Source organism: Neodiprion fabricii, chromosome 2 (genome assembly GCF_021155785.1).
Source record: "Neodiprion fabricii isolate iyNeoFabr1 chromosome 2, iyNeoFabr1.1, whole genome shotgun sequence".
Lineage (NCBI taxonomy): Eukaryota > Metazoa > Arthropoda > Insecta > Hymenoptera > Diprionidae > Neodiprion > Neodiprion fabricii.
In genome coordinates, this window is record NC_060240.1 from 40469048 (window position 1) to 40750010 (window position 280963).

The window sequence follows — 280963 nt, forward strand, 5'->3', positions numbered from 1 at the left end:
TTTCTATAAAGGCCCGTCAAGTACCGCTTAACACGACGTATAATTGCGTAAGCTGGGATGAGATAAAACATCGTACATCTAGTTTTCATTTGAGAACTGAAACATTAAGTTTTTCATAAAATTCAAACTTAAAAAACATTCCCATGCGTCTCACATGTTTCGCTTTAAGTTTGTATGGGGCTGGGAGAAATTATTTTATACTTTTTAGTACTTTTTGAGAAAGTTTAGAATGAAAAAATTTGCATGTGGCAAATTTGACGTTTATTTCAGTTTCTCTTCACCTGATTCTGGATTGACTCCCAGTCCAAACTATGAGAATTTTTTTTTCCCACATTTATTCAGAAAAATAAATAATACTGCGCCGTCATCCAGTTCTGCACTATATTTAAAGTTTCAAGTCTCTATCTCATCGAAAACTTAGTTTAAAATCGATTGCGAAATATTTACGGACAATTTTTACAGATAAACAAACGGACAGACAAAATGCGAGTTAATAAAAACGTTCTCATTAACATTAAAATATGGACACACTAGGCCTAACCCCCTACTCCTCTCTTGCTTTCTGACGACGTGATAATATGTCATGTTACCAATTACCGCCCCCCCCCCCCCCCCCCCCCCCCCCGACGGTATGATATCATTTGCGAATGACTTCTAAAGTTGCGAACACGTGGCACTCGTTTTATGCATATATACCACGGAGCACGAATAAGATTTCAATCGGCGAGAAATTGAGTACCACGATGTGCACGTTACCGGTACTCTTCTTGATACTTGCTGGTACGGCATCCATTGATGCCACAACCTATAATGTCACAACGCCAACGGAGTGGTGGCAAACAGCCGTCATCTACGAAATCTGGCCTGAATCCTTCAAGGATAGCGATGGCGATGGGATCGGTGATTTGAATGGTAGGTACAGAAAAATAATTTTTTTGCACTTGAGGACTGCATTTGTTTCCTTCAAATCACTAAAAAGTACTTTTCGATGACAATACAAGAACCGCTGAGGGACCAGTTTTGATGTTACCGACGGTACTCTACTTATTAAGAGTAATTTATCTGAATCTACATAAGTTTGAACGGTTGCAGGTATTACGAGCAAATTGAGTCATTTTGTCGACATGGGCGTCACGTGCATCTGGCTCGCGCCTATATACGAGAGTCCCTTCGTCGATAGTGGCTACGACATTTCTGATTTCTACGCATTGCATTCAACTTACGGTACACTTGACGATTTTACAACTCTGGTCAAAACCGCCCAAGAATTGGGACTTAAAGTAATCATCGATTTTGTTCCGAATCACACAAGTGACGAACACGAATGGTTTGTCAAAGCAAAGCAAGGTATCGAACCATACTACAGTTACTACATATGGAACGAAGGAATTATGTACGGTGATTATCGTGGACTGCCAAGTAATTGGATCTCTGGGTTCACTGGCAGCACTTGGGAATGGGTTGACGAACGTAATGCCTATTACCTTCACCAGTTCAGCAAGCACGAAGTCGACCTTAACTGGAGGAACCCTGACGTCATGGAGCAAATGAAGGTAAAATGCACTTTTTTTGTTTGTTGAGAAAAGAGGCGATATATCCCAAAACGATATCTCACACGTCATGAGTTTTCAGAAAGTTCTTACGTATTGGCTTGATCTTGGGATAGACGGCTTCCGCGTCGACGCGGTGCCCTTTTTCGTAGAGTCTGCTAATTTTACGAATGAGACTTTGTCCGGGCAGGACGTCCCGTCGGACACTTATTACTACTTGAACCACACCGAGACAAAGGATCAACCAGAGAGTTATCCACTCGTACAGGAGTGGAAGGAACACATAAACAACTACACAGTCTCACAGGGTAACGACAAGGTGCGGGTCATGTGCACAGAAGGATACTCTGCCATTGATTACGTAGTCAAATGGTACGATTACGGTTCCGATGTGCCATTCAATTTCTTTTTCATTTCCGATGGCCAAACTTCCGCTGTTATAGACACAGCTACAGATATAGTCGACATAATTACGAAGTGGTATAACAATATGCCGAGTGACCAAACAGCTAACTGGGTGGTAAGTCATCGTGTGATAGAGAACACAAGTTTAGTCAATTTAATACGCGAAAGTAAGTCTTAAGACTTTTATTTTCCCGCAGTTAGGAAATCACGACAGAAGTCGAATCGCCACCAAGGTTGGATTATACCGAACTGACGGGATCCATTTCTTGATTCTTCTCATGTCTGGCGTTCCTACTCTTTACTTCGGCGACGAAATCGGCATGACCGACACATTTCTGACCTGGGCAGAAACTACTGATGTACAAGCATGTAACACCAATGAAACAGAGTACCTCAGTTGGACCAGAGATCCCGAACGCACCCCTTACCAATGGGATAACACAACTGCTGCCGGTCAGTGTTTCACGTTGTGTCTAATTTGGTAAAATAACTAACGTCGCGCAGGCTTGAAGATAACGCAAGTTCACTTGAAAATACTCAAGACAATTTTTATCCGATTCACACCTCACAGGATTCTCTACAAACTCTACACCGTTCCTCAAGGTGAACGAGAACTATCTGACCGTAAATCTTGCCGCCGAAAAAGAGGCCGATTTCAGTCATTATAAGAATTTCCAAAAAGCGATCGCTCTACGAAACACCACCGTATGGCGAGAGGGAACAGTCGACGTTGAACTTATCGAAGACGACGTAATAGGTATGTCTAGGCAGCTTGATGGGGAAGATCCAATCATAGTTTTGGTAAACTGGGCGAATACCACCGTCACCGTTGATTTGGACAGTTACTTTGCCGATTTGCCCGATACCATGGAACTTGTTATAGCTGACATGTACTCCGGATTGAATGATAACATTGGGTGAGTCGACCGTTTCTTGTTGAAAAGTCAATCAATCCCGATCGTCGTTCAAAGTACTTCTATCACTCATTTCTCGACTTTCAGAGATACTTACAACAAATCAAGCATGTACATCCCAGCGTATGGCGCAATGGTACTTCTGGGTACAAGTTCGTAGAGCCATTCCGAATCCATCCGAGATATTTTGTTCTTACGACAATTTTGCACACAAGCATCAACGATGGATCGACGTTCCTTGCACCATTCAACGATCAGTCTGCCGAAACTCATCACAAACTAAAGTTTAACTTTTGATGATTACTTCGAAACGTTATCTTCGCCCCTTTAAAATAACGCAACAAATGTATTTGAGATCCGTTTCAAGTCGTATGTGTAACAATGGACTCTAAACTTGAATAACTATTACTTACCGATTTGTAGTTCACGCACAATAATTTCGAAATAAAGTAGAACAAATTGTCGTAGTCAAGTGTAACCGGATGGTATATCATTATATTGTTATGAACGAAAGTTAATTGATAATTTTCAAATAATGTGAAAATCTGTTGAACCTAGCATACTCATACAATGAACAAGCCGTGAGAAAAATATCAGCGGTACTTTTCATCACGTTGCAAACCAATTCAATTATCAGAACCTAGTACCTCAAGTATTGTCAAAATCGTTTGCGGTTGCGTTTCTTCTTCATGAAATTGCTTCTTTCTCCGCAAGCCAAATGTAAAACGCTACATATAACAGATTTGATGCAATTGTTTGCTATATACCAAATTGAAATTATGTTTATAAATTTCTAAAATTATTATAAGAATGGTAATAACAATAATACTCTGATTGCGAAAGCTACCTTACATCACATCGGTTTTGCAAACGGAAAAATTTGTTTTATTTAAGAAACGAAATCAATAATCCTACAAATTGTCTCTGAATAATTTATTCGCGATCATTTTCCAATAAAAGCGAGCATTCGAATTGTAAGGGATATATGAATTCTTCATACTTATCATCTAAACGTACCCTTACGGAAAAAACCCCCAATTTTACACCCAAAATAACCCCTAAAACAATCCTCAACCTCTAAGGGGTAAATTCGTACCCCTTAATTCAGGGTTAACCTCGAAGTCGAAGGTTCACTCCCAAGTCTAGAGTTTACTCCCAAGTCAAGGGTTTACCTCCGAGTTGAGGGTGAACCTCCCAATCGAGGATTCACTTTGAAAGAATTCTCGAGTCAAGAGCTTATTATGTCATTTTATTGGGATTATAGATGTAACGGTATTACAAAAGTGCATTACACACTATAGTAAATACAATAGAAACTGACTCATCAAGAAGTTGTCTGGTTATTTCTCATTTGATATCTTGAGTCAATCATACACATATGTTATATATGCATTTGGATATTCATTTTTATCATTGAATGCCACGAAAATTATATATAAACATTATTAAATTCTTGTATATCTATACGAATTCGCGTTTAATATAGAAGGAGGGTATAATGCATCCCCACGCAGAAAAATAATCGTAAATAAAATTTAATGTACGTATGTATAATTCATATAGCCACGAAGAATTATCTATACGCAATGCATTCCATTCATTATTATATTATAATGAAGATGTATGCGTACATGTACAATGTACATACACTATATGAAAATATATAAAATATTCAGATTCGATCATTTTCAGATAATTTCCAAGAACTATCATATAAAAAATGACTGAGAAAATCGAAGAGGGTCAATGTTTTTGATTCACCGAGTTGACGTGGGAATCCCCATATATAGTGTAGTTTATGATTTCTAATTTCAACCCTGAAAAAACTAAGTAGTATTCTTTTGGTGCGTTGCATAATGGCATGCAGGGTAAGTAAAATGCAACATCAATAGTGATCCTTATGCTATATGATGCGATGGCTCAATTCCAACGAGCTGCTCGAAAGTTGAATTCAAATTGAATCATTGGTTTTGCTATAAATAATATGTAGATAGATCATTTCACATGTTGTTGAGAATAATAGAACTTCAACGAATATCATAAGAATTACCTTGGAAATTTCACGGGTTATATTACCCTGCAATGGAATCAAGGCTTCACCACCAATCTTTTACATATTATATTTTCGCGTCGACACTCAAATTTTAGAGTTTACCCTCAAGAAGAGATAGGTGTATCCCTTGGGGTTGCAGGGGACAATCCCCGCAATGTTGATAGTTCACCCTCACATTTACAATCAGTTAAATTTTAGGGATATGAATTACCCTCATCGTTGAAGGTGTACCTTCAACGTCGAGGATTCACCTTCATGTCTTGGGGATTGAACCCTCAATTGTTAGGAATTAACCTTTATCGCTAAGGGTTTACCTTCAACGTCGAGGGTTCATCTTCAACTCTTGGGAATGATATATATATATATATATATATATATATATATATGGGGCATTTCACGACAACTCAACCCCCGTATCTTTGCATCTCCAGGAACCAGCTGTTCATATTGCTAATGCTATAATTAATTCGTAACCCTTCGAAATTCAGACGCGCAAATTCTTCTCTGTCATTACATCAATGAGTCTTCCAGTAATGTTTAAATCATCGAGATGAAATGTAACGAGAACTTACACGCGCAAGCTTTCGGAACAAGTGATAAAACAAACTCTCTCAAATTCTACAGAAATGCATACCACTTGAAATATTCGATGCGCTAAATGATTCGTCACAGGAACTGACGAATGATTTTTACAACAATTCGATTCATCTGCGTATTCATAATGAATTTTGCAAGTAGTGATAATCGAAATCGTGGGTTTTATGACTAATCAACTTGAAGTAAACTCAATTTGAATATTTAGTAGAAATAACTAGAGGGATGATTATTATTGCCTCGAATTTCGGTTAATGTGCGACGTAATGTAGTTATTTTTAGCGAGGTTTCTGTCTACCATTACACAGCTGAATTGATGATCAAGGAAACTTCGGTCTTATTTCCGTGACATTGCACTAAATTGATTAATTTTTCAGGTATGTATTAGTTCCGCAACACGGGGCAATTTAGGTAGGCGGATATCGTGGATAATTAAGCTAATTTTTTTGTACGTGACACACCTGAAATGACAAAAGATGCCACGAAGGTCGATCGTACTTCGTACCAGCTACTGCTAAACAATTACGTAAGCTCAGCTGTAAAGGAAGGATGATGCAAGAAATTCCCATTAAAGTTCTAGGGTATATTTCATGTTTTTTCGATACATACGTTACTATTTATTGTAATGGTAAAATAATTCTTAGCTTTCATTCAGGAACGCAAAGTGAAAAGTAATCATTCACTAGAAATTCTCTCCTGGCCAAAACGATCCTTCTACGTATGTTTTGCCCAAGGATTGGCCAAAATTGGAAATAACTCATAGACATACCTACGGATAGAAATTTGGCTGCAATTTTAGGACCTGGTCGGCATCTAGCCGGGATTCTGGCAAAAAAAATTATTTGTTTTAAAAAAATATTGAGTACAAAGTTCGAAGTAGGTATGACGTAATTTTTGAACGCTTGGATAAACGATGAAAAGATAGCGTTGACATAGACAATGGAAATTCTCGCACGTACCACGCAATTATTTGAAAGTTAGTATGGCTACAGTTTCTTAAAACTATTCCGGAAGTTTCGATTTATTAGTTGCACAATTTGAAACTATTTTATTACGCACTACAGTGAGTTTTTCCAAACATTTTTTTCATTGCACAGCTGTATTTATCGTAAAGTATACGTAATGTGTAAATTGTCATTTTTGTAAATCCTTCGGGTGAAAAATTCGTTTCACAAAGAGAACATCATTCAACAGTGTGGAGTATTTTGCTGAGATAATATTTTTAGTCATTTCCGTAATTTCGCCGTTATGTATCACACTTGATTTGATATTGGTTTATCACGAAGATTTCACGTGCTTCCTAACCCACAAGGGAGAAAACTTGTTAAAACTCTTTAGTTTTGAAAATTCGCTTCGCTTGAAAACGGTAAACATCCTGTTGGAATTCCATCATCCGGAAAGAATTTCAGGGGGAGCGCCCGGTGAAATTGTCAAGTCCGGCACGTTTCGATAGAACTAAATGCGCATCCAATTATCCTACCGAACGCCTGAGATTTTCTCAAAATTCTCCAGATTTGACAGCGTTCTCCGACATTATTCGAGACGCCCGTCTCATCCGAGCACTCTGCATTGAGCAATTATATACAACTTCAGATAATACGGAGAACGGTGAATAAAACGGAATCATCCGCTATGCCTGATGCGTATGAAATAGTTTTGCGTCGCATCTTTAGTTGAACATGCATAAACTTGTAAAAGATTCTTGCGATTTTTTATATTGCGAACTATAAACGCGACAATTCCGATTGTGGAGTCAAGGGTGGAATATCGTAATGGCTTGGATCGTATAATATTCAAGCATTTCAAAGCTTGATTGGAAAAAGTATTTTTCTTAATCCCTGTAGTGACAGCGTATTGTTGATATATTTTTGGAGTGGACACTGCCCAAAGGTCGTTGGAGAAGCAGCCCCTCGAAATAAATATATATGTCCAATGGTTATACACAAAGGCTAGATACGATTGGAAAAATTCAACCGCTTGATGTATTTAGATTCCGGATATGGGAAAATTTTTGACATTTTTCAGACGGCGTTAACTTTATTGGATTCTGAAATAAATTTACGTTTAAGGAATAAAATTATCGAACTGCAATCTCTTACACATACTCGACTTTCATATCCGCCCTAGGTAAAACTTTCTAGTTTCGGTGGATCACAAACACATAGTGAAATACCCGGTTGTAATCATATAGCTGTTGTAAGATCTGCACGGTGCAAAAAGAAATTTTTCCATCATACAAATATAATTATTCGTACTTACCCTTACTTGAGGGGTAGTTTACACCCTTTATGGATGTTTCTTCAAGTATGCACGAGTACACATACACAACATTTGTGTTTTCGATGTAATGGCACCAGTCATATCAGAATGGATTGGCAAATGTATGATACCGTGAATGAAAAGTAAAACAGAGAGGGTGGTTCACCCTCTCAAACATACCTAATAATTGTGCACCGGGCTGCTCAAATGCCGGCGCTCAATGTACTCTGTTGCCTAAATAAAGGTTCATTTACGCAGTTCGACCGCCTCCATAACCCCTATCACTTTGGTCACTTGATGCTGGGTCACCTTGCAGTTATATATTTTTATTGATTTGCATGAATAAAATTTTCGTTTTTGATTCATTAAAATCGGTCCAGCATGTTCCAAAAACAGTTGAACATAAATTGATTACTGCATTGTCTTAGGCTTTTATATATTTAAGGCAACTGAAGTTTTCATTACCGAAAAAGCTAAAATTTTCAGTAATTATTATAAAGCCACTTAACGGGTTTAGCGGGTTGATTTTTTTCGAAATAATCATATGATATTGTATAATATTACCAAGGATTTGTTAACAGTAAGCAGCAACATAAAATTTCATTTTCATCATTGGTTTTACGTGTTTTTCTCATCGTCTGAAGTTCAAAAAAATACCGCATTGGCTTTAGCCTAACAACATGTCGCAGTATTTTTAAAATTACCTCTTTGATTTAATAATATTTTGAAATCAAATTAAAACTTTCCGATTCTAATGTGTTGTGGCAGAGATCAAGAGGTCAAATATGTTTACGCTTGAACATCGGCCAATGTCCATGATAAATACAATAATTGTATTTTTAGCTAAAAGTGGTCATCAGAAACTTTGAAACAATGAACAAAGAGGTTTCGGTCGCGGTAATAACTAACAAACCCACCGTCTTCGCAATATCTATGGTATACAGGATTACATGTGGACAAGAAAAAAAGGTAACGCACCATGTAGAAACGTATGAATTCCGATTATGATTATAGAAGCATGAAAATAAACGACTTCTCATTGGGGGAACGCTTTTACAAAGAACACATTTTATTTGCGTTCCCCCACGCCGCAAACCAATGAGTGGTGGCGAAATACGGTATCAATTATTCGTATAAATACAGCTGAAAACGGATGAGATTTCAAGCGACGAAGAATTCGAGTGTCACGATGTATGCTCCCCAGCTGCTCTTCCTCATCCTTGCTGCTGCGGCATCGGTTGATGCCGTAACTTACAATGTCACCGCACCCACCGAGTGGTGGCAGAAAAACGTTATCTACGAAGTCTGGGTCGAATCGTTTAAGGACAGTGATGGCGATGGAAAAGGAGATCTGAATGGTAAGTCACATGGTTTTCTTTACAATGGCGACATTGTTTTTTTGCCATTCAATTCGTACACATATGTAGTGAGGTGAATGCAGTTAAATTACCAGCTTCGATATTTCTGACTCTGCTCTGTAATAATTGAATAGGTATCAAGAGCAAACTGGAACACTTTGTCGACCTGGGCGTGACGTGCATTTGGCTGCCGCCCATATACGAAACTCCCATGGTTGACAGTGGCTACGACATTTCCAATTTCACTGCCGTGAACACAGATTACGGGACACTTGACGATTTCGATGCACTGGTAACTGCGGCCCATGAATTGGGACTAAAAGTAATCATCGACTTTGTTCCCAACCACACGAGTGACGAACACGAATGGTTCCTCAAAGCAAAACAGGGAATCGAACCATACTACAGTTACTACGTCTGGAACAAAGGAGTTTATTACGGCGACTATCTTAGTTATCCAAATAATTGGTTGGACGTCTTCAACGACGGCACCGTTTGGGAATGGGTCGACGAACGCGAAGCTTATTATCTTCATCAATTCAGCGTGCACGAAGTCGACCTTAACTGGACGAACCCTCTCGTGATGTCGGAAATGAAGGTAAAACATACTTTCATTTGAATAACATCTGTTTGTTTAAGAGGCAGCGAGAATTCATCTGAAATTTCATGACTTTTCAGAACGTTCTTACGTTCTGGCTTGATCATGACGTAGATGGCTTCCGTATCGACGCTGCGCCGTACTATGTAGAGTCTTCTACTTTGGAGAACGAAACTAGGTCCGACAAGGATGTCGATTCAACCAATTATTTCTACCTGAACCACACCCAAACAAAGGATCAACCAGAAAATTATCCTATCGTGCAAGAGTGGAAGGAACACATAAACAATTACACAGTCTCAAAGGGTAACGACAAGGTTCGGTTCATCTGCACGGAAGGATACTCTGACATTGAATACGTTATGAAATGGTATGACTACGATGATGACTTTCCATTCAACTTTTACTTCATCAAAAACGGAGATATCGCCAACGACGCTGTTATAGATACAGCGGAGGATATCTACGACATATTCATCAAATGGCTCGACAATATGCCATCGGGTAAAACAGCTAATTGGGTAGTAAGTCATTGTTGCATTTATTAATCTACGTTCCGTCAAGTTTGTATGTTTGGCACTTCCTCTTCGGAGGCATAGCCATTTGGAAGAAGAATAAGACGAAGAAGTTTGTATGTTCTGTAAGTTTCACGATTCTCGTTTCCATGCAGCTCGGAAATCACGACATGAATCGAATCGCTACACGGGTCGGACTCTACCGAACTGATGGACTTCACTTGTCGACACTTTTGCTGCCTGGTGTTTTCACCATGTACAATGGTGATGAGCTCGGTATGACCAACACATATCTCACGTGGGCAGAAACTACCGATGTCCGAGCTTGCAGTACGACTAATACAACTTACACTCTGTACTCGCGAGACCCCGTGCGCACTCCGTACCAATGGGACAACACCACTTCTGCCGGTTAGTATGCCCCATTTTTCTTGAACGAAGGCGCTAGCCTTTCTCTCTGATTGGTAAACCTTTGAACTCGAGTCTCGTCAAAATTTCTCCGTGAAATTGTATATGGATCGACCACTTTCAGGTTTCTCCACAAACTCTACAACTTTCCTCAAGGTCAATCCGGACTACGTGACAGTAAACCTTGCCGCTGAGAAAGAGGCCGATTTCAGTCATTACCAAAATATACAAAAAGCAATTGCTCTACGTAACACCACCGTATGGGAAGAAGGAACAGTCGACGTCGAACTTATTGAAGATCAGATGGTAGGTATCGCTAGGCAGCTTGACGGCGAGAATCCAATAGTTGTGTTGATGAACTGGGAAAATTCCACCGTCACGGTTGACTTGGATGATTACTTTGACGGTCTGCCCGATACCCTGGAACTTGTTATAGCTGATATGTATTCCGGACTGAACGACAACGTCGGGTGAGTTGATCGATTATTGTTGAAGAGTACAAATAGCCTCCATTACTGTTCAAAGTAATTCATGACTCTCCTCTCTTACTTCCAGAGATACATACGAAAAATCGAGCATAGAGGTCCCGGAGCATGGCTCAATGGTACTCCTGGGTGTGAGTTCGTAAGACCACCGCTGAATCCATCCGTAACATTCTGATGGTGCAATATATGGGCAACGAACATGCTGAGATCTTTTCAAACATCCGGCAAAGAAAATGGACGAAACTTATAGCAAACGAGACTCATAACTCCTTGAGAATTACTAACAACTGAAATTCTTGGCCTGCTGCCTGCGAAAAAGTATTTGAGATCTACTCCAAATTGTAGCCCAATAATTACAAAATAAAGATAAGCCAACCACTACTTTAAACCTTCGTGACTGTTACTTGTCCAATCACAAGTTACACACTCCATCCTTTCATTCCTGTCGTTGAATTGAAAAAAAAAATATTGTCTCGATCGTCTAAATACAGCAGTCACGGGCGGCGAAGTGAATATCACATTATTACAACAATTTGCAAGTTGTACGAAATAGATCAAAAATAGTTCTGTTGAATAAATTATTATTGGGGTAGCGGTGGACGGCAACCGGCCGCCCGCCATTACGTAGAGACTCGGCGCGCCGCAATTTCATGCGCATCGACACCTTTAATGATTTTTTACTCGAAAACGAAGAAAAACACCCCTCTGGAATTAATTCACAGGTTGTAGTACAGTTCAAGGAACATGTCAGAATTTAAAAAAAATTTTTTGATCGTGTCAGTCACTGTTTTAAAAATCTTTGAAAAATTAATTGTTAAATAAACAATTGATAACAACTTTTTTTTAACATTTCGTATTTTTTTTTCTAAATTCTATGGAGCTTTCCGCGTAATTTGAAAAAAAAAAATATTGTATCTAATTTTTTGCCGAAGTTATGAATTTTTGAAAAAAATGGGAGTCTAATTTGTTATTGTTAATAAAAAATCGAATTTTGCATTATGAGACTCGCGCTTTGGCACAAAAATCCAACTCCCCCTACACAATCCACATGCCGAATTAAAAAAATATCTGAGAGATGACTCATCCGGTTGACGCGGAATAGCCCATACGCGAATATGTTCAGTCGCCTGAGCTGATCATTTTTCAGGAACATTTTTATGACATTGGCTTCAAAATTTCTCTAATTTTTCAAAAAACTCTGTTAATCCATTTCCATTCGTGTGACGCTCAGCTATTTCCCTGTAATAAGTGTACGGGCTAATTTTAAAAAATGTCGCTTCTAAGTTTTGCCGCCCCAAGTTATAGCTTACTCAGCCAATTGGTAATAACAAGGAAATAACGAAAAACACAAAATAATTTTTTTCGCAGGATTGAATTGACCGCTTTATTTGAAAATTAATCACGTTATTGAGAAAGTCAAGAGTTTTTATAGACACAATGGTCAGTTTTTGAGCTTATTAAATTAATGGTAAAAAAAATTGTTAACTCTCAAATTTTTGTTCCTTACTGTGATATTTTTTTCAGCATAAAGATAAATGCACTAAAAATCTGTCCATTGTATCTATAAAAGCTCGTCACTCTATCGATTCATAACATATTAAATTTTCAATCAAATCGGTTTTGTCAATCCTGAGAATTTCTTCTTTTTTTTACTAAGAGGTTAAGGTCTGATACCTTCAGGGTCGTAGTGTTTTAATTAAGGCTGTTCGGGCTCCCGAAAACTCGGGTAAAAACTTCGGATTCGGGACGTGTTTGAATCGCATTCAGTTTTTTAGCATTCCCGGTAAGAACCATTTTATTTCCGAACCGATAAAGCACATAAAATACATATGTAGTACACGGATTATACGAAATCGCAATAGTAAATTCGAAGTATTCATACTATTTCTTTATTGCCATATCTTTAGTGTCAAATGAAAATGCATTGGAGTTTTTTCCATCAGAACCGTATACAGTATGGGGCTGTTAATCTTTTTTTTGGGTTTGAACTACGTGGACTTCTATACTTGGAGATATATGTATACGATATATATTAATGATAAAAATTAATAATAGTTGATAAAATTTACGGTCTTTTTACGACTTATAATTGGGCGACTCTCTTCAACGCCTGTGAAAAAAAGTGCTTGAGAAGTAAAAACTTCTTTCGCAATCTTACCTTTCCCCCCTTCTTCATACTGAAACTACAATCACACTCGCAGTATCGAATAAAAAAGGGTCACGTTAGATTACTTTTTTCGTTTTCAAAACTCGCGTTTATTACGAAACGACTCGGTAAACTTGAATATCTTTTACTGTTTATTCAAGTGAAGTTTGCACATTGGTTCCCCGTACAGTAATCCAATGTTAAATTATCATGTGGAAAATCAGTCAAAGTCCTGCTCATACTGCTCGATGAGACGTGTAGCAGATTCGGCCTTATTTGAATTTGGAAGAGAAATGTGTAGAAACGAAAAACAGATATTGTGAACGATTTGCAAAGTTTGATCAGCAGATGAATGTAATTTTTTATTCATTCAAGCGTGACATTTCGAATAAATTTAAATATGGAATGTCTGTTATTGCGAAATCATAATAATCATTCCACCTTGCACAAGCATCGACGTGTACGTTAGAAACACGTGTCGCAGCTTAATATAAAGTTTTATGTATATTCAAAAACGCGGATTCGAGAAATTTCTAGGAGATGATTAGGCTATGTTTTGCTTTCCGTCGGTATAATCTTCAAAAATTGATCGAATAACGTTATTTATTAGTCGTTTATTCGCTTCAACGATGAAAGCGCACTTCGAGTCTGTTCAAACTTCAACAAAAATACTGCCCTTCCAAAATTCGTTACTTCGTTAATGCGTTGAGGGTCAATGATAAGATTTCCGACCGTCTTAACCATTTATAATAAAAGGTTAAGACCGGACAATTTTACAAACCAATTTATATATCGAAGATTGAATGGACACTGGTCAGCGCTGCGATCTTGCCACCTTCACAATCAAAATGACTTATACGTCACCACGTATTTGGATAAAAATAATCACTGATGTGTAATGAAGGAAGATCTGCGAATATTAATCGCATGGCAGGATGTAAAATTTTACGCGCTATCACGTGGAAATAATACGTATGCCTGGTAACTTGAGTTGATCACGTGAAACATTACGGAAATTGAGTGGAATCTTTATTTCTGCATGACGATTTACACAGCTGTGCAACATAAAAGAATATTTTGCTAAATTCAACAGCGTTGCCTAATTCATCGTTGATTACAGATTGAGATGATAACGATTTCGAACGAGCGCGATGTCGAAATAATTTTACCGTCTGCAAATTAAGAGTATATTTATCTTAGGGAACTAGGAAGCGAAAAGAATGGAAATGTTTAATTTTTTTCCTTATTCTGTTACTACGATCTCTTCCAAATATTTTAGCGTAGGACAAACTGAAAAATTCGCAATATTGGGCTCAGGGGGACTAGAAAGCCTTTGACGACTGAAAACGTGGTAAAAAGTGAATTCGCCTTTATAAACTACTGAAAAAACATGAGCAATTTTTTGTGATATTCCTAAATCTTTTTCTTTTAATGAAGATATCAACCTCTTCTAGAAAGTGAACCAAGGTTTGTGTGAAAAAATGAAAATTATTATTGTTGTTGTTACAATAAATATCATTCGTTTTTCAATGTTTTTCAAATTTTAGCTACGTTTTTTTAATTTTCATGTTTTCTCAAAAATTTCAGCTTCAGTCTGCAGAGGAACGTCCCCCGAAGAGAATGAAGCTTGAAAATTGCCGAAAACTCCTACCGTTCAGCGCATGAGACACGTGGTCTTCTTTATCCGCCCATACTTCCCTTGAATATTTATATTTTTCAAACTTTAACCACTAAATTTTATAACCAAAACTTCAATAAAACGTTTTAAAAAAGAAATTGTACGTATGTTGGTTCAGTTCTTCACAAATGCCATTTGAATTTTATCTCATTTCCGGCTTATTTGCGCTTCCTAGTCCCTTTGAATCAATGCTTTGTTTTTTTTTTTACATCACCGTTAATGTTCAGAAACGAAGTGAGAACTACTTTGCATATGCATTTTCGACCATATTGTATCTTTACAACGATTGATTTTGTAAGAAGAATGAAGATTGAATTGGACTGAAAGGACCAATCTGGTAAAAAATATATTGCGGCAGATAACAATTAGAATGAAAACTTATATGCAACTTATATGTAACACAGGGTCTTGCCGGAAACTATTTTTGAAAATCTTTGTTTGCAAAACAAACATAGTTTTCAAAGTCAGAATTTGTTGAAACACAAGCAAGTGTGTTCTACAGTATGGTGATTAAGAAAAATCGACTACTTTTTTTCAAGTTTACACAATTAATAGTAGCAGTGAAGTGACATAAAATGTCTGTCAAAATAACAAATTAACCCTGAATGCATTCAACGTGGAAAAAAGGTCATTTGTTAATTCTGAATTTAATAAATCGCCAACGGACGAACACACAGAAATACTGAAGACATAGTACTTTGGAGGATTGAACCCTCTACAAAATGGATCCCCAGTCGCCATGTGATAAATCTACGCGTTCAAATGTTATTCAATGTCAAACTTAAACTTGTATAAAATTTCAAATTTTTTGAGAGCAAAACTGTCAGACTTACCACAAAATGCCGGAGGACCATTTCCGTAGAAGGCCTTGCTAAGCTGTAAAAAACAACTTAATACAAATCGGCGTTATCGATTTATTTTGTACGTGCACTCGTATGCGAGTTATAAATTCAGAATTATCAATCAAAATTTCGCCTTTGTCAAATGTATGGGAAATAGAAAATCGAAATGCCGAATCTATAACTATTTTAACAGGCTTCTTTCATCTTATTTTACCACACTGCAGTTATTGAATTTGCGAATTTGGTGTGACAGCGCAATCACAATCATGGCTACATACGTGGCTTTCATGTATAAGCAAGCATTGAAATTATTGGTGAATCGTTTTCGTCCGAAAAATGGCGTAGATTCCAAAACTGGGGTTGGGTGTGCGGCTTAACGGATCGCTGCGCGTGAAACCAATATAAGGTAATCGATAATTACACATGTTAAACTTATATAATGATTATAGAGCCGAATGGGATGTAAAAGACCTTGACGTCAAGTAGTATAAATAGCCCCTGTTCTAAGGGGAGCATCAGATTCACATCCAGCATCGTGAGTGAAGAATCTGGGAGATTTTGTGACAGCAAACTACCTCAACGTGAGTATTGGATTTTCGAGGAAAACCAGTTGCATCTCATGAGGCAAAAAAATCAGTCATTTTTACTTACAAATGCATCTCGGAACCAAACTAATCGACATTTAAACGCGGCCACTTTGACCAAAGTTCAACTATTAGAACAGTTGTGCTGATCATTGTTACACTACGTACATACGTATATAATTCACTTGACCTGCAGCACCTTATACCTTTGTAAATTTTTTTTTAGATAAAACGATGACGTAAATCTCTATGCACAAAAAGATCAGGGAAAACTCGCGAAGATGGCGGTTTTAAGACGCGACGACGACTCTACGAAGTTAGCCTTTTAAAGTCCATTTCTTCATATCGTTTCCAAGTTTTCATGATAAATTTATATTTGAATTTGGAAAAAAATTCATTTTCAAAGTGAACAAAATCAGTAAAATGGAAGAAAGAACGGTCGAAATTGTCTATTTAGGGCAGTATCGTACTGCTTGTTTAATACGCGAGAGAAACACGCAGAGGTAGGAGAAAGCATTGTTTCGTAAACTACGCAAAATTGATGAGAATATGAAGATCCGGTGATGAATCGGATCGGGTATCGATCCAATCTTCTGCTAATTATAAGCGTTACATGAGTACAAATGGAACAGACCCCGTTGAAGCTTTATATTGACCGTAGAAAAGTATGTTCCTCGGAAACGAGCAAAACGAGCGACGAGGCCGGTTAGTCTTAGAAAATAAAATTTAATACCAATTATAGGATTTACTCAATCCATCCTATTTTTCGAAATTAGGAACTCCGCTCTTCATCATGACGCTTCAGTTTTCCCGTATTTGGAGAATACTGCCCATTTTCTTGGCATGCGTGGCATGGTCTTCAGCTGCAGCAGATCTCGAAACCATTTACGAATGGAAATACATCGACTACGTTTGGGAAAGCGACGCGGAAAAAGAAGCCGCTGTTGCCAATGGAACATACGACTACACTAACATCGTAGTGGTCGATGTGCAATCACTGCCTGGTACTTCAATTACGCTTCTTACGAAAAATATTTGCAATCGAGTATGAAGCTGCTTCGGAAATGCTCTATTTGCATCATTCTAATGATATTTGGCTTTGCAGACGATCGTGTGATTGTGACGACTCCAAGGTATAAGAATAACCCCGCTACCTTATCGGTGATTTCGTCTCAATCCGCGGACAATGGTCCACTGCTGCAACCTTATCCCAGCTGGTCATGGAATAACGCTGACGACTGCTCAGGTTTCACGAGCGTCAACAGAGTTTACGTGAGTATATGAGAAAATTCTAGAGGAATTGAATTATTTACTGCGGTATACTTACCGTCCGATTATTGCAGCTCGACCAGTGCAACAGACTTTGGCTTGTAGACTCCGGAAAAATCGGAAACGAGCAGGTTTGCAGTGCCAAAATTTTCGGATTTGACCCGAGCACAGACGAAATGCTGTACAACATGACGATCCCCGATAACATAAGCCATAATCCAACCAACACCAGCCAAGGGCGACTCGAATTGCAGGTTGTTGAAACAACTGGGGACAACTGTGAAAATACTTGGGTCAGTAAATTGTATGTTACTGCAGATTCAAATTTTGAACTTCCAGGCTTCCTCCTTAGTGAAGCTATCTTACAATGTATTCATCAAGTCATAAAGCCTTTCATTTGACATTTTTTCGTTCACAGCTTTACATATCGGACTTGGAGGGCTACGGGCTTCTCATTTCCAATCTAACGGCCACATGGCGGCTCCAAGATAAGATCTTCGAGCCGGATTATTCGGATGCAAGTGCAACGAACTTCACCTCATGCGATGACTCTGTAGATATGTATCTCGGACCTTCGGGCCTTCTAATTTTTCCTCCTGGATTCGTGGAGGATGGAAATTACTTGATTTTCAAGCCCATGTCAAAAATAAAGTCGTACACCGTGAACGTTGACGAATTGCACAACTCCTGGAACGGAAGTGAACTCTCCTTCTACCTTTCGGCTTACACACCGCCGAGTCAGGAACCCGCGAAAACTTACACAAAGGAGGGTCTCTTGTTCGCTAATTTCATCTCTGCCAATGCCATTGGATGCTGGCATCTGGAACACCCTCTGGCAGACGCCAATGTCGTAAGTAACATCGAGATCTCTGAATCAAAATAATGATGAAGTTACGTGAATTCTATCAAACCAATTCTCAGTTACACAATATTGACGAATTAATTGTCTGAAGAAGCTTCCTGAGAGCAATTTCATAAACCTCGTGAACAAACTTCAAGCGATATCTGTATTTCAATCGATAACGTTTCAGTGATCTCTAAAATTGTACTACAGCGTGTGATTTTCGACTTTTCCAGGCAGAGTTGACGCAAGATGACGAACGGCTGCAGTTCGTTTTCAGTTTGAAAATGAAACATTTCACAAACGGTACCCAAGAACTCTGGGTCATGTCAAATCGCTTGCAAAAGTTCATACTCGGAACTGTCGATTTTACTGACGTCAACATCAGAATTATGACCGTGGAGCCGTATGCCTACGTTGAAGGCACAGTGTGCGAACCAGAGTCGTATGAAGTAGTTGACACTATCTACGAGAAGAACTACACGCTTTACGAACAGAGCGCCTGCCTGTACACACCTTCATAACCTGGGAAGTGTTTGATACGTCTAATATACTTTGCAATAACGATTTTCAGTTTCATACGTATATCTAACTTGTCTTTGATTATGTAAGCATAGATTCATACGTAATAAACTTATTCAGCAATCAAATTCTTTATCAATGTGATTATCTTGTACCTACTGATTCTATATCCCCCATTCCTCAATGCTTTCGAGTTCTTTTCCCTTAATTGCATAAAAATTTTTATCGTTAGTCTAGGGTATATTGACTCAAGGATTCACCTTAGATTCGGTGTTAAATTATGTTACAAGTTGGTTAATTTTAAAAAAATATTATCAAAGTCCAGTTTCTGACAAATGAATCGGATACGAGTTTTTCGAATATTAGCGTTTATATACGCTTAAGTTCTGACAAAACGAAGTCGTGCGAAAGCGTGTTCTCTCGATTGGGAGTTTCTAGTGGGGACAATCCGATTCATTTCTTTCTCCAACTGGCGATAATCTGCCAAATGATCAAACCCGATTCTCACCTACCACTCGTGATTTCCACGGTCCTCATTGGTGGATACTAATGTTTACCTATTCCCAATGTATCATTCTTTTATTCATTTCCGATTATATTGGCCTGCACTAGCTTATCTGCGACTGAACTGGACGTTATTTACGAATGGAAATACCTTGACTATGTATGGCAAAGTACGGATCAAAAACAAGATACCATCGAACAGGGTGTTTACAACCACTCGAGAATCTTGATGTTTGACCATTACAGCCACTGCCAGGTACACCTCTCGTAATGATTAACTGTCGTTCGTAGTAAATCGTTACTGACTGCTTCGATGCCGCAGCTCTACTCATCGTCGTCGATTCACAATAGGAATATGGCAAATTTGAACATGAATTGGGTGGTCATGGCACAACCGACCGCACTAAAAATTATAAAATTTTTCAATTTCTATGTCCATATCTTATAATATTCTGTTGGTAAGAAATCAGTTCAGACCTATCACAGAGTCTAATTCACTTGTGTCTACATGCTTAGATGGCCGACGAATGGTAACAACTCCGAAATTCTACAATAACCCGGCAACTCTATCGACGATTTCGGAGGCAACCGGCGACGGTGGTCCATTGCTGATGAAACGGAATTGGTGTGTTGGAATCTACAGAATCCTCTAGGTAACGACTACGTCGTACGTACAATGCCGCATTTCTCCGATAAAATTTGTCCGCACAATTTAATTATTTGTTTCAAAAATTTCCTATGATTTCGAACTTTTAACGCGATTACACGCCGTGGTTTAGAATAAGTTTCAGATCTGCAGCTCTGATGTATGGTTGCGAATGATTTCAGGGTGTTCTGGAGCAGAGTGAAACTACCTTGCAGTATATTTCCAGCGTCAAGCCCATAATAGAAGACGGTAGTGACATCGAGACAGTCTGGGTATTGACGAATAGATTCCAGAAGTACGTATTGGGCACGATGAATTTCGACGAGATAAACTTCAGAATGATAACGGCCGACGTCGCTGCCCTTGTCAAAGACACTGTATGCGAACCGGAGGATCACGAAGTTTTGGATAGTATACTTGATATAAATTTTCTTTACCTGAAAACTGTATCCGTATAAACTGTCACCGACCGTATTAGCGTGGCGCGTAGCGTGCGAAACTAAATTCTTGGTAAGGAATATTTCGCATTCTTAGACTACTTCGGTAGCTACAAAAACTCGGGTATATTCGTTTTTCAGTTGTATTAAAATGTCACAAAATAAAGTTTTTCAACAATCATACTTCATTATTGCACAAGATTGTTTACGCCTAAAATACAAAAAAGAATTTACTTCATAGAATCGAATTTTCCAAGATATTACGGACGAACACGTTGGATTTGCGAGGGTTTATCGTTTGGGGTCGCATAGAAACATCGCTACCGAGTGGATTAATATTTTTATGAACTTCACGGCTTCATATAAGTCTTGGATCAATGAAATACCGATCGCAGTACATCGTGCAACAAGGGAATAATTGACTTTTATTCCTGTGTTACATAAAAAAGTTTGTTCTCGACTTATTATCAACTCTGGACACATTGTTGACTTGAAAAAAGGGACTCACTTAGTATACATATGATATGTTACGATATTTATAGACTTTATAGGTATATGTTGTAACGCTAATTTGTTATACCATCAGCTGAGGACTCACCGTTCACACTTTGGTGCGATTCTCTAATTACTCTGAATTCAATGAACAACAATAAAACGATATCTGTTGGGCGCCAGACGCTTCAACATCGATTTCGAAATAAATATGCGATACGATATTAGTAATTAGAGAACTCGTTGTATGGCTGGCTAGGCTCAGGTACTCACACGAACTACTAGAGTGGCGGTATTCAAGATAGCTAACGATAATTAAAGAATTAAAGTAATAAAGAATAAGCTCAAGTCAGGATAAATTAACAAGTCAATCAGTCGCATATTGTCGATTAGGTTCACAAATTCGCGTCGGTCAAACTGGATTACAAAAATTAGCAGCAATCGATAAGTCAACAAGAATAGTTCGCAAGATTTTCGATGGAATAAAGTTAAACGGCAGTTGAACAAAGACGACAGTTAACAGAGAGAACTGAGCGTAGGTTCGGAGAAGCGATGTAATGCAAAAACCTACTTAAGACTATGCGTCACTAGGCGACGTGATTTCACCTAATTTCCAAAGATGGACGCTACGATAATTATTAGCCTGTGAGAATGAGAACTTTATTAGAAATCGATAGTTAACAAAAGTGACGATAGCTTGGATGTTAGTAACGAAAGACTAAGACAGACCTTACGATAGAGTTTAACTTATAAGAAAGATTGAGATTAATTAATAATTTACGAAAATCGGTAGCTTTGACCAGAGAATATTAATTACAGTAAATTACGAGGGATAATTTACGAGAGCGTTATCGCTAGGTGATCAAAATGCTAAATTCCTATACTCAAAAAATTCGACATACCAAAGACAAGTACAATACGATAAAACAGAGAACATGAGCAACTTCGTAATGATATGTGACAAAAGCGGAAGCTTTACCTCAGCCTGTGACCCGGGCTCACAAGCACTGAATTTAATTTAAATTAAACTTATCGGTAGCACAGAAGAGAGAAGGTAAGAGAAAGGTAATCTGTAGTGAAAGGAAAGAAGTTAAACGATAGTGCAAACGAAAGAGGATTTTCGAGAAGAACGATAGCGACGATAACGATGGCGGTAAGGAAGAAGGATAGGCAAAGTAATTGAAGGAAAAGTCTAGATCAACGAGAGTAAGACAGGAAGGAACGTGGCCTCATATTTCCCGCTAATTTGGTTTTGCTGGACATATGGCTTCATATTTCCCGCAAATGCGTTAAGATGGAATAATATGTTACTTTCATTCCGCTTTTCCGGTTAAAAAAGTTTACTTTATGGTTGAGTCGGGAATAATCTAAACAAATACTAATTCAAAGTTAAGACAAGTATAATGAGGCTGGTATAACAGAATTTTTGTAACGCCAAAAAAGTAATTTGTATTCATAATTCACTTCATAAAAATCCTATACAAATAAGAATGAATTATCTCATAGTACTGCCTGATTTCAACATCGTTTTGAATTCACCAAAGAAGTACCTTTGCAACGATCTTTTCATACTTTCAAAGTATCTTGATATGCTTTATTTCTTCCCATAAATTACGCCTTCAATCAAAAACGAGAAACACTTGGTATAACAAATCTTGCGAGCCTCCACATTTGTGATGCGCATATAGACCGATGTGCTGATACGAACTTATATATACATAAAAACCATGTTATATGTATACTACACAAGCTCCGCCACCCTGGATTCTGTTCCGAAATTTTTCTTTGTAAACTATAATTCACATTTTTCTTGATATCTTTTGACAGTACGAAGAAATTTGTTGTACGAAAGATATAAATGTTTTAAAAATCTTTTCATAATCTAGAAAACGATTCGTCTATGTGGCTTCCACATTACGTAGCAGTAGGTGTACTGACGCTTTTTTTTCAACGACACCCACAGCAGGCCTAATCCACTTTTCTACGAGGATTTACGAAATTGTAAGCATGTTCTGAACATTTAATTAAAAAACGCTTTCCATACGATGTATGAACAAAGCGGATAAGATTATAGGAATGTATCGTAAAATAGGAAGAAGATTGGAGCAGAATTCAAAGAGGGGCTTGATTCCTGAAGTAGCAGCTGAGGTGACGGCGACGAGATCTTTATAGAGTGTCTCCAACCATTTGTGTACATATCACATACATCGCAATTCCTATATGCTTTTTTAATTTATACATTCGAAGTGTTATATAAATCGAAGCTCTCGTAGAAACGGGCATATAGACTACGAACCACCAAGGACGCAGCTCTGGAAAGTTCAATTCGAAATAAGTGAGTTCACTAATACAATATTCACAAAATTCACAACAACAACTTACTCAAGCTACATTGGGTAAGCCACTTTGATTGTTGATGGTGTATGTGTAGAGATAACTACGCTTCACAAGAAACAGCTTACGAACTTCGAAACTACGGAGACCGCTTAATCCCATTAGTCCGATCGTTATCATAAACTTGTCCGTTCTCTGCATTAGATACCAATAACAAACAAAATGAAAATCCTATTCCAACCGACGTGGATATTGCCAATGATATTGGCTTGCACTGCTCGCTGCTCGGCAGATCTGGACGTTCTGCATACGTGGAAGTACATCGATTACGTCTGGGATAACGACACGCAAAAAGAAGATGCGGTTGCTTCTGGTCAATACGACGCTACAAAAATCGCTATTAATGATGTTCAACAACTTCCAGGTATCATCCTGTCATAGTTCATTATTAATGGTCAATGTATTCCCGACGATCCAACCTTTTGAAGACATCGGTGTCACATAAATTTTTGTAATTCCTTAGACGGTCGGGTACTGGTGACCACTCCGAAATATTTCGATAACCCCGCAAGTTTGTCCGTGATTTCGAATACGTCAGGTGATGGAGGTCCGCTGCTGGAGCCCTATCCCAGCTGGAGTTGGCATACAACAGACGGAAATAGCTCCAGCATTACTAGCGTCAATAGAGTTCGGGTAAGTATCGTACAATGGTAGAAAAACAACATTCAGCAATTATTTCACAACTCCATATTATTGGCGCCCTACAGGTGGACCAGTGCAACAGACTTTGGATCGTCGACTCCGGAAAAATAGGAAACGATCAAGTATCGCCAGCTCGTATTCTGATATTTGATCCCGCTACAGACGAGTTGCTGGAATGCATTGAGATTCCAGACGAATTGTCCCACAATCCCAATGACACAAGCAAAGGAAAATTAGAACTACAAGCTGTCGAGACAGAGGGGGATACTTGTGAAAAAACTTGGGTGCGTTGAACACTAGTCTAAAGTACTGGGATCGGTGCAAATTTTGTGAATCCCAACTTTTAGTCAGTTTCGATTGCATACGAATCACTCGTGGGTTACAGGTATACATTGGAGATCTGGAAGGATGGGGTCTTCTTATCTACAACGGATCTGACATATGGCGCATTGACAACGACGAATTATTCGCCCCGCAAGAGGAGTACACCACATTTTCTCTCAATGACAAAAATGTAACGTTAAATACCGGAGTAGCCAGTATGCTGATCCTGCCTGATGGATTCTTCAGAGAAAAATCGACAATCTTTAAGCCGATGGCTTCGGAAGTTGGGTACGGTGCGTCCGTTGAAGATCTACACAACTCTTTCTCGGGGAACGAGGTCAGGTATTACAAGACCAACTTCACTGCCCCCAGCCAAGAACTTGCAAGGGATATCTCGTCGGATGGTATTCTAATCGCCGGTTTCCCCACCGTCTCAGTCCTTGTCTGCTGGAATATAGAGTGGCCCCTGCTTGATGCTAACGTAGTAAGTAACCGTGATTGATTTTACAGTAATTTTACAGATCAAAGTTACTTCTATACCACGTCAAACTGCATCATTATTGCTGCCCAAATTTCTTCAGGTAACGCTGCAAACGAGTGACGAGTATTTACAATTCGTCAGTGGTGTGAAGATTACCAATGGGATTCAAAGCGGTGTTGAAGGTGACAACGTTTGGGTTGCGTCGATTCATTTACAGCAGTTCATCTCGGGTTCCCTGGACATCACTGAGGACAATTATTACATCCTCGGAGGAAATGTGAAAACCCTCGTGAACGGCACAAGGTGTCAAACTGGGCCACGTCCGTTGGTCGATGATCTTAACGATAAGTTCTTCTTCTCTTACAGTCCATAATTCTTTCTGTACCAACTCCTCCATAATATACGTTCGTTCCGGTCTAGCGGTTCTTTGAAACTCTTGCTACTTCGAATCAAGAAGATGTGCTGATGCTTATATTAATGTGAAGGTCACTCGTTGAACGAGTTTAAATGCAATTTTTCTAGGAATACATCGAACTTTTCAGCAGTAAAATTAAGCTTTCACACTGACAATTTGTATTCGTACCTTGTGCATTGTATACATTGTAAACAAGGACTGTTACCTAACCTTTCAATTAATAAAGCATTGGAACGAAACTTGCGGTTGTATACTTTGAGTAACATAAGCAAGAAATCGAATAATAGCAGAACATCCATGACCCTGCTCCCATCCTAGGTATTAGCTTATTGTCAGTGCTATGCCATCTATGTGACATTGAGACGGTCGGGTTGGGCGAAAATCTACTCCATACGTTTACATACTTATCATGTGTAAACTTGAATTCAAGTCAAGATATTGATGACTATGGCATGTGGGTCGTTTAATCGGGTCTGCTGCTTAAATGACACTGGGATAAGCCTGGTGTCACAGTAAAGGCAATAACGAAGACGCAGCTGCGTCAACATTCGGTCACTCGATTGTTTCCCATCGCCAAGAACTCGAGTCTAGTCATTCATCTAGATTTAGGATGTATTAAAATACATGCTGAGGCAACAAAATGAGCTCTTCTGTTGCTTTGGTGAAAATTTTGCCAGGCAAATCACTGTAAAACTGTATTAACATGGATTTCAGAAAATAAATTTTCACATTCACACCCGATAATCATCCTCGTAAGACCTGAAATATAGCATGCAAGTAACCTTTAGCGATTTCTGCACTGATTTAGCTAACTGAGAACAGTAGAATCATCGGTATATTTTCAAAACGACGAACGGTTATGTTATAACGGTAAGAAAATGACTAATAAGTGAAAAGTAAGAGCAGTTATGAATAGGTAGGCCCAACAGAATGTTCAGTGGCAGATTCGAGCTGGTCGTACCGACACGTGATCCAATTGCAAGAGCAAGAGTTGATTGTAAGTGAAAAGTTGTGCAAATTCGCAGGGAAAAGTTCATATTTCTACTGTCTACTTGCAAAATGTCATATTAGCAGGCGAAGAAACAATCTTTTGCATTGTTTAATGATCTTGTTTTGCAAACTTTCACGTTCAATGTTTCAAAAGAATTTACACTCGAGCAATGTCCGGGCACCACTAAAATTGTGCCCTGATTACTGCAGGTACTATCATCAACAGTTCAATATATGAACTGAGATCAGAAACGATTAAGTATTCAAGCCACGGAAAAAGGTTCAAAGTCTTACGACACATTTTGACAATCTTTCAGACAATGTTTTTCACCTCCGACCGCCCAGGGCCTTGGCAAAATCTGATTCAGACACTATATCACTATTTCATATTTTGGACACATTTTTGTTGGAACGAGGAGTTATGAAATAATCAATTAACCGTTTCAAAGTTGATGTAATGGCTTTCAGAAGTTCTATTAGCTGGAAACCAGGAACACGTTCCGTCAGCGTTCAGTTGAATTCGGTTCGTGGTGCTTGTCATTGCAATTAAAATCAGTTGTGCTAACCAAAGAACCATTTTCCTCACGCACCTTCGACAACGAAAGTCGTTGATATGCAAAACAGTTTAAAATTTGCTTCAGAATTAAGATTAACTCCTATCACCCGGGCATAAATTACGTTTAAAAACCTATCTCGCGGGCCTTCCTTAGAAGGCTGTCACTGTCCAGTGTGCGACTGATAAAGGCCACCTTTATGATGTACGGTTGACTATGATAAATACTGCATTCGCTGTTACTTATAATGGCAGGAATCATTTTCACTACATCATCAGTGGGATAACGTGTAGTATACCGTTTCGAGGAAGGCAAAAACGTTCCGATGTATGATTCATTGGACTATTTACGTTCCAGAAATTTTCTTCCGAGGATGCATCGCTTCATACTTATGCTAACTATCGCCAATTGTGCGGTGGCTGCAAAATTGAACGTGGTTTATCAATGGAAATACATCGACTACGTCTGGAACAGCGAAGAACATCGACAATGGGCAATTGCCGAAGGGAGATACAACTACACGAAGATCTTCACGATCGACGTTCAGAAGGCTCCAGGTACCGACGTGAAATGCAAGCCCACAAGCCTAATTCGAAAATTGATTTTGATTGACGTGATCGTTTCCTGAAACTCGTTACTAATCTTCATACCTACACTCATAGATCAACGAGTCTTTGTCACAACGCCAGCATTCAATGCTAACGCAGTTCCGGCGACCCTTTCAACGATATCTTCGCGTCAAGGTCCCGGTGGTCCGCTATTACAGCCCTATCCAAATTGGACCTGGCACATACCTGGGAACTGTAACGGCATCACAAGTGTGTGGAGAGTGGCTGTAAGTTGTGACCAACGAGTTCTGGTCGATGTTATATCACATTGTTGTATCATCTTTTGTGCTGTTTTTCCGCAGGTCGACGAATGCGATAGACTCTGGGTGCTTGATAGCGGAAAAATTGGCAGTAATCAGGTGTGTCCAGCTCAACTTTTGGTATTTGATTTGAGAACCGACATACTGCAGCAACGAATCATCGTCCCAAATTACCTCTCGCATAATCCCACAAACAAGAGTCTGGGGCTACTAATTACGCCTGTCGTTGAGACAGTGGACATCTACTGTCGTCGGACATGGGTCAGTAGTCTTCTGATTTTTGAGTAAAACTAAATCTATTCATGGCTGGAAGTATTGAACCATCAAACATGATGTTTCAAGGTTTACATAGCGGACGTACAGGGTGGGGGTCTTATAATCTGGGACGGATCGCGGATTTGGCGCCTCGACAACGAAGTATTCAAAGCGGACCCAACGGCCTCGACGTTCACCATCGCTGGGGAGAATTTTACTCTTGCGGATGGGATTTTTGGACTCGCGGTGTCACCCCGCTACTCGCGACATGCCCGCCGTTTATTTTTCAAGCCGTTGGCCTCCCTCAGAGAATATTCCTACGCTGTTGACGATCTACACGGGCTGGGATCCAGATTAAAATCTCTAAGCTACACCACTTCTAACTATCAATTTCCCAGTCAGGCTACCGCACAAGCATTTTCACGGGAAGGTATCCTGTTCTTCGGACTGACGACAGAAATAGCAATAGCATGCTGGAACATGAATCACCCGATGGACAACGAGCACGTTGTAAGTTGAGGATTCCCGATAGGATTTTCGCTTCGCGTGAAAATTTTTAATTGCTATATTGAATGTGAGTTATTTTTTCAGGCCATCTTGGCCCAGAACAGCGACACCTTGCAGTTCGCCAGTGGGGTCAAGGTTTCGAAACGCGGCCTTGATGTACTCAAAGAGGACCTTTGGGTCTCGACAAACCGCTTCCAAAAAATATTCACTGGCACTCAGAACTTCAGTGAAATCAACTTTAGAATCCTCAGCGCTCCGGTCGAAGTCCTCGTCAAGAATTCTAAATGTCAGCGGGATAAGAATTACTGATCAGAATAACCATGATCGCGTGTCAGACTCGACGCATATATATATATATATATATATATATATGAACTATTCCTTCAAACGAGCATAGTTGTTAATACCTGTTCAATCACAGATCACATGTTTTTTTTACAAAATAAATCCTCGCTTTTTTCACGAACGATCATGACTCTGTTTTTTGACTTGCCTGTCTAGCAGCGATACTAAAAACACTTGTCAAACTAATCAAATTGAGTTTGAAACATCATCCTCTAATATGAGAAATTTACTAACAGTATCCATCGGTAATTCCTGGGTGATCGAGGTTATTTGAAACTTTCGTCATTTCGTTCAATTTGTGAGAAACATTTCTATACGAACATGCATCTAGCGTTATTTTATTTTATCATTCTACACATTTCAACTGTGGCAATTCAGTGGCAATTCTTATTAATAACCCAATTCATAGTAAAAGAATCAGTCTGCATTGACGTGTGAAGATAACGTCAGACATGAGATTATAGACAACTAGTAGGAATAAATAAAGCATAACTGCATCGCTTTCTGAGTTTTCAATCAATACAATATGGAAATTAAGGTAATGTGTGATTATTTCATGACTGTAACTGACATGCTTGTGATACGCCAGGCTGAGCCTGATGTCATGAAAGAACCCTGAATCTGCTCTCGTCACACTCACCGGTTGCATCGATTGAAAGGAAGTATATATCCGTAAGTTATTTCACACGTATCAAATATTTATGAAATATTCAACATCCACGGCCCAGTATATGAATCGTTATCAAGTCTGGCATTAAGATTCCCATAAACAATATAATGTAGGGCCCAATATAATGACGTCACAGAAGTTCGGGTCACCAAAAGTCAACCAAGTATTGAAATAATTTAAATTTCATAAGCTTTTTCTTACACTAGTTATATACATTTATTCTAATTACTTTATTTCAATCTATTTATTATTTATTATCCTGGAGATGTTAGTCAAGGAAAATTATCCAGGGAGTTTTACGAAGGAGAGATTTTAGCCGAGGGGAGATTTTATCCAAAGGGAATCTTATCCACGGTATTTTGTCCTAAAATTTTGTCTGGAGAGATTTCATGCAGAAGGAAGGTTTTTTCATGGGATATTTTGTTCGGCACAGATTTTGTACGGTGCGATTTTATGCTGGGGATCTGATTGGGGAAATTTTTCCGGAGAGATTTCTTGACTGGGATATTTTGACCAGCCAACGGGCAATGGTCGAGATCATCTGCAATAATGGCAACTCTCTTCTATGCATTTCCATAATCCTTGATGCGATATTACCGACCGTGGTAGCGTCGCGTCATGCTAGCATGCAACAAGTGTAAGACAGGTCACGTCGCTTAGGCGCCAAATCAGCAAACAATGAGTCCTCGTCTCATTGTCAGTACAGTCTAGCTACAACTGAGCAAAGTTATCTGCAGTTTTCCTTGTCATATTTGAGACGTTTTGAGACGACTTCGTTTGCTTGGCAAGATTTTAACTTTCAATTTGAAAAACTGCCAACTGCAGCAGGAAATTGAAATCCCAAAGAATATCTCGCAGAACTCTGATGATGAAAGCCTGGTGCTGCTCATCCTGCGTGTACTTGAATCAAAAGGCCAAGATTGCAAAGAATCTTGGGTCAGTTATGCAATGAATTGTGAAATAGATCGGCAGAAATATTTCCAACAATAATAATAATAATCATATTATCGAACGAATCCAATTTTTAAAGGCTTACGCGTTTTAAAGACTAACGTACAAGTCGGCGGGCCCGTAATTTGGAACCGGAAAGAATTGCGAAAACGACGCGTTCAAAGCGAACAAGGCAGTGACGGATTTCAGCATCACCGCCGAAAACTTTATCCTGAGGGATAGACTTATCGAACTCGCGTGTTCGCCACCAATCTCCTCTAAAGATCCCTATCTATATTTCAACCGATTGGCTTCTTATAAAGAGCATTTCTGATCTCTCAACGACCTGCCCTACAGCTTGGAAAACATATTCGACAATCTCAGTACGTTAACACCGATATTGTGCTTCCCAGTTAAGTTACCGCAGAAGAATTTTCCCAGAGAGGCACCTTGTTCCTTGGTTTTTGTTGTTGAGTAAGCTGCAGTTTATCCCCACGTTACCCGATCCTAAAATCTCCAAAGATCTAGATTTTACACTTAAATTAGCCGTAGTAGTCCTGCATCGGTTTTTATTCGAAAATCACCACCTCGTGAAGTTACAGGCCGTCGTATTTACACTGCAAAGTTTCTGGTCCGTTTACTTGTATTTTGCGGTCACGCGGCGGACGCGCTACCACAACAGGCAATCATGATATGCTATCCTCACCATTATTGGTTTCGAAATACCATAATCGTATAACATCTGTTTAAAAGTAATCAAATCCATTCGAAACCATATCAAGCTCATGTCTTATGAGCTTGATATAAAGCTGAGTGCTTCATTGTAAACATAAAGTTCAGGTGATCATTCTACTACACCTCCATGCAAATGCACTCCAATCGTTTACACGAATTATTTTAAACTGATTCACAGATTATCTTATTTGCTCTTATTTGCTCAAGATAAGGAGACTCATAAATTCTCCCGTAGTCTCAAGGTGACGATAGATCTATACGACATATATCTAAAGAAGAGCTCTAGCTGACGACTAATCGCTTCTAGAAAATAATGCGTGGCACCCAAAACTTCGATTAAATAAACGTTAGAATCCTGCTAGATTTGCTCTTTGAAGTAGTGGAAGGATTAAATTTATACTGTACTTAACCAGTATAATCTGAGTGTAATAACCTGAGTCTATGGAATAATAATCAATTCACATGTAATCACCGTTATGTTAGTGCAAGCTTGTTTCTGGGTACGACCACGTATGCAGATATTGTGAAAACAAGAAAGAGGTTCGATTCAATTTTGTTTCTTCCCCTTCTTGTCCTTTCATTTTTGGCCACCCGGATTTCGCTGATGAATAGTTACTCCGTGCTCTAAATTTCGTATGGTCAAACATTCGTCGGATGGATGGCTTACGATTACGCTATAATTGGTTTCGCAACCCTGGACATTAATTCTTGCTCGCGATCCAAGGACTCATTTACTCGGAATCAGGTTTATAACTTGAGCCATCGGCAATGAAAGTATTGGTGCAAAATGCAACCTACCTTCGCTGCAGTAAGGTCACGATCTAGCTTAAGCTTTACTGTGATATTTAAATCATCCGGATGTGTCAGTTGCTCGTTGAGAACATCTCGTGATTCGAGCGCAAACTTTTTCTTTCCACGCTGTAACAATTTGGACAGTCGTAGATTCAAGCCGTAGATTATTTCAGTTCGTTTATATCATCCATACATCGACTGAAATCGATACCATGCATTGTTAAATTTTACGCAAGAACATCAAGTTTAAAATTGTTAATTTCTCGTGAGCGATATTTTGTCTTTCGTGGCCAGTCTCAGTAAATAATTAATTCATGAAACAAGTTAGGTAAGTGGTAGAGATGCAGGCAAAATAGAACAAACAAGAGCAACAACAAAAAGTTCTGGATTAGATGACTGTTCTAAAATTGAATGGTCCACTGCACGAGTGGGCGGCTACTACTCATTGCTTAACATACCTGATGGAACCTGGCTGATTATCTTGATTGGCGTTTCGAATATCGACAGAGCCTGCAATGTTATGGCGTGTGCGATTGATCACAAGACTAATAAAAATTCCGTACAAATTGGGTTCAGGTTGCAACCGAAGAGAGTGGAACCGGAATCAAATTTTCGTCATGGCAAAAGTTGATCTTGGAATTAGCACGAAGTGAACCTCGCCGCATTCGTGTGTAGATAAGTATAAAAGCTTGGAATTGATTCGAAGCAACGCAATCGATACTACGGATCGAAGTATGGCACGGGTGGATCAGTCACTTTAGATCAGTATAAGCGAAGTTTAATAAATTGCGAAAGCAAAAATCCAGAAATTTTTAATTATAATTCTGTCATTGGAAGATTGAAGGCAATGTCGCTGATACTTCGATACTAATTCAAAGAACGACTTTTTAAAAATATTTATATTGGATTTAAAAAAAAAACCCATGTTATGTGAAAGCTTTCCAGGGATTATGCGTCGCTGCTAAATGTAAGTACACGGATATTTTACATAATTTGCTAAAATGAGCTCTTTCAAAGGTCATTCACACTTTCTCTAGGTTACTAATTAGAGGCCTTAAGAGAAAGGAAAAATTTTAGGGTAGAGAGGGCGACAACACGCGTCTCTAAATTATGCAAGGTGCGTGTAAATTTCTCCGCTTCCCTGTGCGGGTCCAGTTTAACGAATCGTTTCGGAATTGGTCTGTTGTTTCAATTTCTACAGTAGCCTGTACACAAGAGGTAACCGGACTACAATAACAGTGCCGAGGCTTTCTCCAAGTGGGGCGGTCAGTCAGTCGGCTCTAGAGATTGATCTGTCCTTAAATGTTATAACGGGCCGACCGTATCGTAGTAGCAAAATAACTATAAGCCGGACTGACAGCTGCGCGGACGGTTCAAAGTATTCGTTGATCTTTGACGCGGCCGAGTTTGCTTTGTACCGGAGGGGGGCAAAACGAGCCGGAAGTGAATACGGAAAGAGCAGGTGCATCCGCGGATGAAAGTCTCAGGGTGAAATTTATCAGGAAGAAACATTAACACAAGCAGGGCCAGCTCAGAGAAGATTACGTTGTTTAATGAGCTCTCATCAGAAGTGAATAGAGTGATGAATTTGCTCGGCACGTAATATCACGCGAGCTAACAACAAGTTCGATAACGATCTCGCGGCTATTCAACCAAAATAAAAACTCCACCTGCAGCGTGAGGATGCCACGTGAGAATAGGAGAAAAGAAATGCCGACTGACTCAACTCTGGAGGCTTTTACACCTTATACGGTCTGAATTACTGAGGTACTTGACCCTGTCTCGAGATTTTCTTACGACTGAAATGTCGACAAATAATTGGAACCAGAATTCTATAACATTTAAACTTATTAGTTATTTTGTTTCTCATGCTAATACGCTGATAATGATAACGTTATTAACACGCTGGTTACAAAAAATGATCAAGGTAGATAGCTGCAGTTGTAATTCGTACCTTGTACAACTTGTTCTGTCAACATATTTTACCACATAATTTAAGTGCAAATAGGTTTTTGTAAATCGGGAATTATAAAATATCAGTTGTTTCATTAAAAGAATGTAAAACATCAGTTGCACAGGCACAACTGTAGAAACTATGAATTGTAATGTGCAAAAACCTTGCGCTATTATCTAAATGCTTAAATAATTATGTTAAAACTTCGTTTCATTTATTTTTATCATGAGCTATCCCCCTTTACTGCATAGGTTTCAGATAGTTCAAAACATTTAGCAAAATTTATCGTAAATACACAAGAGAAATGGCGATTTCGCATAAATCTTTTCACGACATTTAATTGGCGCCTAAAATCATCAACATCTTTTCTCCGACTAGAAAACAAACAAAAAAATATCAGCAAGTCCACTCTTGCGAATCACGCGTAGCTTGGAAGGTACCGTAACCGATCAGAAATCGACATAAATTAATACGCTGCTTACATGACAGCATCGTTTTACCATCCCTGATGATTGTACATTTATTTCACGTTCGACGATTTCTACACGAATGGCATAACGGTTCGTGAACTGACGTTGAACCCGAGTTGTTGGCACGTTGACATAAATTTATCTCATGACTCTAACGCGTGAAGATTAGCTGAAATGTTACTAAACATGGCTATGTCGTAAATTGCGAGAAACGAAAGCATTGCGCAACTATGTATATTGATGCTGAGTTTTGCGACTGTTGCAAATATCTGAACATTTTCTATTGCGTGCACTGTTTGCGAACATTCCGTGCTCACGCGCGGCAGCTACGTAAGTAGATCGGTATAAAACAGGTGCGCGAGAAAACGAAGTAGCGAACGTAAATTACCATTGAAAGTGTACAAGAATTATTTGCCCGTCAAATATCGCTGTTACGTGTCGCATTTTTATGCTTCGTTTGTTCTTTTTTTTTTTTTTGCCTACTCTTTTATACGTTATTGCACAGAGCTGAATAATCTTGTGAATGTTCTACTTTTAAGAAATGCAACATGACAAGGAAGGCCAAAAATACAGAACGAGATCTCGCCAGCACCGGTTGGATTTACAAATGGAGTCCAGGGGAGAATGCCAGATCTCCAGGCACCTATTTCCATGAATTGGACCAGGCAGCCTGGACCAACCCTGCTATCTTTAAATACCACGAAGAATTTTTGCAGAATAATAGAGGAAAGCTGAGAAATGCAAGCGGCAAGGGGAGTAAGTATCACACATCGACAAGCAGCAAAATGTTCGCAAAATTTTCCAGAGTCACACGTAAAAAAGTGTAATGTAGATTTTACATCTGTTGTGATGACTATATGAACATCACTTTTTCCGAGTCAAATCTACATGAATCGCGATATATCTAACCAAGCATATTGTAGCTCTTTTTATCAGATTTGTAAGTCTTGCCGCAATTGTTGTACATACATATTCACCACAGGAAATGTAAAATCCACAATACTTTTCTTTTCGTGCATCGGGGATTTTCCGCATGCGATACAGAACGTGTTTCGTAATTTTCGAACGCATCCAAGAATTCATTATCGAAATAAATGCGAGGTGTGATGCGTTAGGAAAAACGGCGACAGGCACGCCTACCGACCGAATGGGCCATTCGATATCCAACGTAAATAATTGGCAGATTACGTAAATACGAATATTTTACTAGTAGGTAACTGTAGAAGTTGGAACTCGCAGTTATGAAAGCGACTCTTTGTTGCAACGTCCCGTACTTTTTACTGCAGACTGTACTTATTTATTACCCGACGTATTCGCAACGACCATCACCCGGCGAGGCCGACCTTTTTCACACGCTTCCTGGGGTCGGGAGAAAAACCGATTAACGGCTGATCAGAATCCGCGAAGATTCTCAAAACTACGTACAACGGAAGTCTCCTCTCCTTCAGCGAACACGTTGTTTAAAGGCGTTGTACAGTATCACTGACGCGGAGCAAACGTAACGGCGACTAACTTTTGCGAAAATTAAACATCAGTGATCCGCGCGCATTATCCACGCTCGTTTATTCGCACAGCTATAATAACATACAATTAATTAATGAGTTGGACAGCGCAGTCTGCAGTTAGGGTTTTACATAATTTCTGACCCAATTGTGATATTATCTGGCTCCGGCGCTTTTTCAACGTTGATCAGCCGTATAAGTTGTCGATCTATTCACTTGAGCAACGGTTGGCAAATAAATGGCAACTACATAACAGACAGCCGCACCAAAAAAGAGGATCCGCCAACGTCTGCAAGAAATTTATAAAAAGTTCCTCAGCTCCATTCTTTGCATTACAGACTTCCCAATATCTATACACAAGTTGATGAAATGCCTGACGTCTTCTCCTACCGTCGAAAAAAATGTTGCGCACAACTTTTTGGCCGCGACATGAAAAAAAAAAAAAAAAAATACGAACGTAAAAACCACCGAGCAATAAATTCTTTCAACTAATTTCTTTTGCAACACTAAAACGTCAAAAGTTGATTTAAGTACTCCATCCATTCCGCTCGAGAAAGCACAAAATGTATCTTATAGACTGTGAAAGTGGACAAATGACAAATGACCATCTGCGGTTGGATTGAATGGTTTAGCTACACGGAAAGAAGAATAGTTGTAGATCTTACATCTCTCGTGGTGAATATATGAACAGCACTTTTTTTGAGTTAAATCTAAAGCAATTGTAGCAAGATTGACAGTAAGAGAACTGACAGTAAGAGTTACAATATACTTGGGTCGATATACCGCAACTGATTTAGAATTGACTCCAAAAAGGTGCTGTCGATATATTCAACACGATAGTTGTAAAATCTACATTAAATTTTTTTTCCGCGTACGATAATTATCTTAATTGCGTTAATTAATGCTCACATGCAGTCTGGTTTGCATCGTGGACTTGCGATTAATACCAACTGATTTGCGTTTTTTGCTAATTCGACTTGTGCAGTCTACAATGGAATCCTTGTGCTGCACTCGTGTTCCCATTCGAAATAATGGTCGATTTGCCTTTTACAAGTGAATCTAGGCCTCCTTCTGAGCGTACTCGTATCCAGACGCCTCGAGGCTGTTACATCACAGGGTTCTCACAGAGAGAAAGGTAGGGATTCTCTGGCTCTGATGGGGACGAGCGCCTCGGACGATATGCCAATACGATCTCACACTGCACCGTGTATCAGCAGCGACATCCTCTCATACGCAAACCTTTTGCGGCGACGAACTCTCGCTTCGCAAGTGCCGCGTTTCCTGTTAAAGTGCGTTGCACGTGGTGATAAAACATCGATGAAAATAGTAGTAGGTTATTTTCATCGTCTATGCCTCGATTAAGCGTTGAGTAACCGATCGCGATCACCCATACCATTTGGGAAAAAATGCATCTATAAAACAAATAACAAAAGAAAACATCGGTCGTTCGATGCGGCAGTTTTAAAAGAAAGATGCAACATTTACTGTATCGTAAAAAAGAAAGAGTGAATTGAGTTAAAAAGTCGATGAAAAAGAGCAGCTTTTTTCTCATCGCGTCGGAGTGATACCGGTGCTGTTCCGCGTGCGGTCAAATCGAGTCGTATTTGTTTTGTTATGTGCCGTTAAATCCATTTCACGCTGATCTTCGCTGGTTCTGTCTAACAATTTAACGACTCGTACTTCGTTACAAGAATTCATTCGAATTTTCACAGGCATGGCCAACGTGATTCCATGGCTCATGTCAATGTCCCTGATCGGAGCCCAGAACTTCGGGAACTTGCCGGGGCCCGAAACCGTTTCCCAAGACCTACTACCTCCACTGCAAAGCCCAGGGTACTACAGTGCTCCGGTAAGCCCTTTGTCAGTTTGCAAGATCATTATTCTGGTTTCTTTGTCTCGTATATTTTTCAAGTGAGCGTCAAAGTTTGTGCTTAGCTCACACTTTTTCTCCTTGAACCCAACACGCAGTAGAATAAACGCTACAAATTATCGCCAACAGCGAGAACATCAAGTGACTTGACACAAAGGTGGAAGATAACACAAGTGAAAATGGTCTTGGCTTGTTTCAGAATCACGTCAACACGGACGCTGTGTACCAAGTGCCAAGCCCCGCACTCAGAAGCATCATCAACGTCCAGACAGAGGAGTATAGTACTGCGCACAAATTCATTCCGCCAGAAAACAACGGATACAATGACGAGTACAGCGGACCAGCCATGGAGCAGGTGAAATTTCCTTTTTTTAATTATCAGAAAGAATCAGTGTCGAGCAGTATGTTGGTGGTCACGGTACCTAATTTATACCCATGCAAACCGGTTGTGATGATCCCGGAAGCACAGTACCGTGAGAATCTTCAAAGTCTGATGCACAGCGAACATGCGTTAGAACCGAGAAGCTGTCCGCTACATGAATTATGTTACTGCAGAATTCATCATTTTAAATGTCAGCTGAATACGGAGAAACAAAGAGCTCATAATTTATAAGTATATAGCGAATCCCCAACTCTTTCTTAATTAGCTCCAGGCAATAATCATAATGTTTTCATAAAGATTGAAAGTGAAACTTTCGTTTTCATCGCCAGTTCTACCCTCTACTATTCCCTCGCTACGTCGTGGAATTTACTGATATCTTTGGCAGATTTACTCATGGAGGACCGTCGATTTCGAGTTCGACAGCGAGTTGTCGAGGCAGCGTGCTATTGATGCTGGTCACTACGAGCTGGAAAATGCTCTGCCCCTGGGAATTGAGGTATGGAAGGATAAAATATTCCTGACTCTACCAAGGTGGAAGAAAGGCATACCTGCCACCCTCGCCACCGTTCCGCGATATTCAAGAGAGAAAAGCCCGAAACTGCGCCCGTACCCAAACTGGGCGTGGCACGACCCAGGTAGAGTTGGCGAAGAAAAAATGTTTAACACCAAAACATCAGCCCGTATTCGGTTAGGAATTGTTCGTAACAATACAAGAATGTAAATTTGTTGCAGAAAATTGCGCCGGGTTAACGTCTGTCTTCCGGGTTCAAGTGGACCAATGCGATCGACTGTGGGTCTTGGATTCGGGGCAAACGGACATCATGTCGGATCCGCAGCAAGTCTGTCCCCCTGAATTATTCATTTTCGATTTAAAGACCGACAGGCTACTGAAAAAGTACACTTTGCCGAAGAAGTACGTAAAGCAAGATTCTCTGTATTCGAATCTCGCGGTAGACATCCGCGCCGGGGAGTGCGAGCACGCGTTCGCCTATCTCGCCGACGTTTGGCGATTCGGAATAGTCGTCTATGACCTCTTCAAGGACAAATCCTTCCGAATCGAGCACCACTTTTTCTTCCCGGACCCGCTGTCATCGAGATACGAACTTCACGGTCTGCACTTTCAATGGACCGACGGGATCTTCGGGCTCTCCCTGAGTCCAGTCGACGTGAATAACGACCGCACTCTCTTTTTTCATCCAATGTCAAGCTTCCGGGAATTCGCGGTCTCGACGTCGGTGCTCAGAGATGAGAAAACTGCGGAAGATAATCCGGAAATGTTCATCCCGATCGGTAAGCCGAGAGCGAAGTATTGCGGACACTCTTCAGGATCTGCTATGGATAGGAACGGCGTGATGTTCTTCAACATGGTGACGAGGGACTCCATCTGGTGCTGGGACTCCAGGAAGGAATACATACCACAGAATTTGGGAGTCATCGGGCAGAGCAACGTGTCCCTAGTATTCCCAAATGATATTAAAGTGGACCACGAACCGGATCAGAGCATGTGGGCGTTGTCGAACAAGCTTCCAATGTACTTGTACGGGAAACTCGACCCCCATGACATCAACTACAGACTGTTTCGGGCGAACGTAAAAGAAGCTATAAAAAATACCATCTGCGACCCCAACTACGTTGTACCGCCTTCGGAACACAGCTACGATGAGACTTGCTGAGGAACCGGTTTCCTTTCCTGTTCTTTTAACAGGTACCATTAAAAGAACAGTTGAAGACAAAAATGAGTACTACACTTTTGTGAATGCTATGTTATACCGATCAGTTCAGATGATGGACTAGGTTCAACCATTGGTGTGATGTATTTTAAAGAATATTCATTCCACCGAAAGGAATAAAACGATATACATCATTGCCTTGCACGATTACCGTGCCCATAATGTACATACTATGTAATTTTTTGTAAGCCAGCCAATTGTTTTATACGAAATATATTATAAATAAAGTGAGGCCTTTTTCAAATAAAAAAAAATGGCGGGATTCCTTTTCCTCATCCGGTTGTCCATGTATTCATCAATTACTTACAGAACGAAATGTTTCCCTAAAGTTTACACAATGAATTGTACGAAACTCGACGCGACACGTAGCACTTATTTTTTTCATTTCTATTTCATAATTGTTAACGTGAATGCGAATTGAATTACAAATCTCAGTCCCGATATCCTTGCCCTGTGTCATGTCTCTTTGCTCCCCTTATTGTTTTTCACTGGCCTGGGTATTGAGCTTTTCGTTGACACCGCATCTTTCTTTGGTTCAGCATCACACGTACTGCTACTCGTTGAGGCTAAAGCTGCATGACTACCATTTGTATCAGAACTAACAGCACTTGTTTGCTGTTTTAAACTCGTTTCAGCAGAGTCTTCATCAAACTGGGATTTCATCGATTCGCTCGACCGTTTATCAACAACTTCACTGGACTCTGGTAATAAATTTATGCTGCTCTCAAGCTGTTCGGGAAACTCTTCAAGGAATGTGTGATTGGAGATGGAAATTTCCCGGGAAACTAATTCGGACGTATCGGTGATATTTCGGTACGACAAACTTGCAAAACTGTCGTAGCTATGAAAATCTGAACCAGGTGAGTCGAGTTTCTCAAGGAAATTTGAGTACTTGACTTGCTCAATGTTATTACTTTTCACTAGATTTTCGTGAGACTGGATTTCATCGACTCCTGTATTTGAATGTTCTTTCCTGAAACTCTGCAAGTGCAAAAGCTTTACTGCGCTATCTAAATCCTTGGTTGGAATGACAACAAGCGATGAGTCGATTCTGGATAAGTTTGATGTCCCTTTCAAGTATATTTCATCAGAAGAATTAAACGGCGGAATAGCATCCCGAGATCCTTCTCCAGGCGTATTTCGGTCAGATTCTGATGTTGTTTGAACCAGGGAATGAACATTGACGGTAAGGAGTTTTTTAAATAGATGCAACAGGTCTTTGAAGACTTCAACGTTGTACTCGGTTCCAATGGCCACATGTTTTAGGCTAATTCTAGACCTTGGCACTGGCATTTCAAACGGCACACTACCCGAACTTTCAGATGTTGATTCGACTGATCCCCTGAAGTGACCAATGAGTTCATCAATAGGCGTATCATCAGACCTGTCCAAAATATTCACGATCTTCTTCTGGCACTCTTCTTTCATTCGGTTTCGTGTTTGAATCTCTGCTTCCGGATCGCAGTCATTCAACCGAGAGTCGATCCAAGAGTCAATCATCGTAGGACCAGAAACCGAAATGAAACTTCCAATCTTCGAATCAGTTACAGAAGAAGTCTGAGGTTCAACTCGGCTAAATTGGTGGCTCAAAATTTGCTGCATCACGTCGTTCAACTTATCTTCAATCCTCGTAGCGTAAATTGGTGACATACGATTGAGTTCATTTTTGGTGGGGAGAGTTTTCGTAACCAATACATGCGATTTTTCATCTCGCCATCCATTTTTCGTACTTCCATCAGCACCAATCACATCCGGCAGAATTGACTCTGCACGTAGAGGTGCTTCTTGTTCAACCACAACTAATGAACTAGACATTTCCGAAGATTGTTGAGTTTCGATCATCTCATTTCGACATGAATACCTTCTCGAATCGCTATTGGGAGGCAGCAAGTTGTTCATCAAATCCAAAGCATTTTCTGATAAAATTGTTTCTCCAATAGGATTTTGAGATGCACTAGTCAAGCAAATTTGTCTAGGGACGTCAGTGACGTGCGAGTGTTGGGTCATTTCAGATGAGGAAAGAATGCCAGGAGTCATCAGCGGATCAGAAAAAACATCAGGCTGTTCACTATCGCATGACAAACTTTGGCTGACCGCCGATCCAACTGAACTGGGCGTGGGAGGACGTGAAACGGTTAAATTTCCATCACTGTCGGAGTCCATCAGATAACCCGAAGATAGTCCTCTACCTCTCTGAGGTACGTATCTCGCGCTAAAAAAATCCAAATTTTTCTCTGCGATCAGCTTATCTACTTTGACCACTCTTCTAGAAGGCTCGGGGATAGCCACAACTTTTCTTGCCCGACTTTTCCGTTTACTTCTGGCTAGCTGGAGTCTCGTAGACAACGGAATCATCCGATCCCAACTCGAAAAACGGTTTACCTGGTGCTTCGTCTCTTTCTGGGAACTTCTCGACCTTGATACAGGGTCTTGAGTAGCTTGGAGGTCACCGATACCTGGTAGAGTATCAGATCCTTCTTCAAGATTGCCAGAAATTTCATTTGTGCAGTGTTTATCTTTTCTTTGCACGTCAGAATTGTTCAATTGTTGTGATGACTTAATGCCGGAAGATGTCGACTGTCCAGGCTCACTGGATGAGAAAATCCCCGAGGAATATTCAGTAATCATAGCATAATTCACGACAATTTTCATGAGATTATGTAACTTTTGTAACTCGCTGTTATCTGGAAACCGCAAATCTGTTACCGAGGAAACTTCACCCTCTATACCAACCGACGTTTCGCACTTTTCAATTTGATCTTCACGGCTATTTCCATGAACATGAAACGGTTCTAAAACAGTGTTCATTTTCTTAATCAAACTTTCTGCAGACTCAACATCTCTCAACACTTTTTCCGACATTGGGTTATCAGGTCCGATGAAAAATTTATCTTCCGTAGGATGGACTATTATGTTTCCAGATAAGCTCTGCTCATCATCCGTTATCCACAAGTCCGCAACGTCCGCTTCTACATCCACGTCTGCAGAACGAGGTGAATTAAAATCGTTTGGCTCGTTATGCTCTGTGGTCAAGAACTCGCTCTCAACTTTCATATCTTCACTGGCAGCTTCAAGTTTTTTCACCTTCGTTCCCTTTTGCAAGAAAACTAATCCATTCGTACAATTGTTTTGTTCCATAACCTGATAAAACACGGAATTGATGACATTTCGTCTAAAATTTACTCTTCTAAGCAACTCAGAGGGCGTTGGTGGTAGAATTGATGTTTCTGTTTCCAAAATATTCGACAGAAGTTTCTTTCCCTCATCGTCAAACAATTCATCAATTTTCTCAGCGGAAGAGACTCTGCTTTCTGGATTATTTTCGGCACCAATAACTACTTGACAACTTGAACCATATTTTATCTCCTCTCGATCCTCTGCTCGACCTAAATCATTAGTCTCCGTTGAAGTTTCTGCTTTTAATTGTTGATATTTTGGCGCGTCTGATATCCTTGTCACTGTCATTGCTTGCTCTGGTGAAATTTGATTTTGATCAACAGAATGATGACGAGTACTGTCAGCCGGTGTTTTTTCTGACTCTCGGCAGTCATGACTCACGTTGATAATTTTCCCAGCAATATTTTTGATTAACTGTAAATTGGTGATCATTTGTAAAACTGTTATAAATTCCGAGCCCCGCAAATTCCCGAATAGATTCTCATCGAGGTTATCACGAATCTGCAAATTTGGATCCTCACTGCGAGTAAACATTTTAGAGTTAGGAAGTTGGTCAAAAATCTTCTCTATTACGTTCTGCATTTCTTTCCCTCCAGAATTGAAGTGGTTCAGAATACGTTGGCAAGACGTAACGTCAACCTGAAACGGTGGTTCCCCGTTGACATCAAACGACCTGAGTCTGAACGAGGTTCCCTGAATTGTGTCAGGAGATTGATGGATGATATCCCTCAGAGCCAATCCTACTCGTTCGCGACTTCTCGGTATAGATCCTATGCGTCGTTCCGAATCGTGTCGCTTTGAAAAAGTCGGCAACATTTTAGGTGTCGGTAAGCCCTTGAATATGCTCAACAAGGATGCCTGTTCCTCATGAACTGCGTGCATCCCAAGATCGGCTGATAAATTAAACCCCAAAAATTGTCTGGAAGATGATCTCCGCTCCAGTGGGCAGAGCGGGTCGACCAGATTATAAAGATCTACATCAGGGATTTCCGGTATCTCGATTTCTGTTGCTGGTTGACTGATGAATTCGTCTCTATACCCCCTCAACGCTGCTGCTTTCACAATTTCGCCCATAGTGAGATTAACGTTATTGAATATTGGATAAAATTCATTTGTTCTTTCGCCCAGATGAAATCCTCTCTCAGAGCTTTCGCTATGGGCGAAAGCACTCTGTAGCATTTTTTCTGTAGTCTCATACACGATATCTTGCTGTTCTAAACTACGATCCCTCATCACGATCGTGTCGTTCAACTCGTTTCGTTCTCGTTGAGAGATTTCGTTGTTATTTAACCACCCGCATGACCAGTCGATATTCTTTATGGCTTCTCTAACGTTCTCCGATATGTTTTTCTCCCCCAACTGTACATAGTACTCGTCCTCAATTCGACGTGGGATTTCTTCAGGGGTTGTCGAAACGTCGACCATCGGTGACCGAGATTCATCGGGTATCGAAATCTCCGAAGACCCAGTAGTAGAGGTATCAGTGCCTCGTTTTGGGAGGAACGTCTTTATCGTTGTAATTGACACGTCCTTACTAGTCGTAGGTTTGTCATCGATGTGTCGTTCAAAAAAATAAACTTCGATCTCTTGAGCTCTGAAGTTTGCTTTTGCGGTAGTTCTATCCAAATCCCGTCCTTTTTGTGAGCCCTCGATTCTTCTGCACGATTTTGAACTGACATCAGACTCATTTCCTCCTCTGTCAGATTTACTGTACTTCGAATGCTGCTTCCTCGCTGCTTTATCCTGAATTTTAACCTTCTGCGACTCTGACTTCAGTCGTCCACTACCGCTGTACATTTCGACGAACTCTTTCGTCGCGCACTTTCTGTGCAGAGAAGAGGGATCGATTGGTTTCGACCTCGTGAACCTTGCATAAGCATTATCAATTTTCCACGTCAATTCCTTCTCGGGAGTTTCAATTTCAGGTACCGAAGGGACGTACAGGATTTGGTTGGCGCGACTCCGACGAGTAGCAGCGGGTGAAACTGAAGGTTCTGCATCATCTCGATCTGAACAAGAAATCGCCGTTGGCTGCTTCGAAAACAGTAAACCAGTCCGTGAATCGTGGGAATCATCTTGTCGATGTCCAATTTTGGGTCTTTCATGCTGCTTACGAGCATCCATTTCTCTCTTATATTTCACGATGGTTTTTTCGTTGTAAGCTTTGAGTGCTTCGATAGCTTTCACTTCCCACTCTCTAGAAGATTTCCGAATTTTACTAGACCCCAATGAACTGGGCGGGGATCGCGTATCCAACCAGTTTCTACAACGGCTGCCCTTTTGAGAAGATTTTTCACCAGCCACGGATTCATTCTCTGGAGCAGAAAGAACAATGCTTTTATCAATTTCTATCAATTTTTGTGAATCCGAAATTGAGTGAACTGCAACACTTGGCTTGTTAAATTCGGGCAAACGATTTATCCGTGATTCGGATTTTTTTTTTGTCATTGTAGGTGAAATTTTCGAAGAGCAAGGAAATTTTTCGTTGAATTTCGTCGGGTTCGTTGGACCAGAAGAGACACTCTCATCTCCCAGCAATGACAAACTGTAGATTTTTTCATCTGAGTTTTCCCACTGAATCTTGAGAGACATTCTCGAAATAGCTGGTGGTTTATGATCATGATGATCCTGCGGCAGAGTGGCCGATTTTATGATTTCTTCTTCTAAGTTTTCTTGAAGCTCTGTTGTTGGATTGTGAAACATGTTAGAATGTTTCGGAAAGCTTGATAATAAGTATGAGTCAGCGGAGACATCTTGTTGAGATGGAATCGGTGACTCCTTTTTTGAAATGGTTGTAGAGTCAAAGCTTTCAATACCTGAGATGGGCATCTTTTCGAAAACGTGACTCACATTTAGAGCTAGAATATCAGCGTTGATCCCAAAGCTGACTGAACTCTGTGCTGAAAATGCATGTTTCCCCGCCGCAGAGGAATGAGAAAACTTGTCAATAAATCGAGAGCCATCTTCACGGTCGGAGATTATTGTTTCGCAGCGATGATCACTTTGCCGATTGACTTTATCCTTGTTGTGTTCACAACTCCATCGAAGTCTCCAGTCAATTTCTTTCAAAATATTGTTCAGAGTCTGCTCTGCGTTTTCCCTCGATTTTTTACCTTCAACGTAAATCCTCTGCAGTTTAAATGGTTTAAATTCGTCATAGAGCATCCTTTTTATTACGGAAACAAAGTTTATCTCTTTTAGATTCTCCCAGACGATACCATCTCTGTGTACAATGGCCTGGAAGCAGGATGTGGGAAGACATGAATCATGAGTGTGGTAACTAAATGCCGTTGATACTGTATTTGATTCCAATTGATATCGCGCAAGAATTTCTGCAGCCTTTGCATTTCCCGAATTACTTTCGTCCAGGTCATTGCTATCGTCTTCCTTTTCATGCGATTTTCTTTCATCGTGACGATTCTGACTGCAGCAATCAAAAGATTTCCCTCTACTCGGCCGTTCTCTCTTAATATCGACTGATTCCCCAGCAATTCCTGACGCCACGATTACTATTTGGTGCATCGATCCAGCATCAGATGTAGAACTGTTGGAATCTCGATCATTTTCTTTAGAACAAATCGTTTTTTCACAGCAGATACATCTCCTCGAACTTTGAGCTAATTCGTCTTTCGATCTAGAAAATGAATGCTCAATTTGCGTTGCTACGGTGCGTGGTTCAACGGCTTCCTTTGTCACAGACAACGTTGACGGCTTCGTTTCAACCGCATTGATATCAGTTGATGGTTTTTTGTGAAGCTTGACAGTAGTGGCCTCAACTTCTTCGTAGGTGAGCCCGAGGATCTTCCTGGTTTTTTCGGCTGGTGTAAGGTTTGCATCGTCGATGATACGTAAGCGCGAGTCATCATCAACGTCATCAGAGTCCTGACTTTCTATGCTCAACAAAGTAGTCAGAGACTTTGAGATCTTATGATCGGAAGGTATCTCCCAGTCCTTCGGACCAAAGAATTCGTTGTAAGTCAGACAACTGTAATTCATTCCTGACGCGTTGTCAGGATCTGGTGTTCTTGGTATTTTACCGTCCAAAGACTTCGAAGCCCTGCGACGTTGCGCTAAGGTCAGACTCCGACCCGGCTTGATCATTGGGAAAACAGATACACCATCTAACTCAGCGTAGTGAAGATCAAAGTAGTAAGATCTCAGCCGACGCCATAAGTATATTGAAGGCACTGCCGATGGGAAAATATACGGTGAATAAAAGGAGGAACTGATCACAAGTTATAATCTCAGCAGTCCAAGATTCTTTAGGATCGAGCGGTTTACTGTATTCACGATTTTAAAATAAGAGGTAGGATTCACTCACTCATCGATATTATCCGAACAATGAGAAACTCCACAGCCAATAACCCGCACGAGTGCAATATCCAACAAAGCAACAGACCAGCAATTGTACAAATTATATCCGCAACGATGTTCTTCATCATCTGGAGGTACAGCCAAGGCAACATTAGGCGATGTCGATTTCCAGTGAATACTGGGTACAGCATGACGACGTAGAAGATGAGGTGAAGGTGGGTTGTATAGTTTCGAAACAAGACGACACACGAAACTACTGCAACGGCGAAATTACACTGATTATTACTGCGGTATGATAAGAATATTGATCGTACTAGCTCAACTACAGCTTCGTAATGCCGGTGACGCTCATTGGATATTGTAAATGATGACGAGATGTTTGGCAAGATTTCAAGAGTATATTACATGATACCCCCCTAAGGTTCAGAAAAAAGTGGTATCTAGACCTGATCCAAGTCAGGTAGGCCTTTTGTTCTATTTACAAGCGTAACGCGTATCAACTGTCACAGACAGAACCCAAGCGATGCCACTGGTCTGATATCAGATTCGCACTTTCACGGCAGCGTAGACTTTGACGGTTATCTTTTTAATATTCGCAGAGTTGGTCTACTTGTATAGACACTGCACTACCACAACCTCAGCATAGATAGAATGCTGTTTTTTACTTATTTGCAGTTTGCAAGCCCGCTTTAATTAATTGAAAAAGAAACTAGCTTGATTCTTCTAAATTAGATAGCAAACTAATGGATCAGAAGTCAAGCGTGACACCGTGTTAAATTCAATTACAACAGGTTGTTACTATTCAATGAGAGTGATGAAATAAAATCGCGTGCCAATGACACAGAAAGATATTGATTTATTGGTTTGACGGAGCAATCCACGTTAGTTGGAAGTATGAAACCTTCCAAGCCTGCGTAGCATCATTGATAGCATCTGGATCTGTATCAACAATGAACGACCTTTCTCTCTGTTCATTGTGACAGGCCAAACAGCCCCCAACCTATTAGGATAATTGAAACGGTCCTGCACAATTGACCTCCTCAAGCTATTAGGCTCATGCTTGATTATCAATTAGCTGTGCAAATAGCATAGGTCAATTGGACTAACTTGTCTTGAGCCAGTAGTCAATATGGTACTTCGCTGTAAAAGATGGCTCTGGACCGGGTAAGTTCCATATCGCCTGAACGTTACCATCCCAGGTGAACGAAAACCAATTCATCGCATTTCTGACCTAGAATATAAAGAGCGAAGCATTTCTCGTAGTAATCCACGAATGGATAACCGCAGGATCATTATCATAGTAGACTGGTTAATTGATGACTGACTCGACAAAGAGGTAAGTTACCGTGCCGAGTAAAGCCATGATTAGCAATTCGGTATGCGGTGATATTCCAACAAGCTGTCTGAGTGTACGTCTAGGCATGTATATCCCGTTCCACCGCGATTGTGGAAGATCCTAAGCGACCTCCGCGCGCCCAGGTTGCCTGCGGCATCGGTTCTACTGATCATCATCAAACGGACTCGAGAAAATTTATAGCCTGGACTAGCCTCAACGAGGTTCAAGGATTCTCGATCACATGGCGTTTACGCACGTCAATAATTTTGAAGCCCAAACTGACTGCAGACCCTTCGTTGCTACGAGTTACCTACACGTCGATTTTTCCATCAAACAAGAGAAGGACACGATGCGCTGATGCTCGATTTCATTCGCAGTCTTTACCGGTTATCCAAAGTACAATTCTTATTTCACGCGGACCTCTACTGATGCATTTTACTGACAACGCTTAATAGCCCATGGATTAAGTACCTATAAGATGAATAATTTCGGACTCGTTTATTACAATCAGTTTCCTTTTTCTGAGAGACAACCCGTTTCTCAGTGGCAATTAAAGTCGTGATAGTTGGTTACTTCATATTCAGCATGTTGACATAGTGTTTCGAGAAATTTAAGCCACCGGGTAAATTACAAAAGCGTCAACACTGTCCAATAGATAATATCAGAGCTGCTTTCCCACATGTTCGATTAGGCGGTATACCGAGTGTAATTCAGAGTCACGGAACCTGTTCTCGTATTCCGAGAGGTATCGATATGTCTCGTGTCCACGTTCTGTGACGGCAGCAGTGTGTAACTGCGCATAAATATCACGATTAGGTTTATGACACGGTAGGATAATGGTGCATAGCCTTGCGAGTAGACACTGTTACGTAATTATTCACATCAGGTGTATTACGAAGAGAACAAAAGGACCGAACGAGCTTGTATAGTAGAAAGTTTAGTGCGCGTGTAATGAATTTCCTTATCACGTAAGATTATTAGACACGCTACGGAAACTAATAACTACATCATTTATAATAAACGCCTGAATCACGTAATAAATCTTTAATCTTAAATCTCTCTTTACCAAACAGTATTCCCAACGAATTTCACCCTTTTCCTCGAATCTACATCACGTCCATTTGGCAAATGAGGAAAACCAGTCGCTGGATGAGATAAGACGCTGGTATTGACCCGATCGACATTTCTAATACATCTTTGCCGACCCAGAAATCTCAATATCCGCCGTGAAGACAGCTGGTTTACTTAATACAGCGTCCACGTCTGCCTGCAGGTGAACCACACTTTGTCGACGAATCGATCGATAGACCGCCCTTTTAGCGCAAAGGTGCGCCTGACCCTGCAAACTTCGTTATTGGATAGGTAACTGATATCATAGTCGCTGTTTATTAGAGAACGATCGGAGCGACGCTCAGGCACTTTGTTTTAACGTAAATTGACGAGAAAGGCCAAGCGTCGCGTGTTACATCAGAGCCTACACCCGGTTAATCATGCACATAGCGGATACCTGCCAATACATCTTCAAGCTAAGCATCGCCCGCTTAATACAAAAAATTCACCGATAAACTACGTCGTGTAATAAATGCTCGATTTTACGAGTATAATAACCGTACCAGATGCGTAAAATAACCATTATTATTTACTTTGCATCGGCGATGCGGATACGACAATCGAAACCTACTGACCTTGCACTTGGATAAGTTTAGTAACGAGTTCAGTTGCGATAACGGATAATAAGCAAACGGAGCACATGTCATACACCGCGAAAGACTTGAGTACATGTATGTGATGACGGTGCACGTACGAGCTTTGGTGTTTATACAGAAGCTTATAAACATATTTTCATTGCGTAAAGCAAGGCTGATTGTGTCGCGGGTTCGGTGTGTGGGAGGTCAGATATATTATCTCATCGCCTCCCGTGCCGTAATCGCGTAAGTTGAAGTAAATTACGAGCTTGGAATAAAAAATACGCGCACTCTCTAACATTCCTTTCTTTTCAAGCCCTCGTAAGATGGCATGAAAAACTTGTGCTAACAGAATCCAATTAATCGTTCACCAATAAACCCCAAACCGCGCCTAACAATTCCGCAGTTGGCTGTTCTCGTCTTTTATCCGAGAGATTACCGTCTCGGAGAAATTAGGATAACAGTTTTTGTTACCGAAATAGGAGTATCGCATCACCTTAATGTTACTTTTTCGTTTTTAGCACTAATTTTTATGAACAATGATTAACGGGACCACGATACGAAAAAATAAACTAATATATACGGACACATGTGTAAGTCCGTAAAGTGTACACATAAAAATAAATAAAAAATATTACAATAATCGGTAGCGACCTCTAAATATTTTCCAACTTCATCCGGTATTTACGAAAATAATTTTAAAAGTATTTGTCACAAATTTTCTCGAGAGACACCTTGAAAAAATTAAAAAAACGAACCAACCTACCGTACGCGTACGTACCTATCCATACTTGGTATTCCAGTGCAAATGATGACAGTCCCTTGACCTTCGCCTAACTCGTCTCTAAGTATGTACATATCTGCGTACTCGGCCTCTCCATGATATTCTCCGGAATCTTACAGCTGGCGACCTTCCTCGAATAGTGTTGTGAACATACGCAGTTCCTTGCTAATCGCAAAGGTGACGTAATGCACCTGTGAACTGGTACCCGCCCATATGCGCAACGCTGAAACGGAGTCTGCGTTAGTCCGGTGTGTGGGTCCATCTTTCGTGGCAATGAACGTAACGCACACACTCCGAGATGCCGATGGATGGAGTGGCACACGGTGATGTAGGTTGCCCGGGTGCCCACGTAGCGTATAGGTTTCCACACGGTCGGTGTAACGCTACCGAGACCAAGGTGGTGTTGGTCACAGTCACGCATTTGGCGCGGAGTCGTGGTCTTGGCACAGTTTCTTGCCATCCTCTCTTCGGATCGGACTACAGCGAACGATCTGCGCGCAATTTTAAATCGGGATCCGTTCTGTGGTTTTTTTTTTTTTTCTCTTGTTTTGTTAGTCAACGCTTTGCGTACATGGGAAGTAATCGCGCGACAGCAGTGACCATTAATTAAGCAGTACATGAAACAACTTTTGTACAAAAGAAACGAATTAGAGACACACGTGAGTATACCCTTCGTGCTGATTCTGTTATCGGGAAGTTTTTTACCCAACGGACGCACTGTGATTGGCGATATGTTGAAAAGGCGGTTGTTTTCTCTGTCTCTTTTTTTACGTCTTCTCTTTGAGGCCGCCATCGTTCGATCAGAGGACTTCTATGTAGACAGGCGTTCGATTTCTTATCGGAGATTCGATCGGTGCAAAATGGCATCAAAGATGCTTCGACGCGGTTCGACGCGGCTTGACGTAACTTCCTTTCCGTACCTGGGAGTTGCTATCAGGCCAGAGCCAACTCCCAGGATTTTTTATCAAAAAAGGTATCGCGGTCCACCGGACGGCTGTCCACGCCTCTCAAGCACGGTTTTCAATACTTAATTGTCTTGGCGCATTATGCGCGGAAATTCTCTCGTCGACGCGCCAATAGCATGATAAAAACAAAAAAAAAAAAAAACGGTGAATTAAGTAACCAAGACGGTCCACCGCGCTGCTTTTGACTCATATAACGCTGCGAAAGTTTCGTGAGAACGGCCCAATCCTTATTATCATCCACAAAACAAGCGGACCGTGAGATACCTCCTGGATCCAGTAAAATTTTACATCGGTTTCACAGTAAGAAGACCGCCTGCATCTACGCGTCTCGAACACCAGCAGCAGCTTGCACTTGACGGTCAAAAATTTCGAGTACCTAGTGTGCTTTCGCCATGCACTCGATCTCTGCATCGGTCAAGTGGTTTCAGATTATTTTTAACCGCATATGATTGCCATGTGGTTACTCACCTTCTATAAATAAAAGCTTCTTATTTTATGCGGCAATATTCGGATAATTTACGATTATCCCTAAATTTCACGCGCCCTTATATTTCGAGTCTTGAAGAGTCTGAGACGCCATTTGTCTGCCCAAGTTTTGTCAGCTCTTGGTCACTTGACCTTTTTCGCTATGTGTATGTACGAGGCAAACAAGGCCCGTGAGTCTTTCCTTATGAGGAGCGTCATCAGGCCTCGATATCGACTTCTTGTTCACGGTCATGTACACCGGTGACACCAGTTCTCTCCACCACGAATCGTCCCTGAGAGCCAGTTTCCTTTCTTTTCCGAAGTTGAAGCCTGTTCAACGTTGCTGAGAAATTCCCAGATTACGCGGGTGTTGGCAAAAGATATTTCCTAATTCGAACTATGACACGCAATCCGTCATATATGCTCGAGCTGCTCATCGTCACCAATTTACATTATACCGCAACTTTGACCATCGAAGCGAAACGTTATAAAGAAGAAAATATTTCTGTGTTCCATAGTTTAAAAAAATATATAATTGCAGTAACAAGTTATACTCCAACAATCTTTTCACTTACGGCACCTAAAAGATCGTAATACAATTTCGAAACAAAGAATGTTCCGATTTACCGGATCGAACTTTAACCTCGTTGATCAATCAATTCGTCATCAAAACTGGAATTCACAGCGTGTTTCCTCAGGACGAATCCGGATGTACGTTCGGTGACTGTCTGTAAGTCGGAAATGTGTCGAAACAAGGAAATTACGAAACGGACGTTCAACACACGCAACTCGAGTTAATCGAATTGGATTTTATTGAAATAAAATAATACACCGTAAGCGTAGAAAACTGTTGAAAATCGCGTGAGTTTTCAGTAGAAATACTGAGCTGTCAACAAGTTCAGACTTTCTCTTCTGGGGTGCTTCAATTAAAGTGTTCCAAAGAAATTCAGCTCGACAAGCTTCAGCTGCACTTAACAAGTCATCGTTTCGTAATCTTTCAAATTTCACCACTTTTCAACAACGGTAAATCGTTGTTTTCAAATTTCTCAAGCTTCACGTTTCGTTTGTTTTAACAAATCTCTCATAATTTCCCACCAATTATTTGTATACACTTCGGTGCAGAATATGCAAAGATGACGAAACTCAACTGCGTTACGTATACATATAATAACACACTTGCAGGGTGTACGTATGCCGTGAACCGGGTTTGTTTTAAAAAGAAGCGGGAATTCCTGCTCCGTTGTATAATTGAAACACGATGACCACCACGGACCGGTGCTGCAACGCTTAATATTTCCGTTCCACTTGCCCCGCGGCTGCAACGCACGATGATCGAGGTGCAGAAGCAATAATTGTACAAAAGCTGAAAGGTTCAGCGCGGCATTTGATAGACGGCTTTGCGGCTGATTACACAAACATTGAAACGCGTCGGCCCTTTCGCATCTGGCCCGGAAACGCCAGCATTGTCTATACCAGGCGAAAAGAAAGGTCGCCAATGGGCCGATCAGGCGGCCTGCTGCGAGAGGTCGAAAATAGCGAAGGTCATTCTAGGCGACCTATTTTCACCGGGCATTCACGAATAGACGTGAATATTAATCCACCCATATTACTAAGTTCGCTGTTTGGTACGCAAGCCCGGAGAATGAATTCGACCGAACGATTAGCGCCGGCTTAATTAAAATCGTTAGCAGCGCTTCGTCGTGATGCATCGTGCTATTTCAAAGTCTGACACACAATTCCCGTGGAGTACAAAGTTGGCCTAGAAATATATATCCACTGGCCGAGCGAGCGTGAAACCGTGCCAAGGTTGATACGACACTCGCGGTCATTTTGGGGTTGATAAAGATTTGGAGAAGTATGAAAAGTGCAAGGGAATAAGGGGGAAGGGGAATAAAAAGAAGAACCGCGGTTTTCTGACGCACGATTCTAGGCAGAGTGAGAAAGCAAGGGAGCGAATCGACGAGTCGAGTCGACCGCGGTATTTTAAACGCATTCTTTATAACTTGTGTCAGCGCTAAAGTCTATCCCAATCCAGACATGACATCGCAATGTGTATTGTTTGCAGAAATATACGTATGACATGCCTGTTATGTCGTTACGTGTATATATGGAGACGTAATTGTACTGCGTCACGTGGTCGCGATATTATTTTAACCCAGTTTGTGTACAAATATACGCGACGCAATTCGCCAGAGTAACATACGAGCTTTAAACCTCCTCCAGGATGCAGCTCACAACGTGCTGCCGGTGCTGCTCCCTCAGGACTGGGACCATAATAAGCGGAATATGTGGAATAGTGAGTGAAATTAAATAATTTTATTTTCGTTTCGATCACGTCTAGGATTCTGATGAAAATGAAAAATCATAATATCTACGATTTTCTGCCACAGATTCTTGCTGTGATCGCCATAATAATCATGCTGACAACGGAAGTCGAGTGGAAAACTATCGTGATTGACTTTCTGCCGCAGTCGGTAGTCAAAATCATATTGGCGATAAATTTGTGCATGACGATCCTGATCTCAACGCTGCTGATCATCGGAGTGTGCAAGGTAAGATATTTGAGGGCTTGGCAGCGACCCTGGATGTGGATGGTCGTTGACAGCATCAAAAAATGACGTAACTAATAAGAATTTCAACGTGTATTAAAGCAAGAATCTTAAAATTCTCACGAAGGGAATATAATCTTATCCAAAAGTTTGCTGCAGACTCTATAACTGTATTTTTAACTTCGAGAAGCGAGTGACGTTCGCTCGGTTAAACTTGATCATTTAAAGAACCAACCGCAAAATGAATAGTACTTTTTAAATAGAGCTCGTGTGCTGCACGTTTGTTTATCCAACCGCAACTTTTTCTCAGCGTGGCTCTCAGTATAATAACCGAATATAATCGCAAGATGACTTAACCTGTTGTAGGATTTTTTTTTCTCGCACACGATACCCACAATTGTACAACGTGATTTGACGCTTCGTTAACCGCTCGATTTACCGTGATTAAATATGTCAGTCTAACCACCGCGGAAAACGATCGCCGAGCGTAACAACTCTTTACACAAGCACACATTATTCTTCCTAAATACCGTCAACTTGACCAATTATTGTCGTAATAAATTTACCCTTGGCGTTCATCGAAACTTGCTTATTTATCCGCATCAATTTTTCACATCGTCGATCGGTCCTGGTGAAATTTTTACTCCAGCAAAGCTCTCTGAGCAAAGTATACATTAGGAAGAATTTTCACCGATGGGATCTGCATTTTTTCGGAACACCTTGTGATTTATATCCATCTATTGATGCCATTCTAGTTTTTTGCGTATTAATTGAAAGAGGATGAACATTAAAATAGCTTATCTAAACGACGACTTTTTATTTTTTGGAGAAACGAGGAAATTGATGGAAAAATAACGATCTTTATGAAAGAATATTCTATAGAGGTAGCTTCGAAAATCGAATTCACTCGACGTGCAATCAAATAGCGCGACAAAGTATCGCTCCGCGAAACTATTCTGTTACCTGCAACATCGGTTGCCTGATACATTTTTCAAGCAGGCCAAATCCCAACGTTAACCTCACCAATTTTTACAATTACAGCGAAATACGTTTTTGATGCTGCCCTGGGTCGTGTTGGGTATTATGCTGGCCGTGTCGCTTTTGATCAGCGTAATATACACGTCGGTGATGCTCTTTATGAACGACGACGTACTCAACGGTTCTCTTTGGATAGTATTCGGTCTGATATCCGTTGGTGAGTAAACGTTCAACAATTGATAAGCCTTCGAAAGACTCAAAAGAAGTCCGTGGTTGCCGAGAACTCGACGATTGTCATTAAAAGCTGGTGAAATTCCTCTTGTCATAAGATTTTTACATCTAATATTAAAACACTGCGTCTCCGTTGCAGTTGTTTACGTCTACATGTGGCTGGTGGTATACAGTTTCTTCCAACAATTGCGTTTCGAGAAGGCCAATGTGAGAATCGGGCCGTATGGAAGGCCGTACAATTACCGCAAAGCATAGGACTGCATACACGGACAGCGAACGATCGAAGAAATCGTTGGGGAGCAAAGGAATCTCGTTCAAATTGTAAAATAGTCATTATTTGAACAATTGTTTTACTTCCAAAAAATTTCACCAAAGCATCACACATGACAAAATATAGGTACATACATCGTCCGATTCATTCACTCTCGTCCCAATGCAATTCTGCACTATTAAGTATAAATGTGTCCAACACTTATACTCAGTGTAACCAAAGTAAGGATATTTTGCTGGTGTATAATATAAATACTCAGGTAAAAGTGTGCGAGCTGCGAAGAATTTTTTTTTTTTTTATTTTCATCAAGTTTCGTTCCAAATTTTTTTAAGTTCATTTTCCCCATGTCATTGTTACACGTTAGACCTATACCGATATCGCACATTTTATACACTCACTTATCATCGATTCAGACCGCACAAGCATCGAATGAATGAACATGAATTTATTATACACATAATATTATTATACTGTTTTCTAACATTTTTATTATTTAATTGAATAAATTATTGTGTCATTTTTATTACCTCGTGTCTTTTATACCCACTGTTCTACACAGTCAAATCTGAAGTCTCAACGAACTGACGGATCAGCAGAGACAAACTTGCTGCGGCCAACGCCGTCGCGTGGTTGTCACAACCGTAGTCCATCCTTTCACTTTCCCGCTTGAATCTTTTTCGAAATATTTCCTCTCCAAATCTACGGGTTTGATTATCAAAGTAAATACCTACGTCAAGGTCTGAACAGCGCTGAACTCACCCTAAACTCGTGAAACAACCCGCATCGTTCGGCCAGCTCAGTATCAACGCCGCGTAATGGTCATTGGCAAACTCCATATAGCCTGCCATTCCGCAGAGAATGACTGCATCCAGATTTGAAGTGAAAAACGAGAAGGAGGGTTTCAAAATTCATATTTCTTCCATGAAATACCTTGGAGCTCAGGTACGCCAGGGTGGCCACACATTTTCGGGGAAATAATTCCATGACGTTTCCAGGTTTTCCAAAACCTAAAACCTGGCTTTCCTTGACATTTTCCCAGTTCTAGTAAGTTACTAAAACCTAAATCGTTGGTACCTCGAAAAATCATTTCTAATTCACATGATAGAAAATTGATGTTTCCAGTTTTTTCATGACCAAATTAAAAATCCCCTCAGAATTCCAGGTCTTCTGGGTGTGTGGCCACCTCGTACGCCGATAATTATATGACAAATCGATTTTCATAGAGAGGAACGCTTTCTTCGATCATTAGACACAAAGATACGAAGCGCTCACCTTGCTCGCAGATCATGTCTCTTGACATTGCTGGAAAGTTAGTATCTTCCATATCGACTGCATCCTGTAATATAGCCGTGCAGTAGGCAGGTATAAGTTTGTCGAACGGAGTGGAGTCGCGCTCCATGCATCTTAGCTGAAAGAGCGAAAGCAAAATAAGATCAGTTTTTTTTTCATATTTTTTATCTAACCCTAATACGTCACACTTCAGTAGAATCGCATATAGGTCACCCAGGCTGAAAATCGATGTTCTGTTTAAACAATGAGTTCTAAAAATCGAAAAAATATACCTAGATATTGTTTAATGATCGCGGAAAAAGCTCCCTCAATTTTCTTAACCAAAGTTTATTGTTTAAATATTGTAAAACATCGGCAAAGTTAAGGCAACGTGTGTAATGTTTGGGGTGAAATTCACCCAGATTCACCCATTAGAGTTAAATGATTTTCATTCCTTACTTGGTTTCTTACATAAAGTATGATGTTTGGAGCCAGAAAATGCGTTTTCTATTTTCCATATTTTAGTTTTTCAAGTCTATAGTAAGTATACGTACATATTTTGTTATTTTTAATACAGACTTATCCGGGCCCCAGAGATCAGTATCCCAAACTGCTAATCCTGCACTGATTTCAATCAAAGATAAACTCACGGCGACAGCTGTCACGACGTACAGCAGCCTGTGCGCAAGCGGATACCCTCTGGGTCCGTCATTTCTTGTCAACATTTCGGCGCAGGGCTCAGACACCTGACAAAGGGGCCTCCTGTAGTCTTGAGCAAGCTGAGAGAGACACCGATCGCTTTCGGTCTCGTTCGGCGTCCCCTTGTAGAAATACTCCAGAACGGAAGATTCCGTGTTGTTCTCACTCGGTGGAGGTCTGGGGCCCAATAACCCGAAGCTCCATGCAACAGGCCGTTGCCAAATCTCCGGCTGATTCAGTACTTGGTTCACTGAGACGAAGGACGAAAATATCAGAAGGTTTGCTCAGCTTTACCCTCACGGAAAAAACCCCAACTTGGGTGCAAATTCGCACCCCCAACTCATAGATAATGCTAATTTCCCATGAGAAAAAAAGTTAGGATTACGATTTTACACCCAAGTTGGGGTTTTTTTCCGTGTGGGTATCAACTCACTTTTGCCTCTTTCCAAAGCTTTCTCAAAACCTTCCGTTATTTTTTAACTTTCATCTATCATTAACGCACATACAGCTTACATATCGCGGTTTCCTTAGTCTTCGTTAAAACTACTGTTGCGGCTTGTCGACGAGCGCGCCGGCAGAGTTCCAGGATGTCGATGAGGACGTCTCGAAAACGAGGGTGAAAAACCGTCAGTTTCTCGTGGTTCACGGTGCTTGCAACGTGGGCTGTGAAGGAAAATTTATTCACATTCAAGGTAAAATACTGCCTGGCGAGTGCTACTCCCTTAATGAGTACGTATCTACATGCCTTCAGCTATGGTGAGTCCGAAAATCGCGTCGACGTTCATCTGACGAGGTCTCTGCGCCATGAAATCGACTACCCTGTAAAGCGCCAGGATTCTTTGTCCTGAAAAAGTCCGATCAATTGCGCAATTGGATCAATATGTAGGATCGAGAATTCGATAACGATAAACGACGGTGATGACTGACTATAATACTTACCCAGCTTGTGGTCACTTGCATTGTTGGAGTGGGTTTGTCTTGCGGAAATAATAACGACGCTGATAAGCGTCGAGATGCCGTGTAACAGCATCCGAAGTTTCATGACGACGATACTATGGGTTCTGATAAGGTGAGCACCTGGCATCGTCGCCTATATACGATCCCCTCCAGTCGACGCGTCACCATGGGTTGCAGGTCCAATTCTAGGAGCTTGCCAGCTCGCTCCGAGGCTCGGTGGTAGACATAAATTAAATCTCGTAACGTAGAAAAATCACGACAAGCTAAGGCGGCTGTAAAGTTGATCTCAAGATTCAAAGTACTTGTGGGTTTTTCGCCGCGGGACACGTCGAAATGAAATTTTTATTCATCAAACGCGCGGTAAGTCAGGCTATTTTTTCCCCTTACTTCTTGTGCTTATTTTTGCATCAGTTCGGTTCTTGAAAAAAGTAAGCCGGTCGCCCGAAGGGGAGCGGTAATTAAATTCAACTTATAACGAGTCAAATATACTCCGTTCGAGAGCTGATGAAACTGTGTTTTTTTTTTCTTTATTCTCTTAATTCTACAAGTGAGCGTGACGAAGGTTGACGATCGGTGATTTATAGCAAGGATTTGAGTATGTTCTTTATTGGTAAAATTTTTTGTATGTTATTTAAATGAAAGTATATACATGTCAGAATTATACAAACTAACGATTAATTCAAGCATAAGAAAATACAAATTCCGGAGGATAAATGGGGATGACAAAAAATTCGCTAGAATATTTATCACATACCCTTTTAGAAACAAACGATTCATAATGATAATAAATCTTGAATTAATCAGTGATAAGTAAACATGAGATCTCAGGGGTTCTTGCAGTACGTGCCAAAGGTCTTCTGCTTCAACTTCCGCTTCGACGTGCGTGTTGCGAATTACATACATTCCGGATGAAAGGGGTCCAGATATGTACCGGAAACGCAGGCTCGAATGTCGCGGCCCAACTTAATGCAGCGACCTACGGCACGCTTAGTCTGTAACATTAAAAGCAAAACGTCGAAAAACTTCCGAGCCAAGTTTCGATTTATATTTCACGGGTAGTAGCTGCTCGCACGTCTTGCGGTCATAAATTACACTTATCGAACCTCTTTCTTTCCTCGTCTACGTACCGCATGCGGCGCAGCGCAATTTGCAACGCACACCAACGCACAAATAACGCGTGTCGAGTGCCTTCACTTATACTCACCACTTGATATTCGACTTGACAAGAATTACCGACGCTGTTGTCCTCCAAAGTCTCCCTCAGCAAATTCGACTGTAAAATTATCGTGGAATTAAATGAACATTAAAGATTAGGGTACGTATGAAGCTAAAATTCAGAGTGGCGACAATTGTGTTCAAATAGAATTCCCTCGCTTTTCCCGTAAAGAAATTCAGAATTCCCCGACGTTTTCTCACGAAACTGAGGTAACGTTGGACAGCTTTTATGACCAAAAGCTCCAGAAGTTGTGCAGCTTGAGTATATAAATTTGAATCTAGGAAACACACGTTATTGCTTCGTCTCATACAAATAATAAAAAATTGAACAAATGACATTTCCTAAAGTTAACTTGACTGAATTTACGAAGCACGGCTAAAGTTTGAGAACGATTTAAAAAAAAAAATGTAAAAATCCCTGACATTTCCCTGACTTTTCCCCATAGTCGAAATTCCCTGACTGTTCCCGGTCTGTAGCCACCCTGCGAATCCATGATACAACACTTTCGAGAATTGTCAAGATTCATATACCTACCACGGAGGTGTGTGCCGGAGGCACTTGTAAACCAGCGTCGTCGACGCCGTTGAGAAGCTCGGCGATGCCTGCGGAAGCTGTACGCAGATTCGATGACACAAGTGCAAGCCCCATAGCAAGATAGAGAATCGCGGAGTTCCTTGAACGGAAAAAATGTCTCAAGTCTTTTCGATACCAATTGCAAACAGCAGGAGCGACGGATTTTACGGAAGCACTGGTCAGGTGCTCGAGTTGTAATATGTACAGCAGTGATAACACTGCACGGTGCAAACTTACATGATTTTGCAATTTTTTTCCCACCGATCAGTTTCGTTGATGGAAGAGAGAATAACTGGTGCTGAAAGGATGGGGACAATGATATTTATACCCGATGGGAAGCCCTGCTAAGGTCTCCTAATGGAACGGGGTTTCTCACAAGCAATGATTGTTTCACAGAGGGGACGATCTTGCCGTGAATTATTTTGCGATATCACGGGAATCGAGGAAACGTCAAGAAAATTAACTTTTTCCCGTAGGAGTTGATCTTGTACGGATTCTATCAATTCGAACGCTACGCTCTAGACTGTGCAATTATTTTTCTGATTATGCCGTACTTCGGTATGACCGATTGATTCTACCATTATTCTCGGTTTGTCACGTAGGTGAAACGATTGTTTCAACTTTTGACACTTGCCTGAAAGCAAAGTTTGTATCTTAATAGATACAACGATTTCACGCTAACACGTCAAAAATTCTCGAGTGTGAAAAACGTAGATATGCAACGTTTTTGTATTATTTGCCTTTCGACGACAAGGGAGAAAAAAAAAACGACAACGATAATGTGGTAATATTCAAGTTGCTTTTGAAAAATAAATTCTTACATGTGGTAAAATATTTTTCATCGACAATTGTAATTATCTGTCTTTTCGAGGATGTTCAACTCGTCGTCATGAGCACAAATACCAGCCGATTTAAATCAAACCACATATATAACGTATATCATATATTTACTGAGGTACATAATAATGATTAAATTATTGCTAGCAATCAACACGATCGAAGAGTACGGAAATGTATTAAGTTAATTATACAAGTAATCGGTAACGATAGACTATTCGATTGTCATAGAAGCGATTGAAAATTCGTATGAGGTATATCTTTCTGGCTAACGATACAATACGATGCTTCGTGAATGTGCTATTATACCTACAGTAGAACCTTCACTATCCAAATTCATTACGTTCTTCATTATCCCATTAATTGGGAACGGGCGTACTTCAGACTAGCGAGGATTCGTATAATGGAATACCAATGATACGTGAAACAATACTGCACGACAAAGAATATTACAAATGCATATTATGTTGCGTGTATTAGTTTTGCGTACATGATACTTGGCTTCAATTTTAACTTCCTTCACGGATAAAGATGACTGAAATATCGTTAATTGTAACGTAAGACTGCGAATGGACGTTCTCCGTGGATATCTTTTGCTCAACAACGTATTTATGCATTGCCAAATGTCGGGCCCTCGATGGGTTGAAGTTCAAGCTGTGGTTTGAATAATGGAGGTTCGGATAATCGAGATTCTACTCACTACTGTATATATTTTCATTATTACAACATAATTGAACATTATCAAGGCCGTGTGCAGAAATAAAAAGTTCACAGAGTAATGGTATTGAGTTAGATTATTCATACTATCATAACAATTGATAACAATCGATAAGTGTGTACTATCTTAAATTTGAATCCAAATTAAACCTCCGAATATTTATACAGAGGTAGATATACGAATTTTTCTTCCCAACTTTTCTATAACTGTGTGTATAATGATGCACGTACAGACATACGTGAGAACAACACGCCGTTGGGTGAAATTTATGATAAATGTACTTAATATAAATTATCTATTATATTTTTCTTCATTATAATCAGCCACAATGTCATCGATAAGAATGTCGTTGCTGTGGTCATAATGTATATTATTAGCTATAAATCATGTTTATTCAGTTTTAAAAAACGATTAGGGCAACCGCGTAACAATATTTAAACAATATGTATCTCAAGTTCGACCCTTTCGTCGAGGGCGAGAAAGGCAACGACGATGAGAACGGGGAGTCGGAATCTTGACTTCCATCCCAATTTCATCATGAACATGAGAGCCTTGTGGAGAATCCCGCCGCTGCCAAAAAAGACCTCTGCCGACATCTTCCGCATCTTGTATGTACATACGAACAGAACAACCTGACTTTAGGGACAATGAGACCGTCGGTAAAACAGAACAATACGCAGTAACATAACCTCGGCAAACTGTTCGACCATAAACAGTCGGGTTTTCCGAGTTATCCCGGGTACGCATATTTTAAATAATATAATTACCTTGGTCAATCGTATCGCAACGCTATGAAATTCACAACTCTTAGTCTGTTCGTTCACAACACATTCTACGCCTTCATCGTCAACACCAATAACGACTTTGACAGTTCCGCACGACGCGGTGACAACTGCGACAGTGTTACCGACCGAGACGAGGAGGTGACTTGCTACTGCCTGCGGTGCCGACCTTGGCGTGCCACATCGCAAACATATGCTATGCTATGCGACTCATCTCCCGACACGATGTACCTGTCCGTTACCTCAGATTACTCCTTATCGATTCCTTATCGCGGCGATAGACAAAAGCTAAATCTTAGTTTATCTTGGTAGTTTCATCAGCATCTTAATCCTTATAGTAAAATGAACATCTCCTTCGAGGGAAAACGTATTCTGGTGACGGGAGCTGGATCGGGTAAAACTCAAAATTCCTAACTCCGCAAAATATATTACATAAATTGTAAGAATCTTGTGCTTGATGCCAATGAAAAAAAATTCAGCGCAGACATTTTCGCTTTCGCTTGAAGCATTGTGTAACTTTTCGAAACAAAGAAACACTCGGATTTTTGTGAAATCCTCAAGACGGACACGTAATTGCGACGTTTTGCTTTTCAAATCTTTTGCTCGAATTTCACCAGATTCACACATTTCGGGCAAATTTCAGGTATCGGTCGAGCCGTTGCCCTGAGGCTGTCAAAGTTCGGGGCCAACGTGATCGCCGTATCGCTTCCCGACAAGAGCTTCGATACTCTGTCGGAGGAGGATCCTAAAATCGAGATCGTCAAGGTGGACCTGACGGATTGGAACGCGACGAAGGATGCTCTGCAGAGTTTAACACCTGTGGATCATCTCGTTAACAGTGCGGGAATGTTTAGAGGACATGCCTTTCTTGACGTAACGGCTGAAGACGTCGACGAGTCATTTAACATAAATTTCAAAGCTGCTATTAACGTTTCTCAAATCGTAGCTAAGGATTTGATAGCAAGAGGAAAACCCGGGAGTATTGTGAATATTTCATCTCAAGCTAGCCAGGCCGCTTTTCACGATCACACTGTTTACTGCTGCTCTAAAGGAGCTGTTGACCAGCTTACAAGGTTTGTTGCAGATTTCGTTATCACGCGAGATAGATGGAACGTTATCTAACCCGTGTCATACATCTCGCGGTACACGCGATACACGCGTTGGCGCGTTACATAACTACCAGTCATTATAATTTAAATATTCAATAACAAACCGAACACCGATCAAACTAATCATCAAAATGATTATTATATATATTAAATGAATGAATGAAACTACCAATTAGCTTGTTGCATGAGAAAAATAAGACTTCGACAATAAATAGTCAATATTTTCTAGAGTCATGTCGTTGGAATTGGGTCCCCACAACATCAGAGTGAATGCAATCAATCCCACTGTTGTAATGACCGAATTGGGTCGCCAAGCATGGAGCGATCCGAAGAAAGCTGCCGACATGAAGAGCAAGATTCCGCTTGGCCGTTTTGCTGGTAGTTATACACGAAATAACCATTACGAAATTTTACAATCTCACAGATTTAATTAATTTAAGTCGTCGGGATATTAATAAAAATTTTGCGAACTTGGTTTATAACAACCGATAATTAGAGATATTCCCGGTCATTCGTTATTCAACGCTGAGTAAAAGTAAATTATACCCTATTTTATTAGTCGTCTCTAGTAACAAAGAATAATTTTCTCTTCGCTTCTTACAGAGGTGGAAGAGGTCGTTGATGCAATAACCTACTTGCTCAGCGATCGGAGCTCAATGATCAACGGTGTGACGCTACCAGTTGACGGAGGTTTCCTAGCTACGTAGACGGGAACTATTATCCAATATCCTCTCGTATGGTTACGATGCGTGAACTTCAGAAAATTCCTCATCACGATACTCGCCTGTTACTATGTAAAACTCATGACCCACGCAAACGAAAACAATTCAAAATAAATAAGCATTGGGTTATACAACGCAACAAAACTTATTGATGTGAAACATCTATAGCCGCACGTAAAACCGATTTCTGGTGCGGCGACGCGTCGCCACGCTATATGATGGTATATATATACAGTCTATATGTAGTAGTGCGCAATCAATCGACTGTGCGATTCTCTTCCCACTCGATCCGGCGTTAATTAAGCCATCTCTCTCGCCACACTGAGCTCGGATACCTATAGTGTATACTCCATACTGTATACAGTGTTGTTTACTACGGTACACATAACCTGTGTTTTACTTAAAAACAAATTATTTTTCTAATAATAAAATATGTCTGAGAGTGATAATTTAGAGAGTGAAAGTGATCAGCCTCCTGCAAAGAAAGCAAAATCACACTATGACACACTGTCAAGTCATCAGTAAGTTAATTATATTTTTATAATTAAAGTGTGCATTTATCTGTGCATTAAGCACGCGTATATTTGGTGTGTTTTAACGCCAGTAAATGTAAAATCTACTCTCTTGGTAGATTAAAATTCACATAAATTTCATTGCATACAATATTTTTAAATTGATTATTAATTTTAACTGATTTTAATTTCATTCTAATTAAAATTAATGCATTAGAACAATTACTTAAAGAATAAATTTAATAAAGACTGATAAAATTGTATTTCAAAATCATCTGATGGCGTGTAGCGCACGAATGTTTTTCTTATTACAAAATAATGTCGATGTTTCACATCTGTCAGGCGTCCCGTGACGGCTCACATTTTTTTTCTCAGTTTGAATCAGGTTTATAATGTTAGTAGAGCCATGTCATGAAATCCGATCACGAGGTATAGCATAATCAAGTGCTCGCCAATTGCTAATTTGGTACGATATTAAAAATTCATGTGACGTCACATTAGCGAAGCAGTATAAAAATCGAGATTAAAACAAAACTTTCTACTGAAAGGAAATTCAGCATCTGAAATTTTATCAAGGTATGTAGCTAATTACAATTAGCAGCACCAGAAAAACTCCTACAGTTATGCTGTAACTCATGGTAAGACTTCTTGACACAGTTCAGCAAATATTACCAGCGAGCGCTTAAATCCCATGCCTAACATACGTTCCCCACTCAATGTGTCAATAACAATGATACAGTTGTGACAATCTTCACAGAGATTCCAACAACCATTTTATCCTCAATAATACCAATGCCATGTAAAGATTAGAAACAATGATTAATGGCTGTGAAAAAATTGGTATGTTGCTCTGGAGCAAAAAAACGAGACGAACAGCTACAGTAGAATGTAAATATTTCTGTACACCTCAGACGTATTTCATAAATATTTACAATAAGATTCTTCACCATAACGTCAATACTCTTCGCGATTGTTATTCCTGCGCGTTTGAACGTCGGCTTGCGAATACTGCGCTTTTTCTCAGAAGCAAAAAGTATCAAGTTGTTGGTAAAAAGGCGTGTTAAACTTGCAAACTTCAGTATTCGTAACAAAATTGACTGAAGAGCTGAAGGCTCAGCACATCAAGAGCTATTTACTTTTTCATATCATACTATTTGCGAAATCGTCGCGCAAGGTGCTCGTTCAATCCAAAAAGGCGCGAATCGAACAATCTGTCAAAAAACACTTCAAAGTTTATGCCATTGAACAGGATGGATGATCCAAAGATGCGTTTTGCTCAATCAGGAGATCACGCCAATGAACTGAATTATCGCTATTAATTGATTATGATTGAATAATCAAATTAAATAACCGCTGAAAGATGGTTGCAGAATGATAAAAAATTGATAATGCACCTCATTAAATTTCCAAGCTTACAAATGTATTGCAGACTCATACATACCGAGTCTTTTATGTGTTTCAGATGGAAAATCTCTACGCTCGTTTGAAAAGCTTTGACTTACAAAAGGTAGTAACATAACGGTATCTCACGATCTACCTATCCTCGCTTGCAGATTCCTAATGGAACCAGCCAACGGAAATATTCAAAAGTCAGACACTCACACGCGCAAGCATAAACAACGCAACGTATCCCAAAGCGACCACGATCTATCTACCCAGTAACCTATGTTATTCGATCTACGCGATTTTCCATTCTTTCCAACATACATCGTTCTTCCCCATTCGCGTCATGGTCGCTAGTGACTTTTTCGTTGATTGCCTGTATGGAGCTAAATGTTTTTTTTAGCATAGTTAACCAGCTGCTACACAATGATTTTGTAAGTGTGTGACATTCGAAACATTATAAGGACCTATTTCAGAAGCAACGTCAGATGATGATTTCAATAAAATGCCTCTCACATCTACATTTCGCAAGCTACGATACCAAGATGGACACCCTAAGACTTGTGTCTATGTCCAATCCTATATTACGAATTGATTTAATCAGGGACCTGGGTCGACATAAGCATCATGCGGCAACTCGTGAGAGTGGCGAAAGCCTCAAACTGTTACTATCGAGCTCACGTTCGGGAATAATGATCTTCTGTCACGATATCGTGACACACATGATAATTTTCGGAAACGAGATTGCTCCCAATGCTTGAACCGCATTCATATTCGCAAAGTCTGCGAAATGGAACATTTTAACAACTAATGTAACTGAAATAATTTGACTCAACAGCTGATATCATAGCTAATTGTTACTTTTCGAATGCATAATACAGTATTTTAATAATGCTGGAGAACTATCGGTACATCAAAATTTTGCAAAATGGTTTAGAAATGTCCTGTTTGTTAGTCAACATTTATCTGAGCGAGCTAAATCTGCAATTGATTGATACTTGCCGGTTGACAAAAAAGTTCTAATTGATTCAAGTCATAGCATACAATTTCATTACATTAAGTTATGCCAGACTTTGAAATTTCAATGATTAAGCAATCGTGCGAACATAATTAAACCTTAGAGCAATCCACCGCTTGAACGGCAGCAGTAACAAATTCAAACAGATTATTATACTACACAATTTGTGCTTGAAAATGCCGAGTAAGCGATGTTTACCTGTAGCGATACTCAATATACTTTTAGCAGTGTGCAAAATTTCTAACTTGACGTGAGCTACGGTAAAATCAATTGCAAATAATGATTCAACTAAAAGTCAAAAACTGTTGCAGTCGCGATGATCATATTCATGCAGCTGAGAAATCAAAGATGTGTATAAGAATTGTTACGGCCACGCCACGTGATAAAAGAGTACTAGGGAAACACACACGTAAAAATAAACGAAAACTCACCAACGTCGCCGAATAATGGAGATGTTATTCGGATGTCTCTGCTTAATTAACTCTGGAAAAAACAAAAAATGGAAACCCGAATTAATTTAGCAAACAGTGAAAACGTGTATACTGCTGATTTTCAGTCCTTAAATTAGTTCGTCATTACTGTTGTATACTTCTATGGTTATTCAAAGCGTGTTACACATGGACAAAAATTCGTTTTCAAATGTTCCACCTTCAGGGTGGCGGGCTTATCCTGCAAATGTGCCTATAACTACAAGAAATGACCGTACAAGCTTGTCAATTTCATTCAAATACCGTTCGACGAAACTATTAATATTACTATATCCCTAAAAAAATGATGGTCGATTTTCGAAATGTTAAGAAAAACTATGAATCAAAAATCTAAAACGCTTGGTTGGTTAGAAGTATGCACTAAATTTACATACCAAATATCGGCCAAAAGTCTTCAAAATTATATCAGTACTGAATTGTGTGAATAAACGCGCCTACCTGAAATAAAGCTTACAGGTATATAATAAGGTAGTTGGTCACGTGATAATCCACCCACGAACCTCACTCTACGAGAAGAGGCCCGGTTTCGTTCGTAAGATGGTAAATTGTAACTTCAGTTGCCTATCTGTAGGCGCCGAGGTGGTTTGTTACCACGTTTAGGTCTCCTATACTTTTTTCGTCTTTATTGCTTTTTCTATATAAACGATAATTTTTTACCCAGTTTACGTATTTATTTTTTTTTTTATTTACAATTTTTTGATCTTTAGAAATTCTTTTTGTTCTAATTTTTCATTCAATACTTTTTCATTTGTCTGCCAAGTTTTACCATTTTCAGATTTTGCACTGGGCCTCTTTTGAGATCAACGCAGAAGTTTGTCGGACAGACCAACAAACTCTTCTCTTTTCATAGTGATGAAAAGTATCGCGAAAGAACTTTGTTTCTGGCTTGTTGCTTTCGGGGCTGTAGCGCATGTAATTTGATTGGTTTGACAGCATTTACACAAAAAATTCGCAAGCTTCTACGGCCATCACTTCTTATAAGTACGTTTGTAAGATTAGTCCCCAGTTCAATTATGAATTATAATTAAACTATTATTGAAATAACTATACTTACATTCTCTGGGTTGCTCCACACTTTAAATGTAGTAGATCTCGTAATATCTCTGCAGTATGAATAATGAGATGACGCACTCTATACACTGTAATTAAGACAACAGAATATTAGTCACGCAATATACACGAAGTCAAAGTTCACGTGACTGCAGACCATCTGTGTCAAACAAGTTTTTATTCCATAATATTTCAGTGATTTTTGATGTACTAGTAATTGAATCATGCAGAATAGAATAACAGAATGCCTACCAGGTAACCACAAGTATTGAACGAATGCATAAAATAAGTGAGCAGAGTTCAATATTAGTCTAGCTTAAATGCCAAAATCATACACGATTAAAGAAGACAGCGTAATTCAAAACCATACTGATTTTTACCTCCTTTGGATTACTCTACACGTTGTACATAGCAGTCCTTGTAGCATTTGTCCAAATTCATTATGATTAATGCTAAACGTGGGTAATACTACTGCAATGACATGTATCTCTGTAATAAAACAAGAGAGAACAATATTTTATTAGAATTCAATCTTCAAAATCAATCGCAGCATTTAAATTTGACTATCATTTTTAAAGAACCGGCAACTGTTTAAAAGTAAAAGTAGCGTAATAGTACGATTAAGAATGATCACGGATACCTGATTCTTTTCGTCCATAACATGATAACCCGTTCACCTTCTGTATTCTGTTCTTCAATATTTGGTGTTTGATTCACTCTACTCACGTATTCACTAACCTGGCTCAATCTTGCGGCAATTTATTTCTGTATTACCAGGTGAAAACCACATTTTGTTAATATTTCTCTCAAACCAGGTCATCAATATTGTTTATCAACGTTTCTGCAGTTTATTTCTGAGATCAAGATATGCCAAAATTTTGTAAGCAAACACCATGATCGTAGTGATCTCTTCTATCAATCAAACTGTCGAATTTGATAATTCGTCCGATTATTTAACCCTCTAATTAAGATAGCAATTCGAAAAATTCGTTAAAAAGCTCGCATGCCGGGCTGCCTACAGAAAAGGAGTGAGATTCGCCGCTTGAGAAGAGGAATCGTATTCGAAATTTCATGATATAGAAAAGCCTACACGCTGTAAGCGTAAGACTGTGCTTCAAACCCAAAACGGAGTTATCGATATTTTAGAAAATTAAACCGAGAAATACAAGCTCGCAACGCCGTACAGCGAAATAGGATCTACGAAAATTTTTTATCATGCTATTACACATGAAATCACGAGCAAAGATCGTGGCGTCTCAATACTTTTATTGGTTAAATGTGAGGCTTACCGATCATTCGATGCTTCCAGAATGTAGGATCAGTCGAATCAGCTCTCCTAATCGACCTGAAGACACAAGTTTCGCCGGCGATGACTTTTGGCCTTATGGAGCCCTAGAGTCCGATCAGCACTAGAGAACCTACACAACTGTTGAAAATTAAATATAACAGTTACACAGTGTTGATGGATTTATATTCTTTGTTTCTATCCCAGAATTCTCACGCAAGTCATACCAGCAACGACTTCAAACAAAATCTGTCAAGAGCAATAGTGAAAAACTATGCACAACAACAATTGAACATTGAGTGTACAATCGTCCAACGTACTTACGTATATATATCTGCGTATGTCGTTTAACGATCGTATATCACCTCTGATACCCGAAATAATCGCGGCAACATGAAAATGGAACGTTCAAAAGTGAGTAGCAAGCTTAACACATGATTTCTCTACCTACGGAATTACCGAAAACATTCACAAGTTTAGTCTCACGCGTAAATCCGTAACGGTCGAATTGCGATCGTCATTTGTTCAGCGTTTTAAAATACCAGTCACAGGCATACTATGCGAAAACAAACCTCTGCGCGACTTTGAACTGTTTATTTGACGATCATTTGCCACGGCTACCTTCACAGTTAAATTGAGCATAAATTCGTCCAAATTCAGGACGCAGGACGCAACCCTAGCACGTTTGAATCGTAGAGTCCCAGAAATCCATGAGCGTTCTGAAGGTAGCGCTGCAACAGCGACGCCTGCGCGGCAAAACGAGACCCGCCGAGAAGCGACATTGAAATGTAGTAAGCTGCGTATTGGCAAAGTGATAAGCACAGCAATGTCTATATTTTACACAGTGACCTACTAAATGGTTGTGGGAAGAGATAGAATTGGCTTCCACCCATATCCGCATTTCCACCAGGTACTATTTGCTTTAAGGGAAAACCCGATGCAAACGTTTTTCGTATCTCCGAAGCACTAGCGCTCTCTGACCAGGTTTGTGGAACTAATTTTCGGTGACGAAAGCACGTGAGTAACATATCCACAAAATCATGTCGTGAATCAATGGTGTTATCTATTTTTGGTAAATAAAGTAAACATACATCGATTACCGAAATTCGCTTTCAATGGAAAATTAGTTCCAAAAATCTATTTTATTTTAGAGGCCGCTAGTTCTCGAGGGACGCGAAAAATCACGATTTATGCTCAATTTTAGGATTGGATTTATCGGTCAGTAAACTTGGACGCATCGGTAACTGTCCAAAGGGACTGTGATTACATTGCTCAATCATCTCACGTCGAAAAAAGATCTATCAACTGTTTGTTCATGTGAATTAGCTGAGAACTTAGCGCAGGAATCGTGAGATTTCTGCTTGTGATTACCACTTGCTCTAATGATTGGATATCTCAAGTACAGTTTCCACAAATAATCTGATCTGTAATTCGACCTTGACCAAGCGTCAGCGACACATGGTTTCGTTATTATCTATACGGCTAATGTTGCATTGCCTCATAATGTTCATTATCAATTCTTTATCACATTAAAGTTGTAAAGGCCAAATCAGAAAGTTTCGCTAGCCAGTTTCATTCAGTTCTGAGCCAGAATACTAAAATGAACGTTTCGTTCGAAGGAAAGCGGATTGTAGTGACAGGAGCTGGACAGGGTAAAAATCAAATTATACTTAATTGTACCTAATTGTAATCTTGTCTCTTCTGTAATTCCTTCTAATTACATTTGGTAGGCATCGGCCGAGCTCTCGCCCTGAGACTGTCAAAGTTTGGCGGTAAAGTGATTGCCGTATCGCGCACCCAGAAACACTTGGACACTCTTTTCCAGGAAGACCCAAAAATTGAGATCATCACCGCGGATCTCGCCGATTGGGAATCGACAAGGGCTGCAATAGAGGGCGCAGGGCGGATAGATCTTCTCGTAAACAACGCGGCAGCGGCCAGGCTAGACCGTTTTTTGGACGTAAAGCCGGACGATGTCGACGTGCTTTTTAACGTTAACTTAAAGTCGGTTATCAATGTATCTCAAGTCGCGGCTAAAAGTATGATAGCCACAGGGAATGGCGGAAGCATCGTTAATATATCTTCTCAGGCAAGCCAAGCCGCTTTAAAAGATCACGCAGTTTATTGCGCAACTAAAGCAGCTCTGGATCAGCTTACAAGGTATACGTATAAAAATCAAGATGAAACCTAACTATAGATGGTCTTGTCACAGTTCACGACTATGAAAAAGTATAGTCAATAATTTGTGATAATTAGGCACTTCAGTTCGACTCATACTCAAACTGTTATTATAGCAGATAAGCAAAAATTGATAGTACAGCGATGTACACCGTATGAATATTATCTGAACAATTCCTGTCATTTAAGTCTGCGCGCGAAAGAGCCGATTCTTGAAATATTTATAATGAAATATATCAATCACATCTCAAATATGCATGTATGGGTTGATCTCAATTTGATCATTCTGGCTGTAAGAATTTTTGCTTCGAACTGTTTTTTGATCTATTACATAGTTCAATATTTTACTGATGGTGAGCTTACAAATTTATAACTTTAGCTGATTTGTTTTTCAGAGTAATGGCATTGGAATTGGGCCCACACAATATTAGAGTGAATGCAGTAAATCCCACTGTCGTAATGACCGATATGGGTCGTGTTGGATGGAATGACCCGGAGAAGGCTGCCAGCATGACGAGCAAAATTCCGCTTGGTCGTTTTGCAGGTAATTAGCCATTTTGAGTAACGTAATTTGATATCAATGCTTATATGCACTACTTCAAACGTCAGAACCAAATAGGAAACAGTATAACTAAATACATGGAGAATGTGTAGTGCAGAGCCAAGAATGTACAGTGGTTGATGCTGAGCAAAATTATTGAATTTCGCATTTTGATATTTTGATTACAGAACGTCAGTAGTAATTCGATCGTTTCTTTTTTTTTTTAAATTTCAGAGGTCGACGAAGTTGTGGATGCAGTAGTCTACCTGCTGAGCAATCGTAGCTCAATGATCAATGGTGTGACATTACCGATTGATGGAGGATTTTTGGCTACATAGACAGCTTCCCTAAAGAACGTTTTACGTGTTTATATACAAGTACTTTGTTAACATTGTACGGCTCGATAATTACAATAAATTACAATAGTAGAAAATGAGAAACAAGTGTTGTTATTTTGTAGTAGAAAAAAAAGGAATAGTGTACAAAACATACAGCGATGGTAGTTGACGTGAAAGATAAGCCGTTCCTTTTTTTTTTAACTTATCTTGGAATAACACCATAAGCCAACATCGCGTAATACAAAAATATTGTAAGGAAAAAAGGGGTTTAACAAATTGTTGTTCGACTTATTTTCCCTTGTATAATTATCTTCAATCAAATTCATCTTATGCAATATGTTTTGATAATCCTTATATACATGAACGTACAATAAATTCGCACTTTCTCACACATAATATCAAGAAGAAATTAATAAAAGTTTCTAATCATAGTTCGTACGAAATATGAATGATAAATTGTGGGCATTGCCTTCGACTGCCTGGGTCGTGTTCGATATGATCTATTTTCGAAAAATTGAAAAAGTACGTACTACCAAGGCTAAAGGTTTAACAGTATCCTTTCAAGTACAGACAATAAGGCAATGCTCTGAATGATGAGATACTAAAAAAAAAAAAACGTACGTATCAATGTTAAATACAGTGAGAAAAAAACGAATCCACATCAGTAGTTGAAAATTCATACTTATAACTTTAATTGGTAGAAATAGCAAGGACATACTAATCTAGCATTTAAAACACTTACAAATATCAGTTACATAAAAACAAGCTCACTTTCGGCTGCCAATCCGACATTTAACTGACATGAGGTAAGAAATGATTCGATGATAATGGTAATGATGATGTATCATAGAAAATTTAATGATAAAAAGTTGGCTAACAGCCGCAACATCGAATTAATACTCTCGAACAACCTTTGCCTATTTTTCCATTCATAACATTTTGTCTTCTATTACTAAAACATACGAACATAGAGAAAAAAAGCTGCAGTTTTTTAGATGCGCGTGATTATATTTTACACTTTGAAGTTTAGGGAAAGATTGCTACTAGTTACACTACTCTTTTGCTCTTTCTTTCCAATTTTCAATAAGTCAAGCTTAGTGCTTGCTTGTTCGTGGAGAAATTCATGATAGCTCCTCTGTGCCTGGGAAAAAGATTAAATTCGAAAAAGGTACATTTCAAAATTTTTTGTGAATTCAACTTACTTCGCTCAGGTGTGCAGTGTTATCTCTCTAATTCGCTAACATTCCTTTTACAATTACATGATAACCAGTAGAACGGCACACAGTGCAATAAGTTGAATTCACCGTTCAACAGGATTAGATAAATTCTAGAGTATAATTTAGTGAATTAGTGACTGAAATTAATGTAGATAATAATTTGGACGCCTGTAGTTACAAATTTGATGAAAATGATTATCGCAGTTTGCAATCTACAATTTTCACCATAACTGCCCAACTTTTATGATAAACCGGCAAAAGTTGAGCACAGAAATTGATTATTCTGTGATAAACATGAATATCAAACATGAATAGATACCGTAACAAGAAACCTATAATCAATTGCACAAATTAAGTATACTCAGTTTTATTTCAAATTCAATTTCAACAAATAAGGGTTCTGTAGAAAAAAAAACGCAAAAATAACAACCTTGAATTTGACATAAGATCTAAGATGTGGGTGATCTACATATCAATATACTTTTTTTCTTTAAAAAAGTAACAGCCTTAAAATTGCACGAATAGAAATCCCTGATAATATATAAATGCAGACATTCAATTGGTTTCTTCAAATTACACTCCAGCTTACCCAGCACTCTACCTTCCCCTATACTCCAATAGTTTATGTATATTGTATTTTTAATCTGAGATATGTATATATGTATATATATATATATGTATATATACGACATGCAATGTATATCATAATACAGTATGTATGCATATATAATATATATATATACATACTTACTATACATATAAATATTTTATATCAAAAAGCTGCAAGCTTTTCTGAAATAAAATGAAATATTTGCTAGATAGATTCTTGATTATGCTTAAAAACGTTTATAGTTTCAAATTCTATTAAAAACCTATGCTTCATCCGTGAAGCCATTGATTAGCTTAATTTTTAGTACACAAAAAGTTACAATCTGTGGCTGTTTCGTGGTACATTTTTTATTATATAATTCCTTAATTGATTATAATGGATGTATATATATATACAAACTGATCAATTTGATACAGTGGGTTATACACTTAAACACATTCTTTTCTTCATTATTTACCAACGATCGTAGCTCAATTCGAATTCTAGAACTTTGAGTTCGTCAATAATTATCGTTAAACATTACAAACAAAATTAATGACATATTTTCCTTTCTTTCTCGTTTATATTTTAATTAAAGGTCAACCAGGCTTCTCTCTGCTCTCTCACAGAACACCAACGTAACAAAAATATTTTTAAGATTGCCACATTCAAAAAACTTATGCATCTATTATAATATGTCCACATTTAATTATCACTCAAATCACTTTTATTTTCCAACTCTTTCATATTAAATCAAGAATGTAGAAGCAACTATCCATCACTAAAAAATTGACAAATAGTAGAATCCGGTCATTTGAAAATTCAAAGTAAACATAAGTCCCCGTAAACGCAGAAGAAAACAAAAAAAAAAAATATGCAGCATACCTGACTCAACTTTCGAATAATTTTTCATAAGCGAAGTGGCAACATATTATCTGAAACCCAATTCCCCCAGCTTTAGCACACCAAATAATTAGATTTGCCTGACTTTTCTGAGCAAATTTTAAAATATTCGGGTAGTCTTAGCTCGAAAAAAATCAGAAATCATGTTACAGCGTTCGCTCGACTTTTCTTGGTCGACAATTCTTCAACTATTTCAAATTATCTCAGTCTGTCAACACCCTTGTGCAGTACCGTGCTATGTAAAACAAAAATATTCTACAGTAAAAAATCAATAGAAAAAATACGTTAGTGTATAGATACATTTATATAAAACTTTCTTATCACCGTTTTAGTATCCTGCTTATTGTTTATTTTTCTTTTTCTCATATTCTGTTGTAATACAACCATTTTATTACTATAATTTATACAAGAAAACGCAGGCCATTCGCTTAATACCAGCCATGATAAAGCAACTTAGAGAAGGAGGAGCCTGGTACCTCTCTCTACGATGAAATTTTTCACATATTCAATTGTTCATTTAATCAAAATCACACGTTAACAACGGCTACACTTTCTGAACATCACTTAATTCGTTCGTATCTGAGATTGGACTTTCTCAAATTTATTTTGTATTAATCATGAATTAATATTATAATACACACTATATTTCGAAATATTTTAATCTATTCTTTTACAATTTTTTTTTTTTTCCATTCATTATGCTTTTGTCTTGCTTTTTGTTTTTTCCTTTTCAATCGACAAAACTTTAATTCAATCTCTCTCTCTCTTTCTCTCGGTCTCTCGCTCACTCTCTTTCTCTCTCACACTCTCTCTTCTGAATTTGGGGATGTGTGTGATGTGTGTGGTATAAAAAAGGCAGGGATATTGCTGGCCTAGTGCAGCAGAATTCTTTATTCAAAAGTTTACTTCCGACTCTGACGACTGCCAGGCAAAGATGAGTGCTGATTGGAAGAATGGTTGGCGCTCACTTGTTGTGCTGAACGCTTGCCCGCCTGGCCACCAGAATGGGCAGTGCTATTGCCGTCGCATTGGCGCTTCCAAAACAAAAGACACACAAACAGCGACATTAGCGCGTCACCGTTCGACCTGACTTTGTTCACTTATCCCATCATTTCCTAAAACCCCTTTTCATTACCTTTATCAATGTTATCGTTATTATTCTTATTATTATTATTATCAATATTATCATTATCGTTTATCGTTATAGCCGATACGCTACCAACATTTAGCAACATACGTACATATTGTGAGTCATTATATATGTCAAATCTTTTCCGCATGTAAATCACGGAGCAAACTGTGAATTTTTTTAATTCATTAAGTCACTCAGGCAATCAAGCCAAGATAGCAATTGATGATACATATATTGGTAGCATAGGCGTTTATACCAGTAACTGAATCACAGTATGTCCTACTGTTACGGGAACATGGTTCCCGCTTCCAATCACATTAAACATTTCACTTATTATTTCATTTCATTGCATATCCTGTTCGATCACTTATTGCGAGACTTAGTTTCGGTTACCTGGAAATCAACGGAGAAAAATGAAAACGAATTTTAGAATTTTGATGCCAAAAAGTAATTGTACATGGTTATTGCTAGGTAATTATATTCTTTAATACGTACAAGGTGATTAATTGTACAGTTTACATTATGAGTTTCACTACTCAATGTTTCCACCAATTAGTGTCAAACTGGAGTAATAAAATATAGCAGTGACCAAAAGATACAGATAAATGTATCCCAGTAAAATTAGTTACTTGAATTCGGCATACCACAAAATTGTACAAATTCACACTGAAAGCAAAGTTACACTTACTCTCAGTCATGTTATTGCTCTCAATTTAATAGCACTAGCAATAGTGACAGATACAATGCAAAGTGAAATTTCCAAATTCCACAAACTTTTGGTTGCAAATTTCATCATAGAGTGAACATTGACCAATGCTTGATAGATTTATTTTAATTTCAAATTGGTATTTAGAAAACTACAACTGACAGTTTAGCAGAGAAAATATTGTATTGCTAGATAGTTTTGAAAGATTTGAATGAATAAGAATGCTACTATGATACATCTGGTAGTGATAATCATCAATTATTGTAATGAACCACCTTGTATATCGGAAAGACTTACATGAAAACATTGAAAATTTCAAAGGCCTGAACAGATTTAGCCAATGAGAAACATGCGTTTGTATAGTACACAGACCATAGACCGTTTCAAAACCAAAACCAACTCCCGTTACTAAATGGGGGTCCCAACCTTCCACAATCTAAATACAAGGGGTTTCTTTATTGGGTAAGATACTATTAACATTTCTCGACTACCCAAACCACAAGTGGGAACCATGCCACGGCATCAAATCACCATGTTATCCAATTACCTACGATCTATATTAGAAGAATATCCGAAAAGAAATTCTTTAAAGGTGTACTTTACTTGAGATGGCAGTCAAAATGACGTAACATGCATTAATTTTACTGCGGAGGTAGGAAGAATCTTTTCGATGAATATTCCGTTTGTCTTTTTTTCATTTCAAAATAGTGCTGTTAGACTAGAATTAAATTAGTTATCATCTATTTGACCACCATATTGTTATTCCAATCTCAGTTATCCCTGTAATTAGATAATAGATAACGTTTTAAAAAAATGTTAAGCAACTCACTTGGACTTGGGCTGCATTTCTCCGGCAGCTGCAGCAGCGTTACTTCGATGAAGCCGCATACTGACCCTTCGCTCTTGGCCACCAGCCCCAGCTGCTGAAAGACACCACAACTAAATAATCCTTACATCTCAGCATGCATTGTGTTGCTTAGTAAGTCGGAGTATGCAAATTCTCAGCCTTCTTTCCATTATTTCACAGGAATGTATTTTTTCTTTTGTCTTGCTTTTAATTAATCAAAAATTAAACCACACACATGAATATATTTTGATCTTGGAAGTTAATGTCAGAATCGTGCGAAATTTGATGAAATATTTAAAAGTATAGTAAATGCTTCGTTTTTAATAATTTCTTTAGTGAGTTATACTGGGACAAAGATGCAAAGAACGAACGCAAATTCAAAGTCTTAACTGAGTTTACCTTAAAATAATGTACGCTGCTGATCCCTCAAGTGATTGATTACATAAATGAAAAAACTAAGAAACTCTCTAAAGAACATTTCACGCTTGGTAATTGAAATGGAAAAATCAAAAGCCTCGGTAAAAACAAGATTCGTGAGACCAATGTTAAAAATGTGTAAAATACGAAAACGTCACAAGGTGGATGATGGAATTTAGAAAGTCAAAATATTCTTGACTATTGATTGTCAAAAATTATGAATTACAAGAATTGTGCGAATAGATTGCCGGAAAAAAAATGTATGAGTAATTTTTTATTTCATAGCCTTGTGAATAAAGTGATGAACGAAAATTAGAACTAAATGCGAAAAATTAATAAATTGATTTCAGAATTCAGGCCTCGGAGTTTTTCCATTCAAGCCAAGTGAGAAAAATTTTGAAAATATGCTGATTAGGATCCGAAATTTGATGGTAAGAAATAAATAAAAAAACCAGTCCTTGAATGGAAAAACATTTATTTCTACTTTTTCATCATAAAAAGTAAGCAGATTACAGTGGGTGATGAAAATGGTTAAATTAAAATGTAATATCTAAGGATATACAGTAGGAACAGCAGACCTGGATAGCAGTGAGAATTTAAGGCCAAGAAACTTTTGAAAGTTTCTGAGAAAAAAAATATGCTATTTATCGACGAAACACAAAAAAGCGCTGTCCTGGCACCCAACCATGAGACAACCCAAATAACGCGTTAATTCTCATAGAAATCATTCGAGCTGAAAGAAAATATACCTTTTGTACCGTACATATCTTTGATATATGTTCCGGGCGTTAATAAAAATATTGCAAAACAAAGCTTTCAATTACACTACTCAAGCAAGTTGTGTAAATTTCTATGCTCTAAATAGCATAGTTCGAATAATTTTACTTTTCCCACCCTTGAAAACTCCTCCTGCTATCCACAAATTTGTTTTCCTGAATAGCCTTAGCTTTTGATCATTGCAGAAATAATATATTAATCTAAGAGAAAAGAAACAACTAATTGAAGATGAGTGGTGTTATGATGTTTGAATCCAAGCATGGTCCTAGGATGACTGATTGTTGCATTCATATCTGCTCAAACTAATCTGGTACCAATCGACAGAAGAATTAACAAATGCCTTTCTATACTATAAAACAAAGAAACTAATGTGATAATTACATAAGTCAATCGATAATAATTAATAATAATTAATAGTAGTAATATTAATAAGTAATAATAACAATAATAGTAATAATAATGATAAAAATTATAATAAACTCAAAAGAGTAAAATTATTTTATAAAAATGAACACTTGTTTTGTGTTTAGCGTATATTAAAGATTTCTTATAACAGAGTTGCTGTTGATAAAAGGCAACAAGGAAAAGTTATTTTCGTCAATTAAATTCAATTAAAAATTCGTGAACTATCCTTATTTTCCACTGCCAGTGTTTAGAGATGCAAGTTATGATTACATTCAAAGTTATTATCTCCAGAGCTATTATTAGTTGTAAAACGATATCACACAAAAATGTCTCAACAATTGCACAAATGTTAAGGGATTTTACAAAAATCAGTCATGTGTATAATCATAGGGAATAATATTTCAGTTTCGTATCATCCCGTGTGTGCTAAGAGACTTTATACAATTTAGAAAAAAACGTGAGTAAAAATAACAATATTAAACTTGATGAAACTGAAGAGAGAAAAACTATTTCGATTATTATTTTGCAATAATAATTGTCAAAATGCAGCTGAGAATGAAGAGTAAGTTTCGATACTTCCCTTAATATTACATATAATTAGCTAATCAGTTACACACCTTTGTGAGTCATTCAAAAGTTTTGCTCAAATACAATAATTACATTTTTTGTTGTCAACTTGTATTCTTATTTCAGCTATCCTCTGTGCACGTCAGTCTATGTTTTCGGTCAGTCTAAAAATAATAAAAAAAAAAAAATGCAAACGAATAATGATTGGTGTGAAAATTTTTAGTCTTTTGTTTTTAAGATTTAGTTTTAACTAATGTTGATGAATCCTACGTGTCTTGAGTCCTCATCTTTTGGAATACGTTTACCAATTTTCGACAGGATCCTGAACAGCAAAATTGTCCGATCACAGTGCAAAATGATGTTTTTCGTGCAGAGTAGCAAATTGTTATTCATATAAAATATTACATCTATACATTTCGTGTTCCATATATAGAGATAATTTCTCGTAATTGTGTACTGCATTAGTTCGATAGAAGATAAGAACACAGCAGTATAATAATCATTTTCTTAGAACTCAACGGGATGAAATGATAAAACGTCACTACAAAAACTTACAACTAAAACCTAACAGGGACATCACAAAACAGTCTTTATATAATAATATCTATTACGTGGTGTACATAAAGACAGCTGTCTAAAACTCAATAAAATAGTCACTTATATATCCTTAAACCAATTGATTGAACATAGCGCAATTCTTTTATTAATTGTTAGACCCCTCTACTATTTCGAACTACATAATAATAAACAAATCTCACGTCAAAGGCAACTTTAAACAAAAATTGAATAGGAAGAATACAACCATTTCTTCATCAGTTCAAAACGCAAACAACACGATGTCCACTACAAACAAAGAAGCTGTGATATTTAATAAAAAAAAATTTTCAAACAGCAACTTCATTAATTCAGAAAATCGCAAGAAAACTGTAAGTTCGTGTGGCCTGTGTCGCATGATATATTCAAATTCATAAATGGATTTGAAACTTCGAACATTCCTAACAATCCTAAAGCGACAGGATATATACTTAATATGGTGGGAAAAACTCCAGTAAATTAAATACAAATGCAGACAAACAAATCCATGAGAATTCCTTTCAAAATGTCCATGTTACGTTGCGGTTTATTATTACCCAACGAATCACTCGAATTTGTTCCTTGGCTCAATGCATCTAAATCTTTTCGAGCAAGCCAATCCACATAATGTTGTCTTTTTTCCGCGTCGGTGATTTCATTTAACTTCAAACCCTCGGAATTAGTATTTTGTAAATTCTGCAAGTAAAATCTGCCATGCTGGCTTATAGAATAACCAATTTCTAAGCTATCCTTGTTACCACTTGTAGTCTCATGAGTGACGATGCTTGCACCCCGATCTATGAATTGAATTTCAGAAGTGGTGTTTACCACTCCAGTTTCCTTGTTATCGGTATTAAAAACATTGCCTAAATCTTCATTATTCACGTCCTCGTGGCGAAATAAATCATTGCAAATTTGGCTTACTTGACTATTCAACACTAGTTTTTGGTTTAGCAGTTCATCAACAGAAGTTATGATACCTCGACGAGTTGATTCAACATCTTTACGAATGCTTGGAAAAAATCGATATTTTGATTCCTTTTCAGCTATTCCGAAATCATCGACATCTTTGTCACGATCGTGGAAAAAATCCGAATCGTCTTTCACTTTTCCCTCACGTTTACCGGACAAATCTAAAGTTCGATCAAAAAAATTCAAACCCTGTTCGTGTCTCTGTAGAAAATATTCACACTTCTCTTGCTCAGATCGCAGGAATTCGTTTTTTTTATCTTCTCTCAGAAACACATGATCTTTCTCCTTTCCTTTGGGTAAAAAATGCAAGCTTCGACCAACTCGTTGAAAAAAACCAGGACGCTTATGCATTTTGGTAAGAGAATCATTCGATTGTTTTGACTTTTGTGTGCACGAATCTAGGCTATGTTGTTTCTTATGGACAAATGTTTTTGTCGGCATCGCTGATACGAAATCAAGACTTTTTGCATCTGCTCCAAAGTGATCTGGACTTTTTTCCAAAGACTCTAAGCTCTTACAAGTTTTATCCTTAGGTGGACGAGAAAAATTACTTTCTATTCCAACACAACCACTATCTGGCACAAGCTTCGAACTTTTTTCCCTGACCACTGGTTCTTTTATAGCGAATACAACATTCCCGAGGGTATCAAGGTTCTCATCAACGTTATCTATAACATTGTGATCAAGGTTCACATATCCCAAAGTTTCCTGAGCAGAATCAGAAACTTTGGCCTGTGAAAAGATTCCCTCCATGTTTAATTCCACGTTCGTTGCAAAACACGGATTCCACACTTTGTTTCGTCTATCCTCTAAACGTTTATGCAATTGAACTTGGTCATGAAATAAACCTACTTTGCCATGCAGAATATTCTCACGCCGTATCTCTGCTACAACTTTCTCAGTTTTATGCCCATGAAAAAAATAACTCTGTTTATCTAAATGCCTAGACTTAACATTGGGGCTCCTGTCTTGGACAGAAGCTGTTGGGTGATAAAAGCCTGATGCCCCAGTCTCAACTTCAGACCTGTTACGACTCATTTCGTGATGTCCGGAGCTCAAGTTCACTAGATCTAAAGACGTGACATGTAACTCGTCAATTCCTTTGCGTAAATTAGTGTCCGGAGATGACTTGAAAGTACTAAATTGATAAGAATCCTTCCTAGGATGTTTACTAGAAGCTGCATTTGATAAATCTAATTTACTAGAACGATCCGTGTGTAAGTCTTTAGAAATTTTTCTCTCGCCACTTTGTTGATTCGCGTAGAATTGTTGGTAGAATTGTATTTTACCTTGGAGGTCGCTCTTGTCCTGATTGTCCTGATCACCGCGTGCGTCCATCGTCTCATGTTTCTGGCGACGACTAGAAGTGCCAACTGTTGGACCCGCAGGACCGAGACCCAATGCATTTGCCAGACATTGTCGTGTATAAGGCCTGGAACTTAAGAGAAGAGCAAAAATTTTTCAACAGTGTTTTAAAAATTATGATATTGGTAAGCAAACATAAGTGAATTATGCAAATAGCCAATCTACACGTCAAAGTTACGGTATTTCACAATCTCCATCACTACTAAAATCTGACAATACAGAATGGCCATTTACTCAGAATTACATTACAAAACAGATTAATCTCTGTATATACTTACAAGCTGCTGGATTACAGAAAATTGATTGAAAATCGGTTACATAAGATATTCTATAGCAGATGTATATACAAACAGAGACGAGAAAAACCAAGTAACTACTTCTGAACAATATTACATAAAAAAAAAGAAAAAAAAAGAAAAAAAGAAAAAAAAACAACAACAACAACTTCCAATTTAAGAAATGGACGACCTTCATTGCCCCGTAAATATTTTGTAGAGCAAGTTTATATACGAACCTTGAGCGATGTTCCTGATCATTGTTGGTCCCACTAGGAGGTGCCACATTAGTGGGCTGTGAGTGGCTAGGTGGCTGTTGGGCCGAGGGCTGTGCAGGTTGCCTGGCGTTACCAAACTTCAACATGTTCCAGTCAAAAACATAGTCGTAAGTAAACCCCTGACTATGAAACAATGTGCGAAATAACTGACGCAGGTATGAGTAATCCGGTCGCTCTTCAAAACGAAGTTGCCTACAGTACCTCAAATACGTCGAGAATTCGGCTGGGGATAAGTCAATCGGTATTAGTATTGATGAACAGATCTGTAAACCTCGTTTGTTATGATGTTGCTGATATAACGACATTGAGTTTGTAAGAAAACAAACGAAAATAAATGAAAGAGATTTAAGTGATAGGATTCTTTTCCTTAAACACGTACCAGGATAACCCTTGCAAAGCTCTTCTATAGGAGTAGACATTTTTTTTTCTGAGATACGTTCATATTTTTGTCTCTTCGTAGCTGCCTTAAGCCCCTGCCAAGGGAGACTTCCCCGATTAAAATACATCAGGACATAACCTAACGATTCAAGATCATCTCTCCGTGATTGTTCAATTCCCAAATGTGTATTTATACTTGCGTATCTGAAATAGAAAAACACATTGTGTTACGGTATACAGTGAAGTTGGTAATTCAACCTGCAGTTTTAACACGGACTATATTTTTGGTAGCTACAGGGTAAGTTTACGTTGTCCAGAGTGAAACTGGTAAATATTAAAAAATTCAAGTATCGTGTTATGATGGCTAGTAATAAAGAAATTTAGAAATACTAACCTGGCAGTTCCTGTGAGGTTTTTATTTTCTCGATAAGGTATGTGCATGTGCGTCCGACCATCTCGATACTTTTTGGCCAGACCGAAATCTATGATATATACAAGATTTCCTTTCTTTCCCAAGCCCATGAGAAAATTGTCAGGTTTGATATCCCGGTGGATGAAATTTCGACTATGAATGTAATCCGTTCTGCTTATCTATATTCAAGAAGAAAACAGTGTGGATCACTAAAAGGATACAACCATTGGATTGCGCAATTAAAATATACTATATATTGCCCTAAAAAGGTAAGAAAATCTTTGGTCTCTGCAACACATTCCGGAGATCATCAAAGGATCGAATCATCATATAAGATAAAAAGGTCAAGTGAATAATTAATTGTCTGCAAGGGATTTACAATGACAACTGAGACTCACAGTAAGAAAAGATAATTATATTTGTACATATTTATACTAACTCAAAACGCTTGTTGAGTAATAATATTAAATGTATATGCAGACATGGTCTATAACACATGCTTTTAGGGTCGCTGCCTTAGTTAATTATTTGAAGTACTGTTCGGTATCATAAAACTCAGTGAACCATGATTTCCTGCTTAGTATTCTGACCCAACCTTAAAAATCATCTTATGTAAATCATATTGCATGCAAAATGCTTTCAATCATTTACCATTGCACTTGATCAATGAAGATATCAAACTTTATTTCTGACACAATGGACCTTTCGCAAATTTGATATTCTGAAATATTCCCCTAGGCTCATCATGCAATAAGTGAAAATGTAGTTTCAGAGTTTATGTTTAAAGTTCAACAGCCTTTGCATTGAAAAAGATATGAATGCATGATTTATAAACACAGTTAATTTCTACACATCATTTACACTTGGACTTTGAACAGTCGTTGCAAAGCCCGCTGAATTGCCGATGAAAAAGCAATGGATATCCAGAGATAGTAACATTGTACAAGCGACACAGTTGGCTGTTTGATGAAAGACTCAACGAACTCCTCAGCCAACTTAGGACTCATTGTACAACATGCTTGAAAAAGTCAAACTTTTGATACAGAATGACAAAAGCATAGAGTTTACAATTATTTGTAACATTAGCCAGTCTCACAATGACCCAGTTAGAGCGCCAGGTAAGTAGAGCGTATCACTAAGTGAAGTCTAATGTCAGTGAAAGCATGTTTCAATTCAGGTGTTCCGAGATAGCGAGTTGCATGGTAGACATGATATCGTATTAAAGGCGAACGTTGAGAAAATTGGTTTAGAATAGTAACGAAAATTGCTTCTGAATTTGTTTTTGCTATTTCAACAAGACGAGGAACGTTTCTCGTTCGATAGACTAAGCTATATTTTCAATGTCGTTAGAAAAGGATAATTATTTTTTTAGACTCACCAATTGATCAGCGAGTAGTAGAACAGTTTTTAACGAAAATTTTCGAGAGCAAAAATTGAAAAGATCTTCAAGTGATGGGCCGAGTAGTTCCATCACCATAACATTATAGTCACCTTCCGAACCGCACCATTTTATTGTGGGGATTCCAACTGAAAGTAAAAAATACTTGTACATCGCGCAGTACTGAAAAAATTTTGACAATACGAAATGACAGAAGAAACCAGTGTGGAAATAAAAATGCAACACGGTTGAAAAGTCAAATTAAGTTAGAACTCTAGTTTAATAAAACAATAACTGTAAAAGTAATCAGAGTAAAAAACAATTCGTAAACCTTAGGTAACCAATTTCCAGTGAAAGTTATGAGGTAATTAGGTAAGGTATTTCACATTCGAGTTTGGTGTTAGTTAAGCTAAATATAAATTCTAGAATTGTGGATGGTAATTTGTTTCATTTTTCTTCTCGCTACCCTCTTTCGTTGAAGTTTAATGATGAAAGCGATACAATGACGATTTGAAATGAATTCTAAACCAAATCGAATAGAAGATACAAATAATTGTTTTGAATGAAAAATGGATTCCTTTGGTTAGATTCTATAAATAAATTGTGCATGAAAATGCAGGAAATATATTTGTGGCATTGTATCGAGGAGAAGGGGCAGCGCCTGGAGGACCAGCTGTGGTGAAGCAAACAAACAAAGCACTTTGACAGTCTAAGGATTTTTTTGCTTAAGAAAAAATGCTTGTTAACGTGTCGAAGAATGAACAATTGGGTTGATAAATCCATACTCACCACCACCTTGCATCATTTTGTAAAATTTCGACTCTATATGGAGCTGGGGATGCCTTGTTTTTATGCATTCTAGCTTTATGGCGACTTCCTCACCCGTGGAAATGTTCGTCCCTGTTAAAAGAAGGACGATTTGGTGAAAATCAAAGCGAATAAACGTATGCCACTTTGGCGAATAATTAAACTCTGTGCAAAAATGAGCGGTGAAAGATGCAAAGTTCAACTCTCAAGTTGAAGATACCCTAAGCTTAACATTGATGCCCAGTTTGGCTGGGAATGAATATATTTTGTTTGTGCATAGAATATCGGTACGACGATCCGTGGTACAATTGTGAAATTGTTTTTTTCATAGTTACCTAGATAAATATCACCGAAGGAACCGCTCCCGATTTTCCGCCCGAGCCTATACTTGTTCCCTACGCGTAGCTCCATTTTTGTTTTGACCGAGGTAACGACTACTCAAAACTCACGAAACACAACGCGGTTTAAAGGAATTTTCGTTACATTGTCGGAGCCTCCATGTTTGATATTTGTGGACGGGGCATCTTTTCGCTGTTAGCCTGCCTGGACGGGGGACTACTTCTTCGACACAAAGAGGAATTCTCGCCCCGCCTTGCGGGCATCAGTCGTCACTATTGCACATCAATTGAGCACGCAAATAAAGTATCGGGATCTCAGGAATACGATACGCGCGTCAGAAAATCGTAATTCTTGACGTGAAGCGCGGATTAAATGGATTTTTCATGGCCTGTCTCAACGCATCCGCTAACGGTGACACACGGACCTGCCACAGACACGACTCAACCGTCAACACCAAGATACGCAACAGCTACATGGATCGGGCTCTCGCTCTCTTCCACTTCCCTCGCCTAGTACGGTGAATTGCCGCATAGGTTCGCATCTAGTATGCGTGATGCGGTGCAGCTGCATATGCCGCAAAATGCAAATGAAAATATGCGCACTTCGTTACATTAATTTCCCCATACATTTTCACTATCTTACTTTCTTTTTTTGTCAACTTTACCAGAACGCTGACAAAATTTCCACTTACCCTAACACATAGTTGTTGTACAATATTAATGTAAATTAGCGTGCAAAACATAACCATCCAATGCAATTCAATTTTGCATCACCACAATTACTTCGATTGAAATCCTTAAATTTGCTACTCATAAAGGTTTTGTTTTTGAAATTCGCCCCAACTCTCTCTCTTTTAGGATCCATGAAGATGTATATTAAATTGATATACACTGGAATTTTTTTGAAAAGGCATTTATTGTTATAGAAATATAAGTGATGTAGACAGTAAGAGATACCTAAGCTGTAGAAAAATTCAATGAAAAATTTGTTAATTTTCACTGCAGTGAACTAATTTTGGAGTAGTTATAATGGAAAATTGTACAGTTATTGTTTTTTGATCCTCATACTGAAACGTGAATGAGAACTTGGCCTTTCGGCAGTGTCATGTTAATTTCTTTGCTCACGCAAGCTTTGAATCAGCCTGAGTAGAACTGACTGAATTTTGTGACATCGAATGATGAATTGTAGTCAAAAATGCGATTTGATAGTTAATTTCCGAAATTCGGGTTTAGTTAGAAAATTTAAATGTATATTCCTAACTACGATTAACAATCACTGGCTTACATAGTTAAGCGAAACTGCTATATGCTATATATTTTAAATTGCAAATAAACTGTCAAGTAACACTTTTTGAATAGTTATGAAATTCCTATTAAAATTAGTAATACAGAATTATTCCTTCTCTTTTACCACTAATTGCAGTATGTACGATAACAGTAATTATGAATCAGTTGCTTAATTATTAAGTATACAGTTAAAGATAATTAGATACATAATTAAAATCTATCTACAAAGGCCCCACGTAAATTCTTCGTATTATCAAAAAATGGTACTTATAAACAGAATTACTTTCCGTCAAACTCAAAAACAGAGGGGTAGAAAGTTTGTCGATCAGACGCACAAATAATTGGCAACATACTTATCTGTATTCTTATAAAGCAGGGGGGATATTCATTTTTTTTTTTTTTATAAATAATTACTTTTAATTTTGCCTCTTGTAGAATGAGCGCTATATTTTTATCTCAAATGTACGATCTTGGTCTTCTAGAGAATTATGTTATTCAAAGTATAAGCGATACCGGACACGGCCTATTGAAATCGATAATTGATGTAATTTCATCTGCCCAGAATATCTTGTGTGCCGTAAAAATTGAGAATAACAGTTGAATGAATAAAAAACGGAGAATTAGTTTTAGGTACGATTCAGTGAGCATCCATTAGATATAACATTGGAAATAAAAAGTTAAAAGTTAATATGCTGTGTCCTCCACCAAATATAGAATATAATTATACCAAAACATTAGTATAACGATAAATTGGATTCTTATTAAAAATTATAATAACAACAATTTCTTGCTCACTTAGCTGGATAACAATAATGTCAAAACTCTAGTTTTCTACATAGTATGAACACAAATTCAGAAGATGGTTAATTTCAACATTGACAAACTGAAAGTAGTATTGGCATGTAAACATATAATCTTTACTATATATAATGTGTCTATATACCTAGGGCTACAAAAAAAAGAAAAAGTATTCATATGCCAATGAAAAAAATTTACTTTCATGAACTAGGGTGAAAACTTAAAGATTAAACAACATCGATAAAAAATATATTTTTAATGTGTATGTTGCTGCTCGTGTTAAAAGTCAATATCCCTCATGTTCATATTGGGAAAAAAAAATATATTTATGTATGTATGTGTATGTGTTTGTATATATATATATGCACATATGTATATATATGTATATATATATACACACATATATATACACCTATATTTTACTATTAAGTCGCTACCTTTTATTTATATTATCAATTCCACAAGTAATTTTTTTACTTTAAAACATCAAAGCTTAAAATATAATTGAAACATTTAGAATACTGCAGACGGTTTAAGTCGCATTGTCACTCCAGAAAAAATGTAATCATTCTTATTAAAATTACTATTATCATTAATCTTATTAATTCTACGATATGGCTGCCATTCTCACAATCTGTGATGTATATTCATTCCATGGTTCAGTGTTTTGAAAATTCAAATACAATTAAAACACTGTGTTTTTACATTTTTGCGTTCTATTATTCAGTTCATTTCGCACTATATTTATTATTCAATTATGAAGAAACACAAAGTTATTAAATTCTCATAAGAAAATTTTGCTTTGCTTCTAGTCACTAATCACTGCGACTTGAAATGATCACGTTATTAAATCTATTTTATTACTAGGGGTTGTGATAATTGAATAAATCAAATGGAGGTGATGAATTACTAAGATTTTCGATAGTTCAATTCTTGCTTAGGCCAACCGGTGTGATAAGTTTATTTCGTGCCGAACCCAATGCACAATCAAAATTCTTGGACACTGAATTGTGAATTATAAAATGCCTGTACCACAACGCTTCATTTTAGATTTAAAAAAAAAAATAATACAATCCGCCATGTTTTTGTTTGATCGTGATTGATGAGATAACGTTTGAAATAGACCGACTGATTGCAATAAATTTCTTTTCCCAGTTAACCAATCATACGTTACAAATCGGTTGAAATAACGGGATAGCAGTTGTATTCTAGTATTAAGTACAACAACAGCATAATAGAGAGAAGACAACTGGTGAAAAATGTCTAGGTTTGTATCTTTCTTATATTTTCAAATAGGAAAATTTCAAAAAAGTATATATGCCCAATGAACATAAGATTAGAATTACGTTTTATACAAACTCAAATTAAGAAGTACTATCCGTTGTTGCACATTTTGGGAATATTATTGTAACGAAAGTGAAAATGATAATGGTAGGATAATGTATACCTACTAACATATCTGTAGACCTCAGCCCCCAAAGCTGTACACTACTGTTGTACAGAGAACTCTTTCGAAACATACTTTACCTTAAAAAAAAAAATTAAAAAAATAACGTCAATGTTGAATATAGCCTATATTTTTAGCCTTTAGAGGGCCAACATTTTTCCCTTCACTTCAGATGTTTTTTTGAGGTAAGCTTTATATGCATAAATAGTCAACACGTCCGGTATTTTCGAGGTACCTGCTGGCTCCGAAAGGAGCCAGGCCGACTCTCTAAAGGTTAAAAAATCTCCGATAATTGTATATGTATATGTATGAATTTAAGCTAGCTGCTGTGTACAAGATTATGATTCATCGATTAGCATATCAAACTATTAATCGCTTGTCTGTATGTTCCAATCTTTCATCAACTATAGGACAACAGTCATGAGCTCTAAGATCCTACTTCTTCGGGTCTTGCTAGTGGTGCCTTAGAATTTTCAGTTGTTACTGTTGTCGTGGTTACTTCAAGATTAGCCAAGTCTGCTGCGCTAATCTGTAAGGGAAAACAATGTACTCTGTAAAAAGTGGTATTTGAGATATATATATAAAATTTTTCCAAAATCAGCTACGATAATTAGTAATTTGCCTTCAGTTATACACCGACACCAATTAGATGTTTTTCAAAATGCAGTAACAATAATTTTTAAAGATCTTAGGAGTCGGTCAAGTAATTGGGTAATATCTGATGAGTGTTGACAGTTATTAGCCAACTAAAGAATTTGTCGTCCATAATATGAATTCTCTCTATTATTCAGCATTTTGGGTGTTAGTATTGTTAGAAGAAGAATAAAAGGATAAAGCAAAAAAACATAACGTAACATGTTAAAACAAACGTATTAGAATAGAGAACATTTCATTCAATGATTCGTTTCTTTTTTTCCAAACTTTGTTGTATTGCTGACCTCGACATTTGGGGGAAGTGTAATCGTTGCATGTGTTGTAGTAGTCTCAGTTCCGCTTGCAATTTCTCTCTCTACGGTGGTGCCTAGGCAACATTAGGACGAAAACAATAACCAATACGGCACATAAAAAAACAGTAAAAGCGTTCAAAATCAATCAACGTTAAAAAAATTATATAAATTATATTCCAAAATTTTTATCACCTGAAAAACAATTACCAATAGACAAAAAGAAAAAAATTAAATCAATGGTATCCAAATAAAACTGTAGATGGAAAGATCCATAAAATGATTATTAACGACCAATAAAATGATAAAAAAAAAATTTAACTATGTAAATAGGTGAATAAATCAGCAATTCTTCATAACTCACTGTTAAGCTGTTGCAAATCATTTGTTGGACTTGCTTCGATATCGCCATTACTAGTTCCATTGCTAGGAGCTTGAGTAATGACTGTAGTAGTTTTAACCACTAACGACTGATTCTGAGTCGATATTTCCGAAGTGCGAGAAGTAACTTCCATTTTTAAGCCAGCTAATCTGCTATGCAGCTCTTCTGAAGATGTTGCATTTCTGAAAAGGGAACTGTTACTGCCAGGAGATGGCAAGCAAACAAAAGTATAACGATTAGCTTTGCAACCAAAGAGAAATCACGGTAATAAAGGAATAATAATAATACATAAACTTAACTGTACTTCAGGTATGAAAATCACCAAATTACCAACTGCCGTTTAAATATTTTTTTCATTAATATTGGAACTATGATATTTTTGAAATATCAAACAATACTGTACAGGTAATTGAAACAGACATATTTAAGAGTATGAAACGTGAAGAAAAAGAAACTGAGAAGAATAAGCAACTGGAATTTATTTTTCCTATGTAAAAAGCGCATTAGTCTAGTCCAACGCTAGAACGTTGGAAGTATATAAGATTGTACATTCAATCTGTAATGCAGCATCTGAATCATCTACACAAAAGGTGTATATTACTCACAAGAAAAGACTTACAGCAAATGGTCCTTGACACTGTCAATTGTTATGTCTCCAATTGAACTTAAATCGTTGCGATCGTCATCTCCATTGACCTCAGTAGTGCTGGCAGCTGGTCGAAGAGATGGTTCTTTTGGAGACTCTGTTCCAGCTAAAATATATGCGTAACAATTCGAAACAGGGGCACAAATTGGGAGCAGACGTAGATATGTAATGGGTGTAAAAAACACAGATCAATGACAAGATGTTGTGTTAATCGGATCAATCGTTATGAAGAATTAATGAGTATTGTTATGTAACAATTTCAGAACTGATCCACAGAATTAGTTGAAACATGATGACACACACGAAAGCACAAATATACACAAGTATGCAGTTTCAGACTGGCCAAGTATTACGTTATTTATACCAAACCTATCACAATAAGTTTATATTACGTTTATATAAATTATTCATGTCGCGTCTTGAGTAGTAGAAACAACACTTCTTCAGGGCAATATTTTGAGCCTCTGTAATATAATCACGTTAAAACTTCGTACTTACTGGATACCAAAGTACCATTTTCTGACATGGTTCGAGGTGCTGGCACAGGTTGACTACCTTGCAATTCTCCTTCGTTCTCCGCAGTTCCCTCTATCCTTCCTTCTTCCCGAACTTCGCCTGTCGGTTCATCAGTAGCTCTGGCATTTGGGGGTAGATTCAAAACGCACTGAGCTTTTGTGACTCGAGTTGCAGACAGCGAAATTCGCTGCAGTTCCGAGCTGGAGTGAAGATACAGTGCCTGTCCAGCCTTCGTAAATGTCAGTGAAGAAATACCACTAAAACAAATAATTCATTTCCACTCAAAAACGTAGATGCACTTCAAGAAGAATGAAAAACAAAAACATTATTCCCATCAAATTTTTTAGTCGATAATATGACGTACTTGATGTCTTCTCTCTTGATCGCGGCTGCATTCAACTGTCTTCGGAGTTCTGGGATACTTAGTAAAAGGCAGTCTCCTAGATTTGTGAGACAAAGCAAACAAGTTTCCTCATGAACGCCTGCAGGTTCTAACGAGCACGTAAACTTGGCGAATCCCGTTTTCCGAACCCGAGATCCTTCATGTGCAGTTAATTTGTACTTGCAGAACGGTTTCAGGGACGGTAAATTGAAGATTTTGAATTGTTCTTCGCTTGCAATCACTACTCTGTGTGGGGACGACATATCAGGACCAGGAGCCACTCCTTTTTCTGCTTCCAAAGGTTCGGGTAATGGTATGCTAGAGCCATCAAGAATAGTTATTGCAATGACAGGTGCTCGATGTTTCAGCTGTATTTCTTTGCCAAGTGTACAATTGATATCCTCTTCGGTTCGCCTTGCGCCCGCAGGAATGGCTAGTGTAAAAACGTACACTGTTCCATTATTTGTACCGGCCCAAAGAGTCGGAGTCGTATTTTGCACTGAAAAATTATCAAGACAATTTTACCCCGAACCATCAATGAAAAACAATAAAATCCACATCTTATAAAATTACAAAATACTTACTACTGATTATGTAGCTGCGTGCAAAATACAAGCACCGCACCATCGAGCCTAGGGAGTCGTCTGTAGGCCTTGCTTCCACTTGTCTTTCAACGGGTTTAGCTTCGATGGGAGAAAGGTCTCCAGCTGGAGTGGATGCCTGACTTGGCCTGGATGAACAAAGAATGAATAACCATGTCTTTCCACGTTTTAACCATTATTCCACGTTTAGAAGCAACTTCAATTACCGCAAAACTTACGGGTCTTTTTTTTTCTCCGGCACAGTGTTTCTCGTTGGGCTACTGGCATTAGTGCGCCGTTGTGATCTTCCTTTCCTCAGTCTTCTAAATGACTCTCTAAGTGATTTTTTGAACGATTTCCGCCGTGAAATTGGTGTATCTCCAGCTCCAGACAAATCTGTATTCAAAATTCGGAATTGTACAACAGATTTCTACCTCTGCAATCTTTCAATTCCTAAAATATTGTAGAATGTATAGCTCGAAACTACCGACATACCATTTGGATTCAAGGTGCACTTGACGCTGACCGTTTTCGCTCTTGTATAATCAAACACAGCTAAGCCATGCGCAGTTCCAGCAGCCAGGAGTCCCCATTCACTGTGTAAAGCTAATGCAGTAATGGCTGCGGGTGGATGAAGCTGTAGTAAACTTTGCGGTTGAAAGCCAACGCCAAATGATATGCTGGTCGATCTGGCAGGAAGCTGATCGTGTCCCTTCCAAACAAAGCCGTCTCTATCATTGACTATATTCATTGTGACGGCTTTAATTTCCTTGTTGATAGGTTCTGACGATATGACGGCAGTAATAACATGCCCCGCAGTACCAGCAACGACTAGCGTTGAAGAGAGTGGACAGAGCAATACTTTTTTCACTGCTAAACGAGGATCATCCGAGTATGGATCGAATGTTCCAACTTTTCTAAATGGCGGCCATTCATCTTCCTCATCCTCTGGTGGCTGTTCCAGCACATCAAGATGCTCTCCAGTGAATAAAACAGACGAATTGTATTTGTATAGCGGGGTAAGAGCGACGTCTGATGCATTCCAAAATCTTACTGTCCCATCTTCATGTCCAGTCAACAGAAGCTCGTTGTTAACTGGTGTGTTTTTATTCGCTGTGTTTGCAGTCAATATAAGACCACCGTCGATGGGCCATGATTTATCAGAATATAAATGCTCAGTTTGCGCTTTACCAGCTGCAGTGATTGACTCCCACAAATTTTGGGGGACGTTTGGAATATGTTGAGAACATGTCACCTGGATAGTACAGAAATGTTGTTGATTTTAAAGCTGATAATTATTGTTTATTGATACAGAATACTTCAATAACGAGAGAATATTTTTATACCGCGCTCGCATGTAAAGATACCAAATATGGTAATGCCATCATTTTCCAGTCCGGATTTGTCAGATCTATAGCAACAAGTTCTTCTTCGGCTAAAACAATCAAAGCCTCCGGCGTTTGAAGAGCACTTTTACCATCTTCTTCCTCCTTCGGCATGACAGTGAAAAAGTCGATAACTTTTGAGGTGAAATCAAAAACGACGTGTTTTTCTTTGGTCATAGCCGTGATAGTGTGCCGATCCCCGTAGCTTGCTCTGGGCATTCCGCCAGAGAATAAAATAATTTCTTCGTCGCTGAAAACACAATTTTTTTTTTTGTCTCTTAAAACAAAATTAAATATTTGCACCCGAACCTTGAGAAAAAAAATTTACATCTAGTTACATTTTGGATTATTCTTCACTTGTTGCTACACTTACTCGCTTATCGGATGAGCCAGAATTTTGGAGACAGCCTTACACGGAAATGGTCCATAGAGGGTTGTGGATTCGGGCACAGTGTCGTTCCCAGCTCCCCAAAATGCGTACGAACCATCATTGTGTGAAGATACAAAACGAGTCTCGGAAACCCAGTAGATAGATTCCAGCTGTTGGGTGGAGACGAATGTCTGCGCACGCGAAAATAAACCCATCAGCTGCACACGTTCACCGAAACCACGAAAGACACAAACAACAGTCAGAAAATGCGTCGCCAGCACTAAACGAAAACTAACTTTGCACAATCGATTTACGTAGCTAATCTTCAGCCACCTACTCGATGCATACACTGTATAATATCCAACTCTGAACGGTCATTACAGTTCTATATTTTAGCTCCAAAGTCTCAATGTAGTGACAATTGTGAAAATTAAATTTAAGAGAATGCTGGTACAACATATAAAATTTTTTTATCACTTGAGTATACTTCATGGTTTAAAGTTAAACACGAGTTTTCGCACCAAGATATTCAATTATATTTACGAAACTACAGAATACACGCAGCAAATGAAATTAAAAATAAAAAATAAAAAACTACTGGTATTTGATAATATAAGAATTCTGATTGTGGTGGACAATTATTATTCAATTGAAATAAGAAAGCTTGACGCAACAAATAGTTAATAGATTAACAATAGGGTGTATTACTTAATTTTGATCATACTCTCAACTCACCTGTTGGGCTCCGGGTGTAGCTTTGTTCCACAAAACCATGAGCCCACGATTGTATCCAATTAAAATATTATCTGGATGTCCAGGTTGCTCGGCTATGGCCTCCACTGCTCCAGGATTTATTTTGTAATCCTCCGGGACACTGCGTGAATTTTATGCAATTTTTATTCCAGTATTCATGTAATTAAAACGGAAATATTCGGGATCATGATCATAATCTATTTTGCAAATACGAGTCATACGAGTTCAACTCTTCAAGGTTTAGTAACTCCTTATAACTTCCAGTAATTAGTACTAGATACACTACTCACTTTTGCATCACAACATCCTGATAAATGATATTATCAGAAACTGTAAATGACTTTAGATTCAATAGATAAATATTTCCTCCTTCTGTCCCTAGTAATAGATGATCCCCGTTGGATTCCAAACACATTGCAGAGATTTTTTTCAACTTTCCTTCAAGGGAAAGTGATTTTGTTTCAACCAAAGAACTCTCATTGATCTCCCACAGGTGTAGAGAGTTGTCGTCGCAAAGCGATACAACACGTCCCTAAAAAATAATTTCAAAAATTTTTCCATTTCTGCAATAGCAACCAATTAACAAATTTGAAGGTAGTAACATTATTATAACAAAACATTGGATAGAAATTCACTATTTTCCAGTTTTCAATCCCTTCGAAGAAACTTATATTTGAAAATATGAGTGTGATTTGTTTTATTACGATTTGCTGTATTTCAAACAATTCGAAAGTCGCGAAAAAAATGGTTCTACAAAATGTATCGTTAGAATAACGTTAGTAACTTCAGCATGTTGCCATTCATCAATTGTTCAAACACAAAGCTCGCTAACAATTAATTATTACAAGTAAAGTTACAAGTAATAAGAAAGATTTGTCTAGATGGTACGGTACAGGAATAGCATATATGTAAACCACCCCTACACATTAACGGCTTATGTAACATTTTGTGGTGATCGTAAGTGCAAGAAGGTGTCAGATTACCTCGGTGCACGTGTATGACTTTTATAATAACACTTCACAGCTTTATGCTTTTACTTCTCTGTATAGTCGTCAACAGAAATTAAAGTTTATTTTCATTCCCTTGGGTTACTGAATTTATAACAGTGTCATGCAGGCAGTTTTTTGTTTTTTCCATTTTTGATGGATGCCTTTACCAAAGCGTGAAAAAAAAAAATTTAATCACAAAACTATAATAGAGGACCATTGTGCTCACCTCGTTTGGTATAGCAATGATTTTGGTGACTGCATTTTCACCACTTTCCGTTGTGTGTTGTCCGTAAAATTCCACACCGGGTCTTCCAAAACTGTGATTTTATATCACAGGTATCGGTTAAGGAAAATATATACTCCTACCTAATAGAGATTGTATCCACGTTAAATGCTACCAACGGATTTTTCACCACAGCTGATAAAATATTTCCCAGAAAAGTGAACACATTAGAGTGTTGGTTTTATAATACCTGATCGCAATGCTGGCACAGGTACCTAAAGCTATGCGAGGGCGTCCGGTATCTTGGAATGGTAACATATTCACCGCTGATTCATCACATGATGTTTTTTCTATTTAAACTTTTTTGTAACACACTATCAGAACAAACAGTGATGGGGTTTGCGAGTAATTGAATTTCTCTCATCCATCAATAGAAAAGGATACACTTTGATGGCTCCAGAAGCTGTGCCGATGATCATTAGTCGTAAACTGTAATCCCATGCGAATGCAGTGGGCTTATTAGGAAATCCATGCTGTATTGTCTGCAAAAATAATGAATATTATGACAGCAAAAATCAGCATCCGGTTTTACCTGTTGGGCTGAAAAGTCTGATCAATATAGGATAACAAGATTAATTGACTAAAAAAAAAAACATATTTTGATTAACATGTGCACCTCTTCCTATGAGTAATCTGAGAAGAGGATGACTCATATTTTGACAACTTAAATACCGCTAGACCTGTTTATATATGTCATCTTACTTTTTCACTCTTTCTCGCTATCTCTGTTTTTCACATGCTGTTTGTCAATATGAGAAGAAAAAAAATACACACACATTTCTTCTCAACTCATTTGCTATGCAGAATAGTTAATCAAGTTGGTTTGAACAGATCAGAGTAATAGTATGAACAGACTTATCGCACACAATTTGAAAAACGACCCGATCTAACGAGCTTAATTACTTTTAAGTGGCTCTGATTAAATATTGGAGACAAATGGAATAATAAATGATTCTATTTTTACAAGTGACATTCCACAATATAAAACTGCTTCTTACATCACTCCAATCAGTCTCAAATTGCACAGAATGTTACAAATTGCGCTGCAAATTCATACAGATGAAATTCTTTCCTGGACTCGTTTTCATTGGCAATAAATAAATAAAATATTTAACATGCTCCATCCCGGATTATTAATTGTTATATCAGTGTGTGTATACCAAAATGCATCGTACGTACAATATCAGCACTTTTCTGTTACCCAAGAAAATATGAGTGATCAATTTATATATTATAGATAATAGATTTTGTGAGTCATGTATCGAAGTGTATACAAGAGATAAGAAATCGGAACACGAATTAATATATCAGTTTAGCAATATCTCGTGTATCACATGTATCAATGTCAAAATGTATTTCGAAAAATCTTTCCCCTTCATCAATTCTTACATCAAAAATAATAAGAAAAATTGAAAACTGTTGAACATTGAACTGTTGAACATCAACACAAGCATAACTGAATGAAACTAGCTATAGGCAATGGTTTGAAAAAAACAAAAAAAGGGAGTTATTTCTTTATGTATGGCAACGCTCTATACATAGACACTAGATACAAATACGTATGTATGCGAGTAAATATTAGTTTTAAGGGCAGGGCATCTCTTATCACTGTTTTTAAACAGAGTTTTACGATAAGATAGATATCCACCAACTGCCGATAGGTATAAATGAACCATCGTTTATTGCATTAAATCTTGCTAGTTACCATTATAACAAATGAATGTCATCAACTTAGAATATTGCAGAAGAAAAGGCGATACGGTATTAAAAACTAGCGTTTGTTATCTCTAGGCCACATCATGGTTCACGCACACCTACCGACTTATCTTTTAATCAAAACTGTAACTAATCGCAAACTGCAAATAACCGCATTAGGCATGGATAAGAGTATAAAATAAAATTAACAAATCAAGTTAATTTCATTATTTTTTCATTACCGTAGTATATTTGAATATGAATATTTGGTGATATAAGGGTTTAAGAACAAATAATAAAAGCTATAGCCAATTATCGCCAGACGGTATTTAAATTACAAATGAAGTTCCATTATTTGATAAATAAACTCCCAACGAAGTTTAAAACACGTGTGAATTTGGTACGGGGTTGATTAGTTCGCGATAGAAATTAATGATGAAACGAGTGCTTCCGATATTGTTGATCGGATGAATAGTTGTTAATTAATGTTTATGTTCTGCTTACCTTCCGGAAAGCGAAAAGGTCCTTTTGCAACTTCTGACGCTCAGCTGTGGGTTGCTGACCCTTCCCTCTGATAAACTTCAACATATTTCTGCGAGATGGTAATGAAAAAAAGAAAAAGAAAACGTACACAACAATTCACATTTACGCTATAACGATCGCAATGTTACGATATCTCACTATTAGCTCAATTAAAACATTCTTGAATGAACGCCGAACGAGGCTAGTGCAACTCCTGAATGCCTGTTTATTGTCAGTGTGTTCGGCTCCCACGTCCTACACACGCCTATATCGCCGTGTGTCACTCGCCTGTACCGTATATACCGAAAAATATCGTACAATGGGTGAAAAAATTGAGCGAAAACACTCGCGGGCACCTCTTACCTTTTTCTATCAGAGATTTTCGCTAATTTCACGAGAGAAATTCACGTAAAAGCACGTAAAATCTCGACGAAGCGGGGCGGTAAGTCATTCCACGACTCTTGATCGCGTCGTTCGTGTTCGTCACTTCGTGTGTCGGGTCGTCCAATCGCCAAACGGTCGGCTCTTCTCGGCTCGGTCGGCGTGACGTCACGGGACCGCAACGTTATGCTCAGTTATGCTCAACGCCCAACATCGGCAGGGTTCGGAGCTGTGGCCGAATTCACTCGAACAATGACCTCGAACATTTGAAACCTGTAGCGTGTGTACTCAGCGTGTGGCTCGGCTCGTTTTGTGCGTATTGTATGTACAATACGTACAATGTATTTCTCTCTGCAATGTGTTGTACTTACATACATGCATACATATTCCACGAACGCTACAAACTGGTGGTGTTACGCGTATTGTATTCATGCAGTCAGTATAGGTACAAACATATACCTATAAACCAATGGCATTGCGCACAATGCGTCGACATTCGAGCATAGCAAATCAATTAACAAATGACAATATATACATTCACGAAACGATGCACGCCTTTCATTCTAGTCAGATTGTCAGGGTAACGGGACATTTCGTGGACAAACGCGTTTTCTCCGGCATGCGATGTATGTATGTACATGTGTCAATTTACGTGCCCAAAGCAACATTCTTTCATAAACGAGACGTGATCCAACAAACTGTGCGATCGGAGCACGTAATTGGCGGGTGTTACAAGTTACAGTTCAATCCGGCCTTTTTATATGTGTATATGTGTATATATCTATTTTGTAGCTACTGCCACCTGTAAACGGGTTCATTCAACATCCCCGCCCTGGCCAAATCGAACGAATTTTCAAAATTACGACTGCGTCATGTTAATCCATCCATTAGCTGCTTTGCCGTCAATATTGGCTGTGACAGAATCTTTTGATCCGAAATCCTGATTTTAAAACATATGCAGGCTTATTGTCGAACATGTTCAAATCCGGGATCGCGAAAAGAACTCTCAATTAACTTACTAGGCAGATGAATTCTAGAGAATTTATGACTTCATAGCATCGGTGTTCAGTCTTTTTCTATTGTTATTCTAAAAAAAAAGGAGTCCCGCGCTTTCCGTTCGTTCTGTACGTGCTCGGCACCATTTGTTCGGCCGTTTGTATTTAAGCGGTTCTACACGTTTAATCGCTACAATTTGATTTGCGATCGGGGAAGAAGACCAGAAAAACGATCGCCGAGGAATGAAGAGAAGAATTTTCAAATAGAATATACTCATTTATCCCGCGTTCGAATGATCATGAAGGATCGAGAGGCATTCTCATTACCGATTACGATCACGCATCAGGAAGTCAAGATACGTTTTGAGGAATAGTCTGCAACGATCTTAGTTCGGTCTTGTCTCCCGGGCAGAATAGTAAGCTTTTTACAGGTCAACATATGCAGGTTTATTTTCATTCGTACGCTTACCGTCTTAGTCATTGTCAAATTAGTTGATCAGTAATTACTACCTTTTTTATCAAGCCTTCGTCAAGTTTATCAAAGTAAGCGGTTTTTTTTTTACAGTAGACTCTAATAGGCATTCTAATAAGTCCGCTGCCTGAGTTTTACACGATAACAAAAATGTACCGATGCTGAGTAATGAACAGACATATCAGCTACTCTTCATCAAAATATGATATATTTGTTTTAACAGACCATTTTACAATATCTTTTCATATGCACATTTTCAAATTAATTAATTTATAATAACAATAAATAAGCGTTGTTAAATTTTGGTAGCGTACAATTGTACTTTCAGATTCATGACAAAACTAATTTCATATGCTCATGCGAAAGCTACTAATCGATAGACCAACCATTTGAAAAATTGTCAAATATAAAATTGCTACTCTTAAGTAGTCCTGTAATGATATGTCTACAATCCCTGTTATAAATTATTTTCAGCCCTACCATAGAAAATCCGGTTTTGAATGGAAAAAGATGAAAAACAGAATGTTACACACGTTTAACCGAATTCTGCATTTACATCTGCCTATCTTCACGTCTCGTATTTTGCAATAGTGTAATAGTTATTATGCTTCTCTTAAAAATTTAATTACGCATAGGTACTGCGGTAAAATTGATATTTCGACGAATAATATAACTGCTTTCCGTTTATCACAAGATAATAAAATAAAAAATTTCCACATAATTAGAAAAATGTTCAATAAATATATAATATATTTATATATATATATATATAAATATAAATAATACACCTGTTATGCTGCAGTGTGCACAAGTTTGTTGACATTTCAAATATATTTATCTTAAAATTGATATCAAGTATACTTTATAAAGTCGGCGAATAGTTCACATTGAGTTAGAGAGTTCAGTTTTTTTTTTTCTTCTCATGTACCTAATTGACTACACATTGAGCAGTTGAATGATTTCGAGTACTGGTGCCATTCGATACCGCAGTATTAAACATCCATCCCAAGGTACGACGCGACAAATATCCTCAGGATCTTATTGATGTTTTCTGTCGCAGCCATATCTATGTTAGCTCTGTTATCCCCCGATTGGTGCCAGAAAGAGGGGAAAGGCGACGGAATTAAATGGAGTACCGGCACACCTAAAAATTTGTCATTTCGAAACACGATACAAATTTGTTTTAACTTCACTACCGCCATTCTTGGTTTGATTACTTTGGAAAAAAAAAACCTTTGGAATAAGCAAATGCAGCTTGATCGAATTAAAACATATCTTTCTCCTCACCTCTTTTTAAAAATGGAATATGATCATCTTCGATATTGGCCCGAACTGAGTACGGCTGGAAATATGTCTGCTCAGGATTTTCGTACGAATATTTTTCCAGTCTTCGCATGGCTGCCAATTTTCTCTCCGCATTAATCAACATCCCATACCATTTTTCTGTGTTCTCAAAATAGTTGTAAAACGTAGGGTCTGGAGCGCCTATTAAGTCCAGAAGTACTAAAACGTCCTGAAATTATTAAATTCAATCGACTTAGCTAAGAATTGTCAATATAGATACATAAACGATTTTGAATGCTACATTCAGCGCATATTGATCTTTGAATGATCGAGAAAAAATATTACTGCAACTTGTCTGTGGTTATTCATTTCATTCTTACAATTCTATCGAGTTCCGTCATTCCCTCGGTATTGCCAGGGGGGTACAGTGTCATCTGCCATTTTTTAGCCAGATGTCTAGCACCGTAAATGGAGTCAGTGGGTCCCCACGATTTGAAAGCCTCTTCGCCGTCAAAAAATATAAACATCAGACTGATGTCTTGCTAAAAATATAATACAGGTATACCATACTGATACTGTTGTAAAATTTTTTGGTGTAAGAATAACGCCATGCAGCTGTTATTACCCTTTTTATATCATCCAAGTACGACTTCATCACACTAGCCAAATTGATCATCTGCGCACACGGCACAGCGCTGTCCGTAGCCCCAACAAAGTCCCCCTCTCTCGTGTACTTTGAATCAAAATGGCAAGCGAGTGCCAAGTACCTGCTGGCATTGGGATTCAGTCTTGATATTACATTTTCAAATTCCAATTTTCCGAAATTCGGCGTCTTGTCTAAGAACTTGTCCGTTTCCACTGACCATCCGAGATTTTCCATCGATTTTATTATATACTGGAATAAACAAGGAAAGGAACAATTCGTTTTACAGTCAGCAGTAAACTTTGAAACGATCAGTAATTTGATATAATTTGAATAAAGCGCCAAACGCGCTCGACGTCTTCCAACTGCAAGTATGAGAGGGGATTCACACTCACGTTTTTCACTCTCTGATGGCCCCGAGTTGAGACGACTCTCTTTATGCATATATTATCCAATATTTCGTTGATGTGATCGACGTCCGACATGTCGGCGAGCCTGAGCAAATTCTCATCATTGAAGTATTTCGGAGCATGGTGAAGCTGAAATTAAGCGTTCAACTTTCAAATATGATCGTATTGAAGTTAGTAACGTTATCGTAACGATTCATGCCGGGGAAAAGCCGTTATTTCGCGATTTTGGAATTATCTGAAATTCAGGAAATCATAATAAAACAAAATACACTCATACATGGAAATCTTAGTTCCTTAAAAATCATTCTGAAACTAAGAAAATCTGGATATTTTCCCCAATCTTCCGTTACGATAACGTTACTACCTTCAATCTTGTCAAATATGACATGTCGCGCATCGCTGCCATAATAAGTATACCTATACGATTGCCTTCGAACCGGGACCTTTAAAGTTCAAAGCTTCATCTCGCGCACAAGTTGTAATTTCACGTAACGCGCGTCGCTCAAATTCGACCCTGGTTGATCAATGTGAGTAAAGGAAAGTCTAGCGTCAACCAGAGTAAGAAAGTATCGTAAATGTTGACCAGCAATTGTTTGTCGAGCGAAATAAATTGCGCCTTCGTTGCGAATATCCTCGAATAGCGGTAGCGATTATTACACATGCCTTTCACTCGTTAAGTTTGCGTGCTGGTGTGTGTCTGACTTTTACGAGCGTATTTGAATCGTTTCTCTGTGACGTTTACGTGTGTGCAAACAATTTTCTTACTCACCTTCTGGTTCGTCAACAGTGATTTATTGAGAGCTGCCGCGTAGCCAGTGAGCAGCAAAATCTTAATCACGTTCAGCGGAAACTTCAACATGGTCATACCTTCTGCGAAGCCGCGGCCAAACTGATTATCACGGAAAAGTCATGCCACAATCCACATGCAGCCGCGAGCTCGCGGCCATATTATCAAGGTCGTAGTCAAGCCTTATTTCCCCCGGGGTTTAGAGAACGATTTTTCGGAGAACGAAGCGTCGTCGACGGGAACTACCGCTGTGGAGAATTTGCGAACATTGTGCGAATTTTTTACAATCCTTATTTTTTTCTTTCTATTTATCCAATTTACTTCGCATCTCCTATACGTCGTAAAATTTTCGCGTCAACTTTCACCAACAATTTATATTATGGACGTATACAACGATTGTAATAATTATCTTGTATTATTGTTCTTATTATTGGTATTATTAGAAACGGTTTGTTGGTGAAAGTTAACCAATAATGTAAATAATCAATTGAGTATTTTATTGAATAGAGAAATTATACAGCATCATCTGCGGCAGCATTCGAGATGCGATGTAGTCAGTGATATATTTGCGATGTTGATTAATTTCACTTATATTTCACTTGGAACGTGTTTGCACAATTAAAAAGAATGAAGAAACATCGAATACCATTGGAACAAAATAAAATGGCATTATAGTTAAAAAAATAAAAAAAAACATAGTCACAATTAGAGAAGACAATATCGCTTGCTTGTCATTTCGTTATTTATACAAGGCTGACGTTAAAATAACATCACTATAACGAAACATGATGGAAAAAATCGTTGTTGCACAATTTTAGAACGATTTTCAAGGAGTTGGCTTATCGAAATATGAACATGAAAATTTTTTTGTTACGATTTACTAGCTGAATTTCAGAAAATCCTGAAAATCGAAACAATAATGTTTCCTAAACGTGCATCGTTAAAGTAACAACGTTACTAACTTCAACCTCATTCGTTATTCCGGACTACAATTATTTATTAATCACCGGAATATAATGGCAATACACAATTATGTCGCTTTCAATCCAGATTTCTTTGCAATTGTCAGTGGTACAGGATGTCAAAAAAAATTAACACCAACTCGTTAAAACTGTTTTGCAGGATATGATATAAACTGAAGCGGTTATACATAGAACAGTGATATGAAAATGGACAAATCGATGCACGTTTTCTTGCTTCAAGTCAGTTTCTTTCGAGATAGAGCACGGCAAAGTTATTTTAATCATTGATAGGTAACGATATAATTTGAATTATGCGCAACAGCAGGTAAATTATCGTACATGTTATACGATGATAAAAACTTATTTTATTCCAGTTTATTAATATCGATGATGGTATAACTATTATTATTACTAAATCGTTATAAATTTACAATTTACACATTGTTTCCTTTACTTTTTGCAATAACAATATTACAAATAATTTTAAAAATCATTATAATTAAGTACAAATCGTTTTACAAAAGTGTCATGAACCAGGCATGATTCGTTATAGAGTTTTGAAATATAAAAAAAACTCTGTAGTGATGTAAAAAGGGGCGGGGGGGGGGGGAGGGGGGAGATGACGTAGATTACTACGTATATATTCCAAGATTATACTCGCTTTTATTATTATACGTTTGCGTTAAAATAATGAATCTATTTCGGAAATTGTCATTACCACTGTATGCAGCATTGATTATAACATACAATTATAAAGAATAAAATACCAAACAGTATGTTGTATACTACTATACATATACTTCGATACCATTTATTACAGAATTTGAGCAACCTTCGCGTGGTTTAGTTCGATGTTTATGATAATAATAAGTATTTATAATCATTCGTTCTATATATATATATATGTATACATATATAAATTATGATAATCAGAAATCATAATATTGATAAAAAAAAAAAACAAAATAAAAAAAAAAATAGTAAAAATGAACGGTAAAAAAAAAATAAAACAAAACCATAAACCCAAAGTATTAGGCCCGTTATAACGGAGAGCGGCATCTAACTTCAATTCAGTCCATTCGATTACGGCGAACTAACGTATCTATTTGCGTAATAATTTCCTATCGTGAAAAACTCGCACGTTCTAATATAAAAAGAGAGTAATTACATTTATATAATAACCTGTGATCGAATTATAATCGTTTATAAATAAACTATACTGGGCCTAGTTCGGGTATTATACATATATATATGCATATAATATGCACACCTCGGCAGCACTGCGTAACTCGCACATACACACTATAATGTATGATAACTAAATATAGATAACAAATAATATTATTGCAATACAAATTCCATTTCCAGAATTCATACGAATGAATAGCCTAATTGGTAATTTATCGCCGCTCCGTTAAATTCCTTGTAGAATTTAATTTAATTGTCAACCATTTTCTCGAATTCCATTTTCCGCTCTTTCTTTCTCTCTTCTCACTCCTCGACGAGATCAGTAGTTGTACGGGCCGTATTGGGAACCGTGATAATACGGCCCTGGATAGGCGGCAGGCGGGGGATAACCGGCGTATGCGTATTGTTGCTTTTGCGGATAAACTGTGAACATAATCAACGTATAGTTAATGACGATTGTCTCCCTTGGAAATTTCTTTACTGTCTTATAATTGCAAATCGACCATGGCCATGATTTATAATACTTTACATCACGGAATACAAAAGTTTGAAGAAAATTTTGCAAAGAATAACAAAGAAAAAATATTTTTAAAGATACTCGCGTCTCTCCGTTTCTTAAATTTTGTATAATCGTTAATTTTATCTACTATTTTCGGGAAATTGTTTCGAATGACTTAAATAATTTTCATGATATTCGCTACTGCAGTACTGCAGTATAGATTTTCCCGCAGGCTTAGCAAGGTGTCAAGTCAAAACTTGGGAGAACAATAATAAATGGAAAGCCGTTTCTTCCTTTCTAATGAAACATTTGTCATTAACGCTTTAATTTGCAGGTGTTGATTTGTCGGAGAAGCAATTCAACTCGCAGCCTGAACGCGAAATTGAATTAGAACATTAAAAGAAGCAATAAAAGGGAAGAAACCAACGAGTCGAAATTCTTTTTGTCATAATATGTCAGTAAATTTGTATCCGGGTGAGAATCAATTCATTCTCTTTTGCGAATTATTATCACTAGCACATGCATAATATAGAGAAATGTTTTGTACAATATATACATGAAATGTAAAATCGATGCTCCTCAATGATTCTCATACGTATAATAAGAGAAGCAATTTGAGTAAACTGTTATTTACGACATTATACATAGTATTATTTTAACGCTTTCGGAATAGAAAACTACGGAAAATCTTTGGAGTGTAAGTAGGTGGGTACCTTTATAGGTATGCTGATGGTGTATACTTAACGCCCCGGTAGCAGATATATATGTATATATATGTATATGTACACATTGATACAATATAATACGCGGTTAACGCTGCGCGCAGCTATATAAAGTCGAGATGCGATCGTCGGACGTAAAATGATATAGAAAGTATTCTATATAGAGCGTGACTCTGCTGCTTCAATAGTCATTTGAGATAAGCAGACCGTGGGATGAATGAAAAAAGTCTCACAAGTAATTACACCGGGACGCGAATTGTACACACAGTAAATAGCACGAGAAAATTCAAAACCGCATTCGCGCCGTCTCAAGTCATTCTGCATGCACGAAAATTGTGTGGTGTAAATGGCGTTTTAGGAAATTATTATACATATAGTTATAATTGTGCGTATTAAGAGTAAGCCGTGCTTATGCGTTTGGATGCATGTTATTCTTGATATTAAATGTGTAATATGACATGTGGCGTATTCAATGCAATGTATGTACAAAAAATTACTACACGATATGAGTATAATGTAACATTGTGTAACAGGTAAAAGTCAGTTCTTTGTACAGCCGTGATATAATAATGATCACGATGTTTTAATTACATGGAGTATTTATATTTATTGTTAAGAAAGCAGAAATTAGCTGACGAAGAACCATGATATCAGGGCAGGGGGTTTTCATAATTAAACGACCGTGTATGATTCGCCGAATTAATGATCGAGGCCTAATTGCATGATCCACGAAGTGTTCTACACTCTCCTGCAAGAGCCTGCGATAATTGGAGTTTGAATCACCTCAATATTCCGCAACCGACGTTAAAACAGTGAAGCAACCGAATTCGAGATTCTAATCATGTATTCCAATATAAGACGTGGTGCTTCAATCATTTCGCGGAGATTCGCAATTTCTCCTTGAGTTTATTTAGCAATCCCGGATGACTAGATTATATATTTCAGGATCTTCGGGGCGCACGTAGAGCTTAACTAATTAGTCAATCTATCCAGACGTACCTGTATATGAAACACAGGTCTAGAAAGTAAAAGTTCGCACTTACGTTGGTCAGTATTTTACTCAGAAATCAGGAAAAACTCTATTACTGCTACACACTAAAGTCTAAGGAGGAGAGAAATCATTTGAATGAATGGACGTTCGGGCTCAGTGAAATTTAAATTAAATCCAATCGACCATAGGCTATAATAATACCGGTGGTCACGGGAAATTAAAGAAACGAGAATCTGTTTTTCGCATAACCCAGTTTCGCAAGTTGTAAACTGTATAACGTATAATACGGAACAGCGTTATATTTGTCGCAATCAACTACGCTATCTTTAAGATGATTTTAATTTTTATTACATTTTGTAGCCCGTTTACAAACGATGCAAAATACCTCGTTGATGAATAAGATCAAATCTCAATCTTTTCAGGAATTGAATAAGCTGATTGCAATCATTAATATGGTCAATAACGAATCACCTCGCAAACGTTTCGGTCAATCACTTGTGTCTAAATTTTTATTCTCATATCCCATGTGCACAAAAATTGAACTACAAAGATTACTTTTGAGCTTTCCGTAAAACAATTAATTCAAATGTACGAGCATCCTTGCATAACATAATTGATGCAAGTTCTTGCCAGCGATATTCTTTATACCCAACTTCATTAAACAGTTTACGTCAAGTCGGGTTACTGCGTATTATACTATATATGTACAGGCACAGGTATATAAAGTTTTCTACCAACATATTTTCGCGTCACAAATTCGGCTGTCTGTTCCACGAAGTCGTCGCTTGACGTATAATCAATACGCCTTTCGGTATGGGGTGGCATATCAGCTCCGTGTACATCGGTATCCATGCACAGTAGGGTGGTTCTTATTTAGCGTGTTCATGAAATTTTGCCGCCCCCATCCCCCAAATTAACTTGAAATAGTTGGAAATAAATTGTATAATTTTTCAGATTTTTACCTCAGCTCTAGGATAGTGCGCTTTGCGATCAAAGTTTGTTATGGAAATAACGCGGGTAAAACGTTTCTTTTTCCGGTACATATTTTATTGTAAAAGTAACAATGGTACTAAAAATTTGGTAAAAATCTAATGAAATTAAGCAATTGTTTTGGAATTATTTGAAGCCGATTTAGGGGGTCGGGCGGAAAAACTTCAACACCCTAAATACGAACCACCCTAACGCACGAGCACCTGGATTTAAGATTTTCATTTCATCCCGTCTGAAGCCGCAAAAAAGCGTTGGCTTATATCCTTCGCCTTAGAATCGTTCAAACATTACCGCACTATGCTTCCGACAAGAAAGACAAACTTACACTCGACTTTCGGAAAAGAGTGAAAAAAATAATCAAGCTACGCCGATAATTTCTTTACCCATCGTTTCTTTTTTCACGCTAGGTAAAATCAAATTGGCAAAGTACTCTAAACGTACGGTACCTACACACAGAAAACGATTGCGACGAGACACCAAAATAAGTATAAAAAAGTTTGTGCGACCGTATTACGAAACATTGCTCAGCATCGTTGTAACTATAATTGTACGGACGACGAAATTGTTTAGTAAAAGTGTAAGTCGCGTTTAATCTTTGTTTTTCAAACCATGCGATCACGTATTATTTCATTATTACTATCGTCGTCGTAGGTAGGTAGGTAGGTAGGTAGGTGGGTAGATGTGTATAAAGTTAGTAAAAGCAAATTGTTATACCAGGCATGAGGTACTGCATGTTCATAGCCTCCTCTCGCAAGCGTTCGCCCCGCAAGCAAATGGCCGCTGCGCTAAACAGGATCGCGCTGACCAGAGACCAACCGACGCCGACCCAAGCGACGACGTACGACCAATCGTACGACACTATCGAGTTGTCCTTCAATACCTAGAACGGTTAATTCAAGGGTGGATTATCGTTCGCGTCAGTTATTCCCACCTGGCATTATGTACTGGACATTCTGCGCCTGCTCCCGCGCTCGCTCCTTTCGCAGGCAGGATGCTGCAATTAGGAAAAGTGTCATGGCGGCCAAACATGTCGCCACCCCGAGCCACGCCAAGTAGAATGACCAGTCGTACCACTGCCCCACGTTATCCTTCAGCACCTGTTGATCATCATTTTGATTCACACCGCAGTCTCACCGTTGCGGGGATTTTTACTTTCCCGCATCACTTGTGTGCATCTGTGTATACGTGTATCCCTGGCCAATGAAAACGATTTCTATGATTTTCTACGAATTTTTAGGGGGGAAAAATATTGTCTTCGTACAAAATTGTAAATATGCATGGTTCTCGTAAAAAAATTTGTAAATTTTGACGAAAATTGACTATTCTTTACCAAAAACTATACATGTATACAATTTTGTACGAAATGTTTCAATTTCTGTAGAAAATCGTAGTAGTAGAAATTTTCACCAGGGATGTTATACGTACGTGTGATCTCTGCATGCTGCATGTTGACTATGCAGTAGCGCGAGACATCCTTGAATAAGAGTACGAATCAAGTATGACGTGAGCTTTTTTTAGAAGAGGAACGATCCGTGCGCCTGATTCAAGCAACCGGAGTTACAGCTCGTGTTCAGGTTGAGCACCTTATCTCCCCACGGCCATCCCAAACCTTGATTCAACTGTTTCGACGATATTTGGAATGGCCGGTACGCGGTGCTCAACCTAAACATAAACTGTGACTCGGGTTGCCTGATTCAGGAGCACGATTCGTTCCGTTGTTAGAAAAACTCACCGCATAATATACTCTAATAATTTTCGCAAATCAATGGTAAAGATACGTAATCTTATTTATTCCCAAAACTAAAGAGACAGAATAATTTTCTCATCACCGCCTCCCTGAAGAGAGGTCAAAAGAAATTGTCGCGTAAAGAGGCAGACGTATATTGCGTCGAACCTTTCCGAAGTTCCTCCTTTTTTCCTTCGCTTTACGACAGAGATAAAGATATAACATTAAACGCGCATTTCTCCTCTCTAATGTCTGTGAGGCACCTCAAGTATCGTCACGCTTAGAAATCCTTCAACGTTAGACGTAGGTATACAGGAATGTATGACTAGGCCTTACTTCCTGCGACTCCTACGCTCAGTTTGACCTTGCCAAATAATAATTACGGAGAATATAGCATGCGAAGTTTTTTTTAAATCTGTCTGTAAGAGCAAATGTGCAGGGAAAAATTTTTGTTGCGTCGTATATTGCGGTGTAGTTTATTAACCCTAGAACGGTAACGTTATTTTGTTGGAGGGGGGAATGAGAGATTCTCTCGGGTATCCGAGAGATGGAATTTACGAGATTTGGGCGTTTTTCACCCCCCGTTACCGTTCCAAGGTTAAACAGTCAACCGTAAGTTCCTGTAAGAACGCCACATGTGAACTGATAGTTTGACGATTCGTTACTCACGTTGCTCCATTGCTGATAATATTCCTCACCGACGACCTTCTCCTTCTCATAGTACTCGACCCCGTGCCAAAGTCCCATACCACCAGCGCTCAAGAGACCTTCGATGTGTCGCGGGTAAATGAAAGAGAAAAATTCACGCTCGGGTAATTCGAGAAAGCGAAAATAATTGCTTCAGTGGTTAATTTGAACCTCATCAGAGCAATTCGATACTCACAGGCGAAGAGCATCAGAATAGCCGTCGCTGTTATGTTTCCTGGAGACCTTCGCCAGCAGCCAACAACTCCGGTCCAGAATGCGGAAAAGATTGCCAAAAATCCAACCATGAACAAGGCGATCACCGATCTGCCCATATCTGTAAAATTCAAGACGAACCACAACCGGCATACAAAAAATTGGAATAGCATTAAGCCCATCAATTATAGTTTTATACAGTCACTTTGGGACAACGGCTCGTTTATCGATTATCGAGTCCAGCAACGCGTGTCTATGCAAAATTATGCTAAGCACGCTTATATATTTCATCTATTTTTTTACATTTTCTTCTCGGCAATGAAATTTTTTTTTTTTTTTTTTCTTGTTCACTCTGCCAACCGTACAATAGTCTGCAGATTCTTTTTACTACCGTGCTTTCTAATATACCACGAAGCCTACCACTTCATGGACTGTAAAGTTTCTTTGTGAGACTCTTGCGTTACAGGTATACGAATTACATATATAGATCAAATCTAGAGTCTAGTTTAGAAAGAAATTATTAATAATGGACGTCCTTGTTCTCCAAACACAGACCCAGGGTATGCCTTTCGGCTCGAGGCGTTGTTTCGGATTTAAAAAAAAAAAGAGAAAAATAAAAAAGGATCCAAAACGATAGAAGGATCGTGAAAGGTGCTTACGAAGGCGAGCTATAGCGTCGTCTGAGAAACCCCTCGTCTGGTTCTCCTCGTCCGGGATGAAGTAGTCGATATTCATACAGTGAGTTTCCACCGGGCTGAGGTAAGTCTCGACTGGAAAATGATAAAAGGACATACTTGAAACGTGCCGTTGGCCATGGTTATCATGAGAAATTGTGCTTATCGCTAAGTGTGCAATACGATAAGAAGAAACTGCAGCATTGTGATTCCTGGGATCCTTATATATACTCTTCGCTTCATAATGGATACGTATGTTGTAAATTTGATAGCGATATAACATATTACACGTCGATTTTTCGTGCGAGAAAAACAGGTTCGACGACACGTGCGCTCGATTTTGTCCCTGAATATGGAACAAAACTGTATAACAATCAGCTACCATGGCCGACTAAATATACTCGTAACGCGATCGTCTTACTGTGTTTTCATGTCTGTAAATAGTATTCCACAATTGGTTATAATGTGAAGTGTCACCGTGGTATCTCGGAATCACGGACCACTCGGAGTGGGATTCGAGCATTCCATTGTTAAGGTACAATATTGTACCCTATTATCGCAGCGTGTCGTCGCCGTTGATCACGAGTCTTGCTTACTCCAAATTGTATACCCGTAATACATCGTATAACCAGTACAGATACGCCTACGCGCGTATTGAAAGTTCAATACCATGAATCGGAGCAAAGCGGTTTTCAAAATAGCGATCAAAGTGCGCGTAACGTCTAGAGGACGGAAATTCGTGTTCCATGGCAAGACCAAACGAAAGTCCAGAATTCTGGCACAACGGTGAATCCATCAATATTTTATACTCCACAGGTCTCGATTGTGCGAAAAGTAGAACGAAGTCATTTTCGAGCTTCGCCATGGGTATAATCAGGTCGATGGACCTGAAAATTACGGTGGATTGAACGACGAGGTACCAAAGTAAAACGAACGAAGTATATTGCGTAACTTAACAACTGGAGTTATCAGCGGTAATTTTTTTATGTCAAATACTGAACAAACAACAAGCAATCGTGTAGTACAGATTTTCAAGTCTGTAGGGGAAATTTTTGGCTTCTGAATGTAACTGAAAGATCAGTTGACTGCTATAATCGAGTATCGATTTGCCGGTAATTAAAGTGGGTGGAAGACGTCGTTGCCACGAAGCAACCGAGACGCACATTATGTTTACGAATAGGAACGATGTCTGCCTACGTCCGCATTACACGCAATCAAAGTTGAATTTCAATTGTAATGAAAATATCTTTTGCTGAAGCCACGTGCGTACCGTGCTCACATACGGTGCATTCTCTACAAATCGGACGATGTTTTTCTCCCTACTCGACTATTGTAGTAACCATTAGAAGTAATTACCCACGTGCCTCCTTCACGGTCGTTGTACAAACTTTTTGTCGCTGAAAGATACGATGTAAAAGTCGTACAACGTGAGTGCGTGCGGAGGGAAAAACGCAAATACACACAGCTACGCGTTTTCTTCATGAACCGAAGGACGCGATTTCACCCCGCTACTAACGGGGATAAGGACACTGGAACCTGCACGTCTTTCTGTACGATACTCACTCGTTGTTACAGTTTTATTTCGAAGCCCTCGACGCAGATCGAAGCAAACCTTTTTTATCGCAACTTTTGTACGCTACTAGACTCATCGTTCCATTGTGTCATACGATTTAAAGCGTTTCGGATGAAAGTGGGACTTCCATAAATTTGTATAAAAATACGTTCGCATGGTTCAGAAACAGCTGGAATAATATTTCTTGTTATTACACCTGCAGTTCCTCTTCGCTTCTCTGTTCCCGCCGAGTATGTGTAACGCGAGGAACCTCCCCAGGAGTCGGTAGCAATCGCTGTTCCGTCGTCTCGGCTTTTTGCCTTCCTTCCCATCAACTTATGGTCTAGTGTGGACTGCCGCTCAGGATACAGTTACGAGTCAATGCTCTGGTGCAGCCGTTTCTTTACGGACGGACACGTTCGGCTCGCCACAGCAGGTATATAACTCAAGTCGAACAATGATTCGCCGCCTTCTTCACGAGTCGGGATTTTACTCGTTTTCTTCAATCGCGGTACGCGTTAGGGTGGTTCACGTTTCAACTTTTTTTTCAAGGTGACGCTCGAGAAATCTGTGACATTTCTCTCAAAAAAGTTAAAAAATGAACCACCCGAGCCTACATATTTCAAAATGTGAGATTATACGTGAATCAAGAAGCTGTTTTATTTTATCGGCTTTTGTATAATTGTGTATACATACGTGTACACATGTTCCCTGTAAAGGAGCCTAGGTTCTGAGCCGAATCGTACGCCTGACGACATATACACGCGTAATAGGCACACGTGTACGTTCTCATGCCTGTGACGCGTGCGAATATAAACGAAATATGTACTTTCTTTTTCGGGCGTAGTGTAATAATGTGGGTCATCATGCACCGGGTATATTATACCGCACGTCGTTTCAATAAATTACTCAGCTATTCGCGGGCTCACGTTTGCGAGTAACAGTATAACGCAATCGGCCGGAAACTCCTGCCGGAAGTAAGGAGACTCTGTACGATCCTATAAGGTGCGTTCGGTCAGGAAACGGTACCCGTCTATTTTGCATCGAATAACAATTTATTATTGTTGACGGGACACTTCGGAACCGCGCCATTGTAGTCGCCGTCGTCTACTGGCCGAACTCCCAGATCAATTCCCCAGGCGTTGTTATATAGTTCCTTTCTCTCTCTCTCTCTCTGTCTCGGCGAGAATTGAGCAGAAACAACATTGAATTCTTTGCTTGAATTTTACGTGCATACAAGAATTACCATATCGCGCATTATCCGTAAATTCTTGATCACTTTGTCAATGAACGTAAAGACATTGATTCAATGTCTGCCTGATATACATCACGATGTCTCTGTATTGTTTTCTCTGCGAAAGGTGATTATTACACCTACAGACAATAATCTAACTCCTAGAAATATAAACCTCTACCGTGTAAACGGAAAATATCGGCCACCGATCCATCGAACTCCTACTCCTACATACCATATTGTATCTGATTGTTTTTTAATCACATACAACACAACTTTCGGTTTCACATCCCGTATTCTTGTTCAAAAATTAATTAGAACGCTTCTATACGCCTCTCATTTCTCACTGCAATCAATTTAGACATGCCTTTGTAGCAGCAACAGCTGTATATTCGACGTAACGTGACTCGGTACCACTGTCTTTCACTGCATTGTATTATAGGTATATCAGTCCAACAATCGGCGGGCTGCAAGGCAAATCTATGTCCGTCTATAGCTGGAAGGTACACGAGCAATATGACGTCGAAGACACATTCTCTACAAGTGCCAGGGTGTTGAGAAACGGCGCTTGGATTCCGGAGCTTCGATCTCCGAGACTTGGAGTAAACCATCGCAATAAGCCGTGCCTTTATAATAACAAATCGTGGGATATTCAACCGCCTCCTGAATCTGCCGCCTTTCGTTCCCGCTTTCCAACAGAATACTCGATAAATTCAGTTCTCTGCTCTTGTATGCAATGCATACACTCTGTACATTAACATATAAGCGAAGAGTTTTTGCGGTTAAGCCGCGGGAACGCGAAGCCTGGGTGAATAAGTGAATAAATTGGTTAAAATTGTGGCGATTTTACGCGTAGTTTGAACGGCTGAACGACCTGAAACGGATCAAAACCACGATGCTGCATGTATGTGCTTGAAAAATTGGAGGAAGTTTGAATCGCAAGTTGCATTTTATATGCTACAGCGGCAGAAAAAACTCGACGACTTTTCTCTCGGTTCGTTATCGAGTAAGACTTGTTAGTCTTAGACACGTACTACGAATGTACCGAGTACCGTTTTGAGTCCAATAGCTCAACTGCGTGACGACAATTAAGCTGTTCAACTTGCGATGTAGAACAGTTACGACAGAGAGCAGTTATTACTCGGGTTGGCAAGCATGCGGAAGTACCGGTTCCCAAATCCCATAACGCCTTGAATCGTCAAAGCAACACTGTCGAATTGTCAGACTGCACCTGGCAAAACAAGAAACTACAACTCAGGTCTCCAACCAGAAACGTGCACAGATTTTTTTATCCTGTTTCTTATAGATTTTTACTCACTGGAATCAGGAAAAAGTACTCAAAAAAAACTCCATCACGTCAGGTTTTTCCCTTTGAACTCGTGTTTGTAGTTTCATTTATAGCGAAAATCCCGTTTAACTCGAAATCTGGTAACCCGTATTCTTGATTCTGAAAATCCTATGCAAAAGTGATTTCTTACTTCCATGTAATACGTACTAGAGTGAGACTCGAGAATAAATACTAACAGGGAAACGGAAATCGGAAAGCGGAAGCGTGCTCGGAGGAGTATAAAAGAGAAGAAGAAATGGTTTCACAGGCAAAAAGAACGAACACGGAATGCTAAATACATTTCACGAAGAAATTGCTTGTTTAATCTTACAAGAAATGTTGTTTGGTTCGTTGTAACGAAATGCTGGTGTTTTTCATTATTGTTAAGCTTTCTTTTTTTTATCCAAACACCTTGTATTTTGCAAGAATACCGTACGCGAAGAAGGGAAATGCAAGTTATTTGTCAAAAACATCCCATGCAGCTGAAATGAAATATTTTCTTGCAGACCTGTGTAATTCTTTCAAACCTTCCGAAACAACTTGCTTGTCTCATTGTCAAGATGAATACCTTAAGGAGCACGTACATACACGTAACACGCCTCTGTGTAACGCCGTGCGAAGTGTGTCGAGGCCGGATCTGACTATTGATCTATTTCCTGAGAAGAACAGCCGTTTAACTTCACTTTACGGAATTAATTACAAGGCATTGTTGATCACAATCGGAGATGCCGCGCGAACGGCACGTCTCGCAAACGTTTCCATCACTTTTTCTGTGACCCCTTTTTGCCCAACTATTCTCTCAGGAATAACAATTTTTAAGAAACTCTCGCCTCCCCGACACCCATGCAGGAATCACGATATGTGCGATGCAGATTTCGCCGTCTGATAACAATACGGGAACGCTTCTTTTTCCGTTTCTTCAAATTCACCATTTTCTAATTCCCAGGCACCGCCGTCTACCGTATTAATACGGCAATCCGACCCCGTCTCTTCACCTTGCCCATTAACCCATTACGTGAAATACTTTTCTACTTTTCAGAAAGGTAGATATAGAAAGTCGCGGTGAGTTAGGCGGAGCTGCACTGTTACCTTGAAAAAATAACGCCGAAGTCGAGGATAAAAAGACAAAGAATATCAACCTCGTATTTCAGCCAGTTGCGAAGAAAATCGCCGAAATATTTCGCCATTGAATTCGCGGTTGAGCGCAGACACCGATCGTAATTATACAGATTAAATTGGGGGACCGATTAATTAATCGAAAGGATGCGTCGAGACCGGACCTCGCAAACTGCCGATACAACTACGCGATTAGAGCCGAAAAACTCGTTTTGTGGATATCGTTACAGACTGTCGAGTAATAAACTCAAAGTGCGAAAGTGCTTGAGTTTTTAGGTTACAGTCGAAAGCTGGCTGAAATAATCTTTTTCGCGAGAATTCCACGCGTGCGATGCAGAACTGGAGAGAAAGATTGTATCGTACGTACTTGACTTGAACAAATTTTCGCCGATTAACTTGTTCGTGAAATTATACGAAAGCTAAGCTCCGTTTAGGATTTCACCCGATTCCAAGTTCCACCTGTATGAGATTTTACTTTTTTGCTACATTGTTCTACATTTTTATATCGATCGCGCAAAATCTATTCGCAAGCTTAAAATTTCACCACGCTGTACACGCCGAATAACCGTCAATTAAGGGGCGGGGTTGAAGTTTCGAATTCGGAAAGTTCCGATAACACCTAATTCCGAATTACTTGGTGGTGAAACTTGAAGTAAGGAGATGAAAATTTTACGAGACAACAAAGTTTCGAATGGTTGGAAAGCCGACGGTTTGAAAGTTCCTAAATGCACGATTTCGAAAATTCCAGTTCCGATAGGGAATAATTCCGATACATAAAATCTACTTAGACAGCGTAGTTGACTCAACGAGTGGGTGTAAAAAATCAGAAAAAGCGAAAATCAGAATGACCGGGATTCCGAACGTAAAAATATCGAAAATCCAAAATAAAGAAAGATCAAAGTGGCGAAATTTCACCGTGCCAGAAAGTCACGGAACTGAAAATCTTCGATCATTCGGAACTTTCAGCGTCAGGTTTCGGACCATTCGCAATTTTGATGTTTCGTCAAAGTTTGATTTCTTTACTTCCAGTTTCGCCACCAAAAATTTGAACTTTAGCGCTTTCGGAACTTTTCAAATTCGGAATTTCTCATATTTGCAATATTCGAATTCGGTGAAATAGCTTCGGCAATGAAACTGAAACTAATTTACGAAGTTGGTAAATTGAGGATGCGTTGCAATATTAGATTCTCGTTGCACCATCGGCGGTAAATCCGTCAAGTTCCTGAACACCACACAAAATCCTATTTGTGCTTGTAACTGTTTTCACTGCCTAATTACCCACGCACTAATTACCGCACAGCGTATCAATTAATGCAATATGTGAAATACGTCATATATAATGGACCTTCGTATAATCTGAGGGTGCAATCACGGCACGTATATCATCGTACATTTTTAGTGGATATCCAAACGTGGAGGTAATTTATTTGCGAATGCGAATCGCATGTTCGTATAATTCGAAAAATGTTAGAATCTAAAGAATTCACGCAGAATCCTAATTGCAAAAAAAAAAAAAAAAAAAAATGAGATTGCGAATCTACGCATCGAAATTGTTTCGCACACTTCCCAATTGAAATTCCTACTGCTTCTTGGTTGTTGGTCGAACGGCATCGATAATTTTTTCTATGACGGTAAGAAAATAGTATGACTATTAAATTGTTATTTAATTACCCGTTCTTAACGATAGATCGGACATTTCGTGACACAATTACACGCTGATAACAAAGCGGTAAATGTTCGCCTTGAACGGCGACGGTCGATACGCGTCTCGACAATAACATTTACGAAATCCGACAATGAAACAATGTCGTTCAGGCCAATCCTAAGTAGATACAGGCACATAACGGTTTCGCGCATTGCTCCTGCAATTACCGCCTCGACAGTCATTGTAACCACACGTGAACGGCTTGTAATTTCACGAAACGGTGGATTTCTTCGTCCAACTGACCATGGAGGCCATAATTCGATACTCGGGCATGAATCGCGAACCGGGAAATCGGTGATCGGCGGAAAATCTATTCGCCTTTACCTCTCTCGGCTGCAGTTTTTTCTCTATCTTTCTCGCGCCGCACCATCAAAAGAAATTCCGTTACAAATGGCAATTTTCCTACAATGTGTTATTACATGAAAGACGAAGACGAGACTTTGCAGGTTGCAGTCTCTACAACGATAAGCGTACCAGTTATGAGTACCGGTTACGTCTAGGCCCAATTCTTGACCCTTTTATTTGGAAAAATTTTTAGAATTTATTGATCAACCTAAAACCAATTACTAGAGACTTAGAGAGTGTGAATTTATTTTTAGGTAACTTTAGAAACAAGGATCAAACATGTATACACAACCAGAAAAGGTCAATAATTTGGACACAGTCGATAATTGGTACACTTATCTTAGATCGTGATCAACTCTCAGCTCCGCGTCTACCAGCCACTTACCAGTCGGTGGTCTCTCCTTCGGATAACATATCCTGAAGAGTCCCTGAGTCCTTGTGTAGTAGTAAAACTTGGAGTTCATCTGGTCAACCAGCTGCATACTCTGCTCTCGATTCTTCGCGGCATATTGCTGAAAAAAAAAAAAATCTTGCATTGATTACAGCTGCCTCATTTTGGAAGCCATTGCACTTCTCAAAGGGAGAAACCGGCTTTTCTACTCACAATCAGTCTCGCAAATCGGACCGATCAATCAATCGGCTTGATTCATTTCGTTCTTGTTCGAAAAAGTTGGCTTTTAAAAACATTGGTATGTTTTATTCACAATCGTTACGGTTTACCAAATTTGATACAATTCTGACGGTGCGTAGTAACGATTTTTCTTTAAACACACATCGCTACAGTTACGTTACTAACTTCAATCATATGAAATGTTTCAGCCATGCTTCGAAATGTTGGAAAAACCTGGATCACTTTGATGGTTGGGAAGAAATTTGCGATGCGCGTTCACGTCACTCGCGTTATCCAATACCTGTCACAATGCGGTTTGAAATTCTATCGGTGTAGGTGTAACAAATGGGCCTCAGTCAAGTCGCCTAGCACCATCGTTCGTTCTCTTGCCTCGCTAAATCGTTTACTCATACTCCAGCACGTTAGATGAATAGCAAATTTTCCCGCACTTGTCGCATACAAAGACGTATAATCTTGGTCTGTGGAACTTTATCTCCGAGTAACTCCGCGTTGTACAATGCGAAGAGGAAAAAAAAAAATACTCGTGTCGCAGAAGTTCCCGCGCCAAACTTCAACAACGTTATTATCAGGGAGTTCACGGGTCATGTTCGCGTTCTTTTAACTACGGAATAACGTTTACTGACGTGACTTTGGCCTGCGGTAACGTAAATCTCGGTAAATGACATCAGGCTTCAGCCATCGTTAGTCAGTCCGATTCGTGGCCATGGGATTATAAAGCGTCGATGTCATTCGCGCATGAAATATACTGTGAAAGTAGATAACGGCAGAAATTCCGTTCTTCCTTCTTTCCTTCTATAAATAAGGATTGACTATTTTTGCTAACTTGCGTTTATTGTTAGTGTGAACCGTACTTTTCTCACGCTCAATACCGTCTTCCTCGCCATTTTCTTTCAATCTTATTACAGGTATTATGGGCAAAAGGTACGATCCTTCGGATCTGTCGCACTTTCGAAATTCCGCATACTTGTGTGAAATTATCAACATCGCGGTAAGAAATAAATCTTCAGGAAATTCTCCCAGCAGGTGAAATCGATGATTTGGATATTTTATCATCCCGCAGATCGAATGCTGCTCAATTGCAGGTAATGGATGAAACGCGACTTGGTCACGCGACTAATGAATGTCCGACTCGCAACGCTTCTCCAGCCGGCCGGTTACTGACCCGCTGACCCGTCCTCTTCGTCGGCATAACGAAACGTAAACATCCCAAGTATCCGGGGAGCCGACATTCACCGGAGATTTCCGTTCTCCAAGGACCGCGAACGACCCTCAGCTTCCGGTTGCGCGTAGCTCTGTCATTATTTTCAAAACTCTTCGTATCTGATCGACAAACGAGATATTTATCACAGCATAAGCAGAGAGTGTCAAGTAACTGAGTGAATTCTAGATAAAAATCATCAGTTCGGTAAGAAATTCTGACGGGTTAACTTTTTAATTATTCGAATTCGTCGTCAAAACGCAGGTGGTGTCAGTTTTTAAGAAACGAGGACTACTGAGATAATTGTGCTCGTCCGAAAACCAGCTGCAAGATTAACCATGATGAATCAGAATTTACTTTCTGCCGAAACGATGAGAACCAAGAACGCGTAAGATATTGTTCAGAACCGAAGTGATGCTGTGGATATTTTTAAGCTCATGATATGATTGCTGACGGATGTTGATCATTTCAGAGATGATGCAGGTAATGTGCAAAAGATCAATTCCGAAACGGTCGTGGATTTATAAAGCATCAACACCCAGCTGCCCGGTGTAAGCGGCTCTTTGAAAAAGAGAGTCAGTCTCGTGTTTCCGCCACTGCTGCTTTCACAGTTTAGTTTCACCGCGATGAGGAGCTGGCGCTCGACTAGCGGAAGGTAAGACGACGACGACGATGACGACGATGTCGGAAACCTGCTGAGGCAGCAGCGAACTTTTCTCCTCCTCACTTGCCTCGCTCAATGCGCAGGGTGACCGATTTCTTTGACACACAAAATGATGATATTCATCCTTGCCTTGCTCGGCAAATATGTACATGGTAAAACAGGCAGAAATAGATTATCCGAATCATAGACTGATCGAATGATGAATTTACGTTTTCTTAATTATTGTTCGCACAAATTTTTCACGCTATCTATAATTTTACAGATTTTACTCGACCGTCTCTCCTCAAAGGTCTGTAATTGAGTTGTCTTTTTTTTTTTTTCTTTTATTTCACCTGTATAAGAGAAATGGAGGTTTCATTTCCTGCCTCGCCAGTATTCGCAGGATATTAGTTTCTGTATATATGCTCGATGAAAGAAGAACCGAGTCTCTTCTAGGCTGTGACGCGTAGTAATATTATCCCTCACACGCAGGTAATAAAGCTGAAACGTAATTACAATGTTGTACAGGTCGTATAAATAACGAAAGTGAACGTGTACATTTTACACGAGAATTAAAATACTGGTTACGACTACATTTATCTATTTATCATTTTACAAGAAATTCAATTCTTTACAGACTTTGCACAATTAATCCAGCAGCATTTTCGAACCCCTACGACGATCAGTGAAGAATTTTCTTTCTCCGCCAAGAAACTGGCTTACATTTTTTGCACTTTGAACTTTGAACTTTCCCCTTGTAGGTATGCCACTCTCGGGTCAGACGTTAAGGAATTTTCAACTTCTGTCGCACCGGCTCAAAATAACTCTTCAAATGCGAATTCTGCCGTGCAGTTTCTTCCGTCATATAAATATGCTTGCCGTACTCCAATGCAGCCTTGCAATGCTAGCAACAGTACTTTGCATTGTTTCTCCTCCAGCGTCAGCTGGTTGCGTAAAATCGGCTGCTGATGACATTTCCATCGACATTTGTGCTCTCTGTCGTTTGATTCAGTTAGAATAGTAGCGTATGGAAGGTACAGTCAGGTTAAAAATGCGTCGCGACAAAAACGAGAGACAAGCAGGATGCAAAAAGTGCAACCAGAGCTGATCGATTTAGACTTATTGTTAGTATTGGAGTCTATTTCTGAACTGTTAAATTTTCTCTCAGAATTTTGTTCAAGTCGTAACGTAATATTGCGTACAGTAACAACGTTCAAAAATTTCCCGAGGTCCGGATAACTCCGTGCAAGTAACGCGAAAGTTTCCATAGGTGTAATTGACTAGGATTAAACGCAGATCTAACTCGAGCGATACTTTTTTGACCCGACTATTCGTTCGTTCCGTACATCCTTAGTCATTAAGATAGCACCGGAAATGCAGCACAGATTCCAGTTCTTCCAACTGTATTTTCCCGTGTTGCAAAACCAGCGATAAAGGGCATCAGAATCTACCGCACTTCCTGCAGCAGTCTCTCCGCCATGCAGGTGCGGAAAAAATGCATCAACGCGATATCGGTTAGATGCCTCGTGTATACATACATATATATATACGTATATGTGTGCGGAAGGTATACCTGCGGTTATTCTCACACTCCTCTCAACCACTCCGAACGACCGACTCGTTTGCTTCGTTCTTACACGTACGTACAGTGGAAATAACTGTACTCCGGGCATTGAAACTACACGAGCAAAAATCGGCAGGGTACGATGCAGAAAATACCAAGGCGTTCGGGTCCGCACTCGCCATTAACTCACGAAGGTCACGTATTTATCTTTGCGATTTTCTTGGTTTTTACTTACTTACCGCCTTTCTTTTAATTATCTACCGATAATGCAGCGGATAATGTAGGCAGTATTCGTTTGTCGAGGAAACTAAATACTTTCTTCTTACGCTTCTGACTCATCGTGTCAAATTCCAAGGAAGAAATGTTTCTTCTCACATTCAGTGCGAAATACCAACGATCTATCCACGTCACTCGATGACCGTATTTAACCGGATTTTGCGGGTTTTCGCAATGCTCGAGAACTTGAAACATCGTGTGCGCAAACAGCGTGTATTATTAAGAAAAATGTTGGTCTGGGTACGATTTATACGAAGATGCGAATCGCATACGGTAATAATTAAATATAATTCGGTCACAGCGCTATGAACTAGACTAAACTGAAACGGTATAATATAAAAATACGGTGATCGTTGCAAGCTCGTAATTACAGTACGCTTTACGATGTGTCTTTAATTTTTAAAAAAATCGCGATTTGCGCTCTCGGCTGGAATTTTTATACACATTATATACCTAATAAGAGTATAAATTCGTTTTTTCTCCTCGGCCTTCTTATACTTTCAAACCGCAATACGTGTGTCGATGATATATCCCAGTTTGAGTATAAAAAGTTTCTCCTTTCCCACGAATTTCCCGCTGTACAAGCAAAGGATCGTCGTTACGACTCTGCTCGACTCGCCGAGTGGTGCTTAGCTCAGGCTCGAAGACACAGACTATTAAAAAACGGGTTTGCCTTGTTGAGTTTGCAGTCAGCGGCGTCACGGATTCCATTGTAATAACGTAGTCTTATTATACGATTGGCATCACGGAGAAATTCACCGAACAACAACAACACCATTTTGTCTATGGTTTCATCAAATGCGCTTTACGAACGTCGCCGTCCTGGTGAAAATTTCTACCGCAGACTAGAAATTTGAATATTTCGTATTGCTCCGTACAAACTTGTAAATATGCATAATTTTTCATAAAGAATCGTTAATTTTGTTTAGAAAATTTTATCGCCTGGTAGACTTCTCAAAAATTACAAATTTCATGAAAATTGACCAAGTTTTTATGAGAAACTATACGCATGTTTACAATTTTTTACGAAATAACACCAAATGTTCCAGTATTTCGAAAAATTTTTAGAAAATCGTAGAAATCATTTTCACCGAGGGGTCACTCATAAAAGTACAGTCGTGCACATGGGTATAAAACAGTAAAAAAAAAAACAAACAGTACACTTTTTCATCCGTTTTGCACCCTCGCTCACTTCTCTCTGCATTTCGCGGTGCACATAAAAGCTAGATGTCCAGAGGTAGGAGTGTAACATTATTACACCCACATCGCTGCATCGCAGAGACGCCTGAGTATGCGTGAAAGTGTGTTCCATGGGTGCGGCTGAGCTGGAATGTGAGTCTTACTTCACCTACACACCGTTGACAAACATGTTCGAAAATGTGAGAAAGAGAAAAAAAAAAAGAAGTGTCGGCGAACATCCGTACGATCACCGCGGTCCCGCTTCGTCGGTGTTGATTTTGATTAGACTGTCGCTGGACGCATTCCACCGAACGTAATTCCTACCCAGGGCGAAGCTCTTCAGGCGGAGGTGAAGAAGCGGCGTAAGCAGTCGATTCTTCATCGGCACACAACTGTACGCAGTTGCAAGTCTTGCAACAACCTGCGCAGGTAGCGATCGGGCAAGTTTTTGTACCTCGTAGAGGGACAGACACGCGGCCTGATCGTCGACATGTTGAAAGTGCGAATATCCCGTCGCATGACCTCACCGAGTAACGTATAGGTATATAACGTGTACACATGTAAATTGTAAATCAGCAATTGCAAATGGAATGCAGATTTCCGTCTCCCCTTCAGCTTATACGGTCATTTTTTGTTTTCATCCCAACAGCTGGTTTCGAAACGTTTCGAAAGTGATCGGTTAAAAACGGTCGCCTTTTTACCACCGCCGAGGGGAATAATTGGAAAATTTTCAACAAACCTGTATTTGGGCTCGCTTCACCTCGGTGTAGAGCCAGTTGTCCGTAGAAAAGGCGATCGCCAGAAGAGCGGTGGCGATGATACCGGTGATGGTAGCCAGAGAAAGAGTCACCGCGGAACAAGGCATTTTTAGGTTTACTTATTTACTTTCCTTTCGAAACGAAGTTGAGATTTAATTCACTTCACAGTACGAAACCGACGAGAATTAATAAGAACGGACAAAAGGTGTAATTCCGTCTGACGTTGCAGCGATCCGAGGATAAATCGATATTACGATCCTACTTACGTACGATCGACGTTACTCGTTATCAATTCACACCGATATTCGCGGTTTTTACAATCTCGTCGTCGTGAGAATTTATCCCTCATCTGTCCTCGCGTTTCAGATTATCTCCCTGTTCGTTTTACTAAAAAATCACCTCCTCTCCTTCCGCCTCTATTCGTAAATTAATTAACACTAGTCAGTCTTTGTACGAGAACAAGGTCCGTGCGCTATCCTCGCGTAGCATAGCGTTCCTTCGACGGCACTAACCAGTAACCAGTAACCAAGCACTCACTGCGCGACTCTGCCTTCCTTAGTGCCTGCAGCTCGCACTAACGAGTAACAACCGCGATGGAGAAAACCGAGGGGCCCGCTCGTCCGGAGGTCTGCCTACCTGCCTGGCTGGCCCAGCTTGGTCCGTAGGTAAGGCCCAAAGTGGGGGCGAATCGCCTGCGGCAACAGGTATGCATCTGTCTATGTATCGGAGGTACAGGCGTAGCATGAATAGTATCCGGGGGAATACGAGTGGAGCGAAGGCGTAAGTGTGCGGGGTTCTCAACCTTCGGCTCTTCGATCTTCGTCCGTCTTCGTCATTTTTCGACTACCTAGAGTTTAGGAGTGAACGATCCTATAGGTGCGGGAAACAGGTTCGGCCGCCGATTTCCACCCGGCGGTCTTTCTCTCTCTCTCTCTCTCTCTCTTTCTCTTTCTCTTTCACTTTGTCCCTGATCTGCAGATTGCCCTATAATAAGTAAACTCACGCGGAGCGAGATTATCGCGATAAGCCAACGCGAACACGTGTAATAGAAACTAGTAATAATCTCGGAATGTGCTGCTGTACGATTATTCTTCGTAGAACATGTAATTGCGGATCGGGTAGAGTTTCGAGAATCGGATCGTCTTTCCAAACGAAATTGCCTCGGATGATTGCACACCTTGCCGCTGGGCGTTGTAACAAACCTGTTAAAAAAAACTTTCAACCATAACACATAGATGCGAAGCGGGCAGCTGACCGCCTGATGGAATTATTTGATCCGGTTTGACTCCGTTCCTTCGTCATTCCTAAGCGGGCTTGTTTCTCGAGTCTCTTCAATGCTCCTAATAACTTCGTCGCATAACTTGTTTATGACATTTCAGGCCACCCGTTGTACCTGCTCCGTTTATTCGACGTATTTCCCGATACCTACTGCTCATATCTGTCCTACCCGCGCGCATTATCCTAGCCTGGGATTCAAATGTGTAGATCCTTAAGTTTCCGGGCCACTGGCAAAATACCTGTTAAACTCCAGTCGACGAATCAGCCTCTTGATGCGGGTATCAGATCCTGGGTATTAGTGTAGTTTGCACGATTGCGAGGTAGACGAGTAAGCGCGTCAAGTTTTCGATGAAATCAAGTAACAGGACAATGACTTTGTGATTTTCTCGGAGTAAAATATATCAGGCAATGACAGTACGCTACACTTTCGTACTATTGATTCAATTTATTAGGTGTTGGAATTAATTCGTAGCGTTTTTTTCACGAATACAGACGTGTACAACTGTACGAATTTAATTGCAACGCCTAATATGTAAAACAGTATACTGACTTTCCGTTAATCAAACTCTGCAATCCGGACATATAATTATCATTCTTCACACACGTTTCAGCCATAAATTTTACAAGGTCGTACATGTATACAGGAAGTATAACGTGGCCAAACACGACGGAGAATTTCTCTATTGGTGATGCAAAGTCCTCATCGCTTATAGTTAAGGGGGACATTAAAATTTAAAGAAAATAAGCCACAGTTCGATTGCAAACCGCGGTTGCTTTTCCCCCCGACAATTTTCTCTGTCGCGATAATTACCAAAGTTCGCCGTTGTCTCGTATTTCTCCCCGATGTAAAGAAGGGCGGAAAACTTTGTTCAAACTTCTATTCGATCTTAAAAATTTTCCGTATTTTATTATGAAATGTCCAAGTATTTGCAGAGTTTCCGGTAACGACACGCTTACGAGGAAACAATTATTCCAGTATCATATTCTCTGAGAAGTTCCGTCTCTTTTGATCGGAATCTTTCAAGATTTCTCAATGAATTTCAGCGAAACATTGTCACCAGTGTGTAAAATACCTGCAATGGCTATGATGAATAATGAGAATAATGAAATAACAGCTCGCTGTTTCACACAACCTCTGGTACGTACGTACAGTCTATAGTTGTAATGGCGAATCCTGAATGTATATTCATGTCGACTGGCTCATTTGCACGAGAAATACTTAAAAGAAGACTGCAGAACGCGTCGATTTTCCCACGAAAAGTTAGCTGTGTAAATGTAACGGCTACGGTAAGCACAGATGTGATCTATGGGAAAGAAAATATGTATACAACACCCTGATTTAGCGTATATACTTACAAAAGGAAAATATACATTTCCTTTATACTCCAAGTATGGAATGTAACAATTAACAGTACTCCAAAAGCAGAATCCGCACTTTCTTCTCAGTTTCCGCGTATATCTCCGGGATCCAAGATACAAACAAAAAAGCACAAGACAGAAAAAAATACGCACGCTGTGCTCGTTCTCAGCAACAGAACGAAGACACAGAGATTTTTTTCAACCGCATCTACTTGTTGCACCGTTTTCGCAACTTTTTCCATTTTCAGTAGTTTTTTGTTTCAATTCATTATTCTTGTTTTTTTCTTTTTTTATTTCCCATTGGCAATAGATACGAATGTACCTACATACCCGGTTTTCGGTATTAGACGAGATTAAACGAGGTGTCCGATACGGGGGCACCGTTATACGAACATGCCTAGGCGCCCCGGAATGACCGCGAAGGCGTGCGCCAGCCGGATTTTTGGTAAAAGTAAAATGAAAATTAACACATTTACCCAATAAGTTAACGGGTTTTACAGCTAGCGCTGCACTTGTTCCACATTGGTTGAGCATTTCTGTGACCGTATATGTATAAGTAGGTCACCGTAGCGTCAGCGCAACTAATTCTGACTTCGGTATTTCATTGTCCCGTGTCAATTTTTGGGGATTCAGTAGTTTTTTACAGAATTCATATTATAAGAAACTAATTGGGCTTATTCGTTAAATAACGCGTCATACAGATCATATGGTTTTCCCGGTATATTTGAGATTTACAATAATTGACAGATATTGTACTGCACGATTACAATAAGTGAATATAGTATGTATTTGTACTTTTTTACATTTTTTACACACAATAGTATTTCGTACGATATAAAATGTTATCACTCATTTCGTTTGCTGCGCCGCGCAAAATAAAAAAGTCAGGGGAAAAACATGTTTTAAAATACGGACCCGTTGATGATCGTAAAATATTAAAATGCAAAAACGATTAACATAAATGTGTTCAAAATATTCAAATAATTGATGTACCTATTTTGTTTTCAGTGGTACTGGCTTTCGACCCTCTGTTTTGACTTTACTTTTCCGGAAAATCAAATTTAGTTATACTGAAGCACACTTGGATCATATTCAGTGCCCTTAAATGGGGATCCCTCAGCATTCCACGCTTTTTTTAAAACTCTTTCCAAATTCTGTAATGAAGAATCGAAAGAAACAAGCAATCAGTACTTTATGTTTTTACAAAATTCAGACGCACAAAAAAAATTCTACCCCGTCTCGTCACAAATCATTCCATCATATACGGTACTTACACATTGCTCAGATGTCGGCTTTCCAAGAAGTTTTTGCTGGTGATTCCACATCAGTTCTTGAACTTTCATCTGTTCATTTGCTCCCAAGTCCTCAATTGGTCGGGAGCAATCAATTTTAGTCAAATCTATGTGCGGCTCACCCTTAGTTAGAGCCTCCCACCATCTTTCGGTTGCTTTTTCCAAATGAACCTGTAGAATTTTTTTAGAGATCAATGGAATGCTGTCAAATCGTAATTGAAAAACGAACATCTTGGATTTCTTTTGCCGAAAGAAAGACGCTACTATTTTCTATTACCAGAAGATTCGCTACTAAATTTGAATAAAAGCTCCAAATCATATCAAATAAAATTGAAAGCTTACATGGACGTAGTACCCGGGTATAATGCACCACATAGATTCCTCTCTTTGCGTTTTAAAGCTGAGTTCTTCGTCGAAGGTGACAATCCATTCAGAGTCTGTAGCATCGTCAGAATATTTGTCCAGAGAATTATTTTCTCTAAGGCGTTCCGTTTTCACAGCTATTCTTATTTTTTGGGCAGTTATATCAACCCTCAAGTCTTTTGCCGATTCGATATTTGAAGGAATGTTGACAAGTGCATCAACGTCGCTTATCGTCTGCGACCAAGTGTAATTTTCTCTAACAGCTCCGTTATAGCTGTCAGATGGCTGTACCGGCGTTTTGTAAGTCTTTATCGGCTCGTCGTCTATTTGGTTACTGCTGGTTTCGACTTCTACTTCAACTACTTCGGTAGGCTCCAGCAATTCTGAGGTTTGAGCCTGGGCCTCAGATCTGGACAGATTGTCAGCTTCAAATCTACTTTTCCACTTCCGATAGATTTTTAAGACTAAGTCTTCAGCAACCCCTGCTGGAAAACCCAACTTCTGGTCTTGTGTCGATTCAACATAAAAGTCGGTGCTAAAAAGAATGAAAGTGACAGTCTTGAATCATTATCAATTATTATGAATTCTGTTCTTAATCCAAGTACTCAAATGTTCAATTCAGGTATATTACCATCTGTACATAAAACCGAAGAACGTATTCAAAAAATTGGTTATGTTCAGTTCATCCTTCAAAATTTGTAAAAGTAATTCATCGTGTTTCGACTCCATGACACAAACGCAGTTTGACAGTGACGTTTCTTCACAGATAAACCACAAACTATCGTCCGAAATATAGGTATTTAGGTAGCACGTGGATAAAGTTAAGCAGAAATGACGCTTCAGACAAACTTAGTTCTCCCGAATACCAGCGACAGCAGCACTAGCTGGATATTCAAGATATTGCACGCACGTTGGAACGCTACAAATCGACACACATAATTGTTTAATAAATGTTGGCAAAACGAGAAAGAAATGATTCAACTCTTCGATTGAAATTAGATAAATTTCGAAAAATAACTGCCATAAATTTGAAAGTCATTGAAATAATTCGTTTCAGTTCTTCGACGGAATTTTGGAAGAAATAGTGACATCCTTTTCGGAAAAGATTATTATCACGGAATAAGGGTCAACACTGAGACCCCCGCGTAGTTAAAGCTTACAATTAGAGCATAAAGAGTTAAGGGCAGCACTGTTACTATAAGTTCTGCAGAGGCGAAAAAATATAATTCTTAGATTTACTTTTCATAAATGAATAACATTTACTTTAATGAATTATTTACCAAATCCCTCATTTCTCTTCGTAATATAGACAATTTACGCGTGGCTAAATTGTGGAAAACGTAAATATATTTTTATTATTTCGCAAATGTTGATAAACATACCTTTATTTTATTGCAACCTATCGTACGCCTCGTTCAGTGCACGGTTCCAACAAATATTATTTGGAACAATTGTTTGAATTAATTTTTTGTGTGTCAAACTGTCCATCTGCTGTATTTACAGTCGTAAAAATCATTTAAAGTTTTTGGTACAGATAGATAATATGATTTTATGCTCGCAAAAGATCCTAGAACATTGGGATTTCATTTCGACAGCGAGAGCATCTCCATGAACGAAAGGAATCGATGAGACATTTTCGTCGTCAATTGTGTGAAGTGCGATACAAAAACGGTGTGAACTTAACGTGACGATTAGTCTTCTGTTTTGAACCTGTTTTGATTGAGAACAGTACTTGAAACAACAATGACGGAAGAGAAAGGTCTGACGCAGGAATACAAGCTCGAACCTGACTGCGAGCTGCGGTTCGAACTTGAACAAAAGAATGAAAAAGTTACATTAGAGGTTAGAAAACTATATCATAGATTTATTTACGTTCACTTAACACTGATTCTTGGTTGTTGTTCTCGACTTCAGCTTTTGTTCTTAACCCTCAAACGGTACGGTGGTTTGAAACGGAATATTCGGTACGGTTCGACCGTATGCAACGAGAGGGAAGAATAAGACCGAGAGAAATAGAACTGTGGGTCGGATCCGACCCCCAAAGTCCCGTTTGAGAGTTAAAACTGAACTACTCACAAATCGTTCAATACGACAGTCGTTGAGATTAAAAAAAAAAAAAGACGACTATGTACATTTAAACCTTTTTATAATCTGTTCTCTGGCCAATGAACATCGAACTATAAAATTCTTGTAACGATTTCAGCTGAAAAGCGGTCTTGCCGAAGTGTTTGGTACAGAACTAGTTAAAGGGAAAAAATACGAATTCTCTGCGGGTGCAAAACTCGCAGTGTTCACATGGCAAGGATGCGTCTTAGAACTGGTAGGAAAGACAGATGTGATCTACGTGGCCAAAGAGACGCCAATGGGTGTTTATCTCAACTGCCATGCAGCGATGGAGCGAATGCGTGAAACAGCAGAAAAAGAAGATACAGTTGGACCTATAACAATGGTAGTAGGGCCCGGAGATGTAGGAAAATCCACTTTCTGCAGACTGTTGCTAAATTATGCAGTTCGAATGGGGCGAAGACCTGTTTTCGTTGATCTCGACGTCGGTCAAGGTGACATAGCAATACCTGGAACAGTCGGAGCTTTATTAGTAGAAAGACCGGCAAACATTGTCGAAGGATTTAGTCAACAAGCCCCGCTTGTCTTTCACTTTGGTCACTCCAGTCCCAGCGCAAATACTGCGCTGTACAATCTTTTAGTTTCACGATTGGCTGAAGTATGTTCTGACAGACTTCAAGCCAACAAGAAAGCTAAGGCCTCAGGAATCGTTATAAACACTTGCGGCTGGATCAAGGGTGCTGGTTATAAACTACTGACTCATGCTGCACAGGCTTTTGAAGTTGACGCGATTTTAGTGCTCGATCAGGAGCGTCTCTATAATGAGCTAGTCAGAGATATGCCAGACTTTGTGAAGGTCGTTTTTCTCCCCAAAAGCGGCGGTGTTGTTGAGAGGAGTAAATCCTTAAGGACTGAATCGCGGGACAAAAGAGTTCGCGAGTACTTCTACGGCTTTCGAACTCCGCTCTACCCTCATAGCTTTGAAGTCAAATGGAGTGAAGCAAGGCTCTACAAGGTGGGAGCTCCGATGTTACCAGCGTCATGTATGCCTCTAGGAATGAAAGCAGAAGATAATTTGACAAAACTGGTAGCCGTTAGCCCAGGTCCAAGTTTGCTGCATCACTTACTCTCAGTCTCATTTGCTGATTCCCCTGAAGATGACGTTGTACAAACCAATGTGGCAGGCTTCGTATGCGTGTTCGTATTCATATTTACCCTTCGATCTAAGAAAGTGGCATGAATCTAATGACGTTTAGTAAATAATCAAATGTTTCAGAACTAACGTTGATGTCGAGAGGCAAACTTTTATGGTTTTGAGTCCACAACCAAGGCCGCTACCAAACACCGTCCTCCTTCTGTCTGATATACAATTTATGGATAGCCATTAAGCCATTGAGGGAATTTTACACGTGTATAAACGCAACTGAATATTTTTACCATACAAAAATATATATATTTTTATAGGTGACAGAACAAATGAATTTGAAGATATTTGAAACTTATATTGTGCAAATGATTTTATTGTTTACCACAGTCCTAAAATCATTAGGATGGTACAATCTGGCTAATGGAGTAATATTATTAGAGCTAAATTATAAATAGTTAGTAATACTATTAATTGTGAGCAGTATTTGATTTGTATTAATTAGCTCCATTTAGTATTTTTAAGGCACTTTCCTCACTCTTGGAGTAAAAACTCATGCAACTGAGTACTAATCGCTCAGCAAATGCCCTGAGCAAATTCTGCAGACAGCAGCCTCTGATTGCAACTGAGAAGTTCTTAAAAAGCTCACTTTTATTTCCTCCAAAAAATTATCTATTTCGTTATATATGTCCTCAATTATCTCACGTGCAGTATCGAAGAAAAACTCTGCTAAATTATCACAGCGATCCATGTGACTAGCATCTATGCCTAAATCTGCAAACAGATTCTCGACTTTTGGTCTCACATACCCAATCCAAATATCGTACATTAATTTATCCATTGACTCCTTTGCAAATTCTTTGCTTTTTCTAAGAATATGTTGCGCAATGTTTGCGAGATTCGTAATTAAATTCGTACATCCAATGTCACTAAAGTTTTGCATGTCAATTACAAGCTTTCCAATATAATTCATGCTTTCAAAAGATATCGGAAATGATGCATAGTACGTGAAAGATTTAAAACTTTCTCTAATCAAGCCAAGTTGCCTTACATAGTTCGCCACTGGCATTCTATTTGGAGATGGTATGGTACTCCGTGATACATGAAAAGGGTCTACAGCTCTCACAGTATTGACTCTTACTTGCTGTGTTTGCTGAGATAAATCAATGGGATCAAATTTTACATTGTGATTGATCATAGCATGACCATCTTTGAACGTAACTTCAGCATTCGACGACCTAAATACTTTATTGTTTCTAACAACTCCAGCAAAAAAATCATCTTTATTTTGAATCGATCGGATTCCACGAATGATCTCAGAGTCTCCAGTAATTTGATCGCCGCTACATGCCTGAGTGTTACGTCTGATCTGTCTGAAAGCTTTTTTGTGTCTGTTACTTCTCAGTGACTGTTCATAATCTTGAAGCACTTGTTGCTGAGTATTATTGATTATAGTTTTAGCCGTATGAAAATTTATCACAGCGTTACCAAAGAACAATACGTGCGCTATTACTTGGGTTACATCAAGTACAGAAATTTGTTTTTTGTTGTGGTAATTCATATATATATTGTAGATTCCATTACCAATTCCCATACCATTTATAACTATATTACCGATAGTGATTACATTAAATGTAGTTCGGCCCGCAGTTCCTATTGTCAGACCTGCCCGGACTGCCTTGTTCAAAATCATTGTAGACCCACTTGCTAAACCTCCTGCCACACCACCTACAACACCAAACCAAGCGGAACGTGCTGTTTCATCCATCACAGAGATAGACTGTTGGTGTTGATGGCGGTCTGCCAATTGCTGACCAGATCTGACCATTGCGCAGACCCCACTTACAGCACCGCAAACAGAACCTATGGTTGAAACATTTTATCATTTAATTCGTTCAAAGGTACTTGAAAAGAATTGGGTTTTTAACGGAATTAAGTGACGCTACCAACTTTATGCTATGAGATGAATGTCTTTTGAAAATTTCGTTAATATTGTCACAACGTTTTACATTAAAGATTTTTATGACTTTCAAAGAAGAACCATTTTCATGATTTAAGTAACCATTATCAATGATATGCAATTAATTACGCCTTGATAATCCTATTTTGGACCGTATGAAATTATAAAAAAAAACGTCAAGAAATGATATCTTCATGTTTCAATGTTCTTTTTGTATTAGGGAATGAAACTATGTGGAGATTATGACATGAATGGATTTCAGTCATTATTTTTAACAATTTCAATGTCTTAGTGAAATTTTAGATTCTACATGAAATCTTTCTGTAAAATTCACACATGTGCTGCTTTTTTATGTTCGTAAGAAGTTTGACCATAGTCAAATCTTGAAAAATTAATTTTGCGTTAATTTCAACTCAGTAATTGAAAACCCCAGTGAGCAAGCATAAATATCAGTAAATAATTATTATAGAAATTCTAGATCAACATGTTAATTAGTTATCTAATAATCCTGTTCATTGTGTTTAAAAGTAGTTGTATTCTTTTTCAGTGAAAAAGCAACAAACCTGTTAAAACCACAGGAGCAGCAATAATAGCGGGTGCTGCCAGAGCTGCCGCGCCAATACCAAGTGCTCCAACCCCTAAGATAGTGCTTGCGACATCGAGGCAGGATAAAATCTTAGCAGCCCCTGGAGATGGACCAATTTCAACCCAAACATAAGTCATATCAGCTGTATTATTTACATGTGGATTAGCCTGGTAGTATCCACCCATTGGAAGTACCATCATGCACTTAGGAAGCGTATTGTTGGTCACATAATCTGTCCAGTTTTGATAAATCCGCCCCTCTGAGTCAATGTAATTAACACAGTAAGGGTATAGAGCTGTTCTTCCGATTGTATTGTTTGAAACTGGAGCGTGTGGCCCAGTTTTCAGGCTCTCCTTTCGTTCCATACATCTCTTTACCTTAAATACTGGCACTGGAGCCACATACTTATCTTCTTTTTCCTTAAGATTGCACAAGACGTTGAATATTATGCCAACGTGAAGAGAGTTCCTGCATCTACTCACTTCGAGTATGCGACTATATATCATATCGATTAACTTCGCTTGCTCAGGCAACAGTTCAGTTGGAACTGGATCTCCTGTATAAACATCTATATTTGTTGAAAGGGCATCAGTCTCCGATGCTCCGAAAAGCGAATAACGTATATTTTCTTTCAAATATTCATGCTGATCGCTCTCATAGTATAACCAATCGCTTGATAGCTCATATAAATTTTGCTGGAATGCAATCGCTTCGTTTAAGGACTGTTGAACTTTGTCTGGGTAGACCCGCAAATTGATTTGACTATCAGAGTCCTGTAATATGAGCTTCAGTTGAAAAACATATAGAGAACCAATTAGGGAAATAATATGCCAAATATATCGTAGGCGAACACCGATTAATAGGATACAGTCAAAGTATCGCTGATGCTGCGAATATACTCAGAATTAGTGTAATAAAAATACTTTACCATGATGGCCGATGGTTGAAGGCAGTAATGTAGTAAGAGATGGAGAAATTGATCTTCGAGAATGCCTTGACGCACAAATTGACAGCTATTAAAATGGTCCAGCGGCAACGTAGTCGCGCAACCATAACAATGACAGTACGCAGTTAGAATTTGCGAAGCGAACAGCTCGACTCTTCAGCAAGTGCTACGGTGAAGACTCTTCCGACACACATGAAAGTTGAGAGAAAAAACCTAGAAAGTTTGAAGCATGGGGATTCCCAACAAGATTCCCTTAGTTATCTGTCTGGTATTGTTAGACCGTGAATCCAATGGATCCACAGTCCCTGCATCCCACAAATTCGATCATTTCCAACATAAGCTATGCAAAAGCATGAGAAAAGCGACGGGAAGTCAATGACGCGAAAAAAGTTGTCCAGCTTCACAAGATTCACCAAACAGAGAGAAACTTCTTTACCAACATTGACGGCGTAAGAAACTAAAGTTTGTAACCATGTTTTCAAACAGGTTACACAACTTGACGTGACAAAATTGTGCTGTTGAGTGGCTGTCATCGCTGCTTCTCCGTGACAGATGTTTGATGTGATTAATTTCCTTTGTTAATTGGCGCGGAAATAACGTCTGTGCTTGGCGAATACATAGGTCATTATCTGTTGCTGTGACTGATAGCTGGGTACGGGAATCCGGGTGATTATACCCTCAATAAATGCGTGGCATCTACGGCGGGTAGATTTCCGGGAAGGACCCAAGTAGACTGTATAACCAGCTGTCTTCACCACCACCACCGTCACGGCCACCGCCACCACCACCACCACCACCACCACCACCACCACCACCACACCACACGACGACGACCAACGACGACGACCAACGACGACGGCAACAACGACGACGAAATATCCGGACACGGCGAAGCAAATTTAGTGTAGATAGTTGGTGATTCGATAATATTGTATTTCTTAAAATGGCAAAGACCTATGACTATTTATTTAAGTTGCTACTTATCGGGGACTCGGGCGTAGGCAAAACTTGTGTATTGTTCAGATTTTCCGAGGATGCATTCAACACGACCTTCATCTCCACTATTGGTAAGTACACATACATGGTCCTACACTAGTTACACTTTTTTTTCGCCCCGAAATTTGTCTTATCTCACGTATCTGCCGACGGATATTATACTTGACAATCTAGTCTGTATTATTTATCACTCATCAAGGGTGTGGTGTCTCAGACTCTGCCCTTCTTAGCCTTGGTATGCATAGATGTTTTTTACTCCAAACAAAGAGGTACATTGTGCCTCTAATGATCTTACCACTAATTATCCAGATATCAATGGACATAACTGCCACTGTCACCTCTTATCCCATGTATTCACTATTCCAGGAATCGACTTTAAGATTCGAACCATCGACTTGGACAACAAGAAGGTCAAGTTACAAATATGGTAGGTTCCTTTAATACTATATGTTTATTTTTTTCCGTCGCTGATCTATTTGACATTATATTCCATACAAGACTGTTCCTGACACTAAAGCCAATAGAACAAAAAAAATTTTGTTCCACAACTATTTTGACTTTTCGTAAAATCCACACGCATTATACTTACAGGGACACAGCAGGACAGGAGAGGTTCAGAACAATAACGACAGCATATTATCGTGGTGCGATGGGTATAATGCTTGTATACGATGTGAACAACGAAAGGAGTTTTGAGAATATAAAAAACTGGATTCGCAACATCGAAGAAAATGCATCAGCAGATGTTGAAAAGATGCTGTTGGGTAACAAATGTGATCTCGCAGATAGGAGGCAGGTTTCAAAGCAGAGAGGAGAGCAATTGGCAGTCGAGTACGGTATAAAATTCATGGAAACTTCCGCCAAGGCCAGTATTAATGTCGAAGAAGCTTTTTACACCCTAGCCCGTGATATTAAGGCCAAAACGGAAAAGAAATTGGTAAGTCACAGAAAAGTAATAATTTTTCTACGTTCGTTTTAAATGGTAATTAAACACTGATCAGTTGTCACTGAGTCGTTGCTTTTACACAGCCTTATTTGTTTACCTGTACTGTTAATAATTGTCATTTCTCTGTTTCCCATGTCTCTTTCTCTCTGTACGATGCGGGTGTATATTGGCAGAAGGTAACTTTAGCACTATTTTCTCTCAAACTTATTAATCACTAACAATTTCCTATACATATACTCAATGCTTCAAATCAGCCTCATAATATTCAGCCACTTACTGTATAAACATATGTGTGTGTATTTACATGTAATATCAACTATATTCTAGATTTTCTTGATTAGCAAATTGACTACACAGTAAATTAACACAATAACATGTGTACCGATGCTTGGCTTGGGATATTCGAATATGAAAATACGATAATCATAACATTGTATAAATATTTTGTTATACAGGAAGCATCAAATCCAACGAAGTCTGGTGGTCACGCGTTAAGAGCTCCGGAGATATCGAGAAAGCCACCAGTATGGCTAGCCCGTTGTTCCATACTCTGACCCGCCAAGCCAGATGCACACTTTATCGAGGCTCATTCATGTACTTCTATTATAAATTTGCGTTCTTTTTGTCGAACAAAATTAACGTTTAACAAGGCTACACGCTTGCTCGATATCGTACTCCAACATTTTATTCTTTGACAGCAAATTTGTTTCATCATCTGGTGGTGTTTTTTTTTTTTTTTTTTTTTTTTATAATAAATTATTCATTATAAATCCTATCCACTGATCGAAGGATTAGGAGAAAAAATGACCAAGATAGGTTTCTGTTGCTTTTCCCGACACATTCGAAATAATACATTCAAAAGCATGAGATGTGTCATTAGTCTTATGTTTGGGCCCGGGCTGTGATTGCTGCTTAAAAGTGTCATTAGTTTTGTTTCCATGTTTTTAAACTTGTTTAGCATTTGTTGAGAGTTCATTATGCCATGAATAACTTTTTATTGGACACTGAAGCTACTCTCATTAATCGTCCTCGATTTCCTTCGATTGGTGTACAGTGGCGATGCATCAACATTAAACCACACAACACTATGGAACTTCGAAAAACCATGTACGAAACACAAATACAGGCTGTTTCATTTGTAACTAAATAGGAACTTGCATATCATGGCGATGTAACGCGCTATTTCACGTTCAAACTGAAACAGTGTGTCTCCGCAATATATTAACGTAAAACACAAACGACTTAATTATTGATAGAAGAAAGCACTTCAATAATTACCTGTGTCCGTGCGATGCAAACAGAGATCGTGATCGTTATAAACGAAATAGCTTTTACACCGAATTAATAATAACAAATTCACATAACATGATACTACCACGTAGCCGCATTAATTATTAGTTCAATAACTATACTCGTAAGAAATATATAAATAAATTTAAAAAAAAAAGAAACAATGAAATGCAATTTTCGCATCATGCGATATTGTGGATTTTAAAAAACAATTACTCAATCTAAAATTTATAGTAATAGATTTTGAAGGTGATGTATTGGTATGTGTAATCCGTAAGAGTTTTCACCTATATATTGGAAAATGACGAGATATGTGGAAATTTTTCTGCTGTATACGTGCAGGTGGGGATTTATGTACAGAGTAACTATAGAGAAATTCATTATTAATTGCTTGTTGTTGTCACAGCTTTTTACATATTCTTGACGATTTTCAGATTTTTATCTTTTGACCCAGTTCAATTCAGTTCCGAATATACAAACGATAATACATTTTATATTAATCCTACATATCTCTGTGTGTGCGTGTGTATGTTCGTTGAAGAAGCCCTGCCTTTTGCCACTATCCTGTTATTATCGTTCGAATTCAAAGTTTAGAGTACATTGTTCCTCGATTTTGTTAATCTAATTTAATTTTTAATAGTCTGGTGTTAAATTAAATATCGCCAATCCAAATTACATTATTTACAAATTACTTTATATTCTAATAACATTATACATTAGTAGAATTTTAATACTTAAAAGTAATTATTATTACTTCTATTATTATTAAAAATAGACACCTGTGTGATACTCCATGTCAAGATTCACTGACGAAACTGATTGATTGGGTTTAGTTTATTTTCTAATTCACGAATTCGTGCTCTGTACTTCTCTTCTATTGCGTGTCTGCACATACCCGCAGCCTGGAGTCGCCCGTTAAGCTTATTCGCTGCATTTACAGAAATCTGTAGATTTTCAAGATCCCGGTGTAGTTTCTCAATTTCGCTAAAATCAACGTTTAATCATTCACACTTGAATGAAGCTAAGTTTTCACAGAGTACTAGAACTATACCCTTGTTGTGTAGTTGCCTAGATAATCAGGAAACTGATATCAAACATGCATAACTCGGATGTAACTTGAATCATGAACAACCTAACTGATTATGAATAACGTTTTGAATCGTAGTGCTGATATCTAAGTATCAGCCTAATTTTTCACGTACAGAGTTCCAAAGGTTTTAAAATCACCTAGTAGCAGTGTTTATGATGAGTGATACTTTATTTTTCATTTCCATGAAATTTTCCTCAATTGGTCCTCTGATGGCATTGATCGTTTCGATTTCTTGAATTTTTTGTTTTAGCATCATATTTTCTAACTGTAGATTTTTCGTCTGATGAAGCAGAGAATCTCGTTCTCTTATTACAGTTTCAGAATACATGGTCGACTGAATTTGTTGACATCTGTTCACAGTTTTTTCTTCTTCCCATCGCCTAGCTGCTGCCATAGCAAAGTCTAACTGAGCTCGCATCAGCTCAGACTGTCGTCTCTCCTCTTCGGCTTGGCGCTCCATTTCATACAAAGATTGACGAGCCTGTGCAAGCTCTCGTTGCAGCTCCTCCAGATTATTCTTTCATATTGAAGAATAAATATTTCGAACAGTTTCAATAAGTGGTTTTATAAACAGTGCAATATTTCAAGTCCTGGGCAGCACGGTGATAAAATATGAAATGAAATTTTTTTTTAACCAATTACCGTTTTCATCTGTAATTCGATCAACTTATCACGCAAAAGATGTTCCATCTTGGCCAAGTCAACCAGTATCGCATCCTGGGTATTTTCCATAATTATTAGCAAATTTTTGAAAGTAAATTCGTGTGTAGATGTTCCGTAGTTGTGTTTCAGTAAATTCGAGTACCTATGAAAGGAATGTAACGAAGTTCGGCCTTGAACAGCTTTACTTTCGACCATTTGGCGGCTTTATTAACTCGGATTAGCCACTTAATTGCCAAAAGCAGGCCGCTATAATCGGACATGAGGTCATCATGACGGTCAAAGAACGCAACAAGATCATTCCATAAAAGAATACGTCGCTGCAACTCTCCTGAACTTACGTACTGTATGTATGTACCTGTAAGCTAATTATGATTCATCATCTAAGAACGTGCATCGTCATCTTCGACGGCATAACGTGTAGTAACGTCGTATTTACACTATTCTCGAATTAATCCATTGTCACAATTTAAAAATACCTGTGAGCCGGCATAGTAAGAATTCTTCCCAGTCCCTGATTCTACCCTTTCCAAACTGCGTCATTCTCGTTTGAAAAAATTCCGAACAATCGGTAAGTGTTAAATTACAGTTTTAGTAAAATGAATGTTTTATCTTCAGTCAACGTATTAGGCAATGTACATAAAATTGCGGGGAATTTGGTTGATATAAATTTTATTGGAGTAAGCTTCGATAAACGGCAAAATATACCAATCACTGATACAAACATTGACTCAAATTACGCAGTTCCAGCCGCCATGTTTGCATACAAAGCGATACAGATATTCCGATTGAAGCAACTTTTTTTTCTAGACTTCGCAAGAATATCTGGTTATTTCGCAAACATATTTTGCGCATTAGCAATGTGAAAAATAAATTCGATTCTACCTCTGTTCTAAAGGAAAACGACTAAACTATGATTTTGATCGATCACTTGTTGACGGAAGAATTTAAGGACGGTTACCCCGAGTAAATTTTCGTAACCAGTACTCTGTAGATAAGTGGGCCTGGGTGAGCCTAACGTCATCAGGAGCCGTATTAGCGATCCGGTACCTTCTTTAACGGTCGAAGCCACTTGAGACGCAATCCTTTGAAAAAGAGGAAGTCAACGGATCAGTGAGGAATGAGCATATTGGCATCATTTTGGAGTCAGGTACGCCAACGTAAATATACCAAAGGATCCGTAGTACGGAAAAAGCTTAATCTCCAGGTAAGTCTAGTGTTTGTATACCCAATGCTTCATGAGAGAAATCGCGCGAGGTGAGGTTAGGTCGCGTACACGAGCAACCTGTTCCCTCGAATGCCATCTCGAACTGTAGTTCGTTCGAGATGAGTGGTTTTCGCGTGCTGCCATTTTGCGATCAGTAAACATCTACTCGGCGTATCGTGTTGATAATTTTAGATGAATGTGAGTACAATTTCATGAATATTGAGCGACAGATTGCCGCTTGAAGCTTACTGGCTGTTTCGAAATTTCGTCAAAAGTCGAGCCTTGTTGGCAATATATAAATGGAAAGCACAATTTTTCCGTATCGGGCAGGACATTGAGTGACTCATTAATTAGCAATGACATTTCTGTCACATGCAAATGCTTCCACTTTTCATTCAACATCGCCAATAAGTGACTATTAATTGTTTTTATCAGGTTATTATAACTAGCAGCACTCGTGACCTTCGCGCTTCTTGACGCTCTTTGCCGAGTTAATCTTGCCACGAAGAAATTGATGACATATTCTGAAGAGCAAGCGATTAATTATACGTACACGTTTGGTTATAATAGAATTACTTCATTGCCAAATGTCAAACGTATTGCGATATTCGAGGTACCACCATTACATACCTAATATCAAGTTATCGTTTTTTACCAATTTTATACACATTGGACAAGCTTATCGTGTATAAAGGTTACAAGTTTTTAACAATTTCGCGTCTTAGTGATATCTGTGTTCAAAATATTTGAATAAGTTCTATCGCGAATTTATGAACCATCAGTCAGTGGTGTTAAAATTTGCAGTATGTAACGCTAACCTTGTGGTGTCATTTCCTTACAGAATGAGCCTTTCTGCATAATATTGGCTCCTGTCTATTTTACGCACAACAACAAACGGCTGATAACGGATCTGCGTGAAACCAATTAAAGATTCAATATTTGGATACAAGAAAGATCGTAAACTGGCAGAATGATGGAGATCGATCTGCCTCATTTTTCTAATAAGGATGAAGAAATTCAATATTGGATGGAGTTGGCGCATCAGCTACATCAACGGTATTATCACTCAATGCAATTTCAAACTTTCCGCTATTTGTATTATGATTGTGCCGTTTTCTGTTTCTCAGCTATTCAGTAACTATAATTAAAAAACGAAATTATAATTGCACCACAGGAAAGAGGACACAGAACATGAGTTGGAAGAATTCCAAGAAAATTCCCAAATGTTAGAAAAAGAACTAGAAACTTCACTTGAACAGTCTGAAAAGGCAAATAGAGAACTGCGACAGAGAAATACACGGCTTGCTACGGAAGTCGAACAACTCAGAGCTCGGTTAGATCAGCAATCAATTGATTGTGCTGCATTTCAGGCAAAGGCCCACGATCTTCAATCTAGACAAGATCAATTGGTGAAATATATACGAGAACTAGAACAGAAGAATGATGATTTGGAAAGGGCGCAAAGGTACTTGTCAAAATTATTCGCAAAAATTAATATGAGCATCTATTTCTTTTACTCAGAACCCTTAAAACCTAATAATTGAACGGTCAAACCTCAAATTGATACAGAATTCTCAAGAAATCCTAGTGGAGGATCAAAAATAAATAACCCCAATTCATCAGTATATGTCAATTATTTTAATCTAGATACATTTTCTTCTAAAATAGAAATTAGCGATACCACTGCTTGAGTTGATGCGATTCCATTTGTAATATTCTACATGAGTTTTTGTAATTATTCACAGTATATCAGTTATCTTTGAACTTCCCATGATTAATGTAGGTCCAACATGACATAGCAGGATGCAGACTAAGACCGTTTCTAATGTAGCAAGAGAGTATTGAAAGTGCACTGTCCTGTTGAATGATTAGATAGAAGTATCTCTTGATTTGGTGTTAATTCAATGAAAGAAAAATTACATTTTTTTTAATCATAGAGTTAATATGGTGACGGAAGAGGAAATGGAGGCAAAGTGTAATTTGGCCATTGAACGAAATGCATTACTCGAATCTGAGTTGGATGAGAAGGAAGGCTTGAAGGTAATGGTACAGCGGCTTATGGATGAAATCAGAGGTGAGTAACTTGTGTGAAACTTGGTGCAAGCCATTATTCCGTCTTCTCATAGAAATATCTCATAACTAGCCATGGTTGATTTACAGATTTGAAGCAGGAAATACAAGTACAAGAACGTCATCAACCGGATAATGATAAATCTGTGGACAGAGTACGGAGTATTGTGGATAGTAATAAGCTTCAGGTGGAACTGGAGACACTCACACCATCCAGCAGTCCTTCTACACCCCAAACGATACCTCCGACAACACATACAACAGCTCCTCCATTAAAGAGTAAGATGCATAGTGCTGTTCATACAACGAAGACAATATCTAATTTTATGACTATAACTGAATTGTTATCCTCTGGCAAAAAATCCCCTATAAAAGCCAAGAGATCTTTATCACCAAAAGTTACGCGAAAACTTCACAGACGGATAAATTTTGAGCTTAGAATTTAGGCGGATTACTCTATCCATGTACTGACATTGTTTCTAATTGTTTAATTCTTTTTACTACTGGTACCTACCTATACTTTGTGTGATAACCTTAGATTGACGAATTTGTTGAAAACCGTCATTTATTTTCAACATCATTTCCCCGTTCTCTGATATATATATATATATATATATTTTTTTTTTTTTTGGTTTACACAGCGTATCAAATTTCAGTATATCAAAAATAACATATGTGTTCTAAATTTGTAAAGTGTATAGGTTGTTCCTTTTTTTCTTTTTTTTAAAGATTATTCGAAACGTGTTAAGACTTTTTTTGTTCTGTAAATAATTTTATGTTTATTGCTGTACTATTTTACATTTGCGACTTGACACGCAGTTTTACAAAGCAGATAGTTCATGGTTCGTAAAATTTATTTGTAAGAATTATGAATATCTGATACAGAAAAATTTTGTCTGTATCAACGATACATGTGCGTTGTTTAAAATATCAAGATCACAACTTTAACAAAAATTACAACCTTCACAATGTTCTTCATCAATAACTGTGATACTTGCTCAAGATGCGAGATGTGTGTAAACTCTGAATAGAATGTCTCTTAGGCCAATATTGCGTAGAATAATAGTTTCGAAATTTAACACTGCCATTATACCTATTCTGAGAATTTTCGTACGCAATTATGATATGTATTTTATATACTCTTTGTCCATTATACTTGCACATTATTGCATGCCCTTAATATTATGCATACATATACATACATTATGATTCTAATAAAATGTCGTTTTTATTTCAAATTTGTTTTATTTCTATTCAGTAATATTTTTGACTGGTATTAAAATCCTAAAGTGTGCTCGTCTCACCAATGTGGAGGTTGTGGTATTTTGCATTTATTTGTTACACGACTAATGGGAGAATTTGGCCTTTCGGTCAGATATTATTTTATAATCAGATTAAGCATACGAATATTAGTGGTTCGATTCAAAACCAAACAGCCACAAGACAGAGAGGTACAGATTTTCCTTGAAAAACAAATTGTAACATGTTTTTATCTTTCTTCACAAATAGTTGGAAATGGAGTTATCGGAGGTATGATTGGTAACAACAATAATAACATGAATCCACCACTGGCACCCTGTACAAGGATACTCGCAATGAACATGATTGGGGACCTGATGCGAAAAGTTGGGGTAAGTTTCACCGAGGATGAAATATCCCATATTGTGCATGGTGTGTAAAGCTTCTATGTATATGTCAATTTGTATGTAATTTATTTTCCGGTACATTCATATACGCTATAATGTAATAGTAGCTAGCAGCATGGCTTTTGTACAGTGTCTCTGTTTGAGAATTCTTTATTTTTGTTTTCAATGATAATTCTTGAATCTGTCTTATTGAAAATCTTGAGAAATCAAAAAAAATTCTTTGCAATGTCTTCGTTTATTTGAAATACGCTCCATAATCCTTTTACCCACTTACATACAACCATTAGTACCAAGACATGGTACAAAATTTTATTACAAGAAGGACATACCCAGGGCATAGTACTAAATGAAATCCTGTCCACTAGAGACGAGGAGATTACAGGGGCTGGTTTTTCGCAGACATTTTTACGTATAATTCTCTGTTTAGATGTTAGAGACACCTGTTAAAAGTCCAGTATAAATAGGTACTTTGGTAGTCTGGTAGTTAGTTGGTGTGTTGGTAGCTTGACAGGTGGGTCTGCATGGACTGTAGAAGGATAAAGTGCTCATGCCCTGGTGGAAAAAAGACCAATTCTACTCCACCCGCTGGTAAACCATCAATTCAAGTTCAGACACCTACTCAATGTATCCAGCAGCAGCCCAGGCCCGCCAAATGCTGATGTCTGATACTCCCCACTTTACTACCACATACTTCCATATGCTGCAGGTCCTTATTTGGTTTTTTTCTTTACGTTTGCATGCTTATCTGCTTTTAGTTTTAACAACAATCGATTCTTCCATGCTAAAGCTCCCCTTCTACCTTGTGTCTCGGCAATGCATGTGATCCCACATGTCGTATAATGGAACGTCAAGACACAAAGTTTGCCGATAAAACAGTCGATTGTAATTCAATGCTAGAAAAGATGTTAGATTTGAAAAAAGGCTAAATAGAGGTTTCATGAAGGTATTTCTTTATCCTAGAATAAATTTCTATAATACACGTGAGCAGTTGCACATTGATTATGAGGTATTAATACATTCTGCACGGTACTATTTCACCAACTCAAGCGAGAAAACAGCATAAGATAATTAAAACTGTTTCAAGACACGTTATAAAACTCCAAAACTTTCACAATTCTAACAATTTGTTTTTGTTATCACAGGCCCTGGAGAGTAAGCTAAATACATGCCGCAATTCAACTCGAGAGGATCAGGCAGTGCGGGATCACTACAGGTAATGCTAACTAATCCAATCCATAGGATTATGTTGTTCCTTTTTGAAATGTAGGATATTTGTACTTGCGGGAGAGCACCACGTACTCCATTCGCATTCCGATTGCTTAAAGATAATTCAAATTAAATTAATCTGTAAATATTCGTATTTATCTGCAAAGTGTTCAATCCCAATGAAAATATGAGTTTAAAACTAGACAACAATTGTTGGAATCTGATGGAGTATATGATACCAACTGTAATTTGTACTTACTCGAGACACGCTGGTTGTGCTTTTTTAATATAACGATTTTATTTTAATCTTCAATTCTTCCATCTGCATAAACATTGTCACATCTCTCATATCGCGTTTAATATTTGGTTTATCATCATACCACTGTAGCCGTATGATCAATTTAAACTTACGATGATAATGTTGGACAGAATCTATCATAGTACAAACCTGATTCTAGAATTTAAACTGCATAATATATGTATAGGTTACTGCTCAAATTTATTATTTGTTGGATTATTATTACCTTGCTACTAAAAATTAGTTGAAATTATTCACATAAATATAAGTCACACATGTGGGTTATATGAAATTTGAAATATTTTTAAACAATCGAAACAAATTCGTATTATATGATGTCCGTTTCCATGTCAATTGATTTACTTCTCAATTAACTTCATAATAACAACATCACCAAATGCAACGATAACATGCAGGTATAAAAAGTTTTCTGCTTTGATTATTTAAAAGTCACTTTATGCATTGATACTCTTCGTTATCTCGGTTTTTTTAATACGTAGTTAATTATGTATTGAAACTAATACTCAGTGATTACCTTGAATACAATCGCATCCGTTATTGTTATTATCATTATTATTATTATTATTAATTTTAATTTTACTCTTATTACTGTTATTGTTATCATTAATGTCGGCAATTAAGAAAATCTATTTATGTTCAAACTAAAATCAATGTTTAGTGTAGATACATAAAATTCATAGGATATATTATTTTATGGTGAATTGAAACATCCGTCCTTTAAATCATTTTTATGAATATTTCATGTACGTTGTATGTTCTTCATTATTTTGACCAATTTGTTTATTTGTGTGACAATTTCATACTTTTTGGCCAGTGAACATGGTAAGCTACTAACAATGTACCAAGGAATATTTGAATCAAAGTGCATATAAAATCAAAATTCGTCTATGATTCTGATTATCTTTTATGGAAAGGTAAACCATGAATACAAATATAGTTAGACTTAATTGTAATACAAATGTTTTCAATAGAGTTTTAATCTTTCATGTTTGTATTTACCCGTGATGTATATAACTGTAATTGATTGGTTACACAGTTTCCTCAGTTTTTTGACGTCCCAAATTTTCGTGCATCTCTCAGTGCATGCGCATTGAATTATGAAATACTCTGCTAGATTTGTTCAGCCAAATCGATATCCAAGCCAGAGTTTAAGTTAACTATTTTTTTCTCTAATCCTAACCGTCGTCTAATGTGAAAATTGGCTGCGCGGTAAATGTTTAGAAGAGTTCAATATTATGTTTGGATACTTTTGTTGAAAATAGTGCACACAAATTTGAAGTGCAAACTCTCATACCTTTTAAGTACTACATACTGCAGTGATTGTCGTGTTTAAGCTATCCGTTAATCATGGATAGTAACGAATAGTTCTTGCATATGTTTACCCAGGACTAGACGGCAGGTGCGAGGCCCGGCCTCTGGAAACAACAACCACATTCGCTTATAATCACTCGATAGAGTTTACATCTGTACTACTAACGACATCACCATGCTTCTTTCCAATGGCTTATATTAAATTCTTTTCACAATTAAAATTCTTGTTATGTTGTGATGAAAATTGTCCAATGCAGCTATTGATATTAGATCACGAATTATCATCCGGCACTGGCAGCACAACATTGTATTAGACAATGTATACGTGTATGCAACTTCTTTATATTTAATATTAAGCGATAAAGAAAGCGATACTGATCACGTGCACAGCTATTTAAAATCGTAAGGATATCTGAATAATTCTCATGGTCTAAATAAAGTTAACCCATGATAATGTCGATATTTATTTTCTAATTTATGATTTAGTGACATTCATTTAAATATTCACAGCAAATTAATGGTCTATCATTATATTTGACGAGAAGCATTGGAATGAACGCATGATGTGGAACTTATGGTTGAATTTTTAACTTCATCAGGAGGGAAGGACCGTTACCCGTTTGTAAATACCATTTATTTATAGATATGTTGCGATTTGTAATATACATTGTCTTAGTCTCTCAATTATAGCAAGAATGTAGATATTTATCAAAGAAAAAGTTTAATAAACAATTTATTATCATTATCTGACAGTTTACATAATCTTTCAATGAATAAATCATATATTGTATGCAGTAGACCGATATGATATGATTGGTTTATTATTTCTTACTAACATCAAAATTTAATGCTCATTTAAAGAAAGACATTATTTGTTATACTCCTTGTTAGAATTTATCATATTGTTCCGAATACAAGTCTACTTCCGATTTGAAGACTTCATTTCAGAAAATGTTTGTTTACGAATATACCTGCAAGAGCAGCCCTACGTGTAAGTCAGAGCGAATATTTCGCGTCACATCCAGCTTATAAAACCTTGACCTTATGTCAGGAGCAGTATTGGTACTTGTACAAGTAACCTGACAGTATTTAATATCTACAGTGGTTGATGAAATATCTACTCAATGCTGTTATGTTTGTATGTAAAGAGACACTTGTGATTTTTTGTTTATAAATCTTCACTAGTTTTTCATTTGAACCACCAAATTGTACAATATATGTGTGTCAGGTGCCTTTTTATTAAATGATCATTATAATTATATTTCTCAGTGTCGTGTAAAAAAAATGAACACATTTACCAATAGTTGACTACAATAAATAGCATAGTAATGTTACTAACAATAAACGATATAGAAATTACGTGACAATTCGTGAAAATTCAAATCGGACCCTTGAGTTTATTTTTGAAGATCTCTGACTTAAGTCTCCCCTAACATATTAATTAATATGCATCAATATTGGAGACTTGATTGTTCGGTACCATGATTAAATTATATATTTAATGATTCATTGAGAAACTGTATATATAATTGTGTTATTCGATTATGAACGGGACAGTTCCATTAATATATATTTACTTCGGTTGACATTAAAAACATGCACTGTTTGAAAAGGTCTAACTTATTATACATATATTCTTTTATTGAACATCGACCGTTCATACGCGCTCTCACCAAATTTTACAAGAAGTAACAGTTATTACTATGTAATAGTTGTAAGATTATGTGCAATGATTTGATTCTTATCTGAAATAATTTGTTGCTAATGTATCAATTCGTCTGGCTCCAGTATCTCCACGTAAACAAGTTTGAATAAAGTTAACTAGAATAATGTAATGCCTTTTCAAACACCATTGTATAAATGTATTGGCAACTTAATTAATAATTCCGCATTATATGGATAGAATTCTCTTGATTGTTAAATAAAATTATAGAATAGTGTACATTGTATGCTCTGTTCAAGATACTGTCACTAGAACATCAAGTATTAATTACTTCGTTACAACTGACGCATCATAGAATCAAAACGTTTCACTGGTAAAACAAATTACGTTAGTTTCATTCTTTCTAATCTAAATAAGGTTCTGTTATTGAGTAGTTATTATAAAATCCACAAAATTAATGCAATACATAGCCAGAATATGTGTGAATATCTTGAACAGAGTCGCAAACCAAGTTTTAATGATATTATTCTGTGAAATAAAAGTGGTGATTGACAACTAAAACAGTTTATTATATAGTTACCATTAAATTACACTGCTAATATTGAATAAAATATGGGGGGTATGATGTATATAATACAATAGCTGAATTTAGAGAATTTATTTACGAAATATGTATTCTGCACAGAAAATTGAACACACGAGTAAATTAAAATCAATTACGTAACTTATTCGTAAACATAACCAAATCTGAGACCATTATAATTGATCTAGTACTAAACAAACAGACACTTAAATTCTAAAGTACACTTATACTCTTGTTGTATAATGTTGTGTAATGACGATAGGGTTTAATGACACTGCCCAACCACTTCAATTACTTCCCTTTTGGTTGAGAATATATTGGATTTAGTGCCAATGCAGAAAAAGAATATATGATTATTTAATCTTGTTCGATAATATAATGAAAATAACAATGACATCTAAATGCAATATCAAAAGAATTTCATTTAAGTTGATATCTTCAAAATCAACCGTTAATGAGCCATTGGATAAATGTTACTAATTTTTACAGTGAAAATAAAGGAGAAACAATATAGAATAGTAGTATTCGAATATGTACAGCTGCTCTGTGTGAAAATGCTTGAAAAATTAATAGTAGTAATAATAATCATAATAATAATGTTAGTAAAACCGTTAGTAGTCAAACTTTATGTATCTGATACACGTGCGTATGTACGAATGGGTGTGTATTGTGTGCGTGTGCGTGTTAATTACGTCTAAAACATTCGATACAAGCCAAAATACAAGAGACAATATAGGTATCAATGAACATCTGATTTCATCAATTATAATGAATATTAATAATATTATTAATCGGTATGCATGAAATTTAACCGCTCCGCTTTAAGCACGCTCTCCTCGGATTCGTCGAGCCAATTGTATATCCTTAGGCATGATGGTGACACGTTTGGCATGAATAGCGCAGAGGTTAGTGTCTTCAAACAGACCGACCAGATAAGCTTCAGAAGCTTCTTGCAGGGCGCCGATGGCTGCGCTCTGGAAACGTAGATCAGTCTTGAAGTCTTGCGCTATTTCACGCACCAAACGTTGGAATGGCAATTTCCTGATCAACAACTCAGTCGACTTCTGGTATCTTCTGATTTCACGAAGAGCTACAGTACCTGGCCTGAAAATTTCAGTTGTTTAATCATGATCATAATAATGAAGATTTTTCGTCATCACTTTCATCAAATTTTGTGTTCAGTATTGTTTGTCGATATTTACCTGTAACGATGAGGTTTTTTCACACCCCCAGTCGAGGGAGCACTTTTACGGGCTGCTTTAGTAGCCAACTGTTTACGGGGAGCTTTACCACCAGTTGATTTACGGGCTGTTTGCTTGGTACGAGCCATGGCTTATAGCTGAAAATTAAAGTATATATAATAAGTACATTAAATGCATAACAGAGGATTTGGTGAGGGAAAAAATGGTGATGTCATGGTAAACAAAATTCTAGCAGAGATCATTACTGAATGACATCACATACTCGAGCAATCAATTTTTTCATTAATGTAGGAAAAAAAGGACTCAGCAGTAATTTGGTACATAAATGAAAATCTCGGGATATTAAAAGTAACAATAATGGTAAGACTGAGCTGAATTCTACAGAAAATTTTACGAATTCGAGACGTTCCGTTAACAGGACGCCAAAGCTCTATATACCATGAGCTTAGCTACTATTTCTAGAAGTAATCTAAACACAGTTATTATAATTAGACATTTGACAGAACTAAGTTTGTTATGTGAGCTTTGTTAGGTATAATAACACATACAAATATTATTCAGAAATAAAATTGCCCGCGCGAATACTAGAAATTGATGTTGCTTGCAGCAGTTCAACAACCTCGGAAACAGCGTGCTCTAAAAATGTCAATACATGAAATCGGCTCGGCCCACAAAACAGAAACGCGATAAAATGGCGACGACGCTAATATCGTCATGTCGTGAAGTCGAACGGAAACAATGACTATTTTTCGTTTAATATCATAAAAATTCTCATACCGATACCTGATATCGCGAGTAATAAGCTAGGTCGCGTAAGAATTTCTAAAATCTGTCAAGATAACTCACCTTTGACGCACGAAATTTGCTATAAAATATAGAGCTTGAGTTTTAACTCCTTCTACTTCGATGGCAGTGAGTACTCTCTCCGAGGATTCCCCCTACTCTGGAACCTGCATCGGGAATGGCTCAGAACTTAAACGCGGGTCTCAGAGGACCAATAGCAGTTTTCCTTACAGCTTTGCGTGTTATCCGTTTCCTTATTGGAGGAATCCGCTGTGTCAAGAGCAGGAGCATGCAATGAATTTTCACAATGATGATAATAACAACAACACAACAATAATAATAATAGTAATGATGCTTGATATGTGTATTGCTCTGTCCTGTACGACTTCCAGGCGCCCAGCGTAAAACCACACGCAACGCTTTATTCCGGTGAAATCTGTGGGAGTACTCATTTTTCATACATTGCGTCAAAGCATGACTCATCGCTCACTTCCTTATAAATCCTGTTTATATTCAATAAGACGTCACTTCAAATACTCGTTAAACCGCTATACTGTTTTCCTAAACCTCCCCACTCCCCGCGAGGTTTTTCCGTTACTTGTTGTGTTGCTGAAATATATGCTATTGCATCATATTGGAAATTGAAATTGTATCGAGTGTCCCCCCCGAGAATGTGAGGTATCTGGGTTGGGTTCTATAAAATGAGTAATAAACAAGATTTACGTAATAATTATATGTATATTTCAAATTACTCTACACAGCTTAGTAAATATTTTTCAGATTATGAGTGCCTGGAAGTGTCACATACTTATATTGTATGTACAGACAATTATCAAGATGCAGGAATATCATTACAGAAAAATAGTCCACATCGCTTTTAGACTATTGATGTGAATTATTTTTATCTCGACGAAACCGAATCAGAACTGAACGAGATATAAGATTTACTATTTCTCTTTCATATTTCAAAAACTAGATAATTGCCTGATATGAAATAATAAAAGTATATGGCAGAGCACTCTAATATTTAGACTTCATTTTTAACTAAAAACTAATACACTTACGTTTTCTAATATATGTGTATGAGGGGCGATGTTTAGTAAAATAATGAGTGTTAACAAAACCAATCCATTGTTTCTGCTGCCACCCACTTTGAAAAGACAATTTCTTATTCAACAAAATCTACATGTTATTGTAAACTACTGGCTATCATCTGTGGATAATTGTGTTAGTGCCCAGTAACACGTTTGGCAGTGACGATTATACGATGAATGTAACAAGGGATTGATATTACCATAACGTACTTTTGTGCATTGTCAATACTTAAAAAAAAAAAAAACGGAAAAGAATGGAGTGATAACGTTTACAATGTCAGCCAATTCAATTGACCAATGCTTAAGCACGTTCGCCTCTGATTCGTCGAGCTAACTGTATATCTTTGGGCATAATAGTGACCCGCTTAGCGTGAATGGCGCACAAGTTGGTATCTTCAAAAAGACCAACTAGGTAAGCCTCAGATGCTTCTTGCAGAGCTCCAATTGCCGCACTCTGGAAACGAAGATCAGTCTTGAAGTCCTGGGCAATTTCACGAACAAGACGCTGGAAGGGTAGTTTCCTGATCAGTAATTCTGTAGATTTCTGGTATCTCCTGATCTCACGCAGAGCCACGGTTCCAGGCCTAAGATGAGAAAATCAGTGAAATTACGTTATTAGCATTTCATGTTTTCAGTAGCAATTATTACTACATTTTGGAAAAATTCATCCATCTTTTAACAAATTGTATGAAAGATTTTTTACATGCCTGTAACGATGGGGTTTTTTCACTCCACCAGTTGAAGGTGCACTCTTGCGGGCAGCTTTTGTGGCTAACTGTTTACGAGGAGCCTTTCCTCCCGTCGATTTACGGGCAGTTTGCTTGGTACGAGCCATTTCTAAGGAGAACCAGATTATTCTAGGTAACTCAGATGTCTCGAGTGTGAGTGTAACGCGAGAATATTCTCGTGTGTACGTGACAGTTGAGAATTGAATTTATACCATATAGTACAATAATATACGTGATAAAAAGCTTCACAATGAAATTCAACGCGTTATGCGCATAACGTTCGTTCTTACATTCGTATTTTACTCCAATGAAATTAGAAAAATTATTGCAGTCTCCAAGATAAATGTGTCAATAATTTCCCTCCAAAATGTTTCACATAGACAAAATGGCGGTAGGTGTGCAACGGTTGTTGCCAGTGTAACGACGCGTTTGGGATAAATTGCAATCCAAGTTTTATCTGGTGCCACCCGACAAAATGGGCACAGAGTTTGTCAGCACTTCGAAGTGGCAATACGCAATCTCAGAAAATAAACGATCGTATATATTAAGATTTTTACCTTACGATTGTATAAAGGTGCGGCGGTAACGTTTTTCTACGGTCCTGACACAGGGAAGAATTCAAAGCAACTGATCCCCAATTTACCACAGTGTACGAAGAGTGAAGCAGCCAGCGCACGAACTCAATCAAGAGCTTAGTCGCGTGGAGGGGGCAGGCGTCTGCTGACAACAGTGAGTGCTGATATTGCTGATTCCGCTCCTGCGATCTTGGAGTGGGGGGATCATAAGGGTTGAACGGGTTGAATTTGGGAAACCCTGTTCGCCATCTTCCACCGCTAGAGGCGCTACAGAGATAAACTACGTGCTCCGAATAAATTTCGTTATTATACCATTGAGTTCGGATGTATAAAGACTGCTAGCCTTATGCACTCTGCTTCGTCGGTGACCGCATGGTAAGGGAACTGAAGGGTTGCGGGGGAAAGTGCAATATTCGTGTCGATCCGATGAGACCAGTCGGTAAGTCCAGAGCAATGGGATTATCGCCAGAACTACTTTCGTTTCTATTTTAGGGGCTGAACTTCTTCATACATTATGTCCAGTCCATAATTCTACGGCGACCTTAGAGCGCATAAATATTACATTTTTTAAATGTAAAATTCACGATTTGTTATCGTTTGATGTTTATTTTAACGTGTACATTGACTGATTCATTATAACTAAAGATGTAAAGTCGGATACCCTTGATCAAATTTTCGTGACTAGTTTTCGGGGGATAGGTGGAATAATTCTTCAATCAACGGTATTGGTTTGCGGTATTCAAATTCAGCGCCTGACGTCGCAAGCGACGGCAATTCGGTAGTCAAAGGCTGTGAGGGACTCATCTCGACTGGTCGAGATCTGCGAGTGAACGTCGAAGGTGCCGGTCGGCATCATTCGTTGTCTGGTACGTCCTTAGAGTGCGGGAAGCTGCGCACTTTTGCGCACCAAAATCTAGATTGCTCTTTTAAGTCCGTATCGCATAATTCGATCAGCTTATTTCTGCTAAGTTTACATTCGGCAATGGAAATGCGACCACGGACGCGTGGACTAAAGAACGATGATTTAGGTAGATGTTATAATAGACCGTAAATACTGGAGAAGGTGAGCTTAGTATAATATCGTGGCTTTGGCTATATTGTGTGAAATTTCACTTTTGATGAACTTGTATCTTTACGTGGTGTAATGTGTTTTGGTGCTCTGTTTGCACATTTTTAGTAAATGCGTAACTGTCAGCGGAGTTTCATCTGAATTTCATCCCGAGTTTCGGATGATCCATTTTACCGATACTCCCTTGTGGGTCGTTCGCTTTAAAGTCTCTTTATTTCTTTTTTCATTTTTGACTATTACTGTATCTTCTGATGGGATAAATGCCGATGTTTAGCAATTTTGCGAGTTCGTCTACGGGTTTTCCACTCAGTGTAAGTATGCGCATGCAGTCAAACTCGATCAACGAAAAAAAATTCGCTCATCTACAGTAAAAACAATTTTCAGATGATCTACAATAAATATAATCACCGAATAACATCAATTAAAAAACAACATGAGTATATGCATTATGAATGTAAATTGAGACATCGACTTCACATCCAGTGCATATATTTTATTAACAGTGTTTCGACATGACCGCTTAGAGTACATCGTACACAAACTAATGCAAATAACATAGAAGCCAAGCATTTTTGATACTGACGGACAAACGTAAATGCTTTGACTATAGGTACACCGTAAATGGGTATAACTCAAGCCTACTGCGGCTAGTCACTCCAATATTTTTTTGGAATCTCCGGATAACTTGTGAAATTGACTATTGCTGAATAGACTTTCATAGAGGTAGACATAATTATCTCGTAACCGCACCAGCCGATGCCAAAGATTCACGTTTCTCAACTTGTCACTAATTTTCAATCCCGGGACAGCATTCTTAAAAATAATTTGGTCAAATCTCAATTAAGTATCAATCTACTCATGCGAACTGAAAACCTATCTTTACATAGTAATTAACAATATTATGCGACAAATTATGAAAGCAGAAGAAAATGAAATGACAGATTCACATACCTTTTCGACATTATGGATCTGATTTTCCTGAAGATACTTCAAATGGAAGAAAAGCTCGTAAGCCCAACCGTCAATGGCTTCGGTTTTTCGTATAGCATGGATCAAAGTAGGCGTCGGAGGCGTGAAATTCAAAGCAAGCGCTTGTAGCCAGCGCTTCAACTGTAACATTATAGGTATATTATACATAGAACATAATGTTGCACAACTCGCAAGAACTGAGATTCCAATCTTAGATTTCATAAAAACTGTATAAAAAACAATTGAAATCACTTTTGTTGTATCCGCGATAAGCTGAGCCACGGCTGGTCTCATTATTCTCATGCAATTGTCGAGCGTCGAACCGAGATCAGTCTGCATTAATTTCATCGACGCTCTACTTTCCGGTAGCGACCAAATTATCGAAGCGCCACATTTAGCGCTCATAATATCTCCGCGCTGTATTAAGCTATGTGAATAGATATGCGATTAAGAAGATATAACTTCGGTTATTCAGGGTGTAAAATTAGCAGTTCGACAAAATACCGCGTCTTACTAATCCCTTAACATGGTGAGAGCATGATTTGCAATGTATTGAGTCGGCCTGATTACTGTATTTTTTGTACAAGCCGCAAGACTGTTTGATAGAAAAGCCAGGATATGTGCCAGAGGTCCTGGACGACGTCGAAAATTTATTTGATCTGATCTTCGCGAACGGTGATGATTTCTCTTTGATAATCCATGACGTTGAATAGGTCGGCTTGAGTTTGATTCGGAGCATAATGCATCTGCTGGTTTATCATTACATAGTCAAACACGATTGTGTACCGAAAGGTTGAACAAAATATGTGAATATTAGACGAATCAATAGTTAACAAGATTATCCGTACTTGCGATAATTAAAAATGTACGTATATCTTTTTTTTTCTTACAATTCACATGGTCATTCTCCAAACTGGTTTCATTCGGAACGTATTTATTAGTCGGAATGCAAGGCACACGTATTTGGGGTTCTCTGTTTTCCGGATTTCTTTTAACGTCAACTTCCGGTACATAAGCATCAATGATATCATTTAAGGCTTTAACTTTGTTAGGAAATCCATTTAAACACGTAAGAGCCTACAGGAAAAATACTTTTCTTCAAAAAAGACGCTGTCGCATTCTGCCGAATTTATATTCAGAAGAACATTAAAAATTTTGATTGGAAAGATTTTCAAATCCACAATTTCATTTTGACAAACTATTTTGTAATGAAGACTGCGAATCACTTACCTCGCGCTGCAGTCGGTCTAGATACGATGCCTCACTTTCGTAATCCATTATATCGGTTTCTACTGAATTAAAAATTTCCTTTTTTTTATTCATAAAACAATGTTTTTCTATTTTTTTGCTGAAATTCGATGTTTGTTCTGTGACAGCTAAATTTTGTATGAAAAATTTCTCCTCAAACAAAACCAAAACAAAAATTGTCCTCTTTGAGTTTGTGAAATCGGATGTTTATAATACTATAGCTACAAGCACCGCGTGTATTGTTACATTATTCTATTTTCATTTATTCGTTTCACGTTTCAAAATACAAGGTTAAATCAAAAGTTATACGTATGCTATATGTATATTATATTTAGAGCCATATAATCAGCCATGACGAAACCAATCACAACACCTTCCAGATCTATGATCGTTATACATACCGACATAACGAAAGAAAGAAATTTAGGTATATTTTTGCTGTGTGATTTCTGACAGAATAAAAAAAATCGTAGACTCAATACTGATGGTAAAAAGTATCAGATGAAAGTAGAGGGCACAAGTTATTCTACGCCCTGTAAGTACTTTCATTACTTTTGACACAGTTGAATTCTTGTTGCAAATAAATAAAGTACTTCTGAACCGTAAATTTTCAAGAAATATACCAATGTGAACATCAAAGAAATGTTCACTCTGTAAACCTTCTCCAGTTCTTCTTCAATTGCCAAATCTTCATTAAGAGCACACCTATATTAATAAATACAAATATCATGTCTTTTGGGTATGTTGTAAAAAATTACGTACTTCAAGTTAAGATACTTTGAATTATAGATATATTTTCCAGTGCTGAAGAAGTTTTCTTTCTGGGTTTAGTAAGAGTGATAATGATGATTTGGGTCGTAGTTTTATAATTACTATTCAATGGAGTCTGTCTATTTTTTAGAGTCTAATTAATCTCAAATTCTTATAAATTAAGTCGACGATCATGATTTACTAATCACTCGAGAAAATTAATTTGCCGATTCTGAATTGCTGATCGCATGTACATACATGCAGGAAGCATAAATATCGAATTTCATATCAAACCCCACAGGAACGATAAGTTAAACGATATATGATAACCTTTTTGATAATTGAAGAAAAAAGGAGATAGATTTCGCAATAAACAGAAATTATTTGCTTAAAAGCAAGCAAATAAGCAAAAGTGTGTTTATATATATACTTATCTATGCAGTGGATGGAACCTAGTTCAAATTAAAACATGGTCAGATCCTACAACCCATACATGGCGAAAACAGTTTTTTTTTTGTTTTTTTTTTAGATTTAGAACACATTACAATAATGAAAGGGTTCAAGTAGTGGTGGTAGTGGTAAGATGTTTGTAACGTAATTCTGATTTAATTGAAAAGCAAGATTTCTTAGTTTTATCGTTCATCATTTTTTACCACATCATACTCTCTGAGGTTTAAATTAGAATAAAGTTTGCACTCATATGTGAGGGCGATGTTGATTTTTCCTTAATACAAGGATTCAGCGTTTGTCGATCGAGGCCGCTTTATCTTCTCAAGATTTTTTATAACTATGTCGTGTAACGAACAGTAACGGTTACGAACTTCACACATCACCAGCCATAAGCTGAGGTATTCCTTTTCGTCCAATTCTTGAACCGAGCGCCTGTAGTCAATGATGTGTGGATATTTGGCTACTTTACTTACAATTTTACCTCTTGATATGAAGTACCTAGAAAAAAGCATTTCATTATTGTTATATGTCATCATTTTCAATTATGCCGTGTTTTACGAGGCATACGCAACATTTCTTACCTCGAAATTTGATCAAAGAATGCTGCAGCTTCGCTTTCAACTGATTGGATTTCAGCTAAAGTGTCTTCCTGGATTGAGACACCAAAATTGTTTCCATCTTCAATTTTTGGAATCATAAACGAAATCCACATTTTCAGCTGTAGAAACAATGTGAAGGAAAATAAATAAACAAAACGGAGCGACATTTCTCGACCGAGATAATAAATGATTAACATATATGGGGAAACTAGCATTACATAAGACATAGATTTTTAAATCAATATGCTATGTTCTTCTCAATTATCTCAGGAGTTGTTGTTTTCAATTTTTCGCGGTTTTATAACCTTTTCCTCAACAATATACTTACAAGGTTGGAATCCTCGACAAGTTGCCTGATGTACGGCTTGGCAATACGAATCAGTTCACAGAGTGGTTTGTTACATGGTACGGGTCCGCTGGGGAGAACCATAACTTTGGTACCGCTGGCCTCAATATCGTTCAAATTGTTCTCCAGCTTCAGTTTTTTTGTTGCTGGTCCATCGTCGGAATGATTAAGCGAAATTGGATCTGGGATAGGGACATTCAAATCCTGATGTACATCGGAAAGTTCACGGTTGCAGAAGCTCGGTGTTTCCAAAAGCTCATTAAGCTTCATTATCTTCTCAGGAAAGCCTTTTATGATCAATTGTTCCGCCTGATGTTTGTATGAAAAAACATTTTAATAGCAAATGGTTAGGGGATCAGTGTAGCGTTCGAAATAGATTCGGTACTGCTGTTAAACTTTCGATTCAAATTGTAAGGTTCATTAACTGTTGTTTCGACTTAAGTGGATATTGATTACCTTCGTTTTAAGCGAATCTTTGTATTCCTGGACCTGCAAGGAGAATTAATAATTAACATTTCGTATAAATTCAGTAGCAGATTCACTTTCATGCATGTTTTACTCAACTTATTCTCAAATACCTCAGTTTCAGTAAAAGCATCTTTCGAACCTTTTGATTCATTGCTTGGAACAGGGCGAAAAAATAACGGCAACATTTCTGCTAATTTCAAGTGATTTTTACGTTGTTAATTTTTTTACGCTACTTCTACGCCTGAATACGGTATATGTTTAATTAATTTGTCATTTTTTATTAGTGGTGACATGACTTACGAATTTTGGCAGGTTATTGAGAAATTTTTGTCGTCAAACAAATGAATTCGTTAAAATTCAATTTTATTAATATCTAATATCTGCAGGTAAGTATGATATCATTCGAAGGACATGTAGACAAAATTATACCTTGCAACTTGTGTGATACATGACGAAAATTTCTAACAACAGACTATTTTTTATAAGGCAGCGACGCTTTATGACGGCAGATCATGGCTGAAAAATATACGCGTCATAATCACAAGGAAGTGTTAAAAGTTTTGTCAACTGAAACGCAGGTTCGACTTGTAAATGTAACAATAATAATCTACATATTTGTAAAAAAAAACGTGAAAAATTTCCGCGATAGGCAAGTATGCGGATTAAACTTTCCAATTTATATTGTACGTACGGCGCAATGTGCACGATTTAAGGTTAGGTTAGGTTAATAGCACAGTAGAACGGTGATGTTTAAGCGGCATTGTAGAAAGTGAATAGTGAATAAGGATTTTACAAAATTTAGGATCGTGTACTATGATCGATAATGGGTAAGGAAAGTTTGACAATTACCACATTTGTTGGTGCCATCGTGAAACACAAAACAATACTAAGCCGAGCTGTAACCTGTAACCCTACCGGTCGATGTTGGCACTAGTTAAAAACCAGTTATATTTCACCTTTCTGAGAACTCTTGGGACTAAAATTTTGCACAGGAAGGGTTAGACGGACGTCTTAGGTGTTGTTAACAAACAAATTACCTTCTGCAACGTTGAATCAGCCATTATAACACTTAGTAAAAAATATAACTTATAAAATATAACCACACTCTTTCCCTCGTTGAAACGTGCAACTTCAAACCTATAAGTGGTCTCTGCTTCCAACAGGAAGTTGTCAATGAGTTTTGGAACGCTCTAGTCAAATCAAAAACCAACTAACTATATCAGTGTCTTCAGTAAACAAAAATCGCATTGATATTCACATTTATTCACTGAAAATTGGCCAACATTCAATGATTAGGCGTATTCCAATGGTACTAAAATCATTCCAAGCACTTTATATATTCTCCATTCACACGATGAACCTCGATCTGATCTTGATATTCCGCAAGTCAGTTGACTCATCTTCGATTTCACGAAACGCTGCAACCAAAACGCGCAACTGTGTCTTTATTAATACAAAACAGTATACATAGTTTAACACATTAATGTGGCAACGTTTGTAAATATGTAGCGATCCACGCTATAGAGTTGTACATGAAATCAGTCGTTTTTAACTATGATTAAAAAAAATTTGTATAATGCACCGACATCACTAATCCTTTAAAGACGTAGCTTTGTGTACATTATTTAAGCGTTTCTAATTTTTAAATCAGTATCTTGCAGCATACGCTGTCGTAAAAATATTTCATTTGATTAAAATCGAGTAAGGTAAGATAAAATGACTCAACGATTTGGTACAACGTTGATCCGGTGTATTTTTGAATATTCGCCTTTCTTGTATAATCGCGCCTGTAAAATCGAAGAGACTCAGCAACTCGATTATTAGATTCGATTTAAAAGCCTCGAATTCTGACAGATGAGAATTGAGACGTGCAAGGAATGATAAACAAATGCATACTTTGAAGCTGAGTAACCGAATCACTGGTGGAATAAACTCAAAGATAAACAATCTCAAATTATTGACTCAAGTCTCACGGCCGACGGCATGTACTTGACATTAGTCGAATGGATACGTGTTGATAAGATAATACATTTCCTATGATAACGATCTATTCACGTATTAGCAACAGGAAATAACAGCGCGTTAGTTATTGAGAATTGGTTTAATTGAATTAAGGATGACGAACGAACCAGGTACCTCAAAAGATGATCATCCACCTAATGATGTTGGAGGGATACCTCGTAAGTGTTCATCAATATCTTACTAGGCGTAATCATCGTACTGCATAGACAACCATTTTTTAAGTCCTACCCAATGAATCCGTTTGGTGTACTGTTAAAATGCAAAAATAGCATTGTGTAAGGTATTCTATAGAACCTTTCTCTTGCTTCATCATATTCATTAACACTTGTCGATACATTTTCAAAAGATCATACTGAAGTCTCGATGTATTGTTATAGCAAATACATCCAGCGAATTAGATGTATCAAATGTGGAAAAACATTGGGGATTAACAATGAGGCGTCCATCAGTACAACGGAAACATGCACAGCATGCTCGATATATGCCGTCCAGAACTTTAGGTGAATATTATTATTGAGTCTCCATGTTTATTTATCAATGAAAGAAGAGTATCTAACAAGATACTTTTGTCCTGTGTTTTTTCAAACATTTCATTATTTCAGTCGGTTTGAATGAGGAGACAAAACATGAACGGCACGGACGGACAAACGCGCTTCTATATGCTACCATGAGAGCTCATCGAGAACCTGTCTCACCAACAGAAGATCGTGCAATGAACATAGCGAGCCGCATGGAGTTGGACGACGAACTAATGCACGATGATCCTATATCAGAACTTCTCAGAATAGAGAAACTGCGAGACATGCCACAGTGTCTTACTGTGAAAAGGACAATTAAGGCTAGGCTTACGACATCGGTCAGCGAAAATAAAAAGAAAAGGAAACCGATCAGCTTTTGGAAGCGACTGAAATACAAAATCAGTATGAGTTTTACCAAGGTGACAATTGGAATGCAGAATTTTTTCATGCTGTTTAAACTAAGTCCAGAGGATTTTGTACCTTAAAAATGAATATTTTTAAGCTCTGCCGATTTCTAAGTTACACAGTTTTGTGTGAACTATGTCTAACTGTTTTAAAGAATGATTTATTTCAATGTCAGGATTTGTGAGGCCTCAACTTTTTAGCTAGAGATAGTCTAATTTCAAAATTAACCACACATTCTACCATTAATTCTCAGTACAAGAGGCACTGTCACTCATACATAACAACTCATTAGACATACTAGCGCCTAAAAATACTTTTGAATGCAGATTGGTATGGCAATGCGTGAGGTCGCATCGACTATGGAGCTGTGGTATCACTCGATCAAAGCAATCGAGGGTCATTTTGGTAGCGGGGTAGCTACTTACTTCAAATTTCTGCGCTGGTTATTCATTTCAAACACCATATGCTGTGTCTTGAGGTACTAGTATCTTCAACTATATGAATCGTACACACTTGTAGTTTGATTTAACATGATTTATACTTTTAGTTTGGGATTCATCGTCCTACCGCAGTCTTTGTTGGAAGCGTATTCAGATACGGCATTCAGTGGATGGGATCTTTTAACAGGAACTGTAAGTCTGCTGACTAAGAGTAATAAGAGTTATTGAAAACTTGAAAGATCAGGTGTAAGGAAAATAATCCAGCTTTCTTGACTAAATCAATTATATCTTTAGTTGTTACTTTTAACGGTAATTTTAATAACTGAAAAATGAACCTCAGTATGACAATGGAATAGAGATGGATGCCAACAACCAGTTCCATTGGACGAAAAAATTTTGGTTAATTAATAATGCAAGTAATTTCACGTTATAGGGCTTTTTTACGGATTCGATAATGTATTACGGATTTTATTCAAATGGAACAGTCTCAAAAGGATCTTACTTGACATACAGCATTCCATCAGCGTATTTTATGACGTTGTTATGTTGTTATATTTTCACTTTTCTTCTTCTTTCAATCAAGTTAGTATGCATTTATTTACGGTGTTAATCGTCTTATCATTTATCGAATTGTTTATTCATGTTTACATTTCATGCAACTCAAGCGAGGAGCAAAAACAAGTAAACGTTGCTGGCACCTTATTAATATTTTATTAATCAAAGTTGGTAAATCCAAATACTTCTTGTTCTAGAGTTGCACGTTCATATCGTAAGAATTTTATTGAAACTGCTGGTGGCTTGACTAATCTGTACGCCAGCAAAATATTTTGTGGCTGGGACTTCGGTATCGCTTCTTACAAAGCAGCAAACTTACGGTCTGCTACCATTTATGGAGAATTAAAGGAGTTATTGGGAGAAGCCCAGAAACAATCACACAAAGGCTGTGTCATCAAAACTTATGTGCTGTTAATTCAAGTAGCTGTGACGGTATTAGTAATTACTATTATGTCCAGCACTGGAGTATTACTATGGAAATTATTGACCCAGTACACAGTGGACTACAGTCAAACCGTCTTTACTTTGCTTGTACCATTATCTATTACGACTGTCATGAACCTATATCCAGCGTTTTTCTCATGGCTGGTTAGTATTCAATGTAATAATACATAGGCATGCATACTTTGTAAGCTGAAAGTGGAAATTGACAGCGTTCATTTATGAGTTGTCGACGTTTGTTCCATTAATCGTTGTTGTTATTATTACTTGTAGGCTCAATACGAAGGCTATGCGAGTAAACGCACAACTCTCTACGTAACAATGATAAGAACCTATATTATGGAAGTTGTGATTGTTGGAGTGCTTCTAGCCTTTTGGCTTTCTCATTCAACCGAAAATTGCTGGCAGACTGCATTTACTCAGGAAATATATCGGCTAATTATTATTGACTTCATAATATCTATAGTCCTGATATTCATGGCTCAAATGATAAGATCAAAGATTTACATATTGGGATGGAAGAAAATTGGGGCACCAAGATTTGACATAGCTCGAAACACCTTGAATCTGACTTACAATCAGACACTGTTCTGGATAGCTTTCTACTTTAGTCCACCAATGTCACTCGTTATTCTTGCAAAATTGATCTTGATTTTTTATATCAAGAAATACGGAGTCTTGAATCACTGTGAACCACCATCGCGATCCTGGAGAGCTGCGCAAACGCAGACTCTTTTTTTGGCACTAGCATTTCTGTCAATGGTTGGTGTACTCACAGTTCTTGGATACATTGTGACGAATATAAAATCTCAGGATTGTGGCCCGTTTCAAGATTATGAGTACACTTGGCAAATGGTTGTTTTGGGCGTACTGCAGCTAAGAAATGACAGTCAATTCTGGGTGGTTGTTACAGGATTAGCAAAACCTGGTATCGGTGCTGCAATACTAATTGCAATGTGGTAAGTAGTTAGAACTTTAATAATAAGGAACCTTCGACTATCTACCATTAAGATATTGGAAAATAATGCTGGTGCATCAAATTTCAGCGTTGCTGTTTATTATTTGCGTGCCAAGGCTTGTGCCAGAAAAGAAATGGTTGAAATTTTACGAGGCATGTTGGTCTTGGAAGCTCAGGACAAGGAATTCCTTCTAAATGGAATATCTAGAGTGACAGAGGAACGTTAGTATCCCGAGCACTTACCTTTCCGAACACTGCACTATACTTCAATACAGGCATAGTCTCTAATTCAAAAATTTTACTTTTCATAGAATGGTTGTATCACCTGAATCCGCTACTAACACCACGACCTAGTTTGCTAACCAATCCTCAGCAGGAGCATGTCGGGGGGACTCCAGCTCGTCACCGTCGTTATAGTAAACTGAACTATCATGCCCGAAAATCAAGTATATCCTCGATAAATTATCAGGAATCAAATAATGCATTGCACAAATCATTGTCTTCTGATGCCTTTCGCGAAAGTATTGGTAATAGAAATGATCAGTACTTGGAATTGACTCAAAGGCCAAGCACGGTTTCGGACGCTAGTAGTATTCATGATTCTATAAAAAGTCGGGATGCAAACGAAGGGATCGCTCGTCAATACGACTTCTTTTAGTCAACAAGATTACACTATAGGCTTGTCTATTAGACAAGTATGGATAATTTAGTTAAGTATTGAAATTTGTATTTGTCTTTTGCTATATCGCAAAAATCTAATGGTATGGACAGTGCTGTTAAGATTACTAACTATTGGTGTTGTTTTTTTAAATGTATTCTTGAGACTGCTATGGATTGAGTAGCTGTAGCTCGTGCAGTACAGTATTATTTATATTCAAGCATTTTTACACATCGTTCTTTGATATTTTTGTGCTTTAATAACATATTTTTACATACCAGTTTTGCTATAGTATTTACGTATTATTACTTTGTGGCTCTGATACAAACTCGACCAATGTGTATGGCAAATAATTTAGATTTGGGAATAATAGAAATCACGAAAACAGACATTACAAATTCCGCGAGAGCTTCAAATTCTCTCACAAAAATTTTCACGTCAAGAACGACAACTGAGATATTCTTAATCAAAATATTAGGTGTAATGTTAGGTAATGATAAAGTTCTGCAGATCCATTCGATATGCACACCCTACTTTATTGTGCCACTGATTGAAAGCCTATACCAAATAGTAAGTGAAATAATTTGTGATAAAGTTGAACTGTGAAAAAACAATTTATTATCATTGAGAATAGAATCAAATGCAATGACATTGTGCCAATTTTAGTGGTAATATGATAGACTCGAATATATATATATATACATAAAAATAAATATATTTTTTAACAAATATTTGTAAACACTTTTGTAACTTATCTCTAGTTTTTATCACAAATATGCCTCCAGAAATGAATAATGATTCCTATACATACACATACATATGTGTACCCCTAATTTGTTCTTACTTGACAACGGTTGTTAAGAAAATAAACATCGTACTTCAGTGACGACATATGTGCTATCGATTACAATTTGGTTATGATACAGTACTGACAGTGTCGCCAGTTCAGCATAACAACTTTAGTGGGTAATGACGTAGTTCTTGTATTTCTCCACTTATATCAAGAAAACAATAATTGGCACCTAAAAAATGTAGGATCAAAATTATCAGATCATAACATCACAAGTACTTGTGCTAATATAAGAGTAAGTAGTATCCTTCTATACTGTTAGTAAAATCTGTTATGTTATGTAATTAGAAATGATTTTATAGGGTAACGAACACCTAGAAAATGCCCTTTGGTTAATGCCATGCAATATTTGAAGAATATGACAGAGGCGAATTCTGTTAATTGTGCATGTACCGGGGATGGTTCTGTAGAACCTTACCAGAATTGGTACGAATATGTCAAGCCTATGGAGAGTATCGGTACTTTCTTTACTCCGACAAGTTGCAAATTTCGCATCAAAACTGTCACTTCCAAGCAGTTGGGGTCTCCGTGGCATCCCTTTGGACCTGATAGAAAGCTTAAATATCCACCAGCAGACTGTGTTAAAGCTCATTACGAAGAGGTGGCAAATATTAATTTGAAGAAATCCAAACGCTTGAAGATCACACCGGACAATATAATAAGCTTGAAGGATTTAGCTGATGGTACTTGGGAGCGACAGAAGGCTGAGAAATTTGAGGCTCAAATTTTGGCAAGAAAAAAAAACATTCGGCAGAAACGACAAGAACGCATGGCTACAAGAATCCCTGAGTCTGTGGTAAGTTCCTCAACAGCCCAGCAAAGACGTGATAGTAAACTACTCAAGTATTCTTAACGAATTCAGATTCTGGCCCAAAAACAAGCAGAATGTCCTAGAGATATTGAAGATCAGCTAGACGAGTTGCATTCACGAGTCAATGAAGAACAAAGTGCTTTTGTTCGCCCGGAAGATTTTTGCAGGATTCATTATCTGAGGCACCATAGTATCAAAGATTCAGATCTGGAACCGTACGACTATACGAATATTGAACAAGCTCGAGCTCGCATAACAGGAAGGCTGCGCCTACGCCGAGAGTATGTGAACAATTTATATTATATATAATCATATAAAATTCTTTGGAATATCATTGAGTATTCGTCTTTTAGTTTCAATGAGCGATTGGCTTCCCTTGAGCCTGAGATCATTGCAGATTATAAAGAAAGTTTGAGAGTGGCAATTGTTGCTTATGCTCTGTTAGATCCTGATGAAAGGAAACGCTTGCTCATAATGACTCTGCCTGCAGAATACCCTATTATCAATGTGAGGGCTCCAGTGCCTTGGCATTCTTTCAAAATCATTGCTGAACATTTTATGGAATATAATTTCTTCATAGGAAATGAAATCCTACAGGACATTCGTGATTTGTGGTATACCAAGTAAGTGTTCGACTGGTTATGGACTCATTGATCTCTGGGTCTATAATGAGACATTTATGACAGCTAATTGCTTCGTCCAGATATCGACATATGTTGATTGTCAGACCTTCCGACTTCGGCGACTTCCCAGTACAAGCGTCTGAAATTAGGTCAAAGATAGATGTATTGTGCGAAGCTGCTAATCAAAAGATAATGGATGGATGGATGTCAGAAGTTGCCGAAATGTTTTTAGAGAAAAAACACGCTTGGAAAATATATCTATCGATGAAACCGGGTGCGTCGACGATTGGCATTGAAAATTACTTTCGATGTGTAAATACCTTGCTATCGAAAAGCTTGCGTGACTTGATTGTAAAAACGCTCATACATCTGAAAGATTTTATCGTTGAATACAGCGAAGGAAATGATTTCACAGGTGAATATCAGGACATGACATTTATTAGGTATGTTTATTATTGGCCCAGACTGATCGTGGCATTTTATTCCTTGTGTGGGTAGTCAAAGAATAAGGCTCACCCTTGTTCTAGGAAACCTTGTATGACGGTGCGTGTTGAGCCTGTATTGGGTACGAATGAATTGAAGTTAACACCCGATTCATCTGAGATATGTCGATCCATCTGCTATTGCTTTGAGCGAATAATCAAAATTGGCGATGCTATACCCAAGATTGAAGGTCTCTTGTTTCCCGAAATACACATCAAGTCATTCATGTCGCCTGTTCAGCTTCTAGAACCAGCTGTTAGTGTGTTTATTCATATTTGTAAATTATTAACTAGCATCAATAATTCCCTTTATATTAGCTTGAATTTAAGTTCTCATTACAATAAGCATAAAAATAAGTTACATGGAATTTTCAGATACAAGAAACAATCGACGAAGCTTTAAATACCTTCAAAGCAAATATAAACGGGCCACACAAATATTTAAAAATGTACGACGATTTTCTATACATTCTTGATGGTCAGGCCGAGCATGACTTGGAAAGCTACTTTGCTCTTGATCCATTGCCAGCATTGCGCGAATTTGGTCACAGAATTGAGGGCTATGACACTTTAATACGCCAAGTATTTCTTTTTAGGAATAAAGTAAGTTATAAAATCACTTAATATTACATGTTCAATAATATTATGCAAGTCAAGTATCAATCTTAAAGTTTACAATCAAAATTTCATTTGCAGATACCATTGAACATCGTAGAATTGGATTGTACAGAACTTAATGAAACACTTAGATCTGTGTTGCGCAGTCTTCGGACGAAAATATGTAATCATTTCTATGCAGAGTTACGTGCCAATAATCAAGAACTGTGTACTGTTTTTGAAGAAATAGCTGACAAGGTTTCAGAAATGCCTGAAACTACTCAAGAAGTTATAGATTTATTTAATTACCTATCAGAGGCTCGGGACTGTACGATGTTTAATCTCCGAAGTAAATCAGCCCATTCTGTTGAGTTAATATTATTCCTTATCGACTATCAGCCACCTACAAATGACGAAATTATTTTGAACACAAGAACGCTCACGTGGCCCAAGGAAATGGAAGCAGTAATGGAATTAGCTAACACCAGATTGAATCTCAGAAAGGAGTTTGTTGAAGGTGTCCTTCGTATACGAAGAGATAATTTTGAGACACGAATTCACAATGTCCAGAATGCGATAGATCAGTTTAAAAAAAAGGACCCACCTGTGCTGACGATGGATGAGATGGAATCAGGAACCGAAGAAATCGAGGAGATTTCAAAACAGATGGCCGAGATTAGGAAAGAAGCGGAGGAGATTAACAGAGAAGAGGCCTTGCTCGACATGGAGCTTAGTCCATACATGATACTTCCAACGATGAGCTCTACTGTAGATGTTTTTGATAGATTATGGCACACCATTACAAATTTCCACAAAAATTATGAAAAATGGTACTATGGACCATTTAAAGATCTTGATGCTGAAGAGGTTCGAGAAGAAACAGAAAACTCTTGGCGAACTCTCTACAAGTTATCGAGACTTTTAACTGACACACCAGGGGCAAGACGAATCGCCGAGATGGTCAGAGGAAAGGTGGAAAAATTTAAGCAATTTATTCCATTACTACAAACAATTTGTAATCCTGGCCTACAACAACGACACTGGGAGCAAATTAGCCAAGCTGTTGAAATAAAAATTATTCCAAATGCATCAAGCAGTCTAGGAGAAATGGTAGACTTTGGATTACCTGTTTACATCAATCGTTTAGAGGAAATATCTATGTCTGCTACAAAAGAGTACGGACTTGAAAAAAATTTACAAAAGATGCAGGATGAGTGGTCTGAAGTTTACTTTGACCTAACTCCGTATCGCGAAACTGGTGTTCATATATTGTCTGCCGTTGATGATATCCAAATGCTTTTAGACGACCATATCCTGAAAGCTCAAACAATGAGAGGTTCTCCATACGTCAAGGCCTTTGAACATGCGATGCAAGCTTGGGAAGAAAAGTTAATGTCGATGCAGGATATTATCGACCAATGGTTGTATTATCAGGCAACGTGGATGTACCTCGAACCCATATTTAGCAGCGAGGATATAATGAGGCAAATGCCAACCGAGGCAAAGAATTTCCGAGTTGTTGATAAAATATGGCGGCAAATAATGACATATGTTGCAAGTAATAGGAAAGTTACTGTAGCAACATCGATGCCTGATATGTTAAAGCAGTTCAAGTCAGGGAACACATTGTTGGATGAAATTCAGAAGCGTTTAAACGATTACTTAGAAAAGAAGCGATTATTCTTCCCTAGATTCTTCTTCCTATCCAATGACGAGTTGCTTGAAATTTTGTCAGAAACGAAAGACCCTCAAAGGGTTCAGCCACATTTGAAGAAATGCTTTGAAGGAATTTCTAAATTACGCTTTACAAAAGAGCAAGAGATCATTGGAATGCTTTCTGACGAGGATGAGTATGTCCCAATGAGCACAAAAATCTTTCCTGCCGATGCTAAGGGCTTAGTGGAAAAGTGGCTTTCTCAAGTAGAGAAACTGATGAAAGTATCTCTGCGAGATGTTTCGCAGGATAGTATAGCTGCTTATTTCAATACCGTAAGAGAAGTTTGGATCTTATCTTGGCCTGGACAAATCGTACTATGCGGCAGCCAGGTTCACTGGACGAGTGAAGTCTGTGAATCTTTTGAGGCAAATTCCGTTCCTGCATATCTTGCCCAATGCAGTTCTCAAATTGATAAGACTGTAGGCTTGGTTCGTGGAAAATTAGAACCTGGTGCAAGAATTACCCTAAATGCTTTGATTGTCATTGATGTTCATGCCAGAGATGTTGTCAAATTGCTGGTAGAAAAAAAGGTCACCTCTGTGACAGATTTCAATTGGATATCTCAGCTGCGCTACTACTGGATCGATGATAGCATAACTGTTTCAATGATCACAACGGAAGTAGCCTATGCATATGAATATCTAGGAAATTCACCACGCCTAGTAATAACCCCTCTGACAGATAGATGTTATCGCACTTTGATGGGCGCTCTCAAGTTGTATCTTGGGGGAGCGCCTGAAGGGCCTGCTGGTACTGGTAAGACTGAAACATCAAAAGACCTCGCAAAAGCAGTAGCTAAACAATGCGTCGTGTTTAATTGCTCAGACGGCCTTGACTACAAAGCAATGGGAAAATTCTTTAAAGGCCTTGCTCAGTCTGGTGCGTGGTCTTGCTTCGATGAATTCAATCGAATTGAACTTGAGGTACTCTCTGTAATTGCGCAGCAAATTCTGACAATTCAAATGGCAGTTGGTTTGCATCTTGAGAAGTTTATTTTCGAGGGGACTGAAATAAAACTGGATCCGACGTGTAACATTTTCATTACCATGAATCCTGGCTATGCAGGTCGTCAAGAGCTTCCTGATAACTTGAAAGTTCTTTTCCGTACTGTAGCTATGATGGTACCCGACTATGGTATGATTGGGGAAATCACTTTGTATTCGTATGGATTTATTGACGCTAGAAGTCTTGCCGAGAAGATAGTTCATACTTACAAGTTATGTTCAGAACAGTTAAGCTCACAGTGTCATTATGACTATGGAATGCGAGCTGTAAAAACGGTGCTACTAGCTGCTGGAAATCTGAAACTCAAGTACACATCGCAAAACGAATCCATATTAGTATTAAGAGCTATTGTAGATGTGAATCTTCCAAAATTTCTCGCACAGGATGTGCCTCTGTTCAATGGTATCTACAGCGATTTGTTTCCTGGAATTGATTTACCTCAGCCAGATCGTGTTGAGCTAATTGACTTGCTGAAGGTCAATTGTCAAAAAAGAAATTTACAAGCAACAGATTGGTTTATTGAAAAAGTTATTCAAATCTATGAAATGATTCTTGTAAGACACGGCCTGATGATAGTCGGTGAACCTATGGGTGGAAAAACACAGGCTTATCAGTCACTAGCTGATTCATTAGGTGATTTATCCACAATGCGACGAGCGACAATGAGAGAGTTTAGGACTGTATATAGAATTATCAACCCCAAGGCAATTACAATGGGCCAATTGTATGGCAGTTTTGATCCTATATCACACGAGTGGAGCGACGGTGTTCTTGCTAACACGTTTCGAGAATATGCTCAGTCGTTGAGTATTGAAAGGAAATGGATTTTATTTGACGGTCCGGTAGATGCTGTCTGGATTGAAAATATGAACACTGTACTGGATGACAACAAAAAGCTTTGTTTAATGTCTGGAGAAATTATCCAAATGTCTAACAGGATGAATTTGATATTTGAACCAGCTGACCTGGAACAGGCCTCACCAGCAACAGTCAGCAGATGTGGAATGATATACATGGAACCTTCTCAGCTTGGTTGGCATCCGTTTTTTGAATCCTACAAAAAACACCTCAAGGAAAAACTACTGACAGAACAATTCGGCTTGCTAGTTGAACTCGTTGAATGGTTGACTCAGTCAATCTTTGATTTCGTGAGATTGAACTGTAAGACATTCATTGAAACATCAGAACTGCATATGTTCCATGTAAGTATTGCATTGTTTTACCATCAATATTATTAGAAGGGAGTTGTCATTAAATGTGTATAGGAAATTGTACGGATTTCAGTCATTTACAAGAATGTTAACCACGATGCTTGAAGGAGAGGGCCAAGTTAGCACAGTGTGGCTGCAATGCACGCTTTTATTCAGTATGATATGGGGTATGTGTCCCACGCTTGTCAACGACAGTCGTAAACTCTTCGATATATTTTTGCGTAAATTACTGGACGGTGGTATCGAAGAAAATCCAAAACCCAAGGCTTTCAAGTTGACAAAACAGCAACTTTTTCCGGATAAAGGAACAGTTTTTGACTGGGTCTATGATAAGAAAAATAATGGCACTTGGATTTCGTGGGCGGATACAACGACACAGGTAACACAAATTTATCCCAGTTCAATTGGTGATCAAATATTAATGCTAAAAAACGATTTGTACATGTATTTGCTAATAATAATATTTGCTTGTAATCAACAGGTACAAATGGCACCAAATGCAAAGGTTGGCGAACTAATTATTCAAACAAACGAAATGTGTATGCAGCGTTTTTTCTTATCATGCCTCCTTCCACGAGAAATACCACTTTTATTTGTCGGTCCAACGGGAACAGGAAAATCTGCAATAGTGTTAAACTATTTGGTATCTCTGGCTAAAGAAAAATTCACTCAAAATGCAATAAACTTTAGCGCAAGAACAAGCGCATTTCAAACTCAAGAAATAGTTATGTCCAAATTAGATAGACGCAGAAAAGGAGTGTATGGCCCAACTATGGGCAAACAGTGTGTCTTATTTGTAGACGATCTGAGTATGCCACAGAAGGAAGTGTATGGTGCACAACCGCCTATAGAATTATTACGGCAATGGATTGACCATGGATATTGGTTTGACCCAAAAGACACCACCATACTTTACTTAGTTGATATTTTGATGATAGCTGCTATGATTCCACCAGGAGGTGGATCTAATGTAGTTACTTCACGTCTGACTCGCCATATGCATATTATTGGTATTGATTCATTTGATGATTCTACAATGACAAAGATATTTACGTCAATTTTGGACTGGCATCTCGCCAAGGGGTTTGATTCGAATGTTGCCAGACTTGGCAAAATGGTTGTCGCTGCTACAATTGATCTTTTTCATGATGCGATAGAGAACTTTCTACCAACCCCAGCCAAGAGTCATTACACTTTTAGTTTGCGAGACTTTAGTCGAGTGATTAGAGGGATTGTGCTTGTACCATCGTCACGAATGAAAGATCCAGATAAGATGGTGAGACTATGGATCCACGAAGCCTACCGAGTCTTCTATGATCGGCTCATCGATGACAATGACCGTGAAACGTTATTCAAATTAGTTAAAAATGCATGCTACCAGCAATTGCGTCAGTCAGTCGATAAGGTTCTCGGTCATTTCTTGGAAGAAGATGAAAAAATCATTACAAACTCACACATTCGCAAGTTATTCTTTGGAAATTATATGGAGCCTGATGTAGAATCAAAGATTTATGACGAAGTAGTAAACGAAGAGGATTTGCAAGAGAAAATGGAATATTATTTGACTGAGTACAATATCATGGCTAAAACTCCAATGTCTCTAGTACTCTTCAGATATGCTATTGAACATATATCAAGAATTTCTCGCATATTGCTTCAAGATAACGGACACGCGCTTTTGGTTGGCATTGGTGGCTCTGGTCGGAGTTCATGTGCCAGACTGGCAACATTTATGTGTGAATATTTACTTTATCAAGTTGAAATGACCAGAACTTACGGTCGATCTGATTGGAGGGATGATTTGAAAGCTCTTCTATTGAGCGCAGGAGGTGATGGGAAAATTACGGTCTTTCTCTTTGGTGATAACCAGATTAAAGATGAATCTTTCGTAGAAGATATAAATATGATACTTAACACGGGCGATGTGCCAAATTTGTACGCATCTGATGAAAAAGCTGAGATACTTGAAAAAATGATGAACACAACACGCGAAGGGACTGGCAAAAAAATGGAAACCACACCAATGGCGTTATACAATTTCTTTATCGAAAGAGTTAAAAATAATTTACACGTCGTTCTGACCATGTCACCAATTGGAGATGCGTTTAGAAACAGGTTGAGAATGTTTCCTTCGCTCATCAATTGCTGTACCATAGACTGGTACACGGCTTGGCCTGAAGATGCTCTTGAAAAAGTAGCTAAAATGTTCCTCAAGGATCTTGATATTACATCTGAGCTTCGTGAAAAGTCTGTGCTTATTTGTAAACGGTTTCACACTAGTGTGCAAACTGCTAGCGAGGATTATTTTGTTACTCAGCGTAGGAAAAATTATGTTACTCCTACCAGTTTTCTCGAGCTTATCAAGTCCATTCACAAATTGTATGGGCAAAAAATAGAACAAATTACATTGCAGCAAAACAGGTATGAAGTTGGCTTGGACAAGCTAGATTTCGCCGCTGCGCAAGTCGGAGTAATGCAGGAAGAACTGCATGCTCTGCAACCAAAACTCTTAGCGCAATCACAGCTCAGTGATAAGTTGATGATCAGAGTTGAACAAGATACTGTTACAGTAGAAGCTAAGAAAGAAGTAGTTGCAGCTGACGAAGCTTTGGCGAATGAAGCTGCAGCAGCTGCACAAGCGATAAAAGATGACTGTGAAAGTGATTTGGCAGAGGCGACTCCAGCACTGGAGGCAGCATTATCTGCCCTCAATACACTAAAACCTTCTGATATTGTTATTGTAAAATCTATGAAAAATCCACCAGCTGGAGTGAGGCTTGTCATGGAAGCGGTATGTGTACTTAAGGGTGTTAAACCAGTACCGGTGCAAGATCCAACCACTGGAGGTATAGTAGATGATTACTGGGCAGCATCTATAAAAATGCTTGGTGACATGAAATTTCTTGAAAGTTTGAAAACATTCAATAAGGACAATATACCGACAGCTAATATAAAAAAGATTCGAGAAAAATACATGAACGACAGAGCTTTTGTGCCGGAGGTGATTAAGAAATCGTCTACTGCTTGTGAAGGATTATGCAAGTGGGTGCGAGCGATGGAAGTGTATGACAGGGTAATTAAGGTGGTAGCACCAAAGAAAGCTATGTTAGCTGAAGCTGAAGGAGAGTTGTTGGCGCAGTTGGAAACTTTAAATGCTAAGAGAGCACTGCTGCAGGAAGTGACTGACAAATTGCAATCCCTGAATGATGAATTTGCCGAATGCATGCGGGAAAAGAAGAAACTAGAGGACCTCATTGATCATTGCATGCAAAAATTAGACAGAGCTGAAAAACTACTAGGTGGACTTGGCGGGGAAAAAACAAGATGGAGCGAAACAGCTGCTGCTCTCGGTGAGAGTCTTGGAAGTGTAATTGGCGATGTGATACTAGGTTCTGGCATAATTGCCTACCTCGGTGCTTTTACTATTGAGTATCGTAACAGTTTAATTAAACAATGGCATGAATCTTGTTCTAAATTACGAATTCCATGCGATTCGGATTTCGGTCTAGTTAAAATCCTTGGTGAACCGGTCGAGATTAGGGCTTGGATGATCCATGGCTTGCCAGCAGACACTTTCTCTGTAGAGAATGCTATTATTGTAAAAAATGCAAATCGGTGGCCGCTCATGATTGATCCTCAGGGACAAGCTAACAAGTGGGTGAAAAATATGGAAAAACAGAATAAATTGAATATTATCAAGTTAACAGACCCAAATTACGTTAGAATTATGGAATTGGCCATTCAGTACGGCAATCCAGTATTACTAGAAAATATACTTGAAGAGATCGATGCCATTCTAGAGCCAGTGCTAGTAAAAAATATCTACAAACAACAAGGAGTAACGTATATGAAATTTGGAGAGAACGTTATCGAGTATCATACAGATTTTCGATTCTACATAACCACACGGCTTCGTAATCCTCATTATTTGCCAGAAGTAGCAGTTAAAGTGAGCCTTCTTAATTTTATGATAACACCGCAAGGACTTCAGGATCAGCTGCTCGGTATTGTAGTTGCTAAGGATCTACCTGTGCTTGAGGAAAAAAAGAATCAATTGATCATTGAAGGTGCTAATAATAAGCGGATTCTAAAAGAAATTGAAGACAAAATCTTGGAAGTTCTCTCCACATCTGAAGGCAATATCCTGGAAGATGAAACGGCTGTAAAAATACTATCATCTTCAAAAGTTCTCTCCGCTGAGATTCAAGCAAAGCAGGCTGCGGCAATGAAAACAACACTAGAGATTGATGATGCTCGTAATAAGTACAAACCTGTTTCATTCCATGGAGCTGTTTTATTTTTCTGTATATCAGAATTGGCTAATATTGATCCAATGTACCAGTATTCTTTGGCGTGGTTCATCCATTTATACACTATGGCGATTCTCAACAGTGAGAAGTCTGTTGAACTAAATACACGAATGAAGAATTTAAATACATACTTTACAGCTAGTATATACAGAAATGTTTGTCGATCTTTATTTGAAAAAGATAAGTTAATATTTTCTTTTGTTTTGTGCATCGGCCTTATGCGCGCCGATAATAAAGTGGAGGAGGATCTTTGGGTCTTTCTGTTAACTGGTGGTGTAACGCTACAAAATCCTTATAAGAATCCGGCTCCATCCTGGCTCTCAGAAAAATCCTGGTCCGAAGTAGTGAGATCATCACGATTGACCGGGCTTGGAGAATTCCAATCTTCGGTTGAAAATCGTACGTCAGATTGGAAGGCATTCTACGACCTTGCAGACCCTCAGGATCACCCTCTCCCATCACCCTTTACGAATGAAGTACACACCCTGAGTAAACTTGTCATATTGAGATGCATAAGACCGGATAAAATCGTATCTGCTGTTCAGACATTTATTACTCATCACATGGGTCAATCATTTATCGAACCGCCACCGTTTGATCTACAAGATTCGTACAATGACTCCAGTAATATTTCGCCTTTGGTTTTTATTTTGTCTCCTGGATCTGACCCAATGGCTGGCCTGATCAAGTTCGCCGAAGACAGAGGAATCCAAAAGAAAAATCTTATGACAATTTCTTTGGGTCAAGGTCAGGGACCAATTGCAGCTGGAATGATAAACAAAGGTATAAAAAATGGGGAATGGGTTGTTTTGCAAAACTGCCACCTGGCTGAGAGTTGGATGAAAGAATTGGACAGAATCTGTGACGAAGTCATAATACCTGAAAACACGCATCCCAAATTTCGAATATGGCTAACGAGTTACCCTTCCAAAGCATTCCCTGTTTCCATACTACAAAATGGTGTCAAAATGACGAATGAAGCACCCAAAGGCTTGAAACAAAATTTACTCAGAAGCTATCTTAACGACCCAATTTCAGACATGAAATTTTTTAATAATTGCTACAAAATAAGTGAATGGCGGACCTTGCTATTTTCGTTATGTTTCTTCCATGCTGTAGTCCAAGAAAGACGAAAATTTGGACCCCTTGGATGGAATATTCCATATGAATTCAATGAGTCAGACTTGCGGATCAGTGTTTTACAGTTGCAGGTAAACCTTTTTTTTTTTTGAAAATTTAGCTTAAATCTCTGTCTGAAATTAATTACAATCAAAGTTAATGTACATGCTTAAAAATTGAGTTATTTATTTTTAATTAATGATTCCTTCATTCCAAAGATGTTTTTGAACGAATATCAAGAAGTTCCATTTGAAGCGCTGCTCTATCTCACTGGAGAATGTAATTATGGCGGTCGTGTTACTGATGATAAGGATCGTCGATTAATGAGCTCTCTTCTCCAGAATTACTACTGCGAAGCAGCCCTAAAAGACCCTGAGTAAATTGAGATTCTCTTCCATAATAATTGTCTACATGGCTATGGTATTGCAAAATTATCTTGAATTATTACTTTTATAGGTACTCCTTTTCTGCAAGTGGAATGTATCACCTACCACCAAATACAGACATGGCTGGATGCTTACAGTATATTCGCAGCCTACCAATAAATCAGCTGCCTGAAGTATATGGACTACATGCTAATGCCGACATTACTAAGGATAATAAGGAAACTTCGCAACTATTAGCAGGAGTGCTGCTTACACAGACGCAAATAAGTGGTGGAACTGGTGACGGAGATACCGGTGAGATGGTTATTAATCTTGCAGAAACGATTCTTTCCTCGATGCCACCGCAGTTTGATGTAGAATATGTAGCGCGGAAGTATCCTGTGCTATATTCTAATAGTATGAATACAGTTCTGCGGCAAGAATTGATTAGATTCAACCGACTCACCGAAGTGATTAAAAGCACTTTAAAGAATGTGCAAAAAGCAATTAGAGGGCAGGTAGTGATGTCAGAATCGTTGGAAGAGGTTTACATTAACATGAACATCGGCAAAGTGCCAGCCTGCTGGGACAAAAAGTCTTATCCCTCACTGAAACCACTTGGGAGTTATATTACTGATCTGCTTGCGCGTTTGGAATTTTTGCAAAAATGGATCGAAAACGATGCTCCTGTCGTATTCTGGCTGTCTGGATTCTTCTTTACTCAATCTTTCCTAACTGGTGTACTACAGAATTTTGCTCGGAAACATAAAATACCAATCGATCATCTTGATTTCGAATTCAAAGTTACGAAGTTTGAGAGAAGTACTGATGAACCACCATCCTATGGAGTTTACACACAGGTATATATAGGAATCGTGGATATATATTTTTATTACATGTTGTTACCAAGGCGTTGGTGCGCTTACTCTATTGCAGGGATTATTCCTGGAAGGTGCACGTTGGGATAGAAAGCTAATGGCACTGAACGAATCTCTGGCTAAGATAATGTTTGACGTTGTGCCAATAATATGGCTAATGCCAGGCAAAAAGATTGAGTTCAAGGAACTCCCGGTTTACCATTGCCCTGTCTATAAGACGAGCGCAAGACGAGGAGTTCTGGCCACTACAGGGCATTCGTCCAACTTTGTCATGTATATTTTATTAACATCAAACCACCCGGAAACCCATTGGATTAATCGTGGAGTCGCGTGCCTTTGTCAACTGGACGACTAGGTAGCGATAAGTTTAAAAATAGTATTACTTCTTTGGGCTATTTTTGGACGTCTGCCTTATTTGCCATTGAAGAGAGAGTCACAAAATGACCGCAAATGGTCACCTTTAATACAGCAAGTAAGTTCTATGATCCGAATTTCGATAAGCACACTATCCAACGAAATGCAAAATATGATGTAACCTTATCTTTTCTGAAGTAATCAGAATTACATGTAATGTAAGAAATATTTACATAGTACAATCTTTATCGCAGTCTTATATCATTTTGAATGTAACAATATGATATAATCTTCAACTTTTATTCATCTCTTATTATACAAATATCGATACATGAGTCTTATATACTGCAATTGCGTCAGACATTTTTTCAAAAATTTAATCTTCAATCATAATACAACGCAGTTGATCCGGTAGGAGATTTATCTATTGAAGATGAATAAATAAAAATTTGCGAAAAAATTAAAAATCGTATATATCCAATGAGTAAACTTAAGTCACAGGTAAAATTTAGTGTAAGCCGCAGTATAAGAATAAACTTTAGAACACCGGTAAGTTGAGGAGTGGGATGACAAACGGGTAAATCTCATGATTTGTTAGAACTTGTTGAAGGTTGTACCTACCGTGCAACAATTAATACAATCAGACGTTGATTGAAGGATATACCCATCAATAAACGAGAACTGCGAAGGACATTGCAGGATTCGCGTGTTCAAATTACGCGCTTAGTCCACTGCTAGAGATAGTGCAGCGACTGTATAATTTGCAGACAGGTTGACCAGCAGTAATGTACATACAACAGATAATTTTGTTCCAATATATTTTGATCGATCAGCTAGTACGATTATAGGTGACTTCGATCCTTATGACACGATTATGAAATTTGATAACCGAACCGGCGCGCCAAAAATATATCCTACACATTCCGCAGTGCCAGTCATACGAGCGTATGTTTGCGATAATATCGAGAGCTGATAGGTATGGGAGAGTAAGTATAGATCGGTTGAAATTCATAAAATGAATTTGGGAGAATGTAAAATATTGATAAGTTGAAATAAACGTAAAGTAAAACGAATTTGATGCGATACTGAATGTTGACGGAGCGTGAGGTCGGCCATATTGAAATAATTTAAAAAAATGGCCTCGAGACAAGTTCCGCTTCCTTTTGTCCCTTCGTCGGCTCGAGCAGAAGACAGAAATGCACCTGTGTCGCGTACTCGTTTGGATAATGGGTATTATTGACTTTTCGGTATTACGGAACGGTCGCGTAGCATGAATATCGCGATAATATACACGAACTTATGGGGCCGATAGGGTAAACATATTGTCGTAATGCAGGTTTGACTTTGACGAAGGGCGTATGTACCAGGGGTTTTGAACTAGCCGCTAGTGAGGACGTATTAACGGGCTGCGTCACGTGGTGGCCACCCACGTTTCGGATTGTGGGTAAACAAGGAGGAGAGAAATATTTGTGCGTGTCGAACTGGTCGCGGTGAGGCAGCCAGCAGTATCGTGTTGGTAAGGGCCGGCCATATTACGGAGATTCGCGAAGAGTGTTTAGTGATTGAGTGATATGTCCACGTATTCGCAAACGCAGGAGAGTGACGCCTGGGCCCTTTTGGCATTGAAATCGGCACCCGCGAGCCCCTCAAAAGTGCAATGGAACACAGAGGCGAAGGGAATGCCGATCGCGAGGCTCGAGGGCCGCGAATTCGAGTACATGGTTCGCCAGAAGCGCATAACCATCGGTCGCAACAGCAGCAAAGGCGATGTAGACGTAAACATGGGTCACTCAAGTTTCATATCTCGAAAGCATTTGGAAATATTCTACGATCATCCGTACTTCTTCATGATGTGCAACGGGAAGAACGGGGTCTTCGTTGACGGTGTTTTTCAGCGCAAAGGGGCGCCCGCATTTCAGCTGCCAAAATCGTAAGCTATTATTTCCCCCCTCCTTCCCCCCCCTCCGGCACCGATCGCTCCCCCTTAATCTATATCGCACACCTCCCCCCGCGCTCCTCCGATAATACCCACCGAAATATGAACTCAATGTAAACAAATAATTCCTAGTAGCCGCTGACCCCGTAGACGAGGGGCTTAAATCGTTACTACAAAAATCACCACAGAGGGTGGCACACTTTCCGAAATAGATTATATATTCCACGTGAAACTATCCGGCTCACTCTCAACTACAATTAGCACTTTTGTTTACTCTCTCGTTCTATTTATAGCTATTTGCTGCTCGGGGCAATTCGCCTGCATGCTTTTAAATCATACAAACTTAAACCATTACGTATGTACCATACGAACACGTTTTTACGGTATGTCTTATCGTGTGATGTAACTGCGGCCTGTCTTTGTAACCTAGAATGCAACGCGCCTCTCACGCCTCCAATTTTTCATCCCGATTATCGGAGCGACGCCCGTGTAAATACTCCCTTATGTTTTAACACTGTTTTTCGTCGATCTTATCATACGCATTTCATTCACCGAATGTTTTCAACAATTTCAAAGCAAACTCATTATGTCACGTGTTTTTTTTTTTTTCCTCATGAGAAATCAATGATATAATACCTGCAGTAGCAAGGTAATCAGTGGGATGACTTATGGGATTTGTATAGCAACCATTCTTAATAATATGAGGTGAAGTCGAGAAAGCGAGAACTACGCGTTTCACGCTTTTTCTTTTGAGTATCAACACAAGTCATGATTGGTTTACTGATAATTTAACCATTCCAATAACACGAAAATAACAAGCCAGTGTTTGCTCTTTGAATAAGGAAATGATGAAAAACAATAATATTGACACATGCAAATGCAACACGTACTGATATCCATTTCGTTATTTTAGGTGTACATTTAGATTTCCAAGCACCAACATACGGCTTGTGTTTCAATCATTGATCGACGAACAAGAGCAGAGCAATGTCCGAGTTCCGTCACCGCCAAAGCAAAGAGCGCCGTTGCCGCCTCTTCGCATCAATATTCCAGACACAGGATACAGTAGTCCGTTTCCTTCGCCCACAGGCACGATTAGTGCGGCTAATTCTTGTCCAGCAAGCCCAAGGGCGGGTCAAGGCAGGAGAAACATTTCAGCAGACCTTCAAATGGTCGCCGCATACGCAGCTGTCGTTGCCAGTGGTCCTCAGAATTCCAGCATTGAAGTCGGGCAAAGTTCAAGCCGACAGATAAGTCCTGAGCCTGGAGCGGAACCTCGATATAGAAGTGGCGGAGGTGGGGGAGCTAATGGAACACCTGCGCACTACAGTCCTCCGAAAGATGACTCGAAGCCACCTTATTCTTACGCTCAACTCATAGTACAGGCGATTGCTTCTGCTCCGGACAAGCAACTCACACTTTCGGGGATTTATTCTTACATTACTAAAAATTATCCTTACTACAGGACAGCCGATAAAGGCTGGCAGAATTCTATAAGGCATAATCTTTCACTCAATCGCTACTTCATCAAAGTCCCGAGGAGCCAAGAGGAACCTGGTAAAGGATCTTTTTGGAGGATAGATCCTCAGTCAGAAGCTAAACTTATCGAACAAGCATTTAGGAGGAGAAGACAAAGAGGGGTCCCCTGCTTCAGGGCGCCCTTTGGCTTATCGTCAAGGTATTCTTTTCATTCATATTCTTCTTACTTATCCATGCATATTTTAACCTACGCACTTTTTATTCTGGATTGAATTTCGTACAGAGATCAGAAAATTGTGTGTTATATGCTCACTGCTGGAGTTGGGTTTCCTGGGGCCACAGGAGCTCAATGTATCTATCGTTCAATGATCAGAGTGATAGATAGAACTTTTTACAATTCGTATTGATGTTTTTAAAAATATTTTGTCAATTATTTTGTCAGAAAATTAAACCATCATTACTGTGTAAGCAATTTTTATAAATGAAGATTATTTAATCGAAATGAATGATACGTATAGACTTTTCACGTAACTGCAGACCTGTTTTGTTTTTTCATTGCGTTATAATCTTAAAGAGTCGGCATTTGACCTTTGAGACGAATTTTACTTCAATGCTGGCAAAGTGATTTTATTTTTCCATATCACAATCAAAACATAAAACGATACAATATGGCATTGAAATTTCTTGGTTAGCTAATAATATCCGCGTAGTACGTTGGAATAGAGGTTCAGTTTCCCTAATTGAATGAAAACGGCAGCGGCAAGTGTTCTAATGCTTAAGAAGTTGACTTTCTTTTCTCTCCGCGTTTACATGTTAACAAAGATAACAGTTGGAATTAATAAATTCATAGGAGTGCCCCAGCTTCACCATCACATGTGGGTATCAGTGGGCTTATGACACCGGAGTGCCTGAGTCGGGAGGGATCGCCAGGGCCAGAGTCTTATCCAGATAGTTCTGTATCATCGCCGGCAGGTCAGCTTACGAGCCAGTCAGCCCCTGGCTCGCCTGGGCATCCCTATGCTCCACCTCCCAATCACAAAGGGCGTCTGATGCAGCAGATTACCGTTGTTACAAATGGAGTAAACAGCGACGGAGCCAGAGAGGGTAAATAAGTGCTCAAGTTTCATTAAAAATCATAATTCCTCTAGATATTTGTGATAAATATATCACGCTGCGAATGGTGAGAATAATTATGAGTTTTGGAGGTGGAAAATTTTGGTAGTGGATTTTTCCTGAAATCTTGCTTATATCTCAGCAGCATCCAGATATATTCTCCTACATTAGTTGGGTGAAAGTCTGAAATGGATAGCATTTGATTTTTCGTTTGATGTTAGGTGTGACTGCCTTATAAAAATGGAAACCAAACTATCTCATGTACAATTCTGCAATGTTTGGGTTCCGTTTGCTCTTCTTAATCGTCAACATATTTTTTTCATCATTCTTCAAGAACCAGAAATATTAGACAAGAAACTGATATAATTGAGCCTTTCTGTTGCAAACTAAGTTTTGAACGTTCACGTCCGAATCTAGGTGGATACTGTGTTAAATGAACATTCTCTCACAGATAAATATTTGGTGCCTGGAAATGTTGGAGAAGAACACTCTTTATCGCCTGCTGGACAATATAGTCCAGCTCCTGTTATTGTACAAACTTCCTACAACTACAGGTATGTATTAGTATAGGACGTTCAGCTCTCAAAAGAGGATTTATCCTGCATAGAAATCTTCCTAGATAATGAATTGTGCTTTTTCCCGTCAAGGAATGAATATGTATAATACGGATGACGATGAATCACGTAAAGTTTTATTGGTTATCATTTTAGTGGGAGCTTTATTGGACCTGATACAGGCGTTGGGGTTGGAAAGCGAGCGCACGATGAACCTGACAGCTCGCCAGGTTCTCCAGCCCCTTTAGCCATTGTTGAGAGTCCAGAGCCCCCTGATCACCAGCAGCAGCAGCAGCAGCCTAAACGTCAGCGTCTTCATGACGCAGATGATCACTGAAATACAACTCCACTGATATCTTTCTCCGTAGGACTTTGTTACGTTACATTAATATTTTAATCAGCGCTCCATCCATTTCTGCCCATTTTCCAAGAAAGATTTGTATAGTCAGGCATATTGAAGTTTTCCAACGTAGAGGCATTTAAACGTTTTCATCTTTGTTTTTGATTTTTTTTTTTTTTTTTCTTCGTATTTGGTGGGTAAGATTTTTTCAAAAACAAATCTACTGCCTACACCAACATGCCGGCGAAATGTTACTGAAACACAGTATATTTTTCGTACACCTCTATCACTCAAGTTATACATAACATTATGCACAGCCCATAGTGTATTTGTTACGATTCATGAATTTCTTATTCAAATTATATTCTCTAACGATGTTTAAAAATATGAGAACAAATTGCACATAGGTACATACATACAACTCGTAATTATTTTCACGCAGATCACAATCGACACAACTCTGTTTCCGTTTATGTGAGTATAGTTTATTTGTATACCGTTTTTTTTTTCAAAAATTGTTTTTTCAATTTGCTACTTAGTAGTATGCATATACATGTTGACAAATCATGTACTTCAATATTTCGCGGGGTAACCTCGAGCGTTGGAATATTTTAAATGAATTTTTCCTCGTTCTTGTTTCTTCTGTGTAATGAACAGTGAGGTTCAAAAAAGTATAGTAGTTATAGTAGTACTATCGATAGTTATTATGGGTACATTTATCCACGTATTTTTTCCCTTTGAATCTAATTTTGCTGTGAAAGAAAATCTGATCTACGTGGACGCAGATATGTAGTCGGTTCATTTTGCTGAATTTGATAAACAAAATCCCCATGGTCGTTTTCTGAGTCGAATACACGTAGGACAATGCATAATAACCGCGATACACAGTTTTACTTTGGAAATGGTTCCAGATTGTTGGTTGCAAAGCTGTCATTTAAAACTCTTATTCACCACAATAACCAAGTTGTTATTTTAAATCAACTGATATATGGTTGTTTTACACGTCCTCATCCCCCTTGCAAATGCGCTTGTATTCGCTATAGAAGTCTTAGAATCATTACGATTATAATAGTACAATAGTCGTAGCAAAATCATGTAAAAATATGGAGAGATAAAACAATAATATTGTCAAGTGATGTAGTCACTGGTCATAGAAATATTTTCTTTTTTTTTCCTAGCAAAGCTTTAAATTTTTCCCTAGCCAAACAAAATCTCACTCTGTTGTCGTGGTTACCCTACGAATTTAATATAACAGATGCTGTCATTGCTTCTACATTTATGATGGGAAAGTCACATTTTATCATTTATCATTTTCCGTTACCGTCGGTAACTCATGTAAATTCCAAACATTTGTTTGAAGAAACTTTCATTCGCATGCTTGGAACCTAGATGATTGCAAAAAGAAAAAAAGCTATCTAACCCGACTGATCTTCCCTTATATAAATATTTTACTAGGCGTTTCGGAGCGCCTTCGTTACGAAAACTTCGGTAGACTTCAGATGCTGCTGTATAGTGTAATTATTTTACTAAAGTAAAGTTTTTAGTAAAGTACTGTATTCCGCGATCACATACTCTTATTCTTTCGATTATAAGCCGTGGTTTTTTCTTATCGAGTCATCGGTAATTTTTGTCTTCTAATTTCCTTAATAATTACAAGATTGAAGCAGAATTAACCAAACGGGTCCAGAAATTTAGTTGCCCAGAGAGTCGCTATTTTCAGGTGAAATAATATTTCTTTTTGAGCGTTAATGTATTGTTCATTAAAATCTCCGAGTGATGAAAGACCGTCTGTTTTTTTCACTGGTACCTTGTGAATTCGCAGAGTGGAATATTCGTGCAGGGTGACCATCAGTACTCAACAATTTATCACTGTTGCTAGTTATTTTATGTAGAGTATATTGCAGTAGAGGTATTTCTTTTTTTTTTTTTTTCGTTTTATATATGTATATATGTATTCATACAAACATATTTTTTTCAAGTAATGAATTTCAGCACTACATATAATAAATCTGTATAATAAATTGTTAAAATGTTGAGTAAACGAAGTCGTCAGTTTTCTTGACATTTTTTTTTTTCTTCAAATTTTCACAATGATTCTATTTTACCGCCAGCTTGTAGTAGCCCTCTGTGTATGAAATAATTGCTTAACCCATTTGAGATAAGCATAGATATGAATAGATATGACACGTACAAACACATGTACTAACACCGCTGAAAATAATCTGATAAAAATATTTGCAATAACTAATAAATAGTAGTTGCACGAGTATATAGTATCAGAATTAAATAAAAACGATTCTGGCTTTGAAACGAGGAAAAAGAAAAAAAAAAAAAAAAAGAAAAACCAATTACACAATGGAGATAGAGATAGAGAATAATGATAAAAGGACAAATATTCTAGTGAAAGGCTTTCATTATTTTTTCTTGCCACTAAGGTTGTTAAATTTGATAAGTTTTGTTTTCACCTTCACAGTGTTTCACGATAAAGAGTATCTCATCCTATTATGTATATTTCGCAATTATAGTAATATTAATCCTGTGACATCACGATACTCTGCTTTTAATTACGAAAATACGGAAAGAGCAATTTTAACATTTTTCTACTACGTGCAGAAACTTGATCAGCGTATTTTACCGAACTATCACTCGGTTGTAATTCATTTATACGTAAATATATTCATATACGCATACATGCGTAATATCAAGTGACACCACTTTCCCAGTATAAATAAGCAGCAATTGACTTGGATAGAGATGTGGAATGGAAAAAAAATAAAATTAGGCAGACCGACATATAAACTCCTGGATTAAACTTCGATGGTTGAAATACGGTTCTACTGTATTTTCAAACTTTCGTTCGTGGTACATTTATAAAACTGGTCTTTCGACATTTTCTCCAGATACGTGTACTGAAATTGCCTGTATATTTTCAGAATCTGTTTTGGAGAAATAGTCTACTATGGGAAAAGGAACAAAAAGAAAAAATCATAAACTAATATGGTGAATCGATTAAAATCTGATCTCTCCTTATCTGACTTTAACTAACCGTCACAGTATTTGACCTCTGCTTGGCGATTTAATGCCCACACTGTTGACCATATGATGAAAAAACAAATTTGTACTTCATTGTTCACAATTCAGTGGACGGATGGCCTAAAAGGGATAATGGGGTTTTTGGATAAGTCTGTAAGGCTGCCAGTTTAGGGGGATGAGGTAAAGCGCCCTCCATAAGTAGTCCATCAATCAACTAATCCCGTTTTTATTTTTATTTTTGTTTTTTATTAATTTTTTTTTTTTTTTTTGATAGTAATGAAAGGGATACGACATTCAAAAGAAATTACAGAAAATTTGAATCTGCTTATGTATTGCCTTAATTGCATGAAATTTCCTTGAAATCATGGAACAGTTGCGTAGTTCTTGTCCCTCTTATCAAAACCTCTACCGACCCCAAGCCTTTTGAATCATGAATGCGTTGAACAACCGTAGTTGCAAATTCATATTTGATAGAAAGAATTACAAAGGTAAAAAAAAAAAGGAAGTTGAACAGAAAACACATAAAATATATTATAAATAATACGTTAGATACATATTATAAATAAATAAGGTACGGTGGATTCCTTTTAAAATCCCATTACAAGTCCCTCAGCTCCTTCCCCATAAATTTCTCAATATTATAATAAATGTTTTATTTAAATTTTGTATACGACGTATAGGTACTAAATATTATAATTACAAATTGTTCAAAGGCAGATTAATCTTTTACGCAAGATACAAGTTTTCCATTTTTTTTTTTTTACTGTCAATCTCTTACTTTCTTTCTCTTTTCAGGAGAATACTTGTTCAAGGTACAATGTACCATTCACAATAGTGACACTCATGAAACTAGAGAAATCGTGGTATTAAAAAAAAAAAAAAAATTAAGAAAACTGATAAAAGCGGTCCGATAAATTTTGAGGTGAAATATTCTCAACAAAATAATTCATTAAAGGTTGAAAAGCATACACAAACACACACACACACACACATACATCAATATATTTCTTAATCATGTTTCATCCGTGACCTCATGATTTTGTTTTCTATGAAGAACCTGCTGTTTGCTTACAAATGAGAAATATAGATATACCTAATAGTGACCTAGTTGGTCGTAGTAGATACATTATATGATGACTTCAGCTCGTCTTATCATTTAAATCAAAGGTTTTTATTTGATAATAACTATTATTCATAATAAAACTAATGAAATTATTATTGTTATTATTATTATTATTATTATTAATATTATAATTAGTTATAATTAGGTTGAATATAATTAATTAATGAATTGAAAAGGAAATTTGGAGCGATACAAAACAAAACGTAAAAAAAAAAAAAACTGTTAAATGTTATTCAAAAAATAATAACACTATAAGACGAAGAAATTTATTTATTAATTCACACAATCCGTTATTTTGGAGATGCTATATTAGTACTATTATACATTATTATACACGAACAATTGAGTGGTTGGAGAGTTTCGAATTACGGGAAATAGAGAATAGGAGAGAAAGAGAGAAAGAGAGAAAGACAAAGAAAGAACGCTAGAGTGCATGGAAGTTGAAAAATGTTGAGATTTGGAGCGAATAATAATTCAGTCGAAAGTGAGCTGTGAAAACGACGAAGAGAGATGTGAATATCTGAAATTGTTGGCTTTCGATAAGAATGTGGATAAAATATACGATCGATTCCGGACATTTGTTGTATCATCATTTGCATGCACAATAACCCAAATCATCACTATTGAATATCATTCATGCAGGGCATTGATTTGACGGTTTCTTAGATCAGGAATGATAATAATTTTTTTTTCTTCCGCGTGTGTTTGAATCTTTCAAACTGAAATCAACGTACCGACGACCTATATTGACGGAAACCAGTGAATTGGCTCTTAATGAGATAACACGTGTTATAAAGCTTCCTCTTTCTTTACAATTATTACAATATGTACGTTCGCGAATGTCTTCATCGCTTTGATATCAGACGCGAGTCGGCTGCAGCTTCTCGTAATATTCCGAAGCCCGATGAATAAAGTATACTTTCTGTATCCCCGCAGCGTAAGAGAATTGAAAATTAAATAAATCAGGGCGCAGACGGCGGGCATAATTAGCTGAGCGCGAAGCGGCATAAGGTATATGCATATAAGGTATAAGGTACATACCTGGCTGGTATCTGCTTATCAACAATAAGGAGTTGCTTGCGGGATGAGCCTGAAGGAAGCTCTCAGCTCCTTAGCTTTCCGCTTTATATACATATACGTACGTATACCTATTCAGGGACTTGGAACCGATGTGACAACTGAAAGTTTATCGCGCGCTTGATGTAGAACTTGCGAAAAGCGCTATCCCAAGCAATTAGGTACGGCGGCTTCCTTTATCATCGTGAACCGCTCGCTCAAATACCGTTGTGGGTATAATGCATGTAATCAGGGATTCAGGAATTCAGTTGGGTGTATTAATGTTTCCGAAGTCGAGAAATGGAATCTATTCTAACCGTCACACAGGCCTAATATCCGCAGCTTTTACATTATACCAAAAATATACATCGTCACTGCACTTTCGTTCAATATTTTTATTCGATCTTCGAGAAACTTCCGCCGCTCGGTGGGAAGCTGCACGGCGTTATTACATAAAAAAAAAGTAATCCATTGAAAAAAAGATAGGATAGTTTGCGGTGAGTATATTATCTCAGGTTCGAAGCTGTTGTAGTACTTTGTTTCATATCGGCGAGTTCGACTTCCGGTTTTATTGAAATCTACCCGTCGATTATTCTTTTTCAAATAAAGGCTGCGATACTCATCATCTTGTTTCATACCTTAACATTGCACAGTGCGGTATGAGGGAAATATAGTCTGCATGGAATATTTCTTACACGGGAAGCGAATCAACAGATTAACGCAAGAACTTCCGGCAATGAAAATTAATTACACACTTAACACCTGCGGCTGAAAAAGAGTAGGTAGGTACCGCGTTGCAGCCGCGTTACTTATTACATCCGCACCGCAGGCGGATGCGGTGCAGTTTCTTATTTTACCGAAGCAATAACCTCGAGATTAAAAACGGCGTTGATTTATAGAGTATAACGTCTCTAGCAATTGAAGTTATTGGTCAGACGGCCGGTTTCTCGCTGAGAATCGCAAATGCTATTCTCTCAATTATAGGTATAAGCTGCAGTGTTCCGTGAAATTTTCATCCTTCCGCCAATTTTCCGAAGCTGTGCGAAAAAGAAAAACTCGATTACATCACTCGTCGACCTTTTATTCTCCACTTCGGAGTGACCCTGATAAAATTCTCTCCTCGACGTCACTCTGGTATATCTGCTCCATCTCCGGTGTACTGAACTTTGTGAAAATAAATTTCCGATTATCGAAGCTGAAGCGGTATGGTAATCTCTTGTGTAGTAGCAGCAGCTCAGGAGGCGAAGTGGTTCAGCCAAGCCTCGAGTCAGCCCTCCGCCACCGGCACTTATCCTTTTAAGGATAAGGAGAAGGAGAAGGAGAAGACACCGTCGTTCTGTCGGCCAGCGGCGCCGACAGCAAGTCGAAGCCTCTTAAGCCGCGAAGGCTGTGTCTCTGAAATTTGGGGTGAAGTGATTAAGGCCTTCGGTCGTGTTCCAGGCGATGCACTAATTCGCGGGAAGCGTTCGGGCCCTTCCGCAGATAAGCTTAACGTCCCCGGTCTCGATATTACATATACATATTGAATTTCGTAGCGGAGGAACGGTATACCCGCATTATCTCCGTTTATCAATCTTGCCCGTGTTTCGAGATACAAAATTGATGGAGGTTACTGATCAATTTACCCGAAGCTCAACTCGCTGTACGTACCCGGATAAACGGTCTACGCGAAGGCGGAAAATTTTGGTAGTCTGTGGAAACAAAATCGTTCTCTGTGAAAATCTGATCTCTTTTGAGTACCTAGAGATATTAGATCGAAGAGATTTTCCGAAGAGTTTTCGGGGGAGTATTTGCTTCACGTGTTGACAGAGCGATCCTATAACACGTCGAAAACATATCTGAAAGTGTTATTGCAATATCGAAGGTGCGAACCTACGTGTGTGCTGATAAAAAAATATTCCGAGTAGTTACATAAGTGCGAATTACCTACGCAGAAGAGCGTTTTGCTAACTGCGCAACCTAGGTTTGAAAATTCAATTTATCAAATGCTTTTCCTTATATATATGTATATATATATATATGTATCCCTCTCCCTTTTCAGCACTGCGCGGTAAACTGTTGGAAAGTCAAACACAGAGCTGTAGAACTGACTGACAATGAGTCCGTAGAACAGTTGGCCAGGGCAGCACTTGGGAACTAACTTAAGACGATCACGCAGCACTTTGTCTGTCCTCCGAATTTCCCTTGTGAGTATAATGCGGCCACGCCAACGTGTAGCCGTGAAAATTTTCGAACACACATTTACAACACCCCCTGCTTTCGTTCGACGATAGTATTATTATGTGCAAGAAGGAGGTAAACTTGGTCTTTTTGGGTCGAGCGTAAGTTTGCAATATAAGTCGTAGGTGAAGTCGAAGACGAAAGTACGTTGTGCGTTTTTTCGCCAGGCACGAAATTGAGGTTAGGGTTGCGTAATGTTAGATTTGTTTGCGACAGCGCATGCCCACAGTACGGAAAAGTCCACTTTGAACTCGTAGGGTTTAAAAGTGGTATTTTCTGTACTCTACGCGTACGCATTCGCAGACTCACTCGATCGTCGTGGGAACGGGTACTTTGTGTTTCCCAAAACAGGATATGAAGGGAAAGATGGAAGCTAATTCCCAAATTTACACTTTCCACATTACGCATGATCTCATTTTTAGATACCACCGGGTTACACAAGAAAATCATCTGTCAAATTAAGTTTCAAATGTTAATTTCTACCTATCAAAAATAACGAATCCAGATCCTATAATGTTACGAAGGATTTGTTAGCAGTAAGTAATATAAAATACCATTCTCGCCAATTGGTTCTACAAATATTTTCTCACATCACTAACTTCTCCAGAATTTCGCATCGCTTTAGTCTAATATTTAGTCTCATTATCTTTAATTACCTCTTTACCCTAGTAATATTTTGCAATTGAATTCAAACTTTTCGAAAAGAAAATTTTACACATGGCCGATTCTACCGTGGGAACTTTTACCTACCTTAGAATAGGGGGATATCATTAATCTCGAGCCTAATATTGCTTAAGATGCGATTAAACGGTTCTGCCCCACAGCCTAGGAGTCGATAAAAGCTTTCATTTCATCCAGCTCAAAAGTTCCCGGTCCCCCTCATTTGCTAACCGGATTTTGAGTTCATTGACCAATTCATTCGTGATCCCCCTCCCTCTGCGTCTACCGAAATATCTTTGAGGCGCCTCACAGTGGTCTCAAATCCCAAGAAGCTGGCCAAAAGTGGAAAAAAAATAATTTTTTTACGGACTTTAATAAATCTAATTCGCTGATTGTTTTGTTTTTTTTTTATTAAGTTGACTTTAGATTCGTAATTAAGGGCCTCAAAAATCTTCATACAGAATGTTTCAAAAAAATTGAAATAGTTTTTTTTTTCTAAATTTCACCTCGCATTCGTCACCAGCGACCTCGAAAACCCCTATATCCGAATTTTTATAAAAATCAACGAACGGGATTTGGGACCGCTGTGCGCCTGGAATATACGCTGAAATGTGAACGATTCGCACCATCTCCCGAAAGCACCGTATACCGGCTATTCAACTATAATGAAAATTCGAACGCCGGATAACCGTGCGAGTAGAAAATTCCTGCAGGACGCAGAGGCCCGCGGTCAGTTTGCAGGCTCTACTCGTGCGGGTGGGTTTGGATCTTTACGGGTGTTTAATCTCTAATGCGGACACCGGTACGTGAGTCGCTTTGTAAACGCAAATCGTGTAGCTCGCTTCGCAAAATCTCGTGAAAATGTGATATTCTCACACGGTATTTCGCTTTATTACATCCACCCCGGTGTGTGTTCTTTTGCTCGTAGAGACAGGCAACGAATTTTCTTAAGTACAAATTCGTTACGTTTGAAAAGAACACGCCGGAGCGCATTTTCAGCGGGTGAGCTTCGGTGATCAGATTTCTTCTCCTCTTTGCGTTTTTCCACTCTGGAAGCTCCATTCGATTGGAAATCGCTGCTAATTCGAGTGCAGCGGATTATATGGGGTCAAAGCGTTCCCGTGTTAAGGTGCCTGTAATCGATTTTACTCAGCTCCAACTTTGTTCCACGATGCAAGGGGTCAGTGCAACGAACGTAGCCGATCGATGTTGCTCGCTTCATGCACGAAAATATCAAACCGTTTATAACTTGCCCTCGAATAAAGCTCTCTGCAGCCGGTGCTTTGCGGATTATATCGGAAATATTTAGCGAGTCTTCGACGGCACGTAATAATAACTGTGCACGAAGACTGACAGCTGAAGTTAAGTGGAATTCAATTTTACCTCAGAATTTCCATTTCCATTTTGTCTTCCGTCAATCTGTTCTTTTATTTTTTTTTTTTTTTTTCTTAGCGCGAGAGAGAGAGAGAGCTGATTTACCGATATTCAAAGCTCTAGGACACTTAATCGATTTTCGGTACCATTTAACACGGAGAGCCAACATCTTATTCTTTCTTTAACCCCGCCTCGGCTTCCCCATTTATCCAAGGGTCCCGGGTCTTTCCCTCTTCCCAGAAATACTTGATCTTGCGCGAACTTCCTCCTGCTACAAGCACTCTGAGATAATGACAACGTTAGCGGCGTAGCGCGTCGGCGAGCTGCTACATCGCACTGCGTTCTGCAAAGCATGTAGTTTCATAATTGTTAATTTATAAAAGAACGTGTAGCGGGAAGTGGATGGAATAATGGTATATACGATATACATACTTATGTAGACTTTTGCAAGTCGTATCGATATCCGCTTAAGTTTTCCATAGACAAGCATAGCATTATTGTATGTATAAATAAAAATCACAGTTTTCGAAATTCTGACACCATTTTTCCACATCAAGTATTATATCTTCTTCATTGTATCTATAAGAATCTGTGTTCTCGAATGCTTCTCGAATCTTTGTCACATGGTGTAATACATAAATTAAATGACGATCTTCCAGATTAAGGTCAAGGAAATTCTTGAGGTGAGACGCTTAGCATCCCACTGTGACTGAAAAACAGCCTCGTATACGCTTTCGAAGCGATAGACCATACAATTTGCTCCCGTGCAATACTTACACAGACGAGGGTCGCTGATTAATTTACAAACATATCTCAGGTCAGATTTCCATCAGTGGTGGTGATCCTTCCTACCCTCCCCCCTCCCTTGCTTTCCTCCAACGTTTTCTCATCCCATCCACATCACAAGCTCCACACACCAACGGTGTAAGTTAACGCCAGCTCGTTCGGAATAGAAGCAAAAACCACGAGTCGTGCCAAGCCCTGATATTGCCTTACTGCTCAGCATAATGTCCCCAATGTCCCACTCATATTTTCCGCTCGCATATAGCTGATGGCCTCAGTCTCCGTTCAGCGACGGATCGGAGCGTTGCGCGAACCTGTTCAATGTTTGTTTACTCTTCGGTGCCGAGGCGGTCGGTCAGTGAGTGACTAATGATAGCCACTAAGCTAAAAATAATCGAATACGATTCGGTTGAGTCGGTAAAAATTAATCGATTAATCGATTATTTCGTAGTTTTTTGAAACGGTACACTTGGGGACAATGAATCCGGGACGGCTAATTTTTTATAATAGACAGTTATGTTGGCAACGCAGAGAAACCCACAGCGCCATAGTGGTCCGAGCGTGAAACAAACTCAATCTCGATAAACATAATATAACTCATGACCGTCGAATCTAACCTTAGAATACGTGTCAATCCAACAAGTCATTATCCCCGCGGTATTCTAAGGTTAGATTTGACGGTCATGGGTTATGTCAGGTTTCTCTGCGTTGCCAATATAACTGTCTAGTGTAAAAAATTAGCCGTTTCAGATTCATTGTCCCCAAGTGTACATATAAAAACAAAATTTCGTACATTTCAGTATCTATTCTTAATCGAGGAAAAGATTTTTGATAATTTACAGTTTCGCTCAAAATATTTTTCAATTTCAGGTGAAAATATTCATTTATCTTTCACTTGTTGTATCAAATGGGTTTGAAAAATAATCGATTATACTCGATTAATCGGGAAATATAACCGATTTAATCAAAAAACGCTTATTTTTAGTCATTCTCATCAGTGACGGTTGTTAGTTTTGTGCATAGTGTCTTTCAGCGCTGTAGGCGTGTGTTTTGAATCTGCAAGCGGGTGGTTGGGTAAGTGAGCTTTGTATTTTGACTTTCGAATATAATATTCCGCGCGCGATTCGCTCGCAGCTTTCGCTGTTCCTCCTGTCGCCACAACCCAACTCGATTCCCGACCTTTTTCTAGGCTCGTGTTTTCGGCAAAGTTTTTCTACTCGTCCAATACGAGTCACATATTTTTAAGATTTCTCTCGAGAATTTGACTGTGGGTAAAAACATTGTTTGCGAGAAAGGATTTTCACTTTTTGAAAGGTTTGAAGGCCGCGTCGTTATTTTCCGGTTCCTACCTCTTCGCTCTTTTTTTTTGCCATGATCGGTCTTGTATTTTATTATTTTCTTTCTGCTCTCTTATCGCCGATTCAAACGCAGGCGGTATCTCACCGCGTTGTTTCCTCTATGATTCTACTGGATTTGGTTAGAGATTTATGGTGGTCTCTTCCGCAAATAAACTGCGCTTCTCTTCGCGATACTTAGCTTCTGCAGCAGCCTTAAACAGCGAGGTCGGGCGCTAGAAGCAACACGAACAAACTCAATAATACGTAATGCACGTTTATTTGTTCGTTGTATAGTTTGCTTAAACAAATTGGGGTATCGGCAAAAGGACAGAAGGAATGAAAAAAGCAGAAAACTGGGAATAATTTGCCCTGGAAATTGAAGCGCAATTACAGCAGCTGTATATGTACATCCGTTAGGCGCAAATTGGGTATTCGAAGCAGAATCAAAGTTCCGATATTTAAGGAGAATATATCAATTATATCGCGAACGCGAAAGCGTATGGCTGCAGTTTCGTAACCAACGCTGCCGAAGTAACGAAGTCTCCTGCGTTTTATAATGTAAATTAATTATATCATAGTGATTTGATTAACGAAACGGAATATTAAATGGAATGGAATGGAATTTAATTAACTGGCATTGATGCGTACATATTGTCAAGTCTACATAAGTTTGCTACATTTTGCGACTGTGCTGCATATTGTCTGGGCTAATCGTACTCGTTTTATACGCTGCAACGCGAATGAGGAACTGGTGCGTAAAAAGGCTTTTCCTCGCTCGGAGAAAGCACAACAAAGGCAGGCGAAAATAGCCGTGACAATTTATTCGCACGTAGGGTGAAGAAAACAAAGAGAGGGAAAATTGTTTTGCGGACAGGCATGTGATCGTCGGTATAAAATATATATGTATATATATAATTCTGTTTCTGGTGTGAACGTGGCGTGCACGGTCTAACGTAGTGGCGGTCTGCGGTGGACGCATTAATTCGTAAAAATATCTGCCCTTTCTCCTGAAATAATATTACATATACCACGGAAGAAAGGCCGGCAGGATAAGTGCGAGGTGGATGTGAAGAGAACAAAGAGACTCGCGAGCCGACCGCCAAAAGACGAATGGCGGAGCAAGAAGTTGTAGTGCCTCTTTGTTTTCCCAAAGAACGGTGGCTTCCACCCTTTGCTTCGTCCTTGCCGAGATCCTGGACCCGAAATCTCGCCCCCAGACGTTTCTGTCGTTACACGTGTGCAATTACTCTCCTAAGAATCGAGGACTCGCTAATTGGTAGAAATTTCATACGAACCCTCGTAACTTTCCTGCGGAAACCATGAAGTCATTTACTCTATTCAGCAAAGGAGGTGAAACCGAAGACTCGTGTATACGAGCATAGCTCAATTTCTGAGAAAATTTAATAGCATCTCTGGTAAGAGTTATGGTCCCGATATCTCTGCCATCTATTGAGGATATCAAACAAATTTTCTTAATCAATCTGAAAGGTTTACAAAAGAATATTGATTTTTGCCTGAAAGTATTTTACCCAACCCTTTGAGTCGCACATTATTGTGCCGAGTCAACTTTTCTAAGAAGATAGTATTCCACGGTTTTTGAGCTCACGGATTAAGAAACTAACATCATGTTTCAAAAATTCAAGATGGCGGGTGAAAAGTCCAAATTTGATCGAATGCGGTGAAAAAAGTCTATGCAGGGGTTTTCGGGATCGCTGATTGGATTCGCTATGCCGAATTTTCAAAATCTGATTTCAGATTAGTAATCACCGACCCCAAAAACCCCTGGACTGAGTTTTTTCTCCGGATTCGATCGTATTTGAAATTTTCGTCCGCGATATCGGATCTGCCATTTTGAATTTTTTAAATCCGATTTCAGATTCGTACTGTGACTCAAAGGATCAAAGTCCCCCTCTTCTTCCGCACCTCGCGGAGAAAATTTTGGTTAAAATTCCTTACAGTATTATCGAAGAATAGAAAATATATTTCTGAGAAGTATTTCTTTCCGGATGAAATGGCAATATCCGTATCATTTTCTCGGGGATATCGCATGTCGAAAAAGCGGAAGTGTAAACAAGAAGAAAGTCGCGCGTCGTTTTGGTCGGTCTCGGTACTTGGGCCGTCGGTCCGCCGTTATTCCGGGCAGGCAGCGTTTCGTCGTCATTGGCCATTGAATAACCCTTTCTATATATAAGGAGGCGGGTATAAGCTGGGAGAAAGAAGAAAGCCGGTACCGCCTCGCTGATTACTTCCGGAGATAAGATTTCTCCGGCACCTTAATAGTCACACCTATAGGTATACGCCGCCCTTAAGCCCAGAGCATAGAACGACCATACTTTCCTCGGCGAGAATCTGTTTTCTCTTCCCGTCGGTCTAACGTTTTGTTCCTGATTCTAGCCGCCCGAAATAACAGCTAAGTATCCCGAGGGAGACGCAAGCCTGGCTCTTTTTCGCCTCACCTTAGCTTCGCCCGAGTAGCGTAGCTCGTTTTTCAACCCTCGGCTGCAACGAACCGATAAAAGGGGATATCACCCGGGTGTCGCAAAGATAATTTCGGAAGAGAAAAGCGAACCGTATACCGTCAACGCGCAATTTTTTCCTTCTCGCCTTCGAAGTTTCAAAAATATTCAGCTCCGAAGAACGAGGTCGGTAAGGAAGGGGCATGCGGCTATATACGAGTGGGTGGGACTGATGTATTCCGAATTTGAGAAGTTCCGAATATATGTCGGTGGCGGAACCTCAAGTGAAGAAATCAAACTTTGACGAAACAGCAAAGTTTCGAATGGTCCGAAACCTAACGCTCAAAGTTCCGAAAGGGCGTAACTCGGACAAGTCAAGGTTCCGAAAGTGCGAAAGTGAGAAAAATTAAAAATCCGAAACGTCGAAAATCCGAATGATCGAAGATTCTCAGTTCCGTGAATTACTAAACTTTGCTCTATCGGAGCTTGAATTTTCGGTATCTTGAATTTCGGAACTTTGATCCTTCGGATTTCCGACCATTCAAAATTTTGTCGTTTCGTCGACGTTCGATTTCTCTTCTTGAACTTTCGTGACAAGATAACTCGGAATCAGGTGCTTTCGGAACTTTTCAATTTCGCAACTTCAACCCCGTTCCTCACAAATCTCGTCGAAAATGCGATCGGGCCACCTTGTCTTTAACGTCTGTTTTCGAGCAGCGAGGATTTTCGCGATGTTGGATATTAATGCGAATTCGCGGGATCTGCGGAGGCACGGAGTAGACTAAAAAAAGACAAAAATCTCGAGCAAGAGTCCAGGGCGCGAAAGCTCTGCAGCACGGCAGTGTTCCCCCTGGAAATCTCATCCGACGGATCAACGCTTGCATTTATAAAAGGCATTTCTTTTTCTTTCTTATCTTGTTTGTGCCGGCTTTGTTTCCTTTTCTTTCCCGTTTCCCCCGGGCTTCATTCGTCTCTATTCACTCCGCTGCAGCCTCTCTTCCAGCTTCCCGAACTCCGAGAATTCCGCCCTCGCCTGGATGGTATACATTACGGGACTGTAAGGCAACCGGCGAACAGGGAGAAAAATATTTTCCATTATACACAGGAGACCGCCGATCCTGCACCTATTATGCGTCTATCAGCCTTCTTCCTTTCCATAATGCTCTTTTTCCGCGCTCCGTGCAGCTACAGCCTTCGAGATTACGTAATTGCAGCATTCATCGCTCCGTCCGGGGTCTGAAAATCGCGCCATGAAATCGCGAGTCCTTCCTGGGTAGAGAACCGTCGTACAAGATAATTCTCCGAGATGAAAATTTATCTTCGGGAAGTGAATAATTGTTGTTACTTAAATTTATAGCCGACGCTAAGGTCAAGAGAGGCCAAATTGCAGACTCACTTCGGATTACGGAACATACCCGGGGAGGTTGGAATCCGTTAAACACCTGAGCGCACAACGCCAGTTGAAAGTGTAAGGTTTCCTCGAGGAATCGTTGGGGTCCTCCGGACGCCGATTTAAGACGGGACCGGGGCCGGAATAATTGAACAGCACTCGAGACAAATAAATAAGCGATTGCCGCGAGAATACACCGAGCCGCCTCGACTCCTGCGGCAGAAAAGCTCGGCGCGAGCTTTTATCTGCGAATGTCGGTAATTTGCCTCGATGGCTCTCACTTTCGAACTCAAGGTCTCGAAAGGAGTCCTCCGCGCATCGGTACCCAGATATATTATAGGTGTGGGACCGCGTATCCGAAAACCGTGGGAAGGCGGGGACGGCGTAGAATAAATATAAAGAAGAATCTTGCAGGGGCGTGAAGAGGACGAAGAGACCTTTTTTTAGGGGAAAAGATGAAATGCCCGGAGTCAGCCGACTTGCCGGGTGGATGGGTGGGTCCGCTTTTCGTGCGGGGGAGGCTGTGGTAACTTACAGCCATTTCCATTAAGAGGCACGATTTCGAGGATTTATTAGAGCCGCGTGGTGTGGCGTGTCGGGGTGAACCGCGTACCGGGGACAGCGACCGGCGTCCCCGTCACCGAGGTAAAAAATCGCCGGAATTTAAAACGAGAGAAGAATAAAACCGAAATAAGTATCCAAAAATTTTTATTAAGGCAAGGTTTGGGGCGGCGTTGAAGTTTCGAATTTTTTGCTGGCGAAACTCAAAGTAAAGAAATAAAACTTTGACGAAATATCAAAGTTTCGAAATGACCGAAGTCCGACGCTCAAAGTTCCGAAAATGAGAAAATAAGAAAATTAAAAAATTTGAAACATCGAAGTTCTGAATGATCGGAAATTTTCAGTTGTGCGAACTTCTGGGTTGGTGAAATTGTGGGAGTATGATCTTTCTTTGTTTTCGATTTTCGATATTTTCACGTTCGGAAATCTGGTCGCTCGGATTTTTGGTTTTTCTAATTTTTCACACCCACTCGTCGAGTAAACTACGCTGAGTGAGTGCATGTTAACTTTTGGAATTCTACTTTATTGTAACTTGAATTTTCGAAATCTTGCATATTGGAACTTTGCGTCGTCGGGCTTCTAGCCGTTCGAAACCTTGTAGTTTCGTAAAATTTTCATCTCCTTACTGCAAGTTTCGCCACAAAATGACTTGAAATTAGACGCTTTCGGAACTTTTCAAATTCGGAACTTCAGACTCACCCCCAAGGTTTGATATTAGTACAAGATTCTCTGATAGTTCGATACTCGAAACGGATACCTATTTAACCTTGAAATTTTGCCGAATTTCCCAACGTCGCCCATAAGTCGGATCACGAGGGCAAAGAAACGTGCAGCAAAGGCGCGAACGAATCTCTCGCGAACCTAACGAAGTTCGTGTTTGTTTAGGAATGAGGGTCAAAGATTGGACAAACAATCCGCGGCATCTGTGAACCCACTGTATCTTTTTCATCGTCTGTTTGTTCCGGCTTCCCACCTTCGCTCGCGCGATATAGGCAGACATATGAGAATATACCATATATATAAGACTAGCCACGTTTCGCGAGATGATACAGACAAATATATATATACATCGATATTATCGATGCAATGATAGATTAGGGTGTATCGAAAAACCACGTTTCTTCCAATTTCTACACGGAAACTAGTGTAGAAAATTTCGGTCTTGACAAAAGAATAAATTGGTTTCAAGGAGAACATTTTTGGTTGATATTTTTAGCTTTAGCAAACGGTTTTAAATTTCGGAATTTCCTTAATATAGCCAAGTATTCTTTTGTACAGTTTTTTTATCCGACGCACACTGTATGGAAAAGTGTCACAGTGCGTAAAATCGAATTTTGCGCACCGTATTGCAAAAAACCGTCTTCAATTCTCCACCGAGTTATTTCCTCTCTTCTCTCTCTCTCTCTCTCTAGGTACGTAGGTATATGTCTTGTATGTATATGTATATGCACACATAAGACAAGGTAAACGTCAACGACGTCGTCGCGGCATCGATTTTCAACGCTTCTCACGTCCGACCGGCTCTCCAGCCACTCACTCCAGTGACGCAATTGTTTTCGGTGAAGAATTCGAACCCCGAGACTAGAAGTTATTGGTTTTAATCTTTCCACGGCTTGGCAAGAGTTACGGCGAATCGCTCGCGCTGGTTTTTCGCAAGTACTTTAAACTTCTTTCCTAGCCGATTTTCAGGGCACGGTATAAGACGAGGGTAATAACGGGGCCGCGGAAAGGGAGGAAAAGGGGGCGAGGCCAGGTCGCTGCTGCTTCGAAAGTGATTAAAAAATATCCAACATTTTATCTTCATTCCGACCTTTTATCCCGGCGGGGCATGATTTTGCACTTATAAATTCCGTCCGTGGTTATGTAAACGGCAATGAAAAAACAAAATGAAAAGAAGACGTGAAAGAAAAAGAGAGCATAGAACGTTACGAACGGTAAAGATTATAAAAGTTATGGAAAAATGTGGGTACGTGCAGATGTGCGTATAATAAATACGTATATATTGTGATAATAAAGAATTAGTTATCGCTGTATGGATCGTAAATTTTAACTGAGAAACTAAAACAGAAAGAGAAAAAATAAATAAATGTAACGAAGAAGAAAACGAGAACGTGGAAAAGTTTTATCCCGTTTTTTCACCAGATTGTTACTCAACTTTGTACATTTCAATTATTCTACACCAAGTTCTGTATAATTGTTTATTTATTTTTTTTTTTTTTTTGCTACCGCGGCTTTTTTTCTTCTTCTCTTCTTTTTTCTACTCATAATTTTTCTCTCGTTTTGGTCGCCGGCGGCTCATAATTCAGCTCCTCGCGATAAAGTCGCCCGGCTGAATTATACTCGTACACGTACATCGTGTATTGTATGTACATACGTAGAACATACGTAGGTGTATTAAAATACACGCATTGGGTATGTGTGCGATAATTCTATGACCTATAGTACTATTACTATACAAAATGTCACAGAGTACGAGGAGCATCGAAGAACGATTCTCCAAGACAGGTGTATTTCCATGAATGACTGCCTATAACTTACGTTATATTCGCGTTTATCGCCTTGATGTTTCAGAGCGAGAAGGTGATGGAAAACTGAAACTCTACTAGCGGTGAAATACCTCAGCTTATAGACGGACGCGTCTGACGTGTTTAGCGATTTGTGGGTGAATTGGATATTCGCAATTTTCCCGCAGGAAATAAATTTCGCAACTAGGGCAATAAAATTTCTTCAAGTGTAATTAACTTTGCATAATATTTTACACCAACTGTCCGTTATTCCGCACTTACTTTTTTCCTATTGAAACAATTTATATTATATCGGTTATATTATCGTTATTCTTCTTATTATCATCATCGATAATTTTTTTTTTTTTTCTACAGAAATTGCTTTGCAATCAGAATATTAATACTTTGGCAAGCGTTACCGAGAGGAGGAGATTAATCTTCATTTGACGAGATTAATTGTGCAAATATTGATATTTCCAACCCCCCGCCCCCAAGGTATAGGTATACCATCCGTGCCAGATTATAAAGCCTGGGGAAAGTCTCTCCATCGTCTCGCTCTCTCCTCCCTCTCCTCTCCCCCCCCCCCCCCCCCCCCCTCCCCCTTTCCTCTTTTTTTACGGTGGTAACGTTTATAAAGGGGGAGGTCGGATCTCTTGGTGAACCTGAAGCAAAAAACGGAAAAACAGGCAGAAAAAACGGGAGGAGAAACTAAGCCAGCCCACTTTAGCGGAAACGAGGTTCTACCGTGTTTTTCATCCGTGTTCGCCCTGTTTTCCTTGCGAAGAGGGGTCGAATTGCAGCAGCGGGAAATCCTTGAGCGCAAAAATCAGCGGCTCCGAAACGCCGTCGGAGTGTTATCTAACTCTAACGAATTTCCCACAATTTCTAACTCGTTTCACTTAACCCAACCCGAGCTTACCTGGGAACTGTTTGTACAGTATAAGGAATTCAATTATATTGAGGAGAGGAAAAAATTCGTGCTACACGGTGATTGCGATTGATCTCTGGTATTTTATAAATTCTTCCCTCCCCCCTGCAACAATTTTTCGTTCCGACTTGGAAGAACGAACAAATTTCAGCTGTACCGCTGCAGTTTTTATCGTTTGAAAATCTTATCGAATCGTATAGTTTGTTCGAAGCGTGGGGAGATGTTGAAATTAATCGTGTATAATAGTAATACAAAGTTTGCGCATAAATTCGCAATGTGCACAAGGCCTTACAGCCGGGCGTCTGCAGGCGAAAAATCGCATCGCGGAGCAATTAGTAGGAAATGTAAGCACCGACGGAAAATATTATGAAATTAAGCCCTGGCCGGGTGGATGATGGTTGGAGGACTGGGGGCGGTGGTCTGGAAAAGTTTTAATTAAAAATGATTGTCCCCCCCCCCCACCCTTCATTACATAATAAAACAGGTATTAAAAATACACGTATATACGTTATTATGCCACAACGGCGAGGTGGAAAGTATAACTTTTGGAATAGAGGAAAGCACAAGAGAGAGAGAGAGGAAGCGTGAGATAATCACGGCTGGTGCGGAGAAGAATGTTCGCCAATTACTCGAACCTCGAAGAGCTACGCGTACGTGAAAAGTTAATTTTCCACGATGAAAAATTCAGCCTCCGTTCTGACGCGGGGCGAGAAAAATATGATATCTGCGAGCCGCACCTGCTGTCATTCGCCGAGTGAAACCGGCGAAACGGGGCATAAAGATGGCTCTGTCTCTTATCGGCAGCGCTGGTGAAAGGACAGGTGTGGGTGCGGGTCGTAAAACGTAGGCGATACAAATCTGCGGAGGAAAATTCAACCGTCTACTCCGAGGCACGTAGACGCGGCGTCGAAAATTAAAGCTAAACCCTGCACCCGCCACTCGGAAGCTTCGCGAGCTTGCGGATCGCGCGTGGAAACCCCTGCAGAAACATTGCATAAACATTGCCGTGGTTCGGTCGCTTTTCTTTCTTTCTCACTGCTCCTATGCTCCATACTAGGTGATAAAATTCGAACCTCGAAGCTAAAAGAGCCTCTCGAGCTTCGAGCACGCGATGCGCGAGGAAATTGCGCGAGACTGATATCAACGCTGTTTCAGGCAACAACAGAGCTTTCCCATTCGCGGGGCTGAGAACAACCCAAGATTCAATTTTCACATATTTCGAATTCAACTATGCCGAACCATTTTCATTCAACGATTCTTATAATCGCTCACTCAATTCGGCCAATTCAAGTTCTCTGACTATACTCTGGTTTCGAATTACTTGCAATATTCCAGAGGAACATTATAACTTCAAGCATTCTCCTCGCGGGTCATTGGCTCGATCGGATTTACCGATTTATATTATCATCGTTGCGCGGAGCGAAAACAACGACGTAGTTTTCAGAAGCTATTTTACTTGTACACACCTCGCCATATTTTACATTATTATTATTATTATTATTATTATTATTATTGTTGTTGTCGTCGTCGTTGATAGATTAACCTTTTTCTAATCAAAAACACAATGATTATACAGTTTCTAATGGCAGGTGTCCTCCGGTTTTAAATTAATTTTTGTTCATAACTTTTGTTTCGGTACAAATATATGTATATTATATAAACAATTGTGGAAATTGTTTGTATTTAACACGCGCTTCTTTATTTCATTTCAACCTTCCGCATCTCTGCAATACCTACTTATGATAATTAATATTGTTGTTTGAATCGAATGCTTCAATCAGTTCAACGCAGGTCATTCATTCTCCATCTCTCTTTTCATTGTTGCGGCTCAGAATCAAACGAACTACAACACAACCAAATAGTGACAAGTAGCTCTTTGGCGATGAAATTTAGCCCGCTTCGCGGTATATCTTGAGAGTACTTCGAACAAGGTTCGTAATTTCTCTAACACGTTTTCACGAATCAATAAGTTGCCCGGATCCCTACTCGATCACCCGCCCAAAGATCTGTATCGATCCCACCATCGATGGTGAACTTGGTCGAGTTGGAACGGGGCGTGAGGAACAGGTGCCGAGGTGTGTATAAAGGACAGGCGTTAGGGTGTCTTGGGAAATTTGAGGGAAGAAGGAAAGACGGCTGTAGACCTACTAGCCGGGCTTCGTCCCGAAAATCAATCGAGACACCGATGGGCCTGTTCCTTTCAGATTTTAAGTAAAAGTTCCGAAGGAAAATTGCACGTGTCAATGCTTTCAGAAATACGCTGAAATGCGTTTAACGCTGAGCGATTAACGTACCGGCGAAACGGGGCTGGAATGGAGGCAGTTCGTATTTTAAAGCTGGAAACTGTGGAAAACAAGGGTTTGGCGGGGCAAATCAATCGCCTGCTTCACAAGGGGTTTCACGATACGTGTCAGAGGGGGGCCGGCGGCTTACGCCGTTTATTCAAAATTAAATCGAATCAAATGAAATTGAGATTCGTTGAATACAAATCGTACCGTTAATACGAATATCCACCGCCACCGCAGAACGCTGCACTTCTCGTTTTATTTCCACTTTTATTCCTGGCACCGAAATACCCGAATCCGGATTCAATTCCTCGACTACTGTGATTCGACGATTCTCAATCCACCTCACGTTGTTTTTTTTCCGGTTTTATGTTATTCACGTTTATCTCGATGCTACCGGCTACGTGACTTCTTCTACAATTTTACTAATTTTAAGGCATAAATTCGTAATCAGAGATGCATCGTACGTTTTGAACCGTACAGGTTTTCGAATAACGTTTATTAAACTCGACGCGACTCGCAGTTTTTTGAAACGTTGCGCACGAAATCAAAATTCCGTAAATTTCCGTACGCAGTCTTAATAGCGGAAAATTTTTTTCACAATTTATAGTTCCATTAAAAATATTTTTCAATTTCAGGTGAAAATATTCATTCATCTTTCACTTATTAATCAAATAGTTACTCGTTGTTAGTAAGTAAGACAATGATAAGAATCGATACTCTAATCACATAAATTGATATCGCATCGCGTAGTTCGTGGGTGTGAAAAGCAAAAACTGATTGCGAGGAAAAATACTCAATTATACTCCATAAATCGGGAAAAATAAACCAAAATTCGATGATTTTTGGTAATTCTTAAGCTTCGCGCCAGATCCATTTGCGAAGCTCCGTCATCCAGACGCGGCGTCGTTTCTCTAGTTTCCTTGGCCCGATCGTCGGCAGCCGGACCTCTCGAACTCTGCAACACCCGAATGCATCCCGAATGTACTCGTATCTTTAGTCCGAGACTCACCCCCTCGCCGAGAGAGGGGATGATCAATGGGCGTTAATATCGAGGTTTCCCGGAGGGTTCGCGCCACGTGGGGCACCTGCAGCCCGTGGGGACAAAACTGGAGTCGCTCCTGCAGGATCTATGGGCTGGGGCTTGTTTTGCGATGGGTATATGTACGCAGCTCCTCTAGTTTCTCGGGTAAAGTGGAGGGAGGAAGGAGCCGGACCGTATAATAAATTTCACCATACCCAGCTTATTGCTATTCAACGCAAACGGCAAACTCTTCGCGTAATGAAACCGCAGCTTCGACCGAAATCGAGGAGGGGTTTTGGCCGAAAAAGAAACCTTGAAATGCTACTCTGGCTATCGTCTTTTTTTCATACCAGGATGTAGAAAAAAGTGATCCATTCTGTTGGTAATTTTATAACTTTCTTCTATTTCATCCATTCTTCAGCCTTCAAACTGAGCAACGAATTTTTCACAGAAAATATATTCAGCGACTTTGAAAAAAATATATCTCCCGTATCGTTATGGCTCGAAAGTGGTACGGAAACTTTTCTATATTAAGTATCTAGACTTGCCCCGGGTATCGTTTCAATCGCCCTTAAAAATCTGTCGATCAAAAAAGTTTACCAATTAGCAGGAAAAAAGCTTTGCGAAATCGAATTCGGGAAAAAAAGTTACCATCCGAATTATTACGAATTCTCCAATCAATGCAGGTGATCGTTTAAATTTTTCCTATAAATTCAGATTCTTCGGATTTATTCTGCGCAGGTATATTACGTATAATAACCCCACTTTGCTTTTCGTTGAAGCCTATTTATTTCTCTGGAAAAGCACGGTACGATTCCGTTAAAAAAACCTCACCACGCCGACCTTTTCTAAATTGAAAGAAGAGAATTGGTACCTGTATGCCAATAAATTGTTCAATATCTTCGGGGGTTAATTTATTTCTGGCAAAAACGTCCACCTCGTACGATTTATTACAGCATTTAGCGCGGTAAACTCTTTGGTTAAAAATGATCGAGGGGGAGTGGCGTTATATTTTAATCCCCATAATTCCTCCGTGGTTTCGTGAATCTTCCGGGAAGAGGGAAGGTCGAGAGGGAGGTTGGCTGGGAGGTTTGATTGGGGAAAGTTGTAGGTACCGTAATATAGTCACCCACCGAGCTAGGATAGCGTTATGAGAGCCGGGCTTGCGGGAGCTTGCGGAGACTTGCAGGGTCGAGTTTATCAGCGAGCAAAGTTTCGGGTTGTGCGTCGTCGCCGTTCGAGGGCGGTCATGAAATTCGGCATAATCTTTAGAGTTTCACGGATGGCAGGGAGGGGGGGGAGGGGGACGAGAAGAGACAAATTGCTATGGCCGAACTTTTTGCGAACGTTCCGAGCCGTCAACGCTAGCTGCTCTTGAATGCGTTGGCTGATATGCGACGATAGGATGATCCTTATTTAGGGTCTTGACGAATTTTTTTTGCCCCACCCCCCAAATCAACTACAAATAATTCAAAAACAATTGCTACGGTTATTTTATCGCACATCGAGTGCGTAGGTGCAAAGAAGAAAATTAACAAAAAAATAGAAATAAAAAAAAAAAAGTTCTTCGGCAAGAAAAAGACAAAGAGGAGAGAAATTTCATCGCGTCCTCCTTCATCCGGGTGATAAAACTTTGTGTGTATGGAAAATTGCCCGGGATAAATTACGGGGTAATAAAAGGGGCCCTTTTATAACTTGCGGGTGAATTTATGAATCCAAGTGTATAATAACGTGTAATATACAGTCGAAAGTGAAAGGCTCTTCTTGTTTTTTTCTTTTCTCGTTTCATAAAACAACACCAGGTGTATTTTTTCAAAGTAACTGATTAAAACGAACTTTTTCTTGGAATACACGATTTATTGCGCGTGTCTCTCGCACGTTTGTGTGTTTTATTTATTTATTTTTCTTGCCGCCCTCTGCATGTGTATAAATTTCAAATACTGGTTTTGCATGAAGTGTAAATATTCGGAATTTCTGAAAATATCGCGGCAATTTCCACCTTGACTTTAATACTTAAACCTAGATACCGGCGCAAACTCTATAAATATTCTTAAAGTTTCACTCCTCGAACTGCTGCAGGAACTAAAAAAGTACCGGATGCTACGCGTATAGGTATACGTATAAGTACGTATATACTTTATATCTAAACTCCCCGATAAAACGGTATAAAGAGACTATTGAAAAGCCTTGGAAACTTGGCTAGTTGTGCAGCAGTAACTAATGGCATAAAATAACTTCGAAATAGTCGATTGGTGTACGTGAGGCTAGAGCTTCGCCCCGAGTCCTTGCTGGAACTCCACGGTCCGTTATATAATATAACGTCTTGTACACGCTACTGCATCTTTTCGATTTTTGATTAAATCGATTATTTTTCCTCTCATTCGATTTTTGTTTTTTACTCCCATGACTTTGCATTGCAATATTAATTTATGTGATCAAAGTATCAATTATTATGTTCGATGCAATAATGGAAAGATAAATGAATATTTTCACCTGAAAATGAAAAATATTTTGAATGAAACTATGAATTATCAAAAAACTTTTCCGCTATTAAGACAACGTACTGAAATTTACGAAATTTTGATTTCACATGTACAGTTTCAAAAAACTGCGAAACAATTGATTAATCGATTAATTTTCACCGATGCAATCGAGTCGTGTTCGATTATTTATTTGGACTCGATTAATCGATGCATCAATTATTTTTAGCTTATTGTTAGTAGCCATCGCTTATTATCGGGTCCTTGTATTTACGTTATCTAATTATTTCCTTCAATCATTGCCGTAGGAAATAAATACCCGACGTAAAAAGTGTGAAATCGTTAAATTCCTCTGGCGCGAAGCTCCAATAATGTTGTGCAAAAAATAACCACGTCGCAACGGTATTTTGCCGTAGATATTTTAGCCGCCATTCGCGTTCGCGTTACACACTCACCCACTTACCTTTTAATTTCCGCTACACGGTCGACGTGAAATTGGTATTTTTCCCATTCCTCCCATTTCGTTTCATTATTTTTTCAATCTCAATACAGTGAGTATGTCCGGAAATACGAAGATTAGAAAAAAAACAGTGTCACTGACATTTAATTCGGTGAAATAAAGAAGAAAAACTTCTTCTTTCCCTGTTCTTCGGCGTAAATAATTCAAAGTGTTACGCAAATCGAATTCCTATAATTTCCTCAACACCTGATACTTGCACTCCTTATATATAGGTACTATAGGTTGTACACACCAATACACATGTGTATATAGCTACTCTCGATCCTCGTAGCGCATGAACGTTGTAACTTTTCACTGTAGTAAACGGCAAACAAAGTTTGGAAAAATAATGGTCACTCCACGGCCGTTAAACATGAGAAAGCGAAGTGGAGAGCTATCGGTTCGCTGAAAGTGGACGTAAAGGGCAGATCGAGAAAAAGAGAGAGAGAGAAAGAGGAGGGGGGGGGGGGGGGGGGAATAAAAAGCACAAAATTTCGTACAAACAAATGAAATAAATATCTATCTTCACTCGAGCGAGTGAAGCCAAGCAAACGTAACGCTGGGAGTGAATAATTTTCATTTTTTACCTACGTGTAGGTACAATCGTACAACGTGATAGCGGCTTAGGTAGGTGCCGGTATATTCGAGTAAGGTTAAGGGTCTTCTCGGAGGTTCGTAGTCGTCTAGATCCGCCGTTGCAGAATGGGACAACCTCTCTTCCCAGCTGCTGCCTCCGCCCCACGCCCCAGGAGCTTAATTAATAAAGCCCCTAGCCCAGGCTTGCCCTCCGCCCCCCTCGGCCCTCGCCCTTCCCGGTTCTTGCCCTGTTCTTCCCTCGCGTCTCCCCGTCTCCTTTCCATCCCTCTACAGGTATCGTCGAGAGCGCCTCTTCGGGAAAAAGAAAGAGAGAGAGAGAGAGAGAGAGTCTTGCCTCTCCATTGTTGAACAACTTTTAATTTTTATCGCGTGACCTCGCGTTATTTGTTGAGAATTATGTTTCACTTTTGTAACATTGTTATTCCTTCATTGTATCATCTAGTTTTTTCATTAACATTGGATCGTTTGCACGGGTTGTCTCATATTCGATTCTTCTCTTTAAACAAACTTTCGTCGTTTATACTTGAAGCCCTTTTATTACATGACAAAAAAAAAAAAGAAAACTCAACAATCGAAGTTTGAAAGGTTTTTTCAATATCTTTTCGATCGCTGCATGTCGGTTTTCGTTCAAATGTAAATCCCAATCGGTATGCAAAAAACTCAGAGAACACGAGAGTTGAATCAAACCAGATACACATTATATACACATATACAAGGAGCACGAAATTAAATTATGTTTTTGTTTGTTTACTTCAATTTTCTTGAGACTTGTGTACAGATGTATATACATATATTATATCTGTATAATCAATTTCGTTTTCAAATGATAAATACAGAGTAACGCGCAGCAGTTACAACGATCTTCCGCTGTTGTTATACATACAAAGAAATTATTAATTCCAGGCGTCAGCTGACTAATTTTAATAAAATACCTACCCCGAAGAGTTTTCCTCCAGACCGCACCGGCTGACTTCTACCGGACCTTTTCTACTCCGCAGCGGCAATATTTCAACGTCTCTGACGGCATTGTTTGCTGCTGCTGTTATACCTCATACCTTCTTGTTGCAGCTCGGGGGGAGAGCACAATTCGCATAATAGCTGGAACACAACGGTTTATATATATAGGTGTATATATTTATACCTACATATAAATACGTATACGTGTGTAGTATTCCCCTTGGCTCTATAGCTCTATAGCTCCATAGTTCTATACACGGACCTCTTTGTTCTTGGCCGGGAGTTTTACACCCCGTGAAAAGAACCTTAGGCGGGATTCTTTCACGCCGGTTGAGTCTCGCTGTTTTCCAAACTTTTCTACCCTCGTACACTGATGCAGGTTTCTTTCGTGGATTCTTCTTCGTTAATTGTTTCTTGTACTATTCTTGCTTTTTTCTCTCATTTGGGTATACCGCTTTCACGAACCTAAATGGTCGTTATACTTTTTAAAGCCGTGCCTTTTACGTCGCGCAATTACCATTACAAATTCGTCCTCGACAAATTATCGACGCTGCTTAAAAAATATACAAGTTTTTCTCGTATATTATTTTTCAACCGCACAATATTTCCAATCACGATGATGCGATGGTGTAACGATATATTTTACGTCACTGCGACGTCGAGTCAAAAACTGGAAATTCGCAAAATTTCGGACCATCGAAAGATCGAAGTGATGCATTTCAGTGAATTTATAACACGTTCCGTTCTTCACTGCACCACGCGTGTTAAATTGATGTTGCACTCGGTGAAAGTTTCGAAAGCGAAAAATTACGAATCATTTTGCGACGATTCCAAAATTAACAAACACGAAAGAAAAAAAAAAATAAATAAATACCGTAATTATCAATACAGAAATGTCTGAGTCACGCAAATAATACGTGGATTCCGGTAAGCTGGAGGAAAGATCGATATAATTTTAAATATAAGAATCCCCAATGCTCTTGACTTTCGCTGGCTGGTTTTACCTACGCACACATGTAACGGCACGAAAGGGCTGCGCGGTATGATTTATGGGGGTGAAACTGGCCCGCAACAATTTTTCAAATAGTTTTGGACTGTCGAGACGGCGAGCCGCGCCGTCGTGAGTCTGAAGACGGAAACGTCGAACAATTTTTCACCAATATCGTATACAAGATGTATGGCGTATCGTCGAGGCGGCGTAACGCGTTTCCTCCATCCCCCGGTCGGCATAAATCCCCATTCCGGAGATTTTCGTCTCGGTGAAAAATACCCGAAATACGAGGGACCCAAATATACATTCGTCGAGGGTTCGCGCCTCTCGTTCATAGCCACATATTCATCCAAGTTCTTCGGCACAATGCGAAAATATAAACATAGCGCACAGTACAACCCGTTGTGGCTAATCTCCGATCGCGTGGGGTGCTTGACGTGTATTTACACGACGTAGCGAAAGTTTCCATTATTTTCACCGAAATCCGATTGTCCTGGGGATGTAAATCCACCCGCTCAACTCTGAAAAATCCCTCCTCGCCAAGGGGTGAGGAACAAAAAAAAATACGTAATATATCTACACCACGTATACTCCGCAGTAAAAGTTCCCTTAAAATTATACGGCGGGTTTTACTCACTCTGTTTACCTAACGTACATATTTTGTAGCTTCTGGGTCTGGACAGACCGTAAAAAGCGAAGCGAAATTTTTGGCAGAACACTCTCGTCGTTGGTTCCAAAGACTATCCGTCAAACCCTTCGCAAATGTGTTGGTTTGTGCATATAAAGCGCGTCGCGGAGATAATGCATGCAAACCTTCGTGAAAATGGAATTTTTTTTTTCACTCTTGTTGAAAGCACAATTTTGGAATCATCTACGAGTGTTGAAATAATGCAAATTAACTCTGGTACACGTGTAACGTAAAAATCAGCTGTAATTTCAATTGAAAATGAGTTTCAAGCATTTTTCTGTATTAAACTACGTGAGGTTTTGAATGAAAAATATTTTACCTTGAGGAAAAAATACGTGAAAAGAAAATCAGCCTGATCCGAGGAAATAAATGACCGAGCGAACAGACAGCAGTCAATTATCGATGGTATTCCACCCCCATAAGTTGGCGAATTAAATTTGTAGCGGAGAAAAGGGTACCGTAGGGTATAATAAAATAGGTCTGCACAGCTATCCGAAAAACTCCATTCGAATCCTGCATCCCGCGGCGCTGATCCAGAGATCCCTGCAGGGTTTTCCCCCAGGGACCGAAGTGTGCAGGGAGTGTGCTAACCCCAATAAATTAATTGGCGAATGGGTAAATTACACGGTGGGTTTATTTTTTCATCCTTCTTCCGTTCCTCTTCCACATCCTCCTCTAATTCTTTGCGGGGGAAAAAACCGCTGCAGCAAGCACGGGATGGCTGGTGGGATAAGGGGGGGATTTGCTACTGCAGAGCTTAAGTTGGCTCGGATGACGGTGGCAGCAGCCCGGCACTGTGGAACTCAGCTACCTAATTGCGACTACCAATTTGTCACGTAGACAAATGGTGCCTCATCAGGCTAGGACCCGAGTGCGAGTTTAAGTCTCCTAGCCGCGTTTCTTGAGTCGCTTTACTCCGGATAAATTCCTCCTATTCGACTTTCTGTACCACGATCTTGCTGCAATTTCGCACCGTATCTAACGATGCCTGAGTCTCGAGAAGGAGAACGGCGAGTTACCGCGTGCATCTGTAGTCCAAGGACAAAAGTTTCGAAGCAAAAAAAATTGAGGAATAGAGGTTTAGAGTCAAAAAATTAATTAACTTCTGCATGATAAGTTTGATTAGAAAACTATTCACAGTAAACAAAACTTCAAATTTAGGTGATTCAGATAGTTTCCATTGACAAACAACTTGACCCTAACTTGACCTAACCTGTTAAATCGTCCAACATTGTACCGTTTCCCCCCAGAGCTCCTGTTGACGTGACGTCATTCACCTGCAGCAAATCGAAAGCGGTAGGCAGATATGGCGGGGAATTCGAAATGAAATCTAACAGGGTAAATATACCGGGAACGTATTAAAAAAAAAAAAAAAACGAAGCGAAAGTTGTGGAGTTAAAAATATTCACAGCAATCGAAAATTCAAATTCATGTATCGAAATATTGTCCAATAACAAAGTGAGTTGAGATTTATTGAAACTGGGAACGTGGTACAGTTATTTCCTTTCAAAATGCGGAAACTACAGTGTTTGAGAAATTCGTGATAAATAAGATTTTCTGTGCAATACCGTTGGCATTTTTCATTTCTCCGTTCACGGATAGATCATTATTTTAACCTGATTTAACTTGACTAACCTGCGTCCCAACAGTTTACTCTTTACTCCGTAATGCTTTCATTTGGGTACTCTTTTGACTGAACTGTAAATCTGATACATCCGTATTGAAAAAAGAAATTTCTTTCGGCACCACCACCGTTTTTCTTACTTTGCTCTCGTCTGAACCCTACCGAGAGGATTGAAACAGGGTTTAATTAAAGAAACGCAACGACACGACGTGGCGGGAGCGGAACTCGAACGTGATTCGGTTTTAAACGATATTAACAAATTCCTGCGACATCTATAAGACGAAGTGTGAGGCCGACTCGATGCGACCATTAAGTCGAGGGCATGTTGACACGTTCCTGAGATATAAGGGTCGAACTTTGACACCCCATACACGCGACTTTGACGTTGCTGCCGCACGCGAAAACCTCGTACCCTGCATACTTGCGGACTGGCAGTGTGGCGCAGATGTGTTTGTGCGTTGAGGAGGGTGAAATCTATTGCTGGTGCAGAACTCAAACTCGGGGAATAAGGCAAAAACCGGGGACTCCGATAAATTTCGTGACTCTAATTGGCACGAACACGGCTCGGGACACGTCAACCTTGAATTTCCTAAAAATAAATTTCCACCTCTGCATCGAGGGGCTGGGCAGATCCTCGAAAGATTGAAAGTTTTCTACAGCTATGCAAACCGGGTGAAATTGCTGCTCAAAATCGAGTGGAGTTGAAGAAAAACCGTCATCGGTCGCTTTGCAAGCGCTGCATAGAGTTTCTTTCGAAGGTGTTTCAAATCGCTGAAAGTGCAGAGCTAAAGACTCCAGAAACAATTCAAAACTGTCTTAAAACAAGACAAGATTACTCAGAGCTAGTAAATTTGTTACGCTTTGGAAGGCGAAAGGGAAAAGTTGGTAAAGATTCTTTCGACGTCGCTGATTTTCACTGTGAAACATGGCGAGGTTGGTGACTTTATACTTTGCAGTTCTGAATCACGGTGACACCTCAGGTGACATATACATATATAGGTATACATGCATGACGCGAAAAGTTTCTTTTTAGAAGTTCATATTCCTCCCGCGTCGTTGCATTCTTCGGGAAGTTTACCGGAATAGTTTTTTTTCACCAATTTCCGTCCGCACGTTGAAACGATAATTCGACGACAGGAATGATCGCTCGTTGAATCTCATCCGTTGCTGGTACTACCCGTGGTAGTAAAAACAATGATAATAATAATAATAATAATAATAATAATTTTGTGACCGCTGATAGAATCAGCTCAGGGGAAAGAATTTAACGAAGTAAAACTTGAGCACTTTAAGAGCCACGTTGTACCGTCCATAGAAAAGTTCTGCAACGAGACAGGGAACGTAGAGAATGGAGTCTAATTTACCCGCGAGCACAATTTTCAAACGACTCTAACAGCGTTCCCTGTTATATACTATAGTATACGTAGGTAGAGCAATGCGAAGGCAAGTGCGCAAGGCTTTTGCACGGTGTGGATGCCCGTCTGCGTACTCTATACACACAGATTATATTAACAAGGCAAACATTGCGACGTAGATTACATACCCTGTGCATAGAATTGTTCCACTAAAAGCTGACTGGATTAACAGACATAATCTCCTAAATGAACGGGACTGCAGACTATACGCGGGCACGAGCTGCGCCAAACCTCACCGAAATTTTTTCAACGATGTAATCAAATTCAAACGCTGTACTATATCTACCGATTCTCTATCCGATTACATGTGTTTCACTGGTATTTTTACTATTCGATTGAAATACTGATCCGAGAGCGTGACAGTAAGGTTATCATTATTTCAAACACTTGCGCTAATCTTTCTAACCAATTTTTTCACCACTAGACATTGATAATCCTGATCGAAATTTGACTTAATCTGTCAAATGTTCACATTGCGTTGTACGATTTCCCGCCAGAGTTCCCGTTGACGTGGCGTCACTCGCCTGCAGCAAATCGAAAGCGGTAGGCAGAAATGGCGGGAAATTCGAAATGAAATCAAAGAAGATAAATATACCGTGAACGTATTTAAAAAAACGAAGCGAAAATTGTGGAGTTACAGTCTCGGCGAAGAGCTCACGTGAATTTCCATAAATTTAAATTCGTATAAAATCAGCCAGAAGCTTCCATGAGCTCCAGCGGAAAACTGGCAGCTGGCTTTGTGTCTCGATCGGACCTCAGCAGCGGGAGGTTCGAGTTTTGCCGGTACGCGACTCCAGAAAGGGGGGAACGGCGGGTGGAACGCCATTCGCTTTGGTACCAGTTCGACTAACTGAATCACAGTAATTTCTGAAACACTTTAGCGGGCAATAAGCTGCATTCAACGCCTAATGGAATTCTGCGAGCATGACCTCGAAAGTCCCGGGAATTACGAGTACATTCGCCATTCACCTACCTTCCAAAGGCATTTGTATGTATGGGTATGCACGGGTACCGTGGAATCGACGACGACTCTCGTCTCTCGCTGAATTACTCCCATTTACATAAATCGATACGTCTGCATCTTTCGAGCGTTCAATTTAGCGCTATGTTTCTAATTGTCACATTTCTAATCTCTGATTTCACTCTCTCGTTTGGACATTTCGAAGCAAAGACACGGATAATCGGTAAATATCGTTCCTTTCCAATTTCTGTCAAACTTCTCGGAAAATTTTTAGCAAATTCTCGGTCTTTCACTGACACGGCGTTGGAGGTTTCCAAGTTCCGTTTTGAGGTTGGAGGAGTTTTTCACGCTACGTTGACAGGCATTCTTAGCACCTCCCAGTAAAATCCATTGGGATGTACTCGAGCAAAGCTCGCAGATGTTGGATAGACCATGAGATATAGCTGGGACCTGGATCCAAGGCGTTCGATTCTTCTTATACTCTGCAGGCCTGTAAACAGTGAGTAATCCTTGACGGGTGGTGGGAGTGAAAGCTTATTAGCAAACTTTCCAAGTAAGTGCCAGAAGCTGCTCGCTCATGTCTATCCCGCGACGAGAAAAGTGAAAAAAGGTAATAATTGAAAAAGTAACGCCGATCAGCATTGCGCTCACAGTGATTCGAATTGTCCGAACTTCGTTCCGAGCGTTACAGAGGAGTGTCGGTCGTACGGTTGAGTGAAAAAATTGGAAAAAATAACAAGCGAATGTTTGAAGAGTGAAACTCAAGTTAGCTGATTTGAAATTCACCAAAGGAACGTTAAAAATGGCAAATTGAAATCAAAGGAATTTGATTAGGTTTCAATAATTTGAGGACCGTTAAGACTATTGTTTCATTTTTCATCGCCAAAATCACATTGTTTCTCCAATTTAGCAAGAAACATGAACAAGTAGTGCGATTTTGGCATTCAAAAACAAACTAGTATCCTCTAAAATCGCCGTCAACTAATAATTTTCATTTTATTCTTAAATTAGCGGTTTTTAATTTTTTCCACGTTAAAAAGAGATTATTTTAATAATATTCATGTAAATTAACTTGAGTTTGAATTTTTAAACCTTGAGTGTATGACTTTTTCATTTGACTAATTTCCCCACCGGGCTGTACGGCTCGTACATTCTTAAATAATTGAAAGGAACGAGAAGAAGAACCGGGTAATCTCCTCCCTTCTCGTTTTAAATTTTGATTGCTAATTATTCCTCCTGCCCCGCCACCCCTCATCTCTCTCTCTCTCTCTCCCGTTTATTTCTTTTCATTCGTTATTCTTTCTTTTTTTTTTCGTCGATTTTCGCAATCACCGATCCAACGTCGAAGTTAGGGAATTTGCGAGAGTGCAACGTTCGCCCAGCGATGAGGTCCACGCGCAGAGAATGCTGGGACGGGTGAGCCGCGATCGTTGAGAGGATTAAACGAAACAAGCTCACCGAGTTTTCACGTTACACACGAGCCAGGCGAACGTGTCACATAGGTATCCACGTGTAGCCTATCCACACGTGGAAATACCAACCAACACGGGCTACCTACACAAATGCCATACTGCGGGGGTGGAAACGTTAGCCGATGTTTTGCGGCGACGAAATAACGAGGCGGCAGACTAGCCGGCGGAAAATACAAACCCGGAGTATACTCACCTCGAGCTTTTAACCCCGGACCCTTTCCCTTTACCTCTCCCGTTAACCCCGCAAATCCCACCCACATTTCTGTATAAACCTCAACCATCCAAGTTCGTTCGACGGAAATGTTTAGTTTAAATTAGGAGCTGCAACGCCGTCGACCACTTCTCCGCAAATTTATCCCTGCATGTACCTGCGAATGCGCGTGATGTCCGCTATGGCATATACATATATGTTGAAGGAGAATATACACGAACCTCAGGCATGTGCATAGCGTTGTACAGTATTTTATCACTAACGTGGTGCATCCGGTTAGAATCTGGCTGTGCATTTACCGCGATGGTATTTCTTGCCCTCGAGCTTCATCCCTCAAATCTGTTACCTACGTGCAATCTGGCTTAAGGAACGATCGACTCGACGTTTTCAAGCAGATCACTGCACCCTGTAATCTTGTATTTTGCAGGGGTTGAATAGCGCGCGAAGCGACCCTGTCGTATAGGCGAAGATCTTTTTTTTTGCTCGGAACGTTTCTTCGCGCACTATTTATTTTTTACCTTTTCCGTTTCTGCAGTGAAATCGAATCGAGAGATTAAAGCAAGCTCGATTACCTTGCGATTGAATCGCACGAGGGTTTCGCAGAACGAAGGCTATGCCGACAATGAACGTGAATTCCGGAGCCGTTCACTCTGAGGATATTATACCAGCACCCAGTTTCACCGGCTCGGCGTGGCAGCCCTTGCAGTCCTTGTAGCCGTCTGGAACACCTGGAGGTGACTGCCGGCGTAGGGTGTTGTCGTCGTCGTCGTTATGATAGCAGTTTCGGTCGTTAGCGGAACATTTGTACGTCATGTTGCCTTAATAACGGTAGGGAGTAGAGTGCAGGAGCTAAGCTTGGCGGGTGTCGCGCTGTTGGAAGTTGGCCGAAAGCGTCGAAGAACCGTCAAGGTTCAGCCACCCTATGTACCTAGTCACAACGAATCGATCGTAACAATTATTCTTGTCGTTGTAACATACTTCAGACATGACGATAGCTTCGCGAAGGAATAGTAATGAACGATCGGGAAGTTTCAGTGAGGTCGATATTCATCCCCCTGCACTTGCATAACATCGAGCTTTATTACCGCATGTTCAATATGCTGCACGTATTTCAAAACGAAGGGTGCAAAGACCATTTGAGAAATATCGTTTATGTGTACTTACACTTACATATGTTATACGTATACTAGCGCGAGCCGGCTGCAGGATTGCGCCAGTATTGTATAGAGATAATGATTCTTGGAGAGGCGAACTCCAGTGCGTCATTAGAGAAATGTGAGGACAGTGGCGACGGAGAGACAGGGAGGAAAGCTTCAAGTTCGGTACGGGGTATTAAACGATATTGATAAATTATTCAAGAAAATTGCGATGTACTTCTCGCTGGGGAAATGAACGATGGCGAAAGGAAATCGTTCGAGTTAAGTACGCACTCTAGGGGCGCATTCACGTTATTTTACGGAACGGAGTTCAAACGTCGGTACAAGTCGCTCGAGTCAGACCTGGAACGAAGGACTTGTACGGATGAGACTCATTGTTACGGTCGACAATACAAGTCGCGATACAACCGAGTAGGGATTCTCAATACTTTGGAGCATCTTGAGAAATTGTTTCGATTCGAGTAATGCGAAGTACTTTGGTAATGTGAAATTCGGAGTCAGTGCAAAAGTCGATAATGAGAACTCAAGCGACTCGACGAATTACTTGCTCCGAGTCACGTGCCACAATGTATATTGAATCGATGTGTTGTGTCGACCTTTTGGAAACGATGACGTTACGTCGGATCGAGAAAAATAACCATCGTCAAAAGGCGATGTTCATCGGTTCACGGGGGTTGATTTTTCGATGGGCAAAAGCAGCGGGGCGGGCAAACGTGCCAAGAATCAGTGTATAACAATTAGCGTTGAGACAATGCCCCGCCTGTAGGTATACCTGATCCTGGAAAGAGTCCCTCGGGTGGGATGCGGAAGCGGAAAATCGGGGGATGGAGGGTGACTGGCCAATTAGTCTGAGGCGCCTTGACTGCCGTGTAACTGCTTAATTATTTTGAGTTATCGGACCGGACACCGCGGGCGGAAATTTCCCGCCTCCTTTGAACGGATCCCTTCTTGCAGGGGGCGACGAGAGATCGGAGAGAGAGAGAAGGAGGAAGACGGAGAGACGGAGAGCGAAATTCACCGGTTCCCCCAACACCGGGTCGGCCACCAGATTGCCGACATCCTGATTAGCAGTCAGCCGGCATGGCGAACGTGCTGTGCGAGCCACGTCCGCCGGTTCTGCTTTGGAAATCCTCGATGCTGCGCTAAGAACAACGAGGTTTGAGCTGACTTGGAATTGGATGCATTCGGTGCACCCACGGGAGCCGCGGTTTTTGCCTTCGATTCGCGGCTTGCCGATCGCTTGACGGAGATCCGTCGGCGCCGAAGCGTCGAGTCGCCGTTTTAAACGTGGGAAACTTTTTGAATTATTAAAAGGCACCTTGACATCTCCGCAGAGGGTGTCGAGTGCTCGAGGGCTCGCCGAAAACTTCGCAGACTGGCCCGCTTAACCTGTATTGGGCAAAAGTGAACGCCTTTGGAGTCGGAGGGATGAAGACTGTTACCTTGAGCTTGGAACGTACGGAGCTTGGGTGGTCCGAAACTATAGAGGAGGGCTGTCTACGAAGGTTTCACAGGGTGGCCACACACCTGAAATACCTGGAAAACCTGGAATTGTCAGGGAATTTTTTATTTTGTCATGGAAAACACTGAAAATATCAGCTTTCCATCATGGGAATTAGAAAGGTTTTTTTTCATGTAACAAGTTTACTTTTCATCGCTAAGAAAAGAAATTGGCTTAAATTGATATTTTTATAAATCATACTTTTATTCAATTCGAATCGAATTGGAACCGAATATAGAGTTAACAAGCTGAACGATTGATGTTTTAGTAACCTACTAGAAGTGGGAAAATGTCAGGGAAGACTAGGTTTCAGATTCCAGAAAACCCGGAAATGTCATGGAATTTTTTTCCCAAGACTTTGTGGCCACCCTGTCTCAGTGTATTTTCGACAATCGAAACGCGACATTTCTATTCTATTCCCGTCTAATTTTTCATCGCATCGCGACCTCCGAGGCAGAATAACAAGAAATTGATGTGACGAAGGGTGGAATCTTTTCGGAGAAAAGAATTCCCGAGACGATTGAACAATCGACTGTTTTTCACTGTATCAGTAGGACGAGGAATATGCTTTTACCAATTCGCGAAAACGAAAGCAGAGAGCATGAATCGCGAGTGGAATCGATACCCGAAGCAAATGCTCGTCTTCACGGTACATAGCATGTGGCGAATTGTCTACTTTCTTTACGTTTTGATAATAATTTGATTGGAGGGTACGTTAAGTGTACCGGTTATTGACACGCTTCGACCCAATTATTGGAACCTTTTATTTGCGAAGATTACAAATTGACGGCAGAAATTGTGAATTTTTCAACGACTAAAACCAATCGCTGGAGAGTTAGACACTGCAAATTTAGTTTTCACTAATTTTAGTACCAAGGAACAAAGAAATACAACTAAAAAAGGTGAATAATTGAGACAGGATCGACAACTGGGGCACTTATCTTAATCATGATCCACCGATATGTTCTCGCACACGTTCACGAGGGTGTTAATTAACTAGTGCAGGATTCATCGGTTCGAGAATCAGTCGAAAGTAACGAGACAAATATTTGACTCGTTAAATGGCGGGAAAAGTTGGTAGGGGAATATCGTAACGAAGGTATACATCTGTGTAAAGTAGAGATGTGTGTATTACGATTACACGCGAGGCAGGCAAGCGGGCAGGTATCAGACTACGGAGCTGAGTGGTAAATTGGCTCGGTCGATTCAGCGTGCGCCAAGAAACTGGCAAGTTTTAGTCCCTCCAGACACGGTAGGGCGCCATTTTCTACCCCGGTGGGAATACAAGGTTTGCGGGGTGAAGTTGCGGACCAATTATACTCTAATCTGAAGGTAGAGTCGGCCGGGGGCCGGAGGCCGAACCCCGGGGACCGAATTAGGCCTCTTCTCCACACATGTAGCTCGAGAGGGTAGGTGGTCCGTGATAATTACAAGAACTCGAATAAATCGAGCAGAAATTTCCGCTGCTCAAGGTAGCGATGAACAAGCGGCAGTCGAGGGAGTTACGAAGCACCGGAGAAAGCTCGGGTGAAGTCATTTCATGTACAAACGTTCCGCCTGTACTCGACAAATTTTTTTCGCGTCAACTACGCGGCAACTTTGAACTAGTCAATATTACCCCGGAAATTGCTGTGCATCTGGAATTATCTGATTAACAAATAATTCCCTTGTTAAATGAAACCGGGTCTGCACCTAACAAACTTTGGTTTTCCCCCTTCACGCGGAACAGTTCACCGGCACCGAGACGGTCTCGGTTTGAAATTATTCCAGGCACTTGACTCGTCCTCGGGAATGATTACAGGTTTTTTGAAAGAAATAACGACGGCCCTTGAGACCCGTTGTAGGTGTATGTATATATATTATACGTGCACCTATCAAAGCAACGAACGGAAGTTCGCTCCTCTGGAAAAGTTGAAGTTCACCCAACGCCGTCAGCGATGCGATCCGACGTAAATACCGTGACCTGTTCGCTGCAGCGGTGAATGTCGCTAATAAAACCGAACGGGGTTCCGGCTCCGGCTTATCACGGAGCGGGGCTAATGAGTCGGCCATTTTGGAGAGTCAATCACCAGTCGTAAATCGGCTTCAAAGATTTACCGGCAAAGAACCGCCCCGTCGTTTCACGGTAACGTAAACATTTACCTCGCACGCCGGGAGGTTGAACAGGGAGAGAAAATATATCGATACCTATTTCGGAATCGGAGATAAAGAAGCGAGAGAATTAGCGATGACAGTCCACCAATCGTACCTTACACGGAGAATTAGCCCAGGATGGAGCTTTGCTTGGGTTAAAGTGTGCCTAAGGGGTCCGGGTCACGAGCTCACCGTTGGAGTTGGTTGAAGTAGGTAGATCAATCCCGATTAATCAGGAAGTAAACATGCGAGAGGGGGATGGGGTCGGGTTCGAGTTCGAGTTTGAGCGGCCCCAAGACTCGGCAAGAGATCACCGGGGCCAAGATTCTCCATCCCGCTTGGTTTCTGATCCCCCAGGTAACGATTCCCTGCCCCTTTGACCGCACAATCAATAATCCGGAAGTGTATCGGACTTGGAGCTTATATGAGGGGGGAAGCTCCTGCAAAAAGCCCCCATCACTCGACGTCGAGAGCGCGAAACGAATGGGTGGAATCGAGTAGGGAGTGTGGCATACTTAATTCGAGCTGGTGCAGTAACTGGAGGCTTTTTGCCTTCGACCTGCGCCGATGTTGGCCAAAATTTGCACGAACGTTAGGGACGGAGGGTCGATAGGGAGACTGATGGACGATTAGTTTACGAGTTGGTAATTGGATGATTCTCGGTATGACAAGAAGTCTGCGGAAACCTGCGTTTGGATTCCCTCCAGCGGTGGTCGAAGAGGACAGTTCAAAGTATCGTGAAAGAAATCTATACACGGAGTCACAATTCTTTTTTTTTCCTTTCTTTCACTCTGCAACTGAACACAGATACAACTACGTATACGGTTGAATCGAAAAGGTATCAAAACGCGAAAGTTAAGAAACAGAGTGTTTAGAATCAATGAAAGGATTAAACGGTGATAATTTTTATGAGAAAACTATGTACCCTTGGTACGGTGAAAAGAAATTGGAAACCACGAATTTTGAAGTATTAAATCATTCGGTAATCTATAATCCGACAGTGAGACGGGTTAGATTATCGATCACTTTTTTTATGGGACATTGTTTCGACCAAATTAATGGACTGCGCACCTGGTACATGATCCTTAACGCTCTTTCGTGAAGGAGTGCAAACGGATAGTAGAACCAACACGCACACGGCATCCGCGGCAAACGAACAGGGTCAGCCACTGCAGGAGAGTAATGACACATTGATTAGATTTACGATGCCTGGCTAGTCGAACGAGAGCAAATTAATTTGTGTACGGCATGGCAGGCTATGTATAGACTCATTTGGCTCGATGTACCTCCTGCACGCCGACCAGCAACTCCCTGTACGTGCATAGTAGAACCTTCCGTTCTCGACTTTCAGTACCGAGCTTTTACCTCCCGTCGGTGAACAGCCAGTACTAGGCTGAAAATAATCGATGCACCGAGTCCATAAAAATACTCGAACACGATCCGATTGAATCGGTGAAAGTTAATCGACTAATCGATTATTTCGTAGTCTTTTAAAACGGTGAATTCCAGTACGTAGTCTTAATAGCGGAAAAGTTTTTTGATAATTTATAAGTTCATTCAAAACATTTTTCAATTTCGTGTTAAAATATTCATTTACCTTTCACCTATTACGTCAAATAGGTACTCAGTAAGTACTCGATTATTTTTGGTCATTCCTAACAGCTACAGTTCTGGCTTCGTGTTTTCTGAATCAAAGTGTACTCCGAGGGATCGAAGATGATTCTCACACGATCGATACAATTTTAGAAAATTTCAGGCACCTTCTCGCTCTTCTTCTTCAATCCACTCACTCTTTTTTAGGTTTCGAAAAACACGACGATTTTCGGAGGAATCGTTCCTTTGATTATTAACGAGTTGGCGTGTCCGTGTAACGGGTCTTATAAATATTCATTCCTTTTTCCCGGGGGCGGCTGTGAAGGGGGTATGAAAATGCGGGAAATGAAAAGTGCGGGTCGGCACGTTCGCCCCGTCTATAAACCTTGACGCCCACGTGCAGCCAGCAGGCGGGAAAAAATTGCCGCTTCCTGTATTCCCCGGTCTGTCGCGGACTCGTCCCCTACCGTACAAATCATAACCCTAGGTACGTAGATTCCGTAGCTTCGCCGTGCCCCGTATGCCTCTGGTAACGTCCCCTTTTCCTGCGATATCTCGAATAACGAATACCTGCACTTCGTTTGACGTCTTATGCGAATCGTTTTCGTTTCTTTTCCTTTCCGCGAAGAGGTCAAGGATGCTTTCAGAGATCGCTGCCGGTTTTCCCTAGAAATCCTTTCAGCGGGTCAGCTTTTCTTTATTTGAATATTTAAGGATACGTCGGGTGTACGGAGAATGCGGACGAAACAACTTCCAAACGAAAGATTTCTCGGGTAGAGACTGGAACAGTGTAGCTGAGGTCAACTGAGTTCAATTTGTTCAAAATGATACCTTAATATTGAGAAATTCAAGAAAAACAACGGATTTAGACGGAAATATTTCAGTTATCAATAATTTTTTAGACATCGATACCATTCTGCCATTTTTTTTTTTCACGAAGAAACTGTACCTCAAATACAGTTTCGATAAATTGTAGGTCAGATCGTTTGTAAATAAATTTTCTAAAAATTGTCCAAACTTTAAATATTATTTACTTTTTCAATCTACAGAAGAAATAACTTATAGAAAATAAATATAGGTTTTAAATGATAAACTTGTGCTTTATTGCAGCATACATTGAGCTTGCATTAAATGAATAAGATGGGCTGTTATTCATTGAAATTTAATAAGCTACACAAATTTGGGATTAAAAAAAAGTGCTCGATAACGTAACCCGTGTCACATTATTAATTACTCAAATATTTCAATTGAAATTTGCGGTTGTCAATTTTCATCCGCATCACACCAACGGATATATCTATCGGGATTATTTTCTGACAAAAACAACTTATCAGAACTTATTCTTCACTCAGTTACTGCTTCCGAAGGGGTGTCGAAATTTTTCCCCTTTCAAACTTTTCCAACCGGACTGTACACCTGGTACATCCTTAACCCTGATGATATCTTTCATTCCCGTTGAAGTCGGACGATCGGTTGATGCAAATTCTCTACAAGTCTGCCTTTGACTTGCGTTTTGGTGAGTCCCTCGAGTTTCCGCTGCTCCCTCTTTTTCATCCGTCGTTTCGGTATCTCCGGTGAAATACGAATAGCGGTACGTATAGGTATACATACCATGATACACATGGCATGCACGTATCAAAGTACGCTCAAAAGGCTCGTCGGCGTTTCTGAATCCTTGCCAAATTCTTGTAGGTATACAGGATACGCGAACATCCGTATACCTACACCTAAATATCACGTACATGCATTATACCTACCTTACACTTACATCGGTCGGCTGGTGACTACACGCTTCGTTGATTAGCGATAAAGTTCCGATCCAATGTGAAAGTCGCGGCTGGCGGGCACGGGCATGTCCGTTTGCCAGAGATGGTGAATATTTCAACCTCCAGGGATCCGATCCCGCAGGCGGAGATGAACAGATCTACCGGTTTCGCGAAGTGCATGCATGCTCGGCGAAATCAGACGTGTGTCCGAGGAGAAAAGCTGGTAAATAAGAAAACAGCCCTGAATACTTTACACGAGTCACGTACGAACGCCATCAAATCTTGACCACAACGAGATCCCAACAACAGATATCCATGTACATAGGTATGTGACGCAGGTTGTACGTGCACACGTGTACACGTGTGTACACCTATGTATACTCGTCCTATGGAACTCTGGTCATAGAGATGGACGATTCGCGATGCCCGCGCCCACGCTCGACGTCGTTTACTAATTGACAGCGCATCGATCTCTTCCCTCGACTATAATCCCCCTTTGCGGGGGAGAATATAGATTTGCATGAATGTGTGTAACACTCTCTGTGTGCATCAGTCGTATGACTGTCAAGGGTTAAGGGGTGATCTCGCATTTACTGTCGGTGAATTGACGGAAGCTTTTTTTGGGGTTCACGCACAGGTTCATTGACTAAAAATACTTTTTTTTTTTTTTGTTCAAAGTGTATACAGAAATCTGTCATATATACCGGCCTATCTTTCTGACGGTTTAATCGAGAGTTTATTTTTACCGCGGTTTGTTTTATTAATTTTTTTACAAGCTTAAAAGCTCTCCAGGGCAGGACAGAATCAAGGATTAACGACCCTGTTTGACTTCGTGATAGATATTACTCACTGCGAGTTTTGTGTAGAGGGTAAAGAGAGGAACAAAAAGGCGCGAGATTAGAGGAATGCAAAAATAGACGTATGAGATATGAATAAAGAAGTCGGCAACTAGTTATGAAATATGGCAGGTTTAGCGAGGCATAAAAAATCGGAGACAGCTCGTAGCAACGAGGGTTACAAAGGAAAAGCAACAACAAAGAGACGTCGAGGCTCCAGTCAGCCGCCGGAATCCAAAAGCTTGGAGGGAAAAAAGCCTCGACGACTACGACCCGACGAGTTGCGGAAGGAATCGTACATAAGACGAAGCGTATAATACGGCTTACGGACTGCCTGGAATGGTGGAAGGATTCGGTCCCGATGTAAGAATCGGGCTCCGCGTATGGGTGAACACACAACACACGCATACGCAATGCATTATATCGTGGTTGAGGCTTGCGAGCGGTCGGAAAAAAGCACCTTCCGCCTATAGGCAAACGTCCGGTCGTCGAATAACGGTCGAGTTTACGAATCCGTCAAAGAAACGGAAGCCTTCCTCACCCTTCGCGCCTCACCCTTTTAATATAAAAAGTTTCCATCCCCATCGATTCCTCGTCGAACATCCAGTAATTGTGAACAAAGTACCGGCCAACTTTCGGCCCCTCTTCATCCCCTCGAGCCTTTCCTACATTGGTTGTTAAATTTCTTTTACCGACTCCAACTCCCCCCCCCCCCCGCCCCCTCCTTATCCTTTCCTTTCTTCGACTTTCAGGAGGGTTGGTGGGGGGCGTCTCCTCGACCACATCGGCTATACACAGTTTGCAGTCAATTTTCAATTAAACCGTCCGAAATGCTGTAGAAAAAAGCTCGGCAGCGAAATTTCGCTTGAAAAAGCTCGTCCGTGACTTCTTGCGCCACGGTTGATACATGCAGCCCGGTACTAGGTCCGTGGCTCTAGGAGCTTGCACGGATCCCGATCCGCGAACGGAGACAACGATGAGGTATAAAAGATCATTGCCGGTAGTGGCTGCGGGCAATGTAAAACTTTCGAATGTGAAAACGCTACGTGAGACGTCCAGATGATTCCGCCGGCCGCATAAAACAGCCCCTCGCCGCGATCCTCGCCACCCGTAGTATAAGGAGCTTACACTGTGCTCGCTGCTGGGAATAGAAGGGGATGCACGGAGCTTGCGCGGACTCGACCCGCCGCCACGCGCGCCTACCTGCCTCCGAGCTTCCGAGCTTTCGGGCTTTCGGGCTTTCGAGCTTTCGGCGTCGCTGCTTACTGTCGCACGTACCCCCGCTGGCCAAGGACCGTCGACGGGCCGCTCTCGCTCATCGTCAGCTCGACGACTTGCCGGTCGTCCCTCCCCTCTGCGAGTGCTTTCAGTGCTCTCTCTCTCTCTCTCTCCTCGCTGTCTCTCTCCCCCCCTCGCCCCCAACCCTCTCGCCCATCCACCTCATCCCTCGACCCCTCTGTCTATCGTTATCACTCTTTCTCTCTCTCTCTCTCTCTCTCTCTCTCGCTCTATCGCTCCGTCAGTGTATCTCGTCCCGTACGCAGGGGACTAACGTCGACGTTCCGTTTCACTCCCCCGCATACGTAGAGAAGTATAACCAATATACGCGTATATCTGCGCTGTGATAACCCGGGGATATTATTGCCCCGTTGTCCCCAGTGAAGGATTGTGCCTCGGGAAGAGTGTGCGCCTCGCGGTGAACCAGGTGATGATCGTTTGCCTGTAGATAAATATACGGAAAAAGTTGAATTCATTTTTATTATTATGCTGTATATACGCTTAATGTTCCTTGATTTTTTCCTCTTCAATATTTCTATTTCTACGTAGTTTTTACAATTATCTCTAACTGTGTTTCAGTGTTTTCTCTTTGTTGAACAATTACCTTGTACGTGATTCATTCCGGAACACGCCATGTCCCGTTCGTGATATTTTCTGTGCAATTCGTCATTCGTCGATTAATGTAATATATTTATACGTCATAGGCAGGTTGTGCGTGTGCTTGTGTGGATATCGTTACGTATGTAGACGGTTTTTTTTCTTCTATCTCTCATAAAACCCGGTAACGGTTCTGGGTATAGCGTTTTATGACAACTCTAACATTCGTCGAAGGAAATTTTTCGTGCATGTGGCTACGTTTGCCGTGTATTTGTGGTAAACCGTTTATTTCACTGTCCCTACGTTCGCGAGGTGTATATACGTCTGTGTACGTGCGTGCGTGTGTGTGTGTGTGTGTGTGTGTTTGGCGGGCGACGGAACGACAATCTTCATTAGCACAATGAAATTGAAATTCCGTGTACGTTTCACCGGGTTTTCGATGCGACGTATTCTCCCCATTTCGTATTTCTTCCATTGTCTATTTCACTTTGTCTTGATTCGGATGCTTTCCTCGCTTCATTTTTTATTTTTTTTCCCCCGCTTCTTTAATCATACGTATGAGGCATTCCACGCCAACTCAACCAACGTCCGACCCTTACCATTTTTGATTTTGTTAAACAATTTTGATGCTATTGTCCCAACTTCAAAACGGTACCTCGAAGTTTTTCACATCTTCTGTAATTAATTTGTTTTAGTTACGATGTTTACGAACTAACATGTTTTTGGCTGTTGTTTAGAGCTCTGAAAAAATTATCGAAAATTTTGTATCAGACGTAAAAATTTTTAAACCTTGACCGAGAGTGGACTGGTAGAAATTTAGATCTCTGATACAAAAATTTAACAAATTTTTCAAGATTCTTAAACAATCGCCAAAGACATGTTAGTATCAAATATCATAAGTGAAAAAAATTTAGTTCACAAAATGTGAGAAACTTCGGAATACTGTTTTGGAGTTGGGAATATCCTATTCAAATTTTTGAGCAAAATCAAAAATGGCGTGGAATGCCCCATATATGTATATTTACACGTGGTAAGTGCATACATACACAATTTTTTACACTCTCTTTTGTTTCATATTTTATTATAATTTCCTGTTGTTTTTTTGTGTCATCAAGTGTCAGTAGTTAGGAATAATATTGTATTGTGGTTTGTACGTGTCGAAAAATATGTTAATGCATTACTAACGATGGCGTCAACTATACGAATAGGTATAAAAAAAACTGTTCATATAGATGTATATTCTTCGTCTGTTACCATTTTATATCGTGATCGCAGTTGTTCCATAATAATTTTGAATTCCCTTTGTAAAACGAACTTGAGTTGAGAGAAAAAATTCTGTACAGGTATAATATGTAAAAGTTGAATCCCATTATCTTTGCAGTCTCTGATCCTTACTTTAATAACGAAAGCCTAAATTATGCTGAGACAAATTTTCCGGTGGGGGGAGAGTTTTAAACAAATATTCTTCATACACATTTACATGTAACAATTTACCGTAGACTAAACATGGCATCCAAACCGAAACGATTCAATTTAAATCGTCTTGTACGAGTAAAAGTACAAAATTACGTAGAACGAAACTTTCGATTCGTATACGTTATATTGAAGCATTCCGTTAGCCGAAGAAATGGTTATACTATTTTTGTTCCTTGTTATATTTCTCATCCTTCTTACGCTAGCAGATTCCGTTTCAAAGCCGCAAATCCCGGCTACGGGTTGAATACATAAATTTAAATTAGAAGTTCAGACAAGTAGAGAAACGTATAATAATATTATACATGCGTACGTATACACGTGTAATCTATACGTGTTTCGGTAGGAGGGTATGTCCTTACGCTTTTTGGCGGTTCAAGTGCAAAAAATCATCCCTACAGGCCGCGGTTCGTGACTGGAGTAATAAACAGCCCCTAAATTGAAAAGGACCTTGCAAAAGACGAGCCCCAGTGAATATAAACATGTACAGGGTTCCCCCTTGCCGGCACTATCTGCAATTTAGCTGTCATCATCGTATTTTTTTCTTCTTCCTCCGGCTCTGTCCCTGCAGAGACACAATACTTGGGGAAAAGTTTTATTCCCTAACTGGAAAGAAACGACGGGCCTCCCTGTCGGCTTCATCCTAGCTGCCTGCTTGTACGCTCTCTCTGTATTCCACTCTCGAACTTTTACTTGAAATTTATTTTTCCACAGCGCAACCCGAATAACCAACCCTCTAGCATACGTATAATACATCCCGTTCCTCCCCCCCCCCCGTTTCGCGTACCGCAGAGCGTAAGTTAGAAACGTTTACGAGCCGGGCTCACAATCAGTTCGAGAGCTACAAGCGTGCACCAGGCATGGCTGAAAAAAGTCGAGTGTGGAATCGAAGTGAAGAGAAGGAACGTAATAAAATTGAAGAGAATGAGGAAGGAAACGGAAAGGGGAAAAACGTACAAACGCGTCTAGGTATATCATATCGCGAATTCCTTTGTCGAATACACGAACAATTTCCGTTTCCGATACTCGCGATAACTGTTCTTTACTTTTCACGATTTTTCGTATTGTTTTTTTTTTTTGTAATTATGCATGCGAAATGACGAATCTAGGGGGCGGATCTGCAGCTCTATCGAATTAGGGGATGTCGACCGAAGCGGGTACGCAGAGTACGTGCTTCGTTTCAACGATTCCATGGTTTAAATTTCCACGCGGCTGTTTCGGACGGAGCTGAAATAAAGGCAACAGTATCACGAGGAAAGAATAGCAATGTAATTTCGAGCCACCTTATTTCATTTGCTACAGAGAGAGAGAGAGAGAGAGAGAGAGAGTCTTTCGTTGCCCGTTCCGCGGGGATGGTTACGGCGAATCGAAAGGAACCCCGTCCCAACCCCCCATACGAAAAATCCACCACTCTCTCTGTATTTTACACGGTCACGGAGGATAAAGTCAAGAATTTTTCCGCCCGTTATCTTGTTCGTGAAAGCTTTTTCATTACGAGTTTCGACCCTCTGGCTTACACCTTGGTTTTAATTACACGGCGGAGTGTCGGCCTCTCCCTAAAAAATGTATCGAATCAATTATTTTGCTAGTTCGCAATTTCAACGCGTTGTATAATCGTAGCTAAATTTCTCGGCCAACAGAGTTTTGCAAAAAAAATAAAAAAAAAGAAACACTTTGATACTTTTGAGCATCGGTTTATCAACGATTGTAAATTTTGAATACGTATTGTACAAGGAGAAGGGAATGTTAGGAATTGTAAGTAAAAAACATGCGCTGAAACTTTGACTTTTGCTCGAGTAAATTGGTTAATTAATCGTTTCCTGCGACCTGTAATTGCCATGCATAAGTAATATCGGACGCGATATAATAATTCATCTCAATTCCTATCGCGCGCTAACTACATTCTTGACTGATTTAATTGATGCCGGGTTTTATTATATAAATCAGAAGGACTTGCGGCACGCGACAGCCTATCGTATTAAATCGTGAGGTTAATTGCCGCAGCCGCGTATCCATCCCCATTCCCATTCCCACAACCCACCCTACCTATATGTATAATAATAATAATGATAATATACTCTTCTCTCGAATTTTTCCCGTCGTCTGGCGAGCTAAAAATTTCAGGATTTGACTAAAATTATCAACAATACAGATACATACAATTCCCCTTGCAAAATATGAAAACAATTCTCGTCTAATCTGCACTCGTTGAAGCAAAAAAACAAACGACTTTGCTAACCTTCCGACCTTTGCGACTAGTCAGTGGACAAAAAAATGTAGACAAGAAAACAAAAATGATAATAGAAAAGAAGGGGCAAAAAAATTAAGGTGAAAAAGTTTCCCGTTAAATTCTCCGGTAACTTTTTGCATTCTGTACTAATGGGGATGCCAATTAATGGCGAAGGTTTCTCTCGGAGCGGGAACGCGACTAAATGGCGCCAGCCGGGGCAAGAAGCTGCTCTATAGAAACGTCTAACGTCGCGACGTATAGAAAATAGAGTTAAATCGTAAATCGATAAAATTATTCCCGGAGATGTTACCGAGTACCATCGCAGTGCAGAAATTTTGCGAAAGTTTAAAGAAAATCACGCCGGAAACTTGCTGCGTGCTTAATTCGCGCGTGTATAGGTATACCATGAAAACCGGTGAGAAAATTCCTCGAATTTGAGAGATATTTTTTTTAATATAGAACTTGCGAGAATCCTTACGTACGTCGGTATGCGCGAGAAGAAGTTGTAAGAAATTTCTCCGGACGCACAATATGAAACGTTTCTAAAATGGAATTGCTCCTCCGAGAGAGCTGGATCCGTTTGGATCAGAATTTCAATAACTCGTCCTCTTTTTTTCGTTCAATTTACTTTTAAAGTTGACAACCACACCGCGCAGAGTGACTGTACATCGCGAGGTGACAATAAATATTTCACATTGCGAAGAGTGGTAGTCGAAGTGCTGGAGGCAGAAGTAGAAGCAGAAGTATAGCAACGGTTCATCGCCGATACGTAGAGGAGTTGCATCGGGGGTATCGGGGAGTTTCAACCCCGTTACCAGCATGAATCAATATCGACCCGGTTGTTCTGAATTCTCAAAGTGTTTGCCAGCGTCTACTCAATTGCGCCGGAACTCACTTTGGTCCCTCCACTTGTCGTCACTTGGCTTCTACGCCTCGGTTCCCGCAAAAGTACTTTTACCGCAATTTGATCCGGATAAATTCAACGCGGTCTCCCAACAATTACCCAACGGAACACGAATACGCGGAGCGCGAATCACCCTGCAGGTATCAAAAGCCTCTTTGCAGGGCGGAATCATCGATATTGACACGGTATCTGGGAGTGCTTTAGTCATTCGTGAGGTTCAATAGAGTAAAAGCTTGCAGCCTTTGCGCGCTTTCATTCATTCGTTCATTCGTTACACAGGTCAGCAGCCAAAAAATTGCACAGGTTTTTTTAATACTTTTTCTTACAGATCACACGTCAGGTTTTTTTTCTTGAACTCGTGGGTGTAGTTTCATTTAGAGTGAAAATCCCTTTTAACTCGAAATCTGGTATCCTTTTCTTGATTCTGAAAATCTTATGCATCAGTGATTTCTTACTTCCATTTAATCTGTATTAGAGTGAGACTCGAGAATAAATACTAACGGAGAAACAGAAATTGGAACGCCGAAGCGTGTTCGGAGAAGTGTAAAAGAGTAGAAGAAAAGGTTTAACAGGCAAAGAGAACGAACACGGAATGTTAAGTACATTTCACGAAGAATTCTTTCGTTTAATTTTTGTACCAAGTATTGTTTAGTTCATTGTAAAAAATGGTGAATTTTTCATTATTGTTATGCTTTTTTTTGTTATCCAAACACCTTGTATTTTGCAAGAATACTGTAACGTAACGGAGGTACATGGAAGTAATTTTTGGATTCAGCGCGCTCGAAATCAAAATATTTACCAAAAACATCCCACGCGGCTGAAATGAAATATTTTTTCGCAGATTTGTTTTATCAACGTGGAGCGAGATGCGGTGTGAGGACGTAACTGAAATTTTCAACCCTTTAGGTGTTTTTAACAGTTTCTATAACCATGGATCAAGTTAGATGTGTACCGTAACGTAACGCCGCTAGGTCGGACGATACTGAATGAGGGGTTTCTCGGTGCAGGTGGTCGCCGCAAATGAGGCCTGACGAGGAAGATTGACGATCGGGAACGAAGGAGGGTTCAGAGACGGGACACCCCGATGGCTGCTGCCGTCGTTGGCGGTTGGGGGCTTCTTGCGCTGGCCATACTCACCCTGGCCACCCCGAGTCCTGCAGCCATTCGAAAAAGTAAGTTAACTTTCCGTCTACTCGTCGCGTTCGTACCTCTAGGGATTCGAAAAGCGCCAAATCACCTCGCATCAATTCGAGTTACACAAACTACAACACCGACCGAGTCGAACGATACGAACGATCAGTATAAGTGAATTATTTGCGATAAGCTTGAAGATTGGAAGTAGATTCAAAGGACTTTATTCAAGTCTCGGCATCATCTTCCACGTCTTGTACCAACGCGAGTTAAACTCGAGTTCCAAGAGAGTAGCGACGGCTAGACGGTATACCTATACATAGATCGTACTTTGTACCAAAAGTGCCCTGCTGCAGGATTGTTCGATAATAGTTAGGATAGAGACAAAGGATTTGTTTCGGAGAGTTTGTTGCCCGGCGTTGTTAAGCTTGACGACCATGGTTGACGAAGTTTCGATCGATTGCTTTCAGCTGCGTTAGCTGCGGGAAACAGCTCTATGAAATATTGTGTTACACTTGTTACTCTCCGCGTATACGTATATATACGTGTACGTATGTACGTGCATACATGGGTCTGTGTGTATGCTCGTACTGTGTTCACACAGGCGTGACGGCAGCCGGAGAAATGTGTGCCTTCCGCCTCAAGCCGGCTCTCCAGAAATTATAGTTCGGAGGGTTCCGGTACACATTTCCGAAGTGCGTATACACGCGAGTGATTTACCCCTCGTCATCGACATCTATTATACACCCTGCACCATGCACCGTATATCCACCGTTGTGTCTGTCTGTTTGCCCCACTGTTCGTATAATAGATACGAGGACAAATATATTACGCACGAGCCATTTGACGTGCCGCAGGTTATTTTTTACGCCCCTTGGGGGAAGAGTGGAAATTACTCAAACATTATGACATGTTCTGCACGATCGATTATACGTATGCGGGTGAGGAGAAACGTATTACTTTTATGGCAATAATGACATTATAGTAGTAATAATAATAATAATAATAATAACAACAACAACAACAACAACCACAACAATAATAATAGCATTGCTTCGAGTCTCGTAAGAGATCGCGGCAATTTTTTCACAGTATTATAGAATCGTATTTTTTTACCATTACTCTAGAAATTTGAAGGGAAAAACAGAAGAAGATTCTCTACAATTCTCCCGATGTCGTAATATTCACGAACAAGCAAATTCGAAAGTAATTTGACGTGGAATAAATTTATCCGTCTTGCGACGGTGGTGAAGACGATTGAAATGAAGAGAGGGTAAATTGGGGTAAATTAATGAAGTAGAGAAACGTTACGGAAATCGGAGGAAATTTGATAAATCAAGCCGGCATGGCGAATATATAGCTGCAGGATCAGGACGAGTCGAGCGAAACGAATATAATTATGCGTCCGACTGATTGTAGCAGCGGTGAGTGCGAATAGCTTTACCGTTTCGATCTCCAACTCGGTTCTTCCCGGTTGTTCCCCAGCTGCTGCTCAATTGGCACTCAAGATCAGACTTCCCTTTCGGGAATGAGTCTTGATCGCTAAGAAATTCGCGAGCGTTTCATCCCCCCATCGAAATTATCCTGTTTCACCCCACCAGATCAGCGATTCTCGGGGGAGGAAAAGTGCGCCCTAGGACGGGGACTGGTTTCGGGAACGACGGTTAGACGAGGGGCTTTTCGGCGTCAAGTGTCTAGGCAGGCTCTCCCGTTTCAGTCCTGGATCAAGGGGAGGTGGGAGAAAGCCGAGACGAGTCGAGGTCGCGGTTAGAGGGTTTACGGAGTACCGGAGCTAGGGATGCGGGGTGGAAGATGATGGCCTCGAATTTAGCCCTCATGCGCGAGCTAGAGCCACTCGCTGCAAGCTCGCCGGCCCGGGTTTTATTCACAAGCAGCTTACGTCATACTTCCGGCTGTACAGTTCTTCGAGAGTAGGTCGGTACACAAGGTCGGTTCTGGACACAGACTGGCATACCGACGTTTACCGACATTTAGCCAAGACACGAACCTTTTTCTGGTACCTTTTACGGTGGGGAATATCCTCACTCTGGCTGGCTTGAATTCTACAAAAAGGTTTGCGTCTTGGCTAAGTGTCGGTAAATGTCCGTATCGGAATCTGTATCCAGAACCGGGCTTGTATACCTGCTTTCGGGTACGTCGTTCTTTGAAAGTTCGGAAAAGTTTTTTGTTATTTAGCTACATATCTCCCTACCGCATTTTTGGTCCGATTGGTGCTTGGCAATAAGGTGCGTCGGTAAGCCCAGAAGCTAGAATTTATGCAGATTGTTGAGAAAAAAATTTCTGAAAGGGTAGCTCCTGTCGTTTTTCTTGCCTGTATAATTCGTTATCTAGGCTGGGTGGAAGGAGTCGGCAAAATCCCTACGTCTTTCGGTTCAGTTAGCGAAGTCGAGTGAGGCGCGTACTGCTTTGTCAGCTGCTAAAAACGTGACGTTCTCACACTGCCTTAAGGGACGGAATCCGGTGACGGCTGCCGCTCGTCGCACACGAACGTTTTACACACCGCGAAAACCGCGCGTCTATTCCAGGATGGAAAAGAGACGAGGAGGATGAGGATCGGGAGGAGGAGGAGGAGGAGAAACGGCGGACGGTTGGAGCTTGGCTGTCCTCCCTTTGCCTCCCATCGCCTCCTTTCGCCTCCCTGCAGCCATCGCGGGCACTCGAGCTCTCCCGGATTTGTATTCAGATTTCTCTGCACCCCGAAATCAGACCGGCAGCTCAACCTATACGGAGGAAGTCCTCGCAAGCTCGTTGAAAGGCGAGCCACGCGCGTTCGCGAGGAGACGTGCGGAGGAGGCGCCGTCCACTGAATGGCGACAAAGCCGAGAAAGAGCCGAAGGACCGTGACCTCAATGGCTGGGCTTAAATAGGGCTTTTACGGTGGAAAGTATTTCTCTTTACGGTTTAGCCCTTTCGAGGTAAAGGAGAGAAAAGATAGAGAGAGAGAGAGAGAGAGGGAGAGAGTTGAAACGCCTGAAATTCTGCTCTTCTTTTCCCCCTTTTTCAGACATTCTTTTTTGTTTCTTCACAATTTTTACCTGAGGAAATATGCCGAGCGGAAAAATGTAGGAGAAACAAAGAATGTATACCCAGAATTCGTTTCAACCTGCAGTCCTTTTGTCTCGGGAAAAATTCGCATGTATCGGTGCTGAACGAAATTTTCCGACTAATACCTTCCATTTGTAAAACCGTCACTCAAAGTAAGTACTTGCCCTTCACGGTCGTATTTAGTCTCGCTGAAGCCTCGTGGATACTCCGAGTTTGTCGGTAATTCTGAGTGTCTCGCCGATTTACTGCGAGCAAAAATTCGCCTTCCTAATTTCTTCTTTTTTTTTCTTCAAACCATCAGGTATCGGACGCTGGCCATATCCCAAAGCTTCCCCAATTTCCTTCTCAACAAAAGCTATAAATAAATCTAAATCTTGACTGGCAACAATTCGTCGACAGGCAAAAGTCGTAGGCGAATAAATCGCGGGGAAATCCATGACGTGCAAATGGTCGATCCACACAACGAGGGATTTGGTTTTGAGGCAGCGAGGGGCGGAAGGGGAACTCGCGAATGGCGACAAAAGTAAAGGCTAACCAGGGCTGGGATTAACCGGGTATTAAGACGTTCTTAAACGGACTATTTAAGCTCCCGATTAGCACAACACCGGCCAATTTATACCGGGCAAGGATTACAACTTTGTAGGTAATTGCGTTATCCCTGTTCCACGGTTCGCTATCACGTAGGCACATACATACGTTTAACGCGCGCCTACAGCGACGTTACACACCGTGGCTTACGTGTGCGAAGGAATGCAGTTTACCTTACTTCGGGAAATGTGATAGGATTTAGGATCGGCGAGTAGTTACTCTACCACCGCTTGTAGCCGCTGTCTCATACAGCTCTCTCTCACTCTCTCTCCCCCATTCTCTCTGCACAGACTTGGAACGTTCATTGATTCGAGGATGCACGGGACATTAGGGTGGTCCTTAATTAGAGTATTGATGAATTTTTGACGCCCTCCCACCCCCAGATCAACTGCAAATAATTTAAAAACACATGCCTAATTTTTTCAGATTTTTGTCTCAACCCTAAAATAGTCCGCATTTCGACCGAAGTTTCTTATGGAAATAACACGGGAAAAACTGTTTCAGTATATATATTATTGTAAAAGCAATAATTTTCCAAAAAGTCTGTAGGTTCGACGTTTTAGTGGGCATTAGTGCTACTATCTGGAAAAAAAAGATGAGTCCGAATTTTTACTCCTTTCCGACCCGTCTCGCGTGTAAACTTCTACCAAAGATTGGCAAAAGTTTTCACCCGATTTTTTTCCTCCGTTTTCATAATTGAAATTTTAGCTTCTAACACACAACCTTCGCGTCTGCAGCAGGGTTGTTAGGCGCAGACTCTTCACACGGTTGTTAGAGAACTTTTCGAACTCCTATACCACTTACAGTTGAAAAGTGGAGCGAGCTGCCTGAACACGCTTGAGATATTTATAACCCGGCTTATACGGCGGATATTGTACACGATTTTTGGCCGGTTGGGCTGATTTAATCCACGCCGTTATACTTGTGCCAACTTTCTCATATGTATTATATATACCTGGATTTGTTATCATCGAGTCGACAGGAAATCCGGATTTTTATACTGCAGTTTTCAACAGGATTCCAGCGAATTACAAGCGGCGCTCGGAGTTAAAAAATTCAGCTAGATTTCTCGCGTCCAACATAATCGCTCAAGGACTTTGAGGTTTGTAACTATAACCAGGAAATCTAGGATCTATATAACTATTCTTGTAACTATTGCGAAAATTTGATGTTGGTACAACAATAAATGATGTTGGTGCCTTAATCAATTGAGAAATTACAGTAATTTTGCGTTTAAATTAACAGAAAATATTGCAGTGACAATTAGAATCTTAAAGGTATAAAATATTTACTTGTACCTAGTATCTAACATGAGACGATTGCAATGCTGCACATTCCCGTAGGAAATTATGAAATTAACTTCGTCCATTTCCACGGTGCTGGAATTCAATTTTGGTATTCTGACGGTAATTTGCCATTTCTTTCCATCCAATTCTACGATTTTTCTAGTAATCAGGTATTGCACGGAAGGATGTTCGGCTACAGTGATCTATAAGAGTTGGAAATGATACGTTCACATTATGTCATTAAACTGGTATAAGCCAATGCGTGGACTTTATTCTTAATAGCAAATTATGCCGACAGGTTTTTCTGTGGATAAATGATGATTGATAGAGAATTCTATCGACCGATAATTTGACCCTGTAGCCGGATATTGAACCACAAGGATATCGTACATTCCAGCAGTTAACGCCCTTCGACTCAGCAAAGCCACCCGTTAAGACACCGGTGTGGGAAATATCTCTGCTATCCACCGACTAAAACTCGGCGATGTCAAGTTGCCTGTGTAGTATTTTACGAATTTTAGACAAATCGAATTCTTATATCTTGGAAAGGTTTAAAGATTGCGAACGATAAATGAAAGAATGATAATAATGTTTTCTAGAAAATTAAAACTCCATTTGAATGGCTCACGGTTAGATCGCCGTAACTAGATTTGTGTAACTGTGTTTAAAATATCAATGCATCTTGCTTCTGGCAAAATCGGGCAGGAACTCTAATTACAAATATTTCTGATGTTGTTTTAACGAAATTTTGTAAGATTCTGGAAGCCCCGAGAAACTGTAAATTTTTAATTTTCTACTGAATTTTTTTTTCGAATTAATCTAGTTCAAAAAAATAATCGTACATCACTCGATTGACTCGGAAAAAATTAACCCCATCATCGATTATTTCATGTTTTTTTTTTTTAAACGGTGCGGTTGAAGCAAAATTTCGTAAATTTCAATACGTAGTCTTAAGAGCGGAAAAGTTTTTTGATCATTTATAGTTTCATTCAAAGTATTTTTATCTTTCGCTTATTATATCTAACAGGTACTCCGTAAGTATGACAATAATAATAATTGATACTTTAATGACATAAATTTATGGGAGTAAAAAACAAAAACCGACTGTGAGATAAAGTAATCGAGTCGGTCGATTAATCGATTTGGTCATTTCTGGTACACGATGCAAAGGAAATCATGTAATCTAATCGAATATCGTTAATTCGTATGGATGTTACCCGATCGAAATGGACTCGTCAAATCCGTGGTCTATTCCACAGATAATTCGCGACGCGTGTTCTCGGATGAAATCTTTTCAACGTTGCAGGTAATGCGAGCAAGCAGTGAAGACTGTAGGAAAATCCGCCTCAACTCTCGCCGCGCCTCTTATACTGTCGGGACGTAAATTAGATTCCAAGAGATTAAATTAGGTTTCCTCCACTGAGGTTCGCCCGGCTTTGGTGCGTACCGACCAAAAGTTCCGAAACTGTGGCGAAATCGAGTTTCCACCAATCGTAACGCGAGCTCATCTTATCCACGAATCCCTGACTATATACGGGCCAAGTTTGAACTTTCAGAGTCCTCGGGTTGCGATAAAATAACAGAAATAGTGCAACTCGGTTTCCTATAATCCCGATTCCTGGCGCATCTGCATCTCGGCTTGCCCCAGTTCCGGTCTTGTCTTTCGATTCTTGATGTCCGACGGAAAGTTTTACCCCCCTTCCTTTATCCTCCCATTTTAAAGTCGAGCTTCCGGATTTGGACGAGCTCAATGATGTACAGAAAGTACAGCCCAGTGGAAAAATTAGGCAAATGAAGAAACGACGAAGTCCATATTCGGAAAGTGAAACTCTTCTAAATACAAAAAAAAAAAAAAAATATCAAGAAACTTAGATTCGATTTGAAATGTAATTTTTTATTCTTAAAAATACTGTCCCGGTTGTTTATCCCGAAGAGAAGAGATCCATTTTCTAAGAGAGATTCGAAAAAGTGAAATATATACATTGTATAGTGTAAAAACCCAGTTTGGCATAAATGTTTCATCGTGCACAACTAGGGATAAATTGGGAAAAGAAAAACTGTTAACCTCGTTTTACGGTAAAGAAAATTAATCAATGAGAGGAGGTTTCTACATTTTCCGAACAGCTGAATACACTTGTCCTTATGATCCCTGAAAAAATTGCTCCGATCTATCCGATACTCCATTGTACGGAAATCTCGGCTGACTGGGCGTGATCGTCGGACGAAATAAGCGATTCTGCAACTCGACGCGAATGCGGAATAACCGTCGGCTTCCTTCTATCAACCGTCGGCACTCAGCACCATGTAATACGTATGCAATATACCTGCGTTACATGGCGATGATTACACCGCAGCGAAGCTGAAAATCCAGGCTAAAATATCGGCGCACGCGAAGCAAACTTGCGCCTTCATATCCGCCTGAACGAGAACCAAGCGTCGTTTTAAATTGATCGATTCGACGGCGATGTTATCCTTCTTGTATACATATATACATATAAGTGTACCTGTCACGGAAATACTGCACTACGATTCGCGTGCCCTGATTTAAAAAAGTGCTCGGTTTGATTTCCCGCAAAATTATTATACCGTAAAAGAAAAAAGAAGACAAAGAGGGAAGCATCCGAAGCTATCAGCCTCAGTTTACAAAATTATTTCACTATACGATATTCAGAGGACACACACTAGAAATATGGGACAACACTGGCTTGCTTCCAGATATACGCCGGCTTTTGAGGGTCGAGGAACTTGGCTGATTATGTGTGTGAATATACATGTATATATATATATATGTATATTTATATGTATAAAATGTATATGTATATACGGCATCGCGGACACAGTGGAAAGTTTTACGGTTCAGGACTTCTCTATGCAAATATAACCGGTATGCATGGATATAACGAAACTGTTGAGCTTCGGCGAGATTAAATTCAAATTTTAGCGCGGGCCCAGGATTATCCTGGGAGTCTTATCGCCGGTGGGACAGGCCTAAAGTTTCGTCGGTTACAGGCCGACGATGAGACGACGACAAGGTTGGCGCTTTCTTTCTCTTTTTCTTCCTCTTCTTCTTCTTTTTCTTATTCTTCTTCTTCTTCTTCATCTCCCCGGCGTTATTACACCGCGGAAACGTGCAACCCCGTTGGGGACAACCGGATGCTCCTCGGCCCCAGCTCGAGAAGCACATCCAATGTAATATATATCACAGCGGGTAGTTCGGGCCCGCGAACTACTGTGCGAACCGAGTTAAACTTGCCTCACCCGCGGGGCGAGATGATGAATAAATATTAGACGTGGAACGTAATTGAAAATTATATTACCGAGATAAGAGCTGCTGCGCTCTTCTCCTCCAGAAACCCCGATTTTAACGATATTGCAAACTGTGACCTCGAGTTATATGACCATCGTGAATATACGGGAGGGATGCGCAACTACCTCGGTTTCTCCAGTGATGCATCGAACGGTTAAGAAAGTTGGATAATTAATTTACAAGCTTGTTATACGAAGGTTTTACTCAAAATGTAAAAACGAAAACTAGCGAAATTACGTACAACGGGCTTACAGATATCGATTTATTATTCCAAAGTGGCAGAGAATCGATAAGTTTATTCGATCGATTTCACTCTCCGTACAATCATTTCGTTCGGATGATTATTCTTCATTTAAATCGCATTTTGAAAGTTGAAAAAAACAAAAAAAAATCCACTAGCTTCGTGAATTTCTGAGAATGATAATTTTTAAACGAAAAGAGACAAACTTACAATCTACCAGACTTTGAGGCACCTGAAATAGATTTGAAATGAAAAATCGTTATCCAAGCTTTCGATCGATAATTTCGGTATTGATTTTCCCGCATTTTCAGGAAAATCACTCTACCTATGGATCTGTACAATAAACTTCGAACTCAGCGACCTCCTCGAAGATTCGCCGGGCGGCGTATCGCAATTCGTAGAAACTACCCCGAGTTTCGCATTATAACAGTAATATTCGACCCACGGCGAGAACGCCGGGTTCCGATAACACTGTTAAACGTCAACCGGCCGGCATTCGAATCACGTTAGCCAGTAAGGCAAAGCCACCTTACACCCGCATTTAACGCTATCGTGCGCATACGTGCATCGCTTCGTGACCGATATTATATAAGGTATGTCGCACGTAGGTAAGTTCGCGTGCAGTGCCCCAGACTTGCCGATACCGGTAATCAGGATAGACACATCCATGCGATAAGCGTTTAACCGCGTTTAGTATTCACTGAAAAGGAAGCGGTGATACGAATTTTTTCGATAAAAATCACCGGTAGATTCGCATAAACGAGAATCATGTTTTTGAATCAATGACACCGGTAAACGCAAATTTTCAGTCTGGGTTCTACATGTCAAATTTTCATTAAGTAAAAATAGTTTTATCAGGTAAAGTTTGCTTTTGTATAGACTGGAACGATATTACGGATTTTAAGAAAAATCATCTATCTTCTCAAACGTTTATTGTGGATAACAATTAAACTTCAGTATCGCCTTTAAATCACTTTTATTAAAGAATAATAATTAATAATAAAATAAAAATGTGAAAGAATTGATAAACAAAGTTCAAAAATGAGTATTTTTCGTAATTTTTCTATGTTCGTATCAACTTTCTCGTATAAAAGCTCGAGCGTAATCCCCCATCACACTCTCCTTATACCGCCTCTGACAACGTCGTTCAAAGTCAATCGCATCTTGGTGCAAACGTTTTCCTTCTTCTTCTGATCAGGCATCCATATTACCTATAAACCAAAAACTTCAATTCTCATTGATCAACTCAGGAAAAACAAATGCAAACTTTACAAGTAACGAATGAAAATTTTGCTTATGATTCAGCGTATAGTACCAAAATTTATTTATTTAAATACAAACTCAAAACCAAAAAACAAATATTCTTTTCCCACACACAAGAAACGGTCATGAAAAAAGTGACTGAGAAGTTTCGCCACGATACCATTGAGCCAGTTTTTGCAAAAATTTTTCCAAAGAGAGTCGAACAAAATCCATTCGATTCAATTCCAGGGCCCCACGTATGCAGGAGGGCAGAATCCAGGGTGAAAGAATGTTCCCGTTTGTTCTCCCCCCTTCACCGTCCTTCGTCCAGGTCAAAATGACAGGGACACTATGCAGGGAGGGGGGGGGGGAGCGAATGGGGATGATGGGGAGTGAGGATCGCGATAAGCCGTGGGAAAAGGGGAGGGGGGAAGACGATGAAGCGGCGAAGAATGCCCAGACGCAAATGAAATTTGTCTGGTACGTGCCCCGAGGCACGTGACTCGATAACTTCGGCACGCCATTCACGTTCCTCGTCCATCAATATGAAAATTTGACTGCATATTAAGACGAGCTCGTTGGGGGAGAGAGAATGGCTCCATTGATTTTCGAAACGATCGATATAATCTCGACCCAGGTACCCTCCCGCCCGCCCTCGTCTCGAATCCCTTTTAGCCGACGGTTATCCCTGGTGGGCCATTCGTCCTGGACGGAACCGAGGAAACGACGCTACACCGAAGAGCCGTTGAAAGTATACACACCTGATCTCTTCACGGCTACTCATCTCATCCGCCTGTAGGGGCGATTCAATTACACCTATCGCCGAGCATTCGCGAATGGTGTCGTCGTTTGAGGTGACAAGAGCTTTCAAGCTGCATCGAGACCGTCTCCAAGCGACAAACTTTGCGATGCTCGAACCTCATCGGCTGACAAAGACGGTCGGAAATCAGTCGGTTATAATTGAGGCTGGACCGGGCTAACGCTATAAATTGCTCGTGTCCCATCTGGAGTTGAATGTTCTGGATCCTTAGTCGTCCCTTAATTTCCTGCTGTGGATCGGCACGTGCGACGGAGGCCGGGGTCTTTCGTTTCGCCATAATTCACCTCGGGCAAAATTCCCAGTAACCGTTTACTGTAAGCCTGCATTGGGGGAAATTTTTAGCTCCGGTTACCGCTCGGTCCTTAACTATTTTCATTTTTTACCAGAATCGGAAAATATACTTCTGGGTAGAATGTGAAAATTATTTTTACAGCTGTTACCGGAAAGTCTAGTATCTCTTACTATTCTTTCCCATTACGATCACTGTTAATGTATTTGCTTGTAACTGTTGGAAAAATTTAATACTTGTGCAAAGATAAATTGATTTTAAGGCCTCGTTTAACTAAAAAAGTACAGTTAACCGAACAAACTGGGTTTGCGTGTACCTCGTTTTTCGTAATCCCAACAATGTTCAAACAGTTTTTTTTAACGATACCAGTCTTACTGAATTTTTCTAGTTACTCTAACAAATGAAATTTTTCTCAGTGTACGCGTTGGAATATCGGGGGTTTTTTGGAACGATTCTTCGCCCTGAATGCAGTTGTAGCTTTTCGTATAGCTGAGGACAGTAAAATTGAAAGTCAGTCCGGATCGCGTGTCGGAAAGCTTCCAAGTTTTCCACGAACGATCTCCAGTTTATACCTCAATGATATTTGTCGCAATAATTTTATCACATACATACATATAATGAACAAAATTCACAGAAACGAATCGACCCTTACAGACCAGAAAAAAAGACGTGGCGTCTGGATTTTTCCTGGGGTTACATTCGGATGGGACCCTTGGCGCGAAGTGAAAGAAACACATCGTCTAGTTTCAGGGAAAGGAAGGAAAAAAGTAAATAAAAGAAAAATAAAACAAAATAAGTAAAAAGAAAAAAAAAAAAAAGAAAAAAACAGATACACACAGCGCGAAAAAAAGCAATATATTTCCAACTGGCCTGGGACTTGGTCGTCGCGCAAATCTTTCGCGATGTTTTGACAGTACCTACCTTATCTTCACCTATACCTGCCTTCTTCTCCTTCTTCGTGCCGCGCGCAGCTTTCACCATCTCCTCAGGGATCTCCGAGCCCTGTTTTTCCTCTTTCTTCCCCCTTTATTTTCACCACGCCGTGATAATAATTCCGAGATTCCTTCGTCTCTGCGTTCTCGGGAAAGAATCGAATCGAAAATTTACCCAACGTCGAGGCTGCCGATTATATAATTCCTTTGCCTTTGTTTCACAATTTTTTCTTTGTTTTACGATTATTATTTTTCTGTTAAACACATGTTTGCAAATTTTTTTTAAATCCGATTATATTCGAATTTATATCACGAGTCGAAGAATCTTTATCATGCGGATGATTTTGTCGTTCGTAAAGGAAAACGCTGTTCTTATGAAGCATAATCTTGTTAATTGGCTTTTATTCGATAAGGGATTCTCAGACTGGCCGTGCGTGAATTTGAAAAGATTTTATTCCCCGCTCTAAGGGTGAGTCGGATAAACGATAGTCTCGATCCGTTCGACTCCATGTTCCCACTTTTCCAGTTTCCGGTTTCCCGGCCGCTCCTCCTCCTGTACAACGATTTGTATTTAGATACCAGCGATTAAACTCAAAGTAGCTTTACATACCGGACGTATTTTAGCAGTCGGCCTTTTTGTCGAGTTTAGCCGAGCAGTCTCGATCCCTTGTCGTCCGTCCGCATTGTGTCCTAGTTTGGGGATATTTTTTTGAAAACCCCATCTCGGGAATTGAGAACTCTGCACGCGAACGGAACATCGTTGAGTTTAAACAATTTTACTCTGTATCGAGTAACGAAATATTCGGCGATTACTTGGGGGAGGGGGGATTTATAGCTTGGACGGTCTAAAATCATAGCTGTTTTCAGGAGTATTTTTTTTTTTTTTTTTAATTAAGAAAATGAAAACACTTCTATCTGTTACAAGTTGGACGGTGATGTCGGGAGATGCGCCACCGCAAAAGCCCTCGAGTTTGGAGACTTTCGCTACGTATATGCGCCATACCGCCATTTTGTTATTAATTTCAATGAAAAAATTCTTAGAATTTCTAAAAAAAAAATGTGTTTTCGTCAATTTGTAGGGATTTCATTGCTAACTGAAACGAGACATTTTTCATTAGAATCGGCGGAACTTGACGGATTTTTCGATGTGAGAATAGTAAAATAATGTGATTTCTTTGACGTTATTAACAATAAAGTTTAGTCACAGATTAGATTGAGTGTTTCAAAATATTTTTATACACAACACGGGCTATCTTCATTGGAATCGACTTCATTAGCTTCGATCGAACTTTGGAAAGCTTTGATCTACCATGTTTCTCTCTCGTCAATAATTTTCGACTCGACTGTACGTCTGCCATGCATCGTTAAAACAGCGTACCTTGTACAACTTGTCAAACGTGTAATTTACCCCGCACTAGCATAAAGTGGGCTTTGATTAACGTTCGGAATCTCGATGCCTATTCCTCGTTTCAACTGAGCCAACATCCCTGTTGCTGACCTGACGAGCATTTTTTTTTTTTTTTTTTCAAGATGTGTAACATCCACATAACGGCGTCAGAAAAGCGTGTTGATTTCAACACACTAATTCTTTAATTTACAGGGGAGGTGTTACGATGCGAATTTTTTTTTATTTTTTATTTTATTCTTTGTTTAAAAAAACACGTTTTCTCCCCAACGCATCCCGTGCCGCGTCCCTCAGGGATCGCGTAACAGCTGCGGCTCATTTTGCGCGGCCGACTGATGTTGCAAACTTTCCCCCCCCCCCCCCCTGCCCCTCCTTTTTCTCCCACCGGGTTCCCTTACTCTCCTCACTTTCATCTAATTGAAACGAGACCTCGAAGAGCACGGTTAGAAAAATATTTGCCAATTACTGTATTGCAGTGTTGCTGTAAATGTCCCCCAGTATAAATGCCAGTATAAAAATAAGCTCTCCAATATCGATTGAACCCGCTGATGGGAAGCGGGGGCAAGCCTAGTTAATACTCACTCAGCTGGTTACACTCTTGGATACATACAACGGTATTGAGGTACAAGGTACGTACGGAGCAAGGTCATACCATTTCGACCTGGGTCTGACCGTAGACCTCTCGGATTGGGTTCGCAATTTTTTGTAAGATTTTTCTCACTTTGAAAGTCGCTCGGTTTTTTTTTTTTTAATTTTTTTGACTCGGTTTGAATGTTTTAGAATTTTTTAAACACGATTTTATCGATCGACACTATTTGAAAATCTGAAAAATCGTGTGTCGGATACCAAAATTTTGAAGCTTATCGCCGGAATGAGTTATATTTCCTTCCTACGTTCTTCACGCTTATTCCGAAGAAAAAACGTTTAAAAAATTAGAAGCAGGAGTTAGTTTACTATGGATGGTTGCCGAAACATTTTCGTACGTCACACCGGATTTTTGAAAATTTATCTCAGATTTTCCGGAATCATCTTACAATTTATAACTGTTTTCATTGGCGAAATAAAGAAGAAGAAAAATCTGTTGCGGAAACTCTAAAAAAACTTCAAAAATTCGGCGTGATGTATGAAAATGTTTCAGCAGCCATCCAAAGTAAACTAACTCCCGCTTATAATTTTTTGTACGTTTTTTTTTCGGAATGAGCTTGAAGACAGTAAGAAGGAAAAATCCTCCCACACCGATCGATAAAATCGTGTTTAAAAAATTCTAAAACATTCAAATCGAGTCAAAAAAATCCAAAAAAAAAAACCGAGCGCCTTTCAAAGTGAGAACAATCTTACGAAAATTGCGAAGCCAATCCGAAAGGTCAAGGGTCAGACCCAGGTCGAAATTTCACGGGTTGCCCCATACGTACATACAGCAGCTCCGCGATCTCGTGCGAGGTGATTATCCGGTGGATCAACTAGGCGAGTAGGTGTAGGCATATACAGTAAAGATAACGCGAGCACCTTTTAGAGTTTTATTATACCGCAAAATGAAGGAGGCTATATTTCACCGTGCTGTAAGGTAATTACGCAATCGCGTTGAATTCCCGGAGCCGAACACGCGAAACTCGGATGTTTTGCCGATCCGGTATAACAACTGTAGGTACACACATACTTACTCGACTATAAATTACAACCGAACAGCTATAACTAAAGATCGCTTTTTTTTATCAACGGTTTACCAACTAACGCGAGCCCGGATTAGTGGTACCTGTTTTTGCCCGGCGGTTTCGGGATTGCCGATCCCCATTTGGTTCCGTTGCAGAGTGTAAGCTCGGTACAATAGAGGCATTTGCCTTGTTCAAGGGAAATTAATTACCAGGTATGCCTTGGACTCAAGCGCCTATTCCCCCATTAATAGTCTCTAATCTTCTCTCAGCCCCGCAGTCATCTTTCACCGAAGTGCCGCCTATCCTCGACCATTCGACCTTCCCATTCTCTATTTCACACACGCCTATTACGCAGGTGCTCCGGAAACGGAAAGACAGTGTTTGTTATACTTGTAATAATTTCCCCGGTGCGATGGGTCGGTTGATAAGGTGAGTGTCCCAGTTACAGGTTGTATCTGTTTGATCCTTGGTTGTAAGATTACGAAATAATAAATTTACAGTGCTTAAACCTCCGGCGATTCACACTTTAGTCGTAGAGAAATTCACAGTCTGTGCCTTCAACTTGTAATTTTGGAAGATACGAGGTTCGGTAATTGGGTCTAAACGTGTCGATCACCGGCACACTTATCTCGCATCGCCGTTTGCGTGTCTGTGATTTCTTAATATTGCGCTGCGAAAGGACCGAAGCGAATGAAAAAGGAATGGGAAAAACGGGGTTCAAAGGATCTGTGGTAAAAGCAAACTGTGCCTCCTGCCATGCGTCGTCGGCTCTCGATGGTCGGACTCGAAAATTAGTGTACCTACCCGACTAAATTCCAACGGCTAGACGTATATTGGTAGTTTGATGCCCAGGAACCGGACAGTGCTCGGCCATCGTGCGGTGTCATTAGCGGGCGAATGCAGGAAAACCGGTGTTTCACAGAGCTTGCCGGTGAAGCCGTGTAATCAATGCATGCCGAATAATCCGCCCGCTGCCGGGTTTTTGTCACCGGCGGAACATCGAGCTTAATGGACCGGTCGACACCAGCCATCAACCCTCTGTTTTATCGACGATAAGACACGTCGAGCTGCCTGTAACCACTGACCAAACTATGTAATGATCGGTCATCGTTTCGTCAACTTCTTTATTTCTCTCTTTGAATATTACCTCTCGATCGTATCTTGAGTATGCGGATGTGAATTGCTTTTCAATAATACCCATGACCACCTTGTCGAAGCATTTAATCTTTACTTACTCCGTCGTCGATCAATTGAAACTGATTCGTTCGCTTGCTTTTAGATGCAAATTACGAAATCCTTTGATTGAATCGAGTCGAAGGTGTAGGTCAAGTTTCCGTAGATATATTTAATCGACCGAATATGTTGATCCGACAGGTACCGTCGAATATTTGGCAGCATGAAACCACGCGTGCAACCAAATAGTTGACTCGACTCAAGTCAAATTAGCAGCCCATGTACATACCTGACTCCCTTCGATCTTGATCATTTTTTTGGTACGATCTCTCTCGGAATTCGCTTCAAATTTTTTTTTAGCCACTGGTAATATTTGGAAGAAAATCGAAAAACAAATTCCAAAAACGACATTTTTAACAAAATGTGTCAAAATTCCCGAGACTCATTTGGTCTGACAAGAACATCATACTAAAAAATGATGAAAATCGAATTTCACGTGGAGGAATGCCGCATTCTATACAATCAAAAAAAGCGAATTGAACCGAACGTTCTATCAACGATGCCGAATCCTTCATCCTACAGCTAGTTGAACTCTCAATCCCCGACACTCGCAATTGTCATACCGACCTGTGTTTGATTTCTGGTCTGCGTTTGCGTTTGCCAAACAACAACAAGAGCTTGCTCCTACGACTCGTCGAGAATCAGGCGTATCTGCGGCCGGGTTGGCGAAGGGGGTATACCTACTCGAAGGGCGGAGGAAAGAAGGCAGAGGCGTAAGGGGGAGGAAGGAGGCGAATACGACTGTCGGGGATTAACCAGTAAGCCCCTGTCGGTTCTTATTCCCTTTTATCATCGAGTCCGGCTTGGCCGGTGTGGGAGCACCTTTACGATCCTGTTGTCGCAACGGTCGCAACTCGAGCACCTTCGAGTCGCGGTTACGTCGCGCACGGCGTGCTCCGTGAAGGGTTGTTGTTACGCGGAGTACTCGCGTGTCTCCGTATTTTGCGAGCTGGTTCCTGCCTCGTCTGGCTCTACCAGCTTTTTCTCCAACGGTCTGGCAGATCGATCTTCGTTTCTCCCATGTGGCCTCTGGAACGGCCGGATAATATAAACGAAACATTGCAACGCAACTCTCTCCTATATACCTGTGACTTATTGCTAGTGATGTGACGAATACTCGCATCCGTCACGAATACTTCATATTGTCGGAAAAAGAAGAAACAAAAATACGTTAGTTTGATAGCGAACTTTTATTTTACAATTTAACCCAAGCGTTAATTTGTTTTTTTTTTTTTCTTTCTGTTATCAATTTTTTGTTGAACAATCGAACAAACTATCGGCTTCGTTTCAATCAGCTTGGAAATCTCCGGAATAAGATGGAAACGGCGCTAAGGCGTGGGTGCGACTCGCATGGTGTGCGTACCTGTCAGTCAATCAATTGTCAACTTTCAGCCTTAGAGAAATGGCGCTGTGTTTAAAAATTTAAACGCTTAAAAATTTGCGCTTGTTGTATCACGAATATCGCTCGAGAAAGAGGGAAAACCGCCCGTTGCTAATCAGCCATTTTACCGATCGAATGCATTTGTATCGTTGATATCGTTCTTCGAGTGAAACAGGATCGACGTCGGTTGTTGCGATTTTCTATAATAACAAAATTAAAAAAAACTTGACACCGACAGCTTGATATTATATATAATAAAGTTCATGGAGTTGCGTGGAGTGGATTTTATTACTTTCCATCGAGCGCGGACTGGACGTTTTCCTCTCCCGCTTCGGTCTCTTTATTTCTTTTCTTTTCCTTTATTTTTCCGCCGTTCTTTTTCTTTCCTGCAATTCGTCGTCGCGTTCGCCGCAAGCTACTCAGAAGCACAGTCTCCACTCTGCTCCGAGTGCAATTCGATATACACGTATCTGTAGGGGGAGGGAATGCACAGAGGCAGCAGTCAGAAGCCGGATAAATCGCGATTCTCAAGTATTATATCTATACAGCTTATACACCCGCCCAGCTGATCCTCCGTATCTTAAATTCTCTACTTTATTGCTAATCCTCCGATAGTATCGACATTCTTCATCGTATAGAACCCGGAGTTCTCCTTCCCCCCTTCCTCCGGCAATGACGGGCGTAATTCCACTCGGTTTATACGAATTAATCATGTTTTTTTTCTCCTCATAGCCCCGACCCCAACTTATAAGCTGGGCAATTTCAAGCAGCTACGATGCAAATTGCACTACGCTATTTTTCTAGACTTTGCGAGATGAATAAATCGAAATGTAAGAACACGGCAAGGAAAGAAAAAAAGTCGACGATACTGTACGCAAGTCTAGCCTTGACTGCATTTCCCTCTGATAATATGATAGAGTCAGAGTTTTCTCACCAGCATACCTGACATTTCTTCAAAAAGTGTCTGTTGGCTGACTTTTGACCGTTGCGTTATATCTGGGGAAAAAAAAAAAAAACAAAATACTGGAAGACGGTTCTCCAAGTTCATCAGCCGTGTGTATAATAATAATAATCGTAATTTGTTCGAACGAGAAACGGGCTGTAAAATTTTTAAGCTCATCGCTCAACGCCACGTCTTTTTCTGAGTCCTTTCTTCGATTTCTCTTCTATTCTTTTTATCGATATCCTTTTTTGCTCGGCACTCGTCGCACTAAATCCGTGCATTTAACCTTTCAAAATCACGTGACGAAGGTTTTATTTTTACTGTTCCAAGAAAATGGAAAATTGATTTACTGGCGAAGGGAACATTGTTTCCATTCCAAATCATAGCAGTGAATTACTCTTTCAGTTTACTCTCGGAATCGCTTTAATATGTCGCTCGTTCGATCCCCTTGAATTCCGATTGGAGTAGTCTGTTCCGTTTCTGACATTTTTCGACTGTCAGGTTTGGATTAACTTTGAGGTTTTTTTTTTTTTCATCATCTGCTACCGCTGCAGCCTCAGGCTTCTTAATCTTTCAGCTGGTCTCGTCAAACGTCTCTTCGTGCGAACGATCTACTCTGTAGGATCTACGGTGAATAAACTCATGGCTCAATATTTACCCGATGGCTTATTTGACGTTGTGAAACGCGAGGTTCAAAGTAAAGCTGCTGCGGAGGGATGAAGCGACCCTTAAACGCTCCAAAGACGATGACAAAAATTCCTCGAGTCAATTTCAATGACGCGAATTTTCATCGATAGCAGTATCAAATTCGGCGACAAGGTTGATTTGCACAATTTCGGTTACCGACCGACAGTGTAATGTGCCAGATGAATGATCGGAAACCGGAGAAAAACTCGATGATTAAATAGGCAAAAAGATGATACTGAATCCGGATGCAGATCAATCTGACAGATTAAACGAGTCCTTTACTTTGATCCTCGGCTGTCTATGGACTAGCGCAATAGAACAGCCATGGCGGCATGAAGAGACGGGAATTTTTCATTCCCTTTTTAGCGGTTCAAAGTACGAGACTATTCGCAATTCGGCGGCGCGACGGTCGACCTGTGAATTTAACGAGCTTTGCTCGGTTTTTAATCACGCGAGTAATCAGGTGCCGAGCTGATTGCCTCCAGTTAACTTAAATTAGCCCGGTTTAACCGTCACCCGCTATTCCAGCACGCGAATATTTCCCCTTTCGCCGTACTCGCTTATAATACGTGTGCATACTGTATAGGAATACAAGGGTATACGATGTGTATATGGGGCATTACACGTCAAATTTGCAACCCGTGTACCTCAACCCCTTCGATGTTGATAATTTTTTGGTATGACGCTGCAACCGACCGAAGGGGGTCTCGGAATTTTGTTCACATTTTTTTAGCCAACAGTGACGTTTAAAAAAAAAAAAAAAAAACAAAAAACCAATTCCGAAACGCCATATTTCTACAATTTGAAAAAATTTACGTCGACTTTATGATTTAAAATATGATTTTCCCCGATCAAAAAGGATCACGGAATCATGAAAAGAACGCGATTCCGTAATCTATTAAGATCGTGGCATGTGAAAAATAAGATAGCAAAAACAATTCCGACATGGAAAAACTAGAAACTTGCGAACGAAATAGTAAATATTGAGATCCCATTACCGTGCCATGCTTAAGAATCATATTTTAAATCATAAGATCGTTGTGAATTTTTTCAGATTTTTAAAAAGGACGTTTCCTGAACTGGTTTGTTAATTTTTTTCTCATGTCACCGGTGGCTAAAAAAATGTCGAAAAATATTCCGCGACCCCTTTAAGTCGGTTGCAACGTCGTACTGAAAACTGATAAAAATCGAACGGACCGAGGTACACGGGTTGCAAATTTGACGTGGAACGCCCCGTACACATATGTGCAGTGTTGCGAGCATACGTGCGGCACACGAACAGCTGTGATCTATGTACACGAGATATCTTCATCCGGGTTTCTGGGGGAGCTGCAAGCGGCTAAGTGCACTGCTGCATGATATGACGCGATATTGCAACCCCCGGAATAGACGCCGCCAGCGTCTTACACAAACAGTGTTTATCGTCGAGCTCACGCGGCTGCACGTGCTCTGGGAGGAAATTCCACGATTTACGTCAACCCATTTTTACCTCAGTTTTATGTATCCGGGATTTTCCTTCGATTTAACAGACGGCGCCGAATTGAAGCGAAAAACAAACGGAACATAAAAGGAGAAATACCTGAATCGAATTCGTTTTGTCCTCTCAGCGAATCATTTATTTTGAAACCGATCTTGATCGGTTTGATTCGAGGCGTCGAAAATATCAATTTCCGACAATTAAAGTTACAACTATTTTATTCAAGGGTGCATGTAAGGGTAAAAGGGTACAATATACGTCGAAACGAGAAAATGATTGGACTAACAAGGTAATTGAGTTCAATTATCTGAATGAAAGAATCACCGTTATTTAGAAGAGCATCTTAAAACAGTATTTTAAATTATTTCACTGCATCGCGCGTACTTTGTTTATTCTTTATTTTTTATTACACGTATAAACCGAGCACAGTGACATTATAGAAACGTGTGATTTACCAAGTTTTTCTTTGGATAGTCGCTAATTTCTCGTTCCGACTGTCCGTCTCATGCATCCATAATTGAAGTACACTCATTTTCCACCGAGCAGTACGTCGTTACATGCCTGGCTTATTCAAACCGATGTTGTACGTATAGAATAGAATCGAACAATCCATTAGCTAATACCGTGTCCGTTAAATATACGGATATACGAATTTCTCCGCATGCGAATGAACGTGTATCAATACGAACGGCTGACTGAGCTACACCGGTCCGAGTACAGGGGAAATGCAAACATCGATACTAATCGAGAAAATTAGACAAACATATTCGTAGAGCCTACAGGTATCACTGATATTCCGACTGATATTATACACCTGTACACGCTCGCTGCGTCGATCCACGCGTTAGCAACGATATTTCCGAAAATTCGTGATCGTTGGTGCAGCAATACTTGTGTCATTCTGCGTATGAAGTTAATAAGGTAAATGTACTGGTTATTGACCTTTTTTGGTTGCGTATCTGTCCGATCCTCGATTATAAAATTATCAAAAAATAAATTCGCAGTGTCTGATCCTCTAGCGATTGGCTTTAGTCATCGAGAAATTCGCAACTTCTGCCCGTCAATTTCCAATTTTGGTAAATAAAAGTGCCAATAATTGGTACACTCAGCTTACACGGTAGTTTTACTTTTACCGATGTCAAACTTTTGCCCGTCCAATCTCACCGATTCTTCTTGACAATTATTTTCAGCCGAGAGGGACCATTGCAATAAAACTGTGGACATTTACGAAGACGTCTCCAGCCCCGCGGTGACAGCCGCTACTTGGGGTCGACCCTTGACCTGCTGGTATCGCTTTCGGTCATTTCGCGGGACGCCCCGAGAGTGGATTCTTCGTGTACGTTTCAAAAAATTCAAGGTCGGCGTTTTGGCAAACGCGACAACATGCGTCGGGGGATTTTTGCAGGTAAGATATTCACCGACTACTCTGCGATTCAATCGCAGTCGATGGTATAATTTGAAAAATTTCTCATTAACTTTCCCATGTTATACGCACATCCGCAGTGATTATTTTAGCCTCGCGTCTACACCGCGACAGCGGGATTTATCGCATCCAGCTTGCGTTTCACGCTTTTTGCATTTCCCGGGCAAAGTGCGTTTCATCCAGCCGTTGAAAAGCCCAAGTATTTACGGTTTTCAGTGGGTGCAATTAGCTAAGCCGTCAACTTTGAGCGATGCGCTTTTGTGGATAAATTACTAGCGCGGTTTTTGAACGAGTTTCTCGTTTTTTGCCTTGGTTCAAATTTTTCCACCGTTTTTTTTTTTATACACATTCTACGTAATTTCCCGCTTTCACGCTGCAGCAAGAAAACTAAGTTTAAAAGTACACGGTTTTACCTCTTTCACCTACATTTTCCCTCTCACCGTGGGATGTATATTACATGTATACGTATACTATGTAACACGATGCACGAAAATTACCTTATCGGTTGCAATCGCATTTTCCACCCCTGTAAGCCCAGCTCTCGTCGAGTAATAAATTTTCTCTATTCCCTTTTTTCCGGCTCTGGTAATTAAATATTAACCTAACGGAGGGTGAAACGAATAATTGATAACGTGATACGATTTCTCGGGCGTATAACATTGTACGCTTTGCATAGCTATACACGAAGTCATGCGGGGCTGGTAATATTGAGTTATCTGCATACGCGGCTTGATTTACCTTCGTACCCCAATTCATTACCGCTCTCGTTATATCCTAACACCGAGTTAGTGTCTAATTTTTGGGAAGGCACGCGTACTCGCCGTAAACCCGAGCTAAAATCTCAATTTCGCCGATTAACGCAACCCGATGATTATCTCCTGCCTGTTTACACCCTCAAATATTTTGCGGATTCGCAATTTTAAGGAGGTCGTCTGGTGTAAGGCTGTTTTTTTAAAGGTTCTTTGGGTGTTTTTTTTTTTTTAACACAAACTGTTGCTACAAAATTTCTCATAATTTTCACATTATATTTATTTACATTTTAACAATCTTTGTGAATTTTTTCGAGTCCGAATATTGAATAAAATCTAATGTATAGTGTCCGATAGGAGCGTACGTAAAAAAACAGTCTAGACATGATATCTCAAAAAGCACTGGATCGATCCTGCTTAAATTTTTACAACATTTTTATTATACCTGTACCTCCTTATTGCGTGAACTAGGATAATCGTGATTGCTTTGGTAGTTTTCGTTTTACGAGCTAAATAAATACGAAAAAAATGTAAATTTCAAATGTTTTATCGTAAAACAAAAACTACCAAAGCAATCACGATTATCCTACCTCACGCGATAGGTATAGATATAATGAAGATGCTGTAAAGATTTCAGCAGGATCGGTCTAGTGCTTTTTGATATATCATGTCTACACTTTTTTTTAACTTACGTTCCTATCCGGCAGTGTACATCAGGTTATATTCAATATTTCGTCTTGAAAAAAATCAAAAAGTTTGCTTAAATGTCAATAAATATGATGTGAAAATTAAGATAAATTTAATTTGAATGACTTGCCTTAAAAAAATCCCCAAAAAGGATTAAAAAAAACACCCTACACACCAGACGACCCCCGTAATTTCACAACTGTGAGGCCACAAGTCAGCGAAAGAATCGATGTTATTATTATACGCATCGAACAATCAATCTTGGCCCAGCTCCGCTTTTGACGTATATTTGATATCAAGATGAAATATATCACGAATGGAAAAGGAAGTGCTTTGTGGATGTGACGCGGTCACCGTTACTTTTCCACAAATCGAATGATAGACTTGAAAACCACAAGGAATTCCACGTTTCTGCCGCGTCGAAGAGACGGTTAATTCGTCTGCACCGTTCAATCAGCCCACTGATTCGCATTAAAAGCACCATTCAGGGTATCAAAGCTTTCATTCGACACGCAGTTTCGATCCGGTTTTTTTCCTCGAATTACGTACGTACTACGGTATTGCGTTACCCCGCAACATGTAGGCTGATGGTGTAATATGTATTCCATTGTGTCTCGGCCGACGGTTGCTAGCCGTATTATATCCTGCGGGACATGGGTACCCACTTTTGCCGGCGCCCTTTATCACAGGTGGAGCGAGCTTGCGAGCCTAGCGTTTGAAACACGAGCTATTTCGCGTTGGGATCTCAAAAATCCTCATAAAATAAACCTGGAAAACCTTCCGTTCTCGGTATTTTTTTTTTTTTTTTCTTATCTCCCATTGTGCTTCCATTTCCACAAACGTTGACGTCTCGTTTTTTTTTAGCATTTTTTGGCAAATCGATCGAAAGAAAGAAAATAATTCAAAGTAGCATGGAAAGGATTTCCATTAGATCTCTATTAGGGTAAAAGTAAAAAAAAAAAAGGAAAAAGAAACGGTTCAAACCTTGACGTTTGAGGGATTGTGGAAACTGGATAGCACGGACGGTAAGAAAACAGAGGAATCTTGGGAAAGAGGGTTTATCGCCGGAGCAGAGGATGCTGGCCAAGCTCGAACTTGGAACGGAAATGGCAGTCCGTATACCTTTTCCGGTCGACAGAAAATCGCCCCAGCAAGAGGAGACGGATCTTCGAGTCGCGGCTCCGCGGCTTTGGACGCAATCAAAGGCCAGCAGACGGCATCGCGGCCCACATCCTCTGCTTTACCGAGATCAATAACTGATACGGGTTACGGATTACGGATTACGGACTACGGGATGCGGGCTACGGGTTACGGAGTGTGCGCTCCGTTACCCCGAGGGCAAGTCTGTTTGGCATGCCTTATTGACGCTGGATCGTGCATGCAGCGTCTTACTTTCACTCTCTATTCTTCTCTTATCTCGCCTCCTGCACAGCTGCGCATTGGGAGCGGGACGAAGAAATTGAGAGTGATTCTGCTCTCTCGCCTTCGGATTATTCTGCAGCCTCGGTATGCGTGGAGAAAGAAAGTAAGCCGGTGAAATACTTTTCTCCGCGAACCTTTCGTCACCGTCAAAAGGGAAGAATCTGTCAGTCTGGTCGACAAACTTTCTCGATAATCTCGAAAGCGACTGGATGAAAAATCTGAAACTGGGAGGCGTGGTAACCAAATGAGAAATAAAATAGATAGGATGGTAGGACATGGTTGTTTATTTAGAAAAAATAATAAGGAGGAAAAAGTGCAGGTTGGTCGGTAAAACATTGAGAACTGAGTTCAAATTAAATGGGACATGGTGATTTTTCATGTCCATCATTTGGTTGTTAAATCCTCTACGTTTCAGGTTTCTTCATTGACCCGTTTCCGCGATAATCGCGGGAGTTTTGGACAGACGGACATTTCTCCAAAAACTTGTTTTCTGCATTCTATAGACTTGAGAAGATTCATTGAAATTAGGAAAAGTAAAAAATTGTGACGAAAAGAACTCTGCAGTTGTCAACAATTTTACAAACGTCGTGAAACTTCGTATTTTTTCATGAAACTGTATCGTATGTCCAGTTTTGACGAATATGGATACCTCGTTTTGTTTGTAAATGAATTAGCTATAAATTAACTTATATAATAAAAAAAAATAACTTATATCTGAAATCAATACAAATCTCAAATAATAAACGTGTGTGCTGACTTTTCGAATATATCAGTTTTACAGTCAATGCACAAACCGAGCTATTAATCATTGAAATTAAATGGACTATAGAAATTTGGCATTAACAAAAAGTGTTTGAATTTCAACAAATCACAGCTCGCTTATGTTAAGACCTATTAGGTATTTATAAATTATCTTAACATTAATTTTTACCTGATTCTTCAATTTACCAAAACATACAATATTCCTAAAATCAATCACAAGTTGCGCATAACAAACTGATCATGAATTTCATAAGGTAATCGTTTCTTCAGAATTCAATGTCAGGTCATACGCGTAGGATTAATTTTTGGGTACAGTGAGCTATTGAAATTAGATGAAATTCTACGAATTTGGCATTAACAAAAGTTGCATAGCATTCTAGCCGTTTTCAAACAACTAATTACCGAATTATTTCAATGAAAATCAAGCTTTCAATTTTTTTTTCCACTCCTTTTTTCCTCATACAATTCAGTCGAACTCAAATCGGTCATCGATTATAAATCTCCGTTTTTTAATTTTCCCGTTTTAACCATTTTCCAGCTTGGACTTAAGCACTCAATATATTTTCAATCAGTAGAAATTGCTACCGTTTCATTTCCTCCATTCGAGTAGATGGTAAAGAAAGTCAATAGTTGTCAGAAAATACGATGAGATCTTACGTCCCTCTCGGTGTATTATTTGATAAACGTCCGCGTTCAGCACCAACAACGTAGTTTCTCTCTTCTCCACCGTATAACTTCAAGTGATTTACTATGACTTATCAACTTCCAGGACGAGTCCTACTTGTGTAATACCTTCGTTCAGAGAGACGGTGGCGTGCTTCGATTATTATAGAAACTCTACAGTCACTAATGTATATCTACAGGTTTACGTATTACAGATATAGATATCTGAGAACTCGAGGAGATCGTGAGTCTATTCAACGTAATATTAATGCTGCAATGAAAAGTACCGGGAAATGATTTATGGACACGCGATGTCAGCTCTGACTCCGCTGACTTGTCACGGGTCGGTATAAACGCCTCGACCCCACGAGGTCGAAGTGTCGATGATCAACATCATTGGAGCTCGAGTCATTCGATGGCACGTACTGCAAGCCCGGCTTTGGTAACCTCTATTCCATTATCCGAATCGCAGCGTATTTCGTTGCATCGATTATCATTCATTGTCATAATGACCCAAATGCAGCATCGATTGGAATTCACCTCACTACTGGCCACTGGAATGAGACACCTAGACTGCAGCTCGACTCTCGCCTAGCCAACCGGGCGAGGATCGGACTTCCCGATGAAGTTTGCACTGCACTGCGGATAGGGAGTCCGGTAAATTAACGGAAATAGTCAGGGCACCCTTCACCTTCCGGTCCTAGATCATCGTCGCTGATTGAGGGGAGGACCATGCGTAAGTCTGTTAGTGTCCAGTGGAATGACCTGGTCCAGATTAGATGCTTGCGGGAACGATCGCACATTTTCAGAAATTCATGGACAACCTCTTACGGAATACTAATTAAAAAGATTCCGAGTAAATCCGAATTTCCGATCAGTTACGTAGGTACTATCGTTTGTTTCCACCTTATTGCGAGAAATTTTACGATAATTATAACCATTCCGAAGTTTCACCGTTCCGAGTTTTCTGCGCTATTCGGAGTGATCAGATCCGACGCCATGCTCACTATCTAAACTTTGATCATTTAGAATTTTAACTCGTGATCGTTACTTTTGCAGTGTATCGTATTGCCTGATTAGAAGAGCCATGGTTCAGGAAACTTTAGCGAGCAAGTAAACAATTTCATTACAACGTGGTCACGAATCGCATTTTCATCAAATTTACTGAACTTATAAACAATCAGCACGTGTTAGATATCGACTTTTCATCTTAAATCCTATGCGAAATAATGTTTTACTACCTTGGTTACTTTTGTTCTTGAGTTCTTAAGAAAATCATCGTAGCTAAGTAATCCATGAATTTGTTAAGTACTCAACGTGCGGCTATCTCGGTGATGGAATGATCGAAAAATTCTCCACTTTCGACTCCTCGCAAAGCAGGTATACAGGATCGTTTCTACGTACAGCTCCCGATACCGACATTTCAGCCGCTTCACAGCTCAGACACAAACCCTTTTTTGCAGTTGAGAGTTAATCCCCACTCTGGTCTACTTTATCGATTATTGGAAAAAATGGTTCGTGTCTGAGCTGGAAAGCGGTTGAAATATCGGTAAACTGTCGGTATCGGGATCTGTACGCAAAAGAAACCCTACATAACCACTCGCATAAGGATCCCGACGCGACGCCGAGAAATACGCATCGGTGTTGCATCACAGTCGGTGGGATAGGACTTAATTATTCATTCGGTGATGGAACGAAGAACAGAGTCGGAGGATGCGTGCCATACCTGCCGGTTATGGGGGCTGAGGAATGGGCCCTTGACTGCCTGCCGGGAACGTGATACAGGACTGAAACAGGGGTTGCTGGGTTGGTTGGTACGCGCCAACGGCAGAACGTCATTAATCTTCGACAGGCTTGCCCGGAGCTCGCATCTATCGGGCCAAACATCACGCGGGTTCCTCGCCCGTCTGCCCGCAAGTCACGAGTCGGAATTTCGCGGGAAAACGCGAAGCGCGAAACACCGAGCGCAATAATAAATTGAATTAAATATAAGCGATCTCTTCCTCTTTGGCCGATTTTGCTCCCCCCCTTTTCTCTCCCTCTCTCTCTGCGAATTCGAAAAATGTATTTCACCAAGATTACTTTTTCCCGGAAAAATTCGTCCAGGGAACGGACGCGATTCCATGCCTTTTTCTTCTTACCTTTACTCTCATTTTTTATTTATGTACTGAATATAAAAAAGTGCCTCGCTTTTTCTTATTCTATATTCGCTCTAACGCCGCTTTTGAAGCGTCTGCGAATGACGTCGTTACCCGTTTACGTCCTACAATTTTATATATTGTATAATATATCACTAAACCGACTGAATGGCTGCAGGAATTTCACGTTTCAATCTGCATAAGCTAACAATTAACTGGACTGCGGATAACATGTAGCTTACAAGTATTAAATTCTGCACGATTTTTGTTTGCTACACTGTTTTTTCTGCCCTCGTGTCGCAGCGCGAACGAAAATGCACGATTTTAAATTCCTTCCCGCAGCCAATTAAAATTTTCGTAATTGGAACGGTTTTAATACCCGTGAATGGAGAGCGATGAGTTAAAACAGGAACAGATATGTCATTTGGAATATTTTAATCTCAACTCTTTAGATGATTCGCATGTTTTCCTTTCAAATATTACACTGTAACCAGGGACAGAACAATTTCAACTATCAAACGTAAAAAGTCAACCATTGCACTGAACTAAACAAATAAGACATCAGCTTTACACCGAGTATCCTAAAATCCAAAATTCAAACGATTTCGTCAAGTTTAATTAAGCGTGAGAAGTGAGTGAAAACAGGAGAGAAAATATTTCTGCTAGAACCCTACCCAATAATTGAACTGCATGTTTCGCATTCCCGCCACAGATAACAGCAGCAGCAGCAGAACTTCGACGTTGATTAAAAAATCGAGAGGTTTCTGTCAGTTACGGGAGCACTTGCTGTATTTCACGATGTGCAATATAGATAGAAGAATAAGCCTTATACACACACGGACAGATTTTTACGATCAATGATTTAATTCCACGCATCTGTTATCTTCGTACACAACATGGTGGGGGGGGGGGGGGGGGGGGAGGGGAGGAATGAATGGTGTATAGTTGAGCCAATTTCATCTCTCTGGCCGATAAACTAAATTGCGAGGAGTGTAACGAGAATATCGACTGTGTGACGTAAACGTTATACCTGTTGTGTTTCTGTAAGTTTGGACGTTACAAAAAAAAAATGTCCTCCGTCTCACAGTCCGCGATGCTAATTGAATAGTCTGGACTGCGATTACAACATTACTATTACTACTACTACTAGTATTATTATTATTATTGTTGTTGTTGTTGTTGATGTTATTATTATTATTTTACGTGGGAAGCTGATTCGTCGCTCGAAAGTTTTTTCATCTTCATTAACTGGCATAACGGTGGTCGTCTGTACGTTCCAACAACTCCTAGTTTCAACTCGCTTTCTAAATTGAAGTTTCGCCAACTGGGAAAGGGTACAGCGGTGTAAAATTTTCGCGCATTTTCTCTAATAGCACCAACCGTCGCGCGTCTCGCGACCGTAAATTAATGAATCGGTGCGAAATTTTAACGCCGCCGCGAGAAAGTTTGCCTAACTAATTCTTCGCGAGGTATGGATACGGATATCCGTGTGAAATCGCGATGAAACTGTTTGTACAAAATCCTCGAAGGGTTTGATTTATTCGATTTTTTTTTATGACGTAATATTTCGTCCCGAGAAAACCTTTGAAATGAAAAATAGAGAGGTGAGAAAACGGGGAAATGAAGGATGCGAAAATCGTCATGACAACGAGAGCCACATTTCCATTCCATGCTTGGCAAACTTCAACGACAAGCGAGTCTGAGGACGTGCAAACAACGGCGAAGTATCTTTGTACACATCCCCCTCGATCCTGCAGCAGTGATAAGTCAACGATCATTCAGTGCTTCCAGAGAGGGTCTCGACAACGCTCGTTGGAGTCGGTTGAAAAGGATAAGAGGAGAAGGGCCGAATAGTGAGTGTCGAAGAATTGGCGACGTTTGAAACAGGGTTGCGTGATAATATGTTCCGATACACCTTCTTCCGCAGCGATATTGAAAGTGCTTGAACGCCGCTAAACGAGGCATGGAATATACAAGCTGATGTGTGGATACTTTTACGATATAAGTTGTTGGCGTATCTTGTCTCGTTGATGATCGTGTCTCTCGGCCCTAAAGGTAGTTTTATGAGAAAACGTTATATCCGTATATACATTTGTGGTATAATAATAGTTTACGCCGCAAAACACTGTGCGAAAATTTATATATCCAAGGGTCGCCTATCTGCCGTTGTATAGTCGTAATATTTTCACTTTTATCTTTATGCTCATTTCATCGTTGTCGTTCTCTTCTTCGGTCGGCAACGACCGGGGAATTGAAGAAAGAAAGAATGAAAGAAAGAAAGAAAGAATGAAAAAGATAAAAAAACGCAAAGCAGTGAAAATATCGAACAATCACGCGCGCACGCGCTCGAACACGCTGAAAAAAGACAACGCGATAAACAGAATTGGGGTGCATGGCAGTTCAAGGGTCGCGAACCTACCGCCCCTCCAATATCGATAAGGGAAATCGTTGTTTGCGTTGTAACAAATGACAGATCTTTCAAATTAAGAACGGGCCGTAGCGGCAGCGGCGGCAAGGGGGAGGAGGAGAAAAGGCTGATGGGAACAAAAGGCCGCAGCGAACTCCGTTCAATTTCCGTCCCGCGGAATAATCAAGGGAATACGGCAGGATGATCAATATAGAATCAAGCGGCTCGCTCGGCGCTGAGTTTCAAATCGAGCAATCCGATTGATACAAGATTTTTCGGAGAGGGGGCCTCGAGGGGTGGGGAATTCGATACTTGTAAAATATAAAGATTGACAAAAAGAGAAAAAGAAAAAGGAACCTACCAAACGAAACCACCGCATTTTCGATCTACGAACATTAAAAACGCCAAAGGCGGCGTGTTTTGAGGTTATATGCATATATATAATATGTATGGGCTCAGTAGGTCATAATACAGATACATGTACAATCGCCACATCATCCTCCCACTTTCGAGGTGCAAAAGTATACAGATATCTTCCTAAAGCAATTTCAAACCAATCGTCGAATCGCGATCCTGTCAAATCGTTCGGAATAAGAGGATAAAATACACACACACACACACATAGATACGTCCACGCGAGTTTCGCATTCTCGTGAAATTTGTTTTTCACACCTCGTTTTCGTTCCGAGCTTATTTCCATATTCTCCGCGAGAAAAAAGAGCCGAAATTCCGTCAGTGAAAGTTTTCATAGTCTCATAGGTTTCAAATTGGAACACTCTGAAGTTGGCCAATCGCACAGCGGAGAGAGACGAAAAATAACGGTCACGCTCACCGCCGACCAATCAGCGGCGGCGTAAGCGAACGCAGCCTCGATCCCATTGGTCAACTTTGAACGACTGCCGTTTGAAATCTGTATAAGCTAAACTGCTGAAGCTGGAATATTCCGTATCCGTGAAAACCGGTATTCCAGTGTGAATGGAGACGTGCATACGTCAGCAGTGACGGGACACGCAGGATATACAAGGGAATCGTCGGAAAATCTACACACTGCCCCTCGTGAAAGTCGATGATGCTTGCTATCGTGTATCTCGAAAAGTATTCGTGTTGGGGTGAGACGAAAGGAAGAAGAAGAAAAAGGAGAAGAAGAAGAGGCAACGGAAAGTGATGTAAAAATGAGGTTGGCTCGACTGCAGGGAGAATCGAAGACGGGGGTGGGAGGGAGAAGGGAGAAGTAGAGACTCTGGCCGCCTCTGAACGAGCTACATGGAAAATCAATGAACTTCGAAGTGTGAGGCATGAGTATTTATAGCCCCTACTCTGTACCTTATTCGCATCTGTAGCTGTTGGTGTATATTCGAGAGTATTCACCGACGCCCTGTATGCCTGTATGCCACACACGTTATACAATTTCTATTCTTCTGGCTTCGATTCAGAAAGATATCGGGGACACGTTCGTCCTTCTCTCTTTCTCTCTCTCCTCCTCATTTCATCTCTTGTCCTTCTCTCTCCGGCCCGAGACAAAGGGATGTTCGAAACTCGTTATCGGTTTATCCTTTATCCCCTCAAATCGAACGCGTTGTATAAAATATTCTCTCAGAAAACATTTGTGTACCAAAGTGTTTTCTGGCTCGACGTGACGAGCTTTTGGCTTTTCAATACAGCATCTTTATTTTTATTTTCTTGTTCACGACGTGCGCGGGGAGGAAAGCCTACATATGTTCGTTGGAAACAAAAAAAAAATCATACAAATTAGGTGTATCTAATTTTCAAATTTCACCAAAACTGTAAAACTAAATAATCAAAAAAAAAGAGTTCAATCTCTCTGACGAATCGTATCTGCAATTTTTCTGAACTTCTAAATTCAGAACTTGCATTTACAGGGATTCAATCTTCTTAAATTAGTAACGACGAAGAATTTTCAATTGTTCTTGAAACGTATCCAGCACGTATCAAATTTCCGGGATGACTGCTCGAGTCAGGAATTTTCTTTCGGTTCAGAAGCGTGGAGTCCAAGGAATAAAATATCATCGTATTAGGTCGATGTATTGCGGGAATTTGGTCGAAGTAAATTACGCCAGCGAAGCGTATTCGGCTTCGTTATACCAGACACATAGAGATATACCCAGTTTCCCGGCTTACGCGGGATCTCAAGAGAATTGGCTTCGCCGTACCGCGCGCCGTCTCTTACCTCCTTCAACGTATATAACTATACACGCGTGGTATACATTTCCACCCGCATCACCTAAGCTCTATTCAAAATCGCTCCCAAAGCCATGACACCGTATCTATTCGACGTTTCCGGCATATCGGAAGGCGCCATTTGGTGGCGAATATTCACCACTCTGAACCAGTCGAATAATAATTAATCCAACTACACAATTCGAGCTTTGTCGTGGACGAGAAAAATTTTTCATCCGGCATCAACTCAACGCAACAGAACGGGGGCCTTACAATTTTTGCGCGACATTTTCTGTACCTTGGAACTTGTGTTCCTAACCTGAAACGATCAACTGATTATAAACTCCTACGCCATTTTGCTCGTCTCACATCCCCGCGTATTCTCCCGCGAACAAAGAACGAAAAAAATGTGAAAGTGCAAGAATCGCTTGTGTATGTATCATATAAGGTATAACGTATATCCATATCCTGATTGTTATGCACAGTTGGCTAACTTTCAATACGTGCGACTCGGTTTTCGCCGTTGCTAAGGAAATTCGAGGCCAGCTTAATGCTTCGCGGAGCTTTTAGCGGCGGGCAAAGCACTTCGCGAGATCAAGCCATCTGCAGCGCAGCCAGCGGCATGGCAGAGAACTCGCAGCCGTTCAGGTTCACACGTCAAGTTTTCTAATCCGCTGATCGGACCGAGTTTCCAAACGCCTTCCAGTAAAGTATCTTACGTATATATATATATATATACCTTTGCACGATGCATAAACTCTATCAGGAAAGTTCATCGCCTCGATATCGCCGGAATCGATTTCGCCTGAATGAATCTTTCAGTACCGTTTATTGTATTGTTCTTCAATTGCGAACGTTTTCAAGATCTGAGAAAAGCTCGATCCTGGCTACTGCAGTCTCTATTTGCCTTTAAAAAAAATCCGAGTTTCAGGTGGCGCTGTACGCGAGTGATGCGAGTCGTTTCCCCCTCTGGATGAATAAATTCTTTATGGCTGAAATATTAAAAGGGTAAAGTGGAAAGCGAGGAGTCGTTAACACCGTTAAACGTCGTTAAGCTGTAGCCGCCGCTTCTCCGTTGCCCCGAAGCATTTTCTCCGAGAGAAATATCTCCTCCAATGTTAATGAGCAGCCTTGAGACCGGATTCCCACGGCCCGGCTCTGCAGAGATGTACCTACTCTGCGGAGATCTTTTCGAAACTCGACTCCCGCAAGTTCGAGGATTCTGTCGGCTTGCCTATCGACCTCTCATCCCTTCGTTGCGCAAGAAGTCAAACAGCAACTTTGATGTTTATCCGACCGTAACGGGACTCGATAACGACTAAAAGGGTGTCTAGTTTGTAAATTATTATAACCCGCTACTTCGGACGAAGGTTTAAACCCTTTTCCAGATACTTTTTACCCGTCAAAACATCCGTAAACTATCATTTTTCAAGATTTCTCTTATCTTGGTAAAACTTTAGCTGTTGATTAATCATATCGGTCGGATTTTCCAAAATGTGTACAAAAATGGTAGAGAACAAAAAAAAAAAAAAAAAACAAATCCATAGAGCAAAGGCTTGAATATTCATAATATAAAAAACTTGAACAGATTCAAAATTGCAGAGGAATCATTTTTAACTGCTTGGAAATATATTTTGGGTAGGTAATTTTACGAGCAGACCAGACGTTGAACCGTGGAGAAGGGACCGCGACAACTTGAAAACGCAATGGTATACTGTAAAAGCCTTGCCAGCTGGAGGATCCCTTGTAATATACGAGACACCTGTGCGCCGAGGAAAAAGGGTGTAGCAGTCTACGGTCCCGGGAATGAAGATAATAATTTCATTTATATACTCGGGTTGCAGGGTAGTGCCGAGCTTTTGCCTCTCTGGTTGGAAGTGAAAAAAGAAGGTAGAAAAGCTGCAGCTAGACGAGATTTGTAATTGTCTTTCTCCCCGATATTATAATTCTCCCCTCTATCCGGTACAATTATTGTCTTAATGTGAAATTTCGCAGTCCGAAATCGCGAAATTCTGCAGACCATTTTCGCAATTATTCCGCTGAAACAGAGAGAAGGAATTAACAGGCATCATGTTTCGGTTTATCAAAGTTTACATAAGTGTGCTTGAATTCTTGAAGCCGAGTATTCAATGCGATATATTTCGGAGGGAACACAGACGGAATCAATAGTCATCGTATAGGTATACCAACCGTGGGTATTCACCCTCCGGCTACCGTTTTATAATTTTTCAGCGTCCCAGGCTCGTTCATCCGGCTCCTCCGGGTCTGCCGTATATCTGGACGGAAGCTGCCCTCATCCTCGCGCGAAATTTCAAGATATTATTTCATCTTCGTTCTCTTATTTTCGGGGAAAAATTAAATCGATAGCCGGAGTGTATTTGGAATAATTTATACGAGACGATTCTCGTTACGGAGAGGCAAATGAGTTTTTCTTTCGTACTTGTTACAGCACTGTAACGTATTTGCAAACACGATTAAACATTAAAACCGCGTTTGCTGGAAAACTGAAATGTTTATTTCCTAACCAAAGCCGTTTTAAATTGGCGCTGGGTACTTTGCATCGGTTCGTTGCATGAGGTAAAAAAAAAAAAAAAAAAAACACAACCTAGAGTTTATTTCAAATATTTTCGATTTCCGTCGAGCATACCACGACCAATAGACGGCGAAAATAAAGCAGAGTTCGCCTCCTCTGAAGGAATACTTTCTAGAGTTTGCTCCACAGCTCAACGAGCTTTCTCTTCATGATAGCAGCGGACTCCACATTGGGTTTCAGAGACTCTCGCTCGAAAAAACGGTGTCTTCAATCATGCGAAACGTTTGTATGAAATATTCGAGTTCAGGGAAAAGAAAGAAGGAAAGAAAGTTAAAAAAAAAAAAAAATAACTCACTCGGCTGAGTAATCCTACGATGTGACGATACATCAACGGACTCCACGATGAAAAGTTTCCGCTCCTACTCCGCAAACTTTCCACCCTCGGCAGCCAAAGAAGCTGCCGATTTCTTGCATCCTGGCACACTGTCCTGTTCCTTCCAAAGTAGGAGCCTAAGACTCAAGTAACGAGCGAAACGCGGGTCGGGTCAGCTCTGATTGCTGTAGCTGATGGCGTGCAAGGGGGCCGGGAAATATTGAATTTGCAGTGGGAAGCCGCAGCGCTTAATTAGCGTGGAACCGCGCAACCAACGCGTCGGATCCATTCAACTAGCTTGGCAATTACCCGCGCAGAAATTAGCTCAGGGCGTTCAGGTGTTTCGCTCTCTCCTCTCCCTCTCTCTCTCTCGCTCTCTCTCTTTCGTCCGCACCCTCGCCAAGCCGTCTCGAGTCGGGGAGATAGGGTGTACATTATGTATACACAGGGGGTGAGCGACTGCCGTCGCGATACAACGCGGATAGATACAAGGAAGATTGCGTACGGCTGCCGGAGCTCATTACGCTTCCATTGCCAGGTGACGCCCGAGATAAATCGGTGCTCCTCGAATTTGGGCCCTTGGAACTTTGGAAGGATCAGTGGACCGTGCTCTAGCTCGATTCGAACCAACTGCACAGGACGAAATGCAGATTTGTTTAGCTGAAAGGCGAGCGGTTGTCGATGATCGATGATGGGCTGAGAGCAAGCTTACAAAAAGCTCGTATTCCATGCCAGCTTTCACAATGTTTCGCAGGTACACTCTGCGTGAGACCGTCGGACAACTTTCAAGGGACATCGATTTTTATCACGGTAAAAAGGGAGTGCAAAGCTTTCCGACTTACACCGGGTATTATGTATTTATTTGCAAAGATGGGCAAAGTTTTGTGCTCAGAACCCGTAAGCGAAGCGAGACGGATTTTACTTTGATGTGCAGTAGGTTCGCTGAAATATATACAAATTCATTTTGTTTCATTTTTACAAACCGAGGCGCGGGAGTTTCGCTAATTTATACTTTTTCTCTGCAAGTAGCAAGGGCGAGTTACGTTTTTTTTTTTTTTTTTCACAATAACGTTGAATAAATTTAATATAAGCCGTTTCTGCAACTAATCACCGTATTAAGAGCTCTTGGAAAAGCCTCTCGTATATCGGTGATGCCAGAAACTGGTGGGAAATTAAATAGAAACATTACACGCGTACGGTAATATTTAACCGGTTCCACTGCACGCCCTAACGATAAATAAATTTAATATTCTGCCACCTACAGGGTTAATTAAGTCGAGGAATGCCTCGCACGGCATACCCAACTCATACCCATGCACACCTATAAGCTAGCTGTTAACGCGCCATTGCAAATTACAATTGAAGCTTACTCTAATTAAATTCCCATACTGATTAGTCGGTATTATTTTACCACTGAATTTACGCACACAGGGATGAAATTTCGCCAAAGTCCGGCATTGCGCGTAGAGACGGAAAACAATGATGCGGTGTTTGTTTTTACTTTTGAACTTTTGTTTTACTGTCGCGCACATTTTACATCCAAATAAAAAGAGTAAATGTTTGCACTTCGTGCAGTACGTTAATTTAATTAGTCCGGTGTCGTTACTTCTTGGTTTGATGCAGTTGAATCCATTCCGAGTTAATGTTGACGATCGTATATAATCTATGATTCCGAAAGCTTTCCTCGTGACGTACGATATTAATAGCAGCTAAATGTCTCGGTAAATGTGGATTTATGGCTTGCATAAAACAGTGTGCAACATGCCGCACATTCGGGGTAAACTGAGTGCATTATTGCATGGCAATATAGCCTGATTTTATCCCGGTGAACCTGCGAAGCGTACTTCACAATTTTTCCGAATGGAAAGGGCTGATGGTAATTCTGACCGCAGTAAAATTTCAGACAGTGAATACGGTTGTAATTTCTTAATTTCATTCCATGTACAAGAATTTCACACCGGGCAATCGAAGGTGCAACTTTTAGCGGCGAAGACGGCAAGTCATAAAGTCTTTCCCATCTTTCCGCTTAAAACTTTTTCATTTTCATCTTCTTCTTCTTCTTCTTCTACTTTAACGTTTCTATTTTATTTTCATTCTTATGCCAAAAGTTCGAATGTTTTATACCGGCATTATACAACTGAATAAAGAAGCCGCGAGATCGGCTACACGAGAGCATGAGGTGTATAATATAGGTATACACCCACCCCTATACGTATAGCGTAGTGAAAAGTAACGCGGTTGCGAATTCATCCACACTTGTCATCCGGCAGTAGTAAGTGGATACAAAGTTTTGACGTGGCCACCCGGGGTTAAACCAAAAGTTTTCCAGTTCATTCGAGGAGGCCGAGTCTTTTCTACCATATACTACCCGAACCTTGGAACTTTAACCAGACAAACTTTTTCGTTCATTCTCTGCAGAACTGGGAACACTTTTCTGTTAAACTATATTTTATTCTCCCCCTCCTATCGTGAGCTGCTCACACGCACATGCTTCAGAGAACAAATACGGGTTGTTCTAATTCTCTCCATCCTTTTTTTCTTGGCCCTAAACCGTGTTAGCTGAACTCACCGACAAGTATTTCACCAGAGCTAACCTGCGTTAAGCTAACACTCCTAAGACCTGCGCACATACCAAAGTTTCAGGACTCTACATGCCAAGTGCTTGTTTTCTCCCTTAAAACGATGGACAGAATTTTGAACGCGAAACTGAGGGATTAATTACGCGTGGTGCGATCTCAAGTTCACATCTCGGTTGGAAGTCCTTTGAACCAAGTTAGTTGGTATCGTATCAAATCGTACGTATGTCCAAATACTGTACGTATTGAAAAATCGTTTATAAGATTGTATTTCGAACTAATTGTGTAAATGGGTTTTCGTAACTTCGAATCAATCACCGCAATGCAAACCGCTTGTTAAGAGACACGAACCACTCAAAGAGTTGGAAGTAATCATGGGAAGAGTATCGGCGAGTTTCTATCTGTAAAGTAGGATGTAAATTGATAACTCCAAGCGTTGAGTTCCTAGAAGTTGAGGCCATGTCAT

At 39.5% G+C, this 280963-nt stretch overlaps 31 protein-coding genes and 2 long non-coding RNA genes across 66 annotated transcripts in view; 17 read left to right on the top strand and 16 right to left on the bottom strand.

The window, feature by feature from the left end:
* Window positions 1-711: 711 nt before the first annotated feature.
* Window positions 712-3877, top strand: LOC124175413 (alpha-glucosidase-like). The gene is made up of 6 exons (XM_046555639.1): window positions 712-912; window positions 1093-1553; window positions 1633-2070; window positions 2153-2408; window positions 2527-2872; window positions 2957-3877. Exons 1-6 carry the CDS (start codon window positions 744-746, stop codon window positions 3027-3029), a joined length of 1743 nt encoding a protein of 580 aa, XP_046411595.1. The 5' UTR covers window positions 712-743; the 3' UTR covers window positions 3030-3877.
* A 5056-nt stretch (window positions 3878-8933) lies between these two features.
* On the top strand, window positions 8934-11527 carry LOC124175412 (alpha-glucosidase-like). Its single transcript, XM_046555638.1, has 6 exons — window positions 8934-9133; window positions 9268-9731; window positions 9812-10255; window positions 10402-10657; window positions 10779-11124; window positions 11210-11527. Exons 1-6 carry the CDS (start codon window positions 8965-8967, stop codon window positions 11280-11282), a joined length of 1752 nt encoding a protein of 583 aa, XP_046411594.1. The 5' UTR covers window positions 8934-8964; the 3' UTR covers window positions 11283-11527.
* Window positions 11528-16275: 4748 nt separating this feature from the next.
* On the top strand, window positions 16276-19149 carry LOC124175684 (major royal jelly protein 1-like). 2 transcript variants are annotated; one of them, XM_046556085.1, is made up of 7 exons: window positions 16276-16386; window positions 16616-17094; window positions 17166-17393; window positions 17495-17661; window positions 17733-17951; window positions 18077-18508; window positions 18736-19149. In XM_046556085.1, exons 2-7 carry the CDS (start codon window positions 17013-17015, stop codon window positions 19021-19023), a joined length of 1416 nt encoding a protein of 471 aa, XP_046412041.1. In that variant the 5' UTR covers window positions 16276-16386; window positions 16616-17012; the 3' UTR covers window positions 19024-19149. The 2 variants fall into 2 exon arrangements, with proteins under 2 accessions (XP_046412041.1, XP_046412042.1); XM_046556086.1 differs by lacking the exon at window positions 16616-17094 and having other exon boundaries at window positions 16291-16386.
* A 514-nt stretch (window positions 19150-19663) lies between these two features.
* On the top strand, window positions 19664-20791 carry LOC124175685. The gene is made up of 3 exons (XR_006869213.1): window positions 19664-19781; window positions 20042-20192; window positions 20354-20791. It is a non-coding gene; the product is annotated as an uncharacterized LOC124175685 (long non-coding RNA).
* A 2573-nt stretch (window positions 20792-23364) lies between these two features.
* Window positions 23365-25595, top strand: LOC124175781 (major royal jelly protein 1-like). 2 transcript variants are annotated; one of them, XM_046556307.1, is made up of 6 exons: window positions 23365-23435; window positions 23639-23858; window positions 23958-24127; window positions 24202-24420; window positions 24522-24944; window positions 25042-25595. In XM_046556307.1, exons 2-6 carry the CDS (start codon window positions 23657-23659, stop codon window positions 25312-25314), a joined length of 1287 nt encoding a protein of 428 aa, XP_046412263.1. In that variant the 5' UTR covers window positions 23365-23435; window positions 23639-23656; the 3' UTR covers window positions 25315-25595. The 2 variants fall into 2 exon arrangements, with proteins under 2 accessions (XP_046412263.1, XP_046412262.1); XM_046556306.1 differs by having other exon boundaries at window positions 23391-23496.
* Window positions 25596-27206: 1611 nt separating this feature from the next.
* On the top strand, window positions 27207-28839 carry LOC124175652 (major royal jelly protein 1-like). Its single transcript, XM_046556054.1, has 5 exons — window positions 27207-27457; window positions 27563-27735; window positions 27811-28029; window positions 28111-28533; window positions 28615-28839. Exons 1-5 carry the CDS (start codon window positions 27226-27228, stop codon window positions 28837-28839), a joined length of 1272 nt encoding a protein of 423 aa, XP_046412010.1. The 5' UTR covers window positions 27207-27225.
* Window positions 28840-32730: 3891 nt separating this feature from the next.
* LOC124175517 (protein yellow-like) lies at window positions 32731-40141 on the top strand. Of its 3 annotated transcripts, none has more exons than XM_046555851.1 (6): window positions 32731-32969; window positions 34966-35182; window positions 37641-37777; window positions 37998-38153; window positions 38566-38815; window positions 38913-40141. In XM_046555851.1, exons 2-6 carry the CDS (start codon window positions 34975-34977, stop codon window positions 39851-39853), a joined length of 1692 nt encoding a protein of 563 aa, XP_046411807.1. In that variant the 5' UTR covers window positions 32731-32969; window positions 34966-34974; the 3' UTR covers window positions 39854-40141. The 3 variants fall into 3 exon arrangements, with proteins under 3 accessions (XP_046411807.1, XP_046411808.1, XP_046411809.1); XM_046555852.1 differs by lacking the exon at window positions 32731-32969 and adding an exon at window positions 33272-33769; XM_046555853.1 differs by lacking the exons at window positions 32731-32969; window positions 34966-35182 and adding an exon at window positions 37123-37257.
* A 31-nt stretch (window positions 40142-40172) lies between these two features.
* On the bottom strand, window positions 40173-47188 carry LOC124175653. The gene is made up of 2 exons (XM_046556055.1): window positions 43090-47188; window positions 40173-42762 (listed from the first exon to the last, which is right to left on the bottom strand). Exons 1-2 carry the CDS (start codon window positions 47186-47188, stop codon window positions 40367-40369), a joined length of 6495 nt encoding a protein of 2164 aa, XP_046412011.1. The 3' UTR covers window positions 40173-40366.
* Window positions 47189-47228: 40 nt separating this feature from the next.
* On the bottom strand, window positions 47229-51605 carry LOC124175654. Its single transcript, XM_046556056.1, has 3 exons — window positions 51204-51605; window positions 47409-47657; window positions 47229-47274 (listed from the first exon to the last, which is right to left on the bottom strand). The coding sequence occupies exons 1-3, from the start codon at window positions 51278-51280 to the stop codon at window positions 47229-47231; spliced, it is 372 nt and encodes a 123-aa protein (XP_046412012.1). The 5' UTR covers window positions 51281-51605.
* A 32-nt stretch (window positions 51606-51637) lies between these two features.
* On the top strand, window positions 51638-57188 carry LOC124175253 (lysosomal-associated transmembrane protein 4B-like). Its single transcript, XM_046555302.1, has 5 exons — window positions 51638-51865; window positions 54860-54932; window positions 55027-55188; window positions 56227-56380; window positions 56534-57188. The coding sequence occupies exons 2-5, from the start codon at window positions 54861-54863 to the stop codon at window positions 56647-56649; spliced, it is 504 nt and encodes a 167-aa protein (XP_046411258.1). The 5' UTR covers window positions 51638-51865; window position 54860; the 3' UTR covers window positions 56650-57188.
* A 17-nt stretch (window positions 57189-57205) lies between these two features.
* LOC124175252 (UPF0764 protein C16orf89 homolog) lies at window positions 57206-59744 on the bottom strand. Of its 2 annotated transcripts, none has more exons than XM_046555301.1 (7): window positions 59573-59744; window positions 59379-59477; window positions 59147-59296; window positions 58585-58883; window positions 57938-58073; window positions 57425-57527; window positions 57206-57364 (listed from the first exon to the last, which is right to left on the bottom strand). In XM_046555301.1, exons 1-7 carry the CDS (start codon window positions 59715-59717, stop codon window positions 57217-57219), a joined length of 1080 nt encoding a protein of 359 aa, XP_046411257.1. In that variant the 5' UTR covers window positions 59718-59744; the 3' UTR covers window positions 57206-57216. The 2 variants fall into 2 exon arrangements, with proteins under 2 accessions (XP_046411257.1, XP_046411256.1); XM_046555300.1 differs by having other exon boundaries at window positions 58489-58883.
* Window positions 59745-60167: 423 nt separating this feature from the next.
* On the bottom strand, window positions 60168-61865 carry LOC124175254. The gene is made up of 4 exons (XM_046555303.1): window positions 61617-61865; window positions 61341-61479; window positions 60795-60863; window positions 60168-60582 (listed from the first exon to the last, which is right to left on the bottom strand). Coding segments are annotated over exons 1-4 (309 nt in total). The 5' UTR covers window positions 61619-61865; the 3' UTR covers window positions 60168-60483.
* Window positions 61866-63911: 2046 nt separating this feature from the next.
* LOC124176730 (L-xylulose reductase-like) lies at window positions 63912-65678 on the top strand. The gene is made up of 4 exons (XM_046558360.1): window positions 63912-64110; window positions 64360-64789; window positions 65055-65203; window positions 65429-65678. The coding sequence occupies exons 1-4, from the start codon at window positions 64059-64061 to the stop codon at window positions 65530-65532; spliced, it is 735 nt and encodes a 244-aa protein (XP_046414316.1). The 5' UTR covers window positions 63912-64058; the 3' UTR covers window positions 65533-65678.
* Window positions 65679-66002: 324 nt separating this feature from the next.
* Window positions 66003-73036, bottom strand: LOC124176735. 2 transcript variants are annotated; one of them, XR_006869449.1, is made up of 7 exons: window positions 72964-73036; window positions 71288-71424; window positions 70639-70763; window positions 70379-70487; window positions 70003-70087; window positions 68892-68943; window positions 66003-66022 (listed from the first exon to the last, which is right to left on the bottom strand). It is a non-coding gene; the product is annotated as an uncharacterized LOC124176735 (long non-coding RNA). The 2 variants fall into 2 exon arrangements; XR_006869448.1 differs by lacking the exon at window positions 72964-73036 and adding an exon at window positions 71608-71814.
* Window positions 72125-74587, top strand: LOC124176729 (L-xylulose reductase-like). 3 transcript variants are annotated; one of them, XM_046558356.1, is made up of 6 exons: window positions 72230-72355; window positions 72435-72501; window positions 72903-72935; window positions 73014-73443; window positions 73857-74005; window positions 74237-74587. In XM_046558356.1, exons 2-6 carry the CDS (start codon window positions 72474-72476, stop codon window positions 74338-74340), a joined length of 744 nt encoding a protein of 247 aa, XP_046414312.1. In that variant the 5' UTR covers window positions 72230-72355; window positions 72435-72473; the 3' UTR covers window positions 74341-74587. The 3 variants fall into 3 exon arrangements, with proteins under 3 accessions (XP_046414315.1, XP_046414312.1, XP_046414314.1); XM_046558358.1 differs by lacking the exon at window positions 72435-72501 and having other exon boundaries at window positions 72302-72355; XM_046558359.1 differs by lacking the exons at window positions 72230-72355; window positions 72435-72501; window positions 72903-72935 and adding an exon at window positions 72125-72193 and having other exon boundaries at window positions 73109-73443.
* Window positions 74588-77404: 2817 nt separating this feature from the next.
* LOC124176720 (casein kinase I) lies at window positions 77405-89145 on the bottom strand. Its single transcript, XM_046558335.1, has 9 exons — window positions 88674-89145; window positions 88321-88431; window positions 87532-87680; window positions 86136-86332; window positions 85743-85945; window positions 85325-85586; window positions 84735-84883; window positions 79717-79810; window positions 77405-78087 (listed from the first exon to the last, which is right to left on the bottom strand). The coding sequence occupies exons 1-9, from the start codon at window positions 88747-88749 to the stop codon at window positions 77952-77954; spliced, it is 1377 nt and encodes a 458-aa protein (XP_046414291.1). The 5' UTR covers window positions 88750-89145; the 3' UTR covers window positions 77405-77951.
* Window positions 89146-92307: 3162 nt separating this feature from the next.
* On the bottom strand, window positions 92308-102149 carry LOC124176717 (lethal(2) giant larvae protein homolog 1). Of its 7 annotated transcripts, none has more exons than XM_046558330.1 (17): window positions 102020-102149; window positions 101639-101726; window positions 99824-99921; window positions 99383-99473; window positions 98458-98699; window positions 98150-98288; window positions 97418-97605; window positions 97006-97294; window positions 96155-96914; window positions 95899-96055; window positions 95663-95808; window positions 95061-95577; window positions 94679-94953; window positions 94154-94286; window positions 93517-93716; window positions 93147-93229; window positions 92308-92737 (listed from the first exon to the last, which is right to left on the bottom strand). In XM_046558330.1, exons 2-17 carry the CDS (start codon window positions 101720-101722, stop codon window positions 92636-92638), a joined length of 3504 nt encoding a protein of 1167 aa, XP_046414286.1. In that variant the 5' UTR covers window positions 101723-101726; window positions 102020-102149; the 3' UTR covers window positions 92308-92635. The 7 variants fall into 7 exon arrangements, with proteins under 7 accessions (XP_046414286.1, XP_046414282.1, XP_046414280.1 ...); XM_046558326.1 differs by having other exon boundaries at window positions 93517-93734; window positions 101816-102130; XM_046558324.1 differs by having other exon boundaries at window positions 97418-97632; window positions 101816-102130.
* Window positions 102150-104421: 2272 nt separating this feature from the next.
* On the bottom strand, window positions 104422-106790 carry LOC124176722 (glutaminyl-peptide cyclotransferase-like). The gene is made up of 6 exons (XM_046558337.1): window positions 106611-106790; window positions 105827-105970; window positions 105414-105683; window positions 105169-105330; window positions 104792-105017; window positions 104422-104648 (listed from the first exon to the last, which is right to left on the bottom strand). Exons 1-6 carry the CDS (start codon window positions 106704-106706, stop codon window positions 104497-104499), a joined length of 1050 nt encoding a protein of 349 aa, XP_046414293.1. The 5' UTR covers window positions 106707-106790; the 3' UTR covers window positions 104422-104496.
* Window positions 106791-107824: 1034 nt separating this feature from the next.
* Window positions 107825-129444, bottom strand: LOC124176725. Of its 3 annotated transcripts, none has more exons than XM_046558349.1 (7): window positions 128790-129444; window positions 122945-123071; window positions 115266-115376; window positions 114590-114727; window positions 114376-114473; window positions 112695-112860; window positions 107825-109201 (listed from the first exon to the last, which is right to left on the bottom strand). In XM_046558349.1, exons 1-7 carry the CDS (start codon window positions 128913-128915, stop codon window positions 109098-109100), a joined length of 870 nt encoding a protein of 289 aa, XP_046414305.1. In that variant the 5' UTR covers window positions 128916-129444; the 3' UTR covers window positions 107825-109097. The 3 variants fall into 3 exon arrangements, with proteins under 3 accessions (XP_046414305.1, XP_046414304.1, XP_046414306.1); XM_046558348.1 differs by lacking the exon at window positions 112695-112860 and adding an exon at window positions 112912-113077 and having other exon boundaries at window positions 128790-129443; XM_046558350.1 differs by lacking the exons at window positions 112695-112860; window positions 128790-129444 and adding exons at window positions 112912-113077; window positions 123164-123315.
* A 2764-nt stretch (window positions 129445-132208) lies between these two features.
* LOC124176724 (nudC domain-containing protein 3) lies at window positions 132209-135195 on the bottom strand. 3 transcript variants are annotated; one of them, XM_046558345.1, is made up of 5 exons: window positions 134973-135195; window positions 133732-134019; window positions 133080-133650; window positions 132720-132908; window positions 132209-132599 (listed from the first exon to the last, which is right to left on the bottom strand). In XM_046558345.1, the coding sequence occupies exons 2-5, from the start codon at window positions 133827-133829 to the stop codon at window positions 132507-132509; spliced, it is 951 nt and encodes a 316-aa protein (XP_046414301.1). In that variant the 5' UTR covers window positions 133830-134019; window positions 134973-135195; the 3' UTR covers window positions 132209-132506. The 3 variants fall into 3 exon arrangements, with proteins under 3 accessions (XP_046414301.1, XP_046414302.1, XP_046414303.1); XM_046558346.1 differs by having other exon boundaries at window positions 133080-133635; window positions 134973-135189; XM_046558347.1 differs by lacking the exon at window positions 134973-135195 and having other exon boundaries at window positions 133080-133658; window positions 133732-133840.
* On the top strand, window positions 134651-136960 carry LOC124176721 (protein CLP1 homolog). The gene is made up of 3 exons (XM_046558336.1): window positions 134651-134942; window positions 135304-136361; window positions 136441-136960. The coding sequence occupies exons 1-3, from the start codon at window positions 134844-134846 to the stop codon at window positions 136550-136552; spliced, it is 1269 nt and encodes a 422-aa protein (XP_046414292.1). The 5' UTR covers window positions 134651-134843; the 3' UTR covers window positions 136553-136960.
* LOC124176719 lies at window positions 136664-140167 on the bottom strand. Its single transcript, XM_046558333.1, has 3 exons — window positions 139783-140167; window positions 138832-139627; window positions 136664-138171 (listed from the first exon to the last, which is right to left on the bottom strand). Exons 1-3 carry the CDS (start codon window positions 139783-139785, stop codon window positions 136877-136879), a joined length of 2094 nt encoding a protein of 697 aa, XP_046414289.1. The 5' UTR covers window positions 139786-140167; the 3' UTR covers window positions 136664-136876.
* Window positions 140168-140588: 421 nt separating this feature from the next.
* Window positions 140589-143707, top strand: LOC124176731 (ras-related protein Rab-8A). Of its 2 annotated transcripts, XM_046558361.1 has the most exons (5): window positions 140589-140867; window positions 141163-141223; window positions 141388-141733; window positions 141916-141918; window positions 142198-143707. In XM_046558361.1, the coding sequence occupies exons 1-5, from the start codon at window positions 140744-140746 to the stop codon at window positions 142294-142296; spliced, it is 633 nt and encodes a 210-aa protein (XP_046414317.1). In that variant the 5' UTR covers window positions 140589-140743; the 3' UTR covers window positions 142297-143707. The 2 variants fall into 2 exon arrangements, with proteins under 2 accessions (XP_046414317.1, XP_046414318.1); XM_046558362.1 differs by lacking the exon at window positions 141916-141918.
* Window positions 143474-145440, bottom strand: LOC124176728. The gene is made up of 3 exons (XM_046558355.1): window positions 144765-145440; window positions 144260-144639; window positions 143474-144016 (listed from the first exon to the last, which is right to left on the bottom strand). The coding sequence occupies exons 1-3, from the start codon at window positions 144978-144980 to the stop codon at window positions 143836-143838; spliced, it is 777 nt and encodes a 258-aa protein (XP_046414311.1). The 5' UTR covers window positions 144981-145440; the 3' UTR covers window positions 143474-143835.
* A 409-nt stretch (window positions 145441-145849) lies between these two features.
* On the top strand, window positions 145850-155116 carry LOC124176723 (nuclear distribution protein nudE-like 1-B). 7 transcript variants are annotated; one of them, XR_006869447.1, is made up of 9 exons: window positions 146035-146187; window positions 146831-147045; window positions 147164-147454; window positions 147927-148063; window positions 148150-148338; window positions 149569-149690; window positions 150209-150411; window positions 150848-150918; window positions 153052-155116. XR_006869447.1 is itself a non-coding variant. In XM_046558339.1 (9 exons), the coding sequence occupies exons 3-8, from the start codon at window positions 146960-146962 to the stop codon at window positions 150362-150364; spliced, it is 981 nt and encodes a 326-aa protein (XP_046414295.1). In that variant the 5' UTR covers window positions 146036-146187; window positions 146425-146602; window positions 146831-146959; the 3' UTR covers window positions 150365-150411; window positions 150848-155116. The 7 variants fall into 7 exon arrangements, 5 of the variants coding, with proteins under 5 accessions (XP_046414296.1, XP_046414294.1, XP_046414297.1 ...); XR_006869446.1 differs by lacking the exon at window positions 153052-155116 and adding an exon at window positions 152617-152686; XM_046558339.1 differs by adding an exon at window positions 146425-146602 and having other exon boundaries at window positions 146036-146187; window positions 150848-155116.
* Window positions 154848-156992, bottom strand: LOC124176732 (histone H3.3A). Its single transcript, XM_046558363.1, has 3 exons — window positions 156836-156992; window positions 155990-156126; window positions 154848-155891 (listed from the first exon to the last, which is right to left on the bottom strand). Exons 2-3 carry the CDS (start codon window positions 156115-156117, stop codon window positions 155609-155611), a joined length of 411 nt encoding a protein of 136 aa, XP_046414319.1. The 5' UTR covers window positions 156118-156126; window positions 156836-156992; the 3' UTR covers window positions 154848-155608.
* Window positions 156993-157490: 498 nt separating this feature from the next.
* On the bottom strand, window positions 157491-159305 carry LOC124176733 (histone H3.3A). 2 transcript variants are annotated; one of them, XM_046558364.1, is made up of 3 exons: window positions 159152-159305; window positions 158574-158703; window positions 157491-158450 (listed from the first exon to the last, which is right to left on the bottom strand). In XM_046558364.1, exons 2-3 carry the CDS (start codon window positions 158699-158701, stop codon window positions 158168-158170), a joined length of 411 nt encoding a protein of 136 aa, XP_046414320.1. In that variant the 5' UTR covers window positions 158702-158703; window positions 159152-159305; the 3' UTR covers window positions 157491-158167. The 2 variants fall into 2 exon arrangements, with proteins under 2 accessions (XP_046414320.1, XP_046414321.1); XM_046558365.1 differs by having other exon boundaries at window positions 159157-159169.
* Window positions 159306-160889: 1584 nt separating this feature from the next.
* On the bottom strand, window positions 160890-162485 carry LOC124175656. Its single transcript, XM_046556057.1, has 6 exons — window positions 162438-162485; window positions 162031-162284; window positions 161722-161925; window positions 161460-161634; window positions 161190-161348; window positions 160890-161051 (listed from the first exon to the last, which is right to left on the bottom strand). Exons 1-6 carry the CDS (start codon window positions 162483-162485, stop codon window positions 160890-160892), a joined length of 1002 nt encoding a protein of 333 aa, XP_046412013.1.
* Window positions 162486-162692: 207 nt separating this feature from the next.
* On the bottom strand, window positions 162693-166255 carry LOC124176726 (proteasome activator complex subunit 3). Of its 4 annotated transcripts, none has more exons than XM_046558352.1 (5): window positions 166106-166255; window positions 165057-165089; window positions 164583-164909; window positions 164237-164373; window positions 162693-164153 (listed from the first exon to the last, which is right to left on the bottom strand). In XM_046558352.1, exons 1-5 carry the CDS (start codon window positions 166127-166129, stop codon window positions 163931-163933), a joined length of 744 nt encoding a protein of 247 aa, XP_046414308.1. In that variant the 5' UTR covers window positions 166130-166255; the 3' UTR covers window positions 162693-163930. The 4 variants fall into 4 exon arrangements, with proteins under 4 accessions (XP_046414308.1, XP_046414310.1, XP_046414309.1 ...); XM_046558354.1 differs by lacking the exon at window positions 166106-166255 and adding an exon at window positions 165918-166042; XM_046558353.1 differs by lacking the exon at window positions 166106-166255 and adding an exon at window positions 165498-165665.
* Window positions 166256-166481: 226 nt separating this feature from the next.
* On the top strand, window positions 166482-171969 carry LOC124176718 (transmembrane channel-like protein 5). 2 transcript variants are annotated; one of them, XM_046558331.1, is made up of 10 exons: window positions 166482-167248; window positions 167468-167590; window positions 167693-168027; window positions 168340-168491; window positions 168561-168645; window positions 168887-169035; window positions 169206-169596; window positions 169723-170408; window positions 170496-170629; window positions 170719-171969. In XM_046558331.1, exons 1-10 carry the CDS (start codon window positions 167185-167187, stop codon window positions 171063-171065), a joined length of 2466 nt encoding a protein of 821 aa, XP_046414287.1. In that variant the 5' UTR covers window positions 166482-167184; the 3' UTR covers window positions 171066-171969. The 2 variants fall into 2 exon arrangements, with proteins under 2 accessions (XP_046414287.1, XP_046414288.1); XM_046558332.1 differs by lacking the exon at window positions 166482-167248 and adding an exon at window positions 167285-167370.
* Window positions 171970-171988: 19 nt separating this feature from the next.
* LOC124176715 (dynein axonemal heavy chain 3) lies at window positions 171989-186320 on the top strand. Of its 3 annotated transcripts, XM_046558320.1 has the most exons (13): window positions 171989-172150; window positions 172218-172711; window positions 172778-173007; window positions 173080-173349; window positions 173430-173792; window positions 173877-174087; window positions 174207-174434; window positions 174528-178352; window positions 178435-178740; window positions 178843-183882; window positions 184009-184166; window positions 184247-185015; window positions 185092-186320. In XM_046558320.1, the coding sequence occupies exons 2-13, from the start codon at window positions 172256-172258 to the stop codon at window positions 185386-185388; spliced, it is 12153 nt and encodes a 4050-aa protein (XP_046414276.1). In that variant the 5' UTR covers window positions 171989-172150; window positions 172218-172255; the 3' UTR covers window positions 185389-186320. The 3 variants fall into 3 exon arrangements, with proteins under 3 accessions (XP_046414276.1, XP_046414277.1, XP_046414278.1); XM_046558321.1 differs by lacking the exons at window positions 171989-172150; window positions 172218-172711; window positions 172778-173007; window positions 173080-173349 and having other exon boundaries at window positions 173615-173764; window positions 173848-174087; window positions 185092-186317; XM_046558322.1 differs by lacking the exons at window positions 171989-172150; window positions 172218-172711; window positions 172778-173007; window positions 173080-173349 and having other exon boundaries at window positions 173632-173764; window positions 185092-186317.
* A 224-nt stretch (window positions 186321-186544) lies between these two features.
* LOC124175220 (forkhead box protein K1) lies at window positions 186545-195542 on the top strand. The gene is made up of 5 exons (XM_046555241.1): window positions 186545-187317; window positions 188237-189001; window positions 189653-189906; window positions 190367-190469; window positions 190626-195542. Exons 1-5 carry the CDS (start codon window positions 186959-186961, stop codon window positions 190804-190806), a joined length of 1662 nt encoding a protein of 553 aa, XP_046411197.1. The 5' UTR covers window positions 186545-186958; the 3' UTR covers window positions 190807-195542.
* Window positions 195543-201373: 5831 nt separating this feature from the next.
* Window positions 201374-280963, top strand: part of LOC124175337 (cubilin-like) — an 83500-nt gene continuing 3910 nt past the window's right edge. The window contains exons 1-4 of one of the 2 annotated variants that reach the window (XM_046555463.1): window positions 201374-201416; window positions 202044-202132; window positions 241914-242078; window positions 263777-263991. In XM_046555463.1, the coding sequence (XP_046411419.1) occupies window positions 241991-242078; window positions 263777-263991 (303 nt within the window). In that variant the 5' untranslated portion in view covers window positions 201374-201416; window positions 202044-202132; window positions 241914-241990. Of the gene's footprint in view, window positions 201417-202043; window positions 202133-235688; window positions 236130-241913; window positions 242079-263776; window positions 263992-280963 lie in introns of those variants that run through there. The other variant, XM_046555462.1, reaches the window with a different exon arrangement.

Coding starts and splice junctions, on each gene's coding strand:
- LOC124175413 (XM_046555639.1), top strand. CDS start 744: ATGTGCACGTTACCGGTACTCTTCTTGATACTTGCTGGTACGGCATCC. Junction 1,554..1,632: donor ACGTCATGGAGCAAATGAAG/GTAAAATGCACT, acceptor ATGAGTTTTCAG/AAAGTTCTTACGTATTGGCT. Junction 2,873..2,956: donor GGATTGAATGATAACATTGG/GTGAGTCGACCG, acceptor CTCGACTTTCAG/AGATACTTACAACAAATCAA.
- LOC124175412 (XM_046555638.1), top strand. CDS start 8,965: ATGTATGCTCCCCAGCTGCTCTTCCTCATCCTTGCTGCTGCGGCATCG. Junction 10,256..10,401: donor GTAAAACAGCTAATTGGGTA/GTAAGTCATTGT, acceptor GTTTCCATGCAG/CTCGGAAATCACGACATGAA. Junction 11,125..11,209: donor GGACTGAACGACAACGTCGG/GTGAGTTGATCG, acceptor TCTTACTTCCAG/AGATACATACGAAAAATCGA.
- LOC124175684 (XM_046556085.1), top strand. CDS start 17,013: ATGGAACAGACCCCGTTGAAGCTTTATATTGACCGTAGAAAAGTATGT. Junction 17,952..18,076: donor ACAACTGTGAAAATACTTGG/GTCAGTAAATTG, acceptor TTTCGTTCACAG/CTTTACATATCGGACTTGGA. Junction 18,509..18,735: donor CTCTGGCAGACGCCAATGTC/GTAAGTAACATC, acceptor CGACTTTTCCAG/GCAGAGTTGACGCAAGATGA.
- LOC124175781 (XM_046556307.1), top strand. CDS start 23,657: ATGAAAATCCTATTCCAACCGACGTGGATATTGCCAATGATATTGGCT. Junction 24,128..24,201: donor CTAGCGTCAATAGAGTTCGG/GTAAGTATCGTA, acceptor GGCGCCCTACAG/GTGGACCAGTGCAACAGACT. Junction 24,421..24,521: donor ATACTTGTGAAAAAACTTGG/GTGCGTTGAACA, acceptor CGTGGGTTACAG/GTATACATTGGAGATCTGGA.
- LOC124175652 (XM_046556054.1), top strand. CDS start 27,226: ATGTATGATTCATTGGACTATTTACGTTCCAGAAATTTTCTTCCGAGG. Junction 27,458..27,562: donor CGACGTTCAGAAGGCTCCAG/GTACCGACGTGA, acceptor CTACACTCATAG/ATCAACGAGTCTTTGTCACA. Junction 27,736..27,810: donor CAAGTGTGTGGAGAGTGGCT/GTAAGTTGTGAC, acceptor GTTTTTCCGCAG/GTCGACGAATGCGATAGACT.
- LOC124175517 (XM_046555851.1), top strand. CDS start 34,975: ATGACAAGGAAGGCCAAAAATACAGAACGAGATCTCGCCAGCACCGGT. Junction 35,183..37,640: donor AAATGCAAGCGGCAAGGGGA/GTAAGTATCACA, acceptor GAATTTTCACAG/GCATGGCCAACGTGATTCCA. Junction 37,778..37,997: donor CAGGGTACTACAGTGCTCCG/GTAAGCCCTTTG, acceptor GGCTTGTTTCAG/AATCACGTCAACACGGACGC.
- LOC124175653 (XM_046556055.1), bottom strand. CDS start 47,188: ATGATCAAGCCGGGTCGGAGTCTGACCTTAGCGCAACGTCGCAGGGCT. Junction 42,763..43,089: donor TGAGTTGCTTAGAAGAGTAA/ATTTTAGACGAA, acceptor CAATGTCGGAAA/AAGTGTTGAGAGATGTTGAG.
- LOC124175654 (XM_046556056.1), bottom strand. CDS start 51,280: ATGTACATACTTAGAGACGAGTTAGGCGAAGGTCAAGGGACTGTCATC. Junction 47,658..51,203: donor GGAATACCAAGTATGGATAG/GTACGTACGCGT, acceptor TCGCCGTTGCAG/TAGTTTCGTGTGTCGTCTTG. Junction 47,275..47,408: donor TGTTCGGATAATATCGATGA/GTGAGTGAATCC, acceptor TCCCATCGGCAG/TGCCTTCAATATACTTATGG.
- LOC124175253 (XM_046555302.1), top strand. CDS start 54,861: ATGCAGCTCACAACGTGCTGCCGGTGCTGCTCCCTCAGGACTGGGACC. Junction 54,933..55,026: donor TAAGCGGAATATGTGGAATA/GTGAGTGAAATT, acceptor TTTCTGCCACAG/ATTCTTGCTGTGATCGCCAT. Junction 55,189..56,226: donor TGATCATCGGAGTGTGCAAG/GTAAGATATTTG, acceptor TTACAATTACAG/CGAAATACGTTTTTGATGCT.
- LOC124175252 (XM_046555300.1), bottom strand. CDS start 59,717: ATGCCAGGTGCTCACCTTATCAGAACCCATAGTATCGTCGTCATGAAA. Junction 58,884..59,146: donor GACTAAGGAAACCGCGATAT/GTAAGCTGTATG, acceptor CCTTCGTCTCAG/TGAACCAAGTACTGAATCAG. Junction 57,528..57,937: donor AGACATGATCTGCGAGCAAG/GTGAGCGCTTCG, acceptor ATCTGGATGCAG/TCATTCTCTGCGGAATGGCA.
- LOC124175254 (XM_046555303.1), bottom strand. Junction 60,864..61,340: donor CTCCGGCACACACCTCCGTG/GTAGGTATATGA, acceptor ATAATTTTACAG/TCGAATTTGCTGAGGGAGAC. Junction 60,583..60,794: donor GTCAAGTCGAATATCAAGTG/GTGAGTATAAGT, acceptor TTAATGTTACAG/ACTAAGCGTGCCGTAGGTCG.
- LOC124176730 (XM_046558360.1), top strand. CDS start 64,059: ATGAACATCTCCTTCGAGGGAAAACGTATTCTGGTGACGGGAGCTGGA. Junction 64,111..64,359: donor GGTGACGGGAGCTGGATCGG/GTAAAACTCAAA, acceptor GGCAAATTTCAG/GTATCGGTCGAGCCGTTGCC. Junction 64,790..65,054: donor GCTGTTGACCAGCTTACAAG/GTTTGTTGCAGA, acceptor AATATTTTCTAG/AGTCATGTCGTTGGAATTGG.
- LOC124176729 (XM_046558356.1), top strand. CDS start 72,474: ATGCTCAATTTTAGGATTGGATTTATCG. Junction 73,444..73,856: donor GCTCTGGATCAGCTTACAAG/GTATACGTATAA, acceptor TTTGTTTTTCAG/AGTAATGGCATTGGAATTGG. Junction 74,006..74,236: donor TCCGCTTGGTCGTTTTGCAG/GTAATTAGCCAT, acceptor TTTAAATTTCAG/AGGTCGACGAAGTTGTGGAT.
- LOC124176720 (XM_046558335.1), bottom strand. CDS start 88,749: ATGGAGCTACGCGTAGGGAACAAGTATAGGCTCGGGCGGAAAATCGGG. Junction 87,681..88,320: donor CAAAATGATGCAAGGTGGTG/GTGAGTATGGAT, acceptor TTTTACTTTCAG/TTGGAATCCCCACAATAAAA. Junction 79,811..84,734: donor GGACAAGAGCGACCTCCAAG/GTAAAATACAAT, acceptor GGTGTCTTTCAG/CAGCTGGGGCTGGTGGCCAA.
- LOC124176717 (XM_046558323.1), bottom strand. CDS start 101,722: ATGTTGAAGTTTATCAGAGGGAAGGGTCAGCAACCCACAGCTGAGCGT. Junction 98,700..99,382: donor TCATTGCTATACCAAACGAG/GTGAGCACAATG, acceptor ATTATTTTTTAG/GGACGTGTTGTATCGCTTTG. Junction 94,954..95,060: donor ATCAAGAGAGAAGACATCAA/GTACGTCATATT, acceptor TATTTGTTTTAG/TGGTATTTCTTCACTGACAT.
- LOC124176722 (XM_046558337.1), bottom strand. CDS start 106,706: ATGACCATGTTGAAGTTTCCGCTGAACGTGATTAAGATTTTGCTGCTC. Junction 105,971..106,610: donor CACTGTTGACGAACCAGAAG/GTGAGTAAGAAA, acceptor GCTTAATTTCAG/CTTCACCATGCTCCGAAATA. Junction 105,331..105,413: donor ACTTGGATGATATAAAAAGG/GTAATAACAGCT, acceptor TTATATTTTTAG/CAAGACATCAGTCTGATGTT.
- LOC124176725 (XM_046558349.1), bottom strand. CDS start 128,915: ATGCCTTGTTCCGCGGTGACTCTTTCTCTGGCTACCATCACCGGTATC. Junction 114,728..115,265: donor CGACGCTATAGCTCGCCTTC/GTAAGCACCTTT, acceptor TGAATTTTACAG/ATATGGGCAGATCGGTGATC. Junction 114,474..114,589: donor TATTCTGATGCTCTTCGCCT/GTGAGTATCGAA, acceptor GACACATCGAAG/GTCTCTTGAGCGCTGGTGGT.
- LOC124176724 (XM_046558345.1), bottom strand. CDS start 133,829: ATGGAGTCGAAACACGATGAATTACTTTTACAAATTTTGAAGGATGAA. Junction 133,651..133,731: donor TTCGGTTTTATGTACAGATG/GTAATATACCTG, acceptor CAAGACTGTCAC/TTTCATTCTTTTTAGCACCG. Junction 132,600..132,719: donor AGCCGACATCTGAGCAATGT/GTAAGTACCGTA, acceptor TCTTCATTACAG/AATTTGGAAAGAGTTTTAAA.
- LOC124176721 (XM_046558336.1), top strand. CDS start 134,844: ATGACGGAAGAGAAAGGTCTGACGCAGGAATACAAGCTCGAACCTGAC. Junction 134,943..135,303: donor ATGAAAAAGTTACATTAGAG/GTTAGAAAACTA, acceptor TAACGATTTCAG/CTGAAAAGCGGTCTTGCCGA. Junction 136,362..136,440: donor GTGGCAGGCTTCGTATGCGT/GTTCGTATTCAT, acceptor CAAATGTTTCAG/AACTAACGTTGATGTCGAGA.
- LOC124176719 (XM_046558333.1), bottom strand. Junction 138,172..138,831: donor TGCTCCTGTGGTTTTAACAG/GTTTGTTGCTTT, acceptor TTTCAACCATAG/GTTCTGTTTGCGGTGCTGTA.
- LOC124176731 (XM_046558361.1), top strand. CDS start 140,744: ATGGCAAAGACCTATGACTATTTATTTAAGTTGCTACTTATCGGGGAC. Junction 140,868..141,162: donor GACCTTCATCTCCACTATTG/GTAAGTACACAT, acceptor TCACTATTCCAG/GAATCGACTTTAAGATTCGA. Junction 141,224..141,387: donor AAGGTCAAGTTACAAATATG/GTAGGTTCCTTT, acceptor TTATACTTACAG/GGACACAGCAGGACAGGAGA.
- LOC124176728 (XM_046558355.1), bottom strand. CDS start 144,980: ATGGTCGAAAGTAAAGCTGTTCAAGGCCGAACTTCGTTACATTCCTTT. Junction 144,640..144,764: donor TCGAATTACAGATGAAAACG/GTAATTGGTTAA, acceptor TCAATATGAAAG/AATAATCTGGAGGAGCTGCA. Junction 144,017..144,259: donor ATCATAAACACTGCTACTAG/GTGATTTTAAAA, acceptor CGTTGATTTTAG/CGAAATTGAGAAACTACACC.
- LOC124176723 (XM_046558340.1), top strand. CDS start 146,960: ATGATGGAGATCGATCTGCCTCATTTTTCTAATAAGGATGAAGAAATT. Junction 147,046..147,163: donor GCGCATCAGCTACATCAACG/GTATTATCACTC, acceptor ATTGCACCACAG/GAAAGAGGACACAGAACATG. Junction 147,455..147,926: donor GATTTGGAAAGGGCGCAAAG/GTACTTGTCAAA, acceptor TTTTAATCATAG/AGTTAATATGGTGACGGAAG.
- LOC124176732 (XM_046558363.1), bottom strand. CDS start 156,117: ATGGCTCGTACCAAGCAAACAGCCCGTAAATCAACTGGTGGTAAAGCT. Junction 155,892..155,989: donor AAAAAACCTCATCGTTACAG/GTAAATATCGAC, acceptor TGAAATTTTCAG/GCCAGGTACTGTAGCTCTTC.
- LOC124176733 (XM_046558364.1), bottom strand. CDS start 158,701: ATGGCTCGTACCAAGCAAACTGCCCGTAAATCGACGGGAGGAAAGGCT. Junction 158,451..158,573: donor AAAAAACCCCATCGTTACAG/GCATGTAAAAAA, acceptor TTCTCATCTTAG/GCCTGGAACCGTGGCTCTGC.
- LOC124175656 (XM_046556057.1), bottom strand. CDS start 162,485: ATGGATTACGAAAGTGAGGCATCGTATCTAGACCGACTGCAGCGCGAG. Junction 162,285..162,437: donor TAGACCGACTGCAGCGCGAG/GTAAGTGATTCG, acceptor TTTTTCCTGTAG/GCTCTTACGTGTTTAAATGG. Junction 161,635..161,721: donor CTCACCATGTTAAGGGATTA/GTAAGACGCGGT, acceptor CTATTCACATAG/CTTAATACAGCGCGGAGATA.
- LOC124176726 (XM_046558351.1), bottom strand. CDS start 165,253: ATGTTGCCGTTATTTTTTCGCCCTGTTCCAAGCAATGAATCAAAAGGT. Junction 164,910..165,056: donor AAGATTCGCTTAAAACGAAG/GTAATCAATATC, acceptor TACAAACATCAG/GCGGAACAATTGATCATAAA. Junction 164,154..164,236: donor TTCTTTGATCAAATTTCGAG/GTAAGAAATGTT, acceptor GCTTTTTTCTAG/GTACTTCATATCAAGAGGTA.
- LOC124176718 (XM_046558331.1), top strand. CDS start 167,185: ATGACGAACGAACCAGGTACCTCAAAAGATGATCATCCACCTAATGAT. Junction 169,036..169,205: donor TTTCTTCTTCTTTCAATCAA/GTTAGTATGCAT, acceptor TTCTTGTTCTAG/AGTTGCACGTTCATATCGTA. Junction 170,409..170,495: donor GCAATACTAATTGCAATGTG/GTAAGTAGTTAG, acceptor ATCAAATTTCAG/CGTTGCTGTTTATTATTTGC.
- LOC124176715 (XM_046558320.1), top strand. CDS start 172,256: ATGCAATATTTGAAGAATATGACAGAGGCGAATTCTGTTAATTGTGCA. Junction 174,088..174,206: donor TTCAGCTTCTAGAACCAGCT/GTTAGTGTGTTT, acceptor TGGAATTTTCAG/ATACAAGAAACAATCGACGA. Junction 185,016..185,091: donor CCTATGGAGTTTACACACAG/GTATATATAGGA, acceptor ACTCTATTGCAG/GGATTATTCCTGGAAGGTGC.
- LOC124175220 (XM_046555241.1), top strand. CDS start 186,959: ATGTCCACGTATTCGCAAACGCAGGAGAGTGACGCCTGGGCCCTTTTG. Junction 187,318..188,236: donor GCATTTCAGCTGCCAAAATC/GTAAGCTATTAT, acceptor TCGTTATTTTAG/GTGTACATTTAGATTTCCAA. Junction 190,470..190,625: donor CAAACTTCCTACAACTACAG/GTATGTATTAGT, acceptor TTATCATTTTAG/TGGGAGCTTTATTGGACCTG.